The 258,133-nt window shown below is 46.4% G+C and overlaps 1 protein-coding gene and 2 long non-coding RNA genes across 8 annotated transcripts; 2 read left to right on the top strand and 1 right to left on the bottom strand.

The window, feature by feature from the left end:
- The first annotated feature begins 8,252 nt into the window (after positions 1 to 8,252).
- On the top strand, positions 8,253 to 21,834 carry LOC142064080 (uncharacterized). 2 transcript variants are annotated; one of them, XR_012662986.1, is made up of 4 exons: positions 8,253 to 8,390; positions 16,444 to 16,555; positions 18,999 to 19,203; positions 19,760 to 21,834. It is a non-coding gene; the product is annotated as an uncharacterized LOC142064080 (long non-coding RNA). The 2 variants fall into 2 exon arrangements; XR_012662987.1 differs by lacking the exon at positions 8,253 to 8,390 and adding an exon at positions 12,255 to 12,682 and having other exon boundaries at positions 19,760 to 20,615.
- A 16,729-nt stretch (positions 21,835 to 38,563) lies between these two features.
- Positions 38,564 to 150,392, top strand: LOC142064078 (uncharacterized). 2 transcript variants are annotated; one of them, XR_012662984.1, is made up of 8 exons: positions 103,912 to 104,145; positions 104,250 to 104,359; positions 107,767 to 107,935; positions 123,583 to 123,660; positions 124,101 to 124,194; positions 125,370 to 125,550; positions 128,148 to 128,232; positions 150,173 to 150,392. It is a non-coding gene; the product is annotated as an uncharacterized LOC142064078 (long non-coding RNA). The 2 variants fall into 2 exon arrangements; XR_012662985.1 differs by lacking the exons at positions 103,912 to 104,145; positions 104,250 to 104,359; positions 107,767 to 107,935; positions 150,173 to 150,392 and adding an exon at positions 38,564 to 38,648.
- A 4,769-nt stretch (positions 150,393 to 155,161) lies between these two features.
- On the bottom strand, positions 155,162 to 253,071 carry NFATC2 (nuclear factor of activated T cells 2). Of its 4 annotated transcripts, XM_075108622.1 has the most exons (10): positions 235,460 to 236,481; positions 233,943 to 234,111; positions 217,466 to 217,668; positions 215,161 to 215,333; positions 204,437 to 204,577; positions 189,589 to 189,644; positions 188,551 to 188,677; positions 186,330 to 187,025; positions 161,994 to 162,081; positions 155,162 to 157,685 (listed from the first exon to the last, which is right to left on the bottom strand). In XM_075108622.1, the coding sequence occupies exons 1-9, from the start codon at positions 236,365 to 236,367 to the stop codon at positions 162,038 to 162,040; spliced, it is 2,517 nt and encodes an 838-aa protein (XP_074964723.1). In that variant the 5' UTR covers positions 236,368 to 236,481; the 3' UTR covers positions 155,162 to 157,685; positions 161,994 to 162,037. The 4 variants fall into 4 exon arrangements, with proteins under 4 accessions (XP_074964723.1, XP_074964722.1, XP_074964724.1 ...); XM_075108621.1 differs by lacking the exon at positions 161,994 to 162,081; XM_075108623.1 differs by lacking the exons at positions 155,162 to 157,685; positions 161,994 to 162,081 and adding an exon at positions 252,797 to 253,071 and having other exon boundaries at positions 183,746 to 187,025; positions 235,460 to 235,969.
- Between the last annotated feature and the right edge of the window lie 5,062 nt (positions 253,072 to 258,133).

Raw genomic sequence — 258,133 nt, 5'->3', positions numbered from 1 at the left:
CTCTTGCGGGGACACACGGCTGGTCCCGGGGCACCCCCCCGCCCCGCACACCCCGCCGGAGGCGCACGGCGGGACCCCGCGCACCCCTCCCGGGCGGCCCCGGACGGGCTCTGCCTCCCGAGACGCGGCGACCCCCGCGGCTCCCCCGCGGCCCCCCCGCGGCCCCGAGCCGCTCCGGGAGGAAAAGTTCCGCGGAAACTTGCCTGCAAGTTGCCGGCGGCGCCGTGCGGGGGGCGCGGCCGCCGGGAGCCCCGCGGCGGGGCCGGGCCGTGCTCCCCGCGCTGCGCCGTGCGGGGGCGGCCGCGGCTGCGGGACGGGCGGCGGCGGCGGCGGAGGGGGGCCGGACCCTCCGCACGGTGCGGCGGGCGGGGAGGAGGCGGGGGCCGCTCCGCGCCCCGCGGAAAGCCCGCGGCCCGCCCCGCGCAGCGCTCCCCGCCGCGCCCCCGCGGGCCCGGGCTGGCCTGGCGGCGGGGCCGGGGCCGGCGGCGCTCCCGGCGCTCCCCTCCGCGCCAGCCGCCGCTCCCGGCGAGGCAGCGCGGCCGGCACCGGGCGGGCCATGCCGTGCCGTGCCGTGCCCGCCGTGCTGCGGGGGGGGGGGGTGGGGGGGGTGCGTGGGGTGGGGGGGGGGGGTCCGCCCGCCGCCCCCCCAGCGCTGCGGGGGCGCTGCAAGCAGCGGGCGGCATCGCGGGCTGCTGGCGTCGTCAGTGAAACTTCTCGTGCTTTTCCCGTGCCGTGGTGATTTTTATATGTTTATTTACTGGCTGGCGAAGGGGCACCGCAAGTGTCCGTTACGGCGTAAATCGTAACATACCCCCCCCCCCCCGGCGGTGACTCCAGGAGAGCTACCGCCCCGCAAAGCGCGCCGGCGATTAGCACGCCGCTATTATTGATTGTCGGCGGCTGGAGAGCTGGGAGTCAGAGCCTGGAGATGTGTTTGTCACAGATTCGGAGAGCATCCCGTATCTCTACTTTTTTAATTACATTTGTTTGACATCTGGGTGGAAGCGACTCTGAGACGGAGATTAAATCCGCATAAAGCGGTGAATTAAATCCCGGTGCCAGGGTTAAGGAGAAACCAGCAGCTTAAGCGCTGTTACCGACCCTTAGGTGCAAACCACTCCCCTCCCGTGTGCTGTTGTCCCCCAGCGGGTACAGACAGTGATACTTTTGGCCTCGGATTCTTCTTACCTGCTCCGGCACTGGTCTTAGAGGGCGTTTCCTGCGGGTGAGCTGCACCTGGATGCAGGCTGGGGTTAGTCCCCTCTAAGCTCAGTGGGGCAGGGGCTGTGCCTCATAACCAGCACCGAGCACTTCACCCGGAGCAGTCGGGGGTCTCATTTCAAGTGAGGTCCTTTGTTGCTACGGTAACAGAAATGAAAAACCTATACTATGGTAATTTTAGCAAAATACCTCTTTTTTTTTTTTTTTTCAAAACTAAATTGGACCGTGGTTCAGAATTGTGTGGGCATACAGAAATAGTCACGCTTATACTCTTCCACTGTAGTTGTTAAACAGCAGTTGTGTAGAGGGCTGTGGGCAACCTGGGTTTCTTTCTCCCTGGTGTTGCATATGGTTTTTATTTGACTTTGTGAAGGTTCCTTGGCACGGTGTTCAGTCTTTATCTGCAGGCGGGAGGTAGCTGGTTTTCCTGACCACAGTGCCATGTATAAAGAGTTTTGGCTTTTGTATAATAGTCTGTAATAATCTTGTTAATGAAAGCCTGTATTTTAAAAGCCTCCATTGGTAATTGCTGCCAAAGAGGAAGGACACTTCAAGCAGGGTCTCCCAGGGAATTATCTGGGAACAGTTTTGGTCAATGTCTTCTGTAATAACTTGGGTGATGGAATGAAGGGCACTTCTGTAACATTTGCAGTGATTCCGGCCACGGAGCACAAGGCTGAGATTTAAAATGACCCTGATATACTGCAGACCCAGCCTGAACTCAACACGACAAGGTTCTAGAAGAAAAATTATGTAGTATGCCGCATAGGAAGGAATATCACATGTCAAATGAGGACTATTAGTTAGGTAAAAATACTGCAGGAGAGAATCTTGGGACTATAGTGGATCGTAGACGGTGCAGTGCTGCAAAATAGTCGTGTTGCTCTGAGCTCTAGTAACAGGAGGATCATATGTAAGACATCGGAGGGCGTTATTTCTGTTCCATTTAGCGCTAGGCAGGCTTGGCTGAAGCACTCTACCCGGTTTCAAGCATTACACTTACTCTTAAAGAAAGATGTAGGCAAACACGACAAGAGCGTAGCGACCAAAACTGTAAGAGGCTTAGGAAACCTAAGCTCCAAGGAAAGATGGAATTTGATTATTTACTCCGGAGAAGAAAAGCCAGTGTAAGGACATGGCAACTCTCTTCAGATGTATAGACACATTTATAAAGATGACAGTGATCTGTTGTTCTGTGACCACCAAGGGGAGGATAAAAAGCAATTTACTAAAGTGCAATTAGGGAGATTACTGTAGATACCAGGAAAAACCCAAACAAACCAGACAAAACTCTTACTGTGTGAGTAGCTGGAGTCTAAGGAGGTTGTAAATCTGCTCAGTGAAGATTACAGAAAAGGGTAGATAAACAGCTGTCAGGACTGGCTGCTGCATGCGTGACCATGCCGCAGGGCAGAGTTTCGGTGATCTTCTGAGACATTTACCAGCCCATTTTTCTGTGATTTCTGATTGTCCAACAAGCTAGACCTATCCTTTGAGGAGGAGGCACAGCAGCATGGCACACAGGATAACTCATTACCACCCCGTATGATTAATGCAGTGTTTTTATGATTTAATAAACCACAGCAGGCTATGCTATTCGGATCAGTATCTCATCAACATCTGGAGACCAAGAGCAGCTCACAGAGCCAGATGGAGAGCGGAACTAGCCATCACAACTAAGCAGTTTTCAAATCCAGTTTTGAGCAATAATGACTGGAAATTGTTACAGCTTGATGGTCAGTGTGAATATAACTATCCTGCAACTTGCTTGGTACTCACTGCAGAAACCAGCACCTCATTTGGACACTTGGTTGGCAGATTCAGGTGAGGTCAAGGACTTCATTGACGTTGGTACGAGAGATAAAAGTCAAGTGTGAGATCATTGGCTGCAGCCAACATTAAATCTGTTCTGGCAGATGGAGGTCTTTACTCTTCAGGCATGTTTTGATGTCATCCTTCATGAGCACAGAATCCATGTGAAAAACCAGAAGTGATACATGCCCTTGACGACAACAGGTAGTGCACTAGCAGTTTTTCTGTGGTGATAAGCTGCCTGCATGGCGAACTGGCTGAGGATTCCTGGAGTAAATCCACTACTTTCTGCTCCCTGAGGAATTAGCGTTGCTGCAGAGAAAAATTTTAATCCCACTTTCATTACTTTTGCAGCCTGTGGCTGCTTCTCCTTCTGTTCCTTTGATTGTTGACATTGAAATCCTGTTCTGTCATTTCTCTGGCTTTTGCAGATAATTTCAGCATCGTTCTGCAGTCAGGAGCAGTGCTGCCAGCAAAACGAGGTATTTCAACCTCACAGCACCTTGCACCCCTCGCTTTCCAGACAAAGCAAGAGGCTAAATTCATGTGTTATAAAACAGAACTTAAATATCTACGTGGCTGAAAGGTGAGAATTTTCAAAACCAAGCCACAGACCAAGGATTATTCACAGAACTTATTCATCAGAAAATTTCAACTAATGAATATGTTACAAAAATACCATCTGTTTGAGAAAAACTCTGTAAGCAGAGATAGAAGCAAAACCCTTTGGATAAGTTATGGTGGCAAATTCTTCACCTGGTCCTAGAAAATTTAGTGCTTTTATCTTTTAAGGATGCTATGTAAAGTATATGCAAAACATTAGGCTGAGAGTGGATAGCACAGACTACTGTCGCACAGAGGTTCAAAAAGGTCTCAAAAAAAGAATGTGCCAAAACCCATGATACTGTCTGCCGTGTGTCAGTGGTTTTCTCACACTGAACAAGGGAATGCCTTTAAGAAGAAGGAAACCTGCCCCTTTATTTCTGTTTATACCCAGATCCATTTGTACCTTGATTTCTGCTCTTATAGGAAGAAAGTGGTACCTATACTTGTGATTTGGGTACTGGGTACAGACTGTTAAGGGGAGTACGAAAGAATGCAACCACTTGGTCATAAGCACCGTCCATGGGGAAGCATTTGTCAGTCTTTGGCTCTATCAGCCCTTTCAATGTGACAGTCATGGGAAAGAAGGGCTTTAAGTGGCTAAAGATTAAGGTAATGATCACGGCTTGCTCTGAGATTCCCAAGCTGTGGGCACTAGCGGGACGTCTTGGTTCACTCTACGCAACGGTTCATCTGGTTTCAGACAATAGCTATCGTTTGATGCGATGCTGGGCCTGGCAGTATTCAGCAGCTCTCCTGAAAAGGCCTTGGGGGTCTCGGTAGAACACGAGCTAGCAGTGTGCCTTGGTAGGAAGGAAGGCCAACAGCATCCTGGGAGGTAGCAACAGGAGCTCAGCCAGCAGATCAAGAGATGTGATTACTTGCCTTTCCTTGGCACTCATTAGGTGACTTCTAGAATGCTGCATCCAGTTTTGGGCATTCGGGACAGCAAAAGCGTCCATAAATTGGAGTGCGTTCAACAGAGGGCTGCCAAGATGGCCAGTGGATGGAGTACATGCTCTGCTGAGAGGCTGAGGGAACTGGGCTTGCGCAGCCTGGAGAAGAGCACGCTTCGGGGAGACCTAATAGCTTCCATTATCCACAAGAAAGTTATCAGAAAGATAGAACCAGGCTCTTCATGGTGGTGCATGGCAGGAGGACAGGAGGTAACAGACATAAATTAAAACAAGAGAGTAAGGAAAAACATCTTTCCCACGGGGACGGTCGAGCAGCGGAGCAGCCCAGAGCCCTTGTGCTGTTTCCTCCCATGGGCTTTTTCAAAAGGCAATTGCTTTAAGCCCTGAGCAACCGAGTCTGCTCTCGTAGCTAACCCTGCCTTGTGCAGGAGGCTGGACTAGGGACCTCCTGAAGCCTCTTACAGCCTGAACGATTCTGTGTTTCGATGGCAGTTGCCACGTGAAACACTACTGCCATTGCCAGCTTCCCCTGAGGAGTTCGAGGTCCTGCTGTGAGGGGAGATCTGTCCCCTCGGGGAAGCAGATTGCACGCTGGCTGCAGGTGGACCCAATTCTCTTGTCACTGCGCGGTGATACATTTCTTTGCTGATTTATGGCCTATGTGGGCATTTTTGTTGCTTGCTCTTCTCGTGTCTGTTCTCATGAATAGCTCCATTACTCTTCATGCAGTGCTTCTGTAGCGTACCTTCCTGTGGATAAAGCTTCAAAACAAGCCCCTGAGTTCTGTTACAAATAATCCAGTTAAAACAGCAATTTGTCTTTTGCTGGATTTCACGGAGGTGCTTAGATCCAAAAGTGTTGTATTGCAGGGTTGCAATAGCAGGGGACTAAACAATCCACATTCCTGTGTTTCCATGCTCTTCACACCTTGCACTCTCTCTTTCCGCTGGAATAAGCCTCCGGCGTGCCTACAAAACACGATCGACGTGCTTTCCCGATGCCCTGGTTTGGGACGTGTCGCTCTCAGCCGCACAGACACGCACTTGCACTGCAGCATTGCTCATCTCTGCTGCAGTTCCCCAGTGAAGTGAAGGGCTCTGCCAGCCAGAAGAAATTGGCTAAAAGCCTCAGAATCGCAGTTCCAAGCGTGTCTCAAAGCTCTCAGTGCAGCTCCCCTCGGGCACATGTAGCAGGTAAGCCCCGGTCTCCGCTGCAGCCGTGCGTTTGGTTTCGGTGCCTTTTTCCAAGGAATGCTAAAGATTTCCTCACCTGCCTTGCTTGAGGTAAATGTGCCAGTTTAATCACCTTACGCTCCCTTTATTGCCAGCCGAGATGCATTTGACCAAATGTGGTTACCCACCGTAGGGTACACGAATAAACCCTGTCAGTCACTCAGGGCTCGATTCACTGTGAAAGGTAGCTCGGGTGGTTCTGGTCAGAGGGGTCCCTCCTGGAATGACCTGCGTGAGACCACAGAGGGTCTGGGGCAGACAGAGGATTGAGTTTAGACGTCTTACTCTCATCTTTAATCATTAAACAAATTCTCAGGCATTTGTGTTTGGAGAAAAGCTTTATTCCTTGTACAGTTTTCTGTGAGTTTTGTGTTTGTGCTTGTGCATGGGCAGAACCGGCTTTTCTACTCTTCTGCTTCTGTTTGTTCTTGCTGAAAATGATTTGGGAGAACTCCTGCACGAGCTCCTGCACGTCTGTATCGTGTTACTTGTGGCATTGAAGGAGCGAAGAGTAACACATACCTCCTCCATCTGCAGCTCTGTAGATGTTATGTTTATGTTTGCAAGGTGGCCGATGTGACTAAAATTAATTTACAAACACTTGAAATTTTACTCGAGTTCCTCGGGCTGCCAGCCTCCTCCATATCCCCACTGCAGATACGCTGATAAAGGTTCTGAATACTCCTTTGGCTGGATAGTATGTGCTGATACCTATGGTCTACTGTGCTGAAAAGTGGAAAGTTTCAGGGGAGGATACATTGGTGGACACAGAAACAGAATCAGCATAAGCTTTTACTCTGCAAAGAAATTAGGAAATGAACAGGATCTGAAACTGGAAAACAGAAAGAAGTCAGGAGCACAGCTGTGCAGAGAACTCCTTTTAATTTAAACATGTAGAGAGGTATGGATGTACTCGAGCAGCCTCACAGGGGTTAGTTTGGCCTGTGCAGCGTATGTTCCTAACCTTACTGATGTGTCTCAGGTGCATGGCAGTGCAGCCCCCTGCTCCAATTCAGCTTGCATCCAACCTTCGAAAGTCCTGTAAATGCATGACTGAGCAGAGGAACCTCTGTGTGCATATATTCTGCGTATTTTGCATAACTCCTGCCTAATCTGTGTGGTTGACACGCTAGCAAAGGGTAAACAGGAGAATTCCTGCATGCAAGTGACTCTTGTCACTGTGAATCCCTTTTCAGCTTAGGCAGGTGAGTGTAACTGTGTGGCACATAATCGGAGAACCAGGTTTAAAAATATTTATATTCCAAAAAGTTTGGTAAAATGCAGTACTTCAGCTGGGTTTAAATAATTAATTTATATCATGTACCAACAAGACCGGCAAAAGTGTTTACAGGAGAGGAAGGCTCTTTGGCTGAAATGAGTTTCAGTGAACAGCTGTATTGAAACTATCAGGGACAGTGTATTATTTATCATGGCTCTGGCAGACTTCCAAAAACATATCACTCTTTTTTTTTGATTGCTGAACTGAAAGAGCCTTGCAGAGATCTGAGAAATGCCTTCCCAAGCATGTGCTTAAGCATCAGTGTTGTTCAGCTTTATGAGTAAGAATGGATAATGCTCCTAAATACTTCATTACCACATCTGCCTCAGAATAGTCAAAGAAAATCATCATTCCTCTCCTGTGTTCAGGCACTGAAAAAACTGTGGGTGTATTCATATAGTTCACACGTGGGTCTAGGAACGCGTCCTTGGGCCTAACTGATCCAAACAGGAATTCTGCTGGGCAGCTCCCAGTCAACGTTGTCGTTGCTTTGCGGACCTTGCTGGTGTGGGCACGAGGTTGGTAGCTCTGGGTCCCAGCTTTGCTTGGCCTGGAGGGAAGGCAGAGCTCGCTGCAGGGCATCTCTCGCTCCCCTTTGCTGGAACAGGCTCATGCCGTCCAGCTGCCCTGGACTCCCGCAGCCGTGGCTGTAGCTGTACGCTTCTACGGGAGAACTTATCTTGGGCCGCATATCTCCGGGACACAGGGCTCTACCCACCCTGGGGACAGTGATGCACAGACATCAATATGATGGATGCAAAATGTCCGTTTATTTGGCTGCATCACACGCTTATATAGCTCTTGCGCTTCCTGTTCCTGCCACTCCTGTGGGGAGGAGTCTGTCTTTCCGTCACATCCCGTGATCTTCCGGTCGCCGATCCCTGTCTATTCCCCTACACGTGGCTTTCCACCACAGCACCCATGTTCGTCCCACCCATCTGATTGCAGCTCACTCCTTACGGGCAAGGCACAGCGGGAGCAAACATGTGAACCAGCTCTGCAACAAATGCAGCTCCCTGCCTCCCTCTCGCCTTCGCCCATGCAGAGTTTTGGGCTGAGGGTAGGCTCTCGAGAGGGCACGAGAATGGCCAGGACAGAAGATGCTATCTTCTCAAAAATAGTGTCTCTTCATGCTGTCGGTTTTCCTCTCTGCTGGATAAACTCATGGCTAAACATCCATATTCCTAGCCTTTGTTTCTCTAGGGCTGGTTTTGCAGGTTTACTTCACGGTGAGATTCCAGGGTGTCAGACTCCGAGACCTCTGCAAGGAAACTGGAGAAATCTGGGGATACCCATTCCCTTCTTCTAGTCCGTTTCCATCTGAATGTGAGTCTTTCAAATTAACGACTTCTTACTGCCAGCCCTTTTAAATTTCTGTCTGTCATGGACAGGAAAAAGAAATAGAGAGGCCAAATGGCCTTGCTTTCAGAACAGAACCTGTGGTATGAAACACCTCAAGGGGGAGAGAGTCCTTAATGCCAAACTAAATTTACCAGTTATTCCCCGACAGTAGATTCCTCAAACTGTCAAAATATCACCAGAGGTGACCAGGCACACAATTCTCAGGCATTCACTCTGTTCAAAGAGATAGTTAAGAAGATGAGATAAGCTTCCATTACATTTCTTTTCCTAGCTCAGTCAATTTTTAATACTCGTGATACGTTCCGTGAATGTGAGATAATTATCTTAGTCATAATACTTTCGATTCGTACAATAACATGTTTTGTATTGCAGTTTTTCAAACGATTTTGACAATATAAAAGAAAAAATTTATTAGGTAAAAACCATCATGCACGACTACTGTAACTGCTGTTACAAAAAGGTGTGGGTACACAGCGCAACTGAAATGATTTACATTTCAGTATTTCTGCAAGCACAGTACTTGATAAAGGCCTCATCCTTACATTTCTCATCCAGCGGAACCCCGTGCTTTCAGGTGTGACCAGGAAAAAAGTAAATTAGAACCTGGGGAATTTGTATTGTTTAAGTGAGCAGGTATCTGGGACGGATGGGTGTATCTTCTGGGCCCACAGCGGCAACCTTGTCCCGCACAGACCGGCGCGAGAGGTACGTGCTTGCTTTGCTCACCAGCACTGTGACTGCACTTGCACAAGGAGGCAAAAGAGACCCGAGTCCCTGTCTTAGCTCTGCAACGCTGCTGAAATTACCGTGCAGCCTGTGCCTATTTTCCCGCAGTAGTTTTGACTCTTGTGCCTGCGAAGGCAGAACCTTCTCAATAGCAAAAAAATGCACATGTTCGCCGCTGGAAATCTTCCCTTTAGAAAGGGAGCCATCTGGAGAATAAACTGTAAAATAAGCCCTGAATGAGCTCCCAGGCTCAGTGGGACTTGTAGACAATTCTGTGTGTAGCAGAGCTGTTACTATAATTATAGTCCCAAATAATAGCGCAAGTATCCGACTGGCCATTTGGGTAGGAATTTACCGTCTCTGCACGCACGAGGGGTAACCTTGTGCTCAGGCGAAATACGCTCATACGCAATCCCTCAACGTGCTTATTTGTTGCACGCAGTTGTGAAAACAAGATTCTTGCCGTTGCCTTTGCTGGTCAGGAGCAGCATCTTGCTGTTCCTTTGGATGTGTACTCTGCTTGTTAAATACATCAGCGCGTGAATGAATGTTTGATTACATGGTTGACGTTGTGCTGTGCCTTTCATTTAAAAGACTTTATCAGAGCTTGAAGCCCTGTAGAACAAAAGAAAAAAAAAAAGACAAACATTTGACAGTGGTAAACAATGGATCTGGGTGGGGAATGGCAGTTTGACTCTATGGGGGATGCTTTTGACCATCCACCGCTGCTCTGCTTCCCGTGGCTCACTGCAATTCCACATCTCTAATGAAAATTTAAAGCAGTCCCTTAAACGCGGAGCCAGACTGTGATATTTTTGTTCCCTGTGAGCAAAGCCATTTTTCCTGAGGAGCCTCATGGGGTGATTTTGCATCCCTCGGAAAGAACGCTCTCGGAGTGGGTGGGAATAGGGTGAGCGCCGCCTGCTTGCTGCTCGGCTGCCACAAAGCCTGCCTGACACAGCTGCGTCTCGGTCAGCCTCAGGGAACCCCCAAATGGCAGTGCACCCATTGGCATCGCTGCGGATTCTTTGAGAGGAGGGTTTCTTTCTGATATCCTCTGTTCCCTAACTGTGGGAAAGGTGCAGCACTGTGAAATTCCCCCGCACGTGACCCTGTAACGTGTTCAAGCTCAGAACACTGTCCCTCGGTGAGAACTCGCTCATCGAGGACTTGGACCACCTGGCTGGTGCCGGGGACCTTATAACCTGTACAGATTTCACTGATATGCAGGTGTTACGATGTTCTTTATAAACACTGTCAGCTGGCATGATGGCTTTTGGGTCCTACTGATACGGATGTTTGAATAGGAAAATCGCACAGCAGCCATCTGACCCCTCTCCTTCCACATTATTCTTTTTGATTTTTGTTGTTGCTGACATTAAAGACAGAGGTTCGATACTGCGATAGAAGCCTAGCTTTGCAAAGGACTGCGTTTCCACGAGAAGACGGGGACTCTGCGGTCCCTGGGGACTTTCCTCGCTTGCACGGGTGCTGTCTGCACACGAGGAACAAGGAGCTGCCGGCAGAGCCTTGTGCTTGTAGCTTACACAGATCTGCTGGGACAAATCTTTGGGAACCCGTTAGTGAAAATACCCCGTGGTAAGGAGTAGTTATGAATCACCGGAATGTGTGCGTTTAGCCCATCAGAGGGATCTCTGTTTAGAGAAGGGTAATTGGCATTCATCTAAACTGTTTTAAAAAGTATTTAACCTTGTAGCTAGACCCCCAACTGCACGTAGTAAGTTACCCTTCTGTAGCCCCTTTTTAGGGGACTGATTACATTTTGCTAATAAAGGAACTGGTTAAATTTCACCTGTAAGTAGCCCTAAAGTAAATACTTTTGAACCTGCTTCAAAAACTTCCCTGTGGGTTACTGTTTTGGGGCTTTATAAAAATATATAGCACCATAATACTGTTCTCCTTCTAAATTAATAAATAAATCTCCCATATACTTTCATGGCCGTATGGTGAAATTTAACATCCCTTTTGCTAAATTCACATTATTAATTTAATCTCATTATGATTAAATAGCTGCTGAAATTACTAACAGTTAAAAAATAAAATACCGTAGAGTGCAGACAAGCTATCTCAAGGAGAGGTTTGGCTCTCCTAGCATGTGAAATAATCAATGGTAGCAGGTAGATAAATTCAAAGTTAAAACAATGTGTAATTCTTATAATTCAAAAATGAAACCTCATATACAAGAAGCGAGACATGCATAATGTAGTTATTATACCTAGTTATTGTTCAGCTGTATGTCTCGCTTAGAGCAAAATTGCCACAAAATGTAGACCAGCTTTCTGGCTAATAAGATCCTTTTCCTTCTTATTAAGTTTACGAAATGTTGCTCTAAAAATAATTCCTGTAGAAATCATAAGAATAAAATCAGGTCCTTCATTGGAGGTTTACTGTGCATTAGTCATTCACATTTGCTGAACTTCTGAAACTCATGGATTTATCTAAAAATAAATACTATTTCTTGACATTTCCTGTTTGGTTATAATTGTGCACGGCTCCGGCTTCCTGCTAGGAGCCCTTCTAGGCAGCAGGCTTCGGCTGCATACTTTTGGAGTTTGGTCACGGCGAGTTTTTCCTTGGTTTTCCCCTCAAAATTAATGTAAAAATTCCCTTAGTTTCACTGAAAAGTGGTGTGGGGTCACAGATACATCTTGAGCAAGATCTCAAGAGACTCTGAGGCTTTTTTGCACCTCTTGCTCTTTAAGTACTGTAGCATTCATAGCTTTTGCTGACGTCTTTTGGCACAGCGTGGACGGAATGGAAGTTCACAGATTATCATAGTTCTTTCTTATTTGGTGTGTATTTTGGCTTAGGTTTTAAGCATCTTGTGGTTTAATTAACACTCCTAATTCTGTTTGTCCTTATACAGTGAGGATCGGATCCACTGCTGTGGATCCCAGAGGCTGCTGCAATACAAATAAAGAAGAGTAATTTTCCAGCATGAGCCAAATAAATCTGTCCTTTATGCCATTTCTGTGTTTAATCTGGCAAAGACGGGGGTTTGGGGTGTGTGTGCACTGAGCAACCGAGTTCTCCGTTGGTTCTCGGGATGTTGGGAATTGAAGAACAATGTTAGCATTTGTTATTGTCCTCATAAAATAGTGAAAACAGCACTGTCTTGACAAATCTGTTGAAATAACTCACAAACGGGTAGTTTCTCTGTAGGAACGAGTAGTGTAAGGTCACTCCACTCCCCTGTATCCGCAGGCATTCTAGGACTACAGGACGTAGAGATTTGTTTTATTTTTTACAAATATGAGAAAAATCGCCACACTTTTCAGTCTTTGTATAATCTCTGCGATGCTGTCACAATTCCAATGTCTGATTGTGTTGCTAATCAAATCTTAGTTTAGCAGTTAGTACATTGATAAAAAGATATTAATGAGTTCTTGGCAGTTACTCGTTTTCTGTCAGACAGCTAGATAAAGCTACAATGCACCAATTTAATTGGAAAATGGGCACTCAAGCACAAACACAGTGTGTGGTGGAGAGATACCATCTACTCTGTTTCGGTAAGTGACTTAACTGTCCTCTCATGAAAAGTGTTTGACGTCCAGGAGATGTAAAACAGAATGTAATTGTAGTGTGGGATTCTCAAAAGTGCTTTCCGGGGGATATTTTGGAGTCACTTAGGTAGTTTTGCAATTTGTAGTGTCGAGGGTATGAAATTACTTTAATAATTAATTCAGTCAGTTATTTTTATGGGTATACTTATGGGTGTTTTGCACTGAATTCTGTCTGCATTTACTTTGTGATCTCATTCCTCCTGGTTCATGGCTTTGCAGTCAAAGGTACCTTAGAAAATTGGACTAGTCATGTTAGCATTGTCCAATCTCTACAACAGTATAGATGTAACTAGGAAGGAAAAGGAATGACTTAGATCTTTATGAACATTTCCTCAGCAGTTTAATTATGTCCCCATTGAAGGTTGTACGGGTTTTTCTGTAAGGATTTCCAAGGCTAACATAGTTATAACAAGACAAGCAGCATGTGAAGAGTTGGTTCCTGGGGCTGCCTTCTTTTGAAATACGGTGGAGGTGAGACCTTGAAGCTGATTATCTCCAGCAAAGGGAAGTTTAGGTTTGTTTTCTCTCATCTTTGGCATTTTGTTAGACTTTTCTGCCAAAAAAACCCACAGGAAGACAGTTAACGGCATGTCCGTGGCTTTCTGAACCCCAAAAGCCGATGGATTGCTTGGGTCCAGTTCTCTTCAACGGTCTGGTACAAATCTCGTTAGCCATGTTTATATGAAGACAAGGACTTTAAAGGTAGCATCAAGGTTGTAATGTTTGTGCTGAAATGCTTTATGGAGTAAGGCTGTACTAAGGGGCCGAAAGGAGCAAGTCATGTTTGCAGCTGTGGGGCTTGGTACGCTTCAGAACGGCTCAGTGGAGACTGCATCTGGCTGGCGGGGATTTGTGTAATTAACAAATCATTGGTTTTCAAGTGGTGTCTGGAGTGGGATGCCAGGACATCCCGAGACTTTCCCGTTGTTCAACAAAGAGAAATCCCCATCTCCTGCGAAATGTGCTGCTGCCCTGGGGACAGAATAGGGTGTTGGTGCTCTGCTGCCAGCTCAGTGAAGCCTCTACTGACAACTTGTTGAGTGGTTCGGTGGATAGCGCTGTCTCTCCTGGGAGCTCTGTGGAACATGATTGTTCTGCTTCCAGGGATCAGCTAAGCTTATCTGGATTGAGATGCTCATACACTGCCCAGGAGATTGGCTTGTAGATCAAATTTCAGAGCTGTAAGTGTACAGTTGACAAATGCTTGTTGTTATGGGCTTGTGCTCTGTTAGAAGGAGGTTGGGTACATACCGATTTTATTTTTAATTACAGAAGTTACGGTTGGTCTTTTCCTTTCTAGCTAGAAGTAACACTACTTAGTTAGTGACCTGGAGACACATCCAATTATCTGTTCTCTGAAAGCCATCACATAATGACTTGTTAAAAACTTCCCTAAAAACATCCCTATCTGATGCTGTATTGTAGGCAGGGATGATTATTTGCTGCAGTCAGACTATGAGTTCATTCTGAGCATATCAATAGCTTTTCTAATTCCTGGAAAATGCCTGTGTCTCCAGCTGAGAGCAGGAGTTATTCCTTAAAAGCTGATGTGATGGTTTTAGCCCTATGTAGAGTTGCAGTCCTAACGCACTGTGAGGGGCTGGGACCTCTCCAGTCCTCTCTGTCAAAGGAGAATTCCTTCCCTGTTTATCCCGTAGCCCACACCCTCCTGCTCTGTTGCCCCCAGGCTTTGAGATGCACCCTCCAGTGCTGCAAGGTTTTAGCATCACTTCTACCGTGGATGCTAATTCTTGCTACTTTGGGTAGGAAAACCTTTCCAGGATTTTTTCCATGCTGTCTGGATAGTTCCAGCTCCTGATGATATTCTAGAGGAAGATCTGCTGTATTCCCTGAGTGCTCATATGTTAGATTTCTTACTGCTCCCCTAGAGCCTAACTTACTGGTGTGCTGGTATGTGCACAGTTTATAGCATTTTTAACCCTTTTCTAATATCGTCTAAAGATCCTCTCCAGTAAATAACGCTTATTTTGAGACTTGTCACATCAGTCCCAGAGTTACCTGCACCCCTCTTGAATATAGAATTCTCTTCTTGTTTACAATATTTACATAATAAAACAAAGAAATCAAGACCGAGTCTTGAGCCATAGCACATAATTAAGTTTCCAGCACAGTAGTTTGTCTGTATCTATCATTTTGAGTCCTTTTTCACTGTACTGTGTGCCTAAAGTTTGGCAGGTATAAATTAGCCCTCTAGAACGAACACAGTTGCTCCCTACCGTGACTCAGAACAGTCTGTCCAAAGTTTTTAATCAAACCGAAATTATAATCAGTTATGACAAAGGTGGCAGGGTGCCAAAGGGGTAATATACTGAGCAAGGAGGAGAGATGAAACCCCACGTAGCGTTCGGAGCAGCGCTTAGCGAATCGGTGGCTCAGCATCTGGGGCATCTCTCCTATCCTGCCGTCTGAGGAGAGGAGCGGGCGACGCGCAGTTTCCATGATCCGTAGCAGTACGCAACTCCATGCTCTAAGGACTTTCCACGGGCAGAGGTATTTTCGTGAGACAAGATTCCTTGGATCTTGGATCCTCTCTTGATCTTCTGCGTCTCTGGGTTTGATAAGGAATGAGCAGAAGCGTCCTGCCGATCCCAGCTATCGACCATGGTCACAGTAGCCGCTCCGGACAGGCGGGATTTGTGGGGGCAGGAGGAGCGACAGCTCTGCTAGACAACATCATACGGCCCAAATTCTGCAAAATGTTATCTTCCAGCTTAGGTCCACGAGGAGTAAATTACAAAGCACACTGGAGGAATAAATGTTGGCCCACATTCTTCCCAAGTTCAGAATATCTAGGGTTGGAGTCTGGTCTTACTGGCCCATAAATTCTGTGATTCTTATGCCTGTAACACCTTCTGATTAAGCAGAATAATGATAATGGAATTGCTTTCATTTTAATTTTACTTAATCCAATACTTCCCTGACTAAACCTTTTATAAGATGAAGGATTCACTCCAGGATGAGTTTGGCCCACATATGACAGTTAGTGTCTGGGATGATAGTTGCTATCTAAAGAGAAAAATGTAAATTTACCTACAGAAGGAAATGAAAGAAGAGAAATATTTATCCGCAGCGGTGCTGCTATAGAGACCAGGGATGTTTCAAGCAGCAATAATAAAAAGGTACATGTGCTAAATTATCTCTGCTTGGTTCTATCATTGTTAGTCTTGTTACCATCACTACCTGCGGCACCAGTTCAGAACAACAGCTCCACTAGAATTTCTTTAGACATTTATACTTACAAAAAACTCTAGATTTGTGGAACTGGATGATTTCATTTTACTTTGACAATGACGTTTCTGCCTGTAGAAAATAGCTTTTTGGTCTCTTTTCTAGGCTCCAAATTAAAAGAATAATTTATCTCAGAAAAGTATAAAAATGGGCTTAAGGACAATGAAAGTAACATTTTTTTTTCTCTGCATAAAAATATACTTCAGAAGTTTAAAGTAAAGCATGCAAATGAAGAAGACTGATTTAGGTACTACTGCAGATTACACACATTCTGTGCAATCTTTGTTTATTTATCGGTGTGTACGGTAAACTGAAATAAAATAAATATGGTTCAGATTTTTAAGTAGGTTTCTAGAAATCTTTCTATAAATTCTGATTTACCCTATTTATAGCCTGTTAACACTAGCAGGTCTAAAGCGAGAAACCTACAATGTCTTGTGCTGGATTTCTGTTTTTAGGCAAAAGATTGTACGCGACAAAACTGATACACCCGCCGTTGTGAAGGGAGCAACCACACACGCGCCCGAGCTCTGGAAGCGCCTCATTCAGTCGATCGGCATCTCGGATCAGGTCAGTGACAGGTGTGGCGTGTCTCAGAAACAGCAGCCTCTGTCTCCAAGGTGCAGCGGGTTTGCTGTTTAGGCAGCGGCTGGGATCTCCCTGACACCCCGCCGCCTCGGCAGGGGCGTGCATGGCCACCAGAAGCGGCAGGATTGGCAGTGCTTTCTACCTTGGTTGGGATCCATTCCCCCTCCTTTCTCCCGTGGTGAGGTGCTGGGAGCCGGGCTCGAAGGCCACCATAAAACCTTTTTCCTCCTAAAAATATGATCGCAAAAATGCAAATGCATCAGCATTGCTAAAGCTTATGCTCCAATACCTGTGCGTGCGCCCGTTCACATCCACTTAGATGCAAATGGTTCCCATTGAACTAATGAGGTGCCGCAGGTGTTTAACTAAAACACATGCTTGAGCGTGCGGAAGATCAAAGCCCTTAATCACAGGCACACGGTGGAGTTGTAAAGGCGCTTAGAGCAGGCGTGCACAAATTGCTTTTTGGATGAAGGGTCTGTCACAGTTATATGGATTTTGCTTAGTCACTTGCACAGGTAGTCAAAGTGACAGAAAATGTATGTTTCTGTCTTACTTTGAACGTGCATTGGTAAAAAGAAAAGCTCTTTATGGTCCATTTCTAGTGCATGTGTACCCATACCAGATCAGGTGCATGCTCTGGAGCATCTAATATGTAGATTTAGTTAGGGGGGGCCTGATGGAGATTTGGCTAGTAGGACAAAAGACATTGCCCTTTGTTATACTTGTATGACGTGATAAAAGTTATTTAGCCTCTTATTTAGTCATCACACATTGGTGTTGCTCAGGAAAACGCTTCATTTAACAACTCCTGTTTGACCATGTTTTGACCTAAAATCACCAGAAGTAGTTTTAGGTGCTATATTCGTATTTCACCTGAGATGGAAACAGAGAGCATGCATTCCTGGTGCCCCTCCTCTAGGCACAACTTCAAAGGGTGCAGATAAATGCCAGGGAAAGCCCACAGTTTCAAATATTTGTGCTAGACAGGTATCATATGTCAGAAGCAAATTTTCCCTCCTCTTTCTTTCCTTTTCGCTTGAGATCACCTGTATAAAAATGAAAGACCTCAGGTAACTGTGCCACTAAAGTCCTTTATGTATGGGAAATGGATGTGTCCAGAATGGTCACTGAATTAAGCTGCTCACTGCTCTTAGTAGTTGCTGAGGCTATATGTAATTGGGGAGCTATTAGCTTGAGAGATGATCTGGAAAGGATTAATAATGAATATAAAACTGGAATAATGAAAGGCATCAGGTCCCCAGGGAGGAGAATATGCTTAATGTTTTAATTCTATACCGCGTGGTCCTGGAGGCAGTGGGGTATTTCCACACTGGGGATCAGATGCGGGGGTTACCCTCTGGAGTGGTTTGCATGTCTGATGTACTGATAAAAACAATCTTAAACATTTTCATGGGAACTTGTGAATTATTAATTGGCTAAAACTATCATTTCAGCTGAATTATTGATTTACTCTGAGTTCAAAAGCTGTGTTTTGTGATTGCATATTTTCACAAGCGATACTTGTTAATCTGAGGGACAGTTTGAATATTGAGCCTTGTCTACCTGGTTATCCATGAACATCTGCAAATGCTGTAAAGTCCGTTAGCTGCCTTCCGCCAGCCAGCACCGCACAACCCCTCCAGCGTGCAAAACGCTGTCTTCCTCGGCTGCAGTAGCACAGGGGCGGGTAGGCGAGGCCAGGAAGGACGCTGTGTGGCTGCGAGGAGGGCGGAGCAGGCTATAACGCTCCCATGAGCAATATCTCAAAGCAGTGATCCAGCCGCCTATGTTTAAACTCTGTGGGGTCCTGCCTGCTATGATTTGGCCCTCTTTGGAATACTGTCATTCCTCTCATTTCAGTGCTCCCAAATGCTGCTCAGAGATTTGGCCAAGCAAGTTTGTCGCACACTGAATCGTCAATAATCACACTCTCACTACCTGAATTCCTTTTGGAGCTTCCTCCACCCTGTGCAGCTCTTACTGAACCTTTCTCTTCATCACTGGTGAGGTCTGGTGATTTCATCAGACCATCATCCTCTTTTTTGCATGTCACCTTTGTTTTTCCAACTTTTCCTGAAATGTCCGTGTGCTGTTGCACTTGCTTTGATAACAGTGGTCAAACCAATATTAAATTAGGTGGAATGATGTGCCACGCTTTTGGCCAGCATCAAAATTAAGAGTAGTTTATGATCCATTTGAAAGCAAGGTTTGGAGAATAGAACAATAGTAGCTCAAGTCAGCTTTCCCCTTACAATTAGGGTAATTATTTGAGTACAATTTTCTATATAATGTAATTGGTAGATACCTTAGAAAATTCCATTATATGCCTGCCTGCATCTTTTGGGCCTAAATACCTTAAAAATACTGACTGCATGCAATGAAGTAACCTTTGAAATGGAATTTATACTTCTGCATTAATTAGGCGCATTCAGAGACTTCACCTCTTGGGTGACTGGCAGATTCCCACTGATGGTATTAGCGGGCTAATGAAAATACACGGGAGGCTCTTCAGTTCTGAGATCTTTTGCTCCATCAATGCATGAGGTCATACTGATGTCGGAAAACCTGGATAAAACATAAACCCTAGGTTGGGAACAAACCACAATGTTCGATCCATACTAGAATAAGTAAGTAGCAGTTTCCCCAGTTCTTTTCAACCCTATTCTCTTTGTGGTTTTCAATCTATATGAAAAACTCAGCAAAGTAAGAATAGGCCAATTATTCAATTTTATTAAGTAAAATCAGTTAATTATATTTTCTTACTATCTTCTTTTATATTTGTAAAGTGAAGGCCTTCAAGCTGTTGAGCTCAGCAAGTGAGCTTGATGTTCCTATGCTTTGGGGGAATAATATTGTGTCTGTCATGGATGAATATGTTATATTTATGGTTTACTGTAATCGCTGGTTCATGGTCCTACAGCCCTCATGGGAGTGTAACAAATCCTTGTGATCTCCCTGAGAACTGCCACGTGGTTGCAAATCGCGGCATTATCTGGGGGAAGTGTAACATTCACATGATGCCAGTCAGCTCCCCGCTGACTGTTTACGCAGAAGCAGTCTGAGGTATTTGTTGTTTCAGGAAGAACCAGCAATAAATTAACTGAAGAAGGAGACTTCTTTATTACAACAACAATAGGACACCAATAATAGCATCTACTCCCCCCTCTTTTTTTTGTTTGGAAGGAACTTGCAGGGTTTGCTCAGCTTCGCTCTGCCCACTGAGATAACCCGCTAGTCCAGAGCACACGAGGCAAAGGAAATATCTCCCCCAGCGCCTGTTGCTCCGGTGATGCTGCTTATCCGCTGCCCACACCTGGGCTTGGGACCTGCCTTGGGCCGATGAATCGGGATGGATCTTGTCACCCTTCCGGGGGGGAAGCTAGGCTCAACACCAATGTCCACGTCTGGGACAGACGCGCCAGAGCAATCCCTGCAGGAAGCACATGAGCTAGATGGATGCCTGGGCTTCCCATTTAACATCATTTCAGCATCCCTGAGGAGTCTCAGCTATTCAGGGGAGTGTGTCCCATCCTGTCTGGCCTCTGGAGTTCTCCCTCCTCGGAGGGCAGGTCAGTAGGAATGCACCTTAGGTGATACATATGATATCAGGAAAATGAGGACACACGGATAAAGCTTTGCCAGAATTAGGTGGATACTCACGTTCTGTGGTGGGGGACACGCACATTTTGCTTCCCAGGCTGACCAGCTGGCCTCTGTTCACCGAATGTACCTTCCTTTCATTACCTTCAGCTTCACCCAGCACAGAGGGCCATTGCTTTGGTTTTCCAGGGAAGGTCAATGCCAGATACACCCCCACTCCCTGCAGCTTCTTCCATGCATTTGCCTATTGCCTTCAACACCCAGGAAGATATTCGCCTCAAAGGGGGTGAGGAAAGGGCCTTTCCCCTGCCACACGTGGGAATCTGCCATTGCAGGTCTTGGCTCCAGAGCCAGCTGGGAATGATAATTTCAGCTCCTGGCACTGACGTTCAACCTCTTGACAAGATCTTATGTGAGTCTGATATAATTACCAAAATTCAAAAATTAAAGAAAAAGGAAAGGAAAAAACAAGGATGCATAAAATGTGAAATGAATCAGCGGGCTGATGAAAGCAAATGTGTCAAGATGTCATTAAACCATAACTGATGGAGAGAATTAGTGCAGATTTGGAAAGCATGGTTAAATAGCCCAAAAGAATTAACCAAGCAGTACACAGTTAATCCAAGCGAAATTGTTTTCTTAATAATCCTTCAACTTTCAGTTATATAGACCAGAACCCCATGGTCATGTTGGCCCAGTGCCTGGCCCTGTTGCATTTTTGTAGCGATCGCTTGCTTCTCCGAGGTTTCCCTTTGATATGGATGGGTGGTGTACATTTATCTGGCTCTACAACTTGTAGCATGAGTTACAAAATGTGCTTAAAGAAGATTATTGCACTGTGCAATCGGAAGTAATATACGTATAAATCATTGCAGTTCCTTCGTGTGCAGCCGAAAGTCACCGACAGGCACCTGTCTTCCCCCGTAACAATGAATCCACTGAAAATATTTTGGCATAACCGTGTTCCCTGTCGCCTGTTGCTCGCTGACCTCAGTGGTCAGAATGGGGTTTCCATCCAAAAGGACATTTCCTTTCGTGCCTCGTTTTCACAGTACGTCAGGCTCCACTCCTGGCCCGCGGGGGATGTGGCGCCGTGCCTATTGCTCAGTACCAAGCCAGTAATTTGGATGCTGGTCCCAGGTTGCTCATCAGCTCAGCTCTGTCAATAATTCTCTATGCCCATGGGTTTTAATACCCAATTCTGCTTTCTATAAATGTTTCTTGTCTTTTGGCCTGTGACAGAGGGAGCAAAGTTAAGTACAGGGTAATTTCTTCCTCCCGTAAATGGGCATACATGGAAAAATTTGGATGCTTTATTATCTAGTTATAGCTTGTGCTTTCTTCAGTTTATACTGCTTTGTTGGCATCTTTTATAGCAGTGTCTGGAAAATCCATTTTTCTTTTCCAAGCTACAAAGCAGTACATGTGTTCTTAAACAAAATCCTGTTTAAGATTCTGACCAACATCTTTAGTTTTTCTTCCCTGGTATTGTCATGAAACCCACTTCAGTCCCATTTATTTGCTCTTTAATTTCAGCGTTGCTTTTAGTGATCGTACTTGGTTTAAGAATGCTGTCAAACAACTGATTGTACAAAAGAACTGCATGTATATTTTTCCAAAAGGGGTTTTTGTATTTTAATTATATGTTCTCTAAATTGTAAATCTTCACTGGTTTCTTTCTTCTATCCTCCTTGTTTATTATACATCGTCTTGTTTTAGAAAGCTAGATGTGTTAGTGATGATCATGGTTTAAATCCTTCTCAGATGGGGATTTATGGTAGAAAAAAGACTAACAATGTTATATTCCTGCTTTCCTGGGTTCCCAGCCATGCCACAGGAGATCCAGATGTGCAGTCCTCTGTCATCGCGGCAACTGGATGCTGCACTGCATCTTTGAGGTGGTGCAGGGAAGCCCAGCAGGCCAGCAGTTGTCTCCATTAGCAGTGGGTGTCAGTATGGGCTCTCTGGGGGAGTGGGGGGATCTGCTCTAGCTTGGTTGTTACAGTCCCCTAATTGGCATGCATTCCTTTAAAGTCCAACCTCATTGCAGCTATGGGCTCGGAAAGACAAAAAGCTCAGGGTCAGCGAGCCTGGCTGCATCTCTTCTAAGGTTACGACTGTCTGCTTTACCAAAATTGATGGCTGCTTCTAGGCACCGAGGCAGCAGTGACTAATGCCCCTTATACGAGGCTGCTGAAATACTCTCTCTGAAGCTTGCATTCATCAATCTAGATAAAGAGATTTGCAAAGGCAGAGCCTGTGGTCTGATGTCCATCACGAACTGGAGCCCTGCCACATTCCCCATGCAGAACCCGTAAGCACTGCTCAGCGCCAGGGCAATAAAGGGGGAGCAGGTCTGTGTGAATACAAGAACATGGACAGTAGCACCAAGCTTCTTCCAGTGCTCCTCGTAGCCCTTCTTGCCTCAGGGAAGTCTATTTAACCTCATCCTGGAATTGGGAACCTTAGGGAGAGGCTGCTGACAGCCAAAAGAGAAAACCTGCGTGCTGCTGTGGAGGACTGGAGAGCTCGGCAGGGCAGAAAAGAGCAGGTTCTCCTTTTCTGCAGCAGGAGGTGGTGTCTTGGGCTTGTTATTGCCTCTGTGTATGTAGGACAGTTTGATACCCACTGCTGGGCGGATGATGTCATCTCAGGGTCACTTAATCAGTCCGTGTGTAGGCAGAGCATATGCTTGACTGTATCTCGTGGTACAGATTTTAATTACTGGATTGAGAGGTTTTTTAACAGTGAAATTAACATCACCATTCTCATTTGAAACCAACTGCTCGGTTGAATTAATTTCTTGTTTATGGTATTTGTCTTGTAAATGAAGTTTTGATCTTGTATGCTAATGAACTGCTGTACCACAGACCCTTGAAGAAAGGGATAATGAAAGATGCTGCGAAATGACGATGTTAATGGTTAAGATTAAACGGCGCTTCTACCAGTACCTGCTAACATTCAGAGGTTCTCTGCTTTTCTGGGAATGTTGAAAGCTAAACTGGGCAGTTTAAAGGGCTACTCTGCTCTGAGAGTGGTGTCCACCCACACTGACATAGGGCGGCACCAGGAGGGCTCGAGCTTAAAGCTCCAAATACTCAGGGGGGTATGAGAAACACACAGACCCTGCCCCCATCACTCTGGTGGCCACTGGCAGTGCTGGAAGGGGAGAAGTGTGGTAGTGATGGCCAGAAGTGGGAACACAGTCATGACCTCCCAGCACCTGCACGCACAGAGATCTGCCCCAGGCTCGCGCCTGTGCTCGCTGTGCGGAGGTATAAATAGCGGAGGGGTAGGGGTAATATTAGAGGTTATGAACTCTTCTGGTATCCTGTAACAACGTTTTTGTAACTCTATTGCATTGTTGCTGGTTTACAGAGGATGGGAAAACAAAAGGAAATAGTTTGAAATGTTTTACACCCCACATGTACGTTATCCCATCAAGTACAACCCAAAGGGAAGCAGTGCCTCAATGCCTTGGTCTGAAGAGGGAGCAGCAACTAGGGAGAGAGCAGCGTTGAGCTGCTCCAAAGAGACAGAACTGTGTGCTGAAGTCCTTGCAGGGGAGTCCTGGAAAAGCTTGGCATAAAAACGGTCCTCATCGGAAGGAAAAGGGTTAAGACAACACACCCAAATCCAAAACATCATCAACTGACTGACAAGCAGGAATCTGAAAATGTGTTTTTGTAATGGGAGTCCCTGAGATTTTTCTTTAATCTTTTAAGGCACCCTTGAAATTCTGGAAGAACCCAGGTTATTGCTAAACGGTCTCCCAGCAGTAGGGGGGTGCTACTTACTGCCTCCACAGTCCTCAGATAATTTTTTGGGTAGTTAAATGCATTCTTGTTAAAAAGGACTTAAAGTTGTCTTGCTCTGCAGAAGAATATGTTGATTTCTCTTTAAAAATCAGCATTTAACTTCTGCATCTATTGGTAACACCTGTGGTGGTGACAGAGGTATTTAACCCAGAGTTACTGAGCAGCTGAAAGCAATATCTTGTCTATGGTAGAGGAGCTGTTTCTCTTTCCCTGTTTTTCCTTCTTGGTTTTTCTGGTGTTTCTCTTTCCCAAAAAAATCATAGTGCTACTTTCTCCTGTACCATGTGTTGATCTCACTTAACTGTGGGTGTTTTTTTGTTGTTTTTGTTTTGGTGGTGGGTTTTTTTTAAAAAAACTCTACTCCAGTAGCACTTAAAATTCAGGTCAAACCTTCAAGCTCAGGAGTGCCTGGGATGGAGCACATTCAACTATCAATTTTAAGTACCTGATACAAGAAGAGAGTGAATAGACCAGACTGAAAGTGAAAACTGTTTGTTGACACAGAGGTGAGTTTGTGAGACTAAATGAGAAGGGCGTAAGTGGTGCAGGTAACGGTTTTTAAAATTCAAGTCTGAACTGCTGCTTTTTCTTGTGCTGCAAAACCACTTCCTTTTGCATAGTCTTGTCCCAGAGGCGTAGGGAGATACAAAGAGTTTGCAGATTTGTAGCTGATAAAAAGGAAGGAATTCACTGGTAGAGATAATATGCGTGTTATGAAGCAGATGGAGTATCGGTGATGTGCTTGTGTGTGCGACTGCTCGGCTCCCCTGGAGGAAAAGGTGTGCTTTATGGGGTTGGTAGTTTTCTTACAAACCTCTGCTGTTTTCTTCATATGTAAACATGTAGCGCAGGTAAAACAGCATTTCTTCTGAGGCTGGAACCTGGTTCCAGTGGAGTTAATGTTGCTGTTGACTTCAGTGGAGTCAGAAACTCTCCATGAATCCCTCCAGTCCAGAAGCCAGACATGGGGAGGACAGAGCCTGGGTAAACTTCACTGCAGACAGAGCCATTTCTGACGATAACGGAGCTTTTATCTCCCCTTGCCTGCACAGACCTTAGTTTTACAGATAAGTGTTGTCAGTAAGGGTGGGTATTAGTGCATAGTACAATTTATTGCTGCTTGTCTCTTCTCTTTTTACAAGAGCTCTTCATCTTGTTACCCAGGCATTCAATGCTATTAGAACAAAACACGCAAACCCAGACTAGCTGATATTTTCTGTCCAAGCTTATTTGAAATTATACTGACGTGAGGGTTTGGGTGATTCAAGGAGATTTATTTATAGCTCTGGTGATGGCAACAGCATACTTTCAGCAGGATTTAGGATTTTGAAACCCTGTGGAGCCTTGGTCTGGGCTTTGAGGAACACCCGTCACTCAGCTGCGGAGACTAGCAGAGGTGAAACTGGGTGAGCCTGTCCTGTGAAGTCGGTAGCAAAACTCCCGGTGCCAAATCAGCCCGTTGCATAGCGTAATGTTGGGTGGCCTGCTGGAGTTTGTGGAAAGAAATCTTCTACTTTTCTTTTTGTAGGAATCTTAGAGTAAAACTTTCTTTGGTTAACACACCCCTTTGTTTCCCCCTTCCGATGGCGCGTAGGGGCGCGTGTGCTGCGTTGCCCTGCGATGCCTCTGCGACATGCTTTGCCTGGTGGTGCGCCGGAGATGTGCTCAGCCGCGTCTCAACGTGGGAGTGGAGAAGCTTGCACCTATAGGGTTTATGATGACTTCATGTGATAGAGATGCGGGTGTGCATATCTGCAATGTCCAGCAAGAGCTAAGGACTAGTCATCGTGCTGAGCAGCTGGTATTGTTGGCTTTGGCCTACAAAACGTGGCATGGTACAGAAGATACCTGTTACATCCCCAGCAGAGTCCAGCTAGCGCTCCTACCTCCAGCCTTCCTTTTCTCCATGCTGACTTTTCTAAAACTTATTTTATAAGACAGTGTTACTGATTGTAGTTCAGTATTTATACTGCCGTAAGATGCTGCCTTAGAAAGTTATAGCAGTAGTCCTTTAGGCCAGAAGACTTAAGATGGACATTTTTTTTCCCCAAAAAATGGTATATTTATCCACTGCACTGATGTATGTTACCATAAGAATATGGTAGAGAAGCCTGGTGTCCTACCTGGATTAAGGAGAGAAATGGGAAATGCTGTGTTTGTTTACATCCTGAACATAAAATGTCACACAGCACTTCCAGAGGGCACGTGCCTACTGGGGCAAAACTACCATGGGAAAAGGCAGTAGCGGAGCTTGGGATGATCCATTTGCCTTGAACAAAACCTGTGCAGGGCATATATATGTTCATGTACCTGCAGGGTCGGAGGGTGATTTGATCTAGATATCTGAGTGGCCAGGGATTGCTGGGCTTATCCTGGTGCACTGGACCAATGCTGTGATATTGAAATTAAAAAAAAATAATTGTCTAGGGCAATCTGAGATGCCCAACTCTGAATGCTCCGTATTTGGATTGAGTCTAGCGGCACACTGAATTCAGTCCAATTCCAGTAATTAAGCTAAATTTGTCAGACTTCATATGAGCAGCAGGATATTTTACAAGGTGGGCTTTCCATTCAGGTCTCACAGGATCAGACTGAAAAATCCTTAACCTCTTTCTTTCAAGAGATTCATGTCTAGCCAAATACTTAAGAAGCAATCAGGGCTTAACAAGCACCCAATCTAACCACCATCTTACCAAAACAGGTTTGGCTGGTGGTTTTTTTCACTAGTTTGCTTCTCAGAGTTGTAAAAATAGCCAGTGGGGATTGGCAATAGGAAGTGTCACATGCTTTGTTATTTATTAGTGTGGTTTGACTTCAGGGTAGAAGTTTGCATCCTTATTAAGAGAGGAACTATTTTTTGAGCCTGGGTACTTCAAGTTTTCCTCAAAAGAAAAAAAAAATATTCCTTACAGGCTGTTTTGTTGTATGAGCCTGGGAATATGTCAGTTTGGCACCTTCTGTTTTTGCCATTTGGAAAAGCTAATTTTGTTACAGGGTTTGCTTCTAGCAACTTGTAAGCAGCAGCTGCAGTGAGGTACAGTGGAGGGGGCCCCTTCTGAAGGACTTCTGTGCATCTCGAGGAGGTGGGATTTTTTCCCCCTTCCATTACTGCTTCTCATTGCTTGGGGAAATTGTCCTACCCAGTCACAAACTCCATTCTCTCTTCCTGAGGGCATCTTCTGTGCTTTCAAATGAGTTTCTGAAGGCCCCCGGTTGTTGCCTAGTTAAGGGCCAAGAGGTATAATCGCTCAAACCCATTTCCCTGATTTAATGAGCAGTGCAAATCACTGACAGCCTCAGACATTGCCAACTCCTGAAATACAACACTAAACCCTCCATCAGCTTGGAATAACTCTCAAACACTGAAATTATTAGCGTGACCTGGTGTATGAGAGGAGATGACTGAGCAAATAATTAGATTGGGCCGAGGCTGAACCTGGGGATCTTACATAAGTAGTAAACAGAGTGGGGTAGATATGTCTACTGTGCCAAGGTAGGAGAACTTGATTCTTCTTTTTTTTTTTTTTCAGTGGGAAACAAGGGTTTGGCTCTAGGGCATGTATTTTCCTTCTAACCAAAACCAGATCATGTGGATGGCAGAATGATTTGTGTTGCTGATGGCACCCCTCAGGAGGGACGAGGCACGGATGGCATCTGTTTGGGGTAAGGGTTATAAGAAATTTTGAAGTATTTGGTATTTTACATGTGACTTTCTTGAATAAAGTGATCTAAAAATAGGATCAGGCTGTCCTCGAAACAAACATGGGCACAGGGCTTGCCTGTCTAACACTTCCACCTGTGACAACCAAAAGCTGAAACCTATGAATGCAGTGTTGACATCTGTGGTGGTGTTGCATCTCAAGGGACTGAATGCAGACTTTAAATCCTGTAACTGGGAATTGGCAAGGTAAATCTAAAGTAACACGTGCAGCTGTGCAGCCCTCAGTATCATCTTAGTTTAACAGTTAATCTCTGGTCATTGGTGATAAAGCTTAAAAAGCCAATATATCTCTGGGAGATGCTTTCAAGGACATTTGAATGCTTGGCACATTCAGACTTGCACCAAAATCTTGTGGCTCACTTCCGTTGATGTTATTCATTAATGTGACTTTGGATCAGCCCTTGGAAAAACTAGTGTTTCTACATAATGTGATTAAAATATAAGTGTGTGCTTCATAATGATTATACTTTTCTCCTCTCAGCTGCGTTTTGGGAGTGGATTCTGTCCTATGCCAGCATGTTCAGCTATTACCTTGTTTAAGATGGGGGTGAAAAGGAGAAAGTAAATAGGTTTTAGCTGTAATTCCAGTATGTTTTTATTTTTATGGGTTAGATTCAGTTGATAGCTGAATGAAATAATCCTGAACCTGCTGGGAAATGTTAGATGATACTGTGGCGTCTGAAAAGACTTAGTGAGAATAACTTAGGACCTTTTTGATCTTATATTCCATTTCTTCTTGGCTCTTTTGACCAAATGTGTGTCTGCCACATGGAAAGGTTGTTAGTGACATGATCCCATTATAATTCTTGATTTACAGATTGTTCCTTAACTCATTAAATAATCTCAAATGAGTGAATGACATGTAGGAAATGGCATTTATCAAGAGGCTGTGCATGAAACAAACAAAAATGAATAGATACGCATTTTGAGGCCGACTTTTATCACTGTTTCAAAAGGAGATATTTAGAACTATGGGGCAATAGGATGACATAAGAGCTAATTCTAGTGAGACTTATTTTCTGTCGTTATTAGTGAGGATATTAATCAGTTCATGAGTGCTCTAGATTTAGATGGTTTTGTATTGGTCTCATCTCTTCCTGGCTTTCCAGCACTCATCATTAGTCATTCTCTTTGAACATAAGTCTTTGTGAACTTGCAGATAACTGTGCTTGCCTTGGGATAAGCAAGGTGGTGAGAATGATCAAGGTAGGCTGCAGGAGCTGGTGAGGTAAGCAACTTTAAAGATGTAGATGTAAAAGTAGAAAAAATTTGCAAGACTGCAGTTTAAACTTGCTGTTTAAGTTGCACCAGTGCTCTGAGACTTGTATCTGGGACAGATTTTCACTGCCTACTTGGTGGTGTTTAGGTGCAAACGAAGGCTTGGACCTTGACCTAAAAAGTTCATAAAAATGATTTGTCTGCATATTGTCTGGATTATATTTAGCATTTCCTGGGCATGTGCAAACAACTCTTGGCTTGAGCAGCTTCCTGCCTAAGGCTTTGCAAGCAAACAGAGGCCAGGGTGAGTGAGTATGTATGAATTAGCAAAATTCACTGTAACTCTCAGAACCTGTCAGCATGGAATTTTAAAGTCATTCTCAAATTGCTGCCCAGAGCTGTGTAGTAACCCATATAGTGCTATTTTGGAATTCTGGTGGTATTCTTTAGAGCTCAGATATCTATTTCCTTCTCATCGTGCTTGGTACAGGGCGGTCCCTTCAAAATCCTAGTGATGAGCTACCTCAGTTAAAATTTATCATATTTGTTTTGGGCTATATTGTTGTTGTTCTGAGTCTTCAGTGGAAACAGGAATGCTTTCACTCTGCTTCTGGAGACTATTCCTTAAAGGCAGTTGGATTTAGGCTGTCTTATTGTAACACCTCAGAAGGACGAACCAAGAGCTGTATTCCTGCCTCTTCTGTTCATAGCAGGTACGTGGGGGCAGATGGAGAAATATGGAGGATATTCAGTGTTATGCTATTGCATAGTTACGGAAATATTACATAATTGAAAATACTCTAACCAGTATGGAGAATGAGCTTGAAAAAACAGGTTTTATCACATAGCCCCAATCCAACATTTTCTTGTAGATCACTATAACAATGGAGCAGAAATGATTCTCCCACTGGGGACAGTGGGTCTGTCTGCGCTAGATCTTCATAACACTCTGGCACTCATTTCACAGAATCACAGGTTGGAAGGGACCTCAGGGATCATCTAATCCGTTTTTCTCTGTACTAAGAGCAGGTGGCACATGCCAGCACCAAGCCCTGCATCACAACATACAGAGTATAGGGGAGAATAGAAACTAGTGCTGGAAGTACCTGTGGAAACAGGAATGGTAGAGTTCTTGGGCCGTTGCCCTTTGAGCCTGGTCATCCCCCCAGCGAAAGAGCCTTTAGAGCCACCACCAGAATGGAGTTAGGAAGGAAATTTCAATTTCACTCCTTTTAGGTCTCAGCATTGTTTGTGCTTTCTCTTTTTTCTTTTTTTTTGAACCAGGTTTTGACTTGGAACCTATACGTAGTGACACTTGAATAAATTGTCTTTTTTCTTCCATGTAAATTCTTTTAAGCTGATTCACCAGGTCCCATCTGAAAGATGGTCCTGGGAGAGGACAGATCTGTAAAAGATGCTGAGATGTGGTGATAAATTTGGAGCCAATTGGCATTGGGTACGTGAAGAGCGTGTTTAGTTATAGCTTCTTACCCTTCCTGTGGCATCTCTGAATAGGGGTTTTGGTTTTCTAATGTTTGAACTAAGAATCAGAGGCCAAAAGTTGCTTGAAGGAGCAAAGCTTTCTAAGAGAAGGCAAGGCAGGGAGCAGCAGTGGAGACTTACACAGGAGGTAAAGCATTTCAATATGCATCAGGGCAGACTCTGCCAAGGAGAGCGGTGCGACACCGCAGGACTTGAGGGACACAGCTGGATGCTCTGAATCCACATGGTTTGCTGTTTGTGTGATCATCTGTGCAGTAGAGAATTGGGTGTAAAATGCAGCAGCGGTAGCTTCCTGAATCCACAAAACCTTGGAAGACAGTGACTTGGAGAGAAGCCATCTTCAGCCCACTTTAATGCCTCCGGAATCACTGCTCTCTGTGCTGGAAAGACGCCCACTGGCATCAAAGGGTAGCAAGTGCGTGCTCTGAACACCTGTGTTGCCGGAGAAGGTTGCCTTCCGTAGCTTGTCACCAGCTGGTCATTACTGTCTCTCGTAGGACCAGCCTGTGCTACAGTTCCCTGACTTGGTTTGGCAAATGAGCTGCCTTAACAAGGACTGTCATGGCCAAATTCAGAGCATTCCTGTCCTAGCTCTTGTTTAAGTAGGAGGATCAGGTAAAGACTGAAAGGGCTGCTTATGTAAATGAAAATTAGCATCCACTTCTTGGTGTGGGGAGTTAAAGGGTGGAGAGAGTTGTGAGAAAAACCACTTCAGGGAAGAGAAGTGACAAATGGAAGGCTGGGAAAGAAGGAAAACAAAGGTCGGGAACAGTGATAGCCATATGTAACCTTCAGGACTGTTACTGAATGAATGGTAAGGTACTGAACAAATAGTAATTAAAATCCTAGCTACTACGTAAATGCCAGATTATAGCTGTGATCTTTTTGCAGATTTTCCTTTGATGTGAGTGGGAGTCTGTATGCTACCCTTGGGAATGCTTAAGCCTAAATATATGCTCAAAACTATAGAGATTCTGTCTTCTTCCTGGCATGAGTTGGTGTCCCTTTGACATGTACCAGCAACACCCTGAGGTTTCCATGAGGTTGAGTGTAGCTGGGGTTAACTGTTCAGTGTTTCCAGCATGGTAATTTTACTGTTCCCCTACAGACAAGGATATTTACCCTCCTGCACAACAGCTCCGATTTGTCCGGGTTTATAACCTGATCCAGAACTGAGCATTTCACTTAGTCCTGAGAAATGGGCCCATGAAACTATATGGGGGAAATGATGCTCTCACGTGGGCAGGGAACACCTCACACTCTTAAGAGAATAACTGGTGTCTCCTTAGGTAGACGCAGTGGGTAGGGTGCTATGTTTGTCCTTAGGTAGACATGGTGGCTTGGGTGCAGTGGGCTGGGGGAAAAGCTATTGACAACCTATTTGCCAAACACATCTCTATGGTTCTGTTTCTATAGCAACACTTTTCACGTTAGGGTTGCTAGGAAAACATTAGTTACTATAGAAACAACTTCCCTGTAAGTGAAAAGTTTACTTTGTAACACATGATACCTAATATTAGGTTTTTTTAAGTTAAACCACCCACATGTGTGTTAAAATCAATAAGCAGATCATTGAACTCAAGACTGCATAGCTGGGAATGTACAGAACTTGCATGCCTTCCACTAAAACCATCTGCCTGGCTTTGACTGACATCAGACTGGCTTCTGAGTAGCAAGACAACAGAAATGTGATGTTATGCGTGATGCAAGGGACTCTTGAAACAGTTGTACCTGAAATTTTGTTTGAGATCCTTAATTCTGTGGGAAATAAGTAAATTCTGAGGTTTTTTTGTGGATTGACTTTAACATTTAAAAACCCACAAATACTAACTTGAATTTCTAGGCTGTATCATTTAGACTTACCCTAATGGCCATTCGGACCTTAAACTTGGGGAAAGGTTTTGATTGGCTTTTTTGAAGGTCACTTTCAAGAACCATCTTTCTGAAAGCAAGGCTTGAATCTGGTTCTTCCTGTTCTGCTCTGCTGTATTGTGCAATAATGCTGCTTCCAACCCTAGAGTGCTTGCAGTAAGGATAACGGGTATTGACCAGTGTGTGACTTGAGAGTGGAAAGCACCTCGGCAATATTGTTGGGCTCTGCCTCCGCTTTGGGATCTCTCCAACGTGCTTCTGCTGTTAAAGCCTGGTCTGTGCTTTCTGGCTTGCTAGGACAGGAGTTAGCCTACCAGCCTTAGCAGTGTTGCTCTGGCAGTGAAAATACCAGTGGAAATGTAGCAACCCTGGCAGACAAATCCTTTTGGTAATACTCAAAGGACCAGTGTCAGCTACACCCACAAAGACGCTCTCTTGCCAGCTAAGCTGAGTCTCTCAAAGGAGGGTCTACTGGTCGAGTGATGGCATCGGACCTGTTTAGGTGTGAAGGTGGCCATCGTTGTCATGGAAGCTCGTTTTCCGAGTAATGCGTTGACTTTGCTAGGCAGTTTATTATGTTATAAAGTGCCGACAGCAAAGCACAGTGGTGGAGTTTTAAATGTCACCAAGGTAACGATCATCAGTCACCTCATTACAATTTCATATATAGATCTCTTCTCTTGCAAATATGAGACTTCCTTGTTCAAAAAAAGATGCAGGGTTTGAGGCTGTTTCTTAGATGATTCTTCTGTTATTATTCAGGCTTTGCTGTGTATATTGGGCCAATGCTGCTCTGAGTTACACTGGTATGAAACTACTGCGAGGTCACTGGTGCTTGTGGGGGATTTAATGTAAAGGATTTCCTGCCTTTTGTGGTTTTAATTGCTAGCTGGTTTTGAGTGCTGCATTACATGAGCAGCTGATAAAACTATAGTAATGGATTAGCAATCGTAAAAGAACAATTTCCTATTGTTTCTGCACTCAGAGCACTGTGTTAGTGAATCACTGTGCTTTACAAAGCATTCCCACACCGCCTCCTATGAAATCAGTACTGTTAAATATTGTTGTAATTTCATGGTTGAGTACATCAAGGTGCAGGTATTGGAAGCTGTTGTAAGCACCATGTACATCTTGTTTAGAGAGTCTGAAGCCTTTGAGGAGGACTTGGAACCTGCAGGTTTCATGGATGTCAAGTAGGGTGTGAGGAAGTCCATCACCTTTTCTCTATAAACTAGCTGAAATATGGACAAGCTCTTTAATTCTGTTAATTGTACTTCTCAGTTCATGGTGAATTCTTCTAGGAAATAACTTCGGTTCAGACGTTTCTCAACTTTCTGTTCCAGGTTTGTCATCCAATTTCTAGCCTAGAGGCTTTCCCTTTGGGGGAAAGATGCTTAAAGGCCATATGTTGCTTGGCTGGAGGGGACAGTTGTTCCCAGAACAGTGGTAGATAAACCAGTTAACGCGTGTTGTTTTAGAGAATGTCTAAAGATTCGGATGTCACAGGAACGAAGAGGTGTGGTGTGTGTGCACAGACACAAAATGAGGTGCAAAAGGAAGCTTTCTGCATGTCTATATTGCCTCCCTGAGAGACAGGCGTATCCCCGTGTTAATAGCCTGGGTGTGCTGACTACTCTGAAAACAGTCCACTCTGTGCCCTTCTGTGCGATGGGGCAGCAAATGTGTCACTCCCAGGAACACGGGGTCAGGGTGATCTTCTGGTGTTGGGCTAAGTTCTGCAGTTAACTCTGTATTTGCCTTGAGGTTGGAGGGAACTTGTAAAACCTGATCCTTGACGGAGCAGCATTTCAAAAGAAAAACTGAGCCATTAAATGGAGCTCTGGTGCAGGGACGTGTTTGTTACCTCATGGAGCTGGGGACGGCAGGGCGCAAAGGTGGCTTCAGCGGGTGGAAGAGAGCAGTGCTGGAAGGCATGGAGGAAAGAACAAAGAAATTGGGAGATATTGTTCCAGAAGTGCTGTTTCTTGAACAAGTGTTCCTTCTGAAGGTTATTGCCTTCTCTTCATGTGCTGCTAGATGTCTTTGTACACAAAGTCTTGGATTATCCCTCGAATGAAGGGAAGAAATGACATCTCATGAGGGGTTTCAGGAGGATTCTTTTCAGGCATTTTTTCATCAGGTGAATTATACATGCTGTGTGGTTTAGGCCATTTTGGACTGTTAAGTTTAGGAACTTCTAAAAAATTAGAATTTATGTAATTCCACCAGCCTGATATTTTTAACTTAAATGCTGCAATTGCGAAACTTGCTGCTTTTGGGTTTTTAGCTCTTTTACAGTATGTGCCAGCTCTGTTTAATCACTGTATTTCTTGCTGTCTGATTACCTGCAGATAGATGTCTTGCAAAGCCCTTTTGACTTTCAGAGCCTGGGAGGCAGGGCGGAACTGGCATGAGTCTGGTCTGGAGCAGTGCGGAGGGGAACAAGGCTTGTGTCTCTATGTCAACCTGACAAGTAGATAAGGCAGGCTTCCTCTAAGGGATTCAAAGTCAAAAGGATTAGATTGGCCTCCTGTTTTCTGAAGAAATCTGGAACTTGGAATAGAAATGTGAACACACAAGCTGTTGTTTCTGGACTCCCATAATAGCCTTGTTCTTAGTGCTGCAGGAGTTTTCCTTCAAGCACATTTGTGTGGTGCAACTGTGGCATCAAGTGATTGGTGGGATCCATCTGCTCATCCTCTGTGTGGGGCCCAGGGGACCGGATAAAAACAAGATCTGTTAATTTGGTGTAAGGAAAATATCATCTTCCTGCTGATTCTGGTGTATTCACAGCCCAAGAGTTTCACTTAACTCCTCTCTCCCCATGCTGTGAGGGAGTGTGTGCTTTGGCTGGTAGGGCTGACCTAGTGCCTACCTGCTCTGCAAAGCAAAAGGTCTGTGCAGAGCTTCGGAAGCTCCTTAGTGGCTAGGTGGGGAAAGGATCTTGCTTAAAATGCAGAGAAGCAAAAGGACTTCCTTTGCTTGCTTTAGATGCCACTGGGCAGAGCCCCTTGGACTGCTCCCACTACTTCAGTGCTTCCTTGGAAGGAAGGTGCCCAGGGAGATGTGGCTGTAACCAAGAGGAGGCTGTAAAGAAACAAGGGGCAATATTGCGGTGTATGGTCTTGTTCCTAGTTTGGCAGCGTGGTGCCACACTGTGAATTTGAGCTGAACCAAGCCAGCCCGACTGGCACCCTGCCAGGTGGCTTGGTTCGCTTCTACTCAGTCCCTCATTCTCTTTTTCTGCGGTTTCATGATGGGGCTGCAGGGGTTGGGACTGGCTGCCTGGGCCGTGCTGTTTGCCTTGCAACTCAACGCCATGGACATGGCTGGCTGGCCAGACCCGCAAACTGCTGCCTCTATGTCTGTGTGACCTACAGACATGTGGGAGAGGCCATACCAGCCTCGTGATGTGAGTTGGGAGGTTAAGATGTTGGGGTGGAGTGCAGGATATTTGAGTTGTTTAGCAGTCCCAAGCTTCTCAGCATCCCAAAATAACCAAAGGGTCAATTCTTTACAACCCTGTTCATCACTCTGTAGGGAAGCTTGAGAGGAATAGTCACCTCAGTTCAGAGGATCCCAGGAGCTTTGAGCAAGACTGAACCATGTTTTGCAGATTTCCATGTTCTCTAGGCTCTGAAGATACAAAAAAATCCATGACTGGTGTTTGGATTTTTACTGCCACCCTTGATCAACCAAAGCTGTGAACATACCCAGAAGGAATGAAGGCTCGTGTCCAAAAGACACATAAAGAGGGGTTGGGAAATAGTACTTCATTGAGGCAATGGCTGCTAGGACGAGCAGAGCTGTCGGTAAGGAAGATTTCCTGCTCTGTTGCTTTTAACTCATGGCTTTCTGGTTTTGCTTTCCAGCTGACCTTGCTAGATGATGGTGGCTCTTCATGTATAACTTGAAATGGGCTTGTTTTGGAATGTCTCTGTGGCAGTTACTCCCTTGTGAAACCTCATGGAAGTAAGGGCTCGCATAGACGAAGACCTTGGAGCCGATTTGATCTAATGGATGGGCAAAAGAGATTTCCAGAGCAAGTATTTCGTTGCTCAATAACACAGTATTTTGTGTTTGGGTTGTTTAAAGTTTGACCAGTTCTAGGCACTTTCACTGAAGATCTGGGGTAAATTTCAGTATTACTCCATTAATATCCTTAAAGGATGCCAAGGAGTAAGAAGCCATGCTTTTCTGCACTGGTAACTTAAGGACAGAATGTTCTAATTTGGGTACCGTAAATTATACCCATGAATAAGCATGTCCTGATTTTTCAGAGGTGCTGAACACTTATAATTCTATTGACTTCAGTGGAAACTGGAATGAGCCCAATGCATGCTTTGGATAAGTTGTGTTACGTAACAGAAAAATGATGGTAATTTATGTTCAAGAATCTTTCATCACAGCACTGAATTCGTCTTTGCAGTTTGACAGAAGGAAAAATTTGAAGAGTCATGATGAGACTATTAATTTACCTGCCCTTGCACCTGCACAGCACTTTGTGCAGCCCCAGGACACCTGCCCATGTGCTAGCATTCACGTATCCCAGTGCTGGGCCACTTTCAGAGCAAGCTGCTACCTTGTGTGGTGTCACGCCAGCAAAGTTGAATGCCTGTGACTCTCGAAGTTTTGGATGTTTGGTAGCTTGCTGCACCAGAGCCCAGAAACCTTTTTGGCACCAGAGGGATCTGCGGCATTTAAACATGCTTTGGGCTACCAGAAAGGTGTGTGCAGGTGGCTGATGGTCCGTCTCAGTGTTTGCCCCTGCAACACCCAGATGTGAGGATGTACATGAACAAAAATAAAGACTGGGAACATGGTGCCTTCCACCCTTCATTGTGTATACCAGGGATGCACTCTCCAGGCTGCTCTTGTGTAAGAGCTCCTGCTCAGAGTCCTTTGCCTTTTGTTAGGAAGAGTGGCCAATGTGAGCAGTAACCATACGGTCCCTTGGTCCCCAGCGCTGCTGTTTGCTTTCAGCAAGGGTGCGGGGAACGCTGAGCACAAGTTAAAAATAGAAATAAAAATGAAGTGAGGAAAGCAATCAGAACACCTAAAATCTGGCACTATCTTTAATCACAAGTAGAAAAAAAAATGTATCAAGTGTTGTTTGATCACAATCTAAACACAGCCTAAACAACCCTTTGAATTTGTAAATGACATGCAGTAGAGGTATTTTTAGCCCGTGTTGCTCAGATCTCTAGGAGGAATTTTTTTGTATGTTTTAGCTTATCACATTTCTCGCATAATAAGCTCTAGTTTTTCACAGCAGTTTAATTTTCTGTGAGCCTATTCTGTATGCAAATAATTTTTCTTTGTGGTCTCCAGTGGCAAGATTATCTTTATTTGGGGTGGATTTAAGGTAAAAAGAACTTTACTGGAGGGCAAAATGTAATCTTGTAGTTTATCTTGTTTGTCTTCCTCAGGCACAGTGTTATTGTCAGTTTTGCTTATGTTTTTGTCCTCTTTCAGGTTGAAGTTCCAATGAAAACATGGCAAATATTCCTCTCACATCTCTAGGGAGTACCAAACAACCACAGTTCCTGTGGCATTTTGTGGTTGAGGCATGTGATGTGCCTTTTCCCATACTGTCAACAGAACTGTGTTCAAAGGAGGGTGCCTTCTGATTTTGCCAAAGAAGGGCTTATTAGCACCTGAACCAAGTCACTTGCATTATTAACATCTACCGGACTTTCATTTATAAGTATGTAGGGAGCATGTTCATCTTGCCTGTAAGCCTTCCTTCTCAGCAGTTTAATGTTTGAGGCTCATAGACTTTGAGAATCGTATCAATCCTGAGCATGCTTGGCAGGGTCCTACACTCTGTCACCCTTGTGCAGGGAAAAAATGCTCTTTAATAAAATAAATACCCCAGGTTTCTAATGCATGCTTCTGCTGACAACGGAAGAGCAGCTGAAAAGATCAGTCTTATCTTCAGAGTGTGCCAAACTGTTTTTTGTTTCCTGGAAATGAATTCAGGAGTCTGGAGTACAGATATGGGGCAGCTACAGAAGGCTTGTTCAGCTTTCACGTGATGGAAAGGCTGGAGGGAGGCCACAGACAGCTAGTTTTTGGAGGGTTTTCTAAACAAACTGGTGCTTAGATGTAGTTTTGCAACAAAAGACAATTAATTCCCTGCTTTAGGGGTCAATGGTCCAGATGCTTCTGTGTTCCAGTCCCAGATGGTCTATGACAGAAGTACTTGAGGCCTGTGTGCTGGGGAGGAGACTTGCTGTTTGAGCCAGTTGGGAAGAAGCAGAAAAGCCTGGAAGAGCCTGGAAAGGCCAAGAAAAGGAAGGGAAAGGAACAGGCAAGAATGAAGGATGAAGACATGGAGGTAAGCAGTCCTCAGGAAAGAATTGAGTGGGGGGCTTTCCTCAGCAACCCTCGGTTTCAGACAAGGTCTCCCAGTGGCGCAGAGCTACTGTGCGGAGTTGACCCCTGCAGACAGCCCTGCCACGCACGGCACGTAGTAGCCATGGGTCAGGACGGCATCGACCCCACACTGACTTAGGACAAGCCTGTTGTCTTCCTGGAAGAGGAGTCGGGGCCACATAAGCAGTGAACAGACTGCAGTTTGGGGGCACGGCTTTGGCAGGCTCTGCTGGCTTTCATATTTCTCCTTTAGACCGAGAGCGTGTAGCTGTGGGCCAGTGACAATGGAACAAGTCTGTCTCTGGGTGACCGATGAACAATAAATCTGTAAATACAGAGGGTGAATGTGATCCCAGTGCTGCTGCAGTCCAGTATCTGAAAGCAAATGGACATGCTGTCATAAGCAGAATGGGAATCCTGTATTTTGACTGGTAATTAAATTCCCCGCTGTCACTTCAGATTTGAAGTACAACAAACAATATTCACAAGTGTGGTTCTTCCTCCCTCATTCTTAATTAGTCCCAGCAGAGGTCTGCTGAAATCAGTTGGATTGATTGCATAATAAATTTCAGGGTTCTTGGCAGTTTCGGTGAAAATTAGAGTACCTAGAGAATTAGAGACTTTGTTTAATTACAGAAATGGCTAGAGTCAGGCTCCGAGCAGCAGCTCAGCGCGGGTTTAGGAACTGCCCTGACTTCGGCCTGGATTTTCTTTACCTGTGTGCTACTGTCCTTTTGACATTTTGGGATCTTTGCCATCTCCTCGATTCATAGAGTTGTCATAGGAACTACTTCCTAAGCTGTGTTCTGACTTGTTCCGTGAGGCACTTTATTGTATTATAAAGTGTTGACAGCAAAGCACAGTGATAGATTTTTAAATGTCACCAAGGTAACTACTGGCATTCAATTACAGTTTCAGATAAAGACGAATCCTTTCTGTAAATGTGACAGTCAAAGAATGTGCTGAGGATGAAGGTGATCTGTGATACAGCAATGGTTTCTCTTGGCACTCTGCAAGGTTAATTGTGCCCATTAAATTTTCTGGTAACACAAATGTAACAGCTTATTGTTTGATTTTTTTTTTATCTAATGTCTTGATAGATGTTGATCACTTGCTTTCTGTTGTGTGTTGGGTTTTTTGGTGTGGGTTTTTTTTTAATTCTGCTCCATAAATGAGACTGTCGCTCCATGAATAGCAGATCCGGGGCTTATCTCAGTGAAGCTCTGTAACACCCAGAGTAACTGCTTTAAATGGCATTTCTCTGGGCTTACATAAACATCCCAGGGGTCAGAGCAGGAATTAGACTTGGCTGCAAATACCTCCAAACCTCGCATCATCTCATTCATCCGAAGCCCGAGAAGATCAAAGTGCTAGGACTCCTGGAGATTAGGGAGAGCGGCCAGCTTGAGCAAAAATTTATGTTGTAGTGAACACTGAGAGACTGAAAGTGCATCTGTGTGTGAGAGATGGTAAGTGTGGGATCTGAGGGATCGAGAGGAGAGAAGGCAAAGAGATTAGTAGGGTAAGAGTCTGGCAGCAAAAGAAGTGTAGATGGTGTTATATTAGGGTGTGCTGTCATGGTTGGGCTTTGCCGAGCATGAGAGCTGCTCCGAGGCCGTGGCAGTCAGTTGACTCTGAAGGCAGAAGGCTTCTCGCAAGCAGCGCAGATGCCAAAGACGTGACCCTTCAGTCAGCTGAAGCTGTCATGTGGTTTGGAGTTCGGAGGTTGTGGCCGTGAATAGGGCTTCTTCCAAGGCTGCCTCAGAAGTGCCTGCTGACAGGCAAGGCTGCTCCTTTTGTTACTCTTGACCAGTTTGCCTCCTCCCTGTTATCTGATATCCATTAGGTCCAAACATCTTTTCACAAAGAGTGGTAATAATCAGCTGATATCATTAAAGAAAAATTTAGGCTATTATACCTTCATTTTTTCTCTACCATGACGAGCGGTCTTTACTTTCTCAACAAACCACCTTATCTTATTTTATTTGAAGTTTCCCATTAAAGGTGAAAAGAACAGAACCTGACAATGTCATTTGAGGAAAGCAATTATATTTTAAGGTGAAGTGTTTTGTGAACAGCATCCTGATTGCTTGGCAGAGCTAAAAATAGCTGACTGGTTAAATAGCTTATCAGCATGTGGAGGCCTGGGAGTCATGCATTTTTACTGTTGCCTAATAATCCATGCCAAATATTGTCCTAGCATTGGAATGAAAAGGGAGGGGGAGCAGGTGGCTTCAAGAGAAGGTGCCCATGATGAAGTGGGTGAAGTAATATATTTCCACCTAAAGCAGCATAAACCCTCTAGCAATTTAATTCACCAGCACAACTTGAGATATCAAATTTCGGATGGTTTTCTAGTGCAAAACACTTGCAGAAGTTTCATGCCTGAACCAAACTAGAGTCCTCTGAAGGTGTAACAGCAAGCCTGGGCGAGGGGGCAGCTGGCTGTCTGGATCACAAATACGAACACATCTGCATCTGCGCTCCTGTGCTGCGTGTGTTCCTGCTGGTAGCTGCTGCTTCAGGAGGATGAAAGGTTCCCCAAGTAGGTTTGGTCCAGGCTGGTCCTTGTCACGGCTGCCCAGGGCAGGGGGAAGAGTCCAAGAGCATCCTCCATGCGGTTGTTCTCAAGCCAGTCTGAAGGCAGTACTTCATACAGCTTGGAGGAGGCAGAGAGTGCCTGTCCATTAGGAGAGAAATCTTGGCTCTCTGAGTAAATTAAATAGATGTATTGGCTTAATCAGACATGAAATGTAACAGTTTGTAACAGAAAATGTGTTTCAGTCACCTGAACAATGCTTTATGGCCCTGTTCTTTCGCAGGGCACGCACACGTCTACCTGCTGCTCTACGGAGTGAAAAACTCGATCTGTCGGTCGCTTTTTGCCTAACGCAGGGAGGGTCAGTGGCTGGTGTCGCTATGCCAGACTTGCTGCCTGCTTGGCAAAGCCACAGAGGTGTAAGCCAGACTGTGCTCCGCCCCCCCCCGGCCCCAAGAACCTTAAAGCAAATGTGAAACTCCCTAAGATAAAAGGGAAATATGGGCAAACCGCAGAGAGGTGCCGAGCGCGTGGCCTCACTTGACAAGTAACACGGAATCCAAACAAAGGGCTGGGACTTCTGAGGGATTTGCCATGTAAGGGGCCCAGCAGAGAGATGGCATTTTCTGCCAGGAGAGTTTTGTTTATTTTTCTTTCTCATAACATGGGGAGTTTTTCCTCCTCGTTTTAAAGTTTTTCTTTTATTTTTTTTTTAAATCATCATAATCCCCCTTTCATCATGAGCCTGTCTACCAAGAGAACGTTTGTCCTTCTTAATGCCTCTATTTCCATCTACCCCCCCATTAATTCTCCCTCCCAGGCACACTCTTATTTGGAATTCAGCCCTTCAAGGAATACTACACAGGGAAGGATTATGCTCCTTGGATGTCTCCATCCCTGGATGATTTCCCTGGAAAAAATGTAATTACTGAAGAATTTTTGCTGCTGCTGTCTCTTGGGGAGATAAAGGGGGTGAGATTCTAGAGAACCTTTCCTCTTTGGAGGCAATTTCTCATTCTCTGGGGAGGTGCCATGGGAAGAATCCCCTTGGGAAGGGCTCCTGTCACTGTACATCTCATCTGCGTGGATCCAGTTGTGCTTCTTGCCTGGTACAAAACCTAGTGACTGTGCAAGCAGCTTGGGCAGCACGCGTATAGCGTTTAACCCTCCTTTTGGAGATCGAACTCTGTGTGCTGTCATTATCAAGGCAGGTTACCAACAGGAATCCCGTTTTTCGAAGCAAACCGCTGTAGATGGCAAAGACCTGGTTAGCTCACGTGGAGGTGGATTCTTACAAGCCCCATCTCAGGAATTCAGATTAATATTTTGGGGCTTTTTCCCACTGAAGAGCGACTTGGTTGCTGGGAGCTGCTTGCACTTTCCATAAAAGTATGAGGTCATTGGCTGATTGCAGTAAATTGGCGATTGTGTTTCAATGTGGTCCGCAGGAGGGACTGATTACGCACTCGGTATTGGCATAAGTTCTCAGGTGCAACTCTGTTTTACTCCCTTGAAACCTCTTGTTCCCGACAATGTTCAGTCTTAAAGGAAACAATATTGTAGGAAGGGAATTGAAGTGGGGCTAGGAAGATGACTCAAGGATTGATAAACTGCTATGTAGCTATGTGAAACTGAAGTTTCTGTACTGTTTAAAGGCATTCTTTGTTTAGTTTTAATATAGTCAAAGCATTCAGGTATTTTTCCTAATATTTTGAAATAATTCTAGCAAGGAAAATGGAAATAGCTTTGTTTCTCATCTCCCCCTTCTGCCTTGAGGTAAATTCTCGTGAGGTTATTTGACAATTTCTGAATCTTAGTTTAGCAGCTCTTCAGGGTATTTGCTGTTAAACACACAACTTGTTCAGAAGCTCTGTTAGATTTGAAGCAATCCAAGCAGAGAAGCAAGCAGATGGGAGGATCCACTGAGTGTTTCTTGTTTTTAAAAAATGCAGTGATATAGTAGAAGTAGTTTTCCTTTTGCTTTTGGAGATATGTATCTAAACTAGTGATTCACCAATTTATTCTGCAACTTTACGCTTTGAGACAGAAGCCTTACGAACGCTGAAGCACTTGGTTCTCTGAGGATTTGTTCTCAAAATAAACAGTTCTCAAACTCCTGAAGATGAAGTTCTGCAGGCTGTTGGTGATTGCCGTCTCTGGCTTCAGAGGTACCAGTTTATGCAGGAATCATGGGTAGTTCTGGGACCGGTGTCCATGTAGCCACCCATACAGCCTTCACCTGACCCTCTCAGGTTGCAGACACTTCAGAACGGTTATTGTCCCTGCCCACTGCCACACCAAGTGAGGGTCTTCTGTTAAAGGGACCTCCCGACTATCCCGCTACCATTATTATATTTATAATGCCATGATTATTTAAAATCAGATTGAGAAGCTGCTTAGCCAAACAACATTCTCTACTTATATTTACAATGGTTCAAATGACAATCAAAAAACAAAACAAAACACCCAGAAAGGATCTGTTATGTGGTACTTAACTGCTGTTAAGGTAGTCAGGCTGTCTCTTTTAGGGTCAGACACTGCCGGAGAGTGCTAGTCTTCCTGATGAGTAGGAACCGGCATTCAGCGTTATAAGAAAGCTGTAATATAATGTAGCTGAAACACAACTAGCCAGGAAAGGCTGGTTAATTTTTTTTTCTGACTATTGCAAAACTCAATACCCAAGGAGATAAGAATATGTATTTTAATTAGCACTGTGTTTCCAGCTTCTTTGTTAGTTTAATCTCTAAATTGGTGCAAACCAGATACTATTCCAAGTTAGGAGAAGCTCTGGAGTAGGTTCTGATGTGATTTTTTGCAATGTTATTGTCATCAGTTTTCTTCTCTTCATGCACGGTAGTGCCTTCACCCCTAGCTGGGAGATTTGGACTGTGAGCAGGAGAAATGGCTGCAGAATGCCTGTGGTGTTGTGGTGCTGACAGCTGGGTCTTGGGAGAACCCTTTCGGACTATGCTTGCAGAGGACAATTTAATTTCCTCATAAATATGCATCCTAAACGATGATCACCACTGAGAACAAATGAGGTCTGAACCAGGACCTCACATCTTGAAGATGAGCGTGGGCCAGTGTCTGCAAGCAAATAAGACTTCCCAGAAACAACTCCTTTCCTACCCAAAAAAAGAGATGTGACTGTGTATGTGAATGCATGCGCACATTCACGTACGTTTTATTTGCCTTTCTCTCACATTCACATCCTAATTTGGAGAGCAGAATGAGATGGAAGCTAAAATACTGAATCTATCGCCACAAATGTGAATGGAATGGCTTTATTTTCCTTTTTGTATACTCTTTGTCTGGTATATGTTCTGAATAGGAAAAAATGAGAGCTGGTAAAATGTGAATTAAATCTTAAGCCAATAGAGTCATTGAAAGGAATGCCGATGGTCTTAATTAGCAGCATATTAGCATGCTGTGAGCCCCTGCAGTTCTGCTGAGTTGTTTGGTCTGGCAGATTCACCTGTATTTACTACTAATTAATGAAATATTACAATCATTAATGCTCTTTGCCATGTTTTTATAAGGAAGTTAATTGTGTAAAGACTTACAGCTGCACTAAACTTTAGTGCTAGAATAAGATATCATACCTATGGAGCTGTTGGGATGATTTCGCTGGTGATTAATGGGTACTGAACTCTTTGTCCCTGTGGTAGGATAAGGTGACTGTACTACACTATTTTTTTGTAATGTTTACATAAATGTCTCTATTGTTTGGAAAGCATCTGCCAGACAAATGTCTGTTGTGTCAGAAGCTGAGCAGTTCGTCAGAAGTTTATGTCCAGCACAAACTGAAAGATTATTCATTTTGATCTGCCTAGACAAGAGCTTTGTGTTTGAAAATGGGTTTTGTGACAGTTAAGAACTCTCATTCTCACTCTTTAACAAAATGGAGGTGCCACTTAAGCATTTCCAAGAGCACCGTTTTGATTCATACCAAATTTATTAGTTTAATAACCTTTAACAAATCAGATGTTGAGTTACGGTATAAATGATGGTCACGTTCTCATTAGCCTTGGTTTTGTTGTAGTAGGATCTTTGCTTTGTTATAGTGCCATGAGACTGTCCACTAAAGAGTGATGTTGGAGTTTGTCTGATCTGGTTTTACTATGCTTCACTGTTAGGTTAAGTCAACTTTCTGTATGTTTTCTCTTTGAAGAAACTAGCAGGATCAGCTACAGTTAAAGTTGGGTCCAAAGCAAAGGCTTAGATTCACACGTTCTTCAGATGAATGCATCAAGTTTGGGATACAAATGTAAGACCTTTAAGGTCCTGTATCTAGCAAAACATAGTATGTTTTAAATAATTGCCTGTTGTTAATGCCCTTTTCATCCAAAGGCCTTAAATCCTGTACGAGACTGTGGTGTTAGTATCTGATTAAAACAGAAATAGAAGTATTGTAATTACCTTTCTGGAATTGTGTTCTTAAAGGGAGATCACATATTGGATTGAATGCAGTGAAATCGTATACCCAGGAGAGCGTGTGCTAAATACAACCTGTGCCATTAAGGTGGTGTTTGGGGCTCTTACTCTACCATATTCTCTTGCTATTATCAACATCAACTGTGACATTGCATATACTGTTTGACTGTAGTTCGGACTGTGGAGTTGAAGCCTAAGTTTATATACAAACAAATTTTTAAGTATGTCCTACACTGTAAGTACATAAAGTGCCCATCTTTCTTATTCAGTGATCTTTAACTAGGAGAGGGGGACCCTGGCTAACCAGAGTTTTCTGAGAAGGAGGACTGAAGCTGAAAACTCCCAAGGACCAACTTTGGAGAAGATTGTTTAGTTTTAGTTGCTCTTTTATCCTTCCCTCCCTTTCTGTGCACCCAGACAATGTCAGACTCATTAGAGTGTGGGAAGTCTCAGTGATGAAACTATTGGCTGTAGTTAACTTTGAAAGGAAGATGATGAATTAATGCTGTTTGGAGTAACTGAAAAATCAGTCTACTGCTGCTGAACTCTGGCCTGCCTCCCCATCAGAAGTAGAGGTGGGGGGAAAAAAATCACTGTCTTATTTTTTCCATTAAGCTCAGACAGTTTTTCTTTTGAATGTCAAATGTTCTGGACAGTATCAGCCTGCAACTCGGTACTGTCACGTGTGCGTTAAGTTGTCATAATAATGCAGAGGAGATCATCTTATAATCATTAAGGAAACTGTTCCACTTTTGAAAGCTCATGACATCCCTGCTGCTCAAGTACAGCCTGTGCGTTATATCTCTGGATCCCCAAAGCACATGGGCTACGGTTCCACGGCTGAGTGAACAGCACCTCCCCCAGTCCTGATTTCTTTGTGCTCTTAGTCAGTGGCTCAGCAGGTCTCTAAAAAAACCCAGCCCATTATAACTTCAGCACATCTCCCTCCTACATGTCACCCTGACGAGGTACTGCTCATCTTATTATTGTTGCCTGTTGGCTCTGGATGTCAGGTAATAAAAATAGTTTGTTTTCATCTGTTGGAGGAAATGATTAAAAACAATGCTCATAGTGGAGTTTGCAGAAATGTTCAGGTTGTCCACAACAGTGCTTTTAAAACACTTAATTGGAAATCAACATTAAGGAGTAAATGGATGGGAATGAAACCCTTGAGCACTTAGTTGTTGCCACCCTTCCCGTTTGAGTTGCGCGACAACGCGGGCATAGTCCAGGGGAGGCACACCACTGCTGTGGCCATCGCTGATGAAGAACCTGTAGGAGAAGAGGCTGTTTGCTTGTTTTCTCTCAGCAAGTTACTCTCAGTGAAAAGGCTGCTGACTTGAATGGGGAGATCCAGTGCTCTGATCCTTGTGAAACCTGTGAGCTGCAAATTATGTGATTCATGTTAAGTGTAGGAAGAGCTCTGGTGCTTCCTAGGCTGTGGAGCTGGTCTCTGATTAGCTCCTGGCACCTTCTTTCCTTGCTCTGTGAAATCAAAGCACTCGACTTCTTGTCACCTCACTTCAGTATCCCAGGCTCTGCTGACCTCCCTGGGGGCTGGCAGGCTCAGCCACTGGTGCTTTTTGTTATTTGACAGAATTTATGTCATAATTCTGCTCTGCAATTGTAGGACAACGTTTTAATTTAGGGGTCTGTAGACTCCTATGTAAGCTAATTAAGCAAAGGCCTTAAATATATTAGTGAAACGGAAATTGCAATTTCTCAGTATAGTAAACTGAGAGGCATTGACATGTAGGTTTTAGGAGGTAAATGCAAAAGAGGGGGCTGTTTATCTGCCTGACTTGCAAAGGAACAAACATGTAAAATAATAAAAAGGTTCCATGTGAATTAGTTACGTGTGTAAAGAGGTGAGAGGTGTGTGGCTGGCTCACGGTCCCAAAGGTGTCGAACGCAGGATCGCATCCGTGGGGATGATGGAGAGTTTCCAGCTTCCCATGCAGTCTGTGCCCTGGTGAGCAGCTCGTCTGCTGGGATGAGCTAAGCGTTGCTCATCGAATCAAGTCTGTCATGGCAAGACCGCTGGACTTCTGAGCTGACTCACGGTTATCGTCCCGAGCGAGCTGTGTTCCTTCATGGCGAAGGCACTCTCCTTTTGCGAGCGTGTGGGGGTGGAGCCCGTGCTGCTGTAGAAGCATTGTTTTGTGTAGGTCTGTACAGGCATGGTGCACAGCAAATGCTTTGGTCTAACAAAGAGCTTGACTGGCTTGTAAATCACCGCCTTTTATATTCTAAGAAATTACAGGTTGCCTCAAGTGAACGCACGAGCCAGGCTGATGTGCGAGGAGGGCGTTTGTAACAGCTGGTCCCCGTGATTTGCTCAAGGCTCCACACAGGGCTAATAACAGGCATTAGGCAGGAGAGGCCTGGGCCAGGTACTGCTGAAGAACAGAATTACATGTCAGAGGCTCGGTGTGCTCTTTGCTCGGCATGCCTAGTAACGTTTTCCTCGTGTGCTTGCTACCACCCTGCTAGGCGAGGCAGCACTTCGGAGATCCTGTGTGGTCTTTTGTGCTGAGATGTGTCTGCCTGTCACGCTTGCAGGGTCCTGGACCACAGGCTGGGCTCTGAAAAAGCAGCTGCTTCAAAGCAGTTGGTGAGGGAAAAGAATGTCTTTTCTAAAGGTCAGCTAAACCTACGGAGCGCTTAGAAGCAGAGGAAATTATAGCTTTGGTGTCTCGGTAGTGGGCTTTGCAAGAGGATGGAAAGAACAGAGGTGTGTTACAATGGGCTCCAGAGGAAAGTCTTTTAAACATTGCTATTAGAAGGATTTCTCTGGGCGTAAATGAAAGGCAGCACTCTGTGGAATGTTCCTTGCTTTTAACAAGTTAAACGGCTCCCTTGATCATATAGGCTTGCTTGGCAGTTCCTGGAACTGCATATTAACTCCTCCAGCAACTCTGATGCTGCCTGCAGGTTAGATAATATGGAATTTGCAAGCCTGGCCAGCGCTCATATTTCTCACTTTCATCCTCCTGCAAAAAGCTGATGTGATTGCATGTTTGTTGGAGGCTAATGCAGCCTTAAGATCTGTGGTCAGATTGGCAGTGTGAAGTTACTGTCCTTCTCTTACAAAATTTGCTACAGCTTTATAGAAACCCCCCTTGAAGCATTCGATACAATTGCTGTCTGGTCCTCTCTTCTTCAATAGTAATGATCAAAATCGTTCAGAAATGTGTTAGACACAAATGTCCTTTTTGCAAGTTGCACCTTGTTATTGGATTTGACTTGACTCTGCGAACGTAGTAGCACTGAGGAGATCAAACTGTTACCACAGGGAACTCTGGCTAAAACACCTGCAGACCTCAAAACCAATAATGTGAGTAAAAGTTTGTCTTCAACACCAAGTATATTTGCAAGTAAAGAATAATGCTCTGTTTCGGGGCACAAGCCCTTCACAGCAGTGTGTTTGTTTTCACTCTAATCCATTCTCTTAAGGTTCTGTCACTGGTTTCAAAGTCTCCATTACTTTAGCGTCCTTAAGTCCTTCCTGCCATTTGTACAAGCTTAACCTTGACAGCGCTATGATGTGAGATCTTTAAGGTATACTGTGAATATGGCAGTATGCTGTATAGTGCAAGTTCTTCCTCTGTTGGAGAGAATGGTTTCTCCGGCGTCTTCAGCACAGAGCAGCTGAGGATCCCAGGGGTGCACCTCTGCTAAAACGCTCTGCGGTGCCGCTGCTGTGCACTGACTCTGAATGTTCTGCTGTGTGGCTCCCAGACGTAAGTATAATTCTCAAGAAAAATAATGAATGTCAGGTGGAATTTGGCTAGAAGCTTAGTACTCTGGCCATTAGTTTAAGGTGAATGTAAAGGCATAGCAAATTATAGCTTCTTGTTTTTGTTTTACATAAGCTTCCAACTAAATAGGAAAGAATTTAATGTTTCTGTATTTGAAAGCATGGTGCAGTGGTCTAAAACTTGCTCTGAATTTCATTAGTGGCATTGCAAATGGCTGGTTACAAGATTTCACTGCCTGAATCTTTTCTCATTTTAGGTTAAAAGACAAAAATGCAGATTAAGGATTTCTTAGAGCTGTTTTGGAGAGCTGACTTTTTCTGGATTTAGTCTGACAGCTGGGTCGTGGCCATATTCCTGACCTATATACCTTAGAAGGTAATTTTTGTAAGCCTAATGTAAGTGTAACACATCAGATGTGTGTCCTCAGGTATTTTTCAGGCCATCATCCCTGGCCAGGTTTTATCCGGGCAGCTTGGCTGAGAAAGTCATACTAGATATCTTGGCTCCAGGTTCAGAGGTTCTTTAAAAGCTGTTTTTCAGAAGAGTGAACATTATAATGAATGAGAGTTTCTGACCTGCTTTGGTTAGCTTAATTCCTCTTCTGCAGACTGTTAATGTTGAGAATGAATGCTTCGCCTTGGAACAGGAGAAACTGGATGCTTTTAATATGGCTTCTGCCATTAGGTTGTGCAGGGCTCTCAACCGTTTATTGAAATACCATCTGAATCTGTTTCCATTCTTGAGCGAATTTGTGGTTGCCAACACAGCTCACCATCTGCTCGTGCTATCTTCTGTGTGCCTGAACAGAATTTGTGAAGAAAGTCAAATTGCAAGCCGGTCCTTATCGACTTAGCACCTTTGCCTGTCTCAGACTGCTGTTCTTCACGCTTGTTCCAGTTGTGTTCGCTTTAGTCACAATGTCACTTAGATCCTGGTTTTGCAGAGGGTTCATAAAATGTCCTGAGCTGGAAGGGACCCACAAGGACCACCGAGCCCAGCTCCCGTCCCTGCACAGGACACCCCAAATTCACACCAGGTCTCTGAGGGCCGTGTCCAAGGGCTTCTGGAATATCGCCAGGCTGGTGCCGTGATGCCTCCCTGGGGAGCCTGTGCCAGGGCTCCACCACCCTCTGGGGGAAGGACCTTCTCCTAATGCCCGCCCAGCCTAACCCTCCCCTGGCACATCTCCCTGCCGTTCCCTCGGGGCCTGGCGTTGGTCACCAGAGAGCAGAGACCAGCCCTGCCCCTCCTCCTCCCCTCGGGAGGGAGCTGCAGAGCGCCATGAGGCTGCCCTCGGCCTCCTCTGCTCCAGCTGAACAAACCCAGGGACTCCAGCCGCTCCTCGTACGGTTTCCCCTCTAAACCCCTCACCAACTCCGTGGCCTCCTCTGGACACTCTCCCGTAGCTTTATACCCTCAATGTCCTGCGGCGCCCAACGCTGCCCACAGCGCTCGGGGTGAGGCCGCCCCAGCGCGGGGCAGAGCGGGACAATCCCCCCCCTCGCCCGGCTGCGATGCAGGGCTCGATGCCCCCCAGGGCACGGCTGGCCCTCTCGGCTACCAGGGTACGCTGGGGGCTTGTGTTCAACTTGCCATGGACCAGAGCCCCCAGGTCCCTGCAGAGCTGCTCCCCAGCCCCTCGCGCCCCAGGCTGCCTGTGCATCCAGGGCTGCCGCGCCCCAGGGGCAAAACCTGGCACTTGCCCTTGTTCAACTTCATAGAGTTGGTGACTGCCCGGCTCTCTAATTTGTCTAGATCCCCCTGCAGGGCCTCCCTGCCCTCCAGAGTGTCAACAGCTCCTCCCAGTTTTGTGTCATCAGCAAACTGGTTCTGGGAACCCTGGAAATTAACAGTAGGGCAACAATGGGAGAATATTCTGGGGTATGTCTGAAGCTGTATGGAGTCTGCTTACTCACAACGCTAAGCTGGTTATGGCCAGCTAGAAAACATATCTGTTCCATATCCATGTGTTTGGAGTGCTCTTGAACATGGAAGCAATAGGGTCTCCAGGTGTGCTAAGGAAAACTGCACATCTTTTAGGTTGATAGGCTTTTCTGGTGTAGACAAGCCTGATGAGGAGAAATTGGGATATCTGGAAACTAGCGATGAGATCTGTCCATCTTGCACACAACACCTCAGTGTGACTAGTGCAGCTGAGCAAAATGGTAGCAGAGAGAGACTCTACTTTGTGTAACTTCATGTGGGGGTAAAAGCTACAGAAATAAGCTGCTTAACCTAATCAACAGTTTTGAAACAAGACTGGAGGCACATCAGGTGGCTAGGTGTAAGTTTAAGCCTGGGAATTACTAGGTTTCTAGCAACTCAAACTCATAAATGCATCATCACTGACCATTTCCAGATGAATATCTGGGGCTTTTTACAACGCTGAAATACTTAGCTTCAAGACTGTAGATGTCACAGCCTCTCTGCAAAAGAGCAATGAGAATTTTTTTTCCTTTGAAGTTTTTATTGAGACAAGTTCCATTTGGAGGCCTGTAAATGTTTAGGGTATCATTTTAAGTATTTAGAGTGTGGGGAGCAGTCTACGTTCCTTGGAGCATCCAATTTTTGTTTGTTATCAGAATTGTCAAATCTTCTGTCTTGTTCAGGAATAATAAAGGCATGCGTTCAGTAACAACTTGTCTGGGCCAAGTGCCAGCCAAGAAGTTCTAGGAACTGTGACAACAAAGTGTTGGGGCTCCTCAAGGGAAAAAATATCTGCTGAAAATGAGCAAGCTGTATCAAGCTTTAAATGGTGGAGAAAGCCAAGTGGATGCTAAGAGGTATCCATTATTGATGAGAACTGTACCTCGGAAGACAGAGCTGTGTGTTTCTTGCTGCAGCACCTGCTCTGGCTTTTCCAAGGCAGCACGCCAGACCTGTGTTTCCATGTGAAAGCCTTACAGATCTGGGGTGCTTGGCATGTTTTGCCCTTTCATGTTCCCTTTCGCTCAACTGTACTTTCTCCAAGCATGTTTCTGGGCCTGATGTTATATAAAAATGGACAAATTTTATTATGTAAATAAGTCTGTGGGTTTTTTTAAAGGAAACTTCGGCTAGGTCAAAGTTTTTAGAACTAAAAATTATGAAAATAAAAATGATTCAACATGCAGAGCGAATAGGGAGAAGGCTTGCTAGTAAACTTTTTTCAGGCCACGCCATGAATTGTTTGAGAGTTACATCTTGCCAGGACTTTCCAAAAAGTGTAGAACAAACAGGTTAAATGCACAGGAAGTGTCGCACGCAGTATGAAACAGGGCGCCAGTGGATCCTACTGTTTCGGACCACCTGGAGAGCTCTGTAGCGAGCAGTGCTCCGGCTGCTGGGTCAGTAACGGGGGATATGGGGCTGTCGCTCAAACAGGAATCCATAATATGCACACAGCGTTTTATGGTGCTGCCGACAGACCTTTCTGTTCCTGGGCTTATTTAGGGTAGGAGCTGAGGTCTGTGATAACTCTTTCCCTTTCCTGGATGTCTTGTGTATAAGAAAAATCCTACTTTTTAATATGGAAATGAATAATTTATCCTTGATGGAGCAGAATCAAGCCCAGATGTATGCTTAAAATAGGCACCGCTCTGATATTCTGATACCATTTCTGGTAAACTCCTTGTGGGTAATATTTTAGTATCCAGGTACATTGTGCAATATTTGAAAAGCTAATAAATTGTAGTGCAAATCCAGTGCTGCTGAAAGCCTAAGTAAATATTAAGATTCCGCTTTCATGAGTATCTCCTGGCTAGGATATTTCTGATTCAAGAAACCACCCCTTTCATCTCCTACCTAAACACTTCTTTATATTTGGATCAAGGTTGTGTTTCACTGCATACTGCACAAATGTTTAACATGATATAGTTTCTTCGCTGAGAAGCTGACAGTTGTCTCAATAAATGCAGCGTTGCTAGGTTTATAGAAAATTATTGTGTTAAAGAGAACTTCCAGCTGATCCACAGACTGCTGACAGAGATAGCTGTGGCACCAATAATGCTCGTTGTTTTAATACCCCAGAAGATTGATTGCCAAATACAGACGATGGGGGTGTGGGGGGAAGAATTTGACTCCTCCTGAATCTTAAGGTGGGAGCAGAGTCATTTAAATCACTGGAGGAAATAATGACAAATTGCAACTCCTGTAAAGGCTGTGTCCGTTGCCAGTGTGGTTTTCCCCTCTGTAAGCAGTATATCACCAATGTTTCCTCTCGATTCATGAGCAGAGTTTTTGTAGGCCAGCAGAGTCTGCATGTGGTTTATCATGAAATGCAGTACAGCAAATATAATTATTTTTCCTTTAACACCTGTATTGACTATATCGATATAAAAGAAAATTAGGTTTCCTAAAGTTCAAATGTAGTTTAATGTCACTAGAGTGAAACGGGTCTTTTCCTGAAGCCCAGGCTGCTCAGTGACCATCTTGAGCAGATTTACCCTGCGGCAAGAACCACCGCTGTGGTTCAGTCAGAGGTAAAGTGACCGCAGAGGTAAGCGTTAGCTGCCCAAGTGCTGTTTTGTGTTGCTGGTCGCTTCGTGTGGAAAACAATAAAGATTCTGGCAGGGGAAGGGACTTTGTAATGAATGTAGGTAGAGGATTGAAAACAACTTATCTCAGACAAGCTGGCAGTTTTGAGGTGTTCAGACTGCGCATTATTTATTGCAGTCGCTTCTTTGTGTTTGCGTGTGTTCCCCTGCTAGGACAGATCACCTCAGGAGTGTCCTTTGCTCAGGTGGGTGACAGGTGGTAACTCCAACAAACTACGGTTCAGCTGTAACAAAAAACTTGAATTCACATCTAAATTTCCCCCTTGAAAAGTGAGTAACTTTATTTTTATCATTGCTGTGACAAACGTTTTAAGGTTAGGAAATCCAGTGTAAATCTGCTATAGATATGCCTAGAGAGATTATAACATGCCATGTAATAAATTGTCTCCTGTCCAAAATTCCCAAGCACATGGCAGTCGTCAGTGCAGAGTTCACAACACTCCTGTATGGCACTAGGAAAAACCGTAATGAACCTTTATGAAGCAGGAATTAATTCATGTGGGCAGGTGATATGCCGTCAGTACAAGATAAGAAAGTAGCGGAATAAGGATGTGGCAAAGTCTAGCCTGGCTGTGTTTATTTTGGACATTTATTACTGTCTCACGTGACTGAGAGCATGTGATGTCTGTACAGGGAGTGATAAAGGAGAAAAGGTTTGGGTCTTAGGCTTAAAAGTCCATTTTACTTTATTTGCAGCCCTACGTGTCATGCACAGTTCTCCCTGAGAACAGTCCTTAATGGTGACTTCATCCAGAAAGAGGTGGAGATCTTGTTCCATGCAGAGTAAGTGGTCACTGTATCCAGTGACACGAAGGCAGAGGTAGGATCAAGGTTGGGTCATCTCACGTTGCTCAGCTGCTTTGTAATGATCTTTCATCTCATCTCCTTTTATGCTGGAGGATCAAATAATGCAACAAAGCTCCAATCAGGAATCCCGCAGGAGGAGCGCCAGGCAAAATCTCTATAAAAGGCACTCTCAGTGGATGATATTTCTTGGTTTTGCCCAAGGTGAAGAATTCACCTCTGTGGCTTTTTCGGTGGGTAGTTTGTTCATTGCTTAATTTTGGATGAAAAAGACATACCTGTTTTGCAACAGAACAAGAAAAATACATTTCCCAGAGAAGCAAAGGGGGAGCTAGAGGGAGCTTCTTGATTAGGATCTTAACACTTCCCTTTGAAAAAAGTCACAAGAATGTGGAAACTTCTCCAGGTTCCTTGAGCAGGGCATGAAGCAAAGCATCTTCAAACAGCAGAGTTTCCAACCCCGTTAGCTGTGCTTCTCCAACAGGCCAGTGAAAGCATTTATTTCTTGCAGTTGTTCCTGTGCCAACCCTGGAACCACGAAAGTCATGTGCCATATGGAAAAAACACTGAACTGGAAGTGTTTTGAATCCTTGGCAGGATTTGGGGTTGGGCTCAGTTAAAGGGACAGACAAGTTAAATCTGGTCTTGCTCCACCGACGTCGCTCACCAGTCTCCAACCTCGGCTCCCTTAATTCGCACTTGGGCACTTGCGTATGTAACGCACGCACTAGCTTTGAGGCAAAGGTGCAAGCACGGCCGTTCCCTCTTTTGGACTTTTCTGAGACAGGTCTTTACAGCTTCGCGTGGTGCCGCCTGGTCCCAGGAGCTCCTCTCCTGCTCCAGGGATGCTCCAGGGTGCCCGTGTGGGAGCTGGGACCCCTGGGCTCACAGTTCTGGGAGCAGCCTGGGAAGTTATGCAAAGCTGTGTCAATGCAGCTGGTCTGCGGTAGGTATCGCGGTCTGCGTTTGATTTCAGAAAGTAGTTTTGCTTTTCCAGAAATGCGTACTTTGTGATTCCTGTTTGGTAGAAAATTTCTAAAACTTCAGGTTTTCTGTTCAGAGTTGGAAGTAAAGTTTTCCAAAATGTCTCAGTTTCCTCCTAAAATTGTGTCATTTTGATCAGCTCTCCAAACCTGAACCACGCCGCATACTCATTCTGGTATGATTTGCAGACGGCAGGATTTGGGGCAGGTTCTCCGCTCACTTGTAAGCAGTACAGAACACCTCCTGGTGCTGAAAGATCCACTCCTTATTTCTGTCTTCTGTTCCCAGAAGTTTGTGTGCTTTTAAAAAAAATTGAAGTCTTGCTCCACTGAAGCTGGAGAAGCAGGCATGCGTTGTTATTTCCTGACGGGCGGCGGTGGTTCAGTGTCCGTTTGTGTATGCTAGAAAGGTGCTATTCTCTTGAAATGCTGTGCGATGTGGCTTCTTCCTGTTACCTCCCCCTTGGAAGGAAAAAGGACGCAGGTATTGAATGTCACAAAACACGGCACACCCTTCGCAAATTCTGTTTATCTGTTCCTTGTCATATATTGAACTTGTCCACACATTTTACCTCCAAAGTGCGAATTTTCAATCGACTGAACTTTCACCCTATTTTATAGTCTGGGGTTTTTCCCTTTTGAGAAGAGAAATCCCTCCAAATTCCTGAATTCCTTCCAAGAAAGTTGTGACTTAAATGAGTCACACTTAATTAAAGCAGTGAGGAGATCTATGCTTATATGGTTAACTGCCCATTTTACTGGGCACTTAAATTAAGTCCCTCGAGAATCACAAGAGGCTTGATTTAGTTTTTTCCTCCAAAGCTTTGTAATGATTGTGACTTGGGACTCCTTGTTCTTGTTTCTTCTTTTAATTAAGGGTTGAAAATATATACTGCTGTGAAACATCTGGCATAGCCTGCCTCTCTGTTGCAAAGTAATACGGGCTGGTATTGTGCGCTTTCTGTCAGTCGTAAATAATTGCTGCCTCTAATATTCTGAGCTCTGTGGGTTTATCTGATGAATATTATCACCAACTATTTAAACAGAAACATCAATAAAACTCTTACGTTAGTTTCCAGAAAACTTCTTGCCTTTATTCACTGCAAGTTTCAATTATAGTGCTTAGCAACTTCAGCCTGAATTTTCCTGAGATATCTATTTATTCACTACAATATTTCATATTCTGTGGGTGACTTGCTTATTTCATTCAAACGCAGTCTCTTACTCTCAGCTATTCCCCTCTATAGTAGTTGTTAAATCGGAATGCCTTATAGTAATTCCTGATGCCTCTTTCCTTTGTGTTTCATGTGAAAGGTCTGACAGTGTTTTGTACTTCAAAGCAAGAGCATTTTACTATTAAACGCTAACACTGGCAATTTGGGCTTGATACTGTAGAAGCAAGGCTCGAGAGGTTTAAGCGTGTTTTCTGGGTTGGATCCACAAACTACAAACTGGCAGGAGTAATTTCAGGATGGTAAAAGGATTTTACTGAACCTTAGGCAAAGCCCAGATTAGTTTCAGCTGAGGACTGCAGCCATTAGCTAAACTGGCAAGTTGCTAATGAATAAGTACTTGTACCTTCCAGCAATAATTGTTTTCTCTAAATGTTAATGAAGAGAAGGGAAGGATTAGGGTTCGAATGCAAGGTTGGCTTCATTTAGCAGCAGGATTTGGATTCGAGTACAGTACACCATCAACCACCACCACAAGCAGGGGAGCAGTTTTATTTCAGGAGAGAGTAAGGCAATAATTATTTGGTTGAATTTGAGGCAAGGGAAGATTTAGATCAGATTTGAGGGCAGTCAGGGTAGTGAAGCATTGCAATAAGCTGTGGGAGCTCTTGCCTTTGGAGATTTGCAAGGAGCTCCTGGCCAGACGTTTCGTGGTGATAGTCTAGACATAACTGATCTTGCCTCAATGTAGAGGGAATAGGCCAGGGACCTGATAAGTCTCAGGCTTGAGATTAATCAGCCATAGAACTTTCAGAAAATCTTGTGAAGTTTTCTCACCCGCTGGGTGCAACCTCACGAAGTATCAGTCTGTGAAGGAAAGGAGTCGATGTGCTCAGAGTTTTTGTACAGCATAGGTGTGAAAAATGCACTCGTGTCAGTTGAAGGATGACCCAGAGGAAACTCTTGGGAATAGGTTCACAATTGGGGAATTAAATTCAAATTGGGGATTTGTATGTGAATTTCAACATTTCTGTGTTAAGAAGCAACTCCATAGCAAAGATCATGTTCTAAAGAATGATCCCAAACTCAGAACAGGTGAGCGTAAGACATTGTGCAAAAAAGTGTCTGCAAGTTGGAGGGGAATTAGACTGAGGAAAAGTGCGTATTCATCACGCAGGACGCGGCCTTACGTTTTGTTCTGAAAACAGTTTTGTCAGAACATTAACAACACCAGGTCATCTTTACTGAAGTTTTTAAAATATGAAAATATGTAGTAAAGCACCCTCAAACAGGCAGGTGAGCTCCGTTGGCTTGCTGAAGGGCTGTTCAGACAGAGAAATGCTGATGTGAATGTGGCTATTTTTTGCTTTTGTTTTGTTATACCGTTAGGTAGTGGGTATTTCTGGTAAGAACACCATATTCTCCTGCAATGCAGGTCACGATATCTGGAGACAGCTGCATCCACATAATTCATCAGCAGCCTGTCTGCGTTCTCCCTCTGTCTGAAGGACTTCTCTGCTGAAATTATAGTAGTAATCTGGGCTACTCTAAGTAGCTAGACACAAAGCACGGGAACAAATCAGATTTGTAAATAAGCCATAAGAGAAACCTGGGTAAATACTACCTCATGGCCAGTCAGTTTACAGAAAATGGGACAAACTGCTGAAGGATTCACCTTTGTCTGATGTCTCTTCTGTCCATTTGCGTCTGCAAACTCTGCAGTCAGGCGCTGCCTTCAGGATCTTGTGGGTCATTCTGTGCAATTTCCCCCCAACAACTCCTCCCCAAGTCATCGGCGTGCACCTATTCACCTCCAAAAGCTCTTACAGAGAAACTGTATTAAAGGAGAGGCAATGAGGGATGGCTGGGGAACAGGGAAAGCTTTAATATTATGTAGCGGGTGGTGTGCGCTTAATAGGTACTTTCATGGATTGGACACTGCTGAAAGCTATGAAGATATGAAATTAAGCTTTGAGAAGATGTTGCTCCTGGTTGTATTATATAGCATTTTGGATTAAATAACACACGTGCCTCTCATACTGCATATTATGCTCGATATAATAATGCAAGCTTATGAGATTACAAGAGAATGCCGAAAGAGCTGCTGCGTAGTTTGCAGGCAGTGGTTGTTTTTGTTTTTTTTTTTCTTGTAGTTGTTGTCAGTAGAAGGTTACGTGCTCATGAAAGTAATATGGACCTGCACCTAACTAATATTCACCTGTGGAAATGGAAATGCGCTCAGTTGCCAAGCATATTGGAAATGGGAATTAGATTCCAGTGCTTGACGTATTATTCTGGCATCAGAAAAACCTTGTCTTTAAATAATTATGTGTATTTCCGTGATTGCTTGGCTAGTTTGTAAGAACGTGCCTGGTGTTCAGCAGAGGGGCTAAACCTAAATTGAAATTGATTTTAAGTGTGAGACTTCTGCTTGTTCTGAATTCTCCCTCTATTTTCTCCTTGTCTATAAATTGGCCAAGTTTTTTTTTTAAAAAAATACAATTCTGTTGGGAAACATAAACGTTACACTCATTATGTGTTTTTACCCGTCTGCAGTAGCATTTGCAGCGTAAAGGATGATGAGAGAATCCACACAGCAAGGGAATAAGCGTGGCTAATGTTGCAATAAGTCTGCCTTCCAAGGGTTACCGTGCCAAGTAACGGACCCAGGACTGAGACACAGATTGCAACTTAATTGAAACCCAGTCAATACGTGTGGAATTGCCCTTTGAAGTCCTGATCGTCGGTTACAGGTTCTTTGTGAAAGGTACAAACACACACTAAACCCCGTCCTGTGCTCAAGTGGTTGTAACGCCTCTTCCATCTGAGCAAACCCGGGTTTGTGCGACTCGAAGCAAAAGGAAACAGTCTCCTGCGTTAGTGAAGCCGGGGCACCTTTGGGTGCGCGGGCGACCCGCTCAGTCGCTGAGCGGGGCAGGAGCCGCTCCGCTGTAGGCTACCAAGCTGTCAAGTGGTGTCTGTGCAGGGAACGTATCTTTAGCTCTTCCCATGCATGTTTTGAAAGGTTCCATTTCATGTTCAAAGCAGTGTTTGCTGTTGATTCCTTTCTGATGACATTTTGCATTTTGGCATAGAAATACTTGCTTTTCTTTGGACCTTGAGGGATTCTTCTATTACATGCTGGTTAAATATTTGTCTTTGTGTAGGTAGTGAAATGGGAAAGTCTGGTTTAAAAATTTTTAAAGGAAAAAACCATGTGCATCATAAACAGGGAAATGAATGAAGACTTAACAGTCAGTTGAAAGAAGGAAAATACATTTTGCTTAATATGAAGTTTAAAAAACACTACCCGCACTTGCTGAGCGACACCTGAGCACTGTCAGGATGGCTGAGCAGGAGCTTGCAAATGTCACCGTCGTGAATTACAGGTTTCTGCAATCCTTGTGGTTTCATGTGTGTCTGTGGAAGTGGAGAAAGAGTACGTACTGACTAGCTGAACAGAAAATCACTTTATATAGTGGGATTCACACTAGTTTTGCAATTGTATGGGCTAGGCAAATGTGTCTGAGCCTACTTAGCTGCTGTGACGTGTTCGTGGCACGTTTCCTATGCAGACGGACTAGCTATGGGTGCTTGTTGCTGGTGTTTTGTGTTTATTGGCGTCTTTGGCAAGCAGCCTGCTTACCGCAGCCAGAGCCTGTGTCGAAAAAGGAGGCTGAAATGAATGGGAAAATATGCAACTCGAATAATGGGCAGCACAAACTTTAATAGCTACAACTGAGTTAAATCAACAGAGAAGTAGACACGTGTATGCTCTCAGGCACACTTCTTTTAGTTTAAGGTGGAAGGTAGGGTGGACAATGGACTGGTTTGTGTTTAGTGTTTGTCTAAATTGATAACTTTTTTTTAAGCTGGCACTTCCAAGTTTGCTTCAGCAGTTTAGTACAACACAGTTATCAGAAAGAGGATGGATTTTTCCCTCTGTTTCTTCCATGGAATATGAGCTCATCTTTTACGGGTACAGCCGAGATAGAGGTTATCCAAATGGTCACATCCCTTTGAACTTTGAGGGGTTTTGAGGCTGCTGGCTCTGATCTCTGTAATGAGGTGTGCGGCATGAGGAGGGTCAGGCTTAGGTCCAACTCTAACAGGCAGGGGCATTTGCCAGGCTTCAGGACTATGGTAGTTATTAAGGCTCAGTGGTGGATTTGGTCATTTGATCATGTCCGTGAGCGCAGCTGCAGTCCTCTCTGCGATTCTTGCAGTGATGTCACATGAACATAGAAACCAAAGTAAGCCCACTGAATCAAAAAAATATAGAAAAGAAGAAAAGAAAAAGCTGCAAACACCAGCCACGAACCTGAATAAATGGAAAACAGAACAAAGGTAGCAGAGATGTACAACTACTGCCTAAATAAATTGAAGGGAAGACTAAAAATGGCCTGAATTATCCGTAGAATGACTTCTCAATAAAAAAGGCATAACTGAGAGGCGTTGTGTTCACTGATGGACTTGGTGTGCTCTGCGTGAAGGTGCTTGGCTCTGTGGGGGATTTCAGAGGCAAAGCGGTATGCGGGGCAGGAGGCTTTTCTCCCGACGATAACCATTTTTCTCTTGTGTGGATCTGATTTGCGTTTTGTTCTGTCACAGGAAAATGAGAGCAGACAGGGCAGTGGTGGCAGAGATTACTGATCAGCGTTACTCTTGCAGGGACTCCAGAATGAAATGTTCTGTGCCAACACCGCAGTGCAAACACATTGGTTCCTGAAAAACGAAAGACACCGAAATTGGTGGCGAGTCAGCTCGTGAGCAAAGTACGTTTAGTCACTAATTCAGGGCTGTGGGAAGTGACGGCCTTGACGTTGCCTTTCAGCTGAAAGGGTTACGCCAAACTGTGGGATCCTATATCCATGTACTGGGAGGCATTAAAGCAATACTCCGACTTCTCGGTACGTCTGTGTCCTAGACAAGCTACGGTTGCTGTAATCGGAGTCCTTCGTGTTTTAAAGTTCCTTTCAGATTTCAAGTGGAAGCAGCCTGCTTTTTTTCTGGCCAAGCTAATATACACCATCAAACAGATCCTGGCACCTTTTCTGCCGGTGCCTGTTTTGGAGCCCTGGGAGCGGTGGGTCTGCACGGAGCCCGTCGCGGCACGGGGGCCTCGGTGCCGCTGATGGGGGTGATGCTGCTTCCTGCCCTTCCTCCCCTCTTCTGCCATCCTGGATCACGAAACAGATCTGGATGAAAATGAATTTGGTTTATGTTTAGTTTGCCAGTTTACTTTTGAGATGCGTTTACTCCCTAAGCAGGTCGTGCGTAGCTGGATGAACGCCTGTGCCGGCAGCGAGCTGCCGTGGGAAGGGGTGGCACTGTCTCTTTCCCTGGTGCTGGTTGGGTTGCCTTAGTTCTCCCAAGGATGGCCTTTATGGATGATGTTTTGGCATGTCTGTGTACAGAGCTGGCGGGATCATGGCTGAGTGTCTGTGGTGGCAACAATCAATGTGCAGCAAAAGTTAGCAATATTTTTTTTTCTTGTTAAGGTGGCTACAAGAAATGTGTGTATGCACAGCTCTGTGGTGGGCACAGCATCTCTTTGGGGGTTTCTGCAACAATGGCTTTTTGCAATGTGATAGATTATAACTTCAGGTCTTAACTTCAGCTAGAAAGTGCCAGACCAGGAAATGAAGATAACTGAAATAAAAGCTCGTCGTCCTCAAAAATATTATGATAAGCAAAAAAAAAAAAACTGATTCTACCTTGCCACGCAGGCTTCTGCCAGGCTGGCGTGAGCAAGAACACTGGAGACATTAAAGCTAGAGTACAAGTTAGAGGGGAAATCAAAGGGCAGGGAGCTATGGGGAGGAAGGCACCCCGAACAGTTCAATGTCCAAGGCCGATAGTGACAAGATGAGGTGGGCACAACTGCTTACTTCTGAGCAGCTCATGTTATCAGAGCAGTGCATGGGAGCTGCCCCTGATCCTGAATGAATTGAAAACTCCTGTCAGCAAGGAATAGCCTCTAAAAGTGTAGGGATTGCACGTTTCCCTCATTTCATCCTGGAAATGAGGGGAGAATAATAAAGTAGACTCCTCCACTGCTGCAAAACTGGAGCGACCGAGTGTTAAAGTAAGAGTCCAACCTGCCTGGTCTGGAGCTGTCTTCACTCCTCTAGCACAGATTTTGGACCTGTGTTAGTTCACCTGTCTTGGGAAATCCTGCTGTCATGGAAAGAGCTCTTAAAAAACCCAGGCTTTTGGGTGGGGAGCTTGTTTGTCAGTTTAATGAAATCTCTTGGTGTTGGGGGATATAATTTATTCATAAGACTTGAAGGAAATAAGCTGCAGGACTCCAAGCAGCTTTGTCCGGGAATTGTGAATCTACATGACACTGGTGATGTTCAGCTGATTAGAATAATATCATAAAATAGGAAAGAAGCTCAGCTAGAAATACGGTCAAATTGACGGAGAGCTGCAGAGTCTCAAGGGAATTGCAGCTTGGTGTTAGAGTAACTGCTGTTTAGATGGCAAAATAATTGAAAACTGGGGGGAGGAGGGGAAAGCTCTGCAGATGGCTGCTGGTCTGTGTGTCTGAGATCCTGGAAGAAGATGCAAAAAGCAAGAGCATTTGGCATCAGAGAGTAGGCAAATGATGCCGGCTTTGTGCCAGGCAACTTTTTAATACAGGCCTCTATATATCTGAAATTGCAGAACCAAGTAAAATCAGGGAGCCTGAATTATGAGCATAAAAGCAAAATAAGTCCCTTAGTGTTAACTGTGAATTTCTTTTCCTAATAAATCACTTCTGCACAGGAATAAAATTGTTTTTTGACACCAGCGTGAAATAAATCTGTGTCTGTTTGCTGTGAGAGCAACGAGGGCAGGGGAGAGACAGATAAGCACAGGGAGCGAATGAGCTATCTGACGTATCTCAAAGACTCAATCTGGGCCAGTTGGCAATTTATGCTTCTTTATTTGACTTCCCTGTCCGAAGAAGATGAAATCTGATGAGAACTGGCTGTACCTTTGGAGGAAAACCATGTCTATCTTGTTGTGAATCTCTTGTCCGAGCATACCAGAGGACAGTCTGACCTGCAGGGAGCCTTCCTGCAAAAAACTGCAACTGCTCCTGGGCTTTTCTAATATTCTTCTTTCCATGCATGAAATTTCCGCTCTGGCTACGTAATTGTCTTAAGAGCTGGAATCCTTGGCTACGTTTACATAAATGCTGTTTAAACATCTGCTTTTTTTGAAATAAGCTATTCACATCCTGAAAGTGAGTGCATCGCTTTCTGACAGCTCTAAAACCCATCAACACGGGGTGCAGCCTCAGCACCCCATTAGGTGGGCTGGCGTTCCCATGGCAGAGAGGCTGGACGTGGCCCCCAGAGTGGCGCTGGGTTATCTGAGTGGTGCCGCGGCAAAGGAGCCTTTATCTCACAAAATGTGTCTGGTGCTACCTGATGAACTGAGCCCGTTCAGCGGCAATTTGTCTGGGGCTCCTTAATATTTGCAGCCCTGGGATTTGCACAGCTGAAGGCCTGGAAATCGCCAGACAAACGATCAGATTCCTCTCTCTGCATGGACAAATTTTTCTGTTGAAAAAGAGGATAAATCAAACTGTATTGGATGTCTTTTTTTAAAAAATGGTTTGGTCCACGCATTTCTGAACCACCCAAGCTTATTCTCATGCTACCGACCTTGCTGACAGAGGACATGAAAATGCCCTGTCGTGGTTCCATGTGCAGCTGGACAATTGGCAGCATTTTTTTTCCTCTGATTATTTCTACTACGGCTGTTTCTCAGCTTGCCCAACAGATGTTCGTGGACCCTGGTTTTAGGAGGTACAAGTGTGACATGCTAGGGTGAGCAAGGGGACCTTCAGTTCAGCGAGTCTTTTAAAAAAGATACATGAGGATTTATTTTAATATCTGTTAAAATGTAATACTCTTTAAAAAAAATTATTAGACTTGCCAGTTAAATTTTTTCACATGCAAGCTTTCTGCAGACTGTGGTGATTTTTTGGCTCAGAGTTTGACCAGTTCATTTGGTATATGCTGCTGCCTTGCCTGTCCGGTGTTTCAGCTGCCTTCTTTGCGTGCTGTCCTTTGTGGAAAGGGCATTTTGCTGGGATCATGTTCATGGGCCTCTGAAGTGCTGCATTCCAGCATCCTTCTAAGAAGGAGGAAGACCCAGGAGGAGTAAATGGCCCACCCAAGAAGTACAGTCGGCCAAAGTGAATGGGAGCACAGGATTCCTGAATCGAAGCATATGTTTCTTAGCCCAAATATTTTAGTGTTTTAACCTTTTATTCTTGGAAGTTGAATCTTCCTATGGAAAGCAATAATTTTTTGAATGCCGTATGTGGATGCGGTTCTGTGCTGCCTCCCACCTGATGAAGTAATCTCCTTCTACACAGCAGAAGGCTCCCATGTAGCCACAGTGACATTATGCCGTTGTAAAGGCTGATGCAAGATGCAAAACTGGGAAGTATCAGACCTGATATGTCAAAGCCATTGGATGAAAATGACCTTCTCCTGATGTAGCACTTGTTACCATTTCAAGGGCTTCCTGTCCTGTTGGAAATTTATTGTGAAAAAAGAGGCGCGCTCCTTCTGAAAGGCATGTCTGGAGAGCTGCGGAGCACAGAGACCTTAATGGCTGTTCACCTGAGTTATGCTTTCTCTCGGGAGAGCAATGTTGAAGGCGGCCAACCGTCTCCCCGTTGTACCATTTCTGATAGGCTCTGAAGTGTGTTCTTGTTTCTCCTCATCATCTAGCGCCAAAAGGTCACAGAAAGTACACGGTCCTTTTGGTATTTTAGAGATTTTATTGTCAGGTTTTTCAAAACAACCACCACCCTCCTGTTGTGGAGCTGCTGTTGTATGCCCTGAATTAAGCAGCTGCCTTAAAGGGAAAAGCATATCTGGAATAAGGAATCGGGAATTAACAGCCAGGCTACTTTGCTTTGCCTTACTGAGGCTGTTTCTGAAGGAGCTCGGTAGTCTCTGTGCATGTTTTCTATTGAACCGAATACATCGTTAGTATTTTCAGCTATCTATAGGAAGGCTATCTTGATGTATTTTTACTTAATTTATTTTTTACATGGTCATACCTTTTCGTTACTCTGTTCTGCTGCTTCTCTTTCCTTGTTTGCTTGCAGATGAAGGCTTATTGATTAAACAACAGTGAGCAAGAGCTGGAAGTTCTATCTTTATAATTACTTTGCATTAATATAGTAATCATAGTAGCCAAGCAAAACGATAATGTCTGAAAGGCAGCGTTCCCCACGAGAGGGGAAATATGCTGAGTTGCGGGCTGCCGGTGATGGGGAACCAGTAATGCTGATACCGCCGTGTCCTCTGGGGAGGCTGCATCCAGAACTTGTAATTGCAGGTTTGCGCTCTAAGCCCTGAGCGCATCTGCAGCACTTCTCTCTGCTTCCCCCGAGACCGGTGTGGTTGGTAGCTGCAATCACGGGATGACCTTCACTTTGTGAGGTTCTTCCCGCAGACTGAGGCCTCCTGGGGATGAGGTGCTGCAGCTGCTGTGGCTTCCTCTGCTCTTCCCTGCGGTGTCTCTGTGACGCTCGTTCACCGCTGTACCGTGGGCAGATGGAAACTTTGCAAGAAGGAAAATCTGTTTGAATTCAAAGTGAAAACTACGGTTCTTCACTTCGTACTCCAGTACATTCCACTTTAATCGTGAGCCTGACTCCCCCCCAGTGCAGTGCTCCGCTGGGTGGGTGCCGTGGGGGGACTGGTCTCTGCCACACTTCCAAGGGAAATCTCTTCCCAGGAAGCTTACAGGACCTCTGCATTTTGTTAGATTGTTCCCCCTTTTCTTATGTATAATTTCCTTCTTGGTTTTGCTCCGAGGCATTTAAATGCCTCACAATGAGCTGACCTAGGCAATTTGTTAATTATATTTGGAAAAAAAATATCCCTTCCATGGTTTATTTGGTCACAACATAGTCAAGCGATGACCCATATGGGTTTGACAGGTCTGGCTATTCGCTTTCTATTAGCATGGCACAAATAGCTGCAAAAACTAGGAAAATGAGCACTCTGGTTAAATGCTCAATTTTCTGAAAAAAGAGGACATCTCCTCTCCAATGTGGGTGAGCAAATATTTCCAAGCCATTCCATGCTTGATCCAGTAGTACCTACGGACGGTGTGTTACTGTGGGCCAGAATAACAAATGGGGAAGGACGAATTATATCCCATTTTTTTTAGACTAAATGGCTTTTCTAAAAGTGATCTCTAATGTTCTCTTTCTGTAACATTTTAAGACCTGCTCAGATGAATAACTGGTATATAGAAGAGGCTTAATTACTGAAAGATAATTCAATAATGATTCAATAAATGACCAGATCCATGAAAGGGGGAAGTTCAACATGGTAAAAGGCCTTCATTTTTTAAATGAAAACAAATTACTTAAGGCTTGTTTCATGCAAATGAAAAATCACCAAATTAATGCCAGTGAGACCTAATTTATGGAATTTTTTTTCCATCTGTTAAGCAAGATACAGCTTATATATATAAGCTTACATATATAAGCACGGAACAGAAAGCACAAAGTCTTCACCCTTTTATTTACTGCTCGTGATGAAATCCCAGCCTCAGACCATGCATTTTTCTCTTGGATGTGTATTGTCAGACACTGCATCCTTTCTTCTGCAGAGCTTTGGGTCCCCAGATGTTTGGATGATTAATATCCACGGGTTATAATCTGTCTTCCTCAGGTTCTGACATATACGATTTGAACAATGATACAAAAGGTAATTGTGGGTCTCACAGAACTTTATCTGCAAAATGTTGTGAAACGTAATATCACTATTAAATTGGGACAAATTCGTTTTGGCAGTAGATCGTGTTTCCTGCTTAGCCATGTGAGTCTTGCAGGTGCTGGCCCCTTCTCCTGGGGCCTAGCCAGGAGCAGGCTGTGGTGGGGATGGGACTTGCCTAGGCACACTGGTTGCGTTAGTCCCGGTTTTGCTCAGCACTTCAAGTAGTGGAGATGGCTGTGCGCAGAGGGCTACAAGCTGCACCATCTTCAATAGCCTGGTCAGAAACTTGCAGTAATGTCCTCCTCCCTCAGAGTCCTCCCAGGGCGCTGGTAATAGAGGCACAGGTTATCCTGGGTAGGAAATGCCCTTTGAAGCCACACGGTCAGGAAAGATGAGAAGGAGACACCAGGGAGCCACAGCTGTGGGAGAGGCAGGTCTTGAGTGTCCAGGGCACTGTTTGTAAAAATAATTAACTGCAACTCTTCCCCTGCCAAAGTCATCACGTGGAAGGGATCAGGTCTGTCTAGAAATGAGTCTGGCCATCTTCAGTCTCATCTGCTGTGTCAGAAGAGAGAAATCTCTGATTTGGGACATTCTTCTCTTCCCCTTTATGCTGTTGTGGTCATCAAAAATCACTGTTGCAGACCTCAGTCCTTTGGGTACTTTCCTTTTCATTCATTCATTCATAGTTGCATCTTTTCTCACTTTCAGCTCTATGTTATTCACCAGTTTGAATACATTTAGCACCCTCCATGTTCACTCTTGAGAATGAACCTTTTCGGAGTAATACTCCCACTCATCTCCAGAGCAATCGATACAGTGAATAAACCTAGAGGCAGCCAGTGGTTTAATTACTTCCCATTTTCTAGAAAATATTTTGAAAGTAAAAAGAATGGACGTAACTGTAGGACTTTGACACGCTGTTGTGGCGAGACAAGGGAGACTTCCCTTCCGAGGCTGTATGCTGTTCGTGTCGATACAACAAAGTAATGGGACTTTTGCATGTGAGTTGCATCTAAGTTTTGTTCATCTTTAAGACTGCATGGAAAGAGGAGACGTGGCAGGCAAAGGTCTTTGCTGCTCTTCCTGTGCCAGGGATAACTTCTCAAAATGATTATCAAAGAACATAAAATGATCTGCTTTTCACCAGAAATAAATTGGATTGGTGGACCATGGTTGACATGGAAATTTTGTCGTACTGATGTCTCTGCTTTTCCTACTTTCATGCTATATGGAGACCTTTTTATCTCCTAGACTGCCTCTGAAGACTTTTCATTGCCAATAAATACATGGAAAAGAAAGAAAGTAAAAAGAGAAAGAACATGCTGCGAAGGAGGAAAGCTCCTTCTGAAATAACCCCTCTCTCTCTGCTTGCAGGAGAGTTTGGTGCAGTTTGGTTGCTGAAATATGCCAGCTAAACTAAATCAGATGAATTATTAATGCTCTGCAGGCTGCTTCTCTCAATTGGCTGAGTCGAGGCAGCTTCGGTGGGGCGTATGTAACTTCAGTTCTCAACTTTAAAAATAGACTTTGGGCCTCAGAGGAATGGGAAGCTTAACAGACTATTTTTCTCAGCACAGTTTTAGTTCTATTATGTGTTATTTTGTTAGAGTGGATAAGGGTGGATTGTTATTTTGGACCTAGTGGGTGATCTGACTGAAAAAACACTTCTGTTTCCTTTCTATATGTCACAAGCTGCTTCAAATTAGAAGCCCCATATTTCCGCTATTGCATCCTCAACCAGAAGAAAATAAATAGGATGTATATGGCTGTTTTGCAGGTTCAGTTGGAGACTATCATGCTTCCACCAAGCAACCATGTTTCCTGGTGAGGGGATTTTCACTTCATTAACAACTCAAGGTCAAAGCGGTTGAAAATCAGTCTTACTAATTTTGTAATTTTTTAAAATTAAACTTTCTCACTGTTGATCTTTAGCTTAATTAATTTGGACACAGGTGCTCTTACCCTAACATTCTGAAGCCCCTCTGCTGCACCCCCATGCCAAAGGGCCTGCTGTCAGCAAGCATCCTGCAGCATCGCTGCCTGGGTGCCCTGTTTTCGTTGTAATGCTTCCTCGGAGCTCCTTGGTCGCTGCAAACCGACCATGTAAATCCAGAGTCAGGTGGAATAGTGTACTTCCAGGGTGTGCTGAAGTGTGTATAAGTGTTCAAAAGCCTTAAATACAGAGTTTATTCGCTGGGGCTCTTTCCTGCCGAGGTTAAATGCTTGCTTATACCCTTTGCTGCCTTACTTTTGAACAAATTAGCTTCAGTTACAAGCACGTTCTGGGCCTTGCGTCTCCCACAGCTCTCTGATCTCCAGGCTAGTACGACTAAAGAAAGTATGGCCTGGTGTTGACCACGTCACTTGTGCTACCCAACTACTACTAATTACAGGGCCATTTATGCGTTGTGTGCAGGTCTTTAGCCCTAACTGTTGTGCATTTGAAGTCCCAGTCCTGGACCACGGCCTTTTGCCTCCAGGTTTTCAAATCGTGCTAATCCTGTAGGATGATGGTGTGTCAGCAGCCTTGGATTTGGATCTTTATATGGTGGGGAAAACATGGGCGTAAGTCAGTCTAAGGATTTGGTGCTGCTGGAATAAGCAATTGCAGGTCCTCCCTCCTGGCTCTGCTCTCCAGTTGCACCTCCTGAGGTGACTTTAACGCTCTTGTGAACAACCTGAGCCATAAATGTACCCTGGGGCTCTGCACCTGTACGTCCCTGAGCTGAGCACGTCCCAGCCCTTGGCTCTGACTCAGGCTGTACCTGTGAACACATTTAAAGGCAGCGTACTGAAGATGTTACTGGAGTTACAGGTGCTGTTTCCCTCCAGCAGTCGCCTATTTCCTGCTCGATTAGGGAGGCAATAGGAATGCATGTATTCTGTTTTGTTTCGCATAGTTTATTCTCTAAGGTTGGGTTTTAGATTAGTTGTAATCGTAGGTCTCCCTGTCGGCCTCATCACACAAATGATAATATTATGTCTCAATATAGTTTTCAGGCAGCTAAAACAGGGTTACTCTGACTCCTTCATTAATCTCTAAACACTTTGTCCACCAATAACATTCTGCAGTGGGATTAGGTGAAGATGAAAAATGGTGATTAATGGGTAGTGCAATATAATGGTGTAAATACTGGTCTTTCACATCTGACACACAGTATACAAGGCTTTGGTACGGGCAGCAGGAAGCTCTATTGTCCAGCATTTAATTTTTAAAAGCAAAAGGAAGTAAATAAAAGCAATCAAGTGTAGGACAGTGTTATTAGAGGTTATAAATTGCTATTCCTTGGGCAAATTCAGGTTGTGTTTTCTTTCATATCCTTGCAGCTCTTGGAGACTACTGCATTGCACAACCGCAACAAGGGTTTATATTAACAAAGCACGGTTATTTATTGCTCTGGATAAATTTTTCTTTGGATGCAGAACGTTAGGAATCTCTTCTCTCTCTTTCATACATATTGTGACCTCTCCCTCAATAGATGGTCTTGAGTTACATTGCTGTTTTGGATGGGAAAATGCTTTTTTTATGTTTGTTTTTACAGCATGTGAAACAGATCTATTATTGTATAGAATGAGATTTAATCTTTATTTCAGTTAAAATTTCAAATGTGTTTTGTGGAACTAATATTAAGAACCAAGTTTTGTTAAGTTCTTTAGTGAGCATCACTTCTTAGACTAAGGATTTTGCTACCAGCGTCAGGATGTGATATAAATTAATTCATACATATTTGTTGTGTTTCCATTATCCACATGATAACGGGTTTGGCAAAGCCGATAGAGATAGTACTTTCTAGTTATTCTGAATGGCGTCTTTCACATAGGATTTGTTGCATGGAGGACATGGTGAGCATTATATATATTATATAAATTTAAAAAAATGTGTGTGAATAAAAATAAAAGTTTGGGAATTTGTGCTGTTGGCAGTTTAAGGAACTGCTTGGGTCTGTAGAATTTGAGTGATGGTAACCATATTGACCTTGTCTGTGCTTATGTAGGATCACCTCGCCCATGTCTTTTTTTCAAAAATGCCCTTTCAGTGCACGGGTGGCCTGTATTTTCTGTCACGCGCAAGATGCTGGTTTTGAACACGTTACTTTCACTTTGAGGTAGATGATGGCAGAGAAAATCTCAGTTTGTTCTGTCTTAAGTGTGTTTTATTCCTTTCGTTCCAAGACGCTAAGATTTATGGAGATTAATAGGAAAATTTCCTGACATGCTGTGCTGTTGGGTGCTATTGCCAGCGCCTTGCCCTTCTCTCGTTGCAGTGTATCATCACTTGCAGGTTTTGTGACATCTGGTGGCTGACATATTTTGAGATATTTCAAAATTCCACATGAATCATTTTATTTGCTTCCTTATTGTTTTGAATTTACCATCTTGTCAGATATGTTAACATTTAAGCTCTCTTTCAATTTGCACTATTAAGCCATAAAGAAAACAATCAAATACAGCAACAAAAAGTGGGTTGTCTCTATCTTCAGCTTCTGTGTTTTGCTGACATTAGCTTACAAGCTATTCTAGTCAAGACATGACCTTTTTCTTTCCCTGTGCCTATTAAATGCAACAAATAATAAAGTTCATGAACCCCCCAAAATCATTCTGCTAGCAGTAATTTTTTTTTAAAATGAATAAACAACCTGAGGGTTGAACAAACAAATGGAGAGGCGCTGTTAAATGGAATGATATTCTGCACACGAGGAAGCTTTGGACCGGTTTTAGGCATTTGATCCACTTATAGCAGTAACCTGTCTTGCCCTAAGCAAGGAGAACTGTGATCAAAATTAGGAAAACACTTATTTGTTTCCAGTTCCCGCATCTTTATTTTCATCTCCACCTCCCACCTTTGTTCTCTCTGAATCGCAAGGCTTCACATCTGGTCTTGTGTTAATTGCTCCTAAAAAATCTCTCTTTACCGAAGGAATTGCAAATCTTCTAATCTGCCATAGCTGCTAATTAAATTACAGCTGACCGCCGCCGTTACAGATTTGTGTTGCAGAACTATGTGTTTCTTTGATTTTTATTCTCTCTCTTCAAACCAAAGTATGGATTAGTTCTTGCAGAAGCACATTTCAACCGTGCAAAATGCTATGGAATAATTTTACATTAAAAATTATTTATTTTAGGGGAAAAACGTCTTCAGAGTAAAGCTGTAGAGACGGTGTGGACAGGGCTACGACCACCGAGGGGCCTACGGCAGGTCACGTGCGAGGAGAGCAGCCACTTGCAGCGTCGCAAGCGTTGCGCTCGGGTTCCTGAGGTGGATTTTGGGAACGGCTGTGAAGGCTGGGCCCTGGTTATCCTTGCCTGCGCTGTGGGTAACAGCATTCTGAGTTTATCCACGTATACAGACTTTGAGACGGCAGCTCTGCTCTGCCGCCCATCCCGGGGAACCCCAGCTCTTCCTGGCTGTTGACCAAGGGTGACTGTATAGATCTATATATTCAAAATGTCCTTCAGCATCAGGCCGGGCGGGCGGCAGTTCCACTGTGCGCTTCCGTACCTACAGAACACGTACAGGACGACGCAGCTTTTGTCCAGGTTGGTGTTTTCTCAGCCCTGCTGAGATTCCAGGGCCGTTTCTGATCAAAGCATGGAATGCCAGCGTGACGACCACGGGTAGGTACCACGTGGGCTGGTTTAAAGTCTAGGATCAAAGTAGGAGGCAGCTAAAGGCGCATGCTTTGTAATCGGTTGGTGTAACAGGACTTTTAATTTTTCACATGTTAATTTAAGCCCAAAAGAACAATTGTCCCATGGCTGTGCTCCTCTGGGTGTTTTACTTTGTCTTAATTTTGGAAACAGTGAAAACCTTTTCTTTAAAGAAAATTTCCTTTATTTTTATGGTTTCATGTACTCAGCTTTCTTCTGCTAGGATTTCTGTTCCGAGTGAGATGCTTAGAGACCAATCAATATTAGAATATCTTTTTTGAACTTTGGGGTCTGAGTTGAAAAGAACTCTTGCTCTGATTACTCGCGGTTTTGCAAAATCAAAACCTGGCATTGGTTTTACTTGTTACTGATATTGATTTGTGGAATATTTGGATTTTTCCAAGCTGTGACCTGTAGTTTGTGAGCTCTCTGTGGTCTGCGGTTACCCGTGCTGTGTTTTTATCACCATTTTCAGTTCACACATCCTTTATTACTCAGGGAAAACTTACCCCACCATTATAACAAACTTCGGTCACAATTTTTTTCTTTCTCCTCAAGAATTTTTTAATAAATGTATTACTTAACCCACTTCCTTAGTATATATAATATATATTCCTTAAGTAACTGTTTTGCCTTTCATCTCTATTGATTGATATGAAATGAGATCTAATCTTTTCAAGTGAACCTGAAGGTCTATGAAGGAAGAATCGTGGGTAAAGCGACTGATCACTGCAGCGGTAGCAAAGACCCGTGTCTCGCGTGGGAAAGGCACTCCTGAGGTCAGTTAGAGAGGAGGAGTTTGTTGCAGCACACTAACTGCAGAGGGCAAGTTTGCACCGTACTATTCTGAGGAGGCCTCCTGATGAAGCTGCTTATGTCTTACGAGAGGACCGGCAGAAAACTTGTGTAGCTAAAATGATCGCTACCACGTAGCTCATAATTTTGCTGCTTGAGGACCCTGAAATGCTGGGGAGCTGCTTCAGCCCCCAAATGCAAACTTTTATTTTGAAGAACCAGAATTCTCTGTTAACAAAAATGTTATTGTATGAAGCAGAATAATAATTTTCTTCTATTTTACCAATTTTTCACCTGAGAGTCTGTTGGCAGCTAAGCTTTTTTCCTTCACCCATCCCCTCATTGAGAAGTTGTGTTGCTGAGAAGCGCAGGAGAATCGAGGCAGGATCCTGCAGCCCTTCCACACAGCCAAGGATAGGTTGCCTGAAGCATGCAGCCCTGCTGATGAGCTGGTTTCAGTCTGATTTAAAGCTGAGGTTTTAAATGTGTCTGGACCTTATGAGGGTCTCGTGGCAAAGCAAGCACCTTTTGGAAGACCTGTGATATTAACCCTATGTCCTAGCAGTATATTCCATTGCAATTTTAATGCACAGCATATTCTGCTCATACTTCCTAGGTTTCCCTTACAAAAATCTGTCAAATTTCAGCCCAGAGGCGGTCTCATTTTAGAGACGCTTTGATTTATCTCACATTATACATCTTAGAAAAGCTCTTCTGCAAACTTCGGGTTGAAAATCTCTGAGTAGATAGAAAGAAGACTTTGCTGTTTCTTTCCATGCTTTCAACTCCCTTGACTTCAGTTGGCCGTACAGGTGAGGCAGAGGTTACTGATAAACCTCTCTGCAACTTGCAACTGCTTGAAAAATGAGGGTTTGGATTTTTCATGTGCATTAGTCTTCATTCCTTACATACACACACTCTGATTTTTCATGCAATTTGTCAGTAAAAGGTATGCATAATTTCTTGCTTAACCGGCATGCAGAGTTAATGGGACTGCATGCACAAATGGTGCTGCTGTGGGTAAAAAATAAAAAGCTATTTATATGCATCCGGAGGAACTGGACACACAAATGAGGTACCTTATCATGTGCCAATATTTTACCCTCATTTGGATGCCTTAAAGGTTCCAAATCAGATGCACGAAGCCTGGGAATCAGCTCTTTGCAGGTTGAACTTGAATATCTACTGCCTGTAGTCACAGGCGTTTGTCGTGATACACATTTATTTAGACTCAGAATAATGTAAACAAGATGACTGCATGGGCTGAAGACATAATCTGAGAAATATTTAAATGAAAAATGAGATTTTAAAAAGCTGGGTTAGCTTCCCAGACAACTGGAATATGAAATAGTCTAATATCTACATTTATTAGATAAGATTAAGAGCAGGGTTTGAAATAAAATCAGTATAGATTTCGGAGGATAAAAAGTTTATGATGAATGAAAAACAAAGCCAAAGATGTCAAGTAAATAAAATACTTTGAAAAAAATAAAGCAAAAATTCACATTGCTGTAGACTTTCTGCCAGGGGGTTTTATCTTTGGCTGACTAATTTTATCCATTAATTTCATTTAATGGTGGTAGAAAACACACCACGTTGTTTATTCTGAAGTTTAGTCCAACATCAGTAGGATTAAAAACAGCTGCAGGAGTCCAGGAATAAGTAATAGGGACATAATCTGGTTCTTGGGAAGCCTTTTCTTTATCTTCATTTACCTCAACGTATTATCTGGCGCAGGTGAGACTCAAGAACTCTGGAGGAGAGAGTTATTAATCATAGTAGAGCTCATTATAATCCCAGTTAGGATACCGGTTTTGCTGGTAAGCAATAGGATCTAGTGGGCAAAACATAGCGCTGTGGTCCAAAGGCCGGGGCGCTGTTCGTTACTTTGCCACTGGGTGACCTTTGCCATGGTGTGCCATGCCCTGCCAGGTCTCCTGTGTCGCGTGGGTTGTGGCGCTTCCCTCCACTGTGAGCCCCAGTAACAGCGGACCGTTCTCTCCAGGAGGTGGTCTTATATTTGTGAGAGAAGGCTGGGGAGAGGGGGCAGATGGCACTGTTCCCCTTCACTAGGGAAGTCATTTTAAACAGAAAAGAAGGTAAAGTGATCCTTGAGAGTTTTTTCCTGGGTTTTGGTAGAGCCATCGGTCAGCCCCCAGATTTGGGATAGGAGAGTAACCCGACAGGAAAGCCCTGAACTCTGAGCTGAGCCTGGATAGTATGCAGCACACACTTCTGATTTCCTTATCTGTTTTCCCCTGAATATTTGTGTATAAATCCATTTTCATTGCTACTTTCTTGATTATGAAAGCCGATAGCATCCTTTGCAAATCTGGGACCACGGTGGCTTGTTAAACTACTGCATGTGCGGTTGTTTCCTTACTGGGGCACTAGTGCTGGGACTCGATCCTCCCAGAGCCCCATCCTGCCCCAGGCTTCCGACGTCCTCGGATGGGCTGTGCTCTGTCTGCCACCCCTGCCCCTAAAACCGGGCGCGTCGTTATCATCGGGGGAGCGTGAGGCTGACTGGGTTGTGGAGTGCCTGGGCGCTGCGCAGAGGCTTCTGAAGCGATGCTTTGTGCTTGGGCTGTGAGCACAGGAGGGACAGACGGATGGGGTTTATCACACATAAAGCGATTTGGTGATGGTGTGGGGTTTTTTGCTGCCTCTGGAGCGTGCGTGTCAGATATGCAAGTGCAGGGGCTGCAGGGAGCTCTGGTGGTGTGGCTTATCCTAGGCGGTGGTAGGCAGAGCTATTATTATTGCTGGCAATATATAATATCTGAAAACAATGACATTTATGTTGGAAGGGGTTTGAATTATGGTATTCGCTTCCTTTTGGGAAATCCTGATGGCAATGACTGGATGTAGCTATTATGATTATTGGGGGAGTGTAGTTTAAAAGTGTTTTGTTGCTGTGACAGCTGAAGTGTAGAAGTAAAAAAAAATATTAAACAATAATAGTAATGTGATTTCTGCAATACATATCTTTGTCTGAACCCCTGAGTTGTCACGGAAGGTTTCAGACGCTGATATTCACTGAAAGGATGTTGTAAAGGTCCTCTGTGTCGTACAGCAATCTGAGAAAGAACAAGTCTGTGTCTGGGAGCTGCGTGCCCTGTGAAGAAACCCTTGCTGCTTTCCTGCTGGAGAAACTGCTTTCTTATCTGAGTGGTCTGTTTATTTTTTGTGTGTGTGTTTACCAGTAGGTGGGACAGCCCTTCCCCTCTATCTTTTCTGGTACTTGAACAAGAGAGGAAGCAAGAATTTTTGGCATATTCTCTCTAGACAGAGTTGGCAGGACTTGTGGCCTAGGAGACCTGCATGCCTTAAAAAGAGTCTTCCTTCACGCAGAGGAGAAGCAGAGAACCTGAGCTCTCTTTCCATGGTTGCCACAAAACTTGAGTGGCCGTCCTCCCAGCCTGGTTAGTCATGGAGTTGTAAGTGCCTCTGGCTGTAGTCCTTTTATGAATATATCTGTGTTCATTTATACATATTCTGAGTGTATGTACATATGTGTATATATATTTAAGGAGCAGGTGCATTGTAAGAAGCTGGAGCTAAAGCTTCTCTGCCAATACGATATCCTGCTGGCAGAAGATAGTCTATTTATGGACATTTCTTATGGTTGTTATGGCAACCAGACTGCAGTGAGTGGTCCGTTTTGTGGGGCAGCAAAGGGAAGGTGCCGTCCTCCGGGTGCCGCACCCCCTGCTTCCCCACGTCCCATGTGGCCGCGGGGGATGTTAGGGACAAACACTTCAACCTGGCACCCAGCGCAGTTTTGTGCCTTCGGGCAGGGCTCCCGCCGGATACCTGGCATGAGCTGTGTTTGGGTGGGATTTGCTTATATTCACACTTGAGAAACAGAAAACTTCATTTTCTGTGCTCTCCTGAGATCCACCTCCATGTTCTTATCATGGCCTCTCCTTCCGCCACGAATTCAGAGATCTGAGATGCCATTTCTCTGTGCTCCTTCGACTCAGTACTGGCCTTCTTGACGCTGTGCTCTGCTCAGATATTTTCTTTCTGATGGCCCTTTCTTCATCTTCTCTTCCTTCGCAGAGCTGCTTTCTACCACCCATCCTCCTGGAAGACACTGGCCCAAAACGCAGCTGCAATCACGCCCGCTCGGGGGCTGACCCCGGGACCATCAGACCCACGAGCACAAATTTCTATAACTTTGGTGAGAATGACGCAGCCCTTAAAAGGAAGGCGTCAGCTGCCTCGCAAAACCCTTTGTGTGGTTCCACAGGTAGAAAGGGAACAAGAGTGATGCTTCCATGCCACTGAATATGCAATAAAACGGCCCTGTAAAGACCAAGGGCACTCATTCCCTGGAGGAACTCGTCTCTAAAGGAAGCAAATGCTGAAATAGGCAGTAGCCTTAGCATTTAGACAAGAAAAGTGCGTTGCAAATCCTTAAAGGCTTTTGTAAGGGGCCTGGCTGACGTCCATGTAGGCACGAGAAGGAGAGCCAGTGGCAGGTATGAAAGAAAAGAGAGCCAAACTACAAACCTTTGCACGGTTTTCCTAACTCTATCCTCGATGCAAGGAAACTCCAGAAAGCAAGCACTGTGCCTGCTGCCGTGTTTTTCAGGAGCACACGCAGTGTTTCATGGCTGCCTTCCTGTTGGGATGGATTCTCCTTTTTATACTTTATTTTCAGTCATGTGCTTTTTTATAGGTATTTTCTAGTTCATTTCTCTTCCTAATAGCTACCAGGCTACATCCAGTCAGGGAGCCAGCTCACAGCACTCCTAGGTGTTAACACTGAGTGACCGCAGAGCTGGGCATGGCTACTTTCTTATACAAATGACTCTGAGAGAGGAAGGATTTACTCTTGTAGTGCCCTCAGAGGGGGGGAGAAAAGGGCAAATAATCAAATAAGGACTGCGGTGTCCCTTCTATTTGATCCCGACGCAGACTGGGGCTTTCTTAGGGTGAGAATTTCCCCTTTAGATCTTTTTTTTGTGCTTATCACCAGGATTTTTGATCATCCTCTTCATGGGTGGTGGCTGTGCGTGCCAAAAAAGAAATCTTTAGTGTAATTATTCACTACTTATGCATTCATGCCAAATGAGTGCTGTGCCCATTTTTTTTCTGCTTCACTGTTATGCCAAGTCCTGTGTGACTGATGAATTCAACGGGGAAGAAAAGATCAAAAATGGGATACTGGCTCTGCCTGGGACTCGGTGACATCTGAGCTTCATTTTGCTCTTCTTTCCAAAAGCAGAGCAAGTGCCTGCTCCTCCCTTTCCTCCTCTCCTCGGCTTGGCTGCTTTCCTCTTCCCTATTTTGGAATGAAGATAAACCTGAGTGAGAGTAAAGTTTGTCAGATTTGGAGGAGAATAACTCCCAACTGCCCGGGTCTGCTGTTGATCACTGCTGGCTAAATTGGGTTAGACAATAGCTGGGCCAGCGTAGGGAGTAGATATTTTATAGAAGAGAGCTGTCGGCATCCAGATATACATCAGCTTTTGCTTCACATCTGAGGTTGAATCAGAGTTCAAATTTTATAGCATTAAAATCTCATAAATCATCTTGCACAGTTTCAGTATAAACTGGCCCGAAAACTTTTAGTCACCTGTCTTAATAAGATTCCTTCGGCTGTACAGATTCAGACGATAAATAACTCGTGGCTTTTGGATTGATGGTGGCATTACATCTCCGAATGGTGGTTTGTATCAAAGGCTGGAAGTCAAAACTTCCCGAGAAATTCAACAGGTTTTAAAAGTCCTGGCTTTGGCCCTTACCCAGAACTAAAAGCAGGCTTCTGGGGTTCTCTTGAAGACGAGCCAGCGCATGGAGGTGCTCTGGGCTCCCAGGGGAGCCGTCTAGAGGCTGTTATGGTCTAAGCCTGCAGCTGGCCGATGGAGGTGGCTGGAACAGAGCTGCTAACGTCCTGCGTGGGAGTCATTAAACACTAATTCAATGCGAACAGACAATTCTTATGTGTCTGCTGGAGGAGCAGTTGAGCCCTTTTTGTTCAGCATTTCAGTTAAAAGTGCTCTGTGTCCTCCAACCTTCTACAGGAGACCTGAGGATCTGTGATGGTTATTAAAAACTGGAAAAATTCTTGACTGTGCAGACCAATGGCACTGGCAGAGGCCGTAGGAAGAAGTGTAATTTGTTTTTTAACCTAGCCATATAGAATTTCTAGTCTTTGAGCAAAATGTATAGCTAGTCATGGCAACCATTAAACACTGCTGTTCATTTGGATTTGCACTGTCTTCCATTTTTCCAAATGTTAAATGTACAGTAGCAATAGAGCTCATTATCATCCTTGATCAGTAACTGCAGTCTAAAATGTGTCCCTTTTAGTTGCTGCCCTTTATTTTACCAAGGCATCCCAAATGGTACATGTTTGTTCAATGACCTATAACAAAGTTCTGTAAAATAGGGGCATGAAAGGAATGAAGTTCTATAGTCTAAAACGTGGTGAATGTCACAGAGTCACCCAGGATGTCTAATAAAATCCAGCGTGGAGGGCACTGTCTTCCTTACCTTTTACTGGAGGTTTTAAAAATCCTGAAGTACATGAATTCTGCAGGCTATTTTTGACACTGCTGTGAATGGACACCCTCTAATTGCAAGGTTTTGGGTGAAGCAGGTTCGACATAGGACGGCTTCCCAGCAAAGTTTAATCCAATTAGAGGTCTGACACCATTCACGCGCTGGGCACCGCCGGCATGGGCTGCTCCAGCGAGCTCTGCCTCGGGCTTGCCTTGAAGAGGATCTAAGATCACGTCTTAGTCAAGGTGACAGCTGCCCAACTTTCTGCTGTGCTTAGCTGATACGAGCCTCCCCCTGACCGATCCGCCCCGTTGTGCATGGGTTTAAACTCTCTGCAGTCGCCTCCAAAGTCTCTGCCCGCGCTATACGGCTGCTGGGGAGGTTGCTCTTATCTCATCCCAGGTGGGTGCTGGCACTAATGGTTGGTACCCTACTACTCTGCTGAGCAGAAATAATGGGACTTACTAGATGGAGTAACCTTTTATGTAGATCTAATTCTGTACAGCATAATGTGACTATATCTGCTATATACTTTTCTTGAAAGTGTATGACGTTTTCAAGCAATTGTGTAAGCTCCAACAAACTGAGATGTATTTCTATACAATGCGTCCCCAGTTTGGAATCTCAAAGAATAGCTCTAGCTGTAATTACACTGAGTCTCTGTATAGTCATTTAAAAAAAAAATAACTTCATAAATATCGGATTGAGCTGCTGCCTACCGTGTACTTTTTTTTATGTGATGATGATCTAGAAATAAATTGATAGATATTAGGTGATTATCACTGGTGGTATTCGTGAGAATTTCAAAGCAGATAAATAATGAATAGGAATGTCATTTACTCACTCAGCTTCAAAACCCAAGAACAGTCTCCTCATTATTCTATTGACTCAGTAAGAGGGAAGAGCTACGTGAGGGAAGAAAAGGGAACGCTAAAGACAATCAAAGCATTTTGGAAGCATCCTAGGCTCCCCAGTCATGCCAATTTAGGGATGGGAGAGCCCAGAAGAGGAATAGTAGTGCTTAAGAGGTGATTTAGCAGTGTTATCACAGCACTCAGATTTATCTGATTTAAAATTCAGTGCTATGTTTGCTGCTGTGCTTCTCGTTAGGCCCGTAAGTCATCACTGGCTCTTCTGGTTAAGGACCAGAGCTCAAAGGCTGTAGAACAGAAGCAGCCCACCAGGGCGGTCCCCCGAGCCCGCGGGTGCAGAAGGTCTCAGGGCTGGCCCTGGTCGCAGCGGTAACCCTCTGCATGCTGCTTCCACTGACATCGGTCCTTTTCCCATTCGGCAAAACATTTGTGCCCCTGAAGGGCGCGATTGCTGTGGGCCCGTGCTTGGGAAGCGTGTGGTTTATCAGGTGGGGGTTGTTTCTGTCTGTTTTTTAGAAACTAGAAATACTAACGAGTGAGCCAACTGTTTTTCAATTATCTGATACTGCTTTAGTTAAAATAACACTGTGTTTAAGACGAACGGTTTCTTAAATGTTCATTTCAATATTAATGAAAGGAATAATTGGACGAAAGGGGAAACAGGTGTTCAAAGGAGAAAGGTATTTTTAAGTATTAGAAATGAAGCGGGGAGTGGGAAGTGACTCCCCTCTGCAGAGCGCAGGTTGGTGCCACCACATCTGCTGAAACCGTGGGAGAAGGGTTTGAGGAGGAGCGGCATGCGATCGGCCGAGGTAGTCCCATGGAAGTACAAAGCATTAAACTGACTGACTTTAGTGCTGCTGAATTAAGAAACAGCTTTAAGAACTCAATCTTGGTTTTTTCACTTGCAAAACTTACCCTCCTAGCCCAAACCTTCCTTTGCGCTGCCTCCCTCTGCCTCCGCCAGTGGTACCCAGGCTCCTGAGGAGACCCCTCATCAGTGTTATTCCATGCTATCGCTTCCCTGATGGTCAGCGTTGATACGCCACATAAAAAACCACCAGCCACTTAATAGCCATAAGCGTCGCCTGTTCCTGGAGATGAGACTAAAATCTGGATGTATGTTTTGTGTATCAAAGAACAATATGAGGGTTTATATGACTTTTGAGTAGATGCTGGGTGAAGTGTGACTCTAAAGGCGTGATTTGTACATCAGTTCAATTGTCTCTAAGTGGCTGGGAGCGAAGAGAGGTGTCGGACAGGTCAGTGTTTCTTTGCAAGCATCGGTTTCAGTGTTGGTGTTTGGCTGTGACCTGTTTTCCTTCCTACTTTGCCCAATTTTGAAGTTCCATTAGTCAAACACTGATAAAAATGCCGAGCCCTGTAGCTATCTTCCATCAGGTAATGGTTTTCTCTATCTCCCTTTCTTTCCACTGTTGATTTCTGACTCTCATTTATCCAGCATATTTATTTTCTGAGTCCTAGCATCAGAGGGAAAACCTCTGGGAGAAAATCAGGACAATTACACATTGCCATTATTTGTCTAAAGTCCATTTTAAAACATTAAAAAAATGGAACTAGATATTTTACTGTGAAGTGCGTTTGTGCATTGAAAAAAAAAATGTTTTTCTGGAGGCGTGAGCACCTCTAATAGTCTGTGCCTGAGTTGAAGTCAGGATAGGAACAACGCTGAGCACCTTTATTTGTGTTGCTTATCCTCAGCTATCAGCAGGCTAGAGGTAAAAGGCTCTGACTGGCACTTGAAATTTCATTGAAGTATTGATGCAGCTGCGTGTGTTCATTTTGGGTCAAACTATATTAACAATTTTCTCCTATTTTTTATATAAGTGACTTGCCCTTATGAAGGAAAAATATTTCCTTTCGGGAAAAAGAAGTCTTTTGTGGTCGATGACTTTTCTCTTTCAGTCAGTGCTGACATGTGTCATTGCTGTCGCAGCCTGGATGAGATTTAATGGCAGTTTGGTCTGTTGGTTACATTACTTTCTGAAAACAAAGAGAAAATAAGCCCTGTCACTCTGTGGGCCGGCTTACAGCAAGTAACAAAAGTACCGGAAATTCAAGGAGCAGAAGTGCGTGTTTTGGCTTCCATCATAAATTAAATATGAGTATAATTGCACCTCAGTGAGTATAATTGAAATGTATTATTTCAGTGTAGCCGGATTCTCAGAAAGTTGCTGGGCTTGTTTATGTATAAAGGTTGAATAAAAGTTTCCATCATATTGGAAAATAACATTCAAAAGGTACCATTTCAAAAATACGTCTGTCGTATCTCTGTAGGTAGTCCAGAGTAGCCCTTGCAAATGAAATACCTGCGCGGGGATGGTTCGTTGGCTGTTTTTGCACAGAGCATCAATCGTAATGTGGTAAAATTCCAGTGTGAACCAATTCTGTCTAGTTAGTATTCTTCTCTGTTTTCCTGCAGAAAAAGGTTATTCTCAGTGTTCTAGCATTTAGACTTTAATAGTGATGCTATTTTAGCACCTGGGAGTTGAACAGTGCTCCTTTAAATACTTCAGAAAATTTTATCAGGCTTGCCTGTCATCTTCTGTAGAAACTCCCAGATCCAGTATAGCAGCAGCTTAATAAACAGCCAGGTTTAGAGAGGTTCACTTTATTAAAAATATTGCCTTTTTGGGCAGGACTGGTTAGTGAAAATAAGGGATTTTATACTTCTAGTTCGTGCTAGAGATTTTTGCTGGTTTATCCCCCTGAAGGAGTTGGCATTCTGCAGGAAATTAAGAGAAAATAGGGACAGACTTTAGACTGTACCTAACCCTTATCTGGTTTTCCTGCAACATGAAGTCCCGGGCCCAAACCGTGCCCTGTAATTCCGCCCAGGCAGCTGTGCTGCTCCGTTCTCTTTCCGTGCATTCACACGAGCTGTCGTGCATTTCCCTGCGCATCCAGGACGATGATCCATAGGGCTCCCCACCACGGGTTGTCGGAAATGCAGGGAAGCCTCACCTTTGCCAGGGGTTTGAGAGGAGAGACTTAATTGCCTTTATAGCTCTCTTCCACTTGGGGTGACAGGTGTCTACACCTCCCGTGCCAGTGAGGTCTGTAACAAAGCCCTAGCTCTCTGGAACCATGTTCACGGAGTTTCTTCCTTTTTGTAGTATATGTTTTCTGTAAGAGACAAGTAACGCACCTGCGAGCAGGGGATAGCCTGGCTCAGCGGCGGAGACCCTTCAGCTCTGCGTACGCTCACAGTAACTCAGTGAAGTTTCCCAGATGTTCTGAGATCTTCTGGACGGAAAGCACTTCATACAAACAAGCACCACTCCGGGGCTCGAGATTCGCAATCCGTAACCACAGAGCGGAGGAGAGCAGCAGACGGAGCCGTCTGCCTCCTAGCATTTTGCTGCACTTTCAGTAAACGGTGTAAACTTTGTTTTCCTGTGCAGCACAGATTTAGGTACATTTAATTCTTTAAGGTTTAAAGAGTATTATCCTTCCTCTTGGCTGAAACGATTCATCACTCGGATTGTGTTTGTCTTCAGACGCGGACATAGAAATATTTGCGCTGATGTCCTCAACTCTTCCATTGCTCTGAACTGAAAGGAATTTATCAACTCATAAAATGTGTTTTCCTACTTGTTTTCAGGAAAGACGCTCTTAGACCCCCTGAGAGAAACTACTTATTTCAAACACATGCATTATTTGCAGTAAATTTATCACACAGATATGAAGCTGCCCTTTTCCCTTCCGAAGAGCTGCTATCTCCTCTGTTCCAGAACTGTTTGATGGCTTGAACAGAGAAATAATTAGAAAACAAACAAACCTGACATTTGCTTATCAATTAAACTCCATGAACAAATAGGCAGCCTGCGTGGGAGCGCTGTGGGCTGCCGTTACAAGCTGTGCTCCCAGATATGCTTGTGATAATGTGTTCAGGGCAGTTGACCCTTCTCCTCCAGTGCCTCTGTGGTGGTGGTAGGGAAACACCAGCAAAGAAAGCAGCCTAGACCAGCTGGGTGATAATGCGGTCCCAGTTTGTCCCCACTTAGGGCAAAGATCCTGGAACAGGGCTTCGTTACCCAGGTGTTGCTTTTACAGTTAAATCTGGCTTTTTCTGTGGATCCAAAGTCTCCCCTAGGAAGCTGGTAAGTCTAGATGAAGTACATGAAATGGGGAGAAAATAGAGTTGGAGACTGACCCTACAGCCTTCTAAGTTATTTCTTAGCACATTTATGATATGTAAGCTGGGCAAATGGGAATATATGCTGGTGAAGTGCCCAGCAGTGAAACGGTGACCTTTTGCAAAGGTAGCTTACAACCTTCTATTTTCCCATTTCTTGGAAAGGTAAACTTGAACCCTAGGAAGAGTTTTTTTCAGTGTGTTCCGAGTGACGTGGTGGTTTGCAAGTGTAGAGTATATCTGTACCTGTTCATAAGAGCGCATGTGGCAACACGAAGGTGCAAGTTGCAGAGAACTGGCCTTATAAATTTGTACTGCAGCTGGTTCCTGAGCTGTCACCTCTTAAACCTCACCCCTTTCATTTTGCAGGAGCCCTTTTAGTTTGGCCTTTTCTACTTGTCTGGGTAGGATATTAAAGTAAATATCACTGCACAGCCATGATTACACGGTGCTTCATGCATTCCACTTCTGCAATGGGCAGAGGCTTTCAGTTCAGATATCATTCACAAATTGTGGCAGCAATTCTGTGGCAGTGAGATGAGAGCCCTGCAATGAGACAAATATGAAAGGGAAAGATTTATTTTGTTCTTTTTTGGAAGCAAGGGACGCTGGACACGTCTTTTTTCCTCACAACAGCAGCTATTCTGACAGCCAAGAATTTTCTCCATCTCTCATCCTGTTGAAAAGCATATATATATATTATTTTTTTCTAACTGTCTTGAAAATTCCATTTAAAGAGTGGCTGGCACAATTCTGCTTCCACTTATCACGGCCTAGCTGAGCTGACAGCAAATTCACAAATCTTTAATGCACACTGGGAGGATATAGAACAAGGTACTTGTAATGGGTTCTTTATATTTATTAACCCAAAGGAAACCCTGCTGATAAATAACTGATTTTGTACAAGTTAGAGGATAGAAGTACCCTGCTTGTCAGTGAAAGTGGCAGAAAATCAAAGCTTCTTGCTGTAGAAGTTTAGAGCCAACATCTTAATGTAGGATCTCATGTTCCAATTTTTACTCACACGTGATCATCTTTATTCCCATGGAGCATCTGATGGAAGTAAGAGTTGCCGTAATTGGATGCTCTTACCCTTCCTGTTACTGGTCATGAATTTAATTGAAATTCTGGTCTTTTTAATAATTATTGAGAAATGATTCCCCCCCTTTTTTTGTTCCTTATTGCTGCTCCTAATGTGAACACGATGTTCTTCATTTAAAAATTAAATTAAAAGAAAGCCTTTCTGGAGCATGTCTGAGTTAATCAATTAAAACTATCCTTTCAAGCTGAGCAGAAGAAAATACACCACTGTTATAGGGTACTGCTAGGTCCAGCACTGAAGAATAAAGCAACTTAAAGATTCTCAGTCAAGTGGAAGGATAAAGGGAAAGAAGCTATTTGACCTCAACAATAGTGGCTGTCTAATGGAGTGGACCTCTATAAAACATTAAAATTAATTTCTGTTTTATTGTGCTTCTGATTTCAACCTGACCGGTCAGAGGCATGACTGTTTCTGCCCAACGATGCAGTGAGTGGCAAGCTGGGTTATGGAGGACATCACAGAAATTACTCTGAAGCAGAACTTCGCTATGGGAAAGAACTTACTTATTTAGTAGGTAATTTTAATTTCTTTTTTTAATGAAGTCTGCCTGAAATACAGGCAAAACTCCAATGTCTGATAACTGGATGCCTTGCTGAGAAGTCTGACAAGTAAGGAGAGAGATACATTTGGAGGTGTGCTTACATTCTCTATAGGCAAGGTCAGCTTGAGATAGGTAAGGATGGGGAGGTCAAAGGGCCTTCAGGAAAACAGCTGCTTGGTATCCCCCGTTTGACAATCAGTGGAGGTTTAGTTCCCTAGGGGTAAATCTGCACCACACAATGCATCTCAGTGCAGAGGTGACTGAGCTACAGAGCTGTAACTACGCTGGCACTGATGCCAGAATTTACAGAACTGTGGTGGCAGGAAGTTAACTTACCGTGGGAAGGAGATTGAACGCTTCTCCACAGAGCTACGTGAATACACACAAGAGCATGGGCATATCTTTAAGGATCTGTGTATATGCATAGATGTGAACTACTCCTGTCCTCTGCTTAATAAAACAACATCAAAACATCTGTGTTCTTCAAAATGTAATTAATGTAGTTTTTGGTTGAAAGAAAATTCAGTGTTGAGTGTGACTGTGGTCCATCTCTCCTATGCCCGAGTTTTCATTTTAAGAAAAGCTTGTGTCCTGTGAGGAATAGCCTGAGAGGGATAGTGCTACTGCCAAGAGATTTTGGAAATTCAGCAAAAACATTAGCAACAGCAAATAGAATTAAAAATGAAATCATATTTATTGTCTGAGGTGTGACTGGTGACGTCACGCTGACTGAATGATGACGTATAGAAGAAAGTGGAGGTGAGGTTAGGCTCGGCCTAGGAAAATGTGTTGCCTCCAACTGACTGCAAAGCTGAAGAAGTTCACGCTGGGGCAACGTGTCAATATGGTCGTTCAGCCCGGAGGGATTCTGGGCCAGGGAGCGGGACGAATCAGACTCTCTTCTAAACCTGCAGAGGCTCTCTGCAAATGTCAGTACGAGCATTCACAGCTTGTACGGACCGGAGGCAAGGACGTTGGTCTGCCTTGGCACCGTCTCCCCGGCTTTCTGCTTTGTTTTCTCCACCTGCGGAACAGGCACGTGGATGCTTTTCCTGTTACTAATTCTTTGGGCTCAAGCTGCAAGAAAGCAGAAGGAAGCTGTCCTTCCTTCGGTAGGTTTATGCACAGAGGTCTTGGAAGTCTGTTAAGAGAAAAACCCTTCACTAGCACTCTCAGTGGTTTTTATTCTTATTTCATGTGTATTACGTTGCTGTAAACACTTGAAAGGAAGAAGGAATGTATGTGTTTAGAGGGGAGAAGTGCACAAAAGAGGGTAAGAAAGGAAGAAAAAACACATTTTTTTTCCTTTTTTTTTTTTTTACAAACCCTAAGTTCTCAGGTGCATGAGGTACTGCTGGAAAGAGCCATGGCACGGGGTAACCAGAGTCATCTGTCACTGGCCTGACGTGAAGTGCCGCGCTGCACCTGAATTATCTCATTGTGATCGATGGACTCTCATACACCCCTCTCTGCAATCCAACCAGGGAATTACGTAGTCCCCTGATGATGGAACAAAGTGTGTGATCAAGTTAGGCCCAATGTAAATGCAAATCATGAGCATTAATTAACAGGAACCGCACAGCAGTTGTTAAGTCCTGCATGTACACGATTCGCAAGTCCCCTGCAGCTCTGTCTTTTGATAATTAGATTTCTTAGAGAAGAGAAGGAATTTCAGGAGGCAGCGCGTGCTGGGGAACAGCCCTGGTGCGCTTGTCTCGCCCCGTAATACCCTGAGCGTAATCATGGTGTGGAGTGAGGCATCGGAGCCGTCCCTCGCAGCCCCCGCCAGCCCCTCGCCATCCCCAAGCTCTGGCCCTGCAGCAACTGAGCCATTCAACCAGCGCCTGGCGTGCCACGCAGGAAGGAGGCAGAGGTGTTATTAAAGTATACGTGTAATTTGTTTTAAAGGCTTTTTATGTTGTCTGCAGCTGTGTAATTGCCGGCTTTCACGTAGGCTGGGGAGGGCTGTACCTCTACTATGTAGCGTTTAAAATTCTTATTCAACGAGAAGCTTCAAAAGGCCCAGAAACACAACTGTGAGAGCAGCTATTTGCTGCCAACAGCCACCACAAATTATCCTTCAAAGTGGTTAGTTTCTTGTAATTATTAGCGCTGTCCTCGTATCTTTGTTTTAAAAAGCATTCAGGAATCTCATAAATGGGTTCCATACGGGGGAACAACACTGCGAGACCAGCTCTTGGGCTTTCCACGCAGTGGTACAGAATCGGAGCCCAAACGCCGCTGTGGGGCGATGCTTGGGCTGCCTGTGCTGCTGCAGAAGGGGTGAATGATGAGGTACTGCTGGAACTCGCTCATGGAGCACAGCTGTCCTCTGCAGTCAGGCATCAGTGGTGACTTTTGCCTTTAAAAAAGCCTAGGATTAGGACACATGGAACCCGGCTGCTTTCTAAGCTGAGAAGTAAGAGCCACAATCAAGGTATGGCTCTTTTTTCACTCTCTCCTTTCTCCCTGTCTTCACTCTTTCTCAGCCTCTTGTTCCCCTTTTTTGCTGCTCTTCTGCTTCCTCTAACTTGATTAAATGATTGGATGAAACTGGCCATCATTTTTAAAGCCTCCATTTTATTGTGAGGATTCTCTTGCTTTATGGAATTTAGAACTTTTGGTACAGAAGTAATGTTCTGGGAACAAGAATTATGGTGTTAATGATGGTAGAGGATTGAATACTGCTATTTTTATTCTTGGGGAGCTCCTCTGTTGTCCTCTGTGATTTGCTTTGAAAATATTGACAGTATTCCTCTAAGACAGCTAAACAGGATCCTCAGTTTACTGAGATGAAGTGACTTAGCCAAGTCACTGAGTCAGCCCGGCAAAGGACTGCTGCAATCTTTTTTTTTCTCAGGCTGGAGTTTTAACCCCTCTTCATGTGCTCTGCCTGCTGGGCTCTTCTCAACAGTGTAATGAAAGGTCTCTGCTTCTAAAATGCTTTTTTTTTTTTGTGGCTTTCTGTAGATATAGTTTAATTAATACCTTTTTCTTCTCAGTAAAGGACCAGACTAAGACTCAGACTATGGAATTTCTAGCTGTCTTTTTTATGCTTGAACACTTCTGAATTCATAAGCTCCTGGGAAACAGAGGCAATATTACTCTGATGTGAAGTCTGTCTCATCCTCCTGCATGATTTGCCAGCTTTTCTGCCAAAAAAGAAGCTGCCTTTGCCTCCTTAGCTTGTGACTGTGTATTTGTATGCAGCTGGGTCAGTCAGCTGCAGTAAACAGAGCTAAGTACACTAGAAAGCACTGACACCTAGTGCTTTGGATAAAACAAGTTAAATTTTTGGCACCTTAGGCTTTGGAAAATATTCTGTCTGAAGTGGTATTTGTTCCGAGTGGCTTACTCACTAAAACCTCCCTGTTCAGAGGATGGATGTACCAAGGTGAGTAAGGGCGGGCAGCGGAGATGAGGCAAGAAGGGACCGTGTGAACCCCTGACTTGGGAAAAGCAGCATGACCCAAAATGAGATGCTCCATACTCCACGTCTCGCTGTAGCCTGTGATGATCCTATTAATATGTTAGTGAGGTGGCTGTCACCACAGGAGTGCTTTCTGAAACTCAGTTTCCTCTTTTTTTGTTGTTTCTTTCTTTGTCAGCCCTATGTGGGACATACCTGGGCTTTAGATTGAAATTCTAATGAATCCTGTCTTTCTATCATTGGCATATTTGGTTTTCTCCCCTCATTCACTGGAAGATAAAACCCCAAACTTGCTTTAAAGGGCGACAGTTGAGAACTTGTGAAGCAGGTAAAAGCTGGGGGTTCACAGCACTGGAAAGTTGCCTTCCTTTCAAACATGCACTCCATTCAGAGAGCATTCCACTGTTTCTCTTGGACGGCATCCTTTCTCCTCTCGCACTTTTCCTTGCCTCTCGATGAAGTCCCTCCTGCTTGTCCTCTCAGCGGCTGCGCTCCCGGCTGGGCCTCCCTCGGTGGGTGCGAGTAAGCCGTAATGGCGCTTCCCGCAGCTGCGTCATTCAGCTCCAGGCAAAGATCCTCTTCTCGCTTGAAAGATCACGAGGTTGGTCCTCGCTCGTAGCAAGGTAAAACCCAGCACATCTCAAAGAGCAGTGCCTGGGTGCTGGGTGGGATGAATTTGAGTGAGCGCACTCTGCGCTGCAGACACACGGCTTTAAGTTGCTTCTCATTTCTCTTGAGGGTCCACTTCTTGATACGTCAGAGCCAAGCTGTAACTAGACTGGCACTAGTCGGGGGTGAGAACCAGCTGGGAAGCTGAAATGCTCAATGTACATTTACTGCCAATTCCTGACTAGGTGCTATGCCACTTATTTTTTGCCTTTTTAACCTGCTGTACAGACGAGCTAATTCTTTTGTCGCCTCCCACGCCATGTGGCACGGGTGGAGAAATTGAGGCAGCGGCTCTTTAAGTGAGTGGTCAAAAGCCAAAGAGTGAGTCAGTGCGACTAAAATGTCAGTGCCCAGAGCTCCCCACCAGGAATCAAACCCACTAGTCCACACTGCTATTTGCTGAATTTATACTAACATACGTAGCAGAACTTTACGTAGACTTGTATGTTGAAAGGTGTCAATAAGCTGCATCACTGACATAATTCTGATGCGTAATGTTAAAGGGGCAGAGAAGGAAGTGCTGAGTCAGGAAAAGCCTCCGTTGGCATTTACTGGAATTTTGCCTGAAAAAAAGACTAAGAGAGGATCACAGGGCAGGGTTTGGCAATAGGTGTGATTTTTATTGGAGAAATGAAGGTGACACAGTGGGAGCTGAACTGCATCCTTCTGCAGCATGCAAATGCCATGAATCACAGTAACAAAAAGCCATAGCATTGACTGATTTGAAACACCCTGCCCGCTCTCCCTGTGGTATACCGTGTAACAGGTCTGGTGTTGTCAGGTAACGGCTGTGAGGAATATAGTATTTAATATTTTACTTGCTGAGCTTTTTAAGAGATTTATAACTAATTCACTTCCTGCCCTATGAGTTAACAATCTATACAGGGATGATTATGTAGACAAAGCATCATCAGATCTATACTGATTTACCCAATTCTATTGGGCAGATGGAATGATACAGTTCTAGGAGAATGAACTTAAACAGACCACTCTGAATTAACAAGAAATGTATCAGCAACCTTTGGTCTTTTTTAGGTTTATAGACTATCTTTGAATATCTAGCAGCAGTGGAAATTGTTTAGAATGCTAAAGATGCTGAAATCAGCATGCTGAACTTCATCCTACACCCTCCCAGGATTGGAATCTTTTTGACATATGACTCATTCAGCAGCCCTCAACATTCAATCTCCTTTGGTTTGGTTTGGTTTTAAATATTCTAATTGTAAATCCAGCTTCCAACTCTGAGATATGTGGTTCATTTCTCATCTGCTTCTTGTTCAAGTGAAAATTGCTGTTCATGAACCTGGTGCTACCAAGTAAGTGATCTCACCTGGAGGGAGGCTCAGACTCCTGTCACTTGTAAACTTCATTATTTTGACTGCTGTCTGGATGTAATCCATTTTACCCTTATAATGCTAGTTATTGGTGCTGCCTGGCTTACGTTACATCGTATTTTAAAAACTAAGAACTGTGGTTACGGACAGCTGATTTCAAATAAAATCTAATCTTTTAAACAAAACAACAAACCTTACGAGAGCCAAAACCCCAGGGGCTTCTCGCACGCTTCCTGCACGCTCTCAGTGCCTTCACTTGCTGCTGTCTCATTTTTAAAGAGATTTCTTTCGGGATTTTGGGCACAGAATTATTTATCCAGTAATTATGTATATGCTGACCTGTTTTGTCCCATTCAATTGCCAACACGAATGGCTAGTTGGTTCCTTGGCTAGCAGGTAGCACTCCAGGTAACCCTTTCTCTTATCTCTTGCCAGAGGGAGTTTGACTTTTCTGAAAGCATTTTTTGGACCATGCCTCAGGTGCCATATCATGAAAAAAGTTTTGCAGTTACTTCCCGAAACGCGCGTGTACATTCACGTGATGGTATTTTGTGGGAACACAGGGATCGGTGAATGTGCGGCTTGGCTGGAACGCGGTGGCTGGAGCTTGGTGTGCAAACCAGCGCACGGATCTTCATAGAAACGGCTGACTGCTTGCTCCAACTCACCCAGCCACCATCTAGACACAAGTTGTCCCAGCTAAGCTGGGTTTGGGTTCCCTCTATAGGCCACGCAGAGAAGTTAAGTCTCCACAGGATGATCCATCTACCTGTCTTAGGAAAGGATGAATTACCCTTCCAATGTCCCTGTTTTTCTTTTTTGAATGCAGAGGGAGCTTAGGCTCACTGCCAACCCTAGATGAGATGTCTAACTTGTCAGTGGCTGAAGATCAGTACGACGTAGCCAGGCCCTGACTCTTTGAAGCTGAGGCCCTTGTAAAAAGTGCCCAAAGCACTTTTCTCTCAACTCTTCTGGAGGAACAGAGTGAAAAGAGAGAAGGCGGGGGAAGAACAATATGTGCGTGGGTCAAATCAAGCTTGTGCCTCGCTGCAGAGGTCTAACGGTCTGCAAGATGAAAAGCCTGTCTGAGGATGGCAGTTAAATGAACGTTGATGGATATGGAGTGCTCATAAATTCTATGAAGTGGTCTGGGCAAACTGGTGAGAAAGTTTCTAATGATGAATTAAAATATTTCCCATTTTGGAAGTGCTGGTTTTCACTACTAAATCTGATGATTTGCTGTGTGCTGGTACATACAAGGTATGGTTTAGAGGGGATTTTTGAAGCCTGTAGATCTGAACGAAAAAGGTGCCTCAGCCTTTCTGCTTTTGAGAGACTTCCAACAGCTGAGAATTTATCTCATTGTAATCCTTTGCTTTCTGTGGAGCGGGGGTTACGACTAGAACTGAGTCTCTTTGGCTAGAAGGGGTTGCAAATGAAATAGTGACCAGACTATCCTAGTCCTCAGCGGAACGTGCCCCCTTGCTTCCAGGTACCTGCTGCCTGTCCTACGGCCAGGCGGAGGCAGAAGCCCATCACCAGTCGCTACCGATTAGTCTTCCTTCTGTCAAAACAGCCTGAGGGAAGGCTGGAAAGAACAAACATAATGTGTGCTGGTGCTATAGTAGTGAACGAAGACACCAGAATAAATAATCAAGCCCACAATGTGTTGAGGCACTGGCAGACCTGAGTTTCCAATTTGCTTGTCTAGGGCCATCTTGCATTTTGTGGATGATTGCAAAAAATGTATAATGGGTGGGAGGGCTCAGATCCTCCCTTTTTTTTAACTAAAGTTAGATACAAATCAAGTATTTAGTCTATGCAATGTATTATTTAAAAAATATTACTAAAACATAAGGAACAAAGGCTATGAAAGCCTCTGACCTCAGAGAGGTACAAGGTACGTACAGCCCACCATCAGGAATGTGTTACTGTTGAGGGTGATGGTTTAAAACCACAGTCAGTCTTGAAGAATAGAGTTATGAGCACAGCTGGAGTATAAAAGGTAATGAAAGCTTAGAGGGACTAGCATATGGAAGGTGTAAGTGAAGCGATTTGGTACGAACTATGAAAAATAAGTCTGAATTATTAATGAAGCTTTAACTCTGTTGGGTTCCCATTCCTGTTAAAACAACAAATTGAAGGACACTGGAGCTGCTCATGGAAATAGAAGTCTGATCATTAACACATGAATCCTCTTTGTTATTACCCGTACACATGTAAAAAACCTGAGATGTAGGCAAAGAAGAGAAATGAGACCCGTGGCTCATATATTGCATTTATTGAAACCTCATCTCTGCCGGAACAGCAAACAGCTCCATCCCTCAAATGAAACCCGCTCCTGTGGCTGTGCAGCTGATCAGTATTCATCAAACAGCAAGGGAATGTAGCTCGTCTACAGAAAAGCGCACCCTGGCTCCTTAGATCATCTCAGACAACTATTGGGCTGAGCTGAGTCTCTAAATTTGTCTTTGCTTTGGAGTTTCTGTTTTATGGGTGCCACTGGACACCCAGGACAGAGCCATAGTCTTTGGTCTGGAGCTGGGGGTACCATCATGTCCTGTGTGACCCCTGTGCTCTTACTGTGTGATCACACTGTGAAGTGTCATGGTGCATTTCAGGAATTTATGAAAGCATCGTTCCATCTTCTCTAGCTAAAGCCGTACTGCCTGTCTTTTTTGAGGGAGAGGAGGCTTTTGGCTCTATGCTGAAATGGACTTTCCCTTTCTTGTTTTCCTTTTTTCTGACACCAGATTACATTACATTTTAAAAATAATCTTTTGAAGGAGCATATGAAAGGAAAAGAGATGAGACTGTGCAGAGAATTCTGCAAGGAACCGTGCTCGTTCCCATTCAGAATCACAATGAGGAAACATCTCCGATACAGCTAATGATGGATAGCAAATAAAAAAAGCCAATGTCTCCCCCTTTCTAAAACCTTTAAACACGGACAAGCCCCTTCTAATTTACAAGTGGTTTTGTCAGAAAATCATGTATTTTAGGAAAGGTCACCACCTGAACTTCGGAAGTTGTGGTTAATCCTTAGTTATAAGGACATCCAACAGTTTTCTCTATACCCTGAGGTACCAGCATCACTAAGGGAAGGGGTACCGGTGAGACAGACAGACAGCTCCTCCTTTTTACATCAAGCGTTCCTGGACATGCTTCCTGTAAGTTGTCACAACCGATAACCCTAAAGCCTCAGCTCTTGCGATCGGCCGTGCACAGTCCTTCACCTCCTAGAAAGCGTTGGGAGCCCCTCAGGGCCGGGTGCTGTGGCACTGAAGCCGTGGCAGCTCAGTGGTTGTGCTCAGGGGCTGCCGTGTCTGAGCAACGCAGGCTCTGCTTTTTGGCTGCTGGATTTTAGGCTAATTCTTGGATATGAAGGATCAGAAAAATGGCAGCCAATGTACAAAACTGGTTAATTGCCAGGGTACAGGCTGTAACTTCATGTAATCTAAAACTCTCCAGGGGTTGGGTTTGAATAAAATAAGAACTGATGACTCATCCCTTCATCTCAAACTCTGAATGAACCTAAGCATGAAATTAAAACATGAGTAGCTTTTTCCCCTAGTTTAATTATTTCCACATTTCTCTGTAAACCCTGATTCCTACCCAGGCTGGAAGTGGAGAGTCTCTTAATGTAGCAAAACCTGTGCTCCCAATCCAGCTGGAAGCAGAAAATTCATCAAACTTTATAAGAAAGTCTGTTCCCAGGAGAATTCGTCTCCACTTACGTAGGCGCCAGTGTCCATTTTTGTCTTCCATGTGTAACTCCATTGTCAGAAGTCTTTAATCCCAGAAGTGCCAAAAAGTTAATTTTTAAAAGGACTGGGTCGTTTAGTGCTCCTGCTCTTAAATAAAGCAAATGTATTTATTTAAATCCAGTATGCGTGGCGTGACAGCGGAACTGCAGACGGAGGGACCTGCAGCAGTGCGTGTGCGGGGCGGCACGGTTAATTGTGCGTGTTTCAGAACAAAGAGCTCTCATCGTGGCTGTGCTGAATAACTTCATGTTGTAATGAGCCTAAGCGCGTCCTGAGGCCTGCCTGAAAAGGATGAGTATTTGAAATCTAAGCTCTTCAGACATGCCTGGATTTCGATGGGTTTGAAATCTTCATCTTCATGGTACAATGAGTCTGTCACTGGGTTGAGTTCAATGCAAAAAAAAAAAAAAAAAAAGCTATTCCAGACCACTGCAAATTATTGTTGCTGTGAAAAGGGAACAGCCACATGAGCCAGTCTTCAGAAAGGCAGGATGAAAACAAACTCCAGGCATTGAGGAAATTTTTGGAAGTGTTTCTTGTGATCTGTGGTAGGAAAACACTGTCTTTCACACAGAAATAATTCTAATAAGAGTGAGATCTTTTGTAGTAGGTGACCAGAAATGTAAAGTCATTTTGAATTTGATTTATGAAAGCAATAAAATGTTGCATTAGAGGTATTTTATCATTTCAAATCACGAATATAATGCATCAATGGCAATGTAGAATGGATTTATCATAATATTTCTTGCAGTGTTGTTTTGGAAAGTATGTGATCTAGCTCCTGACATACCAGAGAAAGATTCAGACAGCAGGAGGCTGCAGCAGATTTTGTATCAAACTTTAATAAAGAAAATAAATTTTTAAACTTTAACTACAGCTTGTTTAACCTAGGTGCTCTTCTATTTACCTGGGAGCCTAGTGAAGGTCTTACCGATTGCACTTGTCGCTTTGGTATAATTACGCTTTTCAAATTGTGACCTCCACTTTAGGGTTCTCTTTGTTCTGTAAAACATTGGTGAAGGCCAGTCAGAAATACTTCCTTACTGCTTTCTGTTGACACTTTGCAGGCTTAATTAATTGATTTCTGTTTCAATGGGGTTTCCAAGTCTGCCTGAGACTGACAGCTTATGGTTTTCAGTGATTTTGTAGCTAAAAATGGATAAAGGTAGTCCCTAAAATGATGTGGATTATTATACTTGATATTATCAGAAGCTGATCAAGATTTGCCCATCACTTTTAATAATGTAGTGCTGCAGAAATCTCCAGTCCCATCTCAAGAGTTATTCAAGCAATATTTCTTCTGATTTCATCAACTGTGATTTCTTGATGAGTTTTGATTAGGGAACTTGGGGATTAACTTCAGTGATTGTAAGTGTGGAAACATTATAGAAGTACTGGTTTTCTGGCCTCCGCCCTCATACCTCGATAGGCTATGCATGTGTGAATACTGCAGCTGTGATCTATCTTTTATAGTTATTTGGAGCTAAATGAAGTTTGCTGTGAATGGAAGCCATTGATGCAATTACTGAGTGCAGTGCCATCTCCTTCAGAGGATGATCAGACTAAAAGCACAATTTCACAGTCTGCCCATTTCTTGCTGCTGTTCTTGACTTCTTTCCTTCCCTTTCCCAGTAATGCTTAGAGTCTGAACCTCTTGCTGGCCTAAACTCCTACCTCCACTATGCCCTGGAGAGAGATTTAGTTGTGTTTAAGGACGTTGCCAATGAGTATTAGCGCCTAACTGAAAATGCATGCCTTTCCCCACACACTTCATGTTGCCCGTTCCACTATGGGCTTGCCACAGGGATGCAGCCACATCCTTCTCTAGGCTCTCCTTTCATCCCTGAATTACCCTGGCCATAGTGCTTTTCTGTAAATCCTGTGATTTTTTTTTTTTTTTTCCTGTACTCCTTTACCCTAAGATTTATAGAAGAACCTTCTCCTCTGCAATTTCTAACATGCAGGGTAGTTCCTTCCCATTGAAACGCCTTCCTGGCACTGCTTCTGAATCCAAATCTCATTTGAAAATCTCTTTTATTACCTGTTTCATTTCCTTTTATTTCTTCCTCGCTCTCATCCTCTCTTGCTACTATTATGCTGCCTTTGTAACTATTATTTAAGCATGAAGAGCATTTTAGGTAGAATTTTATGAAAGACATCCCTTGACATGCCTATAAAAACATGCAACTTCCAAACAAGATTTGTAATCTTTGTTATACCATATAGTGTATACTGCATCTAGATTTAAATTAAGACTATGAACACTGAAATGAACAGAGACCAAAAAGTGCCGGAGGGAAAGAATGGAAACACAGCATTGGGAGGAAAGTGTGAAGTTTATAATGAGAGCAAAACTTTATCCCTGCGAACGTTTGTTATTCCTCCTCCGGCTTTGCCTGATTTAATAAAATCTTGGAGAATTTTCAACCCTGCACAATTCCTGATATGTAATGAAAACTGATGAAAGAGATTAGAGATCTATGGCTTGTAATCTCTTTTGTAAAGTGAATAGTTTTCTAAGCATCAGAAACTGCTCCTGCATAAAAATGCCTGTGAAAGGCATTTTTTAAAGAAATTCTCATAATGTTTATTCTTGTTTTATTGGATGTGGAGCTGCTCAATCTAATACCCTTTGGATGTTCTTGGATTCATGTTTGCACTGGAAAGCTGAGATTGTCAAGGCATCTGTCTTTGTTTTCTGACTGCCCTTGACTTGCTGTGGGCAAGTCACTGTTGCGTTCCCCTGCTGCGAGAACAGCGTTACTTCTGTGCCGTGTAGTTTGGGTTTCTGTAGCACTGAGAGACTATTCGGCTGTGGTGCAGCGTGCAGCGGCCAGGGGTGCTCGGGTCCCTGAAGCACTTTGAGTGCCACAGATTTCAAATGCATCCATGGTACAAAGCTACTACCGTCTCTTTTGCAAATGTTTCTTGGATTGAAAAGGACAGAGAAGTCAGACTGTGGTGTGGACAGTGGTAGATGTGGATAAACATATTTTTCCTCACTTGTAGATTGTCAAAAGTAGCGTTTATTGAGCCCTCGCTGCCCCATCAGTGGTGCTTAGCGCCCTGGGAAGAGCCCTGACGCTGTGCACTGCCTGCCTGGGCAGTCCTGCGTGTTCCTACTGAAACTTCCCAGCTGCACGCTGGGCTCTGCAGAGTCCTCAGATACCTCACTCCTGTCCTGTCTTTGAGGCTGTGGAACTCCAGGGTCACCTCCCTTTCCTGCGGGTTGCACAGCAGCCCCAGCTACCCCTGTGCGGGGAGTCCCTGTGCCCTGACGCGCATTGCAGCTGCATGCAGCAAGGCTTTGCTTTAGCTGGAGAGGAGCAAATCTGGGCACGTGCACTGAGAAGCACCGGAGACACTGCTCCTGCAGCAGCCTGGGGTTACAGACGGGCCAGACGCAGCGTTTCCAGCCTCCCTATTTCCAGTTCTGTTACTTCCGACAGCTCCAACGTCCCAAAGGCAGCTGCAATGTGAAGGTGGCTGTTTCTTGACAGTTTCCCAATACGTACAGCAAATTTCTGTCTTTTGTGAAATCTTACCGTGGTTGTAGGCTTAAAAATACATAATGAGTCAACTGATCTCAGCGTAGGCTGAGCTCCCGCGATGCCTCCGTGAGGTACTGCCCTGTACAGGCACTCCAACGTGGCCAGTCGTGGGGGGCTTCCTCGGCACGTGAAGGCTCCCGCACAGAGGCGAGGTTTTGTAGGGGAACACGACCTCCCAGGCAAACGACTCCCAGTGGCATGTCTCTGCTCCCGGCTGCTCTCCGTGCTGAGCCCGGGAGGCTGGAGGCGAGTTCCCCTCTCTGCTGGGGTCAGCGAGAGCTCTGTCATCAATTCCACCATCTTTTATGGAGAAGGACACTTGGCTGTAGTAGTAATGACAAAATACATGCCAGAGGCCCCGTTTCATCTCCTTCGGTATCTCAGAGGGTGTGTATAACCCCACCAGCACGACGACCCCTGGAACAAGGTGTTACTGGGAGCGAGGGCGGCAGGCTCAAACCTTAGATCATTTTACACAGTCTGATATCAGTGCTCGTGGCTGGCCATCAAGTGTAATCGAAAGCACTTGGCACACCTAAATAAAATATTAAAGCTTAAGGCTGAGAGGCAGAAGCACATAAGTGATGTATGAAAATGTTGATTGCCAGTTTCCATGTTCCAGGTGTGATTCATGGGGATGCTGCCTGGGAAGCATTTATATCCAGCCGTAACAAACATAAACAGAATGACACAGTTTATTAAGCCAGAGGCAAATGTAAATGATGAAAGGCTGCTGTGTAAAACTGCATTAAACATGTCCCATTACATGATGTAAACCACATTTTGTAGCTGCTTAAACATAATGCTCCTTTCATTCCTCTAATTCCTTGGTGACTTAAATGTCTATATTTTGTGAGATAAGAAAATAATAAAATATGAATTGCACTTGTGCATGCTAATGTTCTATTATCAATATAAAAATAAGATAAAATAATGGCATTGGGAGGGCTGTAGATCTCTACGCATCTGTTGTTGGGAAGGGGGAATCATTTTGCACCCAGAGCTGAACGAGGGGAACTAACCACACCTTCCTGCTTGTACGTGGCAATCGCACACACAGGCTTCTCGCGACCGAGGTGCAAATGTGGACGGGGGGATAAAACTGTGCCAGCAGAAGCCTGGGACACCGGAGGGTCAAAAATATACCTCTCACACTAGACCCTTGCTAGTGCCTTGCAGGTTTTTGCATTCTGTGGTAGTTTCATTGCTTCCAGTACGAGAAGAGGAGAGGAGGCTGTCCCCAGGTACCAGTTTGGCTGACAAGAACCATCACGCAGACGTTCTGCAAAAAGTGCGCACGAGAGATCTTTGAACCCCTACTGATGCGGGCAGTTTCAACAACGTGAACTATGAATCACCCGTCGTGGGCACAGCTGTTGGTTTCCTGGGGTGGACTAGGCAGCCCAGCAGAGCTCACCGTGCAAGACCAGTGTTTAGGGGTTTCTAAGCACTCTTGCTGTTGAAAGTCCCTGGACCTCTTCCGACGTGCACCAGCTCACCACCTCTTGGTAAACACGCGCGATACCAAGTGCGGAGTGTGACCTTGCGCTGCTCTCCGTGGGCTGGCACGTCAGCCCTACCTGAAAGTTTGCTGCTACAAACACAGAAATGTGAGAAAAGCTCAGAATCGCTTGGTTTTTAGCAGAGTAATTTCACTCTTCTGGTGTTTAAGCATTATTGAAAATCTTCTACAAGGGGATTTAAATGCATTTAACAATTCACTGAGCTTCCACTGATGTTGTGTGAGGGGCACGCATCAGCTTTGTTCCACAAGCCTTGCTTTCTTAAACAAATGGTTTTTTTCCATTTTATGGAGATCTGACAATTTAGGTTCATATTTTTTTCAAAATTTAGCACACACTGCGGACTGCAGGAGTCACCCCTGTAGCGTGCATGGGCTGCTGCAAGGCACCCGCTGTATATGCCGGTGGGATTGGTGGCTTTCTGGGCTCTTCTGTGCAAGGGGGTGAGGGGTGGTTTAGCTTTCCCTGCTGCCTTGCTTTCCTCTTGTAGGCAGCTGGCTGTTCTGCTGTAGAAAGCAGACCAGTCTTGTGCCGTTACCTCGCCATTTCTCATTTTCTGTGCATATCTGAATTGCAGTTATTACAAGATGTAGAGGGAAAGGAACATCTAAAAGCATGAGGGAAGCATTTAGTAGGTGGGTTTGTTCTGACTTGCTGTTTAAAAATGGAGTTGGGAAGGAAACTGATTTCCCGTCCTGAAAAAATATTTTTACTGTGGCATAAAAAATATTTGAGCTGTGCTGTAGGGTGAGGCTGAAAGCCTTGCGAAACTTGGATGAAGACCTACCTGCTTGGCAAACGGCAGCTTCCCAGAGCATAGGGCACTCATTTGGGTTGATCCAGAGGGGAAAGGAATCTCGATCTGTGTTCCAGACACCCCTGGCCAGGAGAACAAACATTTCCCACTCCCGGGTTTCTCTGAAAGTCCTCCCAGGGTCTAAAATGTTTCCAGATGAAATGTTGGGGTTTTTTTTTAATTGATACTTTACTCTGTTTTTTTGAGAAATTGGCATTTTCTGTTTTTTTGTCTTCCAGATAGGCTGAAGACAATCAAATTCTGTTGTCAAGCCACAGAGGAGAGAGCCTCATTTTGAAGAAAGATATATTACTTCTGCAGTGAAGAATATTTCTATTTATTCTACAGTATTTATGGTACTCTCATATCCCAGTTCTTGTTAGTGTGCGTTCAGTGGAAACCATCAGCCAGTTTCAGTGATAAACTACTGATTTCCAAACACATGCGGTGCACAGCACAAGAAGCATAAAACATAATTTATAACACCAATTAAAAATATATACAGTCCTGTATTTCCTATACAAATTTTAAACATAGCTTTCTCATCTTTCTAGAATTCTGTTTTGCATAAATTTAATTACAACTTGCAGTTCCCAAACATGGGGAATAGCAAAGTTGTCTAGAGTGTGATATAAGGGATTTGGGAGCAGCGCAGGTCTCTGTTACTCATTTACCGAAATCTATTCTTACCCCACACTCTTATTTTTCAAGCATCTGGGCTCTTTTTGTAAGGGAAGGCTGTTGGAGCAATGCCCTCGCTGCCTACCAGGGTCCCGCTTGCCTTCTTCACGCATGAGAAAGGCTGTTGGTTAGAGTTCAGGAATGGCAGAGGAGCGAAGGACAGAGAACATCCATCTCTGCCCTTTGTGGGAAGCCCTGCTGGGCCTCGTGAGAAAATGGTGCTTAATGAGAGTTGTCTCAGAAATGGAAGAATTAAGCGCATTATAGGCAATGGTGCTGCAGCCTCAGAGAAGACCACCACGTTTGTGGTACCTGCAGCTCGTGGTTTAAACCAAGGCTATTTTCTCATGGATTAATGGGGGGGTGGTGGTTCTCAGCCATTCCCCTCTGTGACTGCTGAAGAGAGGCTTTCCCCAGCCACTCGTGAGTCCTGACATGAGCAGAAGAGTTTAGGAAAAGTCAGTCAACGAGGGTTTGGATCTGTGCACCTTTGCATTTTAAGAGTTCTTCTTTTAAGATTTCAGTCCGAACCGCCAGAATTGTTTCCAGGAACATCTAACCTGAAGAGATTTTCATAACCTTAGATGATACAAAGCATAACAGAAATCTCCTAGGATTTTTAGCAGCAGCTAAACAAACCTAGCGGCAGTGCTCCTTACAGCCTTTTGGCTATGTCTAGATCAGACTTGGAAGATAAACTTCCTTTCACTTTAATCCCCTTATGATTTATGGTTGCAAATCCTTTTTAGGACCTTTTAAGGTCAAATGATCTTCCTCTCAGAAGTAACTGCGCTCTAGCGCAGGGTAAACCACCAGCTTACGCTTGTCCTTTCATAAGCCGGTCCCTCTCGCTCTGCGAGTCACACGCATGGGTATTGCATTCATGGTTGTGCCGCACCTCGCCTGGCACCTGCCTCGCTTGGCTCAGCGGGACCGGGGGCATCTCGGAGGGGAGGCAGAGATGCCACCTGTAGGAGAGTATTGCTGCCTCTCCGACTTCTTTGCTGTCTTTGCCCATGAGAGGTAACGAAGGGTCCAGGAGATGTTACGCTTGGAGGAATTTTCAGAAGCTGGTTTTGCTCAGCTTCTTTTTCAGTGAGTATTTTTATGCACCTCCCATTATAGTCATTAGACTTGTGTGGCTGTTCAACCCCTACATGCTCCACACTTGTGTTTTCCTCCTACCTTTTTTAAAATAGATATTTCAGCGTTCTGCAGCATCACATTTGTTGCTGTGGAGATGACTGTGATGTTGCCAATGGAGATGTGACTTCGCTGACAACCTCTGAAGAAGGACAGAAACAAGAAGGTGCAGCGTGGCTTTATTTCTCTCCTGCTGCCTGTTTCCTAACAACTCTGCTCTGCCATTGCCTCCTCCCCATGCTTCTGTGTGCTGCATCCCGAGCATCGGCTAATGCACAAATCTCTCTTCTTGCTTACCTTGGCTATATTTCGGCATAAATATGTACATGTAGCGGATGTAAATTGCCTATAATTAGAGGTAGGACACGGTACTGGTGTAATGACTTGTTGATTCATGCGACCCTCCCAATCTCAGCGGCACTGCCGTCTCTGCCTACCAACACCCTTTGGGCTATAATTCTGTAGGAAGAATCCACTGAAAGTATGTGCGCAGAGAAATTGTCTAATATTCAGGGAAAATGAGAGTCATTTCCTAGTTCTTTGCGTGGGCAATCCCAAAGAAAAGTGACAGGTTGGAGGGAGGGAAGGGAAAAGAGCTGGGCAGAGTGACAAGCCATTATTGCTCACGCTGCTTATGCTGAATGTCTGGCAAAAATACAAACGTCGTTCCCCACCCTGCAGCTACCCCATGGTGTTTCTAAAGAAAATTGGTGGGAGTACAGGTTTGACTTGAAAGATGAGGGAAGGATTTGGATCTGCAGGGTATGGGTAGGGCCATGTGGGTTCTGCTGCTGCAGGAGGCTGGGGCCAAGCTCCCTCCTGCAGAGGAAAGGTTTATGTTTTGGTGGCGCTGTAATATAGTGCCATGGTCAATGTCAAATTAAAGTCCTCTGAAGAGGAAAAATCCAGCTCCGTTGAGTAGTCCAGACCCTGTATAACCGTCCATGTAGTTTTTAGTTGTACAAACTTTTGTAGAAAATTCCCAAACTGTGAAAACAAATGCCTTGTATTTGCTGCTGGGGAAAAACAGTGCGTTAGAAATACAGCGGTATTTCTTCCTGGCAGTCTGAGTCTGCATCAGAAGCGGTTTGTGCTGTGATGGTAATTGGGTTTCAGCTGATTGCAGCAAAACTATGAATCAACTGCAGCCCATTTTTAATAATGAACAACTGAAACATAATCAGAAATATATTCACGGCACTACAGCTTTCAGTGATTATGTGCAGCAACTGGTGCCTGCAGCCCCTCTTTGGACCCAGATTCTCTCTCTTGCTTTTTGTTTTTTAGTTTAGGCATTAGGAAAAAAATCTAATGTTTAGAGCCAGTTGATTTGGCATGAGATGAAACAGAATGCAAGAATTAATATTGCTCTTTTCTGTGCTCCAGTGCAGTCTTATTTCTGGCATCCTGTTGGGGAAGAGCTCTCTTTCCCCGCTCGTACCCCAGGCCAAAGTAACCAGCAGGCATCACTGGTAGTGCAGAACCTGGCAAGCCATGACATGCTCTTGAAATCGCTTGTGAAAATGGTGCATAACCTTGAGTGCTGATAGTGGAAAAACTGTATTTTACCTCTCTTGAATAAAGGAAGATGTCACGTAGTATTAACAGAAGGCTAAGTTACTGTGGTGGTGGAGGCTATATAAATAGATGGAAATAAACACACGTATAGTGCCTTTTAGGCATGATCTGGCAAGAAGGTTGTGACCTGTTCCCATAGGGCTTTATGAAGTAATGGTGTGTGTTCATGTTGATACTTTACGGAAGTTAGAAGTGATATATGAGAGACTTTTCTATCAGAAAAAAACACAGCAAGGACTTTGTGTGGTAGAGCAGCACCTACTGAATCTCCAGTTTCTGCCACCCTTGCTGCAGGGCTTGTACCCCCTCACCTCCAGTCCTGAGGGCTGTGCTTGTAGTATTAACAGTTCCCCATTCTTTTTTCGTCTTCTGCCTGTGGACACTGGGCTTTGCTCAGGTCAGCTCAGCTGTACAGGGTTCTTCCCTCTGCGACTTTCTTCCTGAATTACTGCAGACAAAGCTCCAAAAGCAATAAATTTCTAGTCCTTATCCTTCTCAGTTGCTGCTATTTCTTTTGTTTTGACTCTGCTGTATGACATTCCTCTGCTCGGGAATGCAAAGTTGTCTTGACTGTAAGGAGGAGGATGAGATATGCTGTTACCAAGAGGTGGAAAGCAGTGGATGTTCTGATAGAGAGGCTCCTGCAGAAGAGCAAAGCCATGCCAAAACCCCACATAAAACCCTGTCCTGGGCTGCACCTGGATTTGTAACCGCAGGCTCTCAGGGGCTCTGGGCGTAGCTTACTTAACAGGCCAAATAAATGCCATGAAATGGAAGACACGGGGGAGGGCATTTTTTAATTAAAAAAAAAAAAAGAAACCTTTAATTTTTACATTTCGCCTTTTTTCCCCCTTCCCCTCCTTGTTTGGATGTTTAGGTTTCAAGGTAGCCAAATACTGTCTGGGGAAAGAGTTAAAAAAAGCATTCAGTTGTTTCCCCTCCTTTCCCCATCTCTCCCTTCCCCCAGGTCACGGGACCATTTTCAGCTAACCCTCACTACTGTTTTGCTTTTCTCCTCCCATATCCCCACCTATAGGCTAAGGTAGCTTGGCTAGTTGGACTTTTTAACGTCCCTTATCTTTATCTGTAAAACGCCCAAGCGAGTTCTAGGAAGGATTTAGGCAGCACTGATAGTAATGGGGTGATTACTTAGATTATTTTTAAAGCCTTTTTGGCTTTCAGAATTTCACTCATGACTCATGTCTGCTCACAACATACAATTATAGAAGTTTTTAGAGCAATGTCATGTGTGCAGCTTTGGGAGGCCTCTTGTATTGATTTAGAGGAGAGCTCTCAAATGAGAAGGTAAAAATCAAGCATCAGATGAGATATCAGGACTTGATTTTTCTACCAGCTGGTATCTGTTTGAATGCATCTGCCATCCCTTGGAAAAAGCTGCTGGCAGTGAGAGCTGTGCTGCATCTTCGTGATGCATGCAGGGGAATCTGCTCCCTGTGTTGGTTCTGCAGTGCTGGGAAGGTGGAAAACTTGCTTTTATCAATAAAATAAAAAGATATGACTCAAAGAGCAAAACAGGAGCTGATTAAGGCTGTTCTGCCCTTCCACTGTCAGAGGAAGATTTAAAGTGGGCTGTGAAAGAGCACTGAGCGACGGCTGTGCCCTCGCAGCACCCTCGCACCCCGGTCCACCGCCACTCACCCCACTTGTGCGCTCAAGTTTTCCACCGATCCCCGTGGGGAAAAAAAACACGGGTCCCTTTTCCAAAAAGTGGATGGCTGCAAGGGGACACATCAGCTCCCAAAGGGGCCCAACGCCAGCCCTGCTGATCCAACTCCAACGTGCCACCTAAGGGCACGTGTTCACCTGTGCATACAATCGATGTTTTATTTCCCCATTCCGAGTTTTTTATTCTCTCGGAAATGCTCCCGGTGTGCTGCGCAACTGGCTTTTTCTTTGCATGCTTCAGCCTCCCTGAAGGTGCCTTCTGCCTTAGCTGAGTAGCTGGTAACATCAGCTCTTTCTGCTCACACACAGCTATTCTGGGATTGCCAGCAGAGCTTGATTTTCACATCTCGCCTCCTGCCAGTGTCTGACTCCTGATAGACGCACTATTTGCACCCAGTTTCATGCAAGACTGCTGGATGCCAGATGGGTTCTCACCAGCCCCGTGCTGAACCTTGGCAAACTGTTCTGTGATCCCAAGGTAAGATTTCCATTTAAGACAGAATACAGCACCGGGCATATTCAGACTTCTTTTTCAATAGTACAGAGCCTGATTTGATAAAAGGTGTTTATTCAGTTCTGCATGCAGCTGGTGCGATTATGTACATGGACCGGTCAACAGCCGGTGTTTTGGCTACCTTGTAGCTGCTTTGGCCTTAGCCAATTAACTGATTTATTAACTGATTTATTCCTGCGCTGGCAGTCACCGGGCATATGAATCAGATGCATATTTGCATTTCCTAAATTTAGCATATGCATCTCTGTATCCAGTCTGCGTGCACAATTTGGGCATGTTTTCATTTGCATTTCGTCACATTTGACTGAGGGAAGTTTAGATCCTTCCGAGTTGAGCAGGACCTCTAGTGGACTGCCGTGTCAAAACACCGGCTTTTCCACAGCCTTCAGCCACCCCTGGAGGGCTTGCCTGCAAGGGAAGGCTTCTCCAGTCATGCGATAAAGTTAAACAAGTGTATGAAAATATCTCTGTTACATGGGGGTTTATTCGTCAGGTACCCTCGTGGAAGGCTACTCTGCTGCAATCACATCTGCTTGAATTCACAGACTGACTTAACCATACAGTTTCCCCTCTAAGTAGCCTTTAAATATCTCTAACACTGTGTTTCCAGAGTATCTGTCAATAGTTTGTTCCCATATCTTCTGTTAAACGTACTTAATATTAAAGAGATCATATAGCGGTCAAGTGTCCTCCCATGGAGCCATCCATATATGTTGAGAGATCTGGACTAATGCAGTGCTGCACCTGTAGCGATGAACCCTGCCACGCGCACGTTGCTTTTTCTTGCCGTGCATTTTCGGTGTTTCCATCCCTGCTCAGGTCTCAGGGCCATAACTGCACCGTTCGCTGCTGCGCGCCCGTGCGGCGGAGCCGGACTTGGCCTCCGTGCTGTAAGCGCCGGCGGTTGTGCGGAAGAAAAGCAGAACAGGGTGGGAGCAGACAAATCCTGGAGCGCTCATCTCTTATTTCCATTTTTCAAAGTTTTTTCTCAGTGTCTGATTTCATTTGCACTCCTGAGAGTAGGAGAAAGCTCACAGGGGTCTGGGTTCTTTCTGAGGAAATGAATGCACACTGTCACCCACACTCATTGCTCTGGAAGCGATTTAAGCAAAGGCAGAATAAATGGCAATGTTTGGGTTCATCAGGAATTTACGCCACTAAAATGAGAGCTAGCCTTTGGGGTTTAGTTCCAAAGTGGAGCAGAGCAAGTTATGTTACCACTGTTGGCTTTTGATGCTCGTTGTATTCCTCTGTTTCATTCCCTGATGGATGGAACTAAGGAGTGGAGGGTGTTTGGCACACGTCTGGGAGGTTGGGAAGCATCACTCTATCGTACTACTGAGGCACTAGACCTTAAAGAAGATGCTAATGAAGCTTGAAATCACATTTGTATTGCAAATGACACAATTTGTTCCGCCTTTATACAGAATTAATATGAACTGTTTGTTGTTTTGTTCCAATTGTGCAGCTGAATAATGCTGCTGCTTTAGGTGGCTCAGCGCCGTAAAGATCTTATTCATAAACAACGCAGGGTAAATTAAAAATGTGCTATGTTGGATGGATCATCTATCCAACTTTCTGGCATTCATTTGTTAGCCATTTTCAGATTATCAAGCAACAGGGGAATCCTGTTCTCCCTCGAAGTCTGAAGTATTGATGCTGATTTGTTCAGTTACAGGTAGATTTTAAATTACAACTACTTTAGATGATTACCTAAAGGGTCAAACCACCTCCTAAAGTGGTTTCATTAGCTCTTCCGAGTAAACAGAACAGTGTGGGGTTTTATTTAGTAACTGATTAACAGCAACAACTAAAGAGGCAGGCCTTAGAGGAAACAAGCGTAGGGTTTGTAGCAACCCCTTTCAGGACTGCCTGGATGCTTCGGCCACTGCGGCAAGGGTTTTTGAAGACCTTTGCGTAGAGACAGCCCGCAGCCAGGCCTATATTTAGTTAGTCCAGAGGGAAGAAGAGAGTCTATCCACATCCAGTGACCTTGTTACAAGCCTGTCTGACTGAGAATCATGCAACACCCCCATCGCCTCGCTGAGCCTTTGAATTTAAGAGCAAAGCTTTTATGTGTTGGAGAGCCACAAGATGTGCGCTCAGGTATATCCGAGAGCTGGAGACCACAGCATCCAGGGTCTTTACCTGGGGTAACACTGGGGTGTTAACAAGGTGTTAGAATCATAGAATACCAGGTCAGAAGGGACCTCAGGGGTCGTCTGGTCCAAACTTTCCTGGCAAAAGCACGGTCTCAGCAAGTTGGCCCAGCACCCTGTCCAGCTGAATCTTAAAAGTGTTCAGTGTTGGGGAATCCACCGCTTCCCTGGGGAGATTATCCCAATGGCTGATTGTTCTCACTGTGAAAAATTTTCCTCTTGTGTCCAGTCAGAATGTCCCCAGGAGTAACCTGTAGCCATTACTCCTCGTCTTTTCCATGTGACTCCTTGTAAAGAGGGAATTCCTGTCTTCTCTGTAGCCACCCTTTAAATACTGGAACATGGTGATAAGGCCTCCCCTAAGCCTTCTTTTCTCAAGGCTGAACAAGCCCGGTTCTCTCTGCCTTTCCTCACATGGCAGGCTTCCCAGTCCTACGATCATCTCGGTGGCCCTTCTCTGGACCCTCTCCAGCCTGTCCTCAGCTTTTTTGCACAGCGGGGACCAAGACTGAACGCAGTGCTCCAGGCGTGGCCTGCCAAGTGCAGAGTAGAGCAGGATAATGACTTCTTTATCTCTTCCAGTGATGCCCCTGTTGATGCAGCTCAGCATCCTGTCGGCTTTCCTTTGCCACAGGTCTCGGGCAAACGGGTAGTTTTACTTTTGCAGCTGTGTTCACTGTGAACAGGTATCCTTGCATGGCTGAGGACTGGGATTACTGAGCAGCCCCCGTGTCAGCATCGCCTTGCTGCTGGTTTCAGGCCGTAGACCCCACGAGAGCCGCACGCAACTCGTGAATCCCAGGCTGCGCATCGCGGCTGCGCTGCCTCGGTGTCTCCCGTGCAGGTGTAATCCAGTTCATTTGAAGGACTGTTGTAATTAGAATGCAGTTTCTTTTTATGTGAGTCCAGAGGCAGGGAAAGCCCCGCAAACTGGCCTGTGAACGGTTTTCCCCGGTGTGACAGCATGTGAAGACTGTAGGGCAGAGGTGTTTGAACAGGTTTCTTTCATGCAGCACATGAAAAAAGCAGCTCCTGCCTGGTTCTTCTCAAAGATATTAACTTTACGACAAATATCTTTCTAGGCATATAGAAAAATAAGGTGACTTTTGTGTCATTTTACCTTATGTTGTTGAAAAGGTAGCAAGTCTTGGAAACAGGACTGTTCTTCTGCATTGTGAAATCTTAGGTGAGTGTGGGTGAAAGACAGGTTTGAAACCCAGGATCAAATCCCCATCCTGTTGCTTTTATTTCAGAATATATTTGAAATCTGAAGATCATATTTTCTAAGCCTACAGTGTTTACGCATCTTGTCTGGATGCGGTAGTTTTGTGGCAGTGATGAAATCTGTAGCTGAAGTCCTTTATGGGCAGTTGACTGCCCAAACAGCAGAAATGTAAGTGGCCTGGTCAGAAGAGAACAAAACTTGAGGATGCCTCTGAATCACAGAGAGATGATTCTCCCCAGTGGTAGATTAAGGAGGCACACTTTAATCAGGATTAGCTACCTCTGACTTTGTCTAATACAAACTAGACAGCCCCTAGACAATAGTCTTGTATCCTTTGATCAAAGCCAAATGTGTTCCAGAAGGACGAGGCCTGACCAGCTTACTGCCAGCAGATGTTAAACATCCACAAACACCTGTTTAGTCTGAGGTCATGTCCCTTGGCCAGAGTAGCCTGAAAAACAGGAGTAGTCAGAAAAAACGGGAGCAGGCTTTTATCAGCTTATCACTTAAGGCCCATTAGTGCAGATACTTGTGGGTCACTTGTTCTGATTCAGCAAAATGGTCTCAGTCTCAGAGTTGAATTTTAAATGGTTACTCGTGATGATTTACAAGCCAGTTCCCATATTTACTGATAATGAATGTAACTACGCGGGGCATATTTCACAAACTTTCAAGAAAGGGATGTGAGTTTAGAACCTAAACAGCCCTACCTTCCTTCTGCAGCTCACCTCTCGCGATGCGCTAGAGAGGTCTTTGGAAATGAGCAAGGTACAGCTGAAACTCTCCCCGTGGGCACTCCCTGCAGGCAGCTGTTCACACACCCACCAGAAGAACAGACCCTTCTTAGTCCAGCCAGAAGAAAAGCATCTCAGATGATGTTCACAGGTCAGCACCTGGCCTGTGGAGAAGGTTACCTTGCATAACCTACCTTTTATCGCATACCTGTGAGCAGAGCTAAGCTGACAATACCAGGCTTCATATGTTGGAGGGTTGCGCAGTTTTTCTGTTGAATGGGTATTTTGCTCTTAGTTGTATTTCTTATATGCTTGCTGTAAAGCTAGACCTCTGTGCTGCCCCCAGTCTGACAAGAGAAATACCTTAAGGCTTTACTATGATACAGTTTGTCATGGTTTAACCCCAGCCGGCAGCTCAGCCCCACGCAGCCCCTCGCTCGCTCCCCCCGCTGCAATGGGGGAGAGAATCAGAAGGGGGAAAGTGAGAAAACCTGAGACAAAGACAGTTTAACAGGGAAAGCAAAAGCCGCGCACACAAGCAGAGCAAGCCAAGGAATCCCTTCCCTCCTCCCCACGGGCAGGCGGGTGCTCAGCCATCCCCAGGACGGCAGGGCTCCATCACGCCCAACGGTGCCTGGGGAAGGCAAACGCCATCGCTCCCAACGTGCCCCCTTCCCCCTCCTCCCCCAGCTCCATGTGCTGAGCATGGCGCCGTGTGGTGTGGGACAGCCCTGGGGCCAGCTGGGGTCACTGTCCCGGCCGTGTCCCCTCCCAGCCCCTTGTGCCCCCCCAGCCCCTCGCTGGTGGGGTGGGGTGAGGGGCAGGAAAGGCCGTGGCTCTGGGTAAGCCCCGCTCAGCAGGAGCGAAACCCTCCCTGGGTCAGCAGCACTGTTTCCAGCACAAATCCAAACCACAGCCCCGTACGAGCTGCTGTGAAGAACATTCACTCTACCCCAGCCCAAACCAGCACACAGTTGGATCACAGTGTGATACAGTAGCTAAATGTTTGAAGTTTTCAAAAGGTTGAAAAGAAAAGATATGTTTCTTTTACTTATGCAGTAGGTAGGTGACATACGGGGATTCTGGTCCCCGCTGTACAAACAGGCTGTGGCCAGGCTGGAAGGGGTCCAGAGAAGGGCCACCAAGATGATCAGAGGACTAGGAAGCTTCCATACGAGGATGGGCTGGGAGAGCTGGGTTTGTCCAGCCTTGAGAAAAGGAGGCTCAGAGGGGATCTCATCACCATGTACCAGCACTTAAGGGGCAGCTACAGAGAAGATGGAGACTCCCTTTTTACACGGAGTCCCATGGAGAGGACAAGGGGGATGGACACAAGTTGCTCTTGGGGAGATTCCGATTGGACACGAGAGCGAAATTTTTCACAGTGAGGACAGTCACCGTTGGAATAATCTCCCCAGGGAAGGGGTTGACTCGGCCACGTTGGACACCTTCAAGAGACGTCTGGACAGGGTGCTGGGCCATCTTGTCTAGGCTGGGCTCTTCCCAGAAAGGTTGGGCTAGATGGTCCCTGAGGTCCCTCCCAACCTGGGATTCGGTGATTCTGTGATTCAGATATTGGTGCCCTTCACATGGGATGTCCAGATGCCATTTGACAGCTTGAGATAAGCTTTTACATACTACAAAGTTTCGAGCAGACGTGTACGCGTACGGAGATTCCTGCTGCATGCACATACGAAGGTGGGGGGGTCGTGTGGGTTGTGGTTTTGGTTTTTTTTTACTTTCTCACACAAAACAAGTTTCGCGTGTCCTTGAAGAAGGGACCTATATAATTTCTCTGCAGTGGGTTACAGCTTTTTTTCTCAGTTAAAAACATTAAATAACAAAACTTAACACAAACTAAAGAATTACAGTACTCTAAAATGAAGTTACTTTGGTTTATTTTCAAAGATCATTAGCTTACCTTCTTAAATATTTTATTTGGACAAAGGATCATCTCTTTTTTTTTTGTTGTACACTTGCAATAACTTTAGTCCTCCTTTTAAATGCTGTTCTATTCTCTCCTCATAATTTCAGATGTCTTCATCCGTTTGCACATGTAACAAGAACATATCCTTAGATAGTGACCTTAAGTGTGGTGCGTATCTGGCTCAATTGGCATTTCCCGTACTTTCTGAAGAGATTTTTAGATAAGTGTAGAGCAGTTCAGCTTCATCTGCATACAGACATATCTTTTCTTGGCTCTCTGCAAACAGAGGCTTCGGAACAGTCACATCTACAAATTATTTAACTTTCAAATGCTCATTAAATCTTTGGCTCCTTCTGCAGGCTGTGCAAGTGCCACGTACTAAATTCTGGAAGCAAGGTACGAGGAGGAACCGCGTAAAAATTGCTTTTCCTTCACAGGGTTACACCCCGCGATGCGTTAGTGCCTGGCCATGCACTGTCACTCACCTGGAGTGTCCTGTGCAGTGCCCAGGGAGTGCTGCAGAAGGTAACAGCACCCCGTAATTCAGTCCGTAACAAAGCTGGGCCAGCAGAAAGGTTGGGCAGTGCTAACGAGGAATTGTCATTCAACTTCAGCAGTTTTGTTTGCATCGGAGCAGTCTGAAAGGACGCTGATGCCTTAATATTCTTGCGTGCCGCACAGGGCTAAAGCCAGGAGAATTAGCGCAGCATCTGATTTAAACCACAATTTTCACTGTCTAAATCTTTTTTTTATTCCCACTGCATAGTTTTAGCAAGAAAAGCGAGTGAAAAATTGCTGTCATAAAAGACTCATCTGCTTTCCATTATACTGACATTTAAGGATTGCACACATTAAAATGCTCCTATGTGCTACAGAGAGTGACAGAAAAAACAGGAGGTTGAAATTTATAACAAATGGGCGATTTTGTAATTCGGCTGCCCTGGGGTGGGCGTGGAACCAGGACTGGGAAATAATAAAGATCTCCCTGCACCTAACCCTTCCCATCCCTCCTCACATCTGCATGTCAGGCAGTTAAATTGCCAGTGCATAGGAAAACACCCTTTACCCTCTGCCTCCTTCAGATTATAAAAATAAAGGAAAAAAATTACTGATATTTTCAGCCCGACGTCAGCGTGCTGTACTCTCTGCAGGCACAACCCTAAAGCCAGTGAGTTGATGTGATCTGGTTTATCAGTGGCTTTTGGTCTGTACTGGAATGTAATTGTTAAGAAGCTTTTTCTTTGAATTAGGAAAACCGATTCCTCCTTTCCTGCTGGGCAGCTTCCAGCCGCTGGTATCTTTTGGTTTCTCACAACTTGAGGAGCAGCATTTTTTGTGAGTGAGATTTCTAAAAATACCGGTTGTTTTATAAGCGAGTGGCAGACAAACAGCTCTGCCTTCCTCTCCGCGGCAGAGCTGTGGAGCGTCTCTCCGGGTGCAGGAGCATTAGCATGGAGAGAAAGGCGCTCTTACCGCCCTGCCACCCAGACACCTTCAGCTGACCCCGCGAAACCACAAGGGAAGTTTGAAAATCTTGGTTTTGTAATAACATCGCATATTTACCTTGGCATTTGAAGCACGTAGTACAAGTCTGGGCCTGAAAGCTTTGATTGCAAATCTGAGTGATTTTCCTTCAGGTCTCTTTCTTAAAGTTTTGGATAATCATAAACCACCTAAAGCTTATTATTAAAACGTTTGTTATGGTCAAAACACGGAGCGTAAAGGCACCAACACTAGGCTTCCGTCTCTTATTCTCCAGCTACCACTTCTGTATCAAATTTATTCAGTTTACAAGTCAAAACCAGGGGTTTTTACATCTCTCTGACTTCCTGCCCAGCCTGTTCCCTGTAATTTAGGCTGTGTGTGCTCTGTTTCATGTAACACTCCTGCCAGCAGCGAACCTGGGCTGGGGGTAGCGCGGCATGAGAGAGATGCTTGCTCTCCTACTAGTGCATCCCTTGTCTTTCCAAGTGGAGTAAAATCTTCGTTTTGTTAGTAAATTATATGTTTTATCTTAAGAGGGAAACTGAAAAGAGATACTAAGAGGTTTTATAGGAATCAGCTTGCACTGTTTTTTCTGACCCCTAGAAATCTTTAGCATCAATCTAGCTTTGCATCAAATCCTGACCTGTGCTGTTTGGCACTTACCCAACCTCAAGTGGTGAAAAGGATGTTTATTGCTTTGTAGCAAAGAACAAAATAACAAAATATCCACATTTGAAAGGAAATAGTTCAGCTTCTCATAGAAACAGACTTGCGTGGTTCTGATTTCCAGCTCCCATCTACTTTTCAGAGTTGAACATCCCTATGCGTGCAAAGCCACATTGCAGTAAAGAAATGAATTGTCTTAGGCTCTCTGAAGGCAGGTCACTCATCAACACATAAAATTCTCAGGCCTAAAGGCTGAGGGGAGCTGATTCACCCTCTGAGTATTTTCAAGTAATATACAATATCAAGTAGAAATCAGACAAAGTTCTGCACGGCAGGATCGAATAGAAAACCCCAGCCTACACTTCTGTGGGTGAACTTTTGCACAGGCAAATGATGATGTCCCAGTTTATCACCCCGCATAAATGACGGGTTCAAACACATACCACTGAATTTATGGCTCTGAAAGCCTTAACAGTGCGTAGCAGGAGGAAGTGGAGGAGGGGAAAGGAAGATGCTCACGGGGGAATAAAAGTGAAAGGAATGAACACTTTCACTGAACCACAAATTGTTGGCCCTTTGTGTCTTGCTGATGCATTAACGATCGATACTAGCGCCCTCCCTGCAGCAGGTACTGCTCTGTGCTGTTGCCTATGGCTTTGCTTGCCCTGTTTTCTGAGGCTGCAGAGCAGGAGCTCCTGACAAGGGCACAGGGAGCCAGAATCAAAATTGAGCCACAGGGTGAGTTGTGGCAATCTAGAAGAGGGTGAATGGCAAGCTATGGCTTTTTCACTGTGAAAAAAAAATACCCAACAAACAGTTCTATTTCAGCAAATCTTTTATCGTGTGCCTCTCATTACACATGCCAGGTAGGTCTCTTGGTTTCAGTGGATCCCCCTGTTTAATATCCTAAGCACATGCCTAACTTGGATGTATCTGGGCATAAAAAGACAGGAAGTGAAAATAGCTTTGGAGTACCTTTACTGTCATTAATTTTTATAAACAGCATAACAAGACCTCATACTTACATTGATAAATGGAGAAAATCAGACCGGAAAAAAGCACATTGTTAAGTGTGCTACCAAAAAAATGTATCGTTTTTCTACTTCGGGGCAAGTCCAGGTAAAACTTGATATGTAGGTTACCCTCCAAACTGGGCAGGAGATCAAAAGTCTGGGACTAATATCAACGAATTAATGCAGTGTAAGCCCAATGTGGGATGAAGGGTATCGAATTAAGTTTTTTGTGCTTGAAGAGGTATCCAAAGGAGGAAGTGCTACTTTAGCTGTTTGACAGAGACTGTGCTAGCGGTTTTTGCAGGTTTAATGAGTTTCTCCAAGGAGTATGTCCTCAAAAACATTTTTTTCTGAACCCTGACTTTGCTCCTCTAGAAGACTTTCCCTCTGGGGACTGTCAGAGGGAAAACGAGGAGCTGTCCTGGCGTTTGTTAATGAAACACTCCGGCCCTTCTGTGAGTGGGGTCATTTGCAATTCCCCTGGTTTACAGGTTGCATTTGTTGCCCAGAAGTTGCCCAGAATATCAGTTTCTGAGCTCTGAATGGGTTTGCTTCCCAGCAGAGCGGGATGTTTTGGAAATTGTTTATCTTCCTCAGACTATTCTCTCTTTCCCAACCTGCAACGCTTGCTGCATCATTGCAGTGGATATCGCTCCTTCTAAACGAGTTAGTTATAGGGGCAGGATAGGCTCTCTTCTGGCCTTTTCGCTATAACAGGTGTCTTGCATCCCCATCATCACAGGGCTCAATATTGGCAATCTAATGTAGCCTGTATATAAAAATCAAATATATATGGAAATTATATAACTCTAAAATGCATGGACATCAGCTTTCAGGGTTTCAGAAATGGGATGGCCTGGAGTAAATAACATTGGTGTTCTCCACAGAAAGGTATTTTCAGTATTTTATTTATATTTTTATCCAGTCCTTCAAGGTTACAAAAAGATTTTTATAGGAAAACTGTCCTGTGTCAAAGGTTTGAGGGTACCTGAAGGTTTCACAGTAAATAATAGTATCCATATTGCTACTGCTATTTAAATGCTAATTGCTAAGATTTATTACAGAACTGTAAATGTTAAAGGCCAAATTTGTCCTGTCTCACACCATGCAAATCTCATTAAATCTGTGATCAGAATCTGACCCAATAAAAAGACTTTCATTCAGTGATCGTAACCACAACTTTTAAGACAATTAACTTGGCTGAGTATTCTGGTTTGATCTTAAGCAGGAACTGTATTCCTTTGAAATGGAGTTATTGCATCCATTTGAATGAATAATCCTGTTAAAATAACAGTAGGAAAGAAAACTCAATATACAATATGAGGTAAATCAATGAAAAAAGACAGTTAATTTTATAGCCAAAAAAAGAGACAAAATTGACAGTCAAAATATTAGCCAAGGACTCTGTCCTAGTGCGGAGATGGATAGCGTAAGTATTTAATCAAAGTGGCTAAAAATCTCCTGCAAGACATAGATCACAGTCAAGCCTGAGAGGAGGCACTGAGGGGAAGGAAATCTCTTGACAGCTTCTGAATGCCTTTAAGTGCGCTGTATGGTAACAGTCTCACTGCTTAAAATATTTATGAGGTGTGATACTGAAGGTCTGAGAACAGAGGCTCCCACAGCAGGCAGACACGTCCTCCTTCGGCTCCTCTCGCGCCGGTGGAGGCGGCGACAGTCCCGGTGCTTGAGCCGGCGGAGCTTGTGCGTCCGTGCGCAGGTCTGGGCTCACCCGGCTGCCCCATCGAGGCACAGGGATTGCTTCACCCGCAGGTCAGCGAGAAAAAGAGTCAAAAAGGGAGGGAGAGGAGGAAAAACTCTCCCAGGCGACAGGGACGGGCAGCCCAGGTGCATCATGGTTAGAGGTATAGCCTGAAACGGAGGACGCGCGGTTTAGTAACGCCGGTCTGGGCCTTTGCCTTTAGCGCTGCTGCTGACGACAACTAGACGGGCAAATTATGTCACCCACCAGTGATGTTTTCCTACTGCTTGAAAACGTTAGTAATAATAGTGACGAGTGCATGGGGTTGTTCAAACTGTGGGCGAAAAGCCTTACATATGAGCAGTGAGATGGTGTTATTTTTTATTAATAATAATTACATACCAGAGCAATCACTTGCCATCCGTTATTACTAACAGCCACTTGGACCCAGTGTCCTTTTCTGTGCAGATGCCCGCTCTGCGAGGCTCTGCTGTAGCGAAGCAGGTCTTGGCGACTTGCTGCCAAACTCCAGCTCGCAGGCGAGAGGCACCGAGCGGGATAAAACCTCCCACATTCGGTTCACTAATAAAGTTTTGCAATCCCCCAGCCCCATGCATCCAAAGGCTTCACAGCGCTTGGATGTTTGGGTTTGAAAATCCTCGGGGTTCAGCTGAAGCCTTCTTGATTTCCTTAGATTATAACTGTGAGCGTGTTGGAGGGGCAGGAACCGTGAGCGGACTGTGCGCGGAGCCTGGCTGGCGGCGGTGGCCTCTTCATTACAAGAAGAGGGATGTGTAACGTCTCCGAGTGCTTAACTCCAATTAACTGATTAGCTTGAGGTGAAACCCTAGCAAACACAAGGCTGTTTGGTGCTTTGAAGCCAATGACTGCCAGCTGTCTCCTGTTTGGGATACAAACTGTCCTGGGGAGTTTTCGGTGCAGCTTTTGGGATGGTGCGGCAGGGACTCCTGCGCTCAGCCACGCCAGGGCACCGCGTGCTCTGGGTTGTGCCCGGGGAAGCGGCTGCTCTGGCACTGACGGCAGATCTCTGGGTGCCTCGCCGTGACTTGTGTGCCTGAGGGTGGGTCCGTAACTCAGGGAGCTCCGAGGGTCTTCTCTTGTGTCCAGAAGGGAAAAGTTGGAAAAAAAACCCCAAGTCTAGTTGGACTTTGTGCCTGGCTATGCCACAGGCCTCTCGTTTGACTCCAGATGGAAATATTGTAATTTCAGCGTATAAGGTACCAAATTAAAGCTGCAAAGGTCATAATTCTGATATTTTCTTTTTTTTTTTTAAACTCCTGAGGTTGCGGCTCTGCAACGTTGTCAACCGGCTCAGCTGTTTTGCAGTTCAAAATGCCCCTGCATGTTCATTTGTACTCACTCATGCGCTTCATTAGTAAAAACTGTTGCTCATTTTGATACACAATGAGAGATAGACCATGCAAATACTTCCACCAAAGCAATCATATGATAGAACTAAATTCTGTTTTTAAAGGTAAATATCACATTTCCCATTAACTTCAAGAGCACGGCTTGTGAGCCTCTGGATGGGATCCACTGCGTGGCATTAGTGTACTGTAAGCAAAGGGTCATTTTTACAGTACTAATTTCACCTGGGTAGGTAAATTGATCAAAATCAGGTGGTTTTGACAGTTTTTTCAATCACCTATTTCATTTCCCTACTCTGTTTTCGTTTTTTCCCCAGTTTTCCTACCAGATGGCACCGTGTTGTTGGTATGGGAAATATCTTTAACGCTGTGGGTGCCTGTACTGCTGCTGTGCGTTACGTGTGCGGGCGGGGGCACCTGCAGCCTGCTGTGCACGTCTTTGCTGCACCCCTGCTTTCTCAGCGAGCCCAGGCGAAGCCGCCTCCCTTCCACCAGAGGAACGCTTGCCTTCATGTGAACTCTTGAAAAGGCAGCATGAAAAGTCAACAGCTAATTTCTGCGGACGGTGGTTTCCCATCAGAGTGTTTCAGGCGGCAAGCTGTGCATCGCGGTCAAAAAGGTGACGCTGGTTTTTGTTGCATGCAGCAGTTTTGCGGCCCGGGAGGGCAGGTCAGGGTGCAAGCCTCCCGCAGAGCCCTCAGCGGGACGGCCCCCGCGCTCTTCCTCCGGTGCTCGCGCAGACAGACAGAACCCAGGCGATGCCCACCGACTGCGCCGTGGCCTGAAATCCTCTGCACGTCTGCAGCTCTTTCTGAGGCCGGTATTATTTGTTTGTTACAAAGACTGAATTAATTAGAAATATTTAAAAAAAATGGGAATAGGTACAAAGACGTCAATTCATGCATTTAGCACTCTGCCCAGCAGTTTTGGTTTTATTGTTCTTTCCCCCACCCCCTCGAGCAGCTCAGTGTTGTAATGTTTCCTTAGTTGCTCAAATGCGTGGTGAATTCTTCCAGTAGAATGGCCTCACATTCTTATTTATTTCTTCCGAGGCACAACTGGCTTTGAAGTGCAGTATATGGGTTTGTCCTTATTTAACCACCCATCTCACAATTTTTGATCTCTGAAGGCTGAGATTTTGTTATTAAGTGTGATTATAAACCCTCGTTTTTATGAGGTTTCGAAAGCCCCAAAATATTTGTTGCCTTAATGTTCGTTGCATTGAGATCTACAACTTCCTAACAGCCTGTGACAAAATGCATGCTCGCAAATGGTAATTAGAGGCACAGTTTTATTTTATGAGCTACATGAATTCAAATGCCTGCGCTTTCACCAACCCCTGAGTCACCGAGCAGCGAAGGGTTGGCGATAGCCTCTGATTAATCCCAGCCGGGCTGCCAGCCAGTGGCAGCGGGGGGCTGGAAGCTCCATCTGCAATTTCCAGCCCACTCAGCCGTGCAGCACCCCGGGGATTGTGCTTTGGGGGTCTCTTATTCCTAGGCAGAAGGCAAAGCAAGCCATTGATGGCATACTGCTCTGGGGTCCTTTGTGGGTTTATGTTCCCAAATCAAATACTGTCCAAGCACGGATATTATTTAAACAGTTTTTAAGCAGAAAAAAAAAGAGATAGATATCTGCTGTTTTTTCTTTGTTTTCTCTAATCTGCCTCACAAATGAGGAGTTTTGGAGATTACAGGCCCTTTTGGAGAACAGCTCTCTTCTGACATCTAAGAATGTTGCTCGACCAGTTCTTTCAGAAGTGGTTCTTTCAGAGAACTTTATTTCTAGGATCTCTTTTTCACCTTGATTCCTAGTAAGATGTTTTAGGCAGCTGCATTTGAATCTTTAGCATTAATTAATTTGGTAAAGTATAAAGTAGCAGAAGCATGGATGACAATATTAATGAAAGTAATAAAAACAGATTAATGACTAAATCCAGAGAAACAGAACCCCAGCCTCCCTGCAGACATGGATATTAATGAGATTTCCTTTGTTCCTCTCTGAGGGCAGGCAGTTTCTCCCACCCCACCAATCTCTGCAAGTGCCAAAGAGTTTGTTTACTTTGTGCCTGGTTCCAGTTAGAGCCGCAGGCAGGAACTGGTAAATACAGTGAAATATTGTTAGAAGCAAGAGCTTCTGACCTGACCGTAAATGTGACAAACCAGTAACCTTAATGGGAATGTTTTTCTTGAGGTGACCAAAGAGGAGAGGGAGGCAGCTCTGCAGTGGGGTATTTATGCAAACTGAAGTTCTGAGATTGCTTTGCTTGGTAGGAAAGCCAGGCATACATTTTTCCAGCATCTGCCCAACTTACTGGGGGAATTTAAATATATGGGAACGGACGAAGGGAAGGAGGTGAATTAGGGAGGTTCTGCCACACCAGCTGCTGGCCTGTTTGTCTGCTCAAATAAATAGGACCGGCAAGTGTCTTGAGGGTAAATTAAATAGAATCTCATGTCAGCAGTGCATGGAAACAGCTGCTGGGTATTTGGCACTCTGGTGTTTCCTAATGTCTCATAGCAGAGAAGGTTGGTTTGCAAATTCCTTCTGTTAAGGACTTGTGATCCTGCAGCAAACTCAATTTGTATCCGTAATGAAACCTTATAATGTTAGTGGCAGTATTACTATCAGTGTAATTAATAATGCTATTTATATCATCAAGAGACAGTCACTAATTATGCAGAAGGATTGATATCTAACAGCAGATTAACCTCCCCTCACCAGGCAACTGCTTGAACTTGTTTTCACCCAAGTAGCTCATTAAGGGAGATGCTCAGAAGCATTGTCGGGGGGGAAAGAGCTGCAGCAGGAGGGCAACCGAGATCCGGTCATCATCAGCTGCAGCTCTGCGAAGTGTTAGGGCCAAGGCTTCTGTAATTGAAGTTAAATAAAGGTACACTTCTAACTAAAGGTCTCCCATGCCTCTGAAAGGGGACCTGGTTCTCAGGAGCAAGTCAGTGTGACCAGCACACTTGTATCCAAAACAGCTCTTCCCATGTGAGTTTGTCTGGAGCTGGATCGCGCCTCGGTTATCTCACGTGTGAGTCAAGTCCCTTCACCGCGTTGTAGGAAATAGTGGGTACCATGGTAAAGGGAAAATGCTGTTTATAAACCAGGGACAGAAGAGGTTCAGTCATTCCCAGCAAAGATATTTCTCTTGATGAGGCAGACCTGACACGGGTGAGAAGTGTGTGAACGTTTCTGATATTTTTTTTCTTATTTAATTCATTACTATTTTATGATACCTGTTTAAAGAAGCCTCAGACATTTTAACTTGTTGAATTCCTTTGCTTTGTGTTTTTTCTGTATCAGGTCCTTTCTACCTAGCTGACCAGAGAACTGGCAGGGTGATGAAGCAAGAAGCACTGTGCAAATACAGGCTGATCCATGGTGAGGATGAGAACTTTTTTCAAACTACTTGAAGCTCTTTGCTTTTTCTTAGTGCTACTCCAACCCAGCCTTCTGAGAAACTCTGGAGCATAAGATGTCTTTGTTAAAATTCATTCCTTCTCTCCTTTTATTTGAAGAAGGAAAAATAAGAGTCTGAATCAGAGACTGCTGATGAGTTATATGGGAAGGTCAGAATTGATAGCAGCTGTGAAGAGCAAAACTGCTTTAAAACCTCATCCTTTTCTAGTGATAAATAAAGAACATGATCTCAATTATTTTTCTCTTCTGTGGATCCATTTCAAGTGAAGTTTTTTTGTTATATGCAGTTTCTTCTCTGAAAACAAAGTACATTGGTAATAAAAAATAATTCTTCCTTTGGGTAAGCGTTAATCCACGGATGCTGACAACCCAGCAATCAAGGCTTCTTTCTTCCTCCACAGGCTTAAGGTTTGCACCACACAGCGGGTTGTACACGTGCAGCGCACCGCCGGAATGACGTCCCACGCCCATTTGCTACATAAAAATGATGTTGCGGTAAGGAGGCAACGGGGTTCCCAATGGCAGGTTGGAAAGCCGTCAAATCGGCTGCTGAGTCAGCTTTTGCTGGGAGCTGGCGTTCTAGAGATTGCTTAGACGACTTCAGATAATTTATGCTCTTGAAATTTCACACCGTGAAAACTAGAAGTCTCAGATATCTCAACACCGGCAGCCAGCCGTGCCTTACCTTGGCCTTACTAGCAACCCGCAGTGTATATTAAAAGGCAACAGGCTTTGGATTAGATAGTCATGGTGGGGGCAGTGTCACCTGAAACCTGTCACAGCTCGATTCAGACTGTCGTGGAGACGTCCAGTAGTGCTAGATCAGTGCTCGGTGCTCTATAGATAACTGCCTCGTACAAAGGCAGAGCGACAGATGAAAATCCCACGGTATCCCTTCTGGTACTACATGTTCTCTGATTTTTTAACAGAGCTTATCAAATATTAGGGTGACATAACTGCTCTCTGACTTTGCCGCATCGGGAGGGAGCGGGGAAGTGGGAGGAGAGAGAAAAGCTGTACTTAAAATCAAGAGTGAAAACACTACAGGCCAAATTCAGCCTGGATACAACCAGAGGCAGCAAATTCATGCCTGAAGCCCGGAGCCTCCCTAGAGGTCTCGAGAGGATAGCAGCCCCTCGCCCTGCCGTGCTAACCTCTGCCCTGGCTCCGCAGAGGGCGGGTGGGCGCACGAATGGCGGCAGGCACTGTCCCACCCTTGTCCCACCCGTGGGGACGGTGCAGGGCTTCGAGAGCGCCCCAAGGGCCGGCGGGGGCTCAGCCAAGAGCAGGGTGGTACCTGCCAGCCCCTCCTGCTGCCTCCGCTTTGCCAGAGCCCGCTCAAGTAGCGCTTGGTTTGATTTGAGGGTTTCAGTTTCCAAGGAAAACAAACTACTCTCTTGTAGCTGGGAATAAACGTGTTTGCAGTGTGACTGATACCCAGCGCAGGATCAGACTCTTTCTGCTCTGTATCCTGAGAGACTGAGCTTAGGCTTGTTCAGAGGTGCGGGCACAATTTCAGGGAATACAAATGTCAAGTGGTCCCACCTTCTATTCAGAAAATACAGACATATCGGAGTTGCGGTCTATTTATTGGATTAGAAAAATGATATAGCTCGCACTTTCCTTCCATCTTTAATGTTTAATGTTTTCTCTTTCACCTCTCATCTCAGGCCTTAGTTTCACATTCTCCTGGCAGTCGCCACTTAATCCTCCTTCACCTCCCTCGGGATGAGGGTGTTGGCCCTGCAGCTGGGAAGGCTCGCACAGAGAGTCTGTGCCTCCTGCTAGGTGAGGTTAGGCAGGAATGACCAGAGGCTTCCTACACCAAGAGGATGTTTATTTTAAAAAAAGGTGAGTTTGCAGGTGATAGCGGAGTAACGCTTGTGTTTCTAGTTCCCAGCCTTACAAGGCTCCCTCTGACCTGAGCCTCATGTTTCGGGTTATGCTGGTTTTAGATGGAAGTTAGCCTTCGTTTGCCACCCACGCTCTCTCCAAAGGGCCACCCCAGCACCTTCACGGGGTCCGGGAGGGCACAGAATTCGCTGCCTCACGCTGCCAGCAAAGGCCACGGTGCTTCCTCTGGTTGATGCTGGGCTTGGCGTCTGGGAGCCCCTCCGCAGCGGCGGTCGCTTGGGGGCTGGTCCAAGCTCTCTGGGGTCAGTGGAAAGATTTAGGTGACGCTGGTGGCACGGATCCAGCCCTGACTCAGTAACGTCCAACGAGAGAAAAACTCCTGCTTGTTCCCGTGGGTAAGTGCAAGTCGCACTCACCAAATACTCAGCCTGGCCACGTGACAGAAGAAGAATATACACAATAAACTGCTGAGGTTCAATAGCAGACGTGGCATTTGGGCCTGCAGTTGATGAGCTCCCGGTCTGCTGCAAGCCCATGCTTTGCCACTGAAGATTCGACTTCAAATTATTTGGCCTTTCAGCAGAAGCCCAGGGATTCCCGCAGTGACCATAAAGCGCTGAGTAACAGCACGGGTCGTACACAGACTCTCACACAAGGGAGGAAAAGCACTATATAAATTAATTTTTCATGTAAAAGCCCTAGAACAATGAGTCTGTAACATGCATATATAAATAATTAGTGTGGTTATAAGTTGGCTGGTTTCTTTTTAATTGACTGTATGCAGTTATTGACTTTGAAAGTGACGCCAAACTTTTCTGCTAAATCAAAGGAGCTGTCTTTCCCTCTTGGAATGGTTTCCATGTGGCAAGTTTAACAGGCTTTCCCCGAGTTACAGAAGGAAAAGGTTCCCCTCTTGTGGCTGCGAAGGAGAACGACATTTTCTGCACGATATTCTCCACTTCCTTAGTTATAGAGAAATACAAAGAAGTTAGAAAATTCCAGGCATCTTCACCTCGTACCACAGCACGGAACTTGGCCGCTTCTGGCGTGCTGTAGCTGTATTTCAGCTGCCTCTTCGACAGCTGCTGTGTTTGCTTCAGGGTAAAGGGAAATATTCGGGGGGGAATTGATCTAAGTTATTTAAATTAAAACTAGAAGTCGTGATCTATATCAGCAGTTAGAAACATTAGATTTAAAGAAAAGCTGGTTTGCATTTGTACCTTTAAAATACTTTCTTAGTAAACGCTTGCTTTTATCTGTTGGATTTATTTTACCTGTTCTGTCTGCCCTTGGGGAGGTGGCTTTATAGGAAAATCTTTAAGCCGTTCGTAACTCAGCAGGTATTCATTCAGGTTATCAGATTTTCTATTTCGGTTATGTTAGAAATGGTGACAAGCACATATTACTTACAGAACGGCTGATTTAACTTCCAGTTTCGGTGAAAATGCTTTTGAATTAAAAATCGAAATTTAATTTAAAAATCAAGCAAGCAGCAGCTTAAAGTTATTGGTTAAAAGCTGTCTTGAAACACTTTAGTTGCATCAGAAAGAAAAGCGGTGAGTTTACCCAGTTATGTCTGACTATGACAAGGACCGCAGCTACGAAGGAAGGGAAGTTCGCCGAAGCGCTTGGCTCGTGCCGCGGTACCCGCCGCAGTTTGGAGCGAACGGGACTCAGCCCCTCACGCCTCCTTTGTATGTAGAAACCAAACTTTCTTGCTTTTTCAACTCCCAGCTGGTTTCTCAGCGTTGAATGACCTACTCGCTGGACACAGCCAGACTGAAACTCACACGCGGAGTGTTCTTTTCTCCGTGTTCCTGCAGAAGAAAGAGCTACTACCCAAAGCAGAGCTCATTTATGCCTTTAGCTGTCCAGCTTCTGGGGGAATAAATTCCTCAGGCCACTTGCTTGACTTTCTTTATATCAGCAGCAAAGATGTGCTATTTGAAAAGTATACGAATAATTTATATAAAACTTTAAATAGCTGACTTATGCCTCAGCATAAGCTGTTATTTCAGATTTACTTTCTAGATTTATTTTTAAAGGAAACACACACGTTAAATAATCTGCTTTTTTCCTTAAATCTCTATTTCTTCTATTGTAGAGACACTTAAATTCCAGGAAATAATTTGATGCTGCAATTTGAACTAGAGGAAAACAGCAAAAGTTTTGTATTCAAGGCTATGATCTTGGACAACTCTCAAAAGGAAACATAGAAAATATATCTCAGGAAAAGGCAGCCTGAAATTAGAATAGTTGTTAATACAAATATACAGGACAGATTTAGATCTTAGTTTTAACCCTGGTGCTATTTTTATACTATAAAGAAGCTAAAATGGGAAGTCTTTTATGTCATGAAAATCCAGATATAAACAATTCCTTTTTGATTTCTAAAGCAGATTTTTCTGTTGAGGAAGACTTATGATTTTTAAATTTGCTTCATCTCTATTATTATTATTATTATTATTGTAGTAATAAATTACCTTTAAAATGAGATGCACTTGGCCTAAGACTTTGGCACATGTAGTAGAAGCATTCACTTTTAATTATTAGGCTGTGGAACTAAACCCTGTCATTTTCCCTCTATTGAGTAGATCTATTCAAAAAGACCTGAAAATGGGATGGAAGTGGAACTGACCTACGAGCCAGGGCAAGAACACAAGAAGCCACAGCGCTTGTGTGAGTACCAGTTTTTGTGTCTGATGAGAACACGGGTCGCTCTATTTTTGTGTTGGCAACGTTCTGCACGGTGCCGTTTTGTGCCCTCGATATCATTCGGACTTTCACTGGTGTCTTTCTGGAGCTGAGGTACCTTCCCAGGGTGGTGCCACCAGGGAACTGAGCATTCCTGTCCTTCTACAACACAGAAAAAAATCTGCAGCTTTTGGAGCTGGAAGTATCCCCACATTTCTATGATGTATTTAGTCTGCGTGCGTTATGCACGTGCTTAGCTACACTGAGGGCTTCTCAGGAGATGCAGCTATAACCACAGCCTAGCCGGCCATTTATTCTTCCCTCTGATAAACAAATATGTTCCAGGAAGGCAATTTCAGCCTGCGGCCTGTGGATTCGCAGCCTGATCTGAGCAAACACTCCACGAGGAGTGAAGGACCCTCGAGGTTTGCAGCTCACCACACAGAGCTGTGAAGTTCCCGTGTTAATCCCCTGCCGTCCAGACTAAGAGCTTTTCGGATCCCTTGCAGATCTTAGTTGTTTTTTTTAAAAAAACCCAACTTGTAGAGTTCTCTAGTCACCACTGAAAATAGAAAACAGCAGCCTTTGGTGATGTGAGGGCCATGCTCTTTCCTTGCTCTGTGCAGGGAAGAGCCGATACAGAGAGCACCCTTGCAGAGCAGATCCCCCCTCACCCGTTCCTGCCGCACAGCATCCACTGCAAACGCTTTTTTTGGGGGTAAGCTGATGCATTTAAACCTTAGAGCTTGGAAGTTTGGTCTGTACCATTTCCATAAGTTAGTGGATTCTGAAGAAACTTCCCAACAATTAATATGCGAGGATGTGGGAGGTGATGGCTGCAGGAGGTGACGGTGGCTGCCTGATAACCTTTATCTCTCTCCATCGTGTCCCGCCTACGTGCTGCTCTCGCTTTGACCCAGTGGTGCTGCTCCCAGCAGACATCAGGCCTTAGCACGAGCCGTGTGTTAGCCAAAACCCGAGCAGGAGCTGGGCGAACAGAGACCAAGGTGCCTGGGACTTCAACGAAACTGCTGCCTGGGGCCGCAGCGGGGCCGGAGGCTGGCACGGGTTGTGCAGTTCTGCGTTGTATTTCCTCTTAATGCTTTGTAAAGAGAGAAACCCCTGCGTGCTTGCTATCTCATTATTGTGCATGAGATAACTAGGGCTCCTCCGGGTGCAATGAGCTTCAGAAATGCATGCTTCTTTTCTGCTCTATGTTTAAGCAATAATAATTTATGAATCTAATTAGGCTTTGGTTTGCAAGAGTGATGAATATTCACATTCTAAATAGCTGAGAAACATTAAAAATGTACGACAGCTTTATTTGCTCCAGCCCTGAGGATTATGGGTGAACATTTTCCTGAATGTGCTCAGCTTTCTCAGCGCCATTCAAGTACTGAACCAGGAAAAAAGGGCGTTCAGCCTGGCGCAGGGCAGACCTGTGCGCAGAGCCTGCGAGCGCAGCCTGTGTGCCTGTTCCGAAAACGGCAGCGACGGAATTGCGGCACTGTGGGTTTTAGGGCCTCTGTGACAGCTTGTTTCACTGCCGTAGCTAATATGCAAAGCATTTTCTAGTATGTGTAGTTTTAGGAGCTGGACTTCTTAAAAGTGAAGTTAAGGATAATGTTTTCCTAATAACCTCCCCCTATTTCTTATCCTACCGGTAACTTTGGAATTTGTGTATTTGAGCTGGAAGGATTTGATAACTCCTTTCGCATTTCACCTTTAGTTTCATACCTTTTCCTCTGGATTCCTCTGCAATAACGAAAGCAGACGCTCAGCAGCCTTGCTGCCCTTAATAAGGTGTTTAATTTACAAATTGTAAGCTGCCTGCAGAGCTTCTCATTGTAGGGGAAGTATGTAACTTACTTTTAACTCCTAATTACTTTCTATATTTTGCTTTGCTAGCACAAGGGAACAGTATTTGATTTGTTTGTGGTGCAGCGATCTTTACATAACCCCAAACATGATTTTACCACCTAGATGACCAGTCAAGACTCAGTTAATACCATCAGCTGAACACCGGTCTGTTGGAGAGCCCATCACATGAGAATTTAACTTGCAATGCACGTTTGTCCGGGTGGGTTTTTTGGTAGTTTTCTTTTGTGTGCTTTTTTGGTGATATCAGTATAGGTATCAGGATCAAGGAACTGAGAAACAGAGATGGAAGCATCTTCTGCAGTCTGTTGTTCTGTAGGGATTGCTCTTTTTTTACATCGGTATTGAGCGAGTTTGAGGCATGACCCACACTGATGTCCCGTTATCTATCGCGCTGCATTCCCAGGAGTGCGTCTGTGGTCAGCCAGGATATAAAGTCTCTATGTCTCGATGCAGGTTTCTTTGGATTGTATTTGGTTTCCAGAAATTAGTTATGTACATACAAAAGGAAAACAGACATCTCTGCCTCGCAGCTCATCGGCTGGGCAGTACAGAATCGTCACCCTGGATAACTCTAAGCCTACTATTTATGAATGAAAATTAGGCCAGGCAACCTAGAACTCAGCATTTGCAAATTTCAAATACCTTGGACTAAATAATTGGCAGTCCTGGAAACTACCTATCTGCAACTTGAAGACAAACAAACAAAACCATTTCCTTTTGCTGTGTGTTCTATGTTTATTGTACACAGGGCTGAGGTTCTGGATAAATTTAAGAAAATTTTATATTTTACTGGCTTTGTCCATCGTATGAACCACTTTCTCTCGCAACAGTAATTTCCTCACACTATGACAGCCTGACTTCAGGACTTTGGTGGAGATGCAGCAGCGTTCCCATTAGAGGCTGCCTTTCCAGTGTGACACAACTGGTAGCAAGCCCTTTGCATGACAAAGCTTCATTTGTAGGATCTCAAACTCCAGCAAGGCGCCTCCTCCAAAAGGCTTGAGCAACCTCTGAAAATTACGTTATCTTGGACAAATCACGTAGACACCGAGTCCCAGGCTGACCAGGTCCCGCTTGGCTGGTCGACACTGAACTTTCATAGTGTCTATGAAAGGAGAGGTTCTGATTTGATTAATTTTTCACCTCACTGGATCAGACAGTGTGGGAGCGTGAGGAAGGGTCATTATCCCTGTTCCAAGGACTGGGAAATGGAAGACAGTTACTCATTGAAAGTCGCACAATACATGAGTGGGTGCCAGATGCTGTAGATGCCAGAGATGGGATTTAAACCCAGATGTCCTGAGTGCCAGCTCAGCGCACTAAATTCATAGTTATCCATCCTCTCAAAAACCCAAGAAGGCTTTCTGATTGATTCAGTATTTAGAAAATTTTGGCTGCCATAAAATGATACTTTAGAGAACCCTAAAACTTACTAATGTAAAAGACTATTTTTACTACCCCATTCATCTCCTTTAGGAATGAATGAGTTTAGCCTTCTACGGGGCAAGAGAATAACAATTAGAGCAACTTTTCAGAAGTGGGTGTCACAGCACGTGTCTGAAGTGACTCACCAATAACACCTGAGAAGTCTATGTTAGAAATAATTCTGATTCCACTCTGCACTACAGTGATTTTCAGGCATCCTTCATTAATACTTAGTTCCTCAGTTTTCCTCTGCTCTTTGGTGCGTTTTTTAACTTTGCAGATCATTAAAATTGTACTGTTTTCAGATTGATAAGAACATTTCCTTATGCCAGAATAAATGGAGCATCTCTGGTGGATACGACTGAATTGATTTACAGCAAAGGAATACAACTTAACGAGGAAGCCACTACCTTCAAAAAAATGGGGGGGGGGATCTAATTCTGAAGACTGCAAGTTTTGGAGCATAAATGACAATGGAAGTTTATAGAGCCTTTTGGATTAAACCAGAGGCCAGCTCCATTAAACCAAATGGAGCATTCCTAATCTGACATGTTGACAAGAACACCCCTGCCTATTCCAAAAGGGAGTTTCAAATGAATCCAGATTTATCTTATGTTCCCAACAGGGGCTGAGCTGGCTCCAAAGGAAGTTATCCAGGCCAAAAATAAACAAGATACACATGAAGCAGTTTGTGCCACCAGGAAACCTGCCAGGGAATATGTGGAGAGGAGAAGGAAAGCCAGCAGAATCACGGCTTAAGATGTCTTTCCTCTCTCCTCATTATGTCCTATCTCTATTTCTTCAGAGAATGTAAATCAAAGTTCCTTCCCCATGGAGACCCCTTGCCCTTCTATTCACTTTCCTCATCTTGCTTTCCCAAAAAGAGGGCTCCATGTGCTGCTCTCCCCAGCACCCAACTCCTCCCTGTCCTGCAGTTGCAAAGCAGCAGCTACAGAGATGCTCGGTGCTGAAGTGCTGATCCTGCATCTGCTAATATTCATACTTGGTTATTGACTTCTGCAAGAGCCAGCTGGAGCCAAACAGCCATGCTTTTCCCAGGAGTGTGTGTACATAATTTGAATTATGTAATTCTAAGAAGCAAATTTAGCCTTTTCCAACTGCTTTTACTGTGGCAGACACAAAGTCACAGTAATTGCAAATAGCAGGACAAGCACCTTTTGCATTTACGTTTTGTCGACCTGGGACCAACCTTTTAATTTGCTACGAGAGCCCAGGAGAGCTGTCCCGTGGCATACGTTGTTCACTGCACCGCGTCTGACCAGAGTCTGCCGTGGGCTTTGTAATTTGCTGGAGCAGAGTCACTAAATTACATGCTGCTATGAGATATATAACCCTACAGGACATAGAACTGCTCCTTAATACAACAGCCTTTGGAGAGGCATGAGCTCAAATACCACTGCAGAGAGCAGAGCTTCCCAGCGTTAGCTACGATATCAGAAGTTCTACCTCATGAAACGTTATAGACTCCGTTTTCAAAGGAAATCCAAGTTTGTGCCCATAATAATAGCGTGTTCAGAAGTTCCTGCCAGAGAAAAAGTCTGTCTAGCTATGTACAGACAAGCATCACTGCACGCAAAAAGGAAGGCTGCAGAGTGTCTCCTTTACAAATGCAAGTCCAGGGTTTCGGAGGTGCATGCTAGACACATGCAGGACGGAGACGGTTGTAAGATGTTTGGCAGCGAGGGCCAGGGTTTAAAATATGGGTCTCAGAAGGTTGGTTTATAGCCTGAACTGTAGAATTTGCAGCAGCCTTAGTATTCTGTTAGCTATATTTTGGAAATCAGAAATCTGTTCCAGAGATGTGTGTTGTCTTCCATCCAGTATTAACATTTAAATTTTGTGTGTGAACCTCTCCTCATCAAAATGACAGCAGTCCTGTTTGTCCGTGAACTGTGTCATTTACGATCCCCAGGGATAACTGGATGATAATGGCCATATTCTTGTAGAGTTTGATACTTGAAGGAAATATGCAAACAGAATTAAATGTGAAAAACAGATTACTAGTGTCACTCACGGCAGTGAAAACTTCTGCAAAGAGGTGGCGTAGGGTATTGCTACAGCATCAAAAATTGTTGAAACACCGCACATAAAATAGGCAAGTGATGATCAGTGATGGTATGTGTGTGTTCACCAGAGTCACGCTGTATGTGTACATGCAGCGGTTGTATGTACACAGCCAAGGAAGGGTTTTTATCATATATATAGATATAAATAGATACATATATATGAATAGATAGATGTGTGTGCATTTATGTACAGCTGCTTAGTATCATCCTTTTGCTATAATGTTTAACAAGTCTGATAGAGATTTATTCTGATTATATCACAGTATTTGCTACACATACCAAGGGTTTTTTGTTTGTCTGGGTTTTTTTGTAGGTAGCAGGAAGGTAATAAGTAGCTGGGTTTTGGGGTTCAAGCAAATGCAAAGATCTGAGGCTGGCCAGAAGAAGACTTCAGCCTGAGAAGTGTGAAATATATAGCCGGATCAGTCCAGCAGTTCTAGTGCAATGATTTTGCTCGTCTGTCTGTGAGATGTTGTTCGACTTGCTCTCAGTCTTGGCAAGAAGCTCGCATTTGAGGCTTTGGCTCTCCTTCTGAGGAGGAATGTTTAGGCCAATACGGACACTCGAATCTCCGGGTCCTCATCAGGACTGATAAAACTATGGGCAAGTTCCATTAAATGACACTGGAGAGGTTTGTTTTTGAAACGATTTAGAACTAGGTCATGCACGTGGGACTCAGGCTGGGTATCCTGGAGGGGAGCAAGGGACCTGTGTGCCTGGGCGAGCAAGCTACCTGCTGGACTGGAGACGGGGGGACACCACCCCTGTGTGCACTGGGCTTTACAGACTGCTGCCAGCTTTGGCCAGCAACACGTTAGCCTCTCCCTGGGGAGGGACGGTGACTCAGAGGGGTGTCTGAATCATCAGGGCTTCCCCTGGACAAGGCAGGGCTCGGGCACACCGCCCTGCCGCATGTCTGGCAGCGGGGATGGATGGGGAAGGAGCTTCCAGCTCCATAGCCCTGCAGCCCCGGGAGCAGTCTCGCTCCTGAAGGGCCTTACACCTGTAGAGCAGCCACAGGTGAGAAACAGGATCAAAGTGACACATGGCACTTGTAAAAGTCATTCTTATGACTTTTTTTCTTTTGGTGTATTTGCTTTTAGGGTCTGTTTTCAGTTCACTGGGGCTACAAACTACAGCAGCTTTCCTGCAAAGTCTGCAATAATGTGAAAACAGAAACGAGCAGTGAGTGGCTGTTGCAAGCTACATTGGCCTCCTGGCATTTTCGGTTGTTTCCACCCACCCTTGAAAATCATCTCTGGCCCAAAATGGAACTGTGAGCTGTACCACATGCTCTAAATGAAGTGCTAATTAAATACTTCTACTTAATGTAGACAACATTTCTTTGAAAAGACTGTAATGTATTGCAGATGTCATGAATTCCCTTAGAGGATGATGAAGGGAGCAACCTACTCTCTCAGAGGTAGGGATGTAACCCGGGTGGTTACCACTGATGAGGTCTAATGCTGAAACAGCACTCATCTGATCCAAGTTCCCACACACGCTCTCTCACAGCGACCTCGGTATCAGAAATACTGCAGGTGCTCCCATCTGGATGCACACTTTGACATGCGGGAGGTAAATGGCAGAGCCGTAGAGCTTGATAGATACTTGGATTCTGGAAGAAAACAGGTAAGAACGGCCAGACATTGCAGAAGAGGTCCTAAATCTCTCTGGGTGGAGGCCCCAGCTGTGCTGGAGGAGCTGGGCAGTGGTTTCTGGCTCAGGCCGTCCCAGTGCGGGACAGAGCTCCACAGCTTTGGGTTTAGCACATGCACTAACATCCTTTCTGGCAACAAGAGAAAGGCTGAAAATCCTGGTCCAGATTAGCTGGAAGGCACTGCTAAAATCGACTATTAAAATCATGGTCAATCTTTAGGTTTCAGGGTCAACGGCCATCAAGCTCAGAAGAGCCAGATCACCCAGCTTTTGGGATACGCTTATGCCATTAATGGACCGTAAGTTGAAGTGCATTTCAAAGTCCAGACTCAGCTTGCTTTCACGCAAGCTCTGGCGCAGGCTTAAGTCCAGCTCTAGCTCTGTCCTGAGGGAAGAGATTGAGCAAAATGGGTGTCTTTGTACAGGCCCAGGCTCTCATCAGCGCAGTCTGGGTGGATTAGAAAAAAGCAGGGCTGTGCATCAGGGATTCAGTTTTCCAGCAGGAATCCCAAACTTGGATTGAAACACTTCAAATGTATACCGGAGCCAAATTACCACCAGGCCAGTAGCTGGCCAAATGGACAGAAGCTTGTCCCGGCACTTGTCCCCGCACGCCTGTGCTCATCACACACTTGGCCTCTGTCCCCAGGCAGGCTCAGAGATCAAGTCCTCCTGGGTCACCTTTTGGGGGAGGAGATTTTTCTCATAATCCACAGGACTAGGAATCCAGGTTATGCTTTCTATGACAGTTTAGACCTTTGGGTGTCTGAGGGGCTACCTGTGAGGCACTGGCACTTTGGCTGAGCTTGGGCACCAGGGACGGGTCAGAGCAAGGCCCCCACTGCCCGCACTGGGGTGGGAAAGGGAGCTTCTGGAGTGTTTCAGCTGCAATGGTCAGAATACGCCCCACGCACAAACAGAGCCAGTAGGACGGAGAGAATAAACTAGGAAATTCGGTATTCATGCAGCTAGGGTTACTTACAGGCTTGGGGAAGGTCTCTGGTACTCTGACATCAGGATGGGAAAAAAGTCCTGATCAGGCAGAGATTCCAGCGGGGAGAGGAAGGAGCATGAGTCAGGATTCCTGGCTTTAGTTAGTTTGTGCTAACGAGCCTTGTTAGTGGTTTGCCTACTGCTACACCGGTTTGCTCTTCTAAATGGATGGTACTCTCCTACCTCGTTGAGATCAAATGATTAAGGTGTGTTAATGCAGGTGAAATAATATTTGTGTGGGACTTCCAGGCCCGCAGATGAACGTTGCAATAGTGCCTATGTTTTGGGGTGTCAGTAATGATGAATTAAATCTTCCGTTAACCCTGGATATGCGTAAGCTTGTAAGCCCAAATTGGAGGAGCTCGGCACTGAAGGGTTAACAGGTGGGAAAAAAGTCCAGTTCTTTCTTTTGTCGTTCTGACACATTTGGCTGCGAACTGCCGCCAGCATGAACCACCTCCAGCAGCACCTCCTCACTGCGCTCGCGGAGCTTTTCCACCGGCCCTGTGTCCCGCAGGTCTCCCCAGCAGAAAGGAAACTGGGTATTCATAGGTCCCAGGCTGCAAACTGAACGCCCTCTCTTTTTCTTTTGAAGGCTGCAGGCTTGTAAGGATCTGAAGCTGGTTTAGCAACTGTTCTCTGCAGCAGGATTGTGCTTATTGTGCAATGTTAAAGCAGTTATTTTTGTTAACAGAGTGAAGCCAGCACGCTTCCTTGCTGGTGGACTGTGGTATACCAAGTTTCTGCCTGCAGTGCCCGAAGTCTGCAGGCAAAATGGAGTCAAAGGGTGCAGAGAAGGATGCCTGGTCACCGTGGCAGTGCTGCTCCAGTTACCCTCAGCACGCTGTCCCTGGCCTGTCCCCCCCCTCAGCAGCTCTTCCACACAGGGCGGTTACGTCTCAGCTACCTCCATGTCCACTTTCACCTTCTCATTCCCGGGTAGAAGGTGTGGACACCCTGGTCCCCCGATGCTGGGACCAAACCAACCTCAGGCAGCCCCACACTTAGGGCATGGGGAGCAAATTGCTCCTTCCCAGGAGATCTGGGCATCCGGACAGTCTCCAAACAAGTGGCTTGTGAGGTGCCTGGTGGCTGTCAGTGAAGAATTAAGGGTGCAGCCACTGTAATCAGTGTTTTGGAGTAGCGCAGTTCATTTATTATTCACCTCTTGTGGGTTGGAAGGACATTTCAGGGTGGGATTCAAGCACGCAGAGGGGTCAGAGCCGCTTTGGTAGCTGTAGTAGGCACCAGCATGAGCCCACGGGGAGCTGGGGCTCTTGCGGTTGTACCGTGTGAATATATTCCAGGAGATACCAGAGTCAAAAGCAGAGAAAAATCTTCATTTTCAGAGTGATACAGCAATTAGCAATTAATTAGCACTATATTTGTTCTTCTTTGGCTGGGGCTGATAACAGTAATGGCTCAACTCTATGGAGATAGCTTCAAAGAATGTCTTTATAGTAAGAAATATGCAGCATCTTACTGTGTAGTGTATGAAAGCTGCTCCTGGAAAAAGTCATAGAATATTGCCACATTTCTTTTGAGATGGTTCTGCAATGTTGTGAGAGCTTTTTGGGGTTAGATGCTCTCTTGGGAGAAAGAATAGGTAGGAATCCAAGATGATGGAGAAACAAGAAAAAGGGGAGAAGGCAGATGGCAGGTGGGGAGCTTTGCTTTATACAGTAATATAGGTTGAGGATGTGAATTCAGTTGCCTGTTGCTATTTATCATGACCACATAAAATTCAAAGTACTTTGGTATTTAAATAGTTATAGATTCAGAGATGAGTCATGAAGCGGAGCTGGTATTTTATCCCTGGCCATGTTGGTGAATGGTTTTCTAACGCAAGGATCTTATTTCCACTCTCTCTACTTTAATGGTATCTCTGTTCTCAGATTATTTTGTTGCAGATAAAAGGGACGAAATGAAGAAAGCTAATGCTCTGGGGCTGTCTATTATTACAAACTTAATTATTCTCATTTAAAAAGCGCACTGCTACACAGTATTGCAGAGATATTGCAAGTTCTTACTCTGCAGAGAGAATTAATTGAGAAAGATACCTTCTGGCTTTGCTTCTGTAGGAAACTTTGAGGGAGTTTTTGCGGCTGTTGGTGAACAGGTCTCTGAGTCAAGCCTCGTTCTGCGCATCTTTTTGCCAAGGGACAATGTGTCATTCATGTGATAGCCACTGCAAGCATCTTGCACAAGGGAGGGAGTGTTTGGGAGTGCAGGGGAGCGTATCCAGTGGCATGAACTTAAACAGAAAGAAGAATCCTGCAAAGTCCAATTTTTGCATGTGGAAATGGGTATGATTTTCAGTTTTTCAAGTTAAATTCTCTTAGTATTTCTGGCTAAGGTAAGCGAGAACAGGGTGAAATTTGTATTATAAATAGGAACATTCACATGAAACTTATTTTGATACAACATGTTCTCTCTTGCTCTGAAGACAACTAGCTACTCAAGCAGCCCCTCTGTCCCTGAAAGAATTTGTAATGGCGCAGTGGTGGTTTTCCCCCCAAAAAAAAGAGTTAAGTTTGAGAGAAGACAGATCCTTGTCCCAAGGGAAGTATTGCTGGTGTTAGAGTCAGGGACCCCAGACAGAGGCTGCTTTTGGAAGATGCATGTTGAGGATTGTTAATGCTGGAGAGGGAACTGACTCATCACATCATCAATTCTGCTCCTCTGCCAGTACAGCACAAAACATCTTTTATCATCACGCGCTCTCTTTCTTCTTCTTTTCTTTTCTAAAGGGGTTTAAAACTGTTCAGTGTTCTCGTCCCCCCCGTTTCCAGCCTGGTGCTGCTCCCTGGCTGGTGGTTACCGTCTGGGGCGATGGAGCCCCCGGTTGCCCTGTGCAGGAGGACTTTTCCCATCGAGGCATCGTCAGGGACAAGCCAGAGGATGACTTTCTTGGCGTACGCTTTCACTCCTGGCACTGAGTTGCACACATACCCCTTAGCTGTAAGAAAGCTAAGCTTTCCCATCTGAGCCCTTTTTTTCTTTTTCTTTGCCTTAATCCCTCCGCTCTCTTTGTTGCGGAAAGCAGTGTTTATCTTAACAGGGACAGCAAGAACACTCTGGCCTCATAACTGCCACGAAGGCTACAGCATGGTCCAGACGGTACCAGTTTGCACTGATATTTTTCTGGAGCATGCCAACAACAAGCGGCTGCTGTGAGACCGAAATTGCTGCTTTTTTTTTCCTGTTCACATCTGCATTTGATTTTCAATCAAGGCTTGGTTGGTGAAAGGCCAACTAATCTACAGTGCTTAGGGGTTTTTTTGTTTGTGTTTAAGGGGCTGGTTTGAGCCAAGTTCAGTACCACAGTACTAGTTTTTAATAGATTTTTTTCCCTCTGAATTATAAGTACTTTTGGAGATACAGACTATTTCAAATGGATCTTATGGGAAAATTATTATTCACTGCTATTTCTTTGCATTAGTACCTTGTGTATGAGTGCCATGAAGGGCCGAGACCTTTCCGTGCCAGGTGCAGTTCAGCACACAACAAAAGGGCAAAGCCCACACCCAGGCCCTCGTGGTGCCCGGGGTGCTGCTGGGGAGGTGGGTGCCTCCAGCTTCGTGCTCTGGAGCCGCGGAATCAGGAAAGCTTGACTTGGGTGGGAACTAGGGGAGGAATTTCCGCAGGTTTTGCATGAAATGCCAGCATTTGTTTGGGCTGGTGTCACATCCTCTTCCACTTGCTGCTGTTGTGGCAGATGAAGAATTGGTTTTATATTGAAGATACATGAAAAGTCACTGTTTAATCAGAAACTTCAAGGGAACTCAAAAAAGATCCATCTGTGATTCAGCCATCTTAAGCTTTGGGGAACAAAAAGAGGAAAAAGTCTTGGATCACAGACTTTTCATTTTCTTGTGGCAATTTTTCTGTGAATTATAGTAACGGACTTTTCACTTTTGGGGGCAATTTTTCTGTGAATTGCAGTAACAGAAAGCACTGACCTGTGACTAACAGTCTACAGGAGGACTTCTAGTATTGCTTGCTGTCCTTTACTTATCCAAGGCTCCACTTGATACATAACACACTTTTAATAGAATTTTTTAAGCTGAACTTAGAGCTACTGTTGAAAGGTGCTGAACTGATAACCCTCTGAAACTACAGTTTCCTCTTAATGTGGGGTAAAATTGGTTGGGGGCACTGGCTGGATGAGGAAAAGGGCAAATTAATCACACTGCAGAGAAAGAACAGAAAAGGTAAAAGCAAGTGGTGTAACGCAGCAGTGGTACTGTGAACCATTAACACATCTCAGTGTTTGTGCCTGTATTTGAACGTGTGCTAGTGCAAAATCAGTGTAAAAATCTGCCTCGGTGAGCCTGTGTGTATATTGTACCTCCTCCGACCGTGTCTCAGCGTGGCACTGAAAGGCACTTCGCAGGGTCCCCAAAACCGGGGTGCCGAGACCTCCGAGCCTGTGCGAGCCCTGTAACGCGACAGGCTGCCGGGACTGAGGCTGTATGGCAAAAGCTTGAAAGGTCCCTTAATAATGGACAGCCCGGAGCTAAAATCTAGCATTCTTTTCTGGTTAGTTGTCTTTTAGCTAGCGAAGATATTAACTACAGTCTCTGCATGGAAACCCTTCTAATTTCCCACCTACCTTCAATTTTCTGGGTCAGTCCCAGTGGACGTGTGTTTAAAAATATGTAATAGTTGGAGGCTGAGTGTACGGTCGCCGTGTTCCTGTTTAGCCAGCCAACTGATGAAAGCTGGCAGCCTTGTTTGTACGGGGGATTAAATACTGGGGGGAGCTGGATGTGCCGGTTGTGCCGCCGGCGGTGGCTGCGCGCGCGCCTGCCGCTGACACCGTCCCGCGGCGTGACCGGCTCTCCTCCGCCTTACGTGGGAAGTAGAACACACAGAATTTTGAATCTTTACCTATTTCAGTCTTTGGGGGACATTCTTAGGGAGCTTGGGTCTGCAGTGTACTTGGTGCCACCTATTGCTTCCTTCCTTGCAGCACCTGAAAACCTTCCTCTTGATAAGGTTTGTGCTTATGGCCGGTATATCCATCTGCATGTCTGACCTAGGCACCAATGTAGGATGAGCAATTTTAGGTTTTTAATTGAAATTTCTTCCCTTCTCCCTGCTTGGCCTTCAGAAAAAAACTTTTTTTTTTTTTTTTTTTTGGAAGGAAGGAAGGAAAAGTTTTGAACTTCTGTTTACCTCATTTTGTTTGAACAGAGCCCTGTGTGTTAACCCTCCTCCGCACAATGGAACTCTGTACAGTGAAAATTGGCTAAGTGGGTCCTTATTCAGGATCATTCATCACCACGGCATGGCCTCGTGCATGCATGGCAGATTTACATCAGTGAAACTGAGGAAGAAAAACAAAAGGCCCATGATCTGAAGGAAGGGCTGGTGTTATTTATGAAGTGCCAGTAATGTGCTGAGGACTAGATGAAGATCTAATCAGCCTCGCTCTGCCAGGGTGCTGGTGGCCGGGTGACACGCCGCCGAACACTGCAGCGTGGAGGATAACGTGCTCAGCAGCGCGGGGCTCCTCAAAGCACGCTGTGCCGTGCATTTTGCACAGTAGGCTCTCACCTCCAGAACATGGGGCGTGCGTATGGGAAGCAAGTCTGATGAGTACAGACAGCAAAATTAGCTAAAGGAAATCGTGTTCCTGTTGCCTTTGCTTATTCGAAGCCTCAGGACCTTCACCAGGCCAGGGAGCCACAGGAGTTGTTTCAGATCCCACTTTGCTCATTTTGTCCATGCAAAATAAATCTTAGAATCACAGAATGCCCTGAGCTGGGAGGGACCCACAAGGATCATCGAGTCCAGCTCCTGTCCCTGCACAGGACAGCCCAAATTCACACCGTGTCTCTGAGGGCCTTATCCAAGGACTTCTTGAATCCCTGGGGAGCCTGTTCCAGTGCTCCACCACCCTCTGGGTGAAGAGCCTTCTCCTAATATCCAGCCTAAAATGCCAACAGATGTCAGAGGGGATGCAGAGATGAACAGAGAACGTGCTGCTTGGAGTGAGCGATTCGTCCTCCTCGAGGGGCTCAAACACAACCCCTCCCTGTTGTCTCTCCGCTGTGATCTGGCGAGGGATCAGCGGCACCCCTGGGGCTGTTACCCAGGAGCCCAGACCCGCGAGCCGGGCTCGGGCTGACCTCGTCAGGAGCGTCGGTACCATGGTGCTGGGCTGGGTGCAGGGTGCGTGGCTCATTCACACATTCTCAGCTGTGTCATAGCAATGGCAATTCTTGCTCAACAGCCAGTTGCCAGGCCATGAGGAAGCCTTCTCCCACTCCCTGCATCCTGGTGGTTTGCGTTAAAGGGGAAATTGCATGTCTTGGCACCACGCGAGATGAGAGTTGTTCTGGTTTCTGAGGCGTTGCTTTTTGGTGAGTGTCTCCAGCTGCTGCACTCCCCTTCGCTCAGGGCACTGACTCATGCTTTTTGCCATCACGATAAGTCTGTTTTCATAAACAAAATTGAGTGCACTGTGTTTATTCATTAGGGAGATTTGAAGTCTCTCAGCAACCAAGAAATATGCTTTGTGGGATAAACTCTCCCTCCCTCTTCCCCGCTTTTCTCTTTAACAGCTAAGGGAAAGAAGATTTGGGAGAACGCTGGCCCGATGCTGCCCGCGGGCTGGTTCTGTGCCTGCTGTGTGCAACACCGCGACTGAGGAGACGGTATTGACTGTCCAGCTGGGGTCGGTACCTCTCAGAGACTCAGTGCTCTGGAGAGGGACATTGTAAATTGCACAAAGGTGAACAGGAAAAAAATGGGGCAGGTTTAATGAACCGGGCTCTAAACAACGCTGCAGGTAAGCCCAGCGCAGATGAGGGGTCCCGGCTTGACAGCCAGAGAGAGAAGCTTGTCTGGCATGTGGATGGCTCCGTGCCAGCGGCTCTCTTACGGATGGTTTTGGGCAGGAGCGGGCGTGGGCAAAGCCAAGCAAGGCATGCTGCCGGCTCTGCTGCTCTTCTCCCTGCAGCGCCCATCCCAACCGCAGCCGCCTTCTCTCCTTCCCACAGTGGGAACACAGCTGGATCCGGCCCCTTACCCTAAGTGCGGGTAAATTCGGTTTGGTCAAGGCAAATTCAGTTTGCCCTCAGTGCTGATAGGTTTTGGGCTGGGTCTGCAGCAGGGTGCGGGGCTCGTGCAGCCTCGCCGTGCCGCGACTGCCCGCTTTTGGGTGTCGCTCCTCCCCGCTGCCAAGGCTCCCGCCGTCGCCGCCACCTGGGATATCTGATGTATTGGTGACATTGATGTTTCTTCGTTAAGGGCTGGACTAATGCCCACAACATAATTTGAGAGAAAAGGAAAATCTTCAAATGAAATAAAATCAAATCCAATGGGAACTGTATGAGCGAGTTCATGGCAACAGGATGGAGAAAATGGGACTGAAACAACCCGTGCTCTCGCTCAGTGTAAAGTGTAAAGGCAAGAAGCAACCGGGAGATGGCACTCAGCACGTGAGGAGCCAGCCTCCAGTTAAACTAATAAATAAGCCCCTGCGATTCATACGAGTTTTAACTCAAGCATCCTGGTCAACAGATTCTGCACCTTGGTCAGCTGCAGAACTGCGTGGGGAGAAGTCCAGAATGTCAAGGTCCGGAGCATTATTAAGACAGATAAATTCTGATGTGAGCATGAGAAAATGAACTGGATAAGAATCAGCAAGTCTGTGTAAGGACGTGTCTTGCTCGTATCAGCCCACCAATATAAATTTACTCCCTAATGTACGTTGCCTGTTAGTGTAAGCGTGGTGGGGCACCCACTGCTCCTTCTGAAATTGGGTTTATGTTCTGGAACCCAAATCAGACTTGCAAAGCGTTTCCCATTCTGAGTGCGTGCTTCCATTCAGGTAGCTTTAAACCTGCAGAAGAGAATTTAGAAATAAGTAGTCCCCAGACTAGTGGGGAGCAGTGAGGGGAGCAATTCGGTTGGCCAGGTGTGATGGCAATAGACACAGAGTGTAATCCCAGCCTCCAAAATAGCGAGATCTGGCTTTGAACATTGATTAATAAAACCATGTTATTATTACAGGGTGGAAAATATAGCTTGGATTTCTACTTATAATGACTACCCAGTGACTTCTTTATTAGTATGCAAATTTTGTACCCACAGAAGAGGAAATAAACGTGGAATTTGCTGTCTTTGCAGCAAATGTAGAAGGTATTTTGGGCATTCTTGAAATCCCACTTTCTACCACATGCCGTAAATGAAGTGAGTACCTTTCGCTTGTGCTTTAGAGGGATCCATAAATCAGAAACAAAGGACAGCAGAATAACAGGGTGGTGTTTCTCCTTCTAGTACACCAGATACCCCGTGCCAACAGCAACAACGTCAACGTGACCTGCGGTTTCTGTGCCAGACGGTTCTTTGGGACCCGAGCGTGGCGGTTGCTTACCTTCCAGTGCACAGAGCCAGCCCCCGCTTGCCAGCACCGTCTTCCTCAGGGGGTCGTTCCTCAGTAAGAGGTGCTGGCAGCCAGCTCAGACTTCATGAATCTGGGGGAGTGGGAGCACAGATACTGATCTGGGCTCAGAGCTCTGATAACTGGTCTCTGTCCCCAGTTATCATCGCAGTTTCTGGAGCTGGGGCTTTGGGTGAGTCCCTTCTCCGTGCCTCAGTTTCACCGTCTGTACAAACACGGTTATAATATTTCCTTGAGAAATTTTGTGCTGTGTGGGTGGAAAAACGCTGGGCACAACCAAGGAATTTTGTAATTTTAAAATGTTTAAAATTTTGGAATGTTTTGATTTCTGTGTGATTGACAGCAGGGGGTCTTCTGGCTTGGGTTCCCACGTGGAAAACTGGATACACTGACATGTGTAGGAGTCTGTTGGATTGAAAAGCACCATGTCTTCAAAAGCGTAACCAGATGGACTGTCCTGCTAAATAGGCACAAGTCTGTGACCGTGAATAATTCTTCAAAGGAGACATCTTAACCTGCAGCTGTTCTCTCACTGGTGCGTCTACAAACACTGTGGCACACACTTCTACTTCTGTTGCTCTTGGATCCTTTCGCCAACTGAAAAATGCTCTGGGCAAAGTGATGGCCAGGTAGGATGGAAAAGTCCAGTTTCCAGCTCCCGTCAGGCCAGGCTCTGGCTCTGATTGCTTATAAAACACCTGACAGATGAATCTCTGCATCTCACGCAGAAGTGAACTGTCGTCTTCGTCGCCTGCAGGGGGTTCTGCTCAACCCCTACCTCCCTCTGAGAGACGGAGCCAGCGAGCCGCCATCAGGTGCTGCCCTTTGCAAACCAGAGGTGTGTAGGTCTTGAAGAACTCCAACACCTTTTCTAAGAAGTCCTGGCTTGTGTCAAGTCTGCTTATGTAAGAAACCGAAAAAAACCCACCACCGACATAGAAGAGTTGCGTGATGAGCTCCAAGTCCACAAACGGGTCTGCATCTCTGTTAAGGGTGGGTTCGAAGGTTTCCACCAGCCAAAGCTTCCAGCACATTCAGATGTGGTGCCTTGGAGTGTCAGGCTCTAAAAAATCGCCTCTAAAATAATCTCTAAATAATTGAAACTCAAACTTATGTGTCACATATTTGAACCACCCAGGTTTAGAGTTTGGAGAAAGCTCAGGGTTATTTCTCTTGCTGCATATTTTTCCTACTGGGTCACGATGCTTATCAGGTGCAAGGACGGTTGCTCAAAAAACACCCCAACCAACCAACCAACCAACAACAAAAAAAACCCAACAACCCAGAACACCCTTATCCTCAGATTTTCTTTTCATCCATCAAATCCCTCTTATTTCCTTAAGTTCTCCTGATGGAGATCTCACTATGGGTAAGAAAAACAAAAGCGCTGAGCCTTCGTCGTTAGTCTTATTTCAGAGGGCTTCAGGTTGGCCAGGAAGATTCGGGTTTGTGCGATATAACTTTGGGAAGATGGATTAGTCCTGGACTGTGACCAACACAAAATGGATCTTGTTTAGGTGTAGCTCCTTAGTTATAAAATATACATATTTAGCTTAACTTTTTTCTAAAGAATGGGGGGATAATTTTAAAATGGTTAATTGTTGCTAAACCCACTCCGTTGTGTGAACCAGAGAAGTTGTAGGGGCTGCGGTCAGAGAGTGTCAGCTGGCGTAGGGCACGACGACTCCATCCTTGCTCTGGTTCCGTACCACGCGCCGAGGCCGGTGGCCAGCCGGTGGCCGGCTGCTGTTTGCCACGTGGGCTTGGTGCGGTTTTCCCAGCTGCGAAATGGGGTGATTGGCTCTGGGAGACCAACGGGAGCGCGCTGTGTCGGGGAACGAAGAGAAAGGCCGGGAAGTCGCGTAGCCATCGCAGCAGCTGTGCAAACACTGGTTTGTTACAGAGCTGCTGCAATTAATAGAAAAGGTGTCACCTATGATCGTCGCCCGCTGTCCGGTGTGTGAAACACGGTGGCGGAGCTCAGCCCGGGAAGGCTCCCTGCTTTCTTACGAGGGAGCTGAGCAGCACAAGGTGAACCAAGCTCCGCTGAAGGCTGGAAAAACAAGGTTTTTCCAGACAAAACAGTTTTCACAATCATGAAACACTTCCTAGTCTTGGCATAGCTTTGGCAGAGCTGGGGAGAGATGGCTGGGAAGCCCCGAGGGGAGGGCGGGGGTGTCTGCCTGCCTGTGTCTTGGTCTCAGAAAGGCTGGCCAAGTCGCCCCATGCTTGGAAAAGTGCGTGTGTCTGTCTTGAGGGGGGAACTGCTTTGCCTGGCAGCGCTTCTTGCTGTCTTTTGCCATCAGAGTGGGGAGGACTGGGGGGGGCAGCACGCTCTGCTGCCTGCAAATGCATCCCGGTCACAGGCCAGCAGTGCAAGGCGTGAGGGTGCAACGGGCGAGGGTGTGCTGGGCGAGGTTGCAATGTGTGTGGGTGTAATGTGCAAGGGTGTGCTGGGCGAGGGTGCAGCACGTGGTGGTGCAGTGGGTCTGCTGCCAGTGGCAACCCTGCCTCCCTCTCCCCCGAGGGCTGAACCCACCTGGGAGTGGGGTTTTCCGTGGCCAGGACACTTAAGCTCCCGCTGGCAGGAGGCCACCCCACCTCGGCAGGGGGGGCTCCCATGGGGCGTGGGGAGGTTGCAGGATCGGTGCCACAGCGGTGAGCGCGCTCCCTGCAGAGGGCAGTGACATTCTGCGCTGCAGCAAAACCCTCGCTGTATTTCACCGGACCTTTTTTTCTTGCTAAGGGTGGGGGGGAAACACAACAAACCAAAAAAAAAAACCCCAGCCATCCCTCCACGCAGCCCAAAGAGCAAATTTTCTATGAACTTTCTTTGGCTGCAGCCTGGAGGGAGCAATGCCATTGTGAGGCAAAGGATCACATAGCCCGTTCCCATATAAAAGCCCAGGAAATGTAAGATATTTGGGCATGGTTCAATTACATTTATTCCTTCCATTTATTTGTTATGTTATATGGCCTTTTTAAAGGCAAATGAAGCCAATACAGTTTCTTGCAAGAGCCCTGTGTACACAGCACAAATCCAGATACATCGACCCGCTTGAGGTTAGAACTGGGAAAAAGCGTAAGGAAAGACAGACACTCCTGCGCTAATGGTAGACTGAGGTAGTCACTGGAGACTTCCACTCTGAAAAGAAAAGTCTCTCTCTCCCCCTTTCCCTTAGTGAAGCCTAGCATGAGAACGCTTAGAAATTAAATGTCTGTTGGGCTTCCGTTTCAGTGGGTTGCTTGTGCGGATATAATCGGGCGTCTGAGAAGGCTTTCGTGACACTACGTGTCTTTCAATAAGGTTATATAAAGGGTCCTTGAAAAATTTACCCAGGCCAACTTAAACCTTCACGACTCTTTGTCTCACCAGTGATGTAGCCTTACCGAGTGTTTGATATATTAAGAGTGTCCAGAGGGAGCAGGTCAAAGCTGAGACCTTACTAAGGAAAAATAACCTGCCAGTCAACGAAGCTTCACTTCGACTGAATCGTAGCCAATGGCATATTAAAAAATACACGAATTCCCATCACTGGCGTGTTCATGGACTCTTGCCTAGCACGGCGCAGAGCCAGCATGGCCAGCCTGCCCCGCTTTGGGGGGCCCGACAGCTGGGCTGCTGTTGGGGTGCCCGTACAGCACCTGAGCAGACTGCTGTGCTGCTGCTGGCGACCTTCGAAAGGCCCATGCTGTGAAGCCGCTTTATAAACAAGCCTGGGGAGTTTTGGGCACTAGCAGTAACTCTCATGGTAAGTAAATGAGGCCCCATTTCCCATGGCTGCTTTTTGATTATGCTGGAAACCCTTTAATTTTAATTTGGGATGGGGAAAGTTTGCTGGTGGTTGCAATAAGCCTGCAACGCATGGTCATCCTTCCTGCCCGTGCTTCCCAGAGAGCGGACGAGCGCTTAGGCCAGCCCCATCGCTCGCCATGCAGCACACGTGCGGTCATCGCCACGGACTCATCCTTCCCCAGCCACTTTGTAATTTGTCTTTCAGCTAGAAGCAGATATGTATTTTGGTATATAAAGGGTGGAGATAAAGCAAGTAGCTTCAGATGCTGTAGCACAGGTTAGGGCAAACTTTGCAAGGAATCAGGCAATGAGATGAGAGACTGTGTGAATCTTTGGTGGCTTTTGATGCCTTGAGTTTACCGGGAATGAAAAGTTAAGGCAGGTGGGTTTGTGACAATTTCTGACATTGCAAAAAAAGAACGTAAATTAAGAGTGGGGGGAAGCATATAGTTGGCAAAAAAGTCATTGATATTATCTGTCAAGACTAATATGACTCAGACTTGACTCTTTCTGTGATTACTCCTAGGCTATCATTAGAAGCCTGCCACAAAACCACAGCGTTCATCTCTCTTCTGCTCGGCAGGCAGAGAGGCTGTAATATTTTCCCCTCAGCCGCGCTGCTTACTGCTCCGCCGACGGCTCCCACCAAGGGCCGGGAGGGCACGTCGGCGCAGGCAGTCACGGCGGCTTTGCTGGAGGGAGGCTTCCGAAAGCTCTTGTCCTAATCCACCCTAAACCTTCAGCAGCGTTTCGGACCGGGCGTTCTCGGTTGCTGCTCTCAGCTCGCGGTGGCAGATGGACTGGATCGCTCCCGGGGGGACCCTTGAGTCGTGTTTCTCTGCTCTTTTTTAGCGGCACTGCTGGAGGAGAGGGCGCGGGGCAGCGGCGGGGCTCCTGCACACGGCCGGCACTGACCCGGCTGCCTCCACCTCCGCCGGCGGCAGAGGGACAGGGTAGGTGCCCGTGTCAGGCCCAGAGGTCCAATGAGTTAAGCTGCGGTTTCTTAGTGCTGGTTTCTTACCAGCCCCAAGGCACAGCCTAGCCCTTAGAGCAGTTAATATTGCCTAGAAATAACTTCTTTAGTTGCATATACTCCTGTAGTTGTGCACAGATGCTGCAGTTGCGCGAGGAGGGTTTGTTAAGCTTTTAGCTTGGTTTCTGGAGACGGCAAGGCTGGACCGGTGACCGCCGGCTGCTTGCTCCCCGTACCCATCCCTGGCCTGAAAGTCCATTTAATCCAAAATCAGAGCGCTGAGCTCTCGCAGGTAGTTAGACAGCTAATAGGCTGCGGTGCTCAAAATAGATATATCCTTTTACTATTTATATTGCTCTATATCTGAGCAACAGATAGAGACTGTTTGTATCTTATGCGCCTGCCTGCCTTGTTCTGGTCTGCCTCTGTGCTTTCCTGCTTGATTTCAGCCACGATTTCGGTCCTGCCGTCTACTGAATAAAGAGGTGCCTTTGTGCTGCAGCCACCTCCAGCGAGCGGCTCCTGCCAGCCTCCCCCGCCGCCCCCGTCCCCCATCCCAGAGGTTAAGTGGTTCCTCACAACCTCAGCAATTCTGCTGTGCCAGCACTCTCGCCCGCCGGTTTAGTAGGAGCTCAGATCCTGTGCCGTGGCCTTCCCTTCCCTAAATAAAAATAACTCAGGCCTCTCTTCCACAGGAGCTCACCGAGGTGACTGATAGCTGCTGCAGGAGCCGGCGGCCCCGCGAAGGCGCAGGGGGTGAGCCGGGACAGGGAAGGTGAGGACGGGGTGGGATGGGAGCTCGTCTCTCCCGGTTGAGCACGGCCACCTGAGCAAGCCAGTGATGATGTATTTAGAAAAGAATCTGGTATGAAGCCAAAAGGCAGCTTCTTAAATTGAGTAAATTACATTTGTATTAAAAAAAAAAAAAAGAACTTGTAAATCGCATATTCACACAACGGAGCACGCGAGCGAGCGAGCTCTCATACGAAACCCAGATGTTCATTAGAAACATGAATTTTTCTTCCTTGCTGCTACCATGAAAAGTAAAACTGGGAAAAAAGTCAGCTGTGGTGAAGGGGTATAAAGGTGTGAGTTAAGTCTACAAAACCCAGGAAAGTTCCCGTTAAGACTAAAAATCTGGGGTGCTGTTGTAGTCTTTTAATTTGGACCCAAGGTATAAATTAAAGCCAGAGTATCAGGTCAGGTGCTCAAGCTCTCAGCCCTTAGCTGTGGAATTTCCAGGTTAAGTTACGTAAATTTTCCTGTTGCTGGATAAAGCTAAAATCCTGTGTGCCATATATTTGCTCATCATAAAATGTTCTCTCCTAGCCAGTAACAGCTTCTTTGTTGGCGAAGCCTGTCTGGTTTATGAGCTTCCCAGCCTTTGTAGAGCGTACTGGGAGTTAAGAACTTCCACATGGCGCTTGCTCTAAGGTTTTTGTGAATAAGCAAAGCAAAGCGCTTGCTCTAGGTCCAGCAAACGCATCGAATATGGTTTGAATTCTCTGTTTTTAAATGCAAAGGATAATATTGATTTTGTTAAGGTAAATGTCTTTAATTGTGCGCTATATAAACGCAACTCTTACTGAGACATAATGGGCTCCGGGCATTCTTCCAGCACAGCAGTATGAAAATGTATCTTTTAGTCTCTCCAGTAGAGAAATGCAGAATGAAGATTTGGATGAACAGAAATTAAATGTCTCTAAAAAGCATATACTGATGTGGAAGGACATTTACCCAGATGGCAATTAATGCTGTGTTAAGGGCAAAGCTCTGGATTGTTTAGTGCGTTTTATTGAGGTGGTGCTGGTGGGAATAGAAAACTGAGGGGAAAATAGACAGTAAGAGAAGACGAAGATGTTAATAAAATTGTCACTGCATGACTCAGTCTATCTCATCTACAGAAACGGGCTGGGCCCTTGATGCACAGGGTCTCGCGGCCCGCGTGAAGCAGCAGCCACACTCCGGACCCCTCCTGCACATCCCCTGCGTGAGTAGTCAGGAGGGGGAGGGCAAGACTAGCAAGTGGGTGACTCACCCACTTGGTATTAGTTTATCAAAGGCAATAAAGATATTTAAGACTAGACCAATCACTCATGCAGCAGATGATATCCTTTCATTTATTGCTAAAATACCAAAGTACAGGCAATATATAAAAATATTTTACAGACTGCAAAAAAATCATTACATTGGAGGTTAACAATGTTGTTGTAAGGATGTGAACGATATAAACCCCTTTCAAATTCTTAGAAGTTAGGCTTTTGAACAAACGGTTTGAACCGACGTTAGGATTATTTGGGTGACAATTGCTCACTCGCGCATCTGCTAACAGACGGGTTTACCCGAACGCACGCCGCAGGCCTTCAGCGAGGAGGCCTGGACCTCAGGGAGGGGATCACTTCCTAATTACACACGCTCGCACACACTCACGCACAAACAGGCAAGTCCCAGTTAGGCCACCGTTGTGAAGACTGAGCTGTAGCTCGATGCTCCGCTCCCAGGTCTCACCACACTACTGGTGTAGTAAGGTACTCACCAGCATCAGGAAAACGCTGGCCCGTTAATCCTGGAGTAACTGATTATTCCAACAAGACACCTGTGGATTGCTGGGCGATTACGGACACATAAACCATTATGCATTTTTGTGACTCAGCCATTCCAGAACTTCCTACCCATTTTTGCTATTGTATAATAGTTATTGAAAAGAACCTCAACACACTAACTTTTCCCCAGATAACCGCTCGTTTCCCGGCCATACGATCTTTTACAGTACCAGCACCTTCATTTGAAATCTATTGCGATGTTGGTCAGGTACCAATTTCTGGTTTTTTGTAGAGCTGGAGCAATGAAAATGGCTAAACAAATCTTTAACAGACCACGGCAGATTAGATACTGGCTGGCAGCTAAACAAATTGCTATCAGCTGTCACCCGCTGCAGTTATAAAGTGGCAGGCATTAAAAAAGACAGACGTCAATCTTACATCAAACGTACAAAGAGGTGGATTATTCATTCTGAACCGAGATGGTAAAGAATTATAACTTCCCACGTGTGAGGGCAGCTAGATGCCTTACATTTACAGGCAAGAAATCACTGCAGCGTAAACGAAGAGTGAAACGGTTGGTTTCTGGAGAATTTGCAATTCACCCATTCTAAACCCAACATCGGGGGTCTCTTCCTATTGCACAGGAATACCTACATAAATAACAAACACTCAGAATCGCAGCTAAACTGGAATATCAGATGATTGCAAGTGGTGCAAAATTGATGAAGATCTGAATCAATTTAAGATTGGAAATTAAGACAGTCATTTTCTTGAATCCCATCTGGCAGATATTTGTTCCCTATTAAGTAGCAATTTGGAAAGAAATGCAGGGGGAAAAGTCAGATTGAAATATTTAGAAACATATTTCTGAAGTGTTTAAAGCTGTCTTTGAAGTCTTTGGAAAATCTATCAAATGCATCTTTTTTTAGGACAATAACAATTCAACAACAATTGCATAGAAAATTAATACACTTAGAAAATGAAAACCGATCCGTTATAAATACTATCCTTAATCCAAAAGGCGTTGCATATTTGGTCAGACAAAAAGCATAGACACTTTTTTGTAAAGGTATGGATTACAAAATATACTTTAAAAAAACATGCTAGCTAATTTGAGAACTGTTTTAGATACGTTATTAAGCAGCAGCATTTTATACAATAGAGAATAACATAGTGCTGGTCTTGGAAATATTCTACATTCAGAAAATGTTGTATTCCTACAAGAAGAATGGAAGTGATACATATTTACATGGATACAAATAAAGCAAGTGCAAAAACCACGGCTCTTCTACATTCTTTCTACCAATAAAAACACATACATTAGACTCTTTCGTTCCATCGCTGTTGTTCAGGTGTTACATTTTGCTCATTCTCATGGAGAAAAACAAAATCGGGACTTCATACTTCATTGCAAGTATCTTCATGATCACTCTCCTGGCAAACCGTACCTCCAACATTCGTAACTGACAAGAAAAAGATCTTCCTGATATCTCTCCACTCCCATTCCACTCTCAGAATGTTTACATATCATGAATGATGGTTTTATTCTACGTATTCATATATTTGATGCAGAAGTTTATAGAAGCTCATCCTGTACTTGCAGCCAAAGCTTGGATGGAAAAATGGAAGTAAAACCAAAACAAAACAAAAATGCACGCGCACACACACAAAAATGAGAGATGAACTTTGCGTTCCACCGAGCCCCATGTACTTCGCATGGCCTGACTTTGATGGAAACCGCATTCGCGTTGGTCACCCTGCAGACACTCTCTTTGGAAGCCTTTGGTACAATGGCAGGAAGGCACTGTGGTGAAACATTCAGATAACTGAGGAAAGACAGCCTTTCCTCATGTGCAAATATGGCTATCTTCCAGATAAAGTGAGAACAAATTGCTCACAGAAATGGTATTAACTCTTCCAAGGTTAAGCTAATGCTTCTACAGAAAGGGAGCAAGCTGTATTAAGTAGCAAAATAGTAACACTGGAGAAACACTGCCCAGCAAGAACAGGAAATAATTTAGCACTGTGTATTTTGAAGTTCTTCAGCCTAGCTATGTAATTGTAACATACTGGGTTTCCCTTTAAAAAGCGACACCAATGCATAAAGCTGTGTCTGAGGCTACTCCTTTTTGTCCGGAAATAAATATAATGTTGGTTAAAGCTGTATTATTTAACTAACAGTTGCGTGTAAAAGTGGATAGGGTAGCCCAGCCTGGCCTCATGTAGCTGTAAATAAAACCACTAAAATGTAGTCTATATTATATACATCTTATGACCCCTCGATCCAGTAGCCGGCTTCATGTGCTTCCGACCGTCTGGCTGACTGGAGCCGGTTACAGGAGCGTGACCCAAGGTTGTACAGGTGTGTGTTCATATAGACTCATATGTATAGAATATAACCATATATACGGTTATATTGTATAAATATACATGTATATGCACCTACACAAACACACATACAGATTAATAGCTATGCATTAAAAAATGAGGAAGCCCTGCAGCTCGTGCAAGCACAAGTAAAGCACTTGTAACATATTTTTTAAAACAAACCAAAAAAAGCCTCTGTCCCAATAGCAAAGTACCCAACAGCCCACCTAAGCGCACTGGAAATCTTATCCTTCGGTTAAAGAGCGCGTGTTTCATGGGTGCTTCCTGCAACGCAGCGGCAGAGGAGCCCTGCAGGGCGGCAGGGGTTGCCCTGCCTGGGTCCCTCGGAAGGGGGACAAGCCTTTGCCAGGAGGCCACGGGTTTCTTGGCCGCTTTATACATTTATGCATTAGACTGAAAAGGGGCAAAAGATGCTTAACTGATATGCGGGGACAGTGACCAAAACACCCACCAAACCCCCGTTAAAAGCTCACCCCGCCCGAGGCGCAGGCGCCCCGCAGCGGCGCTGCTGGGGGGGCGGGGGGGGCCCGTGGCGTCGGGGCGCGGGTGTCCGGCCGCGAGACCAGCCACTCGGCCTCTTGACGAGCACCGGCTACGGAGAGGCCCCAGAAAGGCAGCACTCTTTTTAGCCTACGTCAGTGCACCTACAGATTTGAGAAGCAGTTCGTGTTCTTTGCTATCCCAGTTAAAATCCAGCAACAGAACCGTTTCTGTTAGTTATGGGGGATTTTGGTTTTCTGTGACAGTTGTTGGTTGTTGTTTTTTTTTTTTTTTAATTTCCCCTACACCTTAAAAGTAGGATCCAGGAAAATAGATGGTCATTTTTAGTACTTCCAAGGGTGAATTCTGTGAAACTGGGAGACACGGTCGGTCTGTTCTTTTACTCAGCTGCAGCAAAGAATTTCTGACAGGCAACTTTTGGCCTGAGGAATTTTTCAAAATTGCCCAAAACGTCAGGCTGCATTAAAAATAAGCCATACTATAGGTCAGATTCTGGCAAACTGGGAGTTTTAAAACAATCCAAAATAGCTTATTTGAGGCATCTGAGCCAGGTGAAGTACTATACAGGTGCTGGTTAATGACCAATAATTCCCCTGCGCAGACGGTTTTTCAGCCAGTCCAAGCCTCAGCTTTGGTTCTGTAAAAGTCAGCAATAAAAACCGGGCCATTTTCGCCTCTGCAGGTCTCACGGCGGGGCTGGCTCTCGCGCCCTTCGTGCTGCTGCAACGCGCAGCGCTCACGGCAGGCGCCGCAGTGCGAGGCATCCTGAGCCAGCGACTTTCCGCTGTCGCTGAAACGGGACACGGGGGGGGATGGGGGACGGGGACACACACTTTGTGACAGAGAGTTGAATGTCACACCGTGGGCTCCCCGCCGGCACCGGTCAGCCGTACGTCACTGGGGGGGAGCGACCGCCCCAGGCTGTGCTGTTAATGCCAGGCTGGGATTTGCAGTCGGGAAGGGCTCTGCTCTGGTTCTGGACCTAGGCTTGGTTGGATCCAGGGCTCAGAGCTGCTCCTGTCAAAGTCAGATTTTGGTTTAAGAGCCAAGATTAAAGGTGAGTCCTAGGTCAGGTGTTCTGGAAAGTCTAATGCTTCTGTCTCTAACTCTAAAACCGAAGCCCTCGCAGAGTTTAAGTGCCAGCTTTTATTGGCAGGAAAATATATTCTTCTCAATGCTCCTGAGAAGAGGGCTGCCGTGGGGTTTGTGCACGAGCTTGCTCACACTGTGGGGGACCCGACTGTGCTGCTGCTCTGCTGTGGTCATATAACCCAATCCCTGCTGCGAGCACGTGGACACGGTGCTTTTTGGCACCGTCTGCTGCGAAACAACGGAGACCGGGACAGACCCACTGTGGTTTCTAGACCAGCGCTCACGCTCTGCACACCTAAAAATATCAGCGTTCCTCATTTACAAAACCAGAAAAGATTAGTATGTACTTCCTACAATACTATGGCTATCTTTTACTGTACATTGACTCACAACGTCTTTTTATGTGTGCTAGCAATGACACTCCAGACCGTTACAAACCGGCTCGCTGTACAACTGCAGGTGGCAGCGGTTATTGCTTAGCGTGGTAAGCCTGTGTCGGTGCGGGACGTGCCAACACATGAAGCAAAACATAACAAACATACTAACTCACACGGAAATCTAACCTTCCCAGAAATTGCTGGTAGCTTTGCAAAGCTAAAGAGACAAGGTGATTATAAGTGTGTGTATACTTCTTCTGGAACATATGGCTTCTGTAAGGTGCAATTATTTCCCTCTGCAGCTTGTGTGGTTAAACGTTACAGCTGCTAAACGAGACAAGTTACGAGCTGACAGCAGGATCTATACGAAAAGAAACAGCAACAATTTCTGACAGAGACAATACCTAAGATGTGTTCATACACTGCCTAAATACTAGTAAGGATCAATCATAAAATCTTTGGGTTTACTGTGACGCCTATATATTACTCTCTGTTTTATCTGGGTTGATTTTACCTTGGGATAGGTGGCCCAACTGCTGAATTGCTCTTTTCACTGGTTCTCTGTGAGCATCCTTCTCCTTTAAATTCCTATTCAGTCTGACACAAAAAAAGAAGAGAACTCCTGGCTTCAGCTGACATCTACTCTTTGAAATACTGATCACAGTGCTCAGAGTCAGGAAAAAAGGGCTTCTGATCCCAGGTCTGATAAAGGCCGAGCAAGCTCGGGTTGCCTCAGTTTCCTACAACAACAAAATTTCTCGAAAGGGCTTTGAGACCTGGAGGACAAGTCATTGTTAGTGACCCGCAAAATGTCGCTATTCTCTTATGGAATATATTACTCTTTCTTCCCCCGTTTCCCACCCCACCCAAATAAGCACTAGTACATAACCTCCCTTGCTTTGTGCGGTGTTCAGGCGTGACATCTCACTTCTCCCTCATTATTAAGATAGATCGATACACAGATAGATATTTTGCAGCAGGCTGGAAGAGTTTCCTCAGACAGACGCTCTGTTATACAAGAACAATACGATCGCTAGACGAAAGGAAGGGTGTCCTTCTCGATGTTTACAGAGAGAGGTGGCGAGTTGCTTAGTCAAGGCTGTCAGCTTGATGCCAATACATTGTTCCTTGCATTGAATTGGTGCCTTGAGATGAACAGTTAAGGAAGCAGGAGGTTGCAGGGGCACTGGAAGGATCTAAGAGGTCAGTTATGGAAGGATTCGGTAAAAGTTGTCTCACAAATCTCTTCTTCTATGTCTGATTTCTGGCAGGGAGTCCAGAAAATTCCTTCCTGATAATTTCATTAACTGTGAAATAAAAGAAAGAGGATGAAACATCAGAGCACTTTCAAAATCACAAGAAATAAAAGCAATCCTTGGGCAGCTCGCTGTTAAGCTGAAAACATCCCCTCTGCATTCATACCATCATTTATTAGCGCTTAAAGCTTTTAGTCTTAATTACCCAGCCTAGGTATTTCTGGAAGGCTGGGGAAGGGGCGGAGAGAAGGGGTTGTCACTGTGTTCAGCATGCTTCGGGCACCGTAAAAACACAGCTGAGGAGCTGTACCATGCGTCCAGTATATGCTACATCCCTCACGTACACATCACTTGCCCTCCTTCACAGGCGTTTGCTTTACCCAAGGTTTTAAAAAAATATGTATCTTTAAGTATCTGAGCATTTTGACATTTTCCATAGGCTGAAATAAGAATATTTTGAAAAGAGAAAGGCCAGATTTGGAGGCAATATAGTGGACAGTGCTGAAAACAAGGAGACTGCAATTCAGCTGAAAAAGTGTTGGGGTTTTTGTGGTTTTGTGGGCGGGGTTTTAATCTCGCTGCTGACCCTATTTGCTCTACATTTTTATTATCGTTTGTTTGTAGCTTATAGCATAAGCAGACTTCCATGCACCACTATGGTACTCTGAGAGGCTGGGACAGGCTTGTTAATAAAGCTCAAGAGAAGACACTGAAGAACTCTGTTCTCTGTTTAGAAAGACCAGAACAATGTTATATACAACAGCCATTCTCTCCTGGCTACCTTCCACACCTATTTGCCTAAAGCACCCTCTGCTACCTCCTGGAACAACATTTCTTTCTCTATGCGGTGATTTCACTAGGACAGAGTTGAGTGTTTTGGTGGAAAACTCCAGAACTGCCCATTTTGGAGCGCCAGTTCAGAAACTGTTTATCTACATTGACAAGTTTGCCTTATAACCAAAAGACCCAATTTTCTAAGGTTTCAGAACCCAGGTCTAAATGACTTCTCCCTGCTGATATTTAAGGGCTAAGACACAGACTAACTCAAACCAGAGAAGACGCTCACCCAAGCCTGACTAACCCTCAGGTATGCAGCAGTAGACACTCGCCCGTATTTAGGTCCATTTCTAACAAATGTTTAAGAAAAAAATTTAATTAACATAGTATTTCACCACTTCCCAACAATTAAAAAAAAATGGTGCCGGATCTCTTATTGTCTCCGGGAAGGGGAACACGTGCATTCAATTTTAGTAGTTATGGGTGGTAGTTTGAAAGCTCCCTCACATGCAATGGTATTTATGTCTGAGAACATTAAAAAAACCATCTATGTTCTACGCAAAGCTCCATGTTATTACTGCAGAGATGTCTGCTGCGGTCGGCTATACTCCTCGAGGACTAAGTACGCACACAGAGTGCGGCACTGCTTGACGGGAGGCGCAGGGAGCCAGCCCTCCGCATTTCCAGGTGCAGCGAGCTCTCCTGATGGGACCCCATCGCCTGTGCCACAGCAGGCAGCTCCCACCCTTCCACGCTCAAAAATCCCACCGGTAACAGCCCAGCGTTTAGCTCTTCCTAATTCCAGCCAGGAAGTGCCTGATGTCAGTGAGATTGCTGCCTCTTGGAGAGGACGTGGGCAAAGCCAGCATGGCTGAGCGCAGAACTCCTGTCCTCTCCTGCTGCCCAACCTTCTACCTGCCACCGTCGCCTGCTGGCTTCTACCAGCCTTTTGGGTGGATTTCTGGCAACTAAAGCACACGTGTGGGGTATTTGGCACGTTGCTGCTCTGCAGTGCAAGCAAGCAACCAGTGGGAGGTGAGGTTGGTCCACTTTCAGGGGAAAAAAAAAAACACCTCCAGCTCAGAAGAGCTTCCTGTTTGCTCTACCCAGGAAATGAGAGGAGCAGGTCTTCAATGGAAATTTTTCATGGCCTCAGCTAAAAATAGCAGTGAGGTAAAAGAAGTGGGCACCCACTCTTACAGGGTCATTTCCTCTCTAAAAACAAGTGGGCTGAGACTGCTGGCCCATTTATTTATCGACACAGTTGTTTGAGCAGCCAGCGTACCAAAAATGCCGTGCAGGAGTTTCCTTTCCTTTAATACAGCCACCGCTTGTGGAAATATCGGAGCCAACAGTCATCTTGGTCTAGGAAGGGTTAAATATTAAGCGGAAAATGAGCAGATAACTAAACGGAGTTTACTAAACCTACAGACTTTTGAGGGGCCTGGTTTTGGTGCAGTGCTTTAGGGCACAGTGAAATCCATCGTGCAGCAGCAGCAGACCGCGAGCCAGAGCTTGGCCAGCGTGGGGACCTCCGCGTGCCGGCTCCGGGCAGGTTGCATGGTGTCGTAAAGGGCTTACTCAGCCTCCAAACGTCACTTTCCCTCCTGTGTGCTGCATGGGAGGTCAGCAGTGGGTTTTGTGGGCTGAGGTTACGGGGGGACTACGATCTGTAAAGAGCTAAAAAGTTGCAGGGGAACAGCATGAACCGCTGGCGCCATAGATGGGCTGCAGGACCACGCTCGGGTGCACTTGGGAGCTCTCCCGGGCGGCAAATTGGATTTTTGTTGTAAGCATCTGAATGCCGAGGGCACTTCCTGCTACCAGTCGGCCTGAATGACCTGTGGTCACCCTGAATTGCCCCTAAATCCATGCGGCGGTGGGCGTTAGGTGCAGCTTAAGCTGGGCAACAGACTAGGGAGCTCTAAGGGAAGGATGTGTAAGTCAATGATTGTTCCAGCACAAAAAGTCCCCATCTACAACCAGAGCCCCTAAATCGAAATACATAAACCTCACAGGAATGGATCCCCAGGCAAGTGTCTCTCTTCCAGCTTGGAGTCACCTCCAGACTGAGTCTGGTGAAGTCACACCTCTCTGGTGAGCTGCTCGAGATCTGGGAGCACATGGATCCAGCTCAGGCGTAATCGCAGTCACTTGGGTTTCAGTATTGGGTTGAACAAAATTGGTTAACTGAGATGTAGCTAAACTTCAGAGGAAGCTGAGATCCTGTGCTGAGCTTGCTATTCTGAACTCCCATCTCTCATTTTTTTTGGTAGCATAGTTAAAATGTATCTCAAGTATCGGTTCTCATTATTTGCTCATTTCTAGCCTAGAGGAAATGGAGACGGTGTGATTAATTTAAAAAAAATACTGTTATTTAAAGTGCCTGGCATGTGGCAACTCTGGAGCACACTGCTATTGATCCCTTTAATGAGAAAGAATGATTAAATGGGGCCATGAGGACATATGCAAAGATAAGGAAAGATTAAATTATGAAAAAAGATATTGACATTACAGCTGACGTCAGCCATCCAGACCTAGGAAATGCCCAGTTAGGCCTGAAACCCTTCAGCATATCCTCTGCTAGATGATGCTGCTGCACGAGTGTCACGCCAGCCCCGTGCTTGGAGAGCCCCGTGTCAGGTGAATGCAAGAGGCCGGCTGAAATCACGGGAGAGCGTCTGTGGTCCTCTCATCACTCAGCTTCGGTGGGTTAGCGTCAGTCTCTCAGGCTTCAGCCCTCAAAGACGTTTAAGACTCTAATTCGCATCCTCTCGGATAGAAGTCCGGCATGTATTCGCTTGTGGGATGACAGCGGGTTGTATTAAACACCGAGCTACAACGAGTGGTCCCGAGACAGAAAAGCCCCCGGTTTTGGCTGGCAATGAGTCAGGCGCCTTGTAACTGATTCTGCACACGCACGCACACCCCTGCGCACACGTGCGCGCACGCTCGCACGCGCTGGAATAACAGCTTCACTAGTGTTACCCCGTGTCGGTGTCTGGAGTAACACCGACGAAGTCACAGCACTGTACCCGTGGCAGCGACCGGGGTCTTGTGCCCTCTGGGGGAGCCTGCAAGAGCGAGGGTCTCATCAGAGGAGGCACAGCTCGGCGCCGTGGGCTGCTCCCTGCACCGGGCAGGGGTCCTGCACGCTCCTGACGCGGCCAAGGGATGCTCTGCGCGCGAAGGCACCAGAAGGCGCGCGGGGAGGAGCGGATGGCGTATCAGGGACTGAGCAGGGAAAGCGACCCCCCGAATTTGTAGCGTGTCCTCAAAACGTGACCTGGCAAACCACGGTCCTAACGCGGTTCTAGCTGCTGCCTTGGAAGGACAGGATGCTTTAGCCCAGCATGCACAACCCCGTCTCTCCTTCCCTGCCCAGCGGGCCCCAGCTACTTCAGGACAGCTCTGTGGTACACAAGTGGGGAAGAAAAAAGAATGAAAAAAAATTAAATTAAATAAGATTTTAAACCCTCTAAGCCAAATAAAAAGGGGCATGACTTTTTAATTGAAAAAAATAAATGAATAGAGGTTAAGAGGAACACACAGCTGGAGAAAAGGCAGAAAAATACCAATTACCTTTCTTTTTGATTGCTTGGATCAAAGATCACAGTCATTCTTTTTCATATAATGTTTTGTATCCAGCTAAGGTGTGTATCTATCAGCTCTGAAAAAGATTTGCAAAACCATTTTTGAGAAAAAAAGTAACCTTTGACCTGTGTTGCAAGGCCAAATGTTACAGTTTTCAGCTACTCTTTCATTTTGTGGTTTAATTTATTAAAAGGACATTTCAGCATACACAATACATAAGGCAGAACCTAACCGCTGACCTTTCTGTTTGCTCAGATCCAGCACTAGATTTTACTTTTTTCCCCCTCTTTTCTCAACTGATATTATCTAAAATTAAGTATGCAAAAAATTACACTCCTAAACTGATCACAGAACACATGCAAAATGCTGGCAATTTGATCTGAGACTTCAGAGGCGCAGGAGGTCCATGCGTCTTGTAAGTCAGGTCAAAGACTAGTCACTGCCTTTTGCAAAATTCAGTTATATTATCATCTCAGTGGCCCAAAGAAAACATGACACATTTATGCCAGATCAAAAGTCAGTCCCTTTTAAATAAGAGATCTAACCACAGCGGCCGTGTAAATTAGACCTTGCCTTAATTGTAAAGAACAGGAAAGATATGCGCAAAGAAATTATGAAAATTACAGTCTTTGCTTCAAATACAAGTAAAGTGAAATTTTTTTTCTCATAAAATGGCAATATTTAAGATTCCGTTTCATTTTTTTCTGTCTGATCTCTTTAGATTTATCTTGAATTCATCATGAAAGCATTTGGCACTTCTGCAAAACCATGTGGAAATTACAAAAAAAATAATTGCGATGCTAAGGAGGAAAGAGTGCTGCTTAAAAACTAAGTTAGTTCTGAGTGCAGGATTCAGAAGTGTCTTTGCTGCTGGATTTCAGGTGACTATATATAGAAAAGAAATATTTTACTTGGCTCCCAAAGATTGCGCAGCCACGTATCGTACACTGAAACCTACCGCTCAGTGCACCGCCTGTTAGATATTCTGCGCCCTGGAAAATCAGCCTTTGCACACGCAAGCAGAGCAACTCATTGACTGGTAAATACAGACTTAGGTGTCTCGGGCAGAAGGAGCCCAAACCCAACAAACTGTGTTGGGGAAAAACACCCTGTGTGTGTGTGTTGGGGGGGGGGGTGTTTTATAAATCAACAGCAATGAAAGGCTTTTTTTTCTGGAAAATGGGGGCGTGTAACTACTAAGAGGTTCTTAGTTGTAAGGCTTTATTTAATTACATGTCAACAAAAGGTTTTACTCCTTATTGAAATAATGCCAACAGATGCACCCTGCAACTTTGCTTCCTTGGCCGGCTTGTGATCTACGTAGTCTGTGTAAACTATAAACCTCTTCACCACGATCCAGCCCAACAGCCATCAGGCCACCTCCATTAGTTAAGCAAACCCTTGGAAGAAGTTCCCGATCTCAAACTAAGTGACAATTCAAGTCCCACGATGCATTTTTGCTATAATAGTTTCAATAGACTCAAAACCCATCATGACCTTTCCATTAATTTAACATCATAATACAGATATGTGATGGAAAACAGAGTCTAAATAAAAGGCGTGTTTTTGGCTAAAGCCTGTCCCGACTGAAATCAATATCTAACCTCCTCGTGACTCACAGGATCTGGATTTCACTCACAACATTTAAATCTCCTTCCCCTATATTTCAATATAGTTCCAGAGAGAGATGCAAAAATAAAACAATCGGTGTCTCTGATACTATCCTACCCAAAATCTTTAAGAGGGAGCTGGGTGCCCCTGTGAGAAAAGAGCAGAAAATAAAGATACCATTTCTGCTAAAAGGAAATTCCGCGTCCTAAATGCACTATACATCGAAACTATCAAGAAGGAAACAGTCCAAACACAAATCTGCCTGTGACACTACACCAGAAATTTTAAGGATTTTCTAAGTGCTTTCATTATTGTCAGCGTGCTTCCAGAAAAGACCAACAGCCTCCCACTCCAAAGCAGCGGCGTTCAAACCGCCAGGAGGAAGCGTGGCCGAGTGGTCGGAGCAGACGCCTCGGCAGCGGCGCTCCAGAGCTCGGGCCTCTGCTACACCATCACCTTGCCACATGCCCCTGGCCAACTCCGAAGCGAAGGACCAGATTTATCACAGGCTTGCTTCGGTCTGAAAAATGCAGGGACTGTGAAGGTCACACTCGGGGAACTTCAGAAATACACGCCTAGCTAGCAGAAAGCAGCCTGAAACAATGATGACCTCCACAGAATGAGCCTATGCTACGTGTGTGGATGTAGTAGAGAGAAATCATTTTCCAAAGTCCCTGCAGGGATGTTTTACAGTCCTTAGATCCCAGTTTAGATCCCAGACTACCAAAGGCATGAGGTGCTGAGCTCACTTCGACACTCTAAAAATTCTAATAGGCAGCAATTTAAGTTACCAACCTAAAAACCTTTAAAGCCGTACATGTCAGTACTTTGGGGTACTCGATACCTCTGAAAATTAGGTCCTAAGTATTATTGTTAGGCAATTGTGCAACGGAGAGCGCTTTGAAGACGGCGACCTGTTCTGACTTTGCTGTATGGCACCTAAAGTTGGGAGAATAAGGAGCTCCCCTCAGCCCCGGGCATGCCTTGTCCTGGGGGGCACTGGGGCACCACCTGTGAGAAGCCGCACGGCTGCTCTCCTCACCGGCTGCGCAGGGAGCCGGCGACCAGCATCCCAAGACAGTTTGTAGCCTCAATAATGTCTTTTAGGCGAGCAACCTTTTGGTTTTGTTTATTCACGGATGCTCCTCAGGCAGAAGCTGTTACCCTGCAAACTGTTCCGGCCAGCTGAGCTCTCCGCAGCGGTGCAAAGCCGAGTGACCTGATACAAGGGAAGGAAAACAGAGCAGTTGGCAGCAGTGGAGATAGTGCAAAGCCTGCACTGCTCCCCCGGTGCTACTGCCGTGCGTGGAGCTGCTGGGCGCCTGCCCTGTTTTGCCATGCTCCGCTTCGGCTTGTTACACAAATGGTTGCAATCTTGTAAATCAGTAATAAGTTGCACCTGAGCCTGTAAGTGATTAGTAAAAAAATCATTGCACTTCCACGGCCGGAGGACTTTCACACAGTTAATCAGTTAAGAAAAGAAGCGGGTGTTAACTGGTTATTTAACTCCCTGGAAGGCCAGTTTATTGAGACCCCGTAGCAAGGGGACTGAAATCTTATGTGCAAACAATATATGGGAGAGTTATATTGCTTACAAATGACGTGCTCTCAAGCACCAAATGCTGCCCTAAAGTGAGCTAAATGGCGAAACTCTAAGGCTGAGCAGGTGCCATTTGTGGTGCTCCCAGTTAGTGAGTCCATTTGATCCCTGTCTGAATCTATTGGAAATCCACAGGTTAAGTTTTCTAGGTACCTTCTCCATGAACCGGGAAACGGGGGTTATGTGACATTTACCTGACACATGCACGCACGCACGAGCTTTCTCATCCTGGGTCGTTCACTGGAACAGCAAGAGAAAGAGCAATTTCTGCTCCAGAGTGTGATTTCCTGTTTGCTTGATGGATTTTGGTGTTTAGTCATCAATTTTTTTTTATCAGAAGATTCCAAGATAGGTGCAAACCCTGCCCACACATCCACTGAAGGAAGAATCTGCATCAGCTGGCAATCTGGAAAGCGCACCTTCGGGCACAGTTTCACGCCCTTTCTCTCCTGCCCCGTTAGGCTTCAGCATACCACCGTGGGAAGCCCTTGCAGCTCATCTGCAGGCTCAGTCCCCCGGTATAAACCCCCCCCGAATTTAGAGGAGCTGCATCTTGGTCACTGCATGACTACAATGGGAAGAGGCACCCCATCAAACTGGGGAGTTTCTGTAAATCTGCCCCGTCCGCAGCGCTGCACACACCGAAACGGAGCCTGAGGGGCTCAGGGGCACCCAGCGCCAGGCGCTGCCGACCTCGTCACAGGTTACCTGACAACGGACCGGCTCTGAATATTGATGTTGACACTGCCGGGAACTACATGAATATGAAGCAAAACCTCTCGTATTATTAGATTTGCTAGGACTATGATAAATATCCTGTTTATTTATTAGATAAACCCTTTAAGTCTGTTAAGGCACAAAGGGACTGGAACAAGATCCGATGGCTTCGTGCGCTCCTGCGACGAGTGTCAGCAGCCACTTCGGGAAGCGTACCTTGCAAGTGGAAAACTAGATCAGCCTGGGTGTGAGGAGGAACTCCAGGCCACCGTGGATTTGGTTTGTAGTAGCTTTCCATAACAAAGTCTTTTTTTAACTGACTTACTTTCTGCTCACATATATTTAGATATGACTTTCATTCTGCAGTGCTCTGATGCCAGATAGTTTTGGCTGAAATTGTAAGGGAAGGGACACGTGTTTGAGTCATGCTGTTGGCTCTCTCTAGTTGATAGTTAGTGAGTTGCTGAGAAAAGATGAAGTTTGTGTTTAGATTTAGTTAACACACAATGAGAGCAAGTGAAATATTCCAAGTAGAATACGCACATAATAAATAAATATACAAAAACTTATACCAGAAGGGGATGGAGCTCATTTTCTTAAACCACATTAGTTGGCTAAACCAATACAGAAACATTAGGTTGATGGACTGAAGCTTAAGAAACACGAGGCAAGAGTCTTCATCTTCTCACTCCTAACTCTTGATCTAACTCTGTGGCAGCTGCTACTGCTGCTGCAGCAAAGCCCAAGGATGAACTGTGCTCGCATCTATTTTTGTGTCCGTGGTTTGCACCGTATGACTTTGCTACATAACTGCTGAGATAAGCACTGCCATTTGGTATTAAGACATACTTCTCGTCTAGATTAAAAACAGCAAACCAAATGAGACTGGTGATGATTTTTTCTACAGTAGCTTGCACCTCATGGTGTAAAAGCTAATGAAATTGGTAATAGATACCGCAACGCCTCTGAAATAGTAACTTTGGCAGGAAAAGCACACAAGTGATAGCACTGTGTATTCACATGTCACTTTGCAGTTTCATCATTCTCCTAGACTTAACCTATTTACTAAGAGGCGATATGAGTCATTCAGCAAAGTGTTTCAAAAACAGAGAGAGAAAAGGGAATGGATGGGAGAAAGCTATTTTTTACAGGAAATAATTGGGGGGTAGGAACTGAGGAACAGTTACAGCATGTTCAGGATTAGCTGAAAGTAACAAGAACAGGCAATGCTGCTGCTTTTTTATTTCTGTCACAAAGGAACTACTAGAACAAATATTTAATTAAGGGGAAACAAACGGTATTACCCTTCCCTTCGGGCAGTTTTGCAGGGGACGAACAGTCAATAATGTAAACTATTTTCCTCCCTTGAGCACTAGCGCTTCGGTCTATTAATCCACAAAACTATTCACCGGCTCTAATTCTCTGGCACCTTATCTTCTGCTGTGTCTTAACTTCGCAAGCATCCCTGCTGAAGGGCTTGTGGATTCTTGCAGAACCCGGGCCTCTCCAGCAAACCAGGTTTCCCTCCAAACGTGTCTGAACTGAATTTTGAGCCTGGTTCTCAGAAGAAAACAGCCAGCAGAAAATCCCTGTCCCAAGGGAACGGGGAAGATGCGCGAGCGGCCTATGAATGATTTTACCAGACAAACGAAGCTCTCCTCTGGAACAGGCACGCAAATAACCTTCTGCTTGCAATTACTCTGCTTTAGCAAACAGCTTCGGAACAGCGAGTGTGGAGACGGCGTATGTTTCTTATGCGCCTTATTTTAAAGAGGATTATGGGCAGTAGGCACTGAGTGAAAACCTGTAGTGAAAAACACTGAGCAGGGGAGCACATGAAATCACTTCGGCACACAGATTATTTTTCTATCATGACTCCATACCCTGCAGCAAACAAATGTTTGGGGCCAGATTCGTGCCCACTTTGCGTAAGGCACTGGGTGGTGAGCGCTGTTTTAGCTGTTTAGGTATCAGGACCTGCCTCTGCAGGCGATGGAAAGCGATAGGTACCGCTAGAGGCCTGCGGGTCTTGGCAATGGGAGTCGGGACAGCTGAGCGCCTGACTTTGGGGCTACAGTTACGAGCCCCATGTTAGCTGGAAAGAATCCAGACCATTAAATATTTAAGTAGTTATTGACAGAGTGTTACAATTCACATTTAACCATGTCAAGGAGGTGCCACATACAAGATACTGCATGTCTGCCCACATCCATCTGTTTGCTTTTATTTTGCACTTTGTAAGACTTTTGAGGCAGGAACTGCTTTTTTTTTCCCTTTGGAATCAACACAGCATCTGCCACAATAGAGTTCTCATCCATGTGGGGGTTTCTAACATAAAATAATGTAATAATAAAAATACTACATCGTACTATGGAGTATAAGTCAGAGACCATTATGAACCAAGAGGGAGAGTTAATTATAAGAGAGACCTCTAGCTACAAAAAAGAGTGCAAAAGACCATGGGGAGCAGATACTGTAAGTGACTTTGCATCTCACCTCAGGAAAGCCAGCAACCTCTGACAGTAAATAGCTTGAGAGAGTAAGAAAAACATCTACGCATCATCCAAAGGCTTAAAACTTTCAATTTGACTCAATGGCACAAACGATAAAAATTTTGTTCTCAGTATGAAAAGAAAAGGGGGGATATAAATTACCAGAAATAGAAGTGAGCTCCAGTCCAATAGCTGTTGAGGTGACTAGCTTTAGCTGAAGTGCAGCCAGCGCTGTTGAGGTTGGGCAATTCCCAATCTCACCACAATAGCAATAACCTACATTTGCTCAGAAATTAGCCCTCAATGATTTGCAGACCTCCCATCCCAATTCCAGATCAAGATGTAGGAACAACCACCCAAAGAGACTGCCCCAGGGATTCCTTCCCAGGATTTAACGATGCGCCATCCCAAATTTTCCAACTGTGAGGTCTGAGAGCTGTGCGTATCCCCACGCAACCCAGGCAGGAGGCGAAACGCTATGCTCATTGCAGTGTCTCAGGGGCATGCTGCAAGACGCTGTGAGTACCGAGCAAGACTATCCTACGCTTCCAAGTTCTCATCAGCTGTATGACAACCTTGTCCTTTATACAGGAGTTTGCACAGCTAGCTCACGAGCCCTGCATTTGTAGCTCATCTTGAACCTATTAGTTTGTATTTAACCACCCATTGCTACACTTCCTGGGTGAATTCCAGCCAAACAACGAAGGCTGTGCAACCGCGTCCTGATAAAACACCCTCTTGCCTAAAATTAAGACAAAACTTGCTTACGTTTGATATGATCTCATCTGACTACAGAACACATTCAGAAGCAATTGGCAGGCCGTCCCCTCAGCCAGGGACGTGGGTTGAATGGGAATACTGTTTGTCCTGCAGTTGGGGAACTAGCCACAGACAGCTGGAAGGCACAGCGGTAGCGAAGTTGAAGGCCAAGATCACCATAACTTTTTCAGAGCGGTCTTGGAAGCAGAACGACTGCCAACGTGAATGAAATGCCCCGGCAAACACACACAGCGTAACGAAACCATGTGAAGCCACTGGATATCTTCTGCAAAGCCAGATTTTTAAAGGTATTTTGGTAGCTAACTCTCAGCTAAATCACTGTGGATTAGACATCCAGCCACTTTTTAAAAAGCCAGCTACACAAAGAGATGAGCACACATCACCTCTCAGAATCTGGCCTAGATTGTACCCACCGGTTCCCTGACAGACAAGATGGAACAAGTGTTGGGGAACACCAACAGAGGACGGCCTACGATAGGAACTGGGGGTTGTCCCTTGGGATGACGAGTAGAGATGGGAAGGTTTTCGTACTAGTAAGAGCTGACTCACCGGTGGGGAGGTAGTGCTGGCTCCCTGCACGCTTCTTGCAGCGTCATCATCGAGGAGGGCTCACAGCACGTCTACGCAGCACCATGATGTGAATTCACCATCATCACCACCATGGAGCGATGCTGCCCAGCGCTGCCATAAGCCCTGCTCTAGGACACAGGAATAGCTCTGACGACTGACTGCCACCAGCGGCTGCGCTTTGCCCCAGGCTCAACGTGGAGGGCAAGGACAGCGGAGCTGCCATGCTGGGGAGAAACCCAGCCCAAGCAACAGGATGTCTGTCCATCCTAACCCATGGTCCCCCGTAACTGTGCGACTTGGAGGCTTGGCTGCGGGCTGTAGCATGTCCCGCAGAGCCTGTCCCAGGCAGCTCCTCGGCACTGCGGGATGCCAGGCAGAGAGCACGGGTGTAACGCTTCGACCCCCACAGGCATTGCCTGTTGGCCACAGCATCGCTGAGCCCAGCAGCAGCAAAGCAGGTGCCTGGTAAAGGAGAGGGAATACTCTAGGTACTACAAAAAATGCCAAGAGACCTAAAAATGAAAGTAATTTACTGGTGGGAAAAGATAAACTATGCAAGAGGCTGTGTCTTCCCCCTTTTCAGCCAAGAAGTTAAAATGCACTCCAGTTTAAGTGGGTGGTTAAGCCATGGTGACTTCAGAGCAGGCTGATGCTACAGTGGGTGCTGGGAGAGGGCAGAAGGAGCACTGCAGAACTGAAAACCTCCCCGATTTGTGCTGACAGCGACCAGTGAGCTTGGGAGAGCCTCGCCAAGCGGGGATCAGTTACACCTCACGGCAGAGCCAGCAGCCGACATGCCTGCGGGGCCCGGCGGCACGGAGGGCGGGAGGGAGCGCGCTCTGCCCCGGCTGTGCCATGGGTCACACAACGGGGCTTTCCTCCCGGGGGTCCCCTCGACATGACTGTAACCAACACTAAAAATAATAGCACCATTTGGCTGCAAATCACCACTGTTAAAAACGACAGCCAGCAGAGTCTCCAGGGAGGGTTTGGTCCCTGCTGGCCCTGGCTGAGGTCTGAAGGATGATCAGGACAGAGACAGGGGCAGCCTTTCGGCCACAAAGAGGCAATTTTTATGGTTCAAGAGAGCGGCCATCTCCAGTGGGCACTCCCCACCTTCTCATCACCTGTGCTAGGTGCCGCAGAAACATCCCCCAGTTGCACTTCTTCACCCGACTGTGCAAGACTCAGCCTGGCCCTGCCACTGTGTGGGGCAGTATCGGAAGGGGGGTACACAGCAACATGAGAGCGGCTGGTTTGGTTTGGGCTTCCCCTCCCCTCGATTCAGAGATGTCATCTGCATCCAGCTGTTAGTATTTTGGAAATCTGCTGGGTTTTGTTTTCCTTGTGTGATTCAGCACAGCTGATGCTCCGGCTGCAAAAGCCTCAGCAGCCAGTGAGCTTGCTTAAAGCAAGCACACATGAAAGCCCATGTCCTGGTCAGCGCTTCCTCTGCTGGGAGCACCCTGGGACACCTCTTGGGTCCTGGGGCAGCCTCCTCATCACTCTGCTGGGAACGATGCTTGACTCTCTCACAACCACACCAGATGAGAGCACGGTGATCAGAAGTGCACAAATAGATATCTACATCAAATGATGTGGCGGAGAAAATATTTTAGTTGCAGCCAACAGCATCCCGACCCTGACTCCTGCTCCTTCTGAAAGCATGGCAATGCTTAAACCTTGAACTGCAGCACAATAAATACACTGTAAATCGATAAACTTCCAAAACGCTATGGCATTGCTACCCGCTTTCATGTTTTCTGCTTTTTTTGTAGAGTTTGTTCCTTAAAATCCCATATTGTCAAGAGTACGTGCTGACTATGAAAAACTGATTCAGCAACAGGGCAGGTTATACATGAATGAGGGTAACACCTTTACCGCCGCACCTTTTCCTTCCAGTACACGTCTCCCACGCCCATTTCAGCTGCCTGCTCTCTCTCGAGGCCATAATACTCCCCCCTTCTTTCCCCCTATCCCAGAGCAGAGACCCCTGCTCGAGGTGGAGAATGGCCAGATCCAGAGTGCCTTGAAAAGGCAGGAGAGACTGCAGCGTGTTCTGAGAAGGTGGGGGCTTGCTGAGATTTATTTCCAGGGGACAAACTTTTAATGGGGTGCAGTTTATACACATGAAAACATGGTGATTAAGTGAAGTTAAGGGACAGGGCTTTATTACTTAAATAATTTGTCCATTTGACAGCTGAATCCCAAGTCCCCCATTTTTATCCACACAACTCCAATTCCATGCTCACTTAGTGACTTGGACAAGATCATCCATTACTGAACAGTCAGGTAAATACAAACCACCACTAAATATAGCCTGATCACGTAATTGGCCTTTACATGTCTCTCCTCTCTCGCGCAATGATGGAAACAATGCTGGGTAATTAATAACCCCTAATGATTATATTTAGCAAGTAAGCTATAGAAGGAAGTGCAAGCAACGCAAAAGCCTGCTTGCTGGAGCAGCGGCGTGCCGGGGGGGTAGGACGGTCCCGAGGGGCAGTGACGCAGCAGTGATGTGCTCCTTCGACCCAGCCTCTGCGAGCCCAAAGCCCTGGGGCAAAGGGCTAGACAAAATCCTCTTTAGAGAATCCCGAACTCCTGCAGGCGATAAGCACATTGTAGCTGAAGTTAAATGAGGAAGAAAAGAAAATATGTAGTGGGCTGCTTGTACAGTCACTAAACCAGTGGAGAAGGGATTACTTTAATTTCCCTTTTACCTGGAAAGAAAAATAAAACTGAAAAAAAACCAAAATAACCCCACCGCTTCTTTAAAGGGTTGGAAAAAAACCGTCTGAGAAGGGAGATAGTTGAAAATGCCTCGTCAAGCACGTTTTCCATCCATCCCCCATAAGCAGGCCTTAGTGTGCTGTTTACCACGGCCGGCCTGGACGCAGGCGTTTCACGGCGCGGGAGAGGCGGGGCGAGGAGCGAGAGGACGTGAAGCTTGCTGTGCTGTCCAGAAGATGAAAACACTAGTGCTGTTTATAGAGGGAAACCCAATTCGTCAGCCCAAATGAATTCCTGTGCTAATCCATGCAGGCTTCATGTTTTCCACCAGCCCCAGCCACTGTAAAGACTATCTTTAGGAGGCACAGTGTGTTTGGAAAGGAGCAGCTGGAAAGAGGGGACGTTTATGCCAGCTTGGAAGGCTTTCTGGTATGGAAAAAGAGGAATGCTCTCTTGGGTCTCCCCACAAAATTAAAGCATCTTCATCCAGAGCAAAACGACGCCAAGCACAACAAACAAAAGCGGCTTTCCCCAACTCTCCTGGGCAGCCTCACTCCAGGGTTCACAATGGTTTCCATAGAACTTGTTTTGCTATCATAACAAATTCGATCTATCCAGGCGTGATGGAGCGCACTGTTTTCTAAAGACAAGAAAATTAATTTCCTCGCTTATTTGTCTGCCAAAGCATTTTTGTCTAGGTGCCACAGACAGGGACTCCCCAGATAACGAGTGCATCTGCCGGCCGGCCGAACACAGCATACGTCTTGAAAAGAAAAATCCTCGAGAGGTTTTGGTCTGTGCGGCACGATGTGAGTTACCTTCGCTGCAGAGGCTGGGGGAGAGGCTGCCCTTGGCTAATCGCTGTCGTTCCCCTGCCTGCGATCCTCCCGAGCTGAGCCAGCCTCAGCGCAGTGTGCCTGTGTGCAGCAACACCAGCTTCCTGTAATAAACCCGCCATCTACTGTGTGCATCTCTTGTTGCATACATGGGAGGAAATGAATGTCTTGTTATACTGACCACAATCTGTTGAAATGCTAGTAAATATTACTGTCTAACTGCGATGAAGGGCGAGATTATTTGCACGGCTGGGGTACGCTCCCCAAGAGCGAGATCTGCGCTGGAATGTCACACGCAGGAGAGGTTTCCTCCAGCCTTTCTGCAGAGACACTCGCGCTCAGCAGTGGTTTTTGAAAAGCTGAGATGTTTTTCTGCATGACAGAAAAAGTTGGAGGATGCTACATCTAAACCAAGACCATTATCAGAACAGCCTGAATTTTTGGGAAGGCTTAACATTGATCTAAAACTTGCACTAGTTCTGAAGATGGCAAGAGATATGACATGTAATCAAGTATACAGCAAAGGCCCACAGATATTAATTTCTAAAACAGACATAGTAATAATATTTTGATGTGCTTTTTGTTTTAATAATGGCCTACAAAATTTTTACTGAATAAAAATTTGTATTAAAATCAATAGCATTTTTTGAAAAAGGAAACATATCTGAAAAGGTAGTAAAAGTTATTTGAAGACATGAAGCTGCAGGATGAGCTCAGCAGGAGAGTTCTCATGTAACCCAGCCTACCTAGCTGAAAATCTCACCCTGGGGCTTGCCTGCTGGAAATCACTATCTTGGGATGCTTTCCAAGGAAGCAGACAGCACCCCACTCAAGGAATGAACACGTGTGAAGAAGAAACCAGACAAGAAAAAAATTAAATGTAATTTTAAGGAAAAAAGACCCACAATGTAATTAAAAAATACAGCTGCTAGGAGTCCTCCCCCGATCTGCCTCTGTTGTGGTATAAAGCAACAGTTTGCTCCCTGGACCTGCCCAACGCCTAGAGTGGCCGCTGTTTGCAGACTATTTCCAGCCCGTGCAAACATCACTTTGTACAAAATTATAATGACTTCACACCCAGTGACTTGAACTGGAGGACTTCCCCAGGTCCTCAGGTCAGCCTCCTAGGTTGGTGACCATTTACCTAGAGAAATGCTGGGCCTTATTTTCAAGTGGCTTTGGCAGACCCATGGAAGGTGGTGACAGCACAGGTACGGCGGTGCCCCGTGTGCCGCCAGCAGCGGCCGAAGGCACTGCCTGGGCGCAAGTTGGATGCACCACGACCACACAGAGCGCCCGAGGGCAGGTGCCTTTCGAAGCCGGGACCTTCACAGACACTTTCGGAGAACAGCCTCACTGCCTCCTGGTAAGAATCAGAAACCCAAAAGCAGCTGATGAAGACCCAGCAGGAGCACCGGGAGGTATTTGACTGTAAAGGGAATGCAGTGCCTGGTACATCATCCAGCTTCCCCTGGCCTCGTGGCTGCGGAGCCTCCTGGAACCGAGCTCTTACAAAACAACCGACGCTGCGTTGCTCATGATGACAGATACTTAACCCAGGGAGGTTTAACTGTCACAATACTTTCACCATTGACTCCCATACTTCTGAAGTGGCTCCCCTTCATTTAGTCATTCTCACTCTTTCCAAAGAAACTTAGAAACCACCTAAATAAACCAGCACCGATTGAGACACTGCAAATGTCATAAGAGTCATTCATGTGTCTCGCTATTTGTCCTACATTTGACTCAATTCATTCACGGATGATGAAGTCATTCATCATTAAGAAAGCAAACCAAACCACAGCACAATTTGGGAATCTTTGACTAGACTCCCCTGGCAGAGATGATCAGAGGGAATGATTGCAAACTCACACTCCTCTAATTTACTGCTGCTTTCGCTCTGGCCCAAATTAGTCTTTGCACAGTAGAAGCAAAGGTTCAGAGTCCTTGCACAAAGGCAGAGCAAGGCAACACGTAAGCACTGAAAAAGGACTAAACCACGCTTTCGCTTTGCTGTGATGTCACCCGACTATTTCCGCGGGGCCTCAAGGTTTTCTGGTGGTGCAGCGCACACTGCTTTGGTGCACAGACAGGTCTGGCAGCACCCTCCCACCACCCACGGGTCACAGCGAGCCCAAAGGCACGCAGCTGGGTGGAAGCAAGGAACGGTCCACTTTGACCTTTCCTTCTGCACGTGACGACCATCCATGCGGAAAAATTCTCCCTCAGATGCAAACCTATCGCCCACTCCAACATCCACGGGCAGAAGTCAACGATACTTTTCTCACCCAGTCCAGTTCAACTACGACTTCACTCTAAAGAAATCGTGTTTGTTCAGCTGAGGGCAGAGTTTAGCCTGTGTTTTGGAGTGCAGAGTTTCCAAATGAATAACCCACAAATGGACATGGCTTGATTAAAATGGGAACTGTGTGGATTAGGAGAACTTGCAGGAAGATGGAGAGAGTGTTAGACCAGTTTCTCACCGAGTGCATTAGTGTTGCTCTGCTGAGTCACATGGGCATCACTCTTGAAGCCCTTTGATCCTCAGTGGTTTTACTCTAGTTAACAGTAGCTGAAGATTTAACTCTTTTATACCTAACACTGGTTAAATCCAACTCAAGACCAGGTTTTCAAAGTCGCTGTTATCAGACCATTAATCATGCAAATGTAGAGAGTCAGAGTTTTAATTGCCAACCAGACTGTAGCATTTCTAGTAGACGCACACCTCAGCTGGAGAATATGAATGTTTGCAAAGTTGGGAGTACTTGGATTTAGGGTTTCTGTGCAAAGCCCTTTTAGACGGAGCATCCATCTGTGAAATTCACAGCTGGATGTACGCCCAGATTTCCGTGCTTGCAGATCTGAAGCATGGGGACTTGGAGTGATGACTCAGACACAACGGCATTGTTTATACATTTTAGGTTGGCTTTTACCTTCCTCTGGTTTCTTGTTGGTAAACACAGAAAAAGTTATATTACAGAATGAGAAAGAAAGAGTGTGAAAGCCAGCAGCTGGTTGAAAATTCAGATTAGGAGCAAGTATGCTGGGAAGGGAGTTTTATGGTCTTCAAGTACTTGCTGCTCTTCCCCTATCTCTGACTCTCCCGCTGGCACGACTACAGATGTGGTGCTTGTTTTTCAAATCAGAGAAGTAGGAATGACCTATTAGGTCATGCAGTACCTCTCGCAGCCAGTGCAGGATTGCCGTCTTCTACAGTAGTCCAGTCTGCTTTTAAAATTCCTCTAAAAGCATACTGCATCCAAATTAGAGCAGTCTCTTGGAACCGGTGAGTAAGCAGCACCATAAACCGACCAGGCAGTATAAGGCCATACCAGCTTCTGCTGGGCAGAAAAGTAGCTCTCGCTACTTAGAGTTCTTGTAAGAAAACTAACTTTGATGGGAAATTCAGACATTTCATCCTCAATTTCTTATTTAAAAATGGCCAGAGGTTTATAAATAATAATATTTTCATACGAAACAAAGTAAGAAAAGCAGGTGGAAGAAAAATAGATTTTAAAATAATCACCTATAGGTCTTCATTCTTGTGAGAGAAAAGATCTATACAGACAAAAATTCCCCCATCAACTATCCGTGCTGCCTGGCAGGATGTGACCTGAACTGGGAAAGTTCTGCTTGTGTGAATAACACTGAGAATCCAGCCATTTGTCTATACGAGAAGACTTTTATAACGGGCTTTCAGTTTGCACCACAAACAGACTGTATACCTTTAAGATGGTTATTCTTGCCAGGCATTTTATTTCACAATAGTTAAAGAAATGTGCAGATGTTGTCCAAACTTTTCAAAGCAGCCGGGCTCTTTGCAGCTGCTTGCAAGATTTCAGACGTGCAGTTCAAAAATGGCTCAAGCTGCCTTTTCACCAGCCTTCGCAGGAGGAGCTGAACCCTCCCCTGTATTATATTGTGCTTTAAGAGGAGAAAAGACCCCTACCCTCTTCCCACCTTTGCACATTCTCACCATTAACATGATTTGTAACCAAAAAAAGCTGTGAAGAGCAGCGATGCCAAACCCAGGCGTTCAGGGTTCATGAGTCAGGCCTCTAATAATCATGAGATTGGTTTTAATATCACGCAATCAATCCCCTGCCCCCAAAGTTGCATCATTTTTGTCTGCCTGGATTTTGAAAGACCAAAACACAAAAGGTTCATATTTTTAATGTTTTGCTTTTTTCTTGGATCAGACTTGCAAAGATCACTAAGAAAAAATAACTCTCGTACTTTGCTGCGGTCACCTGCACAGGGACTTTTAAATCGTTATAAATATTCCAAGACTCACAATGAAATTGCAAAGAATAAGCAAAAGCTTCAAGCTGCCATGCGGATGTAAGGCAGCTCACCAGCTTAACTACATCATGCTAATTTTAAAGGGGGGATAACAGGATAAACTGTGAGGGCAAATACATACCGAGCTGCAGGTTCCTTATATCGCTGTCAGGGAGGGTACAACTCCCCTCAGCAACCCATCTTTTTAATAAACGGATCCAGCCCATTGCACCATCGCTGCTGGAAGCTACCAGCACTAGGATTCATTCTGAGGTGGTCAATATACAAAGCAAGCATGCTGAGCTCGTGCAATTATTGCCCATGTGAAAATCCCTTATATTACACAGGCTGTAGCCATCCCTGCAAGTTTAGCCAGCTTAGCAGCACTGGCATTGCTGGTAAAACCCTTCTCCCAGTGCAGACATAGTCATCCCAGTACAAAAGCCTCTCAGTGAAACAGCTGGTGGTGGTTCCCTGACTTGGCATCAGCTGTGCTGATTCCAGTGTTTTTACACCAACCGAGCTGTGTCTATACAAGGGCTTTTACCATAAGAGCTACGTTAGCAAAATTAAAAAAACAATCAACCACCTTAACCAGCACAGTTATGTGGTCAGCTGCCTAAATGTAGAACAAGCCTTGTTAAAGGTTGCCAGAGCGCGCTTCTCTGCTTCAATGCAAAATGGGGAATTTAGCTCTAGAAGGAGTTAACCCCCTTGGCTGCTTTGTGCGGTTTTGTTATAAGCCATTTCCTATCCGCACGTTTCTTGCTTCTCATGTCCAAAGCCCCCGTTTTTAAAAAAAAATGTTGTAAAAGCAGTTACGATTTTGACTGAACTGAAAGAATTTCTGTGTAAAACACCCAGTGCCACCCCTCGCTGGCAGGAAGACGACTGATTCATTTTCCTTACATCCTGTACTTGCTCATACGACAGCTTTGCTCTGTCTCCCGACTCTGCCCTAAGAAATGAGGGTGTTTCTAATAGACAGACCCGCTCTCGGCGACAGGTAGCGTGTTACATGCCAGCAATCAAGCGTTCACTCCTAGAAAGCGGGTAGTATCCTTTGACACATACAGTGTGAAAGGAGTGAGCCTGGTGGGAAGACAGAAAAAGCAGAGTCGCCCTGCCTTTAGTGCAACACGTGCTCTAAGAGCCCACGGCAGGGCCAGCGCTGCCCCAGCTCCTGCACGCCTGGGCAACAGCTCCCCGAGCCTTTGGTACCCCCACGTCCGTGCGAGGGGTGCAGCTGGGGGGGCCTGGCAGCCCCCAGGCAAGTTACAGCTTTACCGGTGACTTTTTGCATCACCTGGGGCAAGTCACTTCAAAGCTCTGTGCCCCGCTTCACCCTTCTCTGAGAGCTGGGGAAAAAGCTTGTCGGCTTCTTCCATTACCCTTTCTCTGCACTGGATGAATAGTGTCACTGGACTGCAAACTGTTGTTGTTATCCCTTTAAATTGAAAGTGGATTGAAGGAACAAAAGTAAATGTATGGTCTATTTTGGCAGATGCCTTCCAACAGATGGGTGTCTATGGTCTTCTTTATAAGAGCTGTCTGCTGTCTGTGATTCAGACCGTCTAAGGAATGCCATGAGCGTGGAGTAAATGGACAGCAAGTCTGGGAAAGGACTTTATTGTGGTTTAGAAGCTTTCAATTCCCAACTGCATGAACAAGTTCTTTTTTTCAAGGAACTCTTTGCCAGTATTTCAAAACTATCACTGAAAATTGCTTGATGCCTTCTGAAAACCGGGCGCTTTCCGCTGATAACAGCGCACCGGTTTCGCCTCCGGACAGTGGCGTGCCTTCCACCAGCAAATCGCTAGGATCGGGGTTCATCCCTCGGTGCGTCGGCTCGTGGAGGGACCCTGCCCGGCGAGGGCGCGTTCACCTACCCGTCCCGCAGCGTCAGTTCTTGGCGGCAGTGCCCGTGGTCTCCTAATGGAGCCTGCATGTTCTTCTGAACAGGAAACGCTTTGTAACACAACTTGCCTGTGGGCACTTACTGCACCAATTACAGATTCCTGAGCTTGAGAACAAAGAGGTGCCAGTGGAACTATGGTTTTAATCACTTGATTTATTTTCTTCCTTCCTCCAGTGCTGATGCTGGATGTACGCGTTTTTCTTTTTCTCGCTTTGTTTTGTTTTGCATGTTTTTAGGCAGCGGGACAGCCGCTTGGAAAGACTGCTGGGGAAAGAGCCGTCCTGAAAAGGGGCTGGATTTGTCTGCATTTTCGAATAGGGAACAGTTTCTAGAGGTGAAGAACACCACATGCCAGCCCGCCATAGCAATACAAACACTTAGTTCTTATTCAGGTATGCAGCTTTTCTTTTTTTCTGAGAATCCATGTGAGGTTTAGTGACACGAATTAATTAAACGCTTAATTGTACTACAGGGGAGGATAACAAGATACGTTTTAGAAATAGTAAACTGAGGTATAGGGAAGTTAAATTCTTTGCTGAAAGGCCAAGCTCAGACACAACCCAGGAGACCTTCCTCCTGATGTACTGATCCTGCTAATTCCTGCTGACAGACTACAGGTTTTTGGAAGCAGAACCACCTTTTTGTTCTCTTTTCATATTGCCTCTAGAAAAGCAAGACACTGGCATGTTCCTTACAGCAGCCTTCCAGGACCTGAAGGGGGCTGCAAGAAGGCTGGAGAGGGGCTTTTTACAAGGGCATGTGGTGACAGGACAAGGGGTGGTGGCTTTAAACTGAAAGAGGGTAGGTTTAGATTAGATACAAGGAAGAAATTCTTCGCTGTGAGGGTGGTGGGGCGCTGGCACAGGCTGCCCAGAGACACTGTGGATGCCCCATCCCTGGAGATGTTCGAGGCCAGGCTGGACAGGGCTGTGAGCAATCTGGGCTAGTGGAAGGTGTCCCTGCCCATGGCAGGGGGTTGGAACTAGATCTTCCTTAAGGTCCCTTCCAGCCCAAACCATTCTGTGATTTGATGGTATGACTGGGGCACTTAGATGCTACTGTGACACAAACCCACAAGAGCAGTGATCCAAAAATAAAGCATGTAGTGTACCCATGGAGTGCTGTAAGGTCCCAACAGAGAACAGAAAATCTGGAATAAAGTGAGTCAGAGCTTCGAGAATGAGTCTGATGAGTACATAGATTTGCTAGAGTGTTTGAGCGAAATGTTTGGGAGAACATACATGCTTTACTCTTAGTCAAACTCTGCCTAAGCAGAAAGGACCACACCTTCTATGAAAAGTAGTTCTAATTAAAAACAGAGCATGGCTTTTTCTGATGCAAATTGTTGCTCTAACTGAACCACAACCCATTTGCAACGTTCAGCTTCGCTCCTGTCTAAAATGTCAGGAAACAGGAATGTTTCCCTCTCTGTCCTGTATGGCTATTTTACTTTTTTGCATGGACACATGATGAAAACAACTACAAACCAAACTAAAACATGCTCCTAAAGCCACCGTCTTCTGTGCTTCCTGGGGGTGAAACCAATACAGCGTTAAGAGAGAAAAGCGGCTTCTCCACAGCCAGGCAGGCGGCCGGAGCCCTGGCCCCTGCTAGTGCGGCTCTGCTGCCCTAATGCATGGAGGGCTTGAATCTGCCTTTGCCGTGCAGCTGAGGTTCCCCCGGCACAGGGAAATCCCCAGCTGGCAGCAAGCTGACAGAGCTGGCTTCGTGCCACCTGCTCCTCCATCTGCCGTGCAGGGGCTGCGGAGGCAGGATGCTCACAACGCACTAGCACCCGAGCCAAAGCCCTGAGGACCACGCCGGCTGCGAGGTGGGGCCCCGTCTCCTGCCTCCCCTCCTGGCCGTCCTGACCCTCGCCGTCCATGGGCACACGCGGCACCAGCGAGGATGCGGAGCAGGATGCTGCACGGCGCGGGGAGGGCGGCGAGAGACCGAGGCCGGCAGGGAAGAGCTCAGTCCCCGACTGCCGCTTACTCAGGGCTGACAGAGTAGCTTTTCTTCTCGGGTCCCCAGGAGCCCTGGGGTTTCCTGGAGGTACACCCTGCTCAGGCTTGTGCCATCAGCTACCGGCCGAAGGAGAAGCAAGCTGTTCAGAAAAGAAAGGTTCTTCCCGAACACAGAGGAAAGAAGGGATCTGACTCTCATTTCACGCCGCTCTGGGGACAGATGGCAGATTTTCTTGCTGTTGAATGAAAGGACACAAGAAGAAAATGCAGGGACCCAACACTCTCTGAAAGGTCTCAGATGAGACCCGCGGGTAGGGCAATGGTTACTGCGGTGGGGAGCAGAACTGCTCCCAGCGACGGTGATTGAAAGTGCCGGGTGATTTACAAGCACCACATTGCTCACCCTGCAGATCCATTTTCTAAAGAAATATCTGCTGTGTTTGAAATTTTCTGTGAAATGCACGAGTTCACTATAAAACATCTCTGCTGATCGGCAGTCTGATAAACCACTACACAAGCATCTGCCTTGCTTTCCTCCTCCCCATTAAAGATTACTGGTGCACCAAAAATAATTTAGAGCTGCTGTATCAAGCAGACAGTTCTGAGTGTCAGATGTGGTTAGATAGTTACTATTTGAATAATGACAATCATTTTTCTTTGTAAAGTAAAAAGCACACAACATGACAGCTGAACTGAAGAGACGAACTAAATCTAAGGCAGGCAAGCTGATAACATTCAGGACAACAGCTACACGTCCATTATTTGTATATGGAAAATGCCTAACACCATACTTGACACTCAGTCTCTACGAGGCACTTCTAGACCGTGTCACATCGGAGCGCTTCAGCGTCTGTGATGCATTTATCCTCCCATTGCTCTTGTCACACAATCCTCGGGTCTGTGTCGCAGATGGGGAACGGTGGCACACGGCGGCTGCCCCAGGGCTGCGCAGGAAACCCCTGGCTCTGCAGCAGGAGCGTGGGCAGTCCAGGGCATGACCACTGCCACAAGCCCTGGGTCACCCTCTCTCCTGATCCTGCCCCACACCAAGGGATTTTGGGCGGTGCTGCAAATAGCTAATTTTTTTAACTGGGTTTGTGCTTTAAATAGCTAATCTGATTGCTCTGAAGGTCCTGGAAGAACTAAGTTCTATTTGTCAACGTATTCCTGTGGTTGTTTGTGTAACTTTTACCATTGTTGGTGGTTTTGGTTATGAACAATATTAAGACGAGGCCTTGGCTGAAACGTGCTGAGCACTGTCGCATCTTATGGCTTTCACTTGCATATGAAGCTAATCACTGCTTGCCAGCATCAGCCTGACGCCAGGTGGGTCCTGAAGGATCTCCTGGCCATGGCTTATCTTCACTCCCAGAGTATTTCTGCCAGTAAAGAACCCCCGAGGCAGAGGTGTGTAACAACGCTGTCTCTGCCAATTTGTCACAAATAGCCCCTTCCTCTGGAGATTCATCTTTACATGATTTGATATCAAAAAGTGATGGATTTATTTTTTTTTTTGACAGAGAAATACAGGCCTTTATGGAGGAATAGGTACATGAAGGTATACATATGTGTGGTAACCTGCATTGGCCTCCCCAGGGGCGGTGTTTCCAAATCCAGCCTGTATAACTCGATAGGCAGAGCCTTCCTTCCCGTAACCACATGTGCCATAATTCTGTCTGGAGGGGAAAGCTGAGAAGTTGCAATGGGGCTGCGTAGGCTGGGCTGGGCACCTCTTGCTCTGAGGTAGCGCTGGTAAGAGTTGAATAGGGGCAAATATGTCCTTCCAAGAAATGCAGACCACATGGCACATCTTCTCTACATCTGCAGTACAGTCAGAAATAAGCTGCAGGCACACTGAAATTACCATGAAGGTAGCCAGTATGGGTGGTACCAGCTGTGCAGCTACTGCGCAAAGAGGTCCTCGCACATGGCAAATCCCACCTGAGAAGACAGGTAAATACTTGCCATCACCTGCCTTAACGCCCACGCCCCTTTGGCTACACTGCTGGTGCTATTCCACCTCGAGAGCTTACAGCTTTGTGAGCTATGGTCACACATTTGGCTGTAATCCTCCCGTGGAGGTGGAACCAGCTCTAGTCTTTACAAGGCGGGAGGTGAAGAGAGGTTAAGCATGCTAAGCCCCCAGCATTATGTGCCCTGTGGAGCAGTGAAGGCTCTGAGCAAGGAACAAACCATGGTCTCGGGAAGAAGGACAAATACTTTTTTTTTACAGCAGGGAAGATAAGAAAATAAAGAAGGGTCCTGCCAGCAGTGGCAGCGGGAAGCTGAAAGAGGTACAGAGAAATAGCAAGTGCGGTAGCTATGAGATGTTCTCTGGTCACCTCCAGGAGAGCTCAGACTGGGACTCCATACCCGCTCTGAGAGTCCATGGCTTCAGCAATGAGGAACCGACAGAGCGGGGCTTGTCCCAGGTCGCTCAAGGAGTTCGTGGCGAAGCTTAGAACAGAAGCAAAGCCCAGAACACGGAGGCTGCATGTTAATCACGAAGGCAGAGAACAGGAGTTGACAAGAGGCGGTCACAACTAGAAAGGGCCGAAAGCTGGACTGTCAGCAGAAATGTCCAGAAAGAACAAGGAAGAGGGAGGAGGAAGATGGGGGAAGGGAATAAGAGCGAACGGAAGCAAGAGACACCGAAACAATGATTGCCTAAGAGTCTGTGCATCAGCAGCAGGGCACCGCACTCATGCCAAGCCCGGCTGGGGAACCATCGTCTCAGCATCTATCTGTGAAAAATCACAGCAAGACCTAACAGCTCACTTTATCTCAGAAGAGCTTCCTGGATAAAAAGGATTTGAGGGTAAAGCCTCCATAATCCTCTGGGTTTGCTTTCTTTTAATACTATAAAGCACAAAAATAAACTTTCTAGTCAGGAAAAATATGGCTTTTGTTATGTTCTGAGTCACTTTTCCCCAGCAGCAAACAAAGTGGCTTTTCAATTCAAGTCCTGAACATTTCAGAATGAAACGTTTTGCAAAGTCCTAAAGGAAATCACAGTTCTCCAAGTCACACTTCTAACTAATGTGAACTCACTGAGGTCAGTAAAGAGACTGCATGTGACCGATCCCGCCCGGCCTGACTTGGGTGGCATAACTGATAAATTAATCTGTAGTTAAAATCAATTCCGGGCGATCCAGTCGGCCAAGCAGAAGCCTGGAATTTCATTACTAACTTGTTGCCATCCTGCCTAATGGCTCCTCTTGGCACGGAAGTCGAGCACATCCCTTGCAAGCTACGCTATAGTTAGATGTTACTGGCCTGATTCAAAACCCAGTGAAATCAATTTTGCAGTCCATTTTGGGAGTTCATTTAAGTGGGCTTTGGCTCGACTCAGATATTTACCAGCTTTAACTTCAAGATTCTTTCTTTTTTATTTCTTTCACAAAGTTTGTACCAAGTATTTTTAGAAATGTGGAAAAATCTCTCAGCTTCTCATATTAAAAGTACCTTAAAACATAGTCTCCACTTCACTATTAGAAAGTTTATCTTGCTTTGTTATCGTGCCCCATTCCCTGAATGGGAAGAGGATTTTACTTAGCTGTTTTCTTGCAGATCCAGCAAACCCCCAAATCAAATCCACTGTTGAAACCCAGTTCAACACTCCTCTTCAGACAAGGGGACCGGTAAAAACTCTCCAGATTTTACCGTGATGGCACCAAAGCTATAACAGCCACATTTCAAACACGGAATAACGGAGAAAACCATCCAAACACTACTCTGCCCACAAAGGCAGCAATGAAGACTGTACACGATACAGCCAGAGAGCACTCAGCACCTAAGCTGAAGAAAATAAAACTTTCATGGGCACAACAGCACAACCCTAGGTGAGAAACTGTGGGAAAAAGCCCAAACTACCGGGTGCTTACCAAGCACATAACGGTGCATGTTCACAAGATCAAAGCATGCATGCAATTGCCTGGACTCCGAGGACAGCAGCAGTGAATATATGTGAAAATCAGGTCTGCACTGCATGCGTAAGAACACGCTATATGTGCAGCAATATATCCAGCACCCTCACTCTGCTCCTGCTAAAGGCAGCGTCGGGTTTGCTACTGGCCTTTACGATTGCAGCGTCCAGCTGCACTATTAACTCTGCATTGATTTCCTCTTGCAAGGGACATACTTTAATAAAAGAACCAATCAACCAGAATGCCAAGAGCTGCCTACCTAAGAATAAGCAGGATATGTTCAAAGAAAGCTTTACTCTAACTTATATTCATTCCTGAAGGCTAAATCTGCCAGGCTCACAACAAAGAAACAGCATTGTTTTACTTATCAATGTCCTACTGTTCATCTAGAACATCTGCAATAGTTTTGCCTGCAGCACTGCCCCATTCATTACAGGCCTTGATAGACTGTTCAATGGGCTTTTTTTTTTTTTTTTTTTTTTGGTACAAAATGTACAAAAGCATTTTACAAAGTGGACTTTGCCCTGATATGAATAATAAAAAAATAATTTAAAAGTGCATTTTGTTTCAGATTCTCCATTTTCCAAACTAATCTTTGGCAAATGGAAACAAAATGGCAACAGCTTGAAACCTGACAGCTCACTCCGTGGCACGAAGCAAGACAGAGGGTTTCTGCAGAATACTGTGTTTTTTGCTCGGTTGCCAAAGTGCGTTGCCATCTACCAAAAATGCAGTTGATGAAAGACCGAAATGCAGCACGATCAAACGGCAAATACCCACATCCATCAAATGGAGGCCACGTTGGTTTTGTGTAGAGGAACAGAAGGGATTTAAAAGTCCTAAACTCCCTCCCTCCAACAAACCAACCCCTACAAGAGAAGAGCGGTGCTTACCGTCATCCAGATACGCTTGGTCCAGGTTCTGTTCCTGTTTGATAGTGACTCCAGCTGGTAACACTTCTTTCTGGTCGCTAACCGGTGGTCCATTTTTTGCTGCTCGCTGGCCTGAGGCTGCCTGCTGCTGGATCACGGTAGGGTATGAACTCGGACTTAACCTTTGTGCTTGACTGACCTGGGGCTGGCTGGATCTTGCAACATTGGACGTAAAATTTTCACAGCACATGATGTGCTGAAATTCTTGGTGACTTCCACACCTCAGCTGCTGGTTGGTTGGAGAATAGTGAATCACTGGAGAAGACTGCTGGTTGCCTGGGGAGTGGTGGAGCACGGCTGAAGTTTGGCCTGGAGAACCAGCGTGCACCAGCACTGACCTATGGGCATCTGAAATAGCACCCGGAGTAGCCATCAGACTGGATTGCTGGAAGCCCACTTGGCTTGGGCTAAGGCTCTTGCTTCTTTGGTATATTACAGCGGCCGGATTCTGCTGATGGTATCGAGAATCGGGAGAAGAAAGGCCTGAGCGCAACTGCTGGCAAGGAGCCATAGTGGCCACAAGACAGGAAGGGGACTCGGTGACCATTGTATGCTGTGAATAGTAAGGCTGTGTTACTGTTCCCAGACCACTGTGTACTGTATTGCAGATTAAGGCTGGATCATAGTCATCAATGGGCTCTGTTTTGATTGATGGTACTAGAATAAAGCATGCAAAGGACGTTATTCGTAACAAGCTGATGAGAAACAGAGAGGTTTTCCTTGAAGTAATAAGAGATTTAAGCCATCTACAAGATTTGCACGTGTGAGCTCATATCTCGCAGGCATTGAGTTTAATAAATCACTTATAGGCAATCATGGTAGAGTCTCTCTTGAAAGCACTCTATGCTAAGATGTTCCTTAAAATCCTTAATGAACTATTTAACCACGAATTTCTGAAAATTGAAAAAAATCAATACCCTAGCCCATTCTGGAACATAAGCAAAATAAGAAGCCGTAGATAGGTGTTTCTTGTAGTACTTCCCTCTCAAAGGGAGACTGAATAACTAGAAATCCTATGGCATATACAGCTTCTCTTTTTCTGTCAGACATTTAACTAGTGACCAAAGGCACAGCTAAACTATTTTAGGGCTTTTTTTTTTTAGTTCCTTTGCTACATGTAACTTCCCCAGTACCGAGAGCTGAAGATCTTTCTGCCACCATCATTTAAAAGACCATGATTTTAGTGACAGTTGATTGAATCTTGGTGTGGATAAATGATGGTCCTCTACAGACAAATTCTCACATTTCTAATGCTTTTTTTTGTCAAATCTTCCCCAAAACTCAGTAGAGGAATACCATACAATGGAAATCATATAAGGGTCATCCAATTGGGTTATTTTTTGGAAGTAGAAGGTTTCCTTCCCTGAAGTGGTCTATTTTAGGGATCGTGCTGAGATAGTATTGTACTTCTCAACAGTATCCCACAACAGAACAATTTAGCAAGTACACAAAACCCTCACATTGGTAGTATCCTATACAGTTCACAAATTTATGGAGAGGGCCAGAGATTTTCAGTCTGGAGGAGATCAAAGTAAGAACTGGAATGAATGTTTGCCTATCCTTAGAAACCAGATGAATTAAGACAACATTTTGAAGCTTGCAAAAAATCTGGTACTGTTATTTTATGCTTTCTGGTTTCCACAAACACAATACTCTGATTTTCTCACAATATTCTTCTCCCAGCCAAAGCTGAGAAATTCTGGGAATCTCATTAGTAATCCTGCTGCATTTATTGTGATATGGCTCACCAATTCCCTAGAGGAAGAACATCAGAAAAGCAGTCTTATTTTTCTCAACCAGCCTCATACTGCAGAATTATATTGCTCGTCTTCCTCCGTACCAAGCCCTCATTACTTTCCCAGATCTGATGTTATCTCAGTGTTGTAAATGCCAGCTGGGGAAGGCAATGCTCATGGTTTTCACAGGGCCACATCATGTCACAGACTGAGTGAATGGGGCAGCATCAGCCATTGCCAAGGTAAGTGTCCCCTTAGATTTGTGGGAAATTCCTGATCATAAATCACACGCATCCTTTAAACCAAAGAGTTGTTGAGTGCTTAGCTGCACTCAGTTAAATCAGTAATATTTAGATCCTCCAATAATGGCAAGAAAACAACATAGCAGAAAATGAAACCTTGCTCCTGAGAACTAGGCCACAGCTTGCTCTGTCCTTGAGAATTACCTGGGTGGTAGGTAAAATGCTGGGGTTGGCTTCTTTTTCTTTTTCCATTGATGACGTAAAAATTCACCTTCACAGCTGTGCGAATGTGCTTGTTACGGTACTCTGGTACTTCTACAAAAAGCATGCTCTGAAACAACCAAAGGTGACAATATAGAATTAGCGACGGAGGCTGACCGCAGAGTCTTGGGTGCATCTCCCCTGTCATGCGTCCAGGCATAAAGGAAGAGAAATCTTCCTATTCATTCCTATAAAGAAGGGTATGAAAGTAAGAAAGGAAAAAAAGGGCAGATGGTGATCTTTGGTACTAGGAAGCTGGCTTCTATGTACTGTATTCTATCAGGTACTTGATGTTGTCCTGACTTGGAGAGAGAAGTCTCAGCTACAAATAAACCAGAATGGTGATAAATGCAGCAGCACTGTTAATCACGCTGTGCTGGATAAACAAGTATGTATTGCAGAATTCCCTCTCTTTGTTAGAATAAACTTGATTATTCTATAGGCTTTTCACTTATACACAGTCGGATCCCGCTTCCATGGAAATTAACAGGGAGCATCCCGTTCTCCTCTGCAAGGGCAGGCATCGCCCATGGCAATGTACGTGCTAGCTTCTAAATGCACCGAATGACTACAGTAAGGTCCCATTAAGCAAAGTGAACAAAGAGGCTCATTCCCTTGAAAGATCAATGTTCATTTTAAATACTATAGTACAAATCCTGTCCTGCACAGAGCACCCAAGACTTCCATACAGGCGAAAGGAAGTCAGGACAGCCAGCATCCTGCAACGGACCGGGCTGGTACAATAGAGTCTTCTGCAAGAACACAAAATCTAGCAGTTATTCAATTTGCTGTGGGTTACTGCTACATGAATAGTTTCTTTTTGCAACACATCTACTGCTGAAGCATTTGACATTTGTTCATCACAGCAGTAAGATAGCTGCTCTTTCTGCTTTTTGAGACGCTCTTTGAAAACCACCCCTTGAATACAACTTGCTGTCTGAGAAGCCCAAGGAGTGGACATCCAGTGTTTTGCATACTTACAGGCTGGCTCTTGTCTTTGTCCACTGTTGCCTCCATTTCCCAGATCTGCTGCCCATCTAGAAGAATATCACAATATTAATCTCATGGGTTTTGGTTTTTTTAAAATGATAAAGCTTGACTTAAAAAAAAGGAGGCAAATCAAGGGCATCAAGTTAGCAAAGCTCTCAAAATGGACTTAATCTCAAGCACCTTCCCAGTCCTAACCAAAAGCAACAGCATTTAATTTAAACACATCATTGAACACTTCTCTCGCCAGGAAAAGACTTACATACATATTAAAATTAAATGTTTATGCAGAATTAGCCAAACTGAGGAATGAAACATTTAGCACAGGTGCAACATCTGCTTTTTAGCAGACTTGGTTTCAGCCAGCTTGACTGATGGAGGGCACCTGAAGGTCAGATAACTCATTAATGGTCCCATTCGGCCAGCAGCTCAGCAAACCTTCTGCTATTTTAAGCCAAGACCTATGGCTCCCCACCAGTGTGGTAAGTGGCGGAATGGGCCAGGAGGTGGAGAAAGGACTAGCTAAAAATTCAGATCTCCTATGGGGTGCACAGAGATGCCAGCAAGCAAACTGAGCCACCTCAGGGCTGATTTTTAGAGGTGCTGCACAGTGAAACTGGCAGATGCTCTGAATTCTCACGGGAGCATAGGTTTTTCTAGAAGTAGTTCAACAAGGGCAGGTTCTTGCCATAACTGGCAAACCAGCTATACAGGGCGCTTCATTTCTGTTTTGCATGCCCTCTTACTATTTATACTCATTTCTTATATGTGCAATATGAAACCTCAGCACACGATATCTGGCAATACGTCTCCTCTGATTGAGGAACAAGCCCAAAATCTCCGACAGTGGGTCGGCACCTCCGCACCGCTGCCACTGCGGGCTGCGAAGGAGCGTCGCCGACGGGCCTGCCTAAAGTCACTGTAAAGCACCAAATATTCCCCGTACTCGGTGTAAAAGTACCTCATTGCATGTGCAACAGCCTCTATCTCTGAACCACTGAAGTCTTTCTGCTCTTAATTACATCCACGCAGCTCATCTCCATTCTGAGTTACACAAAATCGCATTTATAGAGGAAAATAAAACGTGATTCCCCTCGTATGGAATACCATCAAAGTAACCCCTGTGCTATAAGGGTATGTCAGTAGTGACAGGGCATTTGTACACAGACTGCATGCGTCATCTGGCTACAAATATTTCTTAAATGTACTGTTGCCCACACTTCCCAGAAACATCTTTTAGCAATGCCTTCCTTAGTGCTTTTTTTTTTTTTTAAGATTTTAATCTCTACCCCTTTGATTTTTATATTCTGCTGAGCCTTTTAGCCAAGCAGTTCGCAGAAGAAAAATACCGATGGGAAAAAAAAATTGCCTCATACCTTTCTGAAAGCTTGATTTTAAAATGAACAGGGGACACATATCCAAACGAACCAACGTGACTTGAAATACCGCAGCCTCAAGGCTGGTGTTTGCTTTAGAGAGGGGGAGGCAGCTCCCGGGCACGTTTCTGCGGGGGTTCCCCAGGCTGCACACCCAGGTCTGGAGGACAGGGGTGAAGTCTCCTAAAAACAGCCCTTCTCACAGGACTTTTTATTTTTCCCAATTCTTGGAAATTCTGCAAGAGCTGCTTTTGTCCTCTGCTATTTAAGCACTTCTGCTTCTGGCAAGAAGGGAAATGAAAGAGTATTTTTAAATGCATTTTGCATTTTTTTTGGTTGTTTTCCTCTTTGTTCTCCATGCAGACAATGAGCTGACAGATGTGCTCGGCTCTCGGGCAGCCTCTCGCCGAGGGGGAGCGGAGCGGCTGCTTCGCGGCCGGGCCTGCAGCCCCAGGCAGGGCCCTGCCTGCCCCAGCCCCGCGCCCCGCCAGCCCGGGGGTCCCTCCCAGCGCGCCCACTGCACCAGGCGGGACCTTGCCTCCCCCAGCACCCTACACCGCACACACCTCCGCTACGTTTCGGCCCCTAAACACGCAGGAGGGTCAGGAGGGTTTAGCCTGAGTCCATCGCCAACAGCGACCCCCTTCCTCCCTCAGGACTGGCCGGCTCCCCCTGACATACTGGTGCAAGGAGAAAACGCTAAATAATTCTGAGTTTTTTCTTTAAGTTCCTCCACAGCGAGTCAGTTGTCTTTTCTACGCTAACACGAGGGTTAGTGATGGGCTGCCAGAGCGGAGCGGGCCTAAGCAAGCTGTGTAATTAAAGCCAGCAAGGCTCTCGCCCAATTTGCTCTTTAGCCCTCACATCCCAAAGGACCGCTGTGCAAAGGGATGGAAAATATTCCATTATTCAACAATAAGCATCCACTTTGGCCGCTGCTCTGGATTGTTGCAGGTTAAATCGATACCCCCCTTAATGCGGCTAACACTTTTCCCCGGTTGAAACAGTAAACATCTCAGAGAAGGGGAAAGCCAGCAAATACTGGGGGTTTAACCCAGCAAGTACTAAATGCATTGTCTGATGACAAGGCAGTAAATACTTAATGGGGGGATTCCTCTTCTAGGTGATCTTTGTGAAAAGAAACCATCATAGTACGTGTTAAGGAACTTCTCCACACCCCCCAAAAAAATCCTAGAAGATAACTTTTTATAGTTCTCTGAAGAAAAGAGGAGGGAAAAGGAAACAGCAAAATATGTCATAAAATAAGAGCTCTGATAGAGACACACACGGGGAACCGTCGAAGCAATGCAATATGAAGACATCCTGACAACAAGGACAGCCAAACGGGAATATTTGACATTGGTTTTCCTCCAGGCAGAATGTTTTCATCTTTGTTTCTGTATTGCTAAATTCAAACAGTCTGTGCAGATACAACAGCACTAACTTCACAAAGAAGGTAGAAATCAAAAGGATTTGTTGGTCCAAAATGCATAAAATAACAGAGAAACAGGCCTCCAATTCATCTGCCGTATTCGAGGGGCCTGTGAAGCATACGCAGCCACAGTCACAGTGGATTTGATTTAGTAACCAAGCCACTGAAACTCCTCTAAAAGCTAATGAAGCCAACCATAAAAATCAAATGATGTTTAGGCTGAGTCCAAAGTCTGTGGGGATTAAGAGTAAGAACAAGAATAAGCCCAACCAAACAAGAAATAAATGTATTTGGGGTTATCATTCTAATGATGATACGTGCTTCTGTTTGGATATATTCATACTCGTGGCAGCTAAACAGGTTTCTAACAAATCTGTCAGCAGCAGCAATCCCTGTTCTTTAAGCACTGTTGAATATAACCACTCTGCAGCTCACTGCCTGACCTTTATGCTTAAATATCATGATGTGGCTCCATCTGCCTCGCTGCTTCACTTTTATAGTTGCGAATGTACAAACTTTAGTTCGAGACAATCAATATTTGCTTTTCCTTTAACCCCTCTGGATACTCACATTAATGGTGAGCTTTTGGCAGAAGGATGAGGGAGGCTGTGAATAAAATGAAAAATACAACTGCATTCTCTCCCACCTTTCACCTATCCTTTTTGCTTATAATGAAAATAAATCTTTTAATTATGTATACTCAGAGTTAATGGAGAGCAGGAGGAGTAAGCTGAGAAGTCTAAGGCCCGTCTGTAGGACAATTTGAGCAAATTTTGAAGAGAGAAAAATTGCACCAAACTGTCAACACATTTAGCTTCTTTAGAATGTGCATACATGAGGATTTTTTTAGGAGGAATTATTTTACCAGCTGGTGAAAAATGGGCAGCCAATAACAGACCAATGATGCAAATCGGCTCTTGGCTACGTGGCTGGTGCCATTGCAAGGATTTGGGCTTTTATGACAATGGGACATCCTCACAAACCCATGGGCCCCGATGGGATGCACCCACGAGTGCTGAGGGAGCTGGCAGATGCTGTCGCTAAGCCACTCTCCATCATCTCTGAAAGGTCATGGAGGACAGGAGAGGTGCCTGAGGACTGGAGGGCAGCCAGTGACACTCCAGTCTTTAAAAGGACAAGAAGGAGGACCAGGAAACTCTAGGCCAGTCAGCCCCACCTCCATCCCTGGAAAGGCGATGGAGCAGTTCATGCTGGAGGTCATCTCCAGGCAGGCAGAGGAGAAGGTGGTTATCAGAAGTAGCCAACATGGATTCACCAAGGGGAGATGACACTTGACCAACCTGACAGCCTTCTGGGATGGCACGACTGGCTGGGTAGGTGAAGGGAGAGCAGTGGGTGGTGTTACCTCTACTTCAGCAAGGCTCCTGACGCTGTCTCCCACCACATCCTCATAGATAAGCTTAGGAGGTGTGGGTGAGGTGAGTGGGCAGTGGGGTGGATTGAGAACTGGCTGAACGGCAGAGCTGAGAGGGTTGTGGTCAACGGGGCAGAGTCTGGATGGAGGCCTGTAGCTAGCGGTGGTCCCCTCCTTGCTTGCCAACTGAGAAGATTAATCCCCAGCTTGACTGATAATCTAAATTCTCCAAGTACAGATAGCTGTTCATTGCATGTCATCAAACCTGCACTGACAGTGGAGAGTAAGAAAACTGCAAAAGAGCATCATTTTTGCTGAAGTATTGTAACGCACATGATAATGCACATGCAGCGATACGTGCCAGCCAGAGCCCTGCAAGGTTGTCCCAGTACGTGCGTGGATCACACTGGAGCTTGGTGCCAGCTCCATGTGCGTGGCGTGCCTCTGATTCTACCTCCCCAATGGGGAATTCAATCTGCATCTCTGAAAAGAGCAGTAGTTCCACTAAAGATGATAAAATATTTTTGGATTTAGACCCTGAGGTCTTACCAGTCACGGCTGCTTCACGCAATATTTTCACTGTTGTGGTTCCCTGCTCATTTAATGGTTTGTCTTAGTTGGCAAGTCTTTAACGCCACAGGTCAGTGAAATGTTCAGGAAATAGAGATTTTTGTGCTGCTTCAGGGCTATGAGACTTAGCATTAAACCCTGATGAGAGATCTGATTGTGTCAGCACTCTGTGGAGGAATGAATGAGTTGCTGGAAGAAAGTAATTCTACCCTCTCTACCTCAAACTGTGATCACACCAAAAGTTCTGCTTCAAACTTTGGGGGAAATCAAAACGTCAGTCTGCATTAGGAACATTTTGGGTGATTCTCTGCAGCCCCTTATAGGGCTTTTTTTAATTAGCCAATTAAAGGTTTTCTGAACCAGTTACAGCCTTTACACATTATTCACGATCCCTTACTCATGACTCTGGGGTCAGTAACTAGCAGAGAAATAAACTTACTGCTTTATTTGAACAAGCATGACTGATGGACTGAGAGGTTCAGGAAATTTTCTTTGCAGTTCTCTCCAGCTGAAGACTAAGTATACTATTGTGCCGATTCTGTATGTGATTCTGTGCCTGCGTGTGATTTTATGCTTGAAAATGTTCATTGCTTTTCTCAGTCAAGCATTACACAAATTATTTAATGAACAACCTGTTACCTTTTTCCCAGGCAGCAAACCATGCTGGTTCTCCACAGAAATGAGTGTGGTAGCTAGAGGGACAGCTGCCCCGACTACGCATTTCTGCACAGCTCCCTTTGGGCTGGCAATGAATTGTCCCTACTCAGGGTGTTTCTTGGAAGGTCTTCCAAAAAAGCACAATTATCTCTGTCAGCTTTTATGAGTAGATAATGGGCATGTCTGGAAAAGAGTCAAGATTTTTTAGAGCCACCCCAAGAACAAAATAAAGAACAACGAATGCTTTCCAGCAGAACAGACGCCACTTCTGAGATGTGGAAGTCTCATGGGCAGAGGAACACTCACACAGAGTTTCTGCTGCTTTTTGGGGGGACGAATTCTGATTTCAGCTGGGAATTTTTCCTGTTTCATGTCAGTGCAAGGCTGCTCAGCATCTGGTCCTAACCACTCATCTCCTTCTAAGCTTTTACTTCAGAATAGTTTTCACAGTTCAGAGCACAGAGTGAATGAATTTACAACTCACAAAAGTAGAGCTATTGGCTTTTTCACTGAGCCTGATTTCCATGGATTTCTTTTTCTTTCTGAAGCAAGACTGCCCACTGCAGTTAACGAAGCTCTGTTTATGAAGAGCTGAGCCCAGTGCCTTCATTTCACTGAGGACATAAGTTTGAGTCACCAAGGCCAAAGATACAAGTCAAGGTCTGGGAGGTAAAAGGCCAATGGATTAGTCATCCGCCATCCAGCCCAGCCCCAAATCTGACATTTTGCACAGTGAGAACAAGTCTAGAGGAGATTTCTCCCAATCTATTGTTGAGGAATTTGATTCATGGTAAAATAAAACATAAATACAGTAGTTAAGTAGCGAAGCAGCAGGGGCAGTCTGTCATTCCAGAGCTCTTCCAAATGATTCCTTGTGCCAATTCATCAAAATAGATCTGTTGTTTTTTTAAGATTATACTTGTGTTTGTGTGTGTGTGTGTATAAATTATTAAACAAAAGCTCCTCTCAAAATAAAACCACTGGGAACCTCCATGTAATAAAATGAGTCACACCAGGATGCGATGACTAAGTGGGAGAATAGGGAATTCCACTCCCCATGCCAGCTCTCTACATGATCCATTTTCTGTCAACAGGTGATGGGAGCTTGTCTCTTTGCCTTTTGTTTATCCCAAGAATTATTATTATTTTTTAATATTCTCTTTAAACAATTAAGATTCAAAGCTGAATAATCAGGACCAGGCACACTTCCACTAAGCGCCCCCATAGTAAACAGTGAGCCAGGGAATCCAGGCCAGTAGTGGCTGCCTGTGCTAATAAGGATTTACCAGCTGTAAAATTCCAAAATCTTGTGTCATACGGGGAAACCTTCCAAAACACTGGATTCCACCCTGTCTCGCTGAGTCTCTAACAGCTATGGCAACTCCATTTCTGCAGCCACACTCTTTTGCATTTTTTTGTGTGTGTGATCCTTAGATTTTTTCCTGTTTTGCAGTGTTTTTCTGGGATCCCCAGTTTCATGTCTGACAATTGCCCCGTGGGATTACAAGAACACCTGCGGCAGGCAGCACATTTCAGCCAGGGAGTAAACCTATGGGCAGAAAGGTTTGCTGGGCTTTCAGCAGCTCTAACAGCAAGGAAAAGCAGAATGTGTCCCTTTTACCCTGAAACTTCCTAATTTGCAGAGCAAAAAAAAGGGCAAACTCTAATCCTCCTGTTTAATACTTGTTACTCCTCTGTGTTTGCAAGTGGTGGGATTTGCCAAGACACCTTCCTTCCTCTTTTGCTTAGAAAGAACAAACAAAACAGAAACTCAAAGGGAACAAAACCTCCCCGATTGTCCCTAGTTCTGACAGCTTTTTGTGGAGAGAACTACCAAGGAGGCCCTGTGCTCCACTCTCCTGCCGCCTTACTTCGGTGCACGGCAAGGCGTGAGGAGGGCAGGTTAACCGGGCAGGTGATCACCTGTAGCTAATGCAAGAATCAGGTGGGCCTCCTGACAGAGGCATCTGTAATTTATTGCCCTGGTTCATCCCATCGCTCTCTGCAGGTTCAGAGTTAAGATAGGCATCCAGCTTTAAATGCTGGCCTCCAGCCACAGACTGCCTGGAGCAGAGAAAGTGCTCTTTCTAAGCTATCAAGAAAATAACAAGACAGCAAATTTATTTCATATACCCTCCGTAGAACCTCACATGTTGCAAACAAATTGAATCATTTAAGATTACAGTACCACTCTCCGTTTTGCCAGCTCTGTAACTATTCCCAGATATTTGTGCTTTTTTCCTTGGCCTTTACCATTAAAAAAACCAAATGACAGTTTGGGTTCTCTTCCCCAGACACTGGGCTTTTGTCTCAGGTTAAGATGCCTTAAAAACCTACATTGTGATGGATGTTCAGTAGTGGGTTGCATCTGTGACTGAGTTACGATCCTACTTCTAAGATATGTCCTGTCCCTCTCAATTCTCCATGACTTAAACCCTCCATTTCAGTTCATTAATTTAGAAATTCAGTGAGACAACTGGAGCTTGGAGCTTGCATTTAAATATTTAAAGTTGTTTACTGGGGTCAGATAGCAAACATCCCTTTTGCATGGATCTGGGAAAGAAATGGAAGTTTTTAAAAAAATTTTTTATGTCTTTTTAATCTTTAATTTGCCTGAGAAAATTGCATCATTAATTTTGCATCATTAAGTTCAAAGAGATAATTGTTGCAAATAGTTTGTTATTTTTTGCATTTTGATCATTCATGAAATTGTCAGGCTCCTAACAGACATTTAGTTCCCTGTTTGGGGTGCAGTGAGAAATTTCAGACTTGACACAACAGAAAAGGGGAACACTGCTGTAGACAGTCTTATAATTTCCTTTCACGTCTCCCACAAAGGACCGTGATCCTCAGCCCTGGTTCCTCTTCTGTTCACATTATACACGCCATAATGTCATACCATCACCGTTTTCTGTAGTGAATTGTCCTGGCCAGAGGCTGCTTCATGTTTCAAGTCATTTGGGTGATTTTGAGCAGATATATATCACCTTCAACAATTACAGCACGTACGGGCTGTAAAAGGCATCTACCGCAGAGAAGAGCACTTGCGATAGTGGCTTTGCTTACGATAACGCCAGCCAGAACGTGCCTCGGGATCCATGGGTCTGGGGCAACACTCACTGGGGCGCAGCCTCCCCGGGAGCTGCGGCTCGAAGTAAAGTATCGCCCCTTTTAACCCCTTGTTGTCAAGGCTGCCCCACTCCTCCCGTTGTGGCCTGGCAGCATATAGCTGTTCACTGCTCCAGAACTGATTGCTGCGGACTCCCACACCCCTTTAACAAAGGATTTACCCCGCCGTTTCACTGAACTCTCTGGCTGCTTTTCAGAAGCAAATGCCATGCCCAAACACCCAGAAGTATTGCGCTCTTGCTGCAGCTGCAGGCCAGAAGGGAGTGATGTAAGAAACTATTGATTCTTAAAATTTTTTGTATTTTTAACATCTGTTGTGCAATTTGACTATATCTAAATATATCTTTAACAAATCTTCGCTCTCCCCAGCTATGAGTTGTGAACATAAAACCCTTCTAGTGAGCTGTGATTTCCTTTTAACTTTTGCAGGGAGAGGTACAGGAAGATTGATAGTATCACTGGGTCCAACTTATTGTGCTTTATAAACAGGACTTTTTTAGAAAGTAGAAATCCCAAAACCAGAAAGCGCCGCTGTGCTTATTTGCTAGCTTGTGATGCAGCAGGAATACAGAAAAGTGCAAGTTTGAGAGCAAAATCCCTATGAAGCCTGCTGGTCTGCTTCTAAAAGTGAAAGTAATATGTTTTGAAGAAACTACATTACTTGCCCAGAGTTAAAATAAAGCACGTGTCTGCAATGAGAGACGTACAAAAGTGCTGGAAGTCGAGAGACACTGTGAAGTAGTGAAGCTATCATCAGAATAGTTATTATCATTATTGTTATTCCAGAGGTAGGCGAGCCACTGCAAGGGACGTAAATGAATATATAGGCATAAAACAGGCACTGGATGTGCAACGAGAGCCCATCTCCTGCAGCGATCCCCGACAGGAGAGCAACACAGATATATACCCAAGAAGAAGAGGGCCGCCAGGCTCCGAGAGGACGGGCCCAGGTTGGAGGCCCGGCGCACACCTCAAGAAGCACGACGCCGCTCCTGTTGCGCACGAAGGCGCCAACGCTGCTGCCATTCCTCAAGCAAGAAACCCTGTGAATCGTATTTCAGATATTTTAGTGAAGGCGCCAGGTATGCCACCGGGGGGGTACAGGATGGGGCCAGAGCAGGTATGAGGTGGAACGAGAGGGAGGGAAGAAGAGGGGCTCATGGGTCCTGGTAAGCTGGGCGCTAGCGGGGGCCCCGCGGTTCGTTTCTGGGGTACAGAGGCAAGCGCCTCCGTTCAGGCAGAGCATCTGGGGCACCCCGCAGACAAAAGCCACGATTCGCCACCGACACAGCGAACACGCTGGCCCTGCCCCTGCCCCGTGGCGAGCTCTCCTGAAACCAGCAGGCATTCGAGCATGCTCCAGCTCACCCGCTCTAGCTAGTAGCATCTTAAGAAACCATGGTCACAAAAATGTCACCGAGGTGAAAGACGTGCAGGAGCTCAAGGGAAAAGAAACGAGAACTCCATTGCTTGAATCTAGAGCTGGAAGAATTAATTTTTGTCAAAGGGACTTTGAGTGTCCCTGTTTCAGAGGCCTTGACAGCTGCAGCAGTTCAAAGGGCACAGAGAGCACCACCTCCCCCCTGCACAGTGCGCAGCCGAATTGAGGGATTTGCGGTGGATCTACTCCAGAGATGTATGCTCTCTGTTTGGGTTGTTCCTCCACCACCCACATTGTCCTAGCGATGACTCACGATGTCCATGTGGCCACCATAAGAGTTTGGCAGGGGAAAGCACAGTCCATTTGCACTTTTCTCCCAGAGAAACACGAAACTCCTCTATCACTCACAGCAGAGCAGCAGTAACCAGTACACAGATGGGAGTAAACACAATGCACCCAACAGCATCTGACCTGCAAATTGTTACGTGACAATTAAAACAAATAAAAGGGGGAATTCCAAACCTTTTCCTTTTTTAACTGCATTGTAAGATCTGGGCCCCAACCAAACTCTAACTCCCTTGACCTTTAGCATATTCCAAACCCTTGATAGCCATAAGACTGCTTTTCAAGCTCTCCCTTCCAAATCAAAATTAAAAGAATACGTGCACTTCAAAAATTGCTATCTGTACAATCCGATCTAGTTGCTTCCCCTGACCAACCTTCATTTAGCTGGGCTCAGTTACGTGTCTCTAAGTTCAGATCTTAAAACTCCTTCAGCCAGACTCTGCTTTGGTGTGCTGGACTGACTCTGCCGAACTCATGAGCTCCCCTGGCTTACAGCAGCCTCAGATTACTCCTTCATCAGGCAGAGATAACTTAAAAAGAACTCAAAACTATAATGCTTGCGTGGTGGTAGACCTTATAATTAAGAAAGCGAACGCTATTTATGCATCAGCATTTCAACGCAAGTACTTTAGCCCCCTGCTCGCGCACAGAGCACCGAGCTCCAGCCCCTTCGCTTCGCTTCCTGCTGCCATTTCCTGTCGCAGGCCTAAAATGAGAGACTTTTGCAGACTTCTCGTTGGCGAGCTCATCGCAATAGCTTCTAGTTTGCGTAATACAACAAAGCAGTTGTTTTCATAACGACATCCCAGCGTAATTTGGGGAATATTCTTTATTTTCCAGGTATTTCTAGGGGGAAATAAACATATCTGTAGTGCTGTGTATCAGAGGAGTAAAAACTGTTCATTACTGTGCTTAGAAGCATGTTGTATTTCAGTCACAAATATGAACAGTTTTACATTTCTCTGCGTTGCTAGTAGTGAGTGAAGAATTGCCTACAAGATCCAGAGGAACCCGAAACAGGTTTTGGGTGTCCACCTGAGGAATAAAAACTCATTTACAATCGTGAGCCCCGAGAGCAGCTTCCTCAGCGTTGGAAGGCACGCCGACTGCCTCCTGCTCAGCACCCGCTGCAGGGTACTCCCGGATTTTGGAGCTTATGAAGCAATTAAGAGGAAAAAGTCTCACCACGCGGAGATACGTGCACAAAGGCTTTTTTAGGGAAAAAAAGAAGAGTCTTGCGACTCTCATCCTAGACACTGGACAAACAAACCCACACTGGACAAACGAGCCAAGTCAAGAAGCTCTACGGAGTATGACATGCTGAAAGCTATTAGATGCTTATTTACACTGCTGCTCTCACCCGTGTCGTTACTAGCAGAGCCAAAACTGACAGCAAAAGTGGGAAATCGAATACCACTTGCTAGCACAGGCAAGGCTTGCGAGCTGTTAAAATGAAACTCAAAGAAAACCGCGTTTTCCCTGCGAGCTGGTGCATCTTTCTGCCTTCACAAAGGTGTGATCCTTTCACAGGCTGCCCTGGCGCAGCATCGCGCTCTGGAAGGGGGCACACCAATGACAGGGTCATACCAATATGCACCATCCGCCCACCGGAATGTTTATTGTGGCTTTCTTTGCTTCCGAGCAGCTTATCAGCGCTTTTTGCGAGATGCTGTGCAAATCAGATCTTAGAGCGAGAGAGCTCCCCAAGGCGAGTGCAGGACCCACCTCCACCTTCCACCCGGTGACATTTCTAATTGATAAATCGGGCTGCAGCACCAGGCTGCTTCGTTGTGTGCTCATGCAGCCTAGTGCAGAGACAACTAAGCGTGGACGTGGTAACGATAATTAAAATTGTCTATATGACAATTGACAATTATAATGAGGGAAGCTGAAAGTCACAGGTGCATAAGATCCTGATTTTCAGGTAGGCTGGGACACTCATTAACCTCTGACAACCCAAGCACAAAGGCTTAATTCTCAATCTGCTGCAGTCAGCCAGAGTCAGATCGGCCCCTGCATGATTTGCATATCCAGCTCAGCATCTTAACCTTCCTCAGCTTAAGATATGTCTATTAAAGAAAGCAATCTTCACCTTAAAAGCTCTTCAGGGCATAACTGCGAGAGGTATCGCAGCATTATAAAACAGTGCATGGCTACACAGAGCAGAGTCCTCCAGCTAAACCACTGCAAACTACACAGACTTCTGATTCAGACCAAAGACTCGACTCCGGGCCTCCCATCCTCTGAACTCCCTCTCTGCCAATCATTTATTCAAAGTCCAGCAGACGGAGACTGCCTGCAGAGCCGAGGGGCGGCAGGGGAGGCAGGATATGGAACACCAGCGTGCAAATCCCTGCTCCAGACTGGGCACTGCCGCTGGGATAAGTCATGCCCCTCCGCTACCAGGAGGTAAAAAAAGAAGAAAAAAAAGAGAAGCAGTTTCCCCAGCAGTGAAGAAAAGCTTTAGATTTAGTGTGGAAAATGCTGCTGTTCTTTTTACTTTCTAACATCTATTCCAGTCAGAGCGTTCTCCGCTCTTGTATGGAAATAGGGGCAGGGCGTTTTGGATGTTTCCTCGAAATGGCATTAAGGGCTACCTCCTTTTAGTCTATCATCTCCTTTAGTTACTGCAAAACATTCTTGGGACAGGTACCGTCGCAGGCTGCCAAGCATGTTCCCATGCACCTTCACGATTCGCTGACATCGACGGAACAGTGGCAGCACAGTGGGAAGGAATTAATACATGGGCTTAAAAGGAAATACAGGGTGCCAAGAAAATCGCTCTGACTGCACCGACTCATCTGAACCTTCACAGTTCAGAGGCCCAGAGCCTTTCACTCTTGGTGTAAAATAGCATGGCTTGCTGGTAATGTGGGGAGAAACTGGGACCCACCGCATGCTTCCCCCCCCATCACCACCTGATGCCCACATACATTAATTTTTTGGCACGATTCTTACTTTTTGCCAAAGGCATCACCCCCTAAATCATGCTCTTCACTTGGGCGATGCAATTTCTTAAATCCCTTGCAAGGGATATATCGCTTAAGCTGCCTCTACCTTAGCTTACCAGCAGAAAACTTAGGAGCAACGTGTTTTCTTAACAGCACAAAGGGAACACAAGGTTTACATAAACCAGGCTGCTGCTTTTTTATACTGCAGAGTCCTTTGTCTCGCTGAAATCGATAGGAGTGAAGGATGGCAGAGTCTGGCCCTTCATATTTGCAAAGTGTTTTTCTGACCCCTGGACATTGTTGTTATCCTTGCAGAGCACATTATTTAGAACATAAAAATCAAGCCTAATGAAGGGTAAATTAAACAAGTCCAGACCATTTACAGAGAAACAAATGTCCATTTGCAAAAGCCTTAAAAAATCCAATAAAATACACATACCACTTAGTGAGGTGAGATGAAATGTCTGCGTGTGTATGATATTAGAAAACAAACAATTCAGCTCTAAAATAACAGGTAACTAACTACAGCAGAATGCATTTGTTTGCATTTCCTCCTGTGAACAAGAAAACCTGGGTTTCTGCTGCCCACCTTAACCATTAGATCATGCTAGAGCCTATTTTTCTGGGGTCAGATATTATCTGAGTTAGAAAGCAAGTGATGTTTATTATAGCATGCCGTTAGGAAAACACAATAGAGAGAGCTCAGCAAAGGCAGTAAAGGTGATGCCAGGCAGCTAAATAACTCCCAGTAACCATTCTTTATTCCTACTATCTATATTCACCCCGCACCAGTCAGGGTTTGGAATCACCTTGTACTGGCTCTGTGCAGCAAGCCGAGCAAATAAGCAGACAAGTTGAAAAAAGAGAGAACCTACAACCTGCCACTCCTTCCTCCTTCACGGTTGCTCAAGAGCTAGCAAGATTATCTGAAAACTTTGGCAGAATGTGTTTTAAAAGAAGCAGAACTACTGGGGAAAAAAAATATAAGTAGCATCAGGCGGTAACAGGGAGCTTTTCTCTTTGAATTGAATTTTATTTGCTTGCCACAGTCTGAGCCTGTATAAAAATATCTGGAAAAATATGGAAGATGAAGCAGGGCATTCTTGTTTCTCAGTACGTGTATAAAAATAATTTACTTTGTATAAAAATACACATTGTGCACGTTTTTCCCCCACAGACTTCTAAAGGGAAGAGAAGGCAACCTTTGCCTGTAGTTCACATCAACAAAAAAAATGTTCATTTCAGTTATGATTTCTGCAGTAGCATTCCCTAAACATGAGATTAAAAGAGCACAGAGGAACACGTAACAGTCATCCCATTTCCTTGATAACACATTCTTTTCCTGCTGATTCCCAGTGTCTGTATCCTTGTAGACTTTCCCCACGACACAGCTTTGATTTACTCATCAACAGTGCCTGAAAGGCCAATAATGCAAATATTTGCTCCCAAATCAAATTTTACTCACATGGTTAAGTCAAGCGACTTGGTTTTACTTACATGCACGTGAATGGGATTACTCACTTGAGCAGAGTTACTCATAAGCACAAATCTTAGGATGAGACCATGAGACAGCACTACAGATTTGCCTTATCCCGTTAGGGCCAGTTACAAGAAAACCTGCCTTACCTGACGTTTTCTCTGTGAACAACACCTTGGACTCTGCTGTGAAATTCTGTCCGGTCAGGATCATCTGTTGTCCTCCATAAACGAGGCAGCTATCAATATCTTGTCTTTCAACCATTGGAAGTTCGTGAGCAGACCTTTGGGCTGTGGACAAATTGCAGACATGAATGAAACCAACTCTGTTTTACCAGGACTTTCCAAATCTTCCCAGAACTATCCACAGATCGATCTTGTCATCGTTACCATCTGTGGACTGCCAAAGCAGCTTCTCCAGGGTGCTAAATTTAGGTTTGAGAGGGAAAAATAAACTTACTCAAGGCATTTTATTTGGAAACGTTCAGGAGCTGGCTGCAGCATTTCAGCTGTGCTGGCCTTACTCCTTGTCCTTGAGAAAGGACAGCTTGGATGAATGAGCTGGAACTTGCCCATCTCTGTTTCCAACTAAATGGCCAAATTTTCAAGTGCAGGCACACTGCAGCCCCGGAGCCCAAAAATTCCACCTGCAGAGAGGATTCCACTGAGTAACACTGAATTCCTTCAGAAAAATAAAATAAAAAAAGAACCAAACCCTTTTCTACAAAATGCCCACCACCTCCTGCTGAGCAGGCACTGCGGTTGGGCCCGGAGCAGCCCGCAAGGCAGCAAAGCACCGTCCCCGCCTGCGGGCGCCGAGCCTCGTGCACGCAACAAGAGGGGCAAGCACGAAGCCGCGCTCGCGCCGGCGCGCAGGAGGGGTCACACCGGGACTCTGCCGCCGCCTGGGCTTTCTGCAGGCGTGTTTTGCAGGGGCCTGAATGCCCGCAGAGTGGGGTCCTGTGATGCAGACTGACTTTGATTATAAAAGGCCAGGAAAAAAAAAGGTAGGGTGGAATCCAGATGGGCATGGAGGTGATCAAGGATTTCTAAGGTCTTTACTGTTCTTGGCCAAACCTGCAGCGTGACTTCAGCAAGTTATTCTCTCCTTCCCCAGCCATAAAACCAGGATAGCACCATCTCTCCACCTATTTTCCTCTCCTCCCATTAAAACAGCCATCTGCACGGTCAGAAAAGCTTTGGAGAATCCTGGTCACCGTTCCTGCGAGCCCATTCCAACTGCCTGCTAACAAGCAGCAAGAGCCGAAGAAAGCAAAGATGCGAGAATTGTTGTTCCCTACAACACAGACAGCTGGAAAATATCATGAGCTTCCCTGTGACCAGACCAGGTGGGCAGCAGTTTGGGTCTGGTGAACTGCGAGTTCACGACCTGCACTCAAACTCCTCCAGATTCATCCACCCCAACTGGAAAGGCCTCTAGAGGATGCCGCTCATCTACTTAACATCTGCCTTGGCTGGATTTTAATTTTCTCTGACAAAGAGCCTGATCCCAATAGACCCTGAGCACTTGTGCCTTCCCTTCGCTGAACACCGCTGGCTGCCGAGCCAAAAGCACGGAAGCGTTATCCTATACGTTCAGCGCGGGTCCTGCACGCGCGCACAGCCACGGCTGCGCTTTCTGCGACCTGGACCCGGCACTTTTTGCTGCTGCGCAACCTTCGGAAAGCCCAAAACCCAACCGCTCCTGGCCGTGGTGAAAGCTGTACAGATTCTCTCACCGCATGAAGAAAACGCTATTTGGTGGGAAGACACAAGCATTAAACCTTTCAGCCAGGTGTCTGCAGAAGAGGGGAGCAAATTCTCTAGCAAGGACAAGCTCAGCTGAACCCTTTTGGCCAGTAACGACAGAGTTTTTGCTCTTAAAATACAGATAATTCAATATTTATAACTTTCTTGTGCCATTTGAGAGGCATTTTTTAAAGTCTATTTAAAACAACCTTATGACTCATTGTTCCCTTCAAATATATAACAACAGCTGGGCTAAGATACTGCCAGTTAAGAATATATATTCAGATTATTTTCACAGAAGCTGCTAATTTCTTTCACATGGCTGTATGATTAAGTCCTTTCCCTAAATACTTGACTTTTTGATGAGTTCATAATTGGATTTATCACAAAGACAGATTTGTAACCTCAAAGGTTTAAGAGTAAAAAGCAATCATCAAAAACACGTCTACAATAGTCAAGAGAAAATGTGTTCAAGCTTTGCCCTGGACACTGCTTATTCCTATTCAATCCCCAAATTTCACTCCAAAAGCATCCCAAATCATCAAAATTCCAGATTAACCTATGTCTCCTTCAGACTTCAGTGTGTTAATAGAGAGCTTTGTACCTGACATCCCCCAGATCAGTGGTTCTCAAGGCTTTTTCAGGACGAGGAAGGACAAATTTTAGCCTGGAAATAACCGTCTGACTCATCTTAATTACATTTGGATCTCAGCAAGCTGGAAATCACTGCTGAAGACCAAGCCTCTGTCCAACTTCCATAGAGCGCAGTGTTTGTGTACGCTGTGACCTACCAGGGAGCCGGGGAGGACGGCCGGTTCACCAGGAACGTGCACCCTGGCTCTCAGGAAATGCCAAAAACCTGCCCGCCGCCCGGAGCCGAGCTGGGGCGGCTGCAGCAGCGCTGCCTGGAAGCCCGCGATGGGCTGGGGGTTTGTGCAGGTACCCCGACGCAGCTCCGTGCTGCCGGGGCCAGCAGCAGCCAGGCTGATGCACAGCTACGTTCAGGCACACCGACAGCACGGGCAGGCTACGGGCATCTCCAACACTGCTTTCACCCTGACCCAGACTCAGTCACCCCCTGTAGGTGACCAAAACCCGCGTGTGCTTCATACATGCTGCAGAATGACACCGTTTGGAAGTGTTTCAGCTGAGTTTCTCAATACAGATAGGATGCTAAAGGGAAAGGTGGAGGAATACAGGTACCTGCTGAGCACTGGCTGCCCTCTGCCCCATTTTGCCTGCATGCCTGTCCTCCCAATAGGTGGTTTGCAAACCCTCTTTTAAAAAAAAAGAAACCCACACTTCTCATTTTCCAAGATCTATCTTTTTTTTCTTACCCAGGCCTATAAGAAAGTTCCACCCCATTCCCCATTTCCACCAGTATGGAGGCTCAAGGTTCAGTGTGGAGCTGCCTCAATAGGATTACTTTTTTTTCCTCTGCAAGAAATATTAATTGCCAATAAATCCCCTTCCTCTAAGGCTCACGATGGGTAGACTGCATGCAATAATTTCACACTATTCCTTCTCTTCCCCCAGGGGTTGGCACTTCATAAAGTGACCTACAGCTACTGGAGTTTATGAGCTTTGAATAAACAAAACGCTGTTGATTTAACCAGTTGGGGTGTTTACTTTCAATAGCAACAGTTACTGACACAAGGCAGCAAAGCAAATGCTATAGAAATACTCACACTTGGCCTGAAGCAGTGTGTCGACCTATTAACAGGGGACATTATTTTTCTATTTTATTTGACTGTCTGCAAATCAAGATGTCATGGACGCACGGTGCCAAGAAATACAATGCACGCAGCAGCGCGCGAGAGAAAGGGAGCTGCTGTCTCAGAGCGCTGCGCCACCTCCAGCGAGCCTCGGTCCCCCGCCGCCTCCCCTGCCCGCGCCGCCCGCAGCCCACCCAGGCTCACGTGCACCCGCTGCAGGGGCACGGGGCGCTCGTCGGGGGCTGAGCCTTCACCCCCTTCCCCATGCCAGCAGGTGGAGGAAAGGTTAAGACAGCCTAAACCTCTGGGCCGGCAGGCTGAGCGCTTCACAGGGGATGCACAAGCCTGGAGGCTGACCGAAAGGAAGTGTGCCAAGGCAGGGCGAAGGTGTTTCTTGCTTCCCCACCTGCTCACAGCACCCATAACTGTTCCCTTTGCAGCAGAGAGGCTACTTGGTTTCCAGGGGAAAAAAAAAAAAAGGGATATTTTGAGACAACCGATTACCTGGATTACCTGTTGCAGCTCCAAATCTTGCCCAGGGGAGTGTTGCCCATTGTTGCTAGCAGGTTCCAAGCGACAACCTCAGCTGTATTCCCTAACGTGCTCCTTAGGTGATCCCAGCTCCACCTGAGAGCCCCTTTCGCTCGGCGCCACCCGGCTCTCCCCACCAGCGCTCCTCCAACACATATCTCCCGGGACGAGCAGTTCTAGCCCTGCCTGAGCATCGCTTTTCCTTCCACTGGCTTGGACAGCTTCCAAGCGCTGCCTTGTCTTGCCCAAAAGCTGACTCGTTTTATGAGGAGTCTTAACTGAAGCTAAATGTCTCTTAGCAGCCCCTGGAGAGGAACCGTCTCGGCAATCTCTCCGCCTGCACGTGCAAGAAGAGCGAGGGCTGGATTGGGTGATGTAGCAAAGCAAAAACACTACCGTGATCTGCCTCTCATGAGGAACAGGGCTGCGAGCTCTGCGCAGAGCAGCACGGGTCTGGCCATCGCTTCCAGAGCAAAGAGAACCCACAGCCTGCGCGTACGTGCGCGCTATCTCCGTGCCGCCTTCCGCAGAGCGGCTGGAGGCCTCCACGCAAACGCCTGCATAAACAGAGGGCAACGAGTAGCTGCTAGCGGGAAATCTGCTCCGCGCCGTCTTTCTGCCACCTGCAACACTGGATCCAGAGCTTAGGTTTACCTGTTCGCCCCGTTACCAGTTCAGGAGAGATCTTAACCCTGGCCCATCACAAGGAGCAGCAGCGAGGCTCACCTGCAGCTAGCGGCATCTCTGATTACCTCTAACTGCCATCACAATCCAAGTAAACCAAAAGCGTGGCTCCTTAAAAGAGGTGGGGTGATGGCCTGCACCCCCACTGCAGCAGTCTCCCCAGGCCAAATGTCCAGGTCCCTCTTTGGACCCCCTGTCCTTACCCTGCCCGGGGCAGCCCCAGCTCACCCTGGCTCACTGGAAGCCTTCAAGCCGTGACTCACAACTCCTGACATGCCTTTCCAAACCCCCAAAGGCTCTTGGCTCCAGCCACTGATATCTGCTGGATTTGAGAAGAGCAGATAGAGCTGGGTGTCTGATGCTAAAAAAAAAATCCCGAACCCTAGAAGCAATAGCAGAGGCATAATTTGTTGTGGGACTAATTCTTCCACCTCAGTGCAAACCTTAATGAGCCAAAGTCAATATCTCGTTCCTTCTGTCACACTGTGTGTGTTTACCACGAGCTGCCTGCCTGAGGTGAGATCGATAGGAGCAGAGCTCCTGTGCCCAAAGCTTACCCAACAGATTAATGTCCTGAGAGACTCTGATCCCACCCGTCCCACGCCGATGCACCCCGAGCTCTCTGCTGGGAGGAGTGGCAAAGGCTGGAGAGCTGCAGTATGGGAGCCAGGGGAGGACCAAGGGCAGGAGACGCCAACAGCGGGCAGGCAGATGTCAGTAAGGCACCCTACAGAGTAGCAATCTTCTAATCGGAGGGATGGGATGAATTACTCCTGGTAGGAGCATGGGGCAGCGGAAGGCTTAAGTGAAAATCAAGTAAATAAAGAAAATTTCTAACCTTCGCGATTCGATGGGAAACCTTAAAAATGTGATCTACACGCTATGAAAAGAAGAACCCAGTATGAATGACAACAGTTTCCAATTTGTCGCCAGCAAGACTTAATCAGCAGTTTGTACAGAGCCATCCAAGGAAAAAGCACCAAAAATAGAGGGCTTTTCTCCACCTCCTTCTCTGCACATAATTTATTTTATGATGTCCTCGTGAAGGAGTGACAAGCACTGATGGCAGCAGTGTCAGATAAGTACGACACTTTCTATGAACTGCAGCCAGCTCACCAAACCAGCATGTGATTAATGACAGGAAAACCATGGCCTCGGTTCACTTCTCTGTCGATCATCTCTGTGGGTATGCACAGCATTTCCCTTTAATCCCTGGTGGAGGAGATCTGCTGAGCCTAAATTATGCTCAGAAATCCATGCTCTGCGTAATACGCTGGGGCGCTCGCTTTCACCAACAGCAGTACTGCAAAGACCAAAAGTAAACAGGAGTTTGTTCTCATGGCAAGGCTTGCAGCCTGCAAAAAGGGCAGGCATTTTCCTTCTGTCTGACTCAGACCTTCCAGACTGAAATCTTTTGGTTGCACATTAAAAGTGGCAAATGTTGCCAGAATTAACTTTTAAATTCTGTGCTTTAGGAGAGAGAAAAATCATACTTTAGAAAAAGCACCAGGTTTTGTGTCAGTTGTTTTTATGGCAAACTATGTGACTGTCTTGAAGTTGAAATGAAAGGGGGGAAAAATTCCTTTAATTCAGCTGCTACTCTCATAATAATCACAGTTATGGTTAAACTTGCAAATGGGTATCTCCCACGCGCAAAGAGACCATTTGTTTCTGCTTTTTTATCTCAGTAAACTAGGGCTCCTTCTCGCCTGCCATTGTATTCCAACCAGCACAGCTCCCGGCCGAGGAAAAGCACTCGCTGGTTTGCCAAGACAACATTCTTTTACATGACTAGCTCTTTCCTCTGTAGTTATTAATGTGTCACATATCATAGGCTCAGATTGTCTAATATTATGGGAAAATCTACTAGAAGGAGAGAAAAATAAAGGAAACTTCCAGGGAAGTTGATTAAAGGGAAATTAGATATTTGACCCAATTTAGTGGAACAAAATATGGTCAATAATAGAAACTATTTCAATTCCTCAGATGGACACACAGTTCTTTAGTAATAAGCTTTGTTTGTTTTGTTTTGGTTTTGTACCACCTCGGATTATCTATTATAGGAACGTTTTAGACTCCCCCTGTCATGCCAAGTGCAGCCATTTGCATTTTAAGGGACTCACGAGCACAGCCTAGCATCAGCAAACACGGGCTGTACGAAACAAGAACTGGGAAACACTTTGGGAAGGTTTAACCACGACCCATTAGAATAAAAACTGTGACACAACATGGATGATACTCCTAAGCCTTACGCTCGCATCTCGCAGATGCTTGCATAAAGCTGGTTTTGGTCGTAGAGTAAAACAAGCTGCCTCACAGGTGCTTATGGGGCTACTCTGAACTCCCTTCAATGCCGCTCCTTCTCTGCTCCGCGGATGCTTCAGCCCAGGAGCAGAAACACAGCTCCAGGGGCCAACCCCTGAGTTGCAGCTCGCGGTGAAAGGGAAATCAAAGCAAATGAATAGAGCTAATGTTACAGACACTGTCTTAAAGGTTTGAAAATAATGATCAGGCCTGCAAAAACCAAAGCCCTCCACGAGTGGCTTGCTGTTATCAGGGCTGTATTTGAGAGGACAAGCCAACTCAGTAACCCTTCACGCCTGCGATTTCACCGCCGTTGGTGATGGCAGCTCCGTGCCAGCCCTGCCTGGCCCAGCCAGAGCTTGCCCCCACGAGCTGGTTTACGCCTGTGCTTGAGCGCAGACCTGCACAGGCAGGGACGGACAGTCGGGCATGCACAACTGCACTGCGACCGACGGCCCCGAGGCGTGCGGGGTGTGCCGCCGGCGGCCGGGCCAAGCAGCACCCATCGGCCCTGGGTCCCAAGGACATCTCGCGTAGCGCCTGTGGGGCTTGCTGCCATTTCAGGGACTCAGTGTGGAGCATCGCCCAGGAGAAGAGGTTTTTCTCACCTTCCCAGCCCTTTTTTTTTATCCCTAAGTTTATTTATCCCTAAGTGATGGCCTGTTGCTGCAATTATCAGAGGGATTTCAAATGCCTTTGCCTCCTCCGGGGCTTCAGAACGAATCAACAGGCAACAGGAGGAAAAAGCTGCAAGCTGCTGAATGTGCAGACTTGTCTGGAGATGAGGTCCATTTTAAGGCATAACTGATCATTTAACAACATATCACCTCCTTGGTCCTCCCACACAGCTGCCTGGGGAGGAACTTGCTCCGGATGATGCTTTGAACCTGTGAAATCCCCTCCTAAAACCTGTCAAGTGCTGAATGTGACACAGATGAGGTGGAACCGAATCGCCCCGTGAAAAGCAGATACTTCGCAGTTCTTGCCTCATTGCAGCTAATGATCTGCTGACACCAGTGGGAGTTTTTAGCCAGGATCGGCTTCTGCTGAGGAGAGCACTCAGATATTCTGTTGGTAGCAACAGTGCTCTCGGGGGAACCCCACTGGTAGGGAAAAGGCCAGTTATCTTAAAGCTGCTACTTACTAAGGCTTTCTTGGTGGGATATTATTCATAGCTACCAGACAGGAGAGGTCTTACAGGAGCGCCCCTGAGGATAAGGATTCCCAGGTGGCAATGTTAAAAAAAAAAAAAAGACAGAAGCAAACAAAGGGAAACAAAAAACGAGAATCCCAGCAGCACACGAAGGTGGGAGGTGGGAGACAAGGAGAACACGTACCCGAGCCCCAGCGTGCCCCGTCTCGGCAGGTCACCTGAGCCTCCCTGACGCTGAGCTCTGCAACATGTCCAGACTGTCTGGGAGAAACTGAGATTATCACCTCTAGTGTGATTTAGCCTGCATTAGTAACGCTGGCTGAACCAACTAATGTTTTTAACCATCTTCCCAGAACTGGGCTGAGATCAGGAAGTGCTACTGAAATGCAAAAACGTTGCTAAATATGCAACATACATTCTAAACGGAAGAGGTTTATTACTCCAGATCACTTTACACTCTGCTTCCATGAGTTCAGAAAAGCACGGTCCTTAACACGGCTCTCCAAATTGCCACTATATCCAGTATCCAAAAAACAAAACTTACTTTCGTTTTCTTTTTTTCTGGGGGGGGTGTGGGGGGTGTGGGGGGGTGGATGGGGGACAGGACAACAAATACATTTTTCTCCTGTAGGCTCTTTGCTGTCTGCTACGCAGCCAACGTTTTCATACTTTAATTACAAAAAACATAAAAATAAGCCACTTACACTGATATCTCCACTCTTAGGTTTTTTTCATGCCCCGAAGACTCATCAAAGCAAACACGTCTCGGAATAAGTGCCTAGCCATCTTAAACAAGGCACCGCAAATAGCAGTCATTGCACAGGCAAGTTAGGTGTGCGCGTACAATTTGGAAAAACGTGATGCTATTCTGTAAACTGTGACTGGATTTCTGCTGGAACGCTCTTCGATCATGGGCAGTGACACGCTATGCAATTGTGGCAGGGTCTTAGAAATGCCTGGCTAACTGGTATCTGCTCTTCCTGTAGGAGGATTTGGATAAGTGGGGTGTGATCTGCGGGGCTCCCTGCACGACCGGGGACCATCCACCCTCTGCTCTGGGCTCACGCTGTTTTTCTGTACGGCGGGTGTAGGAGCTGCACCTGCAGCTTCCCCACCCCAGCAGCTCCCCGTTGCCTGCAGGAACGGCCTGTTTCCACTTGGAAAAGAAGCCGAGGGAGAAGCCAGGTGATTCTCTGCCGCAGTTCCTTTCCTATCCACAGAAGCTGCCGTTTGCTGAACATTTCCTTTAGCAAATGGGCCTTTGTTTCAGCAGGGACACGCTTGGGGTGGAGGCCACTATTGTTTCAGCCATCTGGTCCCATAAAGGATCGTAACCGTTTCCTATGGAGAAAGGTGGCGGCTGCTCCCAGTACTCCCCTCCCCATCACGGTGCCCGGAGACTTCGCTCAGCTGCTAAAACGCTCTGACAGTTGGTACCTTCTCACAAACATTGCCAAGAGATCACACATACCCGTCACCCTCTCCTTAGCCTTGCCTTGTGTATTAATTTCTACCGTTTTTTAAAAAGCTGCCATCAAGAATTCATTAGTCACAATTTCTCTTGTTTTCCCATCCAAAACCGGCTCCTCTCTTACTCTAAGCAGTTGTTATTTAAGTAAAGCCTGCATCTCAATAAATAAAACTCACACATGAGAAACTCTTCAATGACTTTCTTCACATGACTTATGGCAAGACGGATTCTGCTAAAGGGGTGAGTCATTCAGCAAAGGGAGAGGAAAACTGTTCATTATGTATTTGTGAAATCCCCAAACCGCTGAAAAGGCACCATTTACCAACAAAAAGCATTGCAGGATGCACATGAACCAGCAAAGTGGGTGGAGCCCTTCCAGAAATGACTGCGACTCAGGGGCACCTCATCGGAGGCCTATCTTTCTCAGGATCCAGTATGTTAAAACGAGTGGGAGGTGCAGGTTTCTCAGCTCATACGCTTGTAGGATTTGCCCCCCAAAAAAATCAAAACTGCAAGTTTTCTTCTGTCCCTCAGGGGAATACCAGAACAACCCGGGCTTCCCCTGCTTCATGCGCAGCCTCCTCAGCTGCACACCCCTTAGCATCAACAGCTAGAAAAAACAACAACCAGGATGCGCCCGAGGCTCAAAATCAAACCATTTGCTCCATTTCAGTTGTGTTCCTGCCACAGCTCAGACCAGGGGACTGCAGTCACTCCTTCGGCAGCCAGGACTGGCCACAGTGCCAGGACCTGGCCCAGGTTTGAATTCAAAACCTCCAACCACCTGCCAGCTTGTGGATAACAAGCTCTGGTCGTGCCTCAACTCAAAGTAAAACCACTCCCAGGAAGGCAGGCAGCTTGCATGCTCATGCACAAGCAGGGACGATGTCTGTAAGCCCCTACACGCACACCCACACTGGCTCCCTGCTCCCAGAAGAGACCTGCTAGCCAGAAAGATCCAGCAGCAACACAGTAATAAACACAATTTGCAAAAGCCCCAAAGTCCCTTGCTGCCCTCACAAGCCCCACACACTGTGAAGAGCCACCCGCTGCCACAGCTTGTTTCAGGAAAGGGAGTGCGTGTAGGTAAGAGCTGCAGGTCACTCAAACAGTGGCACAGACCCAGCCGCCACAGGAAGAGCAGAGCACGCTGCATTTGCCTATCTAGGCACAGCGGGTTTTTTCCCCTCAGTGCTAGCCTGGAGCAGAGGGACGAGACCATCGTTGCTGCAAGAGACAAAGGAGGAGCAAATCAGGGGATACTTACAGCATTCGATGGGGTTCGATGCTGCTTGCAGAGAAATGATCCTGCCGTTGGACTCGGGGATGTGCACGCGGAAGACGAGCCGGACACGGGTGTTCTTCCTGCCGATGTCTGTCTCTCCCTTGCGCAGCTCGATGTCTGCATTCCTCAGCTTCAAAATCCCCGCGCAGTCAATGCTGCCAAACATACACGCCAGTTAGCTTAAACATTTCTGCTCTCAAACAGCTTGGAAATAGGTGACAGGCAAGAGGATTAAGCTGTTTTGCCTCGATCTCTGGGTTAAGAGCAGCTCCAAATACTTGTTCTGCTCAGGATCTAGACACTGCCTTTTCAGCTGTCACAGGGGGAGAAATCGCCACTCACGCAGCGAGTGAGGGGTGCTGCTGGACCCCTCCCCAAAGAGTCTGCGCCCAGTGGCTCAGCGCTTCCCAGGCAAGTCCCAGCCGAGGGCTAGGGGTGGCCCTTTCCCTGGGGACGGCCAAAGCCACTCTCCAGACATTACAACCCTGAGTCTTATTTCCCTCCTGTGCTAAGCATGAGAGTGCACATGGCAGTGCCTGCCCTGGCCCCCCGGCACAGGGAGAGTGAACCAGAACAAGAAGCGCATACTGGGGCAGGCCGAGCCTGTGCTGGAGCCCTCCGCAAGGTAGAGAGCATTAAAGCCTCCACCGCCAGCTCTCCAAGCAGCTCGGTGCCCACAGACGGCTCAGCAGCTATTGCCTGCACGCGGGCAAATTAGTTCAGCTCCACAGGGAATCACAGCAGTTGAACCAGCTAATTGCATGCACCACCCAGGCTTGTTTCCCCACAGTTTGTACTGGCAAGCGCTTAGTTCAGCTCCAATGCAGGAACCAAACTGCTCTTCCCTCCTTTCTGACAAGGTAGGTGCTTCTGCTAGAACTGGGCTCTCCAGCCCTAGCCCAGGTCACCATGCCACCCTCTAAAGCCCTGGGATGTTGTTCCCAGCCAAGAAAATAGCCTGGCAGTGGAAAAAATAGTTCCCTGCTCCCATTCACCGTTTTCCTGCACAGAGGGAGGACGTAGGGAGCAGGATGGGCTGAGCAGCAAGCAGGGAAAGGATTAGGATTGCTTAAACCGGCATTGCAACTTAATATTGGTGTTAAGTGCAGGTTAACTTCTTAAGAGTCCAGTGTAACCTAGCAAACATGCCTGTCTACATGAAGAGAATGTCCCAATTAATAGTTAGAGAACCTAAGAGCTTCAGCTCAGCAAGAGTCCTCACAGGGTGCACTGTTATTAGACAGGCACTGCCAACCCCTTTTGATATCAGTTTTAAAGACATACCATTTTTCTTCTTTTGATATGAATTAAAATCACATTTTGGGAGGCACAAACCCCAAGCTGTTTCCTACACCCACACTGTTCCTTGCCACTGCATGTGTGCAGGAGTTTATTACTCCAGGGTTGCTCGTTAGGAACAGTCATGTTCCATTCAGCACTTGGCTGCTGAAGTTTGAGATGTGGACTTTTCTTTATCTCCCTTGGGTGCAGAGGGAAGGAGAGGCTTGAAGGAAAGGAAGGAATGAGGTATGTTTTCTGAAAAAAGATATATAAAGAAAGAACGTGGATTTTGCGATGAAGTAGGGGGGCTTAAAAATAAAGCTGCCCTGCCAATTTTGTCAGCGTCCTCCGAAGGATGAAGACACAGCTCTTCCCTCCGCAGAGCAATCACTCTCACACTGCCTGGCACACATTCAAGGCTCAAGTTTCAGACTGGTGCCCACTTCATCCCTCTGCCCCCATAAACTGGAAGGAGTAATACAGAAAAGATGTGCCTGTACTTGCTTTTCTGTTAACCTATCACAACAAGAGAGCGCGATTTCACGGCCAGAGCACTTGGCTGAGTTCAGGAGAGACGTTTTCTACTCCATTAAATGTAAAACGAACCATACACCTTTCCTCCACTGCCTGCTGCTCCTTGCTTCTTACAGCATCACTGCAGCACGAGGACTTGAGATGTGAGTCTTGTTTTCCTTAGTGCCCTAGAAAACCATTCCGACTTTGAAGATGACAGACAATTACAATATAGCCACCGCAGCAAAAATACCTGCGTGGTCAGCTGGTGAATGGTAACTCCTTAAGCAGCTTTAACCCAGGTGCTTGCAACTGCTGCTCGTGCTGTTTTAAAAGGGTCTTACACTCGTATATCATCCCAATGCTTTGGGAAGGGGAGTCCCTCCAGAGCAGGCATCATTATTCATTTAAGTGACTCCTTTCCAGAGGAGAAAGAACTTCACATGCCAATTTAATCCCCCTCAACTTTGCTAATAAAAAGAAATATGCTTACGTTGCTTTCATGTTGTTTTTGGGTTCCAGTGGGATCTCTAAAACTTTGGTGTTGCCAATGATTTTTTCATAGCTGGTGGTGGTGACAGTTTTTCCCGTAATGCGATGGACTTGATAGAAAGCGTGAGGTTTAAGTATCCGTTCATCTGCTGTCCCGATGAAGATCTGAAGACCCAAGGGTTTGTTCTCCATGTAACCGTGAAGCTGGCAAGACATTAAAAATCTATTATCACACACAGGGCTTGCAATGCCTTCATGTCAGGAAAGCAAATAGATATACAGACATATATACAGATACGGAGATAGGCTTAAAGATATGTGTAGTACAGACTCTTTCCTACTCAGACACAGACAGAGTATTTGCTGGAGTCCATGATACCTAGGGGAAGGGAGCTAATGGAAAACATGTAATTAATTGTTATAATACTAAATATATAAAGAAGAAAAAAGGAATATATCAAGAAATAAAAATTCCAGACAAGCTCTCCATCACCAGAAATTTGTTGGTTGTCTCCAAAACAGGTTGATAAATCCCCTCAAAAAATATATTTTTGAGTACACTCGTTCAATTTGCAGTTACCGATTTCTAAATGAGGTTCAAAAGATATTTCTCTGCGGGTTGGATAAAGCTGCAAAGCGGAGCCGACTCCCTGCACCTGCAGCCTTGGGCAGTGCTTCCTGCTCCCCGTCAGCAGGAAACCCCGTACGGGCAGAAGAAAGTCTCTCGCTTGCATTTATGTAAGTGGTACATATGTGGTACTCCCATATGCACCGGACCTTGTCAAAGCTAATGGAAGATGCCCATTGACGTAAGGGGCTTTAAATTGGTCCCTATGTGATGCCCACCTTGCAAACCCTAGCTTCTGTCCAGCCTAACATTCAGTGAAGGGACTCGGCCTCAGCTCAGCTTATGATTCTTACTTCAACTGTAGTTAAGAAATAAGGTTTTTTCCCCCTAAACAGGAAGTATCTAGCAAACGTGTCTGTGATTTTGAGAACTGAAATGTTAAACGACGTATAAACATTCCAGAAATTAATGATCCCTGCCACAGCCCCTTCCCCAGCCCCGGCACGTGCGGTGCAGTCTTGCCCCACCTCTTATCTATTTCAAACCCAGCTGGAAGGATTGTCCTTCCAGCCTCCCACTTTGCTCAAGTCACCCAGAGCTTCACACCCCTCCAGCTTCCCCTGCCTCCCTCTTGCACCGCATTAAAATACCATCGGCACAGGCCGAGACGGCGTTTTTGGCCTGTGACTGGACAGTACCTGGCACAAGGAGGTCTTAGCTGACCTCAGAGGCTGGGGCCTCTAGGGTTCAAGGACATGAACAGATTCTTCTGTACCAAGTAACGTTTTTATAAACAGCGTTTGCTGCAAGGGAAGCGAGAAAGCCAGAATGCCTCCTTAGGCCAGGAGACGAGGAAATTTCTCCTTCTTTATTAACATTTAAAATTACAAATCAAACCATTCTAAATTTCTCACATAACCAAAAATGAAAACCAGACATTTATCTACCGCATAGCCAGTGATCTAGCTGAAAGGGAACTTTATGGTCTGAGACATGCTAAATTTGTTTTCAATTATTCTGTCCACATACAAAACCTTCATGAAGCCATACGAAGCAAATAGTACTGGAAGATCAGAGAAAAGGAAGATTAAGCTCACGGTATTCATGGCCAAACCGGGGTTTTTTGTGTTTTGGTTTTTTTTTTTTTCTTTTCACCAGTCAGCAGGAGGTATCTTTGCATAGAAGGATTAATTCCCCCCAGGAAGGGGACCACATGCAGCATCAACGCAATCCTGGCAACCTTCCTTCAGTATGGCAAATGTAAAGCGACACTCACTCTTCTGAGCTATCATTACTCATCTAGCACATATTTGCAAGGCATACAGAGACAGGGTCTGTGCCCCAGAGACCCTACAACCCAAGGGCCTGAATTCGCAGCTTCTACTTACATGAATAGCTCCATTGAAGTCAACAGGCCTTAAGCAGGGGCTGTGTGAGAAGGAATTACAGAATCCAGCCCAGCCACAACTCAGACACCTACGCTAGCTCAAGCGCTTTGGGAGATTGTGAGGAAGGAAAATAGGGTACGAGGCTTTGTGCAAACACGCCAGTTGGCTCCAGGAGCGAGGTGGAGGAAGAGTGGAGCTGGACTCCAAGCACAAGGGTTGGCACCGGAGAAGCAATGTTGCCAAGAATGTGATGAATACGATGGTGGCCATGGGGAGATGTAGAGATGCATACGGTGTGAGGAAGATGAAGGGCAACAGAGGTCAAAATGATAGATCTACTGGGAACAGGCATGAACGTAGGAACCACCCCCTGTTTATCCATGGAGGCCCAATAAGCCCCAGTCCTCTGGGAACCATCCTGGAACTCATCCTAAGTATGGTACTTTCAAAATCCAGGACTTCCTGGCCTTCAATTAAAAGCCACTGTATGACCAAAGCCATCTTGACTTTACAAGGGGAGAGCGAGAAGAGAAGAGCAGTTTTCAAGTACTGAGCATGTTTATTGTCATGCCTGACAGAGTAATTCTTTGTGGATCCAGCTAAGATGACAAGAGGATCCTTTGGACTGGAATGGTTATTACAGTGACAGCAACGCAGCTTTTGCCCTACCCGGTGCCTGGCAGAACCAAATCCCAGAGTTATAGTGCGAGACTGGAACGGAGGAAAACAGATAATAGATTACAACAGAAAATTTGCCCCGCTGAGCACAGTCAGTAGCAGCTGCAACAGAACTGGCTACGTACAGTTTTTAATATTTGGCCACTTTAAAAGTAATTTTAAGTGGTGTTTGCGCATGTATAGAATGAATTCCCAAGACAAAACTATTCAGGGTCTTCCAATAATAGGTATGTCTGTGGGTGTGTGTCTGTATAAATGTATACACCCTTAAAGAAGAGAGGAATTGATTGCCTCTTCAGATTGCAATGTTTGTATCATCTGCTGGATGAGGGCGTATAAAACACAGAGTAAAAGGTCTTCTAGTCCTCCACAGGACCCGATTTTGTATCAATTGTTTGATCAGTGGGAGAAAGTAACATAATTATTTGGTGACTTATGGCACGATGGCGATGCTTTGGGATTACATCACTGTAACATCAAAATAGCATTATAAAATGCAAATACAAAGAGAAAAATTTATGTAAGAGAGTCGAGCATCCCTGCTTAAAAAGGTGGGTCCTTATTTTGAGTTAATTGATTCTGTTTTAAAGGATGATATAGGTGATCACCTACCATAAACATTTCCATCTACCCTTCATTTGCTAAGACACATCAGGATGACTTAGGAGCAAAAAGTGAAGATGGACAACCCACAGAAATACTCCAGGAACTTTAAAATCAGAGTTTTACACCCAGCTCTGCCACAGATTTACTACATAGGCTCGGTGATGTCATATAACCTCTCTGTTTATCCATTACAGGGGAACAGTGACGCTAACCCTACTTTGCAGGCACAGAAATGAGTTAATATTTTGTGCTGTGCTTTTATACAGAGAAATTCGTTATGAGCTCGAACGGAAGAACACATTGAAGCTATGCTTCAGATATACGTCCCCCCTCAAAATTGAGCTATGGAGACTGTTAGCTCTCAACAAACACTCACCTCCACTACGCTAGGCAGCTGCTTTAGTATTTAACCATAACACTGATCTTTTCTTTGGCGGAGCAAAGGAGTAAAACTGACCCTTAAAGAACCCTACAGAGAAGGGAAGACTTAAAACATTTTTTAAATAATAACTTTGAAATTAATTTTTCCTCCCTCAGCACAACGAAGCCGCTCCAAAGCCTCCGTTTTTCAGCCCGGCTCTTCCCCTCGTCGCAGGGGAAGGGGGACAGCAGCTGGCGCTGCAGCTGCCCGAGGCGAGGATGCAATGCCCTGCGATGGGAGTTTCAGCAGAGACGAGAACAGAGGACCAGCCCCACGCCAAGGTGTTTCCTTATGCTTCTTTCCGTGAAGAAAACAAAATTATCTGGATTCCACTTTCAGGAGAGTGAGAACTGAGAAAGATTTATGAATACAGAACTCTGGGAGGAAATAGTTTTGTGTATTATAAGGTGACCTACTCACAATAAAACTCCCCCAAACTGTATACAGATCGAGCTGGAAAAAACCCAACTACTTTGAGTCACATTTGCCACAAGGGGGAAGAGAAGCCAGACATGATGTGTACCTTTCCATACTCTATTTTGGGATTTTAAGATCCTATTTCTTTCAGTTGAAAGATTTTTCTAAAACTTTGCTTTTGCATAACTCCTACAATATTAACATAGCCAGACACGGGCTGGTCTATGACCTGAGGAAATGCAAAGCACTTCGGCAGATAAACAAATAACATCATTCAGAAAACAAGGAGACTTTTCTTGTTTGGTTTGCTGCTACGATTGGGTTTCTAAACAAAATGGAAATGTGTGGCATGATTAAAATCATCGGCTCACCTCTGCATAAATAAAATTCATTCATTCTGCACTCCATCCGTGGATCAATACTGGTCAAATCTGGGAGAGGGGGGTATTAAGTGCCATTTTCAGGAAGGTACGTGTGTAATTCTGCGTGCAAAACCAGACGTGCCTTTAGCTGCTCTGGGTCGGCAGCCCAGTTACGCGCCTGAACACAGTTCCTGTGATGGTACCAGCAATCACCGCCATCGAGACCACAGGTTAGACACGTGAAACAACACTTTCGGGTTTTTTTTCTCCTGTGCTCAAAACTCGGGTCTTTGTACAAACCGAGCCCCCAGCTCCAAATATACAAGCACTTAAAGCAGGAGTTTGAAGTTCAAATCTAAATCAGTCCCTACCGCAGCGTTCAGACGACCCAAACCCTGCATCTGTGCAGCTGACATCGCCCCTGGCTGTGGGGATTTAAAAACACAGGTACACCTTTGCTGTGCTGTACGAAGAGCAAATCTCTTTGCACAAGCGAAGCCTACAACGTGGCTTAGTTTTGCTGCCTGGTAACCAAGTGATGAACTGACAGCAGAGTCAGAACGAAAGGCAAATTCCTTGGGAGAGTCTGTAAGTGGTCACCTATAGATACAACATACGCCACATACAGAGGGAATTTAGTGAAACCTTTGGAATTTAGATCTTTGAATCTTGGACACGTTTACTTGAGTTTAAATATTATTATTATATTTTATATAGACTTACATTATTAGCAAGAGGAAGGAGGATTCCCGGGAGAAAAGTACTATAACGTTTTTATACTGAGGTGGGAAGCCAGGGCAGAGGGGTGCAGTGATTTGCTGGGTCCTGCAGCGGACGAGCAGCCAAAGTGCGGTGAGAAACCCGAGGCCCCCGTCCCCCCGCACCCTGCCTTGCCTCAGGGGTTGCCAACCTCGTCCTGCAAATGGTGCAAACGCACAGTAACACCGCTCGCCGGCCGCAGCACCTCGGTATTGCAAGCTTCTGCCTTCGCCTTTTTAATTGACGGGTTCCAGAGCCGAACCTTCCCGGGGATTTCTAGTTTGTGTGTTGCACATCTGAAAGTCTGCAACCAGTGATGGGCTTTGCGAGACAAGAGCAGGAGCATCTGCAGATCTTACGGGCACCACTGAAGGGCCCCAGTGAGAACATCGCCCTGCGCGATACAGATGCTGATTGCCTTAGAGAGAAGAAGGGAATAATTTGTTTTCCATTCATCCCAACAGAGATTTGCTTGTCAAGAATTTAGGTCTTTCTCCCCTGGGAGATATAAAGCTGCATCTCTAAAGCTGATTGCACACATCTTCCTGTCTAGACAACGCAAGCTACTGCCAGAAGGAAAGTATAAAATTGGGGAATGAATTCACTAGTCTTGGTGATTTTATGTGCTCGAAAGTAATCAGTTCTCTTGCTTGTTTCAGCTCACTGTAACAGGAGGCTTAGTTCATTAGGGGCTGCCTATTGCTCGCTATCTCCCTGTGGAAGTCACTCCAGCTTCCCCCCGAACGGGGTGTGCATGCGTGTGGTCAGCTTTGAGCATGGCGCTGGGGTGATTCAGATAGACCATCCCCGGCTGGTAGTGAAAAGTGGGAAAACAGAGCTCAACTGACAACATTTAATTAGAAGCAAATACAGAGCCGCGTGAGTCGCTTCCTCCTACTGCTTCCCTTTTCCTGCTGTACACAAGAAGATAAGAAAGCACTGAAAGGCTCGCCAGGAGCAGCATGCGGTTGCAGCACCGGCTGCCCGAGGACGGAGCCCCAGCTCGCCCAACGCCTGCCTTCCCCTAGAAACAGCGAGGGCCTGCAGCGTTAAAGCTGTCTCTAAAAGCTTTTGACACCACAAACTGTTCCACTGCTCGGACTCATCACCAGCCCTGAGGCTATTTTCCACGCCAGCAAGCATTTTCGGACACTCTGCGGCGGACAAGACGAAGACGTGCTTGTCGGAAGAGGTTGGCACGGTGTTTCTGTCGCGCCCGCTCAGCTCCATTCCTGGTGGAAGCAACTTCGCATCTTGGATTTGACCAGTAATTCTCATCACTAATACCTTTCGACTGCCATAACTTCAGGGGTTTTTGGGGGGGTCTTTACTCAACAATACTCCTACCAAGCTGGAAAATTTCACTGCATTGTCTGGGGGCGAGTGGCGTATCAACAGCTGTCAGTAACTAAGACAAAGGCCTCATCCAGACACCGTATCATGTAGCGACTTGCCTGCCTGCTTCAGTTAGAGCTGACATTGAGCAACGAAGTTGAATCTTGTCACATGTTTTTGTTCAATTTAATGTACTTGGGACGTAGCGAAAGAACGCAAACCAGAAGGAAAGCTCTGCCTGGGTTCTTTTTGCTCCTTACTGAAGCAGCCTAAAAAGGCCTCTGAAGATAATCCTTTGAACATCTGATTCTGCTAAATGATGAGTTTTTATTATACTCATTTTAAGTGTTTCTTATTTTGGTGACAATTTTGTCAAAATTCCAAGGACTGAACCTCATTTGCTCTGCTGCTCCTTACAGCAAACGACAACCAGACCCCCAGTGTCTCACTGGGATTTCTGCTTTCACAAGGGGTTAAAATACAGGTTTTGTTCCTGACTGCCCCGACACTGACCCTACATTGCAATGGAAGCAAGTTGTTACCTCTCTGTGCCTCAGTTTCCCTACCCTTGTGAAGAGCTGATCTTGATTTCAGGATGCTGTGACTATCTCAGCTGAAAGTTTAGAAGAGGCACTGTGCATCTGACCACTGCACAGGTACAGATATGGGATGTGGGGATCACATTTTCATAGCTGGGTGAAAACATGAATTTTTCCTACTCAGAAAACCAACTGTGTAATTAAGGAGCTCCCATGAACATTCATGATAAAAGATTTAAACTTCCCCCAGCACAACACCACTCTCTCTTCCACAAGTAAATCAGAGGGTGCAAATCTGCTGATTTCGACAGAATTGCACCGGGGGATTTTCTCGGCATGGGGCTCTGCCACCAGCTAGCGACGTCGTTCCCTTCCAGCTGTCAGAGGCACTGTGGGAGCCAGCCTCAGCCCAGCCGGAGCAGGACGGAGGGTGGCAAGCAGAGCTGCTTCCTTATCACCTAACCTTGCAGCTGCCTCTGCCGCATCAGCTCACGCTCCCCGGCAGACAGGGGAGGCAGCGATGCTTCAGGCACGGCCCCGGGAGCATCACGCTGCGCAACCGAGACGTGGTACAAAGCTTGGGAGCAACCGTGTGGGGCAGGGGGAAGATGGGACAGCAGCGGCAGCAAGAGCATCCTGGAGTTACTCAGTTCAGCCCGAGATGACTGATTTGACTGCACCAAACCCCCAGAGCTGAGCCCTCTGCCAGCACTCAGTGCCGGCCCTCCCGCAAGGCGGGTTTGGGGTCCAGGAACCATACCATGGCCTTCGCGCAGGCACTGGTTATTTGAACGTCAGCCAGATTTTGGAATGGATCTTGGCGAAAAGCATTTTTGGGAAAAAGAAAAGAAAAAAAAAAAGACAGACGATGAAATAAAAGCAAGCCCCAGGAGCCTCTCTCCTCCCCAATTTCTTTCTTATGCTGCAACCCATAACACGAGGCACACTCAGAGAGAGAATAACTCAGATCTGCTGGAAGCATCAGTGTTTCGTTGTTTCAGAATGAAAGGAGACCCTAGAAAATTTTCACTGCGCAGCAGCAGGCAGGACTACAGTCCCTTTCCTCCCAAACAGCCATGAGCCTGGCGAGCACGACGCTCCCCCCGGGCACGGGAGACCCAGGTGCGAGTCCTCGCTTGGCGCGAGACTCTTCCAATTAAACAGACATTGGCCTTGAGAGAGGAAGGGAGAAACTAGGGGCTTAGCTGGATGGTGAAGCCCATGAACAGAGAGCTCAGATGTGAGTTTACAGGACACCATCCACCCTGAGCGAACTTCTCCCGCGGACACTCGAGCACGCCCCGAGCAGGATGAGTTATGTAGACATTCCTGCTGCGCTGGAAGTGTCCACATGCACGGCAAACAGCCATAAATTTCAACTCTGATTTACTGTGCACTCACTCCCCCATGTACAGTCCTGCAGGGAAACACACGTGAAAGAGCAGCCTAAACATTGCATCTGCCTAATCCAAGGAATAACCTGGGCTGCCTGCATCTTACAGGCACCGCACTCAAACAAGCTGGTATACTCTCCTTCCCCCTCGCCTCTGCCAGTGTCACTTTTCATCAAAAGCAATATATTTTGAATTGGGCTTAGAAGTTTCGGTGAGACCTCTTCATTCATCTCTAACGCAAAGCTGCTTGGCCCGCGGGATGATCCCCCAGCTCCCTCGAGGTACGCGCTCCACTGACCACCTGCCCCGTGCCGCCGCGCCCCAGCTGCGCCCCGGCCGCTCCGCGGAGCGATCCTGCCTGCCCTGCTCTGGGGGCGAGCGGCACTCGCTCAGCCATAACGTCGGGGTGACCGCGTCCCTTTCACACAGTGGGATGCAGACCCAGTTTAAAGACTTTCAGCAACAGAGGAGGCAACTTATCTCCGGTTAAATTCTCCCAGTAGTTAATTACCCTCACTATTACCCAGCAGTTCTCTTCTTGCACTAGTTAGAGAATGCATACAGGTCAGCTCTTCCTCTGGTCTTGGTTTGTTAGATATCATACTTGATATTCCCTGTTTCACAGTGCAGTCTCGCATCTAAACAAAAGTAAATTTTAGGCTCACCTGTGTTTTCCTGCACCACTTATGATTTATCTAGGGATTTCATTTCCTCGGTGGCTGCACTGAGCGTTAGATAGACAGATCTCAAGGTACGGCCATGCTACCAGTACGCTAGCAGTACAGTGTGAGATTCCCACTGCCCTACCCTTACATTGGACAGGGTACTAGTTTTGAAGATAATTTCCCAGATGTACTTAAAATCTGCTTTCTCGCCACTGCACATCTATCCCTGCATTAGCACATGTAACGACAGTAAATATACCCACAACAGCTCAAAGCTCAAGAGGCACCTACAGTCATCACAGTTGTGCAAACAAGCCCCGTAGCCCTGCAGGTAAATCAAGCGTGGAACGTGCAGTCAGTTTGTCGTACGCTGCTCCCGACCTGGGGGCAGAAACCCCTGCAGCAGCCAAAAGCCGCCGAGAGCCTGCGTGAGGCTCCCGCTCGCTAGAAAAGGGAAGGGAAGGCCATGAGAATGGCACAAAGATGTTGCACAGCACGAGCTGGCTCCGCCACCAAGTCCAGCACAGCCGACCCGTGGAAGCGCAAACACGCAGCGCTTCATCCCGGACCTCGGACTTCCCCTTCACTGAACAGGAGGAGTTGGGAAGATGGGCAGAAAAGGGCAAACTCAATTCCCCCGATGTGCCCTCAGCATTAAACCTTCCTGGGCAGGCTGCTTTGGGCTTCAGCAGGAGCGCATCTCCAGCCCAGCCCTTCTTGCGAGAGTGTGAATCACGGTAGCAAGCTGTGATCTGGTTTTGAGTTTCCATCAAAGGTTCTGGTTTCACTAACATGCAAAGGAATTAGTCGAATGTTGGAAGTCACATACAGCCCCGTGGGAAGCCTAGGCTAGAAGACAATGTCTCCTTTGACTTATAAACCACAAGGAAACACATACATACAGCAAAAAATCAAATATAAATGGAAAGTGGAACACGCATTTGTTATTGTAAAGCAGCTCCTGTGTGCTTCATTAACAGCTCTACCATTCCAGCTTCTTTTTAATTAAAAAAACAAAACAAAAAACAAAAAACCAAGGGCAGTGACAGCCACCCAAATTTTAAAGGTTAAAACCCAGGGGAAAGTCGGGTGGGCTGTGCTGAACAGGAGCCCCTCTCTGTACAGCCTTCCTGCGTTAAAGAGGAGAGGCGAGGAGGAGACGGGCACACGCAGGCATGCAGCGCAGCTGTGATGGGTCGGGGGTACCTTGTGGCCCTCCCTGGTGATTTTAGGATAGCAGCAGCTATCCCAGATTTTAGGATGGTGGGGACCGAAGCCTCAGCCCACTCGAGCTGTCTCCTGCTCCTGCTGCGGGGGGGATGGGGAGGGAGGAGCCCCCGATGCTCAGCCTTGAAGGAAACATTCCCTCTCTCCCAGCCCTGTTGCTCATTTTAATTGCACTCAACTAAACGAAGACCCCAGGACTCAGCAGCAGCCCGGGCAGGTCGCGGGGGTGTCGCCCTCCTGTCCGCAGGGTGCCCCGGCTCTGGCGGGGGGCACAGAAAGCTGCCGCCCATGGGCGCAGGGCGCTCGGGGAGCCCGTGCGAACCCAAGCGCCGGGCTCCCGCTTCCTGGGGAAGCGCCCAAACCACCGAGCCGTTACCCAAAGGCGTGAGGCACCGGCCCCGCCGGCACCCCGGCCCGCGCGATGCTCGCCCCTGCCGCAGGCTCACGCCCCTCTGCCCGAGCATCCCAAACCTCTGCCTGCAGGAAGGTGCAAACTTTCTGGCTGAAAAGTGAGTTTTAACCCACCCCCGAACGCGGGGCGTACTCTGGGCAAGGTGCTGCCTTGGAAAACCGGGGCCCGAGTGACCAGCATCCTCAGCTGCTTTCGAACCCTGCAGCCCCAGGTTGTGCCGAATGGATTTGATTATCTGACACAAGTGGCAGAAAAAAGCAGGTTTGTTGATGAAGAACTGAGTTAATAACACGGTAGAAGTGAGAGAAGCAAAGTGAGGCATGCAAATGAGTTACTGATTACTAATGGGCTGGTTTTCATTCAGAAATATTTGAGCCTTTTGTAAAGATAAATTGGAGAAGCAATACTTCAGGCAAGGATTTGCTACGATGGTAATTAAAAAAAAAAAAACAAAATACCAGAGTTAGGCACACTTCTTTGAGAAAATGACTACAAATTACTGTGCTGAAGAGCTGTGTAAAAAAACATGTTCCCCAAGAATTGTTTACAGCAAAGTAAGTCCAAAACACACAGGTGCTTGGGAAAAAATTAGAAATAATAAGAAAAAAAAAAAAAAGGAAAAAGGGTTATATTTACTCTTTGACCCCAACACTTAGCTGGGTTCTCATAAACAGATGTTTAACAAAATAATATACCTCAGCTTCTCTACAGTCTGTGGCAGACGCACATCTGAAATTGATGCCCTGCGTCACTGCTCTCAGCTACACAAGGTGAATGCAGCAGTACGTCACCTATTTCTCTATCACCAGCTACCTCCAGGGACCCCGGAGGACCTCAGAATGTGGGAAGACTACGGTGTGAAATGGGTTTGTCTCATTTATGCCCATGAGCTGCAACATGTGTAAATGCAACCGCTTCTAATGAAACAAGTGCACATCAGCTACGCAGAGCATGTGGACAATCATTTACAAAAATCAGCCGCTCATCCTCCCCAAAAGCTTTTCCTTTCCCTTCCACTTCCCCTGAAGGAAGGGCGAGGGTTCTTTTTAGAAGTCCCTGAACTATTACACAATTGTGCAAAATATCATTTCCCTCTTGAAAAAAAAATCTGGCTTTACGCAAAGCCGAAGGACAAAACCAGAACCACTAAGTTTAATGAATATCTTCAAAATAATATTTTTATGGATTTTAAGAGATCATAGACTCTGCGTGATCATGGGGTGAAGCTCATCCAAACCCAGCCTTTGCTACTGGAAAGGCCTTTTCTTCTCATCCCTGCCTTCAACAGTTCAAAGACAGGACAACCTTTGCCGAAGAACTGAAAACCTGTCTCTTCCTGAGGCAGGGAGGTTCTTGTAGCCCTTGCGGACAGTAGGTGTAGGACGCCTTCGCCAGCACCCAGTGCTGCTCAAGCAGCACCACGTGCCCCGTTTCCCCTCGACAACAGGATAGCGAGCAATGCCAACAACCCAAAAAATTTAATTTCCTCTAAGAGGTGGGAGTTCCTAGAAGAATTATTGAACACAATGCTGGGAGAGATCTCAAGGAATCACCTCGTTCCTCTCTCCTGTCCCAAGCAGAATTCAAAATATATCCACACCCTTCCTAGCAGATGTTTGCCTAAAAGCATGCAAAGACGGAGGTTTTTACCCCTCTGGGCGGGGTGTGCGGCAGCAGGGTCAGCTTGGACAGAGCGAGGTTTGCGTTTGGATTGTCACCTCCATCCCGATCCCATCCATAAACTCTTTGCACAGAGGCAGTCACTGCCTTTCCTAATGGACAGTCTCTTCCAACGCCTTGCCTGGAGCAGTTGGGTAGAAATAAGCGGCTGACCCTCAACATCAGTGAAAGAGAGTTGGGAAGGAGGAAAACAATCCTGCCCACCCCATCCAGTGTCGGTGACCGATGGACCTGCAAGACGGTAGGAGCATGAAAACTTCAGCTTTGTCCTTGCCACGGAAGATTTCCTCACTGTTCTCAGCGACTTAACATCTAGGGCACGCTCACAGTGGCATTCAGCTTACATCCCTAAAACCAAAGCCCGAGTTTCTCTATAGTTACTAACAAGCTGTAGTTTCCTCCCAAGAGTGACTCAGAACACCTAAACTGGGAGCCTAGGTTTTTCCGTGTGACTCTAGGTGGTCTCTGAAGTTAGATGGTGTGAACATTACACAAGATGCATGGCTTCTCTCTTCCTCCCCCAGGCAAACAAAGTAAATGCCCGCTTCCGTGCGGCCCATGTAGCCAGAGTTTTTGGTGAACCAGACTCTTCTCCTGCCATACTTGGAGTGCACAACCGGTGCAGAGTCTTGTGCACAAACTCTCGGGGCTAGACACGTGAAGAAGAGGAAGCAGCATCAGAAAGATAAACCACAAGATAAAGCCTGGAGGATATGAGATCTGCTGGTCTGTAGCTTCAGAGCAGCCAAAAAAAGAAACTTGCATGCAAAACGCAGTTTTCAAAAAATAAATATTGCAGGACAACACCATGCTGCAAAAACTAGCGAACACCTCTTCCTCCAGAGGGTTCAGCTGGATAATTACTCGTGTGGGGGGTTAATTTAATGGGAAATTAGAAAATTCAGGAAAAAACTTAAAACCACATTATATTTTAGAAAAGGTAATCGAAACAGTGGAAGTCTATCAAAAGTAGTTGTAAAACGCCTGGGACATGAATGTGACGTTCGGCCTCGGTACGAATGCCGCCGCTTTGGTGGGCCGCTCGCACGCAGGGCAGGCTTGGCTCCTCGGTATTTAAGGCCAAGCGTTTGAGAGGCAGCACTGGATTCAGAAGTTGCTATGGAGAGATCCTCGTGCTCCGGAAAGATCCTGAGGGCGGCGTGTTCCAGCCTGTCATCTGGAAAGCGCTGTGGGTCCCCAGCACCAGGTCTGCAGCTGGCAGGGGAACCCCAGCCCTGCCACCCCTGGGTCAGCACTGCCACCCCTGCTCTGGGGCCGAACACGGAGAGCACTTGTTGAAAACTAATTTAATTTCGTTTCCTTACAACCAGTTGCTTTTAACTCATGCAAACTTTCCTCAGCACAGCATCTACCTTTTAAAAATGTCTCCTGTTTCTTTTTTCCCTGTTTCTGTACTGTTTGCGTCGGACAAGAACAAGAAAGTTAAAATTCACTGAGGGGAGAAAAGGGGGAAAAAAAACCCCAAACCTCGAAGCCGAATAAATTCTGACATGAAAGCTCTGGATTTTACTAGCCTTCCCGAGTTCCAGATGTCATAAACCATACAGGTGCAACTATCTCATTGCTCCACACCCATATGAACCTTGTTATGTTAAAGTGAGCACAAATCCAACTAATACTTCCAGGTTTATAGCAAACCTTCATACAGAAACTGTCCATATTTTCCCCATATGCAGGCACAGCTGTGCACAGGCACATCTGCTCGGGAAACTAACGCGGATCTTTGAATTTATAGTTTAAGATCCTTAAGCTTGATGGCAAATTATGATAAAACTAGGAATATCAGTTCCTGTCTCCGACAGAAAAAATAAATCCCTCTTTGATTGATATTGATTACAGGAAGGAAACAAAGCATTTATATTTCCCCATGTCACGAGAAACCCCTTTATTGCAATAAACATCCTGTTGATAGGAGTATCTTGGGAAGGTAAATGATACTATATTTGTAAGCAAACTGAGAAAAGAGCAAGTGCTGATTGGCCGTACCGTTCATACATCCGTGTAGCTTCAAACACACCACAGCAGGCTATGAGATTGTCAGATTCATAAACTAAAGAGACTGCATACATTAAGGTATGTCAGATGTGATTGCTATTGATTATTATCCTGCATCCTTTACTCAAATATCCAGTCCATACATGTAAGTCCAGCTCAACCAAAGCAAACTCATTGATTTAAAAATTTATGGCTTGATTTTAAAAGCGGCTGAGCCTGCGGGGGAATATCGAACATATGTTTGAAGTTAAGGACAAGCCAACCCAGTGGAATTAGTGGTATTGATCGCATGCTTAAAATTAAGCATAAACATCAACATTTTCCTGGTTCACGCTTGCCACAGCAAGCCCTGAGTGAGGCGGGAACACCTGCAGCATGCACCCCAGATTTGCCCGGTGGAAGCTGTAGCTGTGGCCGATCCGTGCACTTGCCATAGCTCGTTACCGCCAGATCGCCCTGACCCCTTGCAACCCTGACCAAAACCCTGGCTTTCCTTCCTGAAGGGCACTGGCTGAAACTGGGGGCAAACCAGCGAGAAGACTGATGTGGCCCCGCATGGCTCCAGCGCAGCTACTCAGCTGTTATTTTACATTACCCTTTGAAAAGTGAAGGGAAAGCCTTTCACCCCCCACAACAGAACAAGGGTTCAGCCCATCCACCTTCCACGTCCACAAACGGCCAAGTTTTGTTACCTCCGCCACTGTCAGCTTGGATTTTGTTCACCGATTTCAGCAGGGCGACTTCCCGACTCACAAGCATAGCTAGGACCAGAACGGGACCCTTTAGAGCAACAGAAACGCTGCCTCGAGATATAAACTGTTGTTCCTGTAGCGACATCAGCCCAAATCACGAGGGAGCTCCCGCATAAACGCATTCACCCTTCCCCTGTGAAGTTACAGAGCCGACAAACACGTCCTCTCTATACCTACAGCTTTATAGGGGCCAAACTTTTTCCTGACATCACCCCCGCTGCTACGTGATTACGTCGCCCCGCAGCCCGCTCGGCTAGCACAGCCCTCCCCGCGGCGGCGTGCACCCAGGACAAGAGGAAGGCGGCGTTACCACAGGCGACAAGCAGAACCACGTGCAAGGTGGGACACGGCGTCGCCAAGTTACATATAAGCCAGGCACTAGGTTGAAACGGATGTAGTGAGTGTTTGAATGGGTGGAATCCTCTGAGTTAAATTTAAATGGGCTTAAAATCAGGAGTTCTACCATGTAACCAGAGGACAGAAAAAAATAAAAAGAGTAAAATTGCTAAGGAAAAAGCACACGCATGGAAGACATTTCTAGCAAAAGGCAGCTGTTAACTCTGGGGAAACCACAGTTTAACATCCATCCCTTCCTAATCCAACTCCCATCAGGGTTAATGAAGGTTGCTTTGCCTTTCTTTAAACCTCAAGCGAACGCGCAGGAGCCGTGCAGGGTTTGGCTGTACGGGCCGGAGAGGAGCCGAGGCCAGATACAGCCAGACACGCGGGGAGCGGCTCCGCCGCATGGACTTGCTCTGGGGGAACCTGGGGGAGCACGGCCCCAGAACCCTCGCTCGCCGCTGGCAGGAGGACATGGATCTACCCCGACCCACTAGTTATGTTAAATCTGACTTCGGTAGGTCACGGAGCTACGCTGAGTCTCAAAGCCAGGCTTGATGTCTGTATGTTTTGAACCTCACAAAAAGCCCTAGGTGACACGGATGAGTCTGTTCTCAAGATGAAACGGGTTCAGCTGGAATTCAGGACAGCTGGACCTCTTACGGTCACAGGAGGTTTAATATATAGCCCAGAAAAGGTGGCAAATATTTTGCCAAAGTTTCTGAGCTTTCACAAGCTAACCCAAAGCAACTTTAGAAACGTCTAGGACTACACCACAGTTCAACTTCAGACACTTTATGCACATCTACGAGCACGCCCAGGCTCACACAGTCCTCCTCTTTCAGGGGCAGCCCCAGCAAGACTCAGAAATGACCTGCCCCCCACCCTTCCCTCTGGGGAGCTGTTCCCAGGTCCCTTACCTGCACGACGGGGTGGCCTCCGGTCGGCGCCTTGACGGCCCCTCGGCTTCCCTCCGTCTCGTAGTGCGCCCGGTGGTGGGGCTTCGGCTGGACCTCGATCCGCAGCTCGTAGGAGCCGGACTGGCTGGAGAGCGGCCACTCCAGGGGTGGGAGCGACTGGACGGGCAAACTGGGCAGAGAGAGACCATACCAGCTGAAACTCCGCAGCACTGGATTTCTCAAAGCCCTGACCCCTTCCTCCTCCAAGTACCCCACCGGGGCTAATCCCGCTGAAACGTTTAGGACTCTGCTTTCAGTCTCAGTGAGGACGTGCTGTCCTGCTCACGTTTGACTGCAAACTCTGCTGAGCTTCAGGATGAACATGATAATTTCTGCGGGCCCATCTCCTTGCAGAAGAGAACAGAATATTTCTATTTCTTAAATTGAAATGTCTGTAGCAGTTATATTTTTTCAAAGATCCCCCTCTTCTAGCTAGCTTTTGCTGCGCATCTTAAACTTTGATCACAGAACATATGTTGTGAAATATTAACTCCATTTACCATTACTTACTGGTTGTGTAAATTAAAAATATTTACGATTTCCATAAATATGAAAATGCACACGAATAAAACGCTAAATATTCTTACCTGATGCTAATCTTCCTGTTCCTAAAATACACAAGGGTTTATAACATGAAATGAATACACTGAAATGTACAGCTAGAGCTTGCACTGGACTTTAAACGACGTATTTTGCTCGTACAAGCCGCTGCCGGGACCGACCCAACCAGCCCAGGGACGTCACGGCCCGCGTCCTCACTCGCGGTTTGCGTTTGGCAGGTCGGGAGCGGCGCGGGACAACGCCGGCGCGGGGACAGCCTTGCCGCCGAGCGGGACGGCAGGGCTCGCGGGGTGCCGCTGGCGACCGCGCGTGGAGTCCCACGCTTGGCGACCTCCGTCCTGGCAGACGTGCACCGCTCAGGGCCAGCCCCGCGCGGCAGCTGATGAGGGTAGCGCCAGGGCTGAGATTTGGGTTAAACGGCAATTAACAAATTAACAACCAACAATAAGTCACTTGGGGTTGACCAAACGCTCCGAGTGACTTGGAGCAGCGTACTCTATTTTGAATCAGGAAATATGTAAAGTCTTTTCATCCTTGATGGAAATTTGTAAGCGGGACATTCCCTGAATTTAGAAAAGCAATCCAACCATTTTCTCCAAAAGCAGCAGGATGGAACGAGAGCCTTTAGCTTTCTCAAAGGCTGGTTGCAATCTGCTTTTTAGACAAATAATTTGGAAAACTGAATTTGTCATACGCTGTGCTATCAGTGAGCCACTTTGATGATGGTTTTTTTCCAAACCCTTTTTTCACCTCTCAGAATCGTAACGATTGGGTTCCCATCAACCAGTGCTGCCCCTGAGCATGCAGCTCGGGTCTGCAGCAGGATCTGCCCAAGCAAACACCCGCTAGGGATCACCATGCATGACACAGGCCATCAAGCCATGAGAAAACACTCAACCACAAGAAGCGTTACATACCTGCAGATAGGTATTGCAGGCACCAGCTGCTTTGTCCAGGATGGAGGCACCAACAAAATTGATTCTGGGGCTGAGTTTCTCCGGTCCTCCTGCTCGCAAGGCCCGTGGAAGTCAACAGTCTGAAAGACGTGACATGGAATGCTGTTTTTGTGGGAAGGCATTGATGAAGGATCAGGGCTGGTTTTCCAAATTTTCGTGGGAACACCACAGGAAGGATCCGTAGTAAGGCTGTTCATAGCATCCATGGAAAGAGAAGCGCTGGGCAACTGCGTGTAAGTAACTGAAGAGTTGTCTTCTCTGAAGGGGATGCGAGGAGAGGATTGTGGAGAGGGGGTCCTTGACTGTCGTGGAGAAGTGGAAGGCAGCTGAGTACTGTAGAGCTCAGTGCAAGAGTACCTCCGTTTTGCACCTGGTGATGAAGACCTTGAGTTGGGACAGGGTGATGGTGAATGTCGTCCCAAGCAGGTTTCCTCCGTGATGCTTGTTCGTGGTGACATTATTGGAGAGGTTCTAGGAGAATAATGAGTATGGATGTTTTGAAACTGTGGACAAAGGTCATCACTAGGACCATTATTTGGTGAAACACATGGTGATGTGCAAGGAGATACATTTGTCTCTGAAATGAAACTTGCAGAGGAGCCGCTACTAGCTGGGCTCAAACACAGTGGTTCTCTGTAGCCCTCAAAGCCAGGGACAGGCAGGGTAACCCTTGGGCTAGTGGTAGCTGAGTTTGACTGATGTTCTACCAAAAGAACATCTGTTTCTCTGCTGCGGAAGGGACCCCCTGAATGAATCAGTTCATGATATGGAGTAATTTCAATCCTAGGGCTCGGAGCAGAGGCCCCTGCAGCGTTGGCAGGGTGTGTAGGTGTTGTCCCTATGCTATCTGGCTGTCCATATCTGCCCATGGGATCTGCAGAAAGGCTAGAAAAAGGCAGGGGGCATGGCTTGAGGCCACAGTCCAAGACATCATGAGCGTATGTAACTCCAGAGGGTGGGCTGTTGGTTTTATGTGGAGTCGGTTCTTCTGGAAAAAGAAGGGTCTCTTTAAGACTATAAATATTATTACAGAAGCTGAGCAATCATGGATTTAAAAAAATGCATATTTATAAACTGATCGTGATCTGATATTAGGTAAATACTTGCTTACTTCTTTTTAACTGCAATTAATGCTCGTGAAAAGTACTGGATTAACAGCCAGGGAAGCTCAAGTGCTCAGAGCAGATGCAGCATGGACAGAAGCACTGCAAACACCTCCACACCGCCCGGCCGGGCTCCCTCTACCCGAGCCCTGAGCTAGAGGGATCACCTGGAAGGGTTGGCGACACGCCAGCCCCTCCGCCCACGTCACCGCTGGCCTCCCTGCTCCTCCTACCCAAAACGGCCCCGAGCGCCAACCGGGCTGCCGGGACTTTGGTCAGCTTTTGTCAACCAGGAGCTGGACCGAGACCGTCACGACACAAAACCAATTCCAAACAGGTCTAGGAAAAACCAAAAGGTTGAGGGAAAGCTTTTGGTGAAGGGAAAAAACCCTTCCTCACATGGCAAAGTCCAGCCAGAAAAGGCTTCAGGAGACCAAAGCTGAGCTCAAGCCCTTCAGTCAGAAAGGCAGTTCTGTGTGATGATTTGTTTGGCTCCTTATCGCGTCAACAGGTTTTGGTGACAGGTTTCACGTGAGAAAGCACCAGATGACCAGAAAACACAACCACAAATATTTGTTTGAAAAGAGAAAGGATCCGGCCCCATGTTTGCAGGCAATCGCTTTCCAATTTCAGCTCAAGGAAAGTTTTGGCCAGAGAGGGATTACAAAATACACAACAACAGGTAAGTGTTCAGTGCAACCCTCTCTCCTGGTGCAAAAAATCCTCAATTTTCAGAGATTCTCACTCTTGCAAACTGTCCCCAGGCTGCAGAGTACACGAATGCTTCTGGCAATACAGAATTCCCACCAGCACCGCTGAGCCCAGTTCTGGGCTCGTCCCAGCACCCCACCGGGTGCTTAATGCCAGCAGCATCTGACACAGCAGAGTCATGCCAGGCATCCCCGGGACAGACCCCTCGGCATACACCAGCTCCTGGCAGCTGAATAATATTTGTCATTACACAGAAGCGTGCAAAATATTATCAGGATTTTTAATATGTTTTTGGTGATTTCAGTGTATCCAGCAGGAAATACCTGAAACAGCTCCACAGTTTGAGATTAATTCACACTATCTGCTCACTCTTGGGCACAGATCAGGACGTGTCATAGGCGAAGAGGGTTTTGTTTAAATATTTAAACAACTGTTTCAGCATTTTCTGCAACTCCTGCACTACATGAGGCAGCATTTCCCATGAGCAAATAATATTGTACATAAAGCCAGGTAGGAGTTGACTGTGCTTTCTGCAGAAGTAGCAAGAGATCGTAGCGAAGCTTTTGCATGCAGAGAGACTGTGATTTAATTTCAGGGAGTTCTGTTCCTTTTCAATTTTAAATCCTTGTTAGAGTGAGAGCAAAATCCCCCACTGATTTTTGACTACTACTTTTTGTGCTCAATGTTTTGCACAACCTGGAGAAAACTCCACAGAAAGAAAAAAAAAATGCAGGAGGAACCGCTGAGCCTGCGTGTTCAGCGGGAAACCCCGACCAGCCGACCAAACAAACCAGCACACAGAAAATCGATGTGACGGGATGGGAGACAACTGGGAGAGCCCAGCTTGCAGATTTCTTAAGGTTCACTCTGGCTTTTAATCCCAGCACACAGCTGTTTTGGGGGGGTGGGAAAACAGCAACAAGTAACTGAATTTTGAGCCAAACATATTTTTAACATCGTTGATCCCGGATATCAGAGCTTTGGCATTCACAGGATTAGCACGTCAATCACATCACTCAAACTCAGACGCATCAAGCCTAGGTATCGACGCTATGATTCACTCTGAGTAAAACTCATCGCTCCTTCGGACTCAGTGGAGCAATGCAATACTCTGCAGTCCCACAAAACATCACTCCCACCGCTTTCGGAAGAATCTCTCCCGTTTAAACTGATGCAAAAGAGCAAAGTCAGCATCCAGGAGAGGAAGGCTTGACGCCAGGACTTGAGGCAGTGTTCGCACAGCGACCGGCAATCGCAGAAAAGCCCTCCAGGCTGAACAGCTTCGCATCAAGGAGCAGGCGACTGTTTCAGTTCCCCGTTCAACACACCTACAGTGAGAGCTGCCCCCACCGCACACATTAAACCACGTTATCTGTGCCAGATACACAGACAAAAAAGTATTGCTACTGACAGCACAGGTTAAGCAGCAGAGCTGGCACGCACAGATTTGTGTTGAGGGTTATGGGGAAAGCAAGCATGTATTTTTACGTCAACATGTAATTTTTAAGGTCTTCTGAATAACAAACACACACCACCACCCATGCTTTCTGCCTATTAAAATTTGGGCTCCCGATAACCCAAGTTTTCTTTGTTTTCCTCTGAAATATTATGTTTAAATGAGCACTTTCACCCTTGGCATTCCCCCTCCAAGAGGAGCCACGTTCCAGATACTAACAACAGTGTTTACGCCCGACAACACGCCGCAGCTTGTCCTTGCCTTCGCGTAGCTCTCCCGCAGAGCACCCCTCTGCAGCACTTTACGGACCGGGAGTGCTCTCCCAGTGCTCGCAGGCGGTGAGCGGGGCAGGCGCCCTTTGCCAAGCAGGCAACACCCACAGCCTTCTGCAGAGCAACAATATATAGTTTCCTCCCACGTGGCAAATCATCAATAAAGCAGGAGGCAGCACGTGAACGTGGGCAAGACTGCAGACAAGAAAACCTCGGCTCCTATGAAGGGTGCCTGGGGAACCGCGCCAGGTAGCGATGCCCAGAGGCTGAGGCTGCGTCTCAGGCAGGGGAGAGGCTGCCGGCCCTGACTCATCGGCACGGCTTCGTCAGGACCCGCGGCTTGGGGAGATCTCCTGACCGAGTCCCAGCCCTGCATAACTTCAGAGGTACAATGAAATCACTGTCCCGGGATGCTATTGCCCACGCCCGTGACGTCACGGTCTGTCGCCATGGAAATGCTGGTGATGCTGCAGCGCGAGGCTCTGACCTCACCGGAGGATGGAATAGGGGCGGCCGGGTGAAGCAGCAAGTGCTGCTCTCCAGAAGTAAACGGCTCTTCCGTCAAAATCAGAAGAAACGCTGCTTTTTGCTTCCGTAGGAGGCGACTGGCTACCCCAGTCCCGGCCAACTTGGCCACGGCAGGCTGGGGTTTGGAATCCGCTCGAGGCAGGGACAGACCCGAGCCAACATCCCAGCTTCCCCAGGCGAGCACCACGGGAGTTTGGGTTTTATAAACAATGTCAAGCTCCTGCCTTCGAAAGGGGCGGCGGGGGAGAGATTGCTCCCCGGCAGCCCAGCTCCTTTCTCTCTGCATTTGCAGAGGCTGGCGGGAGTGTGGAGCAGCCCAGGGCACAGGAAGGGCTCCAGGCAGCCGGCCCCAGCAACACCCATGCTTCCCCCTGAGCTGCCAAGGCGAGCTCGCTTAGGGCAGCCGGAGCTGAGGACAGCAAACCTCACACCGCTGGCCCTCTGCCACCCTGGGCTCCCCAAGGAGGTGAGAGGCCACTGCACCCCCTACAAAAGAATAACTACGTGACGGATCAGCCTAGCAAAGGCATTTTTCAAGAACCGAAGCAGCTTTGAAACCTTCGTGCAGATGCCCCAGAGGTACAGCTTTGCGCCCTTGTGCCACCTTCAAGGGTTCATCTGTCCCTGCATATTGCATCCCAGAACACAGGCTGAAACACTCCTGCAAAGGACTGTCGTCTACACTGCCTCGGCGAGCAGCACAGCAGGAGCAGCCCAGCAGCTTCAGCCCGGCTCCTCTGGCACCGCTCTGCAAGTGCGGTCCCAGCGCTTCCCCACCTCCCTCCGCTCAGGCACTTCCCAGCCTGAAGTTTCACTGCTGAATCATCCTCTGATTCAGTACCAAAAGACGCTGCTGGTTTGAAGGGGGGTTAAAAGAAAGCGAGCTTCACACCCAGGCAACACCGGCACCTCCTCGCGTTCTCAGTCTGCTTTACTGTCAGCCCACAGCCCGCACCCCAAGCCTCGCGACTAGGGAAGCCCTACCTCCAACCCCCGAGGATCCCACCCAGCTGCCTCCAAGCTCTTATTCCCCCCTTTTTTCCATAGCCTTTACCCAGTTGCTAGTTCACAAGAGCATCTCTCCTCTTCCCACAGCGGAGGGCAGAAGCAGGGCTCTGCATCCTGCCATGCTGTAAAGAGCAAACCAGCTCCCGTGGACAGGCTCGGGAAGGCTGTGGGCAGCTCCACCAGCCGGTACCCTCAGGAGTGCCCTTAGGGCTGATTAGCTAGAAGAGTTAAAACACAGGTGAAAAACATCGAGGGATTTAAGTTTCAAAGGACTTTAACCCTTGATTTGAAAAGCTCCTTTTTGCAGACCTCTAAAAGGCAGAAAGGAAAACCCGCAGCGGGTCCTGCCGGGCTCTGGAGGGTTCCCACGCCGGACGGGACGCACACCAGTGCGTGCACACACGGCCTTGCAAGGGCCCACCCTCCGCTGGTTTTCTAAACAAGGCAGTAACTTCAAAGCCATTCTGTCAGCCAAATCTGACCTTGCCAATTAGCATGAAATTAGGGAATAACATCACCCGAGCAACTGCATTCCACGATGGGTTTATACAATTCATCGTCTAGGAAAAGCTAAAGATAGCCACGTGTGGGGCAAGGGAGGGCAGGGGGAGAAGCTCGGTTTTGACCTCACATCCGTTTGCTGCAGTGCAGCTTCTGGGATTTAAATGGAGTTCCTTATTTGCATACGTAGAAGAGTCCAAATCTTTTTTTAATTGATTTGCTTATTGCCTTTTGAAGGAGCCAGTCCGGAGCTTTTCTGGGCTTTTCAAAAGCCAAGTTGGCTGTTATTTACACTGGCTGCTTAGAAGCTCAAAGTGAAAGTTGGTTTCCTGAGTGAAATCTGGTATTCTCTGTTACATGTGCGTGTTTGTTTCTTTGCTGCAGGGCTGCCGCTGAACACTGCCTCCTGTGTTACTGAGCCAGTCGCCGGGACTGAGCTGCGAGCATTTTTTTCTTTCCTTTTAATAGCTTTGTATTGGAGAGAAAAAGGAGGAACGAGGCGAATTATAGAGGGCTTGACACCTACAAGACGTGGCAACGTCCCTGGGAGCCTGTCCACATACAAACAAGCATTCAGAGGGATATTAATATCTATGGATGCTCCCTGCTTCCCCTCTCTATATTATACATACATAGACCTGTAGATTCACATCACCAGATGCAAGGTAAGAGGCTGCTGAGCTACAGCAAAGGCTGGGGCCTACAAGAAAACACTCTTTCCCACTTGCATTCTAACCTGTTGTCTCAGGGCAGGATTTTGTCTGGAATCTTACTTAAAGATGGGTTTTGCTTGGATTTTAAGCTTCAAAACACCCCTCAGAGGATTAGCTCTCAGAAGGGTTAACCTCAACTATTAAAAATTGCGGGGCAGCTTTACCTACCAGCGGATGATCACACAGTGAACACAAACCAAAAATACATCAAAAGGGAGCTGCTGCAGCAGAGCAATTTTCTGGCTTTTGCGTATTTTGTCTCTCATAGCGGCCAACAACAGGCACCACGGAATAATACACAAAGCAGTTATCAGAACTTACTCATCTGGGACACCTCTTGGTAGGAGCTAGTCTGAATGCTCGTTGACTTTCTGTCAGCCTTCTCCACTGAGAAACAAGGATATTCAGCGCCTTTCAAGGCTGAAGTACGCTAAAATTTGGGGTACCCCTAGCAGGACCTCCGCACTCAAGGGAACGCCTGCAGAAAACCTCTTCGAGGCCCACGTGAAATCACAATTTCAACCTAACAGCGCAGGGCACCCGCTTTGCCCAAGCTTCCCAAAGCCTCTTCACCTGGGCACCTCCCTGAGTTCAGCCTGCTGAAGGCAGGTGTTCCTGGTTTGCAAATGCTGAGAAGAGGAGAGCTCATTAAAGTCTGGCAAGTAAGGGTAAAAGTAAAAGGCACATGGAAAGAGGCACTTTGTGCAGCGTTGCTGCTTTTGGAAATGGTTGGCTTAGAGAGGAAGAGCTAACATTAATAATATTGACCGCAGGATTTTTATTTACCCTTTTTTCCCCTGTTTCTTTTATAGCAGTCCATGTTCCTGTTGTCTCAGGCACACAGAAGCACGACTGAATGCCAGCCGCTTTCAGTAAGGATATTTCTGGCATTTCCATGGCAACAAGTTGTGATATAGATCCTACTTTTAAAACACAAGCTTAGGTGGATACTGTCAAATCCCAACCTTTTAAAAAGTTGTTTCTCAGAAATAAGCTTTCATCACAATACACTCCTAGGGCCCTGAATTTACTTCTTATTCTCTAAAGAAATTTAAGAAAAACTAACTTTAAAAAAAAAAAAAATCACTCTTGGCACGTTTACAGAGGTTTGTTATTATAGGCCCTGTCGCGAGCGGTGGGTGGAGCGGGCCAGGCTCTGAGGAAACCAGAGCCTCCTTCAAACGGGCTCTGAATGTAGGAACCAGGCTGAAGCGCCGGGATGCACAGACACTCCTCTGGTTTTGGTTCCATTTTGAATCCTCCACTGAAAAAGGCTTGTTTTCCCAACTACGGTTCAGGCGAGGCCAGAATCGCACATGAACATCGAACATCGTTTCCCACCGGCATGTGGGTTGAACGTTTTCTGTTCTTGTGTAAACATGCTTTAATCTTTTGTACATTAAAGGTCACGGATGTATACCGGATTGCTTACAGACTCTAGCTGGTGCCTTTTCAAAGCGAGGGAGAATGTTCTCCAGATTACAGTGCCAGTATATATGTTGTGATCTTTTTTTCTTATGCTAATGATTTCCATCTTTGGAACAAACAAAATTACTACTAATTATGGCTTCCAGTCATTCAAATGTGGAGAAAGCAGGCTCAAGAAGGAAGTTACTTCTACTACAAGCATACACTGCTCTGCATTTATGTGGTTTGAAGATTAAACTTTCTACCCCCCACCTACGTATTATTATATTCTGTGGAACTTCCCACTTAAGGCTTCACAGCAGTACTCTCTACTATGAAGATGTGAAAAAAACCCAGCATCTGAAGCTTTCACTGAGATTTAATGTATTTTCATTAAATTCACTGACCTCCCCCCATCGTGGATTTATTTTAGCATGGTTTGATCTACATTAAACCTTGAAAGAAGCTCAGCTTTGTACACTCGATGACATTAACCATCCTCACTCAGCTTTGATGCTGGTACACATCTGTGCATCTAAACAAGTAAACGAAGAATAAAACTCAGTAACCACTCTCTGTTTCACAGACGACACCACGACTCAGGCCTAACCGCTCTCCTCCTTCTCCTGCACGGTCCCCTCGGAGCACAGCAGCTCCTTCTTCAAATGCCCGAAAGAAACGCCACCTCTCAACTGTGCAGAATCCAACCAGGTGTATCTTAGAAACAATATCCCAGCAATTCTTTCCTCTGGGTCCTGCCTCATGTGGCTTTGTCTGGTTTACACAAATCTGTACTTTATGGGACAGGAAGTATCAATTTTTAGTATCATCAACTGATTGAATTATCACTTAGAAAGTCAGGGAACACTTGTCACAGTGCTTTTAGTATCACAGACTTGCATAAACTCAGAAAAGTAGAAGAGACTGTCGCTTCTTCCTTCTTTTTTTAATTTAACTTAAAGCTTATGGTGTTTTATAGCTAATTAACTTAAGCTTACGGTGTGTGGACCCAACCTGGGTGCTGGACCTCCCCAGCTCCTTGCCACCCAAGCGGGACGGCCAGGCTCGTTGCAGGCACCTGCCTGCACGGGGATCCCAGCCCCGGTGCTCCAGCTGCCTCGTTGAGCGTCCAGAACACCCTCTGCCACCACGACGATGGTCTCAAGGAGACCAACCGAGCGGAGCCCTTCCGCTTCGCCCTCCAGAGCTGCGCTCTCCCACCCGGGCGCACGCCTCTGTCACTGATCGGCGGGTCCCACGGCCGACGCTCCATCGCCAGGCGGGGACCAAGCCCCTCGCCGACGGCGGCCGTTCGCGAGGGCCTGCTGGCTGCAGCAGCGCCCCAAAACCCGAGCTCAGCCCGGCCCGGAGCTCGGCCCGGTCCCGAGCTCAGCCCGGCCCGGAGCTCGGTCCCGTCGGGGCTGGTCCCGGGCAGGGTCCCCGCAGCTCCCCGGGCCTCCGCCGCCCCCCGAGGGGCTGCCGCAGTGCGTGGGCACCCCCACGGCCCGGCCCCCGGAGCCGCCGGTGCTGCTGAGGCGGCCCCGCCGCCCCCTCGGGGCGCGGCCCCGGCTGCTCCTGCGGCGGCTCCTCACCAACCTTCGATCGGCTTCAGGTAGTCGTAGTCGAAGAGGATGGAGAAGTCAAACTCCTCCTGCGGGCTGCCCTCCCGGGCCGGCCCGGGGCCATGCCCGGGGCCATGCCCGGGGCCCCCCTCCTGCGGGTCGGCCTCCGGAGCCGGGGCGGCGGCGCTCATCGCGGCCGGGGCCGCGGCGGGAGGGGAGGGACGGAGGGAGGCTCGCCCGGGGCTGCCCGGCTGCCGAGAGGAGCCCCAAGGGCGGCAGCCGCCGCTATCCTTCCAAGTGCAAGCGGAGTTGAGGGGAGGGGGAAGAGGAAAAAAAAAAGGGGGAAACAAGGCAAAAGATGTCGCGGGGGTCGCTGAGGCGGGCGCGGCTGCCCCCGACGGCGGCACACGAGGGGGATTGGCGCGACGGCGGTGGCGGCTTCCTGCTCCCGAGCAGCCACCTGCCGCCGGGGCCGCCCCCGCGGAGGAGGAGCCGGGCCCGCACCGCACAGCGCCCGCACCGCGCCCCGCCGCGGCCCCGAGGGAGGGGGCGGCCCGGGGGGGGATGCCTGCAGCGGCTGCGGGGGGAGAGGGGCCTGGGGCGGAGGGGAAGTGGAGGGGACAAGAGCAAAGCAGCGCTGCGAGGGAAGTCCTGGCCTTGCGCAGGGATGGGAGCCCCCAGAGCGCCCGTTCAGCCCCCGTTCGGTGAGCCCTCTCTGCCCCGTTACCCTAGGTTGAGCGTGACTTGCTGTCTCGCACGCAGCCTCCTCCTCCTCCCCGGCAGTCGGGCCCCCTTCTGTGGGGGCTTCCAGGGTCTCGAGCAGCTCCAGGCAGCCCAGGTGCTGCCCTTGCCTTCTCCAGGCTTCGTGCGCCCGGCACCTCATGCTCCAGCCTCCCATCGCAGGCTGCTGCTAAGGCAGCAGCAGACAGGTTTCTGGGCGCGTCTCGTTCTGCAATCCCAGGCCAACCTCTTAAGCAGAGCACCTTTAGAAACATCCAAGTCCGTCATGCACAAAGCCTCTGTTCTGCTCCTGCCTCGCTCACAAACATGAATTCATTTCACAGAATGGGCTCTCGCCGCGTTCCCTGCTGACCACAGCACCAGCGCTGCCAGCTTCCCCGGGTCCCCTCGGCCACCGGCGCCACATTGACTCTATTCATCAACATCTTCCCCGGGCCCTTCACGGGGTGCGGGTCGCTGCCTCCCAACAGCCCTCTACCCCTCCGATGGCTGCTACGACCAGCAATGACTTCACTCGTGGGTAACTGGAGATCCTAAATTTGTGTGTTTAGAACATCTGTGGTCAGAAGACTCTGTTCCCTCGCTTACCTGTTTGTATGGTCCCCTTTATTAGTGTATGGATGGCTGTCACCGGGTCTGTGGGTCTGAAAAATGCTCTTAGTCTGTAGACAGGGAAGGGAGGCAAAGGCAGAGGGACCAAGATCATTAAAAAAGTATTTTGGTGTTTACTTCGACTTGTTTTTATTTGCTAAGGCTGTTAGCACGGCAGCATTAACTGCATCACAAATCTGACCCTAAGTTGCTTGTCTAACTGAGGCCACAGAATGTCTGTTTCAAGGCGCACGCGAACCAGAATCTCTACATTTAGGCTTATACCCTGTCGCCTTTATCATCAACGCGGCCAGCCGAGGAATGACAAACCACCTTCTCGTCCCACCCTTTCTCTCCACCCTTTGCCAGTCCAGAGTGCAAGGACTCGGACTTGTCCTGTGCTTTGGAACGAGTTTCCACGCTGAGCTTGTGGGGAGCCCCAGCAGCGAGCATCGTGCTGGCGGGTCACCCCGCAGCGGCAGCTCCTGGGAGGCGTTAGGGGCACCTATTGGCGAGGCGAAACACTGCACAGAGCTTTCGGCTGTGGAAGGGGACTCGGGGGAACGGCGGCGAAATCTGCTGTCCTGGCTGCATGAAGGCAGGAGGGGATCGGGCTGGAATTAGGCCTTTATGGCATTAATTTGTTACTGGCAAGTGCCAAGGCGTAGGGGAACCAGAGACGCAGAAAGGGCAGGTGGCCCTGCAGAGGGGATGTGCGGGGTTTTGCTGAGGTGTGTACAGGGGGAGATGGTTAGCTGGCAGTACGGGGAACCCTCCTGGCATATTCTCGCTATCTATTTCCCAGAGCATGATTTAAATGGCGAGGGAAAAGCTGTTATTCCATATTCACACCCACTAGATTAAGGAATGATTTCACTGCAGTCAATGCCGTGCTTAACTCAGCAGAGACTAAAGGACAATATTTTCTTTCATTAATGCATAATATACATAGTAACACAATAGCTTCCTTGGACTAAACTATTTGAACTTTCTCCTGCGCCCGCTGCCAAGACAGCCAGGAACGGCGCTTTGCTTGGGCTTCCAGCGGTCAGCGCACAGCCCCGCGTGCATCTGCACACGCGCGTGTACGCGGCGTGAGAGGTCGTAGGCTGAGCCTGCCTCCTCTCGTGCAACACCGTGCTGCTGCCTGACCCCACGGGGCTCCTTGCTCGGGGCAGGAACCGCCGAAGCCTGTTTTGAAAAGGATCCAGTGCTCGCTCTGTGGTTGAGCTGGAGACCACAGTTAAAGTCTACCTCATCTGCTGCAGAGATTCTTAATTCTACACGAGGTGCTCGAGCTCTGTAGTGTCTGGTTCGGCCAGAGACAGGCCTCCGCTGCCGCCGGGCACAGACAGAGAAGCCAGAGCAGCCGGTGATTAGCGGTCTTGGCTACCGGCATTCAGAAATGAGGCCACCCCAGAAAGCTGCAGATGGGGTTGAGCTCTTACCCGCAGGAACGTACGTGGGGAACGGAGCCTGCCGGCCCTTGGGGAACATGTGCTGCTCTGTCTGAGGGCTTGATTCATTCTGAATTGTTTAAATGTGAAGAAAACATATATTAAATTGGCCTATTTATATCTCTGTTCTAAAATGATGCTTACCGTTTGCTGGAGCGCTAGCCTTTTATTATTGGCCCTTCTATTTAAAATTCATTAGAAAAACCAAATATACTTGCTGATCTTGGCTTAGCAGTAAAGAGAGCTGTCATCCTCGCAGCTAACAACACATGGAGCATGATTGGATAGCATCATTTGTATTAGCCACAGAAAGAAAAGACACGAACAATAACATCGGCCTTTTTAAGTAAGATACGGGTGACTGGCAGGAGGGCATGGGGAAACGACCCCAACTTCTGCTCAAACTTTATCCGATCCTTTACCCTTTCTTTCCTAGCTCGCCTGCAATCCATTAAGCATGTGAAGTTTCAAACTTATCCTCAGCTACTCCTAGCATTAGTAATACTCCACAAATGGAAAATGTACCTTTTGCTTTCCAAGATGACCATGTCATCCGAAATAGTTTCACCGCTAATACATGCAATCGTAAATTCTGACACTGGCAAGGAATTCGGGTGACAAGACAGCAATGAGAAAAGTGTTAGAGAAACGTAGGAATTAGCTCAGCTTATAGGATTTGACTCTTTTGCCTAGCAGACGGCTTGACAGATGTCGAGGAGCAACAGCCACCAGGCACACCGTTGACTGGACCCCGCTGCTCCCTTCCGCAGCTCTCGGGGCACGTAAGGACATCGGTCCCGTACGACCGCTACGGCATAACGTATAGCAATAACAGTTCCCACAGGCTGTGAGTGCCCGGAGGTGAGACTTGCAATGCTATATGCCGTGGGCTGTGTTGGAACCTACCAGTGTGATATTTTGAGCAGAAATGGTGCAAATTCACAAAATATAGATCTGGCCTAAATATTAGCGCTGCACAAAACCATTACTAGGTGCAAGCAGCTGCAGAATTCAGCTCAAGTGACAGCTGTAGTTTTTGGAGCCCTGCAAGGGCTGAGTGTAGTTTAATTTAGACCCAAAACATGCTCTCGAGCCAACAATGAGAATAAAACATTATAAATTGTTTAAGTTTTAGCTGTTATAACTACATAACTGACAAATACTGCCCACAGTCTGTCATTAATAAGTAGCGATGAAGGAAAGGCAGGGAAACTACTAGACTTAAATAGACTCTGGATTCTTCAGCTCAATACATACACTCAGAAAAAGCATCCAGCCACTCCAAATCAAAGGAAAAACCCAAACAATGTGACAAACACTTCCCAGTGCTTGTTTTCCATTAGGGCTGGAGTGAAAGGCTGGAATACACTGTCCAAAGACCGGAAATACTCATTGGCTTCCCTAAATCTCAATCTCTGTCATATCAGAAACGCTTCCTTTCTACAAGGATCCTCCGTTTATTTCCCCTGTTACCACTATCAAAAGGCCGACACGGCCACAACCCCTGGCCGCTGGTCACAGCTCCGCTCAGGCTCACAGCACCCACGTTAGAGGGCTGGGAGTCAGTGTTAACTCCTGGGTTTTTTTTTCTGTAGAGCTGTTTTCATGAGCCAAAAAGGTGTTTCAAGAACTTAAGCAAAGTCTGTCCTTGGCAGCATTAACAAAAATTGCAGCCACGTATACTTGCAGCAGGCTCTACACAGAGCAGAACTGGAAATACATTGTGCTGCCATTTCAGGGAACTGGAGAATGGAAGGAGTCCTTTTCCACATAGTTGGATCAGTGCTTGCCCTTGGCAGGGTTTTGCTTTAATAAACTTTAAAAGTATGTGAATTCTGGACTACCTAGGTACTAGGGGACAAGGAATCCAAAAACAAAGCTAAGAAAGAGCTTCTAGTGTAATATAACCTATGATTTAAAATGTACTTAACATTTTTCAGTGTTTAAATTTACTGCAGATCTAATTTATCATCTACTATTTTCAGTTTCCCTTATACCTCCCATCATATTCCCTGTACCGGGGAGTTCACTAATGCAAGTGATCGGACGATGCTCTGAGCTAAAGAGAGTTTTAGACTATCTTCTCAGAAGCACCGGGACAGCGCTAATTATCACGTGGCCCATGTCACACAACATACACTGGATCTGTAATACCCTCATATCACACTTTTTAAAAGAAAAAGAGGTAGAGAAAAGTGGATTAAAAATGCTGCATGTCTATTTAGCAGCTAAACCCCAGAGAAAATGCAAGTCAATGCTGCCTTAAAAATCTAAGTGTGCTAATGGTGTATGTGGCAGGCATTAGAAATTTAACAGGCAACTAGAACTTGCACATGGACTTAATCCAAGCTCTTTAAAATGAGCTCAGACTGTGAGTGACTAGTTGCTTGGTCTGGAGTGTGGGGAGCGCTATTATAGAAAAAAAAGGGGAGGGGGAAGAAATATGCTGGTACTTTGAGAGACACCCATGCACACACGCTACTATTCAATTTTGGGGTCAGGTTGAGTCAGAGATATTACCCCCCAATTTTAGGCTTAAAGTGGTTTGGCAAGAAAGGACAATGGAAAAATTGCTCATATCTCCACATTCCCATTAAGTTCTGAAGTCTGCTGTGCAAACCAAAGGAATGCACATATCATAGTTTAAAAAAATAGATTAAGCCAGTAGTGGAAAAGAAGTTCTAGGATATTATTATCCTTGGCTATTTTCAAAAAATGAATGATGAAACATTTCAGTTAGAATATCTGTTGGAATGTTATAAAAGAGTGCTCCAATTATGTCAGTGTCCCATCTGTGAATGTGATTCCTGCCCTGTATGGAGGACTCTGAAATCATTTGCTGGCTGTTAGCTGGTGCAACCGGGTCCCACGGGACAGGCTTAGAGAGGGAAAGTGGCTGTCTCGAGTGACGGAGCATTAACAGATGCGGGACACAAGATGAGACAGGGACTCATGGTCACCTGATGAAAATCCCTGCCGCGGCTAGGGTCTTGCTGATGCTTGCAGAAGCTCAGCTCTGGGAGCAAGGCTACTGAAGCATCTTCTTGCTAGCAGGGCGTTAGGCTATTCAAAGTCTTCATGCCCCATTCGGAGCCTGCTCTAATCATAAAAGGGGGCTAGGGCCTAAAATTATTACCACATCATTGTTTACACGCCCTACGTTAATGAGACTCTTGCACTTTGTTGTGGGCACAGAAATCCTCCCAAAGGCAGAGACTGAGCCCCAAAGTGCCTTGTGCCATTCACCCCTAGCAGTTTCACGCAGCTTGCTCTTTGTGGAAACGTTGGGAGCGGACTTGTGCCACGGAGGCGAGTCGGTGCCAGGGTCTGCTCCCATCGCCCCTATGCCACTGGCAGGAGCAAGCATTTTGCGTAAGAGAAAAATACATGCTCGGGTTGAAAAGCGTATTCTTAATGGAGCATCTCTGGTGTCTGTCGTGCAACTGACTGCACTGTTCATCTGGCTACTGTGGTCTCAAATATTTGATCGGGGGGGGGGGGTGTGGTGGAATCAGTGCCTTTCACTTTGGTCTGTGCCTGCAGGGCTCTGGGGAACATCTGCAGAGCAATGGAAGGAGCTGTGGTAGCTGCCACTGGAGCGCTGCCTTGTGCTTTGATCCACTGCTCTCCTACAGCAGGTGAGAGCGGGACCTTGCCAGCACTGGGAAGAGCAAGAAGTCTCCCATCTTTCCCTTTCCTGCTCCCTCTGCAGCAAAATAACTTCTCCGGGGTGTTGTGAGAGTGACTAAGAGCAGCTGAAGCGCTCAAGAGAGAGGGAGTTTTGTCTGGAGAAAGCCCAGGATACACGAGGCAGGGCAATGGCCTGATCCTAAGGCGGTATAAAGCCGCTCAGAGACTTTCCATTGGCTTGTCCGAGGAATCGGAGCGCTCGGATGATCCCCTTTGGGTGTACGTGTTAACGAGCGTGTTTTGGCAGGTGCCTGGGGAGCTTGCTGCCGCAGGAGAAAACCAACGGCGGCTGCTAAGGGCCCTTCGAAGGAAGCCCTGCGCCCCCGCCTCACCCCCCCCATCCGCGTACCCCCTCCGCCGGCCCCGGGGCGCCCGCGGCGGCTCTGAGTCAGCGGCCGGGCGGCGGTGCCAGCGCCGGCGGGGCGCGGAGGGGGTGCGGACCGGCCGAGGGGCGGGGGGAATCTAAAATGGAAAAGGGGTTCCCTTCTCCACCCCCTGCCCCCCACCCCGCTGTAGAAATTGCAACTCACCTGCGCGTCCCGCCCGGCCCGCGGGGTGCAGCGCCGAGCACCCCGGGGGAGCGGGCGGGGGGCTGCGGGGCTCGGCGGTGCTCTGCCGGTGTTTCCCCAGAGCTCCCCCCGCACGGAGCATCCTCCGCCCGGCTCCGCGGCGCCGGCCCCGGGAGCCCCGGGCATGGCCGTGCCCGCAGCCCCGCTCCCCGGCCGCTAACACCGCTCGGGGGGATGCGCCGGGGGGACTCCCCCGGGCCCCCGCCAGCATCGCCCCGCCGCTGCCGTGCCTGCAGCCCCCCCCCCCCCCCCCGGCTCCCCACGCAGGGCCGCCCCGGCACCGCGCCCTGCCCGGGGCCCCACGGCCCCGCTCCCCACCGCGGGGGCGGCCGGGGGTGGGGGGGGGGGGCCCGGCCGCGGCGGCGGGCGATGCTCGGGCCGGAGCGGAGCGCTGACAGCGGGGCGGGCTCCTCCTCTCGCCCCGCTTAACTCTTGCCTCCACCGGCACCGGGAGCCGGCGGCGGCGGGAGGGGCGCCCGGCGGCCCCCCGAGGGCCTCCCCCCCCCCGCCCGCCCCGCGGGGTGCCCCCCCGACGGCAGCCGCGGGCATCCCCGGGGGCAGCGCCGGCCCCAGCCCCGAGCTGCCGCGGGCTCCGCTGGGGCCGGGGGAGCCGCTGCGACCCCCCGAGCCGCCCCCCCGAGCCCCCGAGGCGGGCGGGCGGCGGAAGGGTTAAGAGGCCGGGAGGTGAGTCAGCGGCATCGCGGGGTGATGCCTCGGGAGAGGGGAGTCCCTCTGGCTGAAGGTTAGAGGAGGTTTCTCCAGACACGTTTGTATCGCCTTCCCCGAGCGCTTCAAACCGAGCCTAAAGGCAGCCCCGGTCCCTTCCCCGAGGGACCTTCTCGCCACGACCCCCCCCCCCGCCTGCCCAGCCCAGCCCCCTGCCAGCAGCACAAGGCGGCAGGGTAACGCACCGAGGGGTGGCCGAGGGGACCCCCGGGAAGGGGGGCACACACCCGACACGGACACCCGGCGCAGCAGTAAGACCCTACCTTGATCCATAGACCTCATGATGTGGTGGTAATGTACCAGCCTGCAGGCAGCTTCTCTCTGCATCAGGAATTTTAAAAAAAAAAAAAATTAAAAAAAAATTCAAAAGCAGAAAAAAGGAAAAAAAATATCTTCTTTAAACCATGTTCAACCAGTGCCGCCCGGACAGAGGGAACCCCTCCTGCTCGCCTCCTCCGTAAGCGTTTGGAGGTGCACGGAGGGATCCGAACTGGGCTGAGCTTGTTCCTGAAGTGAAGTCAGTTCTCTGCTCTGAGATGAGGGTTACTAGAGAGGGAAAGGCCACTTCCTTCCCTGCTCCGAGTGTTTATAGTCTTTGAATGCTGTAAAATAACGGGATTCCCTCACTGTTTCCTCCTGTTTATCCCAGTGCCATGGAAACCCCTGGATCGCCTCCATCTCCCAAACTGAGGGCTTTCCTGCAGACTTCACATTCAGGAATCCATGACGTTTCCCAGCTCTGGGCCAAGGCAGCTCTGCAGCGTTCTCAGTCTGCAGCACAAGCACTTAATTGTTGAGCAGAAAGTTTAGAGACCGAGAAAGAAAGAAATATGGATGATGTTAAAAATCCCAGTGTGTGCTTTTTAAACAAAACTTGCAGGAACTGCAAAGCCTTTCAAAGCAACGGGGCTTCTGTGCAGAAGTTTTCCTTCTTCCCAGCAGAGACAAGCTCGGGCTGCTGCTGCTTTTACCTTTGAATAAATCATTCAGAAAACCAAAGTCCCCAGCTAATATTTATGTCTTTTAAATTCACCAGCACCCTATTAATACCCATCTTGTTACTGGCACGGGCTTTGGCTTCTAATTACCGCTGGCTCGATTCTTCATACAGAAGACGAAAAGAAGAAGAAAAAAAAAATCGGTTAATTTGTTTAGTGGCATTTCACAGACCTCTCTCTGTTTCTGTTTTTAGCTCCATTTAGAAGAGAGAGAGGAGCAACCCCCATGGATTTCCATTGATACACGTGGAGCTCAGCAAGAATGAAATAGCCAAGGAAGCCTCCGAAACCAAGACAACCCGGGTGTGTTTACACGTGCTACGTATAAACAGGAAAATAAAGCAAAAGAAAACAGGAAAATAAAGTCAAAGATGTTGTGAACCGCGCGCTGTCTCGCAACGTATAGCTTTCACCGTGTGTTACCGAGCATCTGCCTCCAGACCCTGCGCGGGGCTCGGCCCCTCCGTGCAACTGGGCTCACGTCTGTATTTTTTCCAGAATAGATCACGAGTCCTCCAGGGACCGGGACAGCCCTGCCGTCCCCCGGTGTCTGTGTATAACCCCAGCGAACGCCACACCGTGCGTTGGAGCCGGGGTGGCTGCCGGGGTCAGCCGGAGCCCTGGGCAGCGGCGGGGAGTGACTCACTGCGGAGGGACTTGGCCCGGAGCTGCTCGGAGGGCTGGCTGGCACCCGCACGACGTTTCCATTTTTCACTCTCTGAGTCCCAAAATCGGCTCGAAGGAGGTATCACAATCAAACTTTCTGCTTCTCGAGTTTGTTGTCCTGCAGGCTAGCAACTGCAGGCAGGCCAGGGAAACTCAGCGCACCTCACTTTCCTAGCCTTTGTCATTTTTGGACGCGCCGAGGCGGAAATACCTTCCCCAGCTCCGCGGGCCCGTTATGCAACCGCCTTCCACCGACCCCCAAAGCGCGGGGGAGCCCCGTCCCGGGAGCCCCGCACCCCCCAGCACCCCCCCAGCAAGCAACCCCTCGCACCCCAGCCGGCTTTTAGGGAAGCCTTTTCCTACCCCGTCCCTGCAGAGGCTCAGCACCGTGACCCCTTTGCTCCCCCAGCAGCGGGGCCGTTCGCCGGCATCGCTCTTCGGCCGCTCTCTCGCAGCGATTTCCCCACCCGAGCCCCAGGTGCCCAGAGCGGCGGGCTGGCGGAGGAGCACCGAAAAGCTGCGCCTAATAGTTACACTCGACCTGGACGCTTTACCCTTTAACAGCCCTCGCGGCAGGCCGCTCTGAAGCCATGATGTTTACCAGCGAGACCCTGCAAATCCCCGCCGGGCACGGGACGGAGCCCACCCCGCGGTCCCCGGCTCCTTTGCAGGGGGGGTCACGCCTCGGCAAATTGGTGCGTTTGGTTGGACCCACCGTTCGCATCAGGGGAAGCAAAGTCAGAACCACTCCATCTCGATTTTGAAGTTGCTGCTTTGCTTGGAGAGTAAAGTAATTGTTAATTCATTATTAGTGGGGAGAAATTGGTAATTTTGGCTGACTTCCACCCGCAGCACCCCAGCCCCTCGCTGCGGCACTAACTGGTCACCCCCGTATCACTCGTGATTGCACTGGGAAATGCAGAGGAGCGGGACTGGGGAAGGGGCTCCAGGCGAGGGGGGGGGCACCGAGGCAGAGCTGGGGGGGTGGGCCGAGGGCGAGCAGGGGGAGCAGCCGGGTGCGGGGGGGGGGGTGGGGGCACACACACCCCGGGGGGGGGCCGAGGGCACCGGGCCCTGCCAAAGGGTATCCCAGAGCGAGCGGAGAATGGGCGACCCCGACGGAAAGCTTCGCCTCCTCCCACGCTGGGCTGTAACGGGGGGAGCAGTCACGGCCCAGCGGTTATGGCACACAGGTTGGCTTCCCTAGGCTGGACCGTTTAAAAATACAATGTCTTTCTTTTAATAGCTCAGTTTGATCGGCTCCCGCTAGTTCACATGACAGGGTTTTCCTAAAATATCTTCTTCCACCAAGTTTTTTCCAACTTAAAAATGCTGAATCCTGCTACCCAAATTAAACTCAGTGCAAAGCAAAAAAAAAAAAATAAATAAATAAAGAAGTGAAAGAGGGCTGGCGGCTGCCTCCGGACTGCTAGCATTCCCCAAACCAGCATATGACACAACTGTAAGATTTCCAAGGCTTTTGGAGAGTTCAGCGAGAGAATCGTGTCCTCCACTGGCTGCAGCTTCCCCGCTGAGTTAAACTTTCCTGACGGAACCTTTCTCCATCTGGCTCCGGCTCCCAGCGCGTTGTGAGCGGCCGCGGAGGAGAAGGGGGATGCAGTTCAAGTCTTATATAACTGTGCAAGCTGGATGCGGGGGCAGAGACTTTCCCTAGAAACGAGAGATTTTTATATATATATAGTTATTTTTAGCTTCCTTTTTCAAAGGAAGGCCAAATACCTCCGACTTTCCTTTGCTTTCTTATTTTGGTATCACTAAGGGATTTTATTTTTGGAGGTAAGGCGCTATTAATAGCTAATATTTTTAGCTATTTATTCCCTCTTCAGGGGAATACTTCCTCTTCCCTTCAGGGGCACATTCTGGACCACATCCCTAACCCCCCGCAGCAGACCCACCATGCCCGTGGCACCCTCCGGGATTCCCAGGAGGGTGCCCGGCTCTTGGGGACAGGGGAGGGGCTGCCCCCTCCGGACCTGCTGCTGGCCTGGCCCGTGCCCTGGCTCGGGGTTGGGGGGGTTGGAAGCCAAATTTGGCCCCATGAGTGGTCCAGCCCATCCCTCAGTGCCCAGCTCCCAGCCGAGGAGCCCGAGCGAGGAGCTCACTGCCCACGAGAGGGGAGCGATGGGCGGCCTAGGAGAGCCGGCGGCTGGCTCGGGGCGGTTTTGGGGACCCAGCTCCTGGGGGGGGTCCCTGCCTCCCCCCCCCCAGCATCGCCCCGCCACAGGGCAGGGCCGCTGCACCTCCCGCTGGAGAACGAGCGCTACCCGGCTCCGTGCTGGTAACTGGCAATAAAACTGAAATAGTTTGTTGTTTTTATTAAAATTTCTCTTGCTCTCCAGGAGATAAGACATCAAGGCTTCCTGAGGATGTGCTCTCAGGCCGTTTGGGGCAGCTGCCCGGGGTTTATCATAATAGACTTCATGGAGACATCTCTGTTTTCCACTTGCAAAAGGTATTTCAGGCTCACAGCAACAATAAGTATTTTTGACAAAAGCTCCTCACCCTTCCAAAGTAAATACCGTTCTCCCCGAACCTGCCACCACACGCAACGCGCTCCCCAGCGCGACCTCGGCGCGTTCCAGACGTTCAGCCGAGCCGGGCCTACACACCGGCTTAACGGGCCCCGGCGGTGCCTTCACCGCGCCTAAGCGGGACTTGCAACGGAGCCCGGCAAGGACCGACCGGTGCAGCCCTGCTTAAGCAACGCAAAGCGGCACCTCCCTCCGTTCTCACAGCGGTCCTAGAGCATCAGGACTACGTGTCACCATCCCAAGCTTATTTCTGACAATGCACTTGCCTAAATAACATATTCGCTCACTTAATTAAGTTACAAACAAATTGTCTGATCTTGTAACGAGCTCCACGTGGCCCAGGGAATCTGCCCACATACAGCTCTCCGAGATTGGAACTAAAACTGCTTGAATTTTTCCCATCAAAACATTTTTTCCAAATGAGAAATAGCTTTTCATCTAAAATGAAAATTGGTTGAAATTTTCTGGTTTTTCTCAACAAAATTCAATACATTGGAAGGCTATTTTTTGAGTTAAAGTAGTTTTGTTGGGGTTTTTTTGTTGATTTTTCCCCCTCAAAGAACTGGCTCTTAGTAAACGGATTCTGTTTGTGAACATTAAAAATAATTTTTATAAGTGAAGAGTGATTATTTTTAATTTTTCTTTTTCCTCAACAAAGGCAACCTCAGAAAACAAAACCACAAATAAACACAATATATTGAAGAAAGTGTAGAGGACATTCTTTCTCTTCCCCCTCCCCTCGAAAATTTCCTGTAAAGGAAAAAATAAATGTCTTTCAGCTCACTCACAGAACAATAGGGCTCCACTCTCGCTGTCACAGGCAGCTCTTGAATTAGTGTCCTATTATGGGACCAGGAGGATGTAATTAATTCGGCTGGCCTGATACGATACCACCCGAGGCTGCGATTTCCCGTTTTACCTATTTCCGTGCCCGTCTCCTAGAAATACGCAGGACTGCAGGCAGACGGCGAAGCACATTTGCAAAGCAGTCGCACAAGTTCACAGCCACGGGACTATGGAAGCCTCCGACGCCCCGCGTCAGGTCACACGTGAAGGAAGTACCAGGTCTGCACCTGCAGCTGGAGGGAAACCTGTCCTCAGCCTCAGCATCCTCAGAAACCTGACCTGGGGTTCTTTTTCTCTCTGGGGAAAAGCCGGATGGCTCAGCCTGACCCGCAGCTGGGGCGGCTGCCTGGGACCTGCCCGGCCCCGCAGCATCCCCCAGCCCCGCCGGCACCCTGGGACATCCCCGCAGCGACCCACAGCAGCTCCCCCCCGCCGCCTCTGGGGCCGAAATCACCGCTCAGGTCCACCCTGCCCCTTCCGTTTGCCAACAGCCCCCACTGATTCTCGGATAGGGAATTTTAGAGGCATGGAAATTCAT

Source organism: Phalacrocorax aristotelis, chromosome 13, assembly GCF_949628215.1.
Source record: "Phalacrocorax aristotelis chromosome 13, bGulAri2.1, whole genome shotgun sequence".
NCBI classification, from domain to species: Eukaryota; Metazoa; Chordata; class Aves; order Suliformes; family Phalacrocoracidae; genus Phalacrocorax; species Phalacrocorax aristotelis.
The sequence above is the reverse complement of the archived record's forward strand: the minus strand, read 5'-3'. Positions and strand labels throughout refer to the sequence as shown.

Excerpts from the sequence above, each read along its gene's own strand:
- NFATC2 (XM_075108624.1), bottom strand. The coding sequence starts at position 244,950 with ATGAGCGCCGCCGCCCCGGCTCCGGAGGCCGACCCGCAGGAGGGGGGC. Across the intron at positions 236,487-244,793 it reads CTACCTGAAGCCGATCGAAG|AAGAACCGACTCCACATAAA; the intron begins GTTGGTGAGGAG and ends TTCTTTTTCCAG. Across the intron at positions 234,112-235,459 it reads CCTGCAATACCTATCTGCAG|TTTGCCCGTCCAGTCGCTCC; the intron begins GTATGTAACGCT and ends CTCTCTGCCCAG.